Source organism: Anomaloglossus baeobatrachus, chromosome 2, assembly GCF_048569485.1.
Source record: "Anomaloglossus baeobatrachus isolate aAnoBae1 chromosome 2, aAnoBae1.hap1, whole genome shotgun sequence".
NCBI classification, from domain to species: domain Eukaryota; kingdom Metazoa; phylum Chordata; class Amphibia; order Anura; family Aromobatidae; genus Anomaloglossus; species Anomaloglossus baeobatrachus.
The window spans coordinates 319,648,158-319,936,515 of NC_134354.1; the positions used below are offsets into that span (position 1 = coordinate 319,648,158).

General features: G+C 47.8%; 1 protein-coding gene across 1 annotated transcript; it reads left to right on the forward strand.

Annotated features, from left to right (window-relative positions):
- Positions 1-267,732: 267,732 nt before the first annotated feature.
- On the forward strand, positions 267,733-284,679 carry LOC142289730 (uncharacterized). Its single transcript, XM_075333659.1, has 3 exons — positions 267,733-267,774; positions 283,428-283,835; positions 284,118-284,679. Exons 1-3 carry the CDS (start codon positions 267,733-267,735, stop codon positions 284,622-284,624), a joined length of 957 nt encoding a protein of 318 aa, XP_075189774.1. The 3' UTR covers positions 284,625-284,679.
- Positions 284,680-288,358: the final 3,679 nt, after the last annotated feature.

Here is a 288,358-nt window from a genome sequence, read left to right on the forward strand (position 1 = left end):
GTGGGTAAGAAGAGGGAGGGAAAGTGAGTAAAATAAGAATAATGTTACCATTTAACTTTGGTACTATGGTCTGGTATATGGTCCGTTGGACTCAGAAGATGTTGGTCTCTTATGATTATTGAGGGTAGATCCTGTGGTTTGGAGGCAGGGTCCACAGCTCATGCTAGGAATCAGGGGATTGCACCTGATTGTTATGTGGCTGTACCAAATAAGATGACATCAGAGTGATTTAGAATGGTAACATAGAGAAGAGAATAGATAAAAGGAGAGGGGGGAGAGGGTGGAGAGGGGGGAGAGGGGGGGGGGGGAAGGAGAAAAAGAGAAAAACAGGAGATAAACTGAGGAACATTTTACCTAGTGACTTCAGTGGTATAGCCAGGAAAAAGGTCCGTAGGATTAATAATCATGGGAGAGTCATGTAGGGTGCAACTCCTGTAGTATAGGGGCAGGGTCCAGGACTCACGTTTACAATCAGGGTGATGAGTCTGATTGCTGCTTTAGCTATACAAATGAAACCAGGGGTAATAACATGGTAACTATAGGGTATGGAGTGAAGCAAGGAAGAAAAAACAGTGTGGAGGAGGGGAGAACCAGAGAAAGGCAGGAGATAAACTGAGGAACATTTTACCTAGTGACTTCAGTGGTATAGCCAGGAAAAGGGTCCGTAGGATTAATAATCATGGGAGAGTCATGTAGGGTACAGCTCCTGTAGTATAGGGACAAGGTCCAGGACTCACGTTTGCAATCAGGGTGATGAGTCTGATTGCTGCTTTAGCTATACAAATGAAACCAGGGGTAATAACTTGGTGACTATAGGGTATGGAGTGAAGCAAGGAAAAAAAACAGTGTGGAGATTAAATGGAAGTGAAGTTACCTAGTGCCCTCTTAGGTGTGGCCTGGAGGAAAAGTCCATGGGCATGGAGGGAACTAAGATAGCTGGCTATGGAGAAAGGGAAGATGGTAAAACACATGTCTCAGGGTAATGGTGTAGGTCCGGCAATGTCCAGGTGAGTCATCTTACCATGAGTCTGTAGTGCAGAGGTGAATCGCTCGTCCTGTGGGATACATGGTTAATGGGGAAGCGTCCTTTTAACAAAGAAAGAGCCGCGACATCACTTCCGGTTTCGTCGGAAGCGGTGCATGATGGGACATGGTGCACTGCGCAGTGTTAGAGGTGGGAGGCACACTGTGGCTGCTGGTGGAACGCGGAAGTGAGGTGTTTGGAGCGCACATGTGACAGGGAGGGCGTGTTGGTGAGTCACATGACAGTGTTAGTGGAGGATCCAGATACGGAGATCACATTTCAGTGCAGGGATATGTGACAGGCTGGCTGTGGTTGTCACAGTGAAGTGCTAGTTCTGTAATATAGAAAAGTAGAATTAGGATACCGTATAGCAAGTTAATCATATACATGATTAGTAGTTATAACAAGGGTTATATAGTGAGATACTGGTTTCAGCATGGATAATTATACTAATCATGAACATAGATAAGGGACAGTCTGCAAATTGTACATAAGGTGACAACATCATAATTATCCAATTGTAGGATGACCATAGTTCAACATGTGTATTCACGTGCATTTAGAGGAATAGAGTTGTAACACATGGGCACAGATATTTACATATATGCCTACATACATGTCAACAATACATGTGCACACATACATATACACATATATACACATATGTACATGCAACATACGTACATACATCCCAGCAGATGTATGAATGAAATAGAGTATTTTATAAGGAACGTTTCATTAGAGAACCTGTTCGTATTTCCGGTTCAAACCGTGGGGTTCAAGGGTACCCAGAGTATGGATCCATCGAGCTTCCTTCTCTCGAAGGATTTTAACCCTGTCACCACCTCTACGGATGGTGCCAACCTGATCGATAACCTGAAACTTCAGTTGGGAAATCCTGTGACCTGCTGTTGTAAAATGGAATGGGACGGGTAATAAGGTGCGACCGTATCTGATTTCAGATTTATGTTTGTTGATGCGGTCTCGGATATGCTGGGTGGTCTCCCCAACATATCCGAGACCGCAAGGGCACTTGATGTAATAAACAACAAAAGAGCTGTCGCAAGTAAAGAAGTCCCTGATAAGAAAGGATTTTCCAGTTCTGGGATGTGTAAAAGAGCCTCTCTTGGTGATATTAGAACACTGGGCACATCTAAGGCATGGGAAGGTGCCAAACTGCGGATTGTTGAGGAATTTTTGTCTTGGGGTGGGATGATCAGAGCCTATATCCGCCCGAACGAGTTTGTCCCTAATATTTGGTGATTTTTTTGTAGCAGAATAAAGGAGGTGTTCTGAATTCGCTGATTTGTGGGTAGGACAGGCTAAGAAGCGGCCAATGTTTTAAGACAATTTTTTTGACCATTGGAGAAAAGGGATGAAATGTATTGATTAGGGGCATACGGTCAGATTGTGTTGATGATTTATGAGATGAAGAACTAGTTCTTGTAGCTACGTTGTTGGGATAACTCTGCCGAAACTTGTCACTCATCTCATTATGTCTTGTCAAACGACTATCCTCATTGCTGACGATCCGGTCGACCCTTGTGTGTTGGCTAATTGGCAAAGAGTTTTTAATGTGTTTTGGATGGTTGCTGGTGTAGTGGAGAAGGCTGTTCTTATCTGTGGGTTTAGTGTAGATATCAGTTGTGATGGTACCGTCACTATTTTTAATAACCCAACAATCCAAAAAGTTGATCCTGTCAAGACTATGGTTGATGGTGAAAGTGAGGCCGGATTGATACGTATTGACCTCTTCAAAAAATGAAAGTAGGGAGTCTAAGTCACCGTCCCAGATCAAGAAGACATCATCTATGTATCGACGCATTAATAAGGCGTGGCGTAAAATCAAAGGGTGAGAATGTATATGTTTGTCCTCAAAGAAGGGCATGAAGATGTTAGCGTAGGGGGGCGCGACGTTAGAACCCAACGCGGTCCCCCTACGCTGTATGTAAAATGTATCCTGAAATAAAAAGAAGTTTTTTTCCAGGATAATCCTCAGTAGGTTGATACAAAATTCCCTGTTTTCGGTGGGTAAAGTGGTAAACTGTTCGAAGAACCACTGTACTGCTTCTAGACCATCCTCGTGGTTTATGCTAGTGTACAGTGAGTTGACGTCAAGTGTCACTAGCAAGGATGTATGTGGAATCTGATGCAGATCCATTAAAATCTCCAAGAAATGGGACGTGTCCTTAATGTAGGAAGGGGTCAGGGGGATGAATGGTGAGAGAATTTTCTCCACTGTACAAGCCAGTGGAGAGAGGACCGAGTCCGTTGAGGCCACAATGGGTCTACCGGGGGATGAGTAAGATGTTTATGTACTTTTGGGAGTGTATAAAAAACAGGGGTGATCGGATGTGGGTTATTGAGAAAATCTCTTAATTTGTGGTCAATGATGCCCCGTTCGAAATGAAACTGGCCCGTGGTCTTAATTAGGGAGGCAATTTCAGTTGTCGGATTATGTGAGACTGGTTCGTAAGTGGACCTATCTGATAGTTGTCCCATAATTTCTGAGAAAAATACTTCGTTTCCCCCTATGGATTTTACCCAGGGAACAATACCATTCAGTTACTCAACTTAACAGATTAATTTATGTTCCCTGCTCCAGATCTCCTCATTAGAAACCAAACATATTCTTAAGACCTGACCCTGTACACCGGCAACACCAAGGGACCCCATAGAGGGTAGGTCACAAGAGACACTCCCTCCCGTCTTTTGCCTCCTTTTTACCCTGATTCCTCCTTACTCTTGTTCCCTCCTCCTTTAGTTGTCTCCACACGGAGGTCTCCATATCCCGGCAGCCATCTTACACATTCACCAAGCTATTACTCCAGTATAGGTCAAGGTGAGCAATCTTACCATGTTCCCCATACCGCACGGTGACTTCACGCTGCTCCTTACCCAGCACCACTGGGCCATAGAGCATGACTAATTAATAAGTTCGGTAAACCTCCATGTATGTCCTCTTCATGTCTAAACTGTATGCACTGATCTATGTACCTTGTCTTTACCAATTTTGCCATCATCTATGTAATTCTATGTAATTTGACGTTCAACCTTAGCCTAATATACCCTGTCAAATGCAGCCATGTATTACAAATTACTGATCTTCTTTCTTTGTTTTGTTTTCTCATTTGTATATAATGTAAATAGCCTGTCCGACCTGATGAAGGCTTGTTAGCCGAAACGTCGACACCTGGCGGACAATTGTACAGCACCCTTTTTTTTCACGTTTTGCACTAACAAAATAAAAGAAAGAGATTTTGATATCCAACTACTGCGTTCATTTTTGGTCTATTGGAAATTATTAGTGTGCCGGAGATAACCTTTTAACCCTTTCACGACCGGCCGATTTTTCGCTTTCCGTTTTTTTTTTTCGCCATTCTTTTTCTGAGAGACGTAACTTTTTTATTTTTCAGTCAATATGGTCATGTGAGGGCTCATTTTTTGCGGAACGAGCTGTACTTTTAAATGAAACCATCAGTTTTACCATATTGTGTACTAGAAAATGGCAAAAAAATTCCAAATGCTGAAAAATTGCAAAAAAAGTGCGATAGCACTATGGTTTTTGAGATATTTTATTCACTGTGTTCACTATATGGTAAAACTGATGTGTGGGTGTGATGCCTCAGGTCAGTGCGAGTTCGTAGACACCAAACATGTATAGGTTTACTTTTATATAAGGGGTTAAAAAAAAATCGGAAGTTTGTCCAAAAAAAGTGGCGCACGTTTTACGCCATATTCCGTGACCCGTAGCGTTCTCATTTTTCGGGATCTTAGGCTCAATGATGGCTTATTTTTTGCGTCTCGAGCTGACGTTTTTAACGGTACCATTTTTGCGCAGATGCTACGTTTTGATCGCCTCTTATTGCATTTTGCGCAAAAGTTGTGGCGACAAAAAAACGTCGTTTTGGCGTTTGGAATTTTTTTTGCCGCTACGCCGTTTACTGATCAGATTAATTGATTTTATATTTTGATAGATCGGGCGTTTCTGAACGCGGCGATACCAAATGTGTGTATATTTTTTATTTTTTTAACCCTTTAATTTTCAATGGGGCGAATGGGGGGTGATTTGAACTTTTAGGTTTTTTTGTTTTTTTTTAATTTTTTAAAACTTATTTTTTTACTTTTTTTTTTTATTTTACTAGTCCCCCTAGGGGGCTATTGCGATCAGCATTCCGATCGCTCTGCAGTATCTGCTGATCACAGCTGGAAGGCTGTAAACAGCAGATACGCTGTCTTTCTCTTTTGCTGTGCCCCGGGCACAGCGAAAGTGAAACCAATTCATGTGTAGTACAGGAGTCATCACATGACCCTGTACTACCATGACAACTATCGGGAGTCACGTGATCGCGTTACGTGACTTCCGGTTTCGGCGGTAAGTAAAAACTTTACCGCGATTGCGCTTATAATGGCGCTGTCATGTATTGACAGCGCCATATAAGGGGTTAATCGGCACGAGCAGATAACGATTCTGCTCGTGCCTAGCAGGCACACATCTCAGCTGTGAAAATCAGCTGAGATGTGTGCCGATCGCGGCATGCTGCCGCCGGAGGACCGCGGGCAGTAAGATTATGTCATTTAGGACGTAATTTTACGGCCCGCGGTCGTTAAGGGGTTAAGTGACTGTCTAATTTCCCCTGAGCACCTATGGGAGGTGATGCGAGGTCTTTCCTTTTTCATTAACTATTTAATTTTGACCTAGCTCCCTCATTTCCACAACAAGGCTTTTTCTGGACCCGCCAATGTCGCAGTCCAGCTTCACTACATTCTCTTATAATGAAGAAGAGACAAATAGCATAGTATCAAAGGTCACGAAACCCAGTGCATTCCTTAACATACCAGCTGAAGAAACCAAGTGAAGAGATCTTGAGAAGGTGCTACAGAGACACGCTTCGCTAGACCTCCATCTGATCACCCTCGCTGAGTATCACAGGACCAAGCGCATCCCAAGAGGCCTACGAGTCTCACTAAGACCGACGATTTTTGCAGATAATAATGAGTTCTGTGACAAGTTCGAAGCAATTCTTAATAAGTGTTCAATGGACATAATCACCCTGACAATCGACTTCCTGCAAAAAGAGGTCGACCAACTTTTTGCTAACATCACAGCAACCGAAATTCAACTAAAACAAGTCCTATCAGTTACAGACCTTGAACAACTCAAAAAAAAAACCGACGACTATATCTCAAATTACAGGAGAACATTAGAAGCAAAAAAACGTAACAAGTTTCTTAGAGATCAGGAGGACTACTCCCAGGGGACCGTCTACAAATGGCGCTCAGGGGAGTCCTCCTCCTCCTTCTCACGATACCCCTCTCGTTATACAGGCTACTCTTCATCCGGGAGTTCAGATTTCGACACCCGTCCTCAACGCCAACAGCCCGGTTTTTTAGGCCAACGACGACCCCCCTCAAGAAGACGAGGAGGGGGCACAGGCGGCAATCGCAACCATCGGACAGATCGCATATGGACCAGGTCACAGGTAATGCAAACTGAGTTTATAACATCTCTGCATACAACTTGTCTCCTGCTGAACATCTGGTCCTCCAGAAAGGACTTTCATTTAGCCCTACTCCGGCATATGATACCTTCTCCACACAACAAGAACTGGATCGGTTTTTCCGATCTGTAAGATTGAAGGTACATTTCAACAATGTAAATATTACCGATAATACAAATAATGCTGTCATGGTCTCATCTACTACCTCTCCCTGCTTTTCACTTAAATCTCTACAGCTCAAAACACAGAGCTCTTTCACGCCTCCGCGGTCGTACCATCCTGTCGAAACCTTTATCTCACTGGTTTCCAATGATATTGAGGACCTGAATAAATATATTCACGCAGGCATATTTCAAATTAAAAATAATTTATCCATAGATGAGTCCAGGGCCCTAAAAAATCTGAAGGATAATAAGACCATCATTATAAAGCCGGCTGACAAGGGCGGCGCCATCGTTGTCCTTGACCGACAGTACTATATCTCAGAAATTATGGGACAACTATCAGATAGGTCCACTTACGAACCAGTCTCACATAATCCGAGAACTGAAATTGCCTCCCTAATTAAGACCACGGCCCAGTTTCATTTCGAACGGGGCATCATTGACCACAAATTGAGAGATTTTCTCAATAACCCACATCCGATCACCCCTGTTTTCTATACACTCCCAAAAGTACATAAACAACTTACTCATCCCCCCGGTAGACCCATTGTGGCATCAACGGACTCGGTCCTCTCTCCACTGGCTTGTACAGTGGAGAAAATTCTCTCACCATTCATCCCCCTGACCCCTTCCTACATTAAGGACACATCCCATTTCTTGGAGATTTTAATGGATCTGCATCAGATTCCACATACATCCTTGCTAGTGACACTTGACGTCAACTCACTGTACACTAGCATAAACCACGAGGATGGTCTAGAAGCAGTACAGTGGTTCTTCGAACAGTTTACCACTTTACCCACCGAAAACAGGGAATTTTGTATCGACCTACTGAGGATTATCCTGGAAAAAAACTTCTTTTTATTTCAGGATACATTTTACATACAGCGTAGGGGGACCGCGATGGGTTCTAACGTCGCGCCCCCCTACGCTAACATCTTCATGGCCTTCTTTGAGGACAAACACATACATTCTCACCCTTTGATTTTACGCCACGCCTTATTATGGCGTCGATACATAGATGATGTCTTCTTGATCTGGGACGGTGACTTAGACTCCCTACTTTCATTTTTTGAAGAGGTCAATACGTATCAATCCGGCCTCACTTTCACCATCAACCATAGTCTTGACAGGATCAACTTTTTGGATTGTTGGGTTATTAAAAATAGTGACGGTACCATCACAACTGATATCTACACTAAACCCACAGATAAGAACAGCCTTCTCCACTACACCAGCAACCATCCAAAACACACTAAAAACTCTTTGCCAATTAGCCAACACACAAGGGTCGACCGGATCGTCAGCAATGAGGATAGTCGTTTGACAAGACATAATGAGATGAGTGACAAGTTTCGGCAGAGGGGTTATCCCAACAACGTAGCTACAAGAACTAGTTCTTCATCTCATAAATCATCAACACAATCTGACCGTATGCCCCTAATCAATACATTTCATCCCTTTTCTCCAATGGTCAAAAAAATTGTCTTAAAACATTGGCCGCTTCTTAGCCTGTCCTACCCACAAATCAGCGAATTCAGAACACCTCCTTTATTCTGCTACAAAAAATCACCAAATATTAGGGACAAACTCGTTCGGGCGGATATAAGCTCTGATCATCACACCCCAAGACAAAAATTCCTCAACAATCCGCAGTTTGGCACCTTCCCATGCCTTAGATGTGCCCAGTGTTCTAATATCACCAAGGGAGGCTCTTTTACACATCCCAGAACTGGAAAATCCTTTCCCATCATGGACTTCTTTACTTGCGACAGCTCTTTTGTTGTTTATTACATCAAGTGCCCTTGCGGTCTCGGATATGTTGGGGAGACCACCCAGCATATCCGAGACCGCATCAACAAACATAAATCTGACATCAGATGCGGTCGCACCTTATTACCTGTCCCATTCCATTTTACAACAGCAGGTCACAGGATTTCCCAACTGAAGTTTCAGGTTATCGATCAGGTTGGCATCATCCGTAGAGGTGGTGACAGGGTTAAAATCCTTCGAGAGAAGGAAGCTCGATGGATCCATACTCTGGGTACCCTTGAACCCCACGGTTTGAACCGGAAATACGAGCAGGTTCTCTAATGAAACGTTCCTTATAAAATACTCTATTTCATTCATACATCTGCTGGGATGTATGTACGTATGTTGCATGTACATATGTGTATATATGTGTATATGTATGTGTGCACATGTATGCACATGTATTGTTGACATGTATGTAGGCATATATGTAAATGTCTGTGCCCATGTGTTACAACTCTATTCCTCTAAATGCACGTGAATACACATGTTGAACTATGGTCATCCTACAATTAGATAATTATGATGTTGTCACCTTATGTACAATTTGCAGACTGTCCCTTATCAATGTTCATGATTAGTATAATTATCCATGCTGAAACCAGTATCTCACTATATAACCCTTGTTATAACTACTAATCATGTATATGATTAACTTGCTATACGGTATCCTAATTCTACTTTTCTATATTACAGAACTAGCACTTCACTGTGACAACCACAGCCAGCCTGTCACATATCCCTGCACTGAAATGTGATCTCCGTATCTGGATCCTCCACTAACACTGTCATGTGACTCACCAACACGCCCTCCCTGTCACATGTGCGCTCCAAACACCTCACTTCCGCGTTCCACCAGCAGCCACAGTGTGCCTCCCACCTCTAACACTGCGCAGTGCACCATGTCCCATCATGCACCGCTTCCGACGAAACCGGAAGTGACGTCGCGGCTCTTTCTTTGTTAAAAGGACGCTTCCCCATTAACCATGTATCCCACAGGACGAGCGATTCACCTCTGCACTACAGACTCATGGTAAGATGACTCACCTGGACATTGCCGGACCTACACCATTACCCTGAGACATGTGTTTTACCATCTTCCCTTTCTCCATAGCCAGCTATCTTAGTTCCCTCCATGCCCATGGACTTTTCCTCCAGGCCACACCTAAGAGGGCACTAGGTAACTTCACTTCCATTTAATCTCCACACTGTTTTTTTTCCTTGCTTCACTCCATACCCTATAGTCACCAAGTTATTACCCCTGGTTTCATTTGTATAGCTAAAGCAGCAATCAGACTCATCACCCTGATTGCAAACGTGAGTCCTGGACCTTGTCCCTATACTACAGGAGCTGTACCCTACATGACTCTCCCATGATTATTAATCCTACGGACCCTTTTCCTGGCTATACCACTGAAGTCACTAGGTAAAATGTTCCTCAGTTTATCTCCTGCCTTTCTCTGGTTCTCCCCTCCTCCACACTGTTTTTTCTTCCTTGCTTCACTCCATACCCTATAGTTACCATGTTATTACCCCTGGTTTCATTTGTATAGCTAAAGCAGCAATCAGACTCATCACCCTGATTGTAAACGTGAGTCCTGGACCCTGCCCCTATACTACAGGAGTTGCACCCTACAAGAAAGCCACGGACCCACTTGGGGGGGAGGGGCGACATGACCAAGGGGGAGGTAGGGAGTGATGGGGTTAATAGGGACAGTGGTGTGTATGCCTAATATGGCATTGGGGGATGGTCTTAGCTGGGGAGGAAGAGGAGGAGCAGGGAAAGGGTTAGTCTGGGAGAGGAAAGAGTTACCTCCTCTTCTGTTTCCAGACGCCGAACGATCTGGACGTGCACCTCCATGGCAGATCTTCAGGAGCTCCAGCGTCTGATTCAGGCAGCGGTCGCAGCGCACGGGCCCCTGGCAGTGCAGACCCACATCAGGGCTGCCGGGGTTAACCCGTCGGCGCTTGCCCCTCGTCCCCCCAGCAGCGGCGGGCGCCAGTCGCGACCCCCCCGCAGGTATTCCCCGGGCGCGGGGGGGGGCGAGGAGGAGATGTAAGAGCCCCTCCAGGGACCATCCGCAGAGTGCAGCGCAGCAGCAGCGTCTGGCTGCTGCAGAGGCCGGCGGGAGGAATCTTCGTTCCAGCCGCGGCGGTCGGGAGGTGGGAGTGGCCAGCACGGGGCCTACTTCCGGTCCCGGCCTCCGGGCTGGATTTTCTGTGAGTGCAGCGGCTCCAGGCCGGGAGCGCGCTCGGCGCAGGAGAGAGGCCAGCAGATCCCCCTGCAGTCGGCGGGGGGACCGCGGGGCTGCACGCGGCGGTAGGTCCAGCGCCGGGGGGAGGTCTGCGGTGCCTGACCCCGGTGCGGCTGAGAGAAGGAGTGACGGCGGGAGCCCTGCGGCGACCGCCGGGTCACTCAGTACCGCTGTGCAGCCCCCGGATGTGGCAGTCTCCCGTGGGAGCGGGAGGACTCGGCGGACGGAGGCCTGCAATAGCCCAGGAGGGCCAGAGGCGACGACGGCTGAGACCCGGAGCCGGGCGTCTGTTGGTCCGCGCCCAGAGGCCCCTTGCAGTCGGCAGGGGTGCGGCACAAGAGGTCGAGGCCCGGGGTGCCGGCGCGGGGGACAGGACGGTCTCCTGTGTTGTCACCCCGGGGAAAGAGATGGAGCGGGGATGACTCTGCCCACGCGGCGGCACTGTCTGGCGGCCGTGGTGGGGGGGGTGCTGCGGCGGCGCCCCCCGGATGTCGGATGGAAGATGAGGCCAGCGGCGAGGAGGGGGGAAGAGGCTTTCGTTTCGGAGGAGTCGGATGGACGACAGACGGAGGACAGCGAGGCGGCGGTCTCGGGGGACGCCGAGCGGCGGTCGGGTGAGACGGCCGCGGAGGCGGCAAGGGCTGCGCTGGCGGGGGGCTTCGGGGGGGGGGCGGCTGCGGCTACGGCAGCGCCCGCTGGTTTAGCTGTGTGGAGTCAATTGTTGGGGCTGTTGCAGGGGCTGGCGGCAGCTTCGGGAGCGGTGGGGGAGGGGGCCCAGGCGCCGGTGGCGGCGTGGGTGGGTGCAGCCGGTTTAGGGGCCTCGTCGGTGACGGGGGGTGACGGAGCGGGTGCGAGTAAAGGGGGGGGCGAAGGGGGGGAGTGAGACGGGGGGGAAAGGAGAAGGAAAAGGAGAAGGAAAAGGAGAAGGAGGATGAGGTGGTGCGCTTAGATGATAGGGCTAAAAGCAAAGTTTATGTTTGTTTTGAAGGCCCGCTGGGGGCCCATTTAAAGAAGGAGGTGCGGGAAAAAATTTGGAAAGGGGAATATGTAGAGATATTTTCTCTGCTTCCCCTGGAGAAATTTAATTTGGATAGGGTTAAGCCGAGTGACTCCAAAAAGGAGAAGGACGAGGAGGAAAAGCGCCGTTATAGGCTTATTCCTCGGACTTTTGCCAACTGGCTACAGGCATTTACGATTTTGGCGAGCGTGGTCGGGGAGAAGGAGCCGGAGCATTGTTCGGCTTTGTTCGGCTACATGGATGCGATAGGGGAGGCTTATCGAGTTTATGGCGGGCTGGCGTGGCTGCGCTACGACGAGCAATTTAGGCAGCGGAAGGCATTGCGGCCAGATATGCGTTGGGACCATAAGGATATTTCCTTATGGATGCGACTGATGTCGGCACCGGCTCAGCCCTTTCGGGGGGGCGCTGGGGGTTCGGGGGCCGGGTCCCCGGCAAGTTTCAAAAAAGGTTTGTGTTGGCAGTACAATGAAGGGCAGTGTAGGTTTGGAGCGGCGTGCCGTTTTAAGCATGAATGCTCCGGATGTGGGGGGGGACATAGCTTGTCCAAATGTTTTAAAAAAGGAAAAGGAAAGGCTGGTGATGGGGCTGGTAAGAGGGACGACGCCGGTGAAGGTAGAAGTGATTGTTCTGTTTTTAAATAGGTATCCGGACGAGGAGGCTGCGGCGTTGTTATGTTCTGGTTTTTCCGATGGTTTTCATATTCCGTCGGTTGTTAATGCGTCGGGCCCGCCGTATCGTAATTTGCGTTCCGCTCGGGATCACCCGGAAGTGGTGGATGAGAAGCTGGAAAAGGAGGTGGCTTTGGGCAGGATGGGCGGTCCTTATGTCGCCCCGCCGTGCGGGAATTTGGTGGTTTCACCGTTGGGGGTGGTACCAAAGAAGGAGCGGAATAAATTTCGGCTGATTCATCATTTGTCTTACCCGGAAGGGTTATCGGTGAATGATGGCATTGCACCGGAGTTGTCGGCGGTATATTATGTGTCGTTCGATAAGGCGTTGGACCTGGTTAGGGCGGCGGGGCGGGGTGCATTGATGGCAAAGGCGGATATGGAAGCGGCGTTTCGGTTGTTACCGGTTCATCCAGATAGTCAGCATTTGTTGGGTTGCTGGTGGGATGGCAGTTATTATGTTGATTGTTGTTTGCCAATGGGCTGTTCCATTTCGTGTTCGTACTTTGAGGCATTTAGTTCGTTTGTTGAGTGGGTGGTTCGGGACGTGTCCGGGCTTACGTCCATCATTCATTACTTGGACGATTTCCTGTGTGTCGGGCCGGCGGGTTCGATGGTTTGTGCGGGTTTGCTATTTGCGTTGCAAAAAGTTGCGGCCAGCTTCGGGATTCCTTTGGCGATAAGACGGAAGGCCCGGCGCCGGTGATGTGTTTTCTGGGAATTGAAATTGACTCCATTGCTATGGAATGCAGGTTGCCGGCGGAGAAGGTCCGTGATATGAGGACCGCAGTGACGGGGGTAAAAGCGGCGAAGAAGGTGCGGCTTAAGGCGGTGCAGTCCTTGCTTGGAAAATTGAATTTTGCTTGCAGAATTGTGCCAATGGGGAGAGTGCTTGCGAGGCGTTTGGCGACGGCGACGGCCGGGGTAAGGTTGCCGGCGCATTTTGTGCGGATCACAAAGGCGATCAGGGACGATTTGGAAGTATGGGATCAATTTTTGCAGCATTTCAACGGCCGGACGCTGGTGATGAAGAGGGTGGCGTCTAACGGGGCGTTGCAGCTGTTTACGGATGCGGCGGGGTCGGCCGGGTTTGGGGCTGTCTTCAGAGGTCATTGGTGTGTCGGGCAGTGGCCACAGGCGTGGCGGGAGAGCGGCTTGGTTAGGAATTTGGCTCTGTTAGAGCTATTCCCCATTGTAGTGGCAGTGGAGCTATGGAGGTCGCACTTTGCCGGAAGGAAAGTGTGTTTTCATTGTGATAACCAGGCGGTGGTGCACGCGATTAACAACTTGTCTGCTAAGTCGGAGCCGGTGTATTTGCGGCATTTAGTGTTGAGATGTCTGCAGTTGAATGTGCAGGTAGTGGCAAGGCACGTTCCGGGTGTTGACAACGAGGTGGCTGATGCTTTGTCTCGTTTTCAGTTCAGCAGGTTTCGGGCGCTGTTGCCGTGGGCGGACGAAGTTGGAGTGGAGTGTCCTGAGGATTTGTGGCATCTGGTGAGGCGGTGATCTCAGACTTGATTCAGAACTCGGTGACCGAGGTGACTTGGTGCCGGTATGCTAAGGTGTGGGCTGAATGGGAGGAGTTGTTGTGTCTGATGTTTGGTGGGGAGAGCATGGATTACTTGGTGGCTTTGTTGTCGTTGGTGAGTACGGATTTTTCAGCCGGGCGATCGGCATCGGCTGTGGCACATCGGTTGTCGGCAGTGGCGTTTTGGTTAAAAATGAGAGGGGAGCGTGATGTTTCACAGGATTTTCGGGTTCGTCAGGCTTTGCGGGGTTTTCGCCGCGGCGTACGGGAGAGGGACAAGAGGCGTCCTGTATCGTTCGGTTTGTTGAGACGGATGGTGGGTGGCCTGAGCGGCATTTGTGAGTCTGTGTACGAGACGGTTCTGTTTACAACGGCTTTCGGTCTCGCTTTTTATGGGGCGTTCCGGATAGGCGAGCTGGTGAACCCGTCCAGGGTGACGGGTGGTGGTTTGATGCTTGAGGACGTGCGAGTGAGCGGTAGTCAGGTGGAGTGCCGGATTCGCCGGTCAAAAATGGATCAGCTGGGCCGTGGTAGATTGGTGGTGTTATATGCGGTTCCAGGAGAGGAATTGTGCCCTGTGCGTTTAGTCGAGAGATTTATGGCCGTGAGGGGAGGCTTACCTGGCCCGTTGTTGCGGCATTTGAATGGGTCGTTTTTGTCGAGGTTTCAGTTTGTGGCGGTGCTGCGGCTAAGTCTACGTAACGCGGGGGAGCGCCCGGAGGAATTCGGGTCGCATTCATTCCGAATTGGTGCAGCAACGGAGGCAGCTCGTTGGGGGCTTGGAGATGAGGTGGTGAAGCGTATTGGTAGATGGGAATCTTCTTGTTTTCGGCGGTATGTGAGACCGCAGTTGTTGTAGCATAATGGTACTTTGGTTACGTGCGGTAGGTTTGAGGTAAGGGGTGTTTCTAGCTGTGTTGGTGGTTGTGCTGTTATTGGTTTTGATATTTTCGTTTTGTTTTATTTGTTATAGGGAAGTGCCTGATCTGGATCTTGGGGCACTCCTTCGTATTTTGGGGTGCCCGTCGGGCTGAGGTCCGCCCGAATGGTCGACAGCTGGGTTTGGATCGTGCGCAGGCGACTGTTCGATGGATCGGAGTTCGGGGCATGGAATGGGGCAGGGTGGTCCCGGAATTTCGTTTCCATTGTAAAGTTGAGCGGCCCCCGGATGTGCTGGTATTACATGTGGGGGGTAATGATCTTGGTGCCAGGGCGTCGCGGGATTTGATCCGAGACATAAAGATTGACTTACTGCAGTTGTGGAAGCGGTATCCTGGTTTGCTGGTCGTATGGTCTGACATAGTGACCAGGTTGGCATGGAGAGGGGCTCGGTCGGTGGAGAAGGTTAATAAGGCCAGGGCCCAGGTGAATAGGGTGGTGGCTAGGTTTGTGACCAGGAATGGTGGGATTGTGGTAAGGCACAGGGATTTGGAGCCGGCAGATTGGCGATTTCGGAGGGGTGATGGTGTGCACCTCAACGAGGTCGGTCTGGATTTATGGGCGTTGGGTCTGCAGGATGGTGTGGAGCGTGCTTTTGGTGTGTGGCGGGTCCAGGCCACGTAAGGTGTCACGTGGTCTGTCCTGTGGCGGTGGGGGTAGGTCTGGTCCAGAGGTTTGGAAGTGATTGGTGGCTGGACCGGGAGTCATTGTCTTGGTATGGTGGCTCTCGGTTTCCGGGATGTGGCAGGCACGGGGTTCTGCCAAAGTGTGGGGGTCAATCCGTGGGTGATTGGCACCTCGTCTCTGGGTTGGTGTGTTGTGGCCGGGGACAGGGGGAGTAGTAGTTAGTGGACTGGGCCTACCCCGGGGGGTATTGTAAATGTTATTGTCTATTGTTACCGTTATGTGGTTGTTTTGGGTCGCCCGTTGGACGGCGTCCCTAAGGTGCTAGTCTGTAAAACAATAGGCAATAAAAGGCTGCTGTGGCCATTTTGAACCAAGTCGCATGCAGTCCGTGTGTTTATTCTTAGAGGATAAGGGGGTTTGGTTACACAGACATCACGACCGGAGAATCCTCCCTCAGCTGGTCATGACTCTCCCATGATTATTAATCCTACGGACCTTTTTCCTGGCTATACCACTGAAGTCACTAGGTAAAATGTTCCTCAGTTTATCTCCTGTTTTTCTCTTTTTCTCTTCCCCCCCCCCCTCCCCCCCTCTCCTTTTATCTACTCTCTTCTCTATGTTACCATTCTAAATCACTCTGATGTCATCTTATTTGGTACAGCCAAATAACAATCAGGCGCAATCCCCTGATTCCTAGCATGAGCTGTGGACCCTGCCTCCAAACCACAGGATCTACCCTCAATAATCATAAGAGACCAACATCTTCTGAGTCCAACGGACCATATACCAGACCATAGTACCAAAGTTAAACGGTAACATTATTCTTATTTTACTCACTTTCCCTCCCTCTTCTTACCCACTAGTCCATCCAATGATCTTTGAACATTACATTATAGGAGCTACCTGACCTCTGGTTGGTTGCCATACCTTCTAAATACCTGGACGCTCCAGCAAGAGGCATATACTACTACCGGGGTAATTAATACTTCGTTTCCCCCTATGGATTTTACCCAGGGAACAATACCATTCAGTTACTGAACTTAACAGATTAATTTATGTTCCCTGCTCCAGATCTCCTCATTAGAAACCACACATATTCTTAAGACCTGACCCTGTACACCGGCAACACCAAGGGACCCCATAGAGGGTAGGTCACAAGAGACACTCCCTCCCCTCTTTTGCCTCCTTTTTACCCTGATTCCTCCTTACTCTTGTTCCCTCCTCCTTTAGTTGTCTCCACACGGAGGTCTTCATATCCCGGCAGCCATCTTACACATTCACCAAGCTATTACTCCAGTATAGGTCAAGGTGAGCAATCTTACCATGTTCCCCATACCGCATGACTTCACGCTGCTCCTTACCCAGCACCACTGGGCCATAGAGCATGACTAATTAATTTAAGTTCGGTAAACCTCCATGTATGTCCTCTTCATGTCTAAACTGTATGCACTGATCTATGTACCTTGTCTTTACCAATTTTGCCATCATCTATGTAATTCTATGTAATTTGACGTTCAACCTTAGCCTAATATACCCTGTCAAAAGCAAAGTTTGATCAGCTTAGAGAAGACCTTCGCCAAATTGATTGGGACAATGTCCTCAAAAATGGGAGCACAGAAAATAAGTGGGAAATTTTTAAATCGGTATTAAACACCCACTGCGAGCTAGCCATACCATACAGAAATAAGAGGGCTAGGAACAGGAGAAAACCAGTGTGGCTAAATAAGGATGTAAAAGGGGCAATGAATAATAAGAAAAAGGCATTTAAAAAGCTAAAACAAGAAGGCAGCGAGGAAGCATTAAAAATATATAGAGAAAAAAATAAAATGTGTAAAAAACAAATATATTTAGCAAAAGTAGAAACTGAGAGACTCATTGCTAAGGAAAGCAAAGCAAATCCCAAACTATTCTTTAATTATATAAACAGAAAAAAGATTAAAATTGATGGTGTTGGCCCTTTAAAGAATAATGAGGGTAAAATCATAGAAAGCGATGTGGGAAAAGCAAATGTTTTAAATACTTTTTTCTCAACTGTGTTCACACAGGAAAAGCATATGCCAGGGGAAATGCAGAGTGATCATGTAAATTCCCCATTAAGTATGACCTGCCTAACCCAGGAAGAAGTGCAGAACCGACTTAGTAACATTAAAATTGACAAATCACCAGGCCCTGATGGCATTCACCCTCGGGTATTAAGGGAGTTAAGTAATGTGATAGACAGGCCTCTATTCCTTTTATTTAAAGACTCTATAGAAACTGGGTCTGTTCCACTGGATTGGCGGCTAGCAAATGTGGTACCAATATTCAAAAAAGGGTGCAAAAGGGAACCTGGAAACTATAGGCCGGTAAGCTTAACATCTGTTGTGGGTAAAATGTTTGAAGGGTTTTTAAGGGATACTATTATGGAATGTCTCAATGTTAATAACTGTTTAACTCCATATCAACATGGATTTATGAAGGATCGCTTCTGTCAAACTAACCTGATCAGCTTCTATGAGGATGTAAGCTCTCACATGGACCGAGAAGAATCATTGGATGTCATTTATCTCGACTTCGGTAAAGCATTTGACACTGTCCCACATAAAAGACTGCTAAGTAAAATGAGAAAGCTTGGGCTCGGGGAAAATGTGTGTAGATGGGTAGGTAGCTGGCTTAGTGGTAGAAAACAAAGAGTGGTTATTAATGGTGCATACTCAGATTGGGCCAGGGTTACTAGTGGGGTGCCACAGGGGTCTGTATTGGGCCCCCTACTATTTAATATATTTATTAATGATCTGGTGGATGGTTTACAGAGTAAAATATCAGTATTTGCAGATGATACAAAACTATGTAAGGTAGTTAACACAAAGGAGGACAGTTTGCAACTACAGATGGATTTGAGTAAATTGGAGAATTGGGCTGAAAAATGGCAAATGAGGTTTAACACAGATAAGTGTAAGGTTATGCACATGGGAAGGAGAAACAGATGCTACGATTACTTACTAAATGGGAAACTGCTGGGGAAATCAGACATGGAAAAAGACTTAGGCATCTTAGTGAATAAGAATCTAAATTGGAGTGCCCAGTGTCAGGCAGCAGCCACCAAAGCAAATAGGGTGATGGGATGCATTAGAAGAGGTCTGGGGGCACGAGATGAAAACATCATTCTCCTTCTGTACAAATCACTAGTCAGACCACACTTGGAGTATTGTGTGCAATTTTGGGCGCCGGTGCTGAAGAAAGACATTACTGAACTTGAAAGGATTCAGAGGCGGGCTACTAAAATAATAAATGGAATGGGTGCATTACAATACACGGAAAGGTTATCAAAATTAGGTCTATTTACTCTAGAAAAGAGAAGACTTAGGGGAGACCTAATAAATATCTACAAATATATCAGAGGGCCATAGAGATCTCTCCCATGATCTGTTTGTACCAAGGACTATGACAAGAACAAGGGGGCATTCTTTTCGATTGGAGGAAAGAAAATTCCTACATCAGCATAGAAGAGGGTTCTTCACGGTAAGAGCAGTGAGGCTCTGGAACTCTCTTCCTGAGGAAGTGGTGATGGCCAACTCACTGAATGAATTTAAGAGAGGAATGGATGCATTTCTTGTTAGCAAAAGTATAGAAGGTTATAAATAGCATAATCTTACAGGTAGATAGAAGAGCGACCAAGATTATTAGAGGAATGGGGGGGGCTGCAATACCAAGACAGGTTATTAAACTTGGGGTTAGTTAGTTAGGAAAAACAAAGGCTTAGGGGGATCTAATCACAATGTATAAATATATGAGGGGACAGTACAGAGACCTTTCCAAAGATCTCTTTACACCTAGGCCTGCAACTGGAACACGGGGGCATCAGCTACATCTTGAGGAAAGAATGTTTAATCATAATCACAGATGAGGATTCTTTACTGTACGAGCAGTGAGACTATGGAGCTCTCTGCCGTATGATGTTGTAATGAGGGATTCACTAGTAAAATTTAAGCAGAGCCTGAACGCATTTCTTGAAAAATATAATATTACCAGTTATGTATATTAGATTTTATGACAGGGTGTTGATCCAGGGAACTAGTCTGATTGCCGTATGTGGAGTCAGGAAGGAATTTTTTTCCCCATTGGAGCTTATTTGACACATTGGGGTTTTTTTGCCTTCCTCTGGATCAACATGTTAGGCTACGGGTTGAACTAGATAGACTTAGGGGCACTTTGCACACTGCGACATCGCAGCCCGATGCTGCGATGCCGAGTGCGATAGTCCCCGCCCCCGTCGCAGCAGCGATATGTGGTGATAGCTGGCGTAGCGAAAATTATCGCTACGCCAGCTTCACACACACACTCACCTGCCGTGCGACGTCCCTGTGGCCGGCGACCCGCCTCCTTGTTAAGGGGGCGGGTCGTGCGGCGTCTCTGTGACGTCACACGGCAGGCGGCCAATAGGAGCGGAGGGGCGGAGATGAGCAGGATGTAAACATCCTGCCCACCTCCTTCCTTCCGCATATCCTACGGAAGCCGCAGTGAGGCCGGTAGGAGATGTTCCTCGCTCCTGCGGCTTCACACACAGCGATGTGTGCTGCCGCAGGAGCGAGGAACAACATCGGACCGTCGCGTCAGCGTAATTATGAATTACGCCGACGCTGTACCGATGATACGATTACGACGCTTTTGCGCTCGTTAATCGTATCATCTAGACTTTACACACTGCGATGTCGCATGCGATGCCGGAAGTGCGTCATTTTCAATTTGACCCCACCGACATTGCACCTGCGATGTCGCAGTGTGCAAAGCCCGCCTTAGAGTCTCCCTTCAACCTTAAAAACTATGAAACTATGAAATGCATCCATGTATTACAAATTACTGATCTTCTTTCTTTGTTTTGTTTTCTCATTTGTATATAATGTAAATAGCCTGTCCGAACTGATGAAGGCTTGTTAGCCGAAACGTCGACACCTGGCGGACAATTGTACAGCACCCTTTTTTTTCACGTTTTGCACTAACAAAATAAAAGAAAGAGATTTTGATATCCAACTACTGCGTTCATTTTTGGTCTATTGGAAATTATTAGTGTGCCGGAGATAACCTTTTAAGTGACTGTCTAATTTCTCCTGAGCACCTATGGGAGGTGATGCGAGGTCTTTCCTTTTTCGTCCCACGGTCATGGCTACTTGTTTGTATCCCAGTTGGGTCAATGGGAGTCCATCAGCTGCGATCAGTGTCATTCTACTGTCTGGAGGGGCAAGTTCATCATCCCCCCAATACCGCTGATACCGTGTGTATGGTATCGTGGTTACCTGGGATCCAGTGTCCAGGAGGGCCATCAGCGGGAAGCCGTCTACTGCCAGAGGGATGATGGGCCAGGCTCCGATGTACCGGTCCCGCCAGTCTTGGGGGCCACTGGGTTCTACTCCTGAGGATTGGCCCATGGCCCCAGGGGTTGCTCGTTTAACGGACACCGTCGGAAGTAGTGGCCGGGTTTGCTGCACCTGTAACAGATCAGGGGTCCATACCGTGAGTCATTGGCCCTTCTCCGCTGCATCCAGGGGACGTCCTCAGGGCTGTCGGCGAGCTGCATCTTCACCGGGGCCTGGGATCTGGTCGGAGGCTGGAGTGCGGCGAGGATCTTAGCGAGGTCCCCATCCATGCGGCGGACCTGGGCAGCCAGCTCCTCCATCATTCCGCCAGGGGCTACAGGCGCCGAGGGAGCTGGGAGAGAAGGGGCCACCACGATGGGAGCCGTCTCAGCTGGCCACGGGGCCATTTCCGGGATGTCGGATGCTAGGGGTTGCAGAGCTTTGATGGCCCGTTCTTTCAGCACGGCAAAGTCCACATTAGGGTGTTCCAGGGCCCACAGCCGGAGCTGCCTGCGGTCTTCCGGGGATCCCATCCCCTGCACAAACTGCTCGACTAACATTTTGTTGCTGTCCGCATCATTAATGGCATCCACCTGCTTCAGTGTGCGGAGGGAAGTTTGCAGCCGCAAGGCATAGTCACTAATACTATCTGCCGGCCGCTGTCGGCATTGGTAAAACTGCATCCGCAGCTCAGCTTCGGTGCGGGTCTCGAAAGCAATCTGGAGCTTTTCAAACATGGTGGCTACGGAGGACCGGTCCCCCTCAGTCCAGGTCTCCGTCTCCTGCTCAGCCGCGCCGGTCAGCTGCCCTAGCACTACCGCTGCACGTTGCTTATCGGTCAGGGGGTACAGTTCTAGGACCGGGTTAAGCTTCTTCCGGAAGACCTGTAAAGCGTCAGGTTTCCTGTCGTACTGCAGCAGCCAGGCAGCTCCTGGCACATAGGGCAAGGAGATTGGCATCACCTGACCAATGGCGGGGGCCGCGGCCTCCCCTGCTTGTGCGGCCGGAGCACGGCCTGGCCCATTCTCATTCGCGGGCGCCGCTGCGGCTGCGACCGACGTTCCTCTAGCGGCCTTGTCGGGCGCAGACATCTTGTTTCCGCCCCCTTGGTCTTTTTTCAGCACCTCCTCTTCAGGGGCGGGGCTTCGGCTTTCGCGCCTCCACTGCTCGAGAAGACACTCGAGCGGGAAAAGCTTCGCGCCCAAGATGGCGGATTCTGAAATTTTTCGGCCGGACACCGCCGACGGGGGAACACAAGGAGCACTTCTACCAGCCGGAAGAACGGTAAGATCCTGTTCGTGACGCCAAGTTGTCGCGGGCGGGGGAGGGCGCTGCGCTCGCCAACGCTCGGGTCTGGCACTGCTGCTGCTGCTCGGTGGCTCAAGCGGTGGGCCGGATCCGGGGACTCGAGCAGCGCTCCTCGCCCGTGAGTGAAAGGGGTGGTTTGTTTGGGGATTTGAGTTCGTGACGCCACCCATGGGTTGTGGTGAGGTTGGGCACCACTGCTGCTGGTGACGGGGATCCCGGGAGCGATGGCAGGGAGTAGCTGGGATGTTGTTTTCCCCCTCCGTGGGTAGGGGTTGGTGGTCCTGGGGCCCGGTGAGGTGACGGCGAGGCAGGGTCGGCAAGGTGCAGGGTCACTTGGACTGCGCAGCGCGGTGCTGGTCGGCACGGTAGTACTCACTCAGCCACAAATGGATGCAAAGTCTCTGGTAAAACAAACGGCGGGATGGTCGGGTCCCGCAGCCGGCTGCTGTGGCTTCTCCCAGACGGTTGGTGGTGGCTGCCTTTCCCTGCACCTTTTGTGTGTGTTCGGTCCCGATGGCTTCCCACTGGTAACCCGCTCCCCAGCGTGGATAGGTGCCGGAGGAGCCCTTTTGCCCGCAGGCTCTGGCCCTGGGAACTCTAGCTGTGGCGGTAGCTGTCTTTCCCTTTTGCTGTTTGGACGGTTGCCTTCAATCGGGTCTTGGCTGCTAGGAAACCCCTGGGATTCCGGTCACTAACGGATTTGACCTGTTTAACGGTGACTCCAAGCCTGGTCGGGGTCCGCAGGCCCTGCCGGTTTGTGCTGGCTTCACTTCGCTCCCCGGTTCGGTACCGGCGGGCCACCGCCCGACCCTGGTCCTATGGTTCCACGTCGATCTGCCTCTCCTGCAGACGGCCACTACCATCTGCCAACCTTGCTGTCAGTGCCTGGGCTCCCACACAGACACAAGCAGTAGCTCCTCTCACTTTCATCGCTCAACACTAACTCCACTGCAGACTACTGCACTCGAGCTCTGCCCGAGCTTAACTCACTGCTTTTTCCTGCCTCCAGGACTGTGAACTCCTCAGTGGGTGGGGCCAACCGCCTGGCTCCACCCCACCTGGTGTGGACATCAGCCCCTGGAGGGAGGCAACAAGGATTTGTGTCTGGCTGATGTGCCTATCTCGGGGTGGGGGTGTTGTGTTGTAGTCCCTGTGACGACCTGGCTAGTCCAGGGCGCCACACCTGCAACCCTGCACCTCACCAGCCCTTCCTCCCCGTCACACCACCGGGCCCCGGGACCACCAACCCCTACCCACGGAGGGGGAAAACAACATCCCAGCTGCTCCCTATCAACGCTCCCGGGATCCCCATCACCAGCAGCGGTGGTGCCCATCTTCACCACAACCCGTGGGTGGCATCATGGACTCAATTCCCAAAACAAACACCCCTTTTCACTCACGGGCGAGGAGCGACGCTCGAATCCCCGGATCCGGCCCACCACTCAAGCCACCGAGCAGCAGCAGCAACAGCGCCGGACCCGAGCATTGGCGAGCGCAGCGCCCCGCCGCCCGCGACAACTTGGCATCACGAACAGGATCTTACTGTTCTACCGGCTGGTAGAAGTGCGCCTTGTGTTCCCCGCCGGCGGCGTCCTGCCGAAAAATTTGAAGTTCCGCCATCTTGGGCGCGAAGATTTTCCCACTCGAGTGTCTCCTCTGAGCAGAGGAGGCGCGAAAAGCAGAGCCCCGCCCCTGAAGAAGGAGTGTCGACGAGATACCAAGGGGGGAAGGATGGCGGCCGGCCGCATGTAGCAGCGGCTATAAAAGCAGGGATGCCAGGACTCTGCAAACCACTGGTTCCTGGAAGAAGAGCTGCACAGCATGTCCCGTCCGTCCGGCACCGCTGAAGCTACAGAGCCCACGCCAGGAACAGCGGCGTGGGTGGAGGTCCGGACCACACAGCTGAGCAGCCGCCTGCAGGCTCAGATGCAGCTCCTCCTGAAGGAGTGGGAGGCCGACATGGCGGGAGTGGTGGCGGCCGTGCGGAGACGCGAGGTGGAGGAAGAGTTGGCGGAGCGGGTAAGCGACACACGCCCCTGTGTCTCAGAAGGACTGGTCGCTGCAGCTGAGGGGCCCGGTCTGCGCCCGCTCACCCTGCTGCCTCCCCCGCTACCCGTATTGGCTGCTGCTGTCCCGCCAGTAGGCCCGCTACCCCCACCATCGGTAGCGGAACCCCGCATGTCCGCCCTGGCGGACCAGCCTGCAAGCGATGTCCGCAGACGGCCCGAACCTCTTCCCTTGAAGATCCCGAGGGAAGCGTCCGTCCGCGAAGAAAAGCTGTTGACACCGGAAGTGGCCGCGCCCAAGACCGTCCCGGCTCCGGTGGTCCGTCCCGTCCCGGAGGAGGCCCAGCCGGTGAGGAACCCTGTACCCAAACCCCAAACCTCGGCGGAGGCTGCGCCGGGTCGCCGCTGTGAGGCAGCACCCCAGGCCATGTCACCGCGGGAGCTTCCAAAAAGGGCGCCAGTTGTGGGCAGTGTGAAGGAAGTCCCGCGGGGCCCGACCCGTGCGCAGGGGCATGCAGATGCCCCTTACTGGGAAAGGGAACCAACTCCGCTGGGCCGGGAGATTGCCGAGAGGGAACGGCAGAAGCCAGAGGTCGTAGCCCGCACCATTCGGGAAAAGGACCACCTCCGCCATGCTACCTTCCGAGTCCGGGGCCCGGTGTACGAAGGACAGGTCCGGAGATTCGACCCCCACCGGGGGTATGGCTTTGTGTACGAACCTATTTGTGGCCCGTCGGGATGTCAACGCCCATTTGCCAACGGGCCATCCGGGCCGTAACCTGTTGCCAGGTGACCTTGTGGCCTACACTCGGCACTCTCGGGGAGAGGGGCTGGTATGCCCTTGATATAAAGGTGAGGGAGAGCCGCAGTTCCCAGGCAGAGTCCCAGTCCCCTCCGATGCCGAGGTGGAAAAGGCCCCTGGAAAAGTCGACCTGAAGTAGAAGCAGCGGTCCACCAATGCAGCAGTTATCCCTGTTGGGACCCCCAGCACCGTTGTTTGAAAGAACGAACAGTTAACTAATTAAACCGACCGCATCACCTGATTCTGTCCGAGAAAAGAACTGTCCCCGTTGGGACTGGAGTTGCCCCTGTTCCGTTAACCCCCATCCATACCCACATGAGAGACTCCTCATAAACAAGCCCGAGAACTTGCAGGGCACCCACGAACTTGTGGGATTGTAAATAAATTGTGGGATGGATCCGTTGCCGCCTCCGGAGAGGCTGATTTGGAGGATGGGCCTGGAGGAAGGGGATGGCCCAGGCCCGCCACTACAACAACCGGTGGCGATCCTCCGGGGGGTCAGGGGTCGCCCTTGGACGTGGGGTCCCCTGAAGTGACAGCCGGGTGCGAGTTACCGTACCCGTTCCTGCTCGGGCAGCCTGAACCTGGACTGGGGTCAAGGGGTGCTGCCCACTTCTTAGGGGCAGCATCAGGGCTAGGTTGCTTGGGTGGGAGAGCGGAAGCCGTCCGTCCGTCTGTATTCCACAGGTCACAGAATGATTCAAACACAGTCCAGAAAGTCTTTTAACTTGTTTACTCACTTTTTGGTTGTTTCTGTGAGATGCCCGGGTGATACTGTGATAACCAGGTGGAACCAGGAATTCCTGCAGGCCATTCTGAGGGTAGCTATCAACTCGCCTTCCTTGCACTTCTTTTGTTTGGGAGGACCCCTTATGTTGGGTTAGGTGCCTCTAGTACCCTCACCGGCATGTTAAGCAGCTCCAGTTACTAGATTTCTGCTCTGGGGACCTCTTTCCCCGTGCGTGCCAGGATACCAGCAGTCCCCGTACTTGGCCACCTCTCTGCAGGTGTCTTTCAGGCTGACTCACAGGTACCCGTTCTCCCCCGTTAACAGCTACCACACTCTGCAGGATCCGGCTAGCATGGCTGTGCGTCTGCTCCCTTCCACTTTTCTGAACACTCTGCTCCAGACTGGCTTGCTCCTCCACTTCCTTTCCTGTCTGCCACTGCAACCTAGCAACCAGCCCCTCCTCTACACCCCTTGCAGGGAATTGAAAGTTAACCTCTTCAGGGCTACCCAAGGGTCCCTTCTATGGTGTGGGAGACCTGGTTGCTATGTGTTTGTATGTGTACAACTCATCCTGGCCTTTAGAGATTACCTGGAAGCACTGCCCCAACATGGGTGCAATACTCTGTGGTGCCTGACCAGATCAGAGGCGCCACATTCCCCCTTGGTTATCAGCAGCACGTCCTCGGGCTGCAAAGATAAAAAGAAAATTGTAAATACAAACTTTTCCCACACAGTGGCAACTATTTACATTTAAACATATAAAACATACAAGGTACCATTCCACCACCAACCACCGACAAGTCCGAAACCCACCCCAAAACTTCCAGGAGGAAGATCACCGGTCCTTTTGGTGACCAGGTCTGGGCCAGCTCTATCCCAGACCTTTCCTCCAATCTTCCTCTCCTGAAGAGGTTGGTGTAAGGTAGGCCCCATAAACAGGCGTACCCACTTCCGAGTGTTGGAGGGCAGGCCCCATAAACAGGCGTGCCCCCTTGTTGGTGCAGAGCCATGCCCCTCAACAGGTGTGCTCTGGTTTTGGTACATCTGGGGTAACTATTTACAATGCGAGTGTTTGTGGTTAAGGCCAGTTCATAACCTGTGGTCCTTCTTTAAAGTGCACGTAACCAGGTGCAACACATTTTAGCAGCAAAGTTCTCACACCAGTCCTTGGGGGCACATTCTTAATCGTTACTTAACTGTAAACAGGTTAAACATTACTTTACATAAAGACATTTTAAACTGTACTTTCTCTATACCATAATGGGGGCTGACCAAAGTTGCTGCAGGTTGATCTACGCAGTACTATACTGTCATCTGTCTGAGGTTGTGTCCTCCCACCCGTTGTATGTGTCTCACTGTGAATGATCGGTGTACTGGGTGCTGATACCAGTGCATGGTCTTGTGATTCAGCTTCACTTAGCTCTTCAAGGTTCTGAACAAGTTCTTCTCGTTCTCTTACTTCTTCTCTGGGTTGAGGGAAGGTAATGACTGGAATAACAACTGCTCCATTGTATTGAGGCCAACTGGCTGGAAAATCTCCAAGTACAGTATGGATCATCTTCTCTCTTGCTTCTTCGACTGGCGAAGGGTTGGAAACTTCTTCAGGGATTCTTAGCTGTTCAGGGCATCATTAAAGGCAATCTCTAAAAACTACAGCTGTTGTTTTTCCTCCATCTTTGCTGATGAGGCAGGTCTTCTCACGGCTAAGTGTTGATGGTAACACAGTGTATGGTTCTGCTTCCCAGTGATTGTCGAGTTTATGACGTCTTATTTTTCTCTTGAGGACTACTTCTCCAGGCATCAAAGGAACAGCAGGTGCATTTTGATTGTTGGCTTTCTCTTGTTTTTTCCCGCTGCTGGGTCAAGTTTCGCTCCACACACTCTTGTACTCTCTTGTATTGGGCTTGGCGGGTGGAATCCCAGTCAGCATCTTGTAGAGGGTCTTATTGGGTCTCCACTCCCTTTTCCAGATCCACTGGCAATCTTCCAGGTCTGGCCCTCATCAGGTATGCCGGTGTGCAGTTCGTGGAACTCACAGGGATGTTGTTATAAATGTCCACCAAGTCAGGCAGCTTTTCTGGCCACAGGCTCCTTTCTTCCAGTGGTAGAGTCTTCAGAAGGTCAAGAATAATGTGATTCATCTTCTACCACATGCCATTGGTCTGAGTATGGTAAGGCGTGGTACGGATCTTCTTACAGCCATAAAGGTTACAAAACTCCTTGAACACCTCAGCTTCAAAGGCTGGGCCTTGGTCAGTGAGCACTTGGTCTGGATAGCCATGCGGTCTACAGAAATGGGCTTGGAAAGCTCTAGCTGCAGTTTGGCCTGTCAAGTCCTTGACTGGCACTACCACCAGGAATCTGGAGTAATGGTCAACCATGGTGAGAGCATAGATGTAGCCTTGTCTGGTGGGCGCCAACTTTACATGGTCCAGGGCCACGATCTCCATGGGTCGTTTGGTTTGGATTGGCTAGAGCGGTGCTCTCTGACTGTGATCGTCTTTTCTTCTAAGATTGCAGGGCCCGCAGTTTTGACTCCACTTCTCTAATCGTTCTTTAAGTAGTTCCTCCAGTTTCTTCCAACCAAAGTGGCCTGCACCATTGTGATAGGCTTCCAGCACCACCCGTGTATCCTTTTGCGGTACAATCACCTGCCACACCTTCTCATGCGTCTTCGGGTCAATGATACTCCTGTGGAGTTTGTCTTGGTAGATGAATAATCGACCCTTCTCTCTCCATAGGTACTGTGCATCAGACGGGGCTTCGGAACCAAGGCTGGCGCCAGGTTGAGTGATCAGCTTCTTTACCAAGCCAACTGCTGGATCATTCTCCTGTGTCTCCTTCCAGTTGTAGTGAGGTAGCGGATTCAGGGTCACCTATTGGTGGCTGGTAGGTGACAGCCGATACTGTTTGGCTCCATGGTGATGGAACGCTGGCAGCTCAATCTCCTCAAGGTCATCTACATCTTCACCCTCGTCTGCTAGGTGAGGCATCCTTGACAGAGCATCTGCGTTGCCATTCTCGTGACCGGCTCGATACTTGACAGTAAAATCATAATTTGCTAGTTGGGCTATCCAACGTTGCTCCATGGCACCCAATTTAGCAGTATCCAAGTGGGTTAGGGGGTTGTTATCTGTGAAGATGGTGAATTTGGTGGCTGCTAGGTAGTGAATTGCTCTGTGATAGCCCAGACCATGGCCAGGAACTCCAACTTGAATGAGCTATAGTTTTCCAGGTTTCTTTCAGTAGGCCTGAGTTTCCTGCTAGCGTAAGCAATCACACGTTCCTTGCCTTTCTGTACCTGTGAAAGCACTGCTCCCAGTCCCACATTACTGGCATCTGTATACAGTACAAATTGTAGACTGTAATCAGGGTAGGCTAGGATCTCTTCACCCGTCAAGGCCCCTTTCATTTGTCTGAAGGAGTGTTCTTCTGCTTCTCTCCAGTGAAATGGTGTGCAGGAGGTCTTCCTCTTCTTTGTTTGGCCTACCAAAAGAGCTCTTGTAAAGACGCCGCCATCTTTGTATAGCCCTTGATGAACCTTCTGTAGTAGCCTACCAAGCCAAGGAACTGACGTACCTCCCGGACGGTGGTGTGGGTGGGCCATTTCTGGATGACTGTGACCTTCTCTGGGTCTGGCGCTACTCCTTCTGCATTGACCACGTGACTTAGGTACTGGACCTTTGGCTTTAGTAAATGGCACTTAGATGGCTTCAGCTTCATCCCATATCAGGATAGTGCTGCAAAGACTTCAGCCAGTTGTTTCAGGTGATCTTCATAGGTCCTGGAATACATGATGACTTCATCCAGGTAGAGCAGGACGATTTAAAAGTTGAGGTGCCCTAGGCAGCACTCCATCAACCTCTGGAAGGTCCCAGGGGCATTGCAGAGTCCGAATGGCATGCTGTTGAACTCACAGAGGCCCATAGGGATGGTTAAGCTGTCTTCTCCCGATCTTCTTCTGCTACAGATACTTGCCAATAGCCACTAGTGAGATCTAGGGTAGAAAAGTAGTTAGAGGCTTTTAAGGCAGCAAACGATTCCTCTATCCGTGGCAAAGAGTAGGCATCCTTTTGTGTTATCTGATTTATCCATCTGTAGTCTACACACATTCTCTTTGTGCCATCCTTCTTCTTTACCAGGACCAGGGGAGCTGCCCAAGGGCTGCAACTGTCCCTGATGACTCCTGCCTCTTTCATGTCTTTTAGCATGTCCTTTGTACGCTGGTAATGGGCTGGTGGTATAGGCCTATGTCTTTCCTTAATGGGAGGATCACTGCCTGTGGGTATGTGATGTTGCACTCCTTTGAGTCTACCAAAGTCCAGTGGGTTCTTACTAAAAACCTGCTCGTATTCCTGCACGACCCTGTGAACCCCGTGTTTCTGGTAGGTGGGTGTAGAGTCAGTCCCCACATGGAGTTTCTGGCACCAGTCCTCTAACTGTTTTTGGGAGGTCTCGTCCTCTTTTGAGTCAGCTTGTGTCAGGGGGCCTACAGGGTGTATAGTGTCATTTGGGCAAGTCAACAATTTGGCAATGGTAGCGTATCTTGGTAGTCTTGCTTCCTCCTCCCCACAGTTCAGCACTCGTACAGGTACCCGTCGCTTGTGTACATCAACGACCCCCCTGGCTGTCAGAATCGTGGGCCAGTGTTCTGAATGAGTGGGCTCTACTACAGCCTGGTAATCCCGTCCTCTGAGACCTACCGCTGCTCTACACCACATCATCATTTCACTTCGTGGGAGTATCACAATGGGGTTAGCATCTATTACACGTACAGTACTAATCTCACTGCCAATCTGGTTTACCTGCTGCTTTCTCAGGATGACTCAGATCTCTTTTTGCAAGGCTCTCCATTGTCCGCCCTCAACACCTTCAGCAATCTGTTGAAGCAAAAACAACACTTCCCCTAGGCAATTTTCTATGACATTTGTGCCTAAAATCATTTGTGGATTCCTTTCCCTCACATCATTATCTACAACAATCAGTACTTGTCCCTTCATTTCCTTCCTTCCCATCTTTATGGTTACCTCTTTGACCCCAATCTGGTCTATAGGTTGTCCATTGGCTGCATAGATGGTAAGGTCAGGGTCCGGTGGTCAGAGATAGTCGTCCGACCAAAACCTACGATAAAGGACATACGGGATTGTGGTTACCTGAGAACCGGTGTCCAATAATGCCGGGGTAGGGATCCCATCCAGGACGATGGACAGGAACCCACATACTGATCATGGCAGTCAACTGGGCCTAATCTTCTTAATCCTGGGGACTGGCCCTTGGCCCCAGGTTTGACCCGTTTAAAGGACAGGCCCTTGCATAGTGGCCTGCCTCCTGGCAACGACGGCTGGGTTGTCCAGATGAGTCATAGCGATCACTGCTCCTCCCTCGGGATGTAGGACCTCTTCTCCCCCACATCCAAGGGACGTCCTCTGGGCTATCAGCTAGCAGGATCCTAGGAGGGGCTTTGAATTCTGAGGGCCGTTGCACAGCTTTCAGAAGCCGGGCGATGTCCTTGCTGAGCTGTTGCACCTGGGAGGATAGTGTATTTATGGCCTCTGCTGGCGTGTTGAGTCCTTTTGCAGCTATCAGGGCCTGCGAGGAGGATTCTGCTCCGGCAGTCAGGGAACTGGTAGACCATGCTGGTGAGATGAGGTCTGTGTTCATAGGGATTTGAAGTGCTTTCACTGCCCTGTCTTTCAGAATGGCAAAGTCCACATCAGGGTGTTCCAGTGACCACAGCCTCATCTGTTTTCTATCCTCAGGGAAGTGCAGGCCCTGCAAGAATTGTTCGGCTATTATCCGGTTTCCTTCCTCATCACTGACAGGATCCACAAGCTTGAGGGCCCGTAGTGCGGCTTCCAACCTGAGGGCATAGTCTCTTATGCTATCTTGGGGCTTCTGGCGGCAGCTATAGAAGACCTTCCTCAGCTCTCCCTCGGTGCGGTTTTCAAAAGCAGCTGTAAGTTTGGCAAAAATAGTTTTTACAGAGCTCCGGTCATCATTGGTCCAGGCCACAGCCTCCAACTCTGCTGCTCCAGTCAATTGCCCCAGCACCACGGCGGCTCTCTGCTTACCGGTCATTGCGAACATGTCCAGCAGGGTGCTGATCTTCTTCTTGAATCCAGTCAGGGTGTCAGCTTTGCCGGCGTATTGTGGCAGCCCCTGGGACGTACGGTAAGGAGAACGGCATAATCGGAGAGACTCCGGCCGGCGCAGCTGCGACTGCGGCACCGGCACTAGGCGCTGCTGTGTTCACCGCGCCGGGACCTGGCATCGCTTGGGCTGCGTCTCCCTGGCTGGGGGCATTAGCACTCGCGGCATCCATCTTCCCTCAGAGTCCCGCTTGTTCTTTTCCTGCAGGTTACTCCCTTTTTCTTCCAGGGTCAGCACGCTCCAGCGGCTTCTGGAACAACTCCACCCCTTCGTGGGCGGTACTCTTCTCTTTCGCACGAGCTGCAGCTTTCAACTTTGAGCACTTTTGATGATGACAATATGGCGGCGGTTCAAATTTTGCAGTCGGACCTCTGAGGCGCACGGTCACCTGCCTAACAGGTCTAGTCCTTATCCTGTTCGTGACGTCAGATGAGTCGCCCACCACAACGCCGCAGCGTGACACTGCGGGGACGGCTCTTGGGGGATACCTTCTGGCAACAGGTCCGTCAGGTTTTCTTTATATGAAGTCGTGACGCCACTCTCGGTATTTGCGGTCAGGGATGGGTGATCGCAACTGCAATTTAACGAGCATCTGGGGCTGATGGTATTGCAGTCGGGTGGTGCGGCCTCCCGAGAGTGAGGCTGGCCCCAGGGGCTCGGGTGTATATGCGTGGAACCACAGGTTGCAGAATGACTCAAACACAGTCCAGAAAGTCTTTTAACTTGTTTACTCACTTTTTGGTTGTTTCTGTGAGATGCCCGGGCGATACTGTGATAACCAGGTGGAACCAGGAATTCCTGCAGGCCATTCTGAGGGTAGCTATCAACTCGCCTTCCTTGCACTTCTTTTGTTTGGGAGGACCCCTTACTTGTAGTATGGTGCGATTCCTCCAGGGAAGCTGCTTCTGACTTCACTCCCCTCCCTGGCCCGTCTGCCGGCAGCGTAAACCTTGGTGAGATGGCATCTGGCACTGTCTCCTTATGGGTTCCCTTGATGCTGCTGAGGCTCAAACTCTGTGTGTTTGGTGAGGTGCCGGGCCGGGATACCAGCAGTCTCCATACTCAGCCACCTCTCTGCAGGTGTCTTTCAGGCTGACTCACAGGTACCCGTTCTCCCCCGTTAACAGCTACCACATTTTGCAGGGTCTGGGTAGCATGGCTGTACGTCTGCTCCCTTCCACACTTCTGAACACTCTGCTCCAGACTGGCTTGCTCCTCCACTTCCTTTCCTGTCTGCCACTGCAACCTAGCAACCAGCCCCTCCTCTACACCCCTTTCAGGGAATTGAAAGTTAACCTCTTCAGGGCTACCCAAGGGTCCCTTCTAATGGTGTGAGAAACCTGGTTGCTATGTGTTTGTATGTGCACACCTCATCCTGGCCTTTGGAGATTACCTGGAAGCACTGCCCAAGCATGGGTGCAATACTCTGTGGTGCCTGACCAGATCAGGGGCACCACATAAGCTCTTGTGTTGCACCACTAGTAAGTCATGTTCGCACACACACACACACACACACACACACACACACACAATTACTCCTGCTACCCAAAGGGATTACCAGGTCTTAGGCGACTGTTTAGATAGTCCCTTGGTTAGGCAAAGGTTGGTGAGAAGGTGGTATAAATCGAGTTACAAGTGGCGCAGCATAGGGGTGTAGGCTTTTGGCCTTATCAATAGATTGTTCTATTCCTTCTGTTTATGCATGGGTTTTTTTTGTTTTAATAACGTAAAACAATCATTTATCAACATAACTGCTTAGAGTCCTTTTCCTGGTGCGTGGTTTAGCTGTATGCTGGGGAGCCAACCCTGTACACGACTTTCAATGAAGCATAACTCGCAGTGGGAAGCTCACTGTGTTACAATGCGGCCTAGCGGGGTGGGCCAACCACTGTCTGCCACGTAAAATGCATCCGCGTGCTCTTCATCCTCTATGACTCTGGGGACAGCAGTCACACATGCTTTTGGACGCAGACCTTCCACCTCTTTACCTGCAACAGGCAGTGTGATCGGCAGGTCGTCAGTTGTTTTGGAAGTGGAAACAGCTGCTGGTGTTGAGCTCTCTCAGACATCGAGAGCACCACCTTTTGATGAAGGCAACATTATATCTCCGCCTGCACCTTCCTCACAGTTTGCCTGGGCTAGCTGCAGTCACAATTTTGCTACTAGAGATAGAGGAGTGGGGTTGCTTTCTTGACAGCAGTGGTACGCCACTGACTACCACACACTGATACTATGACTGAAGGAATTGCCTGGACCTTTTTCAGTTTAAAATTGGCTACTACAGATGGAGAGGTGGAGTAGCTTTCTTGACAGCAGTGGTACACCACTGACTATCACACACTGATACTATGCCCAAGGGATTGCCTGGACTAGCTGCAGTTAAAAATTGGCTACTACAGATGGAGAGGTGAGGTAGCTTTCTTGACAGCAGTGGTACGCCGCTGACTATCACACACTGATACTATGCCCAAGGAATTGCCTGAGCTGATTTGGACAGATGCTGTGGAAAAACACTTGCACAGCGCTGGCACAGACCTGCCTAGCAAAAATTGCTATGAACTGATCTAATCTAGCCCTGAAATGGGCTGAAATTACAACAAGTCCCTACTCCCTAAACCGATGTCTTGATTGCACTTTATAGCATCCACAGCAGCAGCAGCAGCGGGAGCGGTGACTGACACACAACCGCACCACTGAGATAATGGTGGCGATGGAGAAAATGGCTGGGTCTTATAGGGCAAGGACATGTGACATACACAGCCAATGACACATGCCCTTGCTTGTCTGCCAAAAATGCACTTTGCTGTGTGTGTGTCTGTGATTGGCTGACAGCCAGACCCGCCCAACTGGACGCGCGGTTAGGAAAAAAAAATGGTGATCGTCATTCTTTCAGCACTCAGCAGCACTGATCTAAACCCTGTCCCCCCCCGCACACTATATGCTGAATTTGGATAATATTAATATTAACATTGAATGACAGTATTACTGTGAAAAGCCAGCTAGTAACTAGCTTCGCTTTTGGTGATCGAACCATTATCGAATAGTAACTCGAACTGTCGAACGTGAAGCTAATCGTTCAAGTTCGTCGAACGACTCGAACATCGCCAAAAACAGGTTGCACTTGAAATTGGCGAACAGTTCGATTAGAACACCGCTCATCTCTACAATCCACACATAATGAACACAATACAAAACACAATGGACAGTAAAAGGTACTTTGCACACTACAACATCGCAGGCCGATTTCTGCGATGCCGAGCGCGATAGTCCCCGCCCCTGTCGCAGCTGCGATATCTTGTGATAGCTGCCTTATTGAACATTATCACTACGGCGGCTTCACACGCACTTACCTGCCCTGCAACGTCGCACTGGATGGCGACCCGCCTCCTTCCTAAGGGGGCGGGCCGTGCGGTGTCACACCGACGTCACACGGCAGGCGACCAATAGAAGCGGAGGGGCGGAGATGAGTGAGACGTAAACATCCCGCCCACCTTCGTCCTTATGCATAGCCGGCATGGGCTGCGGTGACGCTGGTAATCAGATGTTCCTCGCTCCTGCGGCTTCTCACACAGCAATGTGTGCTGCCGCAGGAACGAGGAACAACATCGTACCGATGCTGCAGCGGAATTATGAAAATGCCTGACACTACTCCGATGATACGATTACGATGCTTTTGCGCTCGTTAATCGTATCAAAAAGGATTCACATACTCCGATGTCGACAGCGACGCCGGATGTGCGTCACTTTCGATTTGACCCCACCGACATCGCAGCTGCGATGTCGTAGTGTGCAAAGTACCCCTAACACCTCTAAAACCATTTAAAACCAATGACAAAAAGTGAAAGAAAGTGACTTACTCAGTATACAATAAATAGAAAAATTCAATGATTAGACACTCAGTCCATGCTTGATAATGTCACCCTTAAGCGGGTGACATTAACCCATCCCTGACCTTTCAGCCTCTCAGGCATCAGGCACTACATTAGAGAACTTACATACTCCTATGGAGTTAGGACGTACTTCTCCTATCTGTTTTGTATGCCGTCGTGTGGGACATTATGCCAATAGATGCCCTACTACTCATCAGGGAAACTCCCTCGTCTAATAACTATAAGAGGGGAGTTGCTAGACACGTCCTCATCACTCTCTAAATGTTTCTTTCAAGGAAAGCTATCCTTTTCCTCTACTGTCTTGGCTATTAAGGCTTTTGTGGACTCCGGGGCAGATGGGAATTTTGTTTCTTCTACGTTTGTCACGAAACACAAGAATCCTTCTGTTATTTTAGCAAGTCCTATACCGCTGCGTGTTGTCAATGGGACTGTTTTATCAGAGTCGATTACATTGAGAACTATTCCCTTACAGCTTTCCTTGCCTCACAATTATGTAGAGGAAATTTCTTTTCTGGTTTTACTTGAGGGTATTGATGACATACTCTTAGGCCTACCGTGGCTTCGTACACATGCTCCATTAATAGATTGGGAGTCTGACAGTATCATCAAATGGGGTTCTAAAGGTGGCTTTACACGCTATGATATCGTTAATGTTTTATCGTCGGGGTCACGTTGTTAGTGACGCACATCCGGCATCATTAACGATATCGCAGGGTGTGACACTTACCAGCGTCCTTAAGCGACCTCAAAAATGGTGAAAATCGTTCACCATGGAGAGGTCGTCCCAAACTCAAAAATTGGTAAGGGTTGTTTATCCATGTTGTTCATCGCTCATGTGGCAGCACACATCGCTGTGTGTGACACCGCAGGAGCGAGGAACGTCTCCTTACCTGCCGCCGGCCACAATGCGGAAGGAAGGAGGTGGGCGGGATGTTACGTCCCGCTCATCTCCGCCCCTCCGCTTTGACTGGCCGGCCGCTTAGTGATGTCGTGGTGACGCTGAACGTCCCTCCCCCTTGAGGGAGGGATTGTTCGGCAGTTACAGCGACGACGACGACCAGGTAAGTGTGTGTGACGCTGCCGTAGCGATAATGTTCGCTGCGGCAGCGATCACACGATATAGCATGTGCGACGGGGTCGGGTACTTACATGCTCGATATCGCTATAAATTGCTAGCGATATCGTACCGTGTAAAGCCACCTTAAGTGTCATTCCCACTGTCTGTCTGTTGCACCTAAGACAGTTGCTTCAACTGCGATCCCTGGTATGTCTCCATTACCAACTCCATATCTAGAGTATGCTGACGTCTTTTCAAAAAAGGGTGCAGAGAAACTTCCTCCACATAGACCCTATGATTACGCCATTGACCTCATCCCGGGTTCTGTACCACCTAAGGGCAGAGTTTGTCCTTTGTCCATACCCGAGACTGAGGTGATGGCTGCCTACATCAAAGACAGTTTGGAGAGGGGCTTTATTCGCAAATCCGTCTCTCCTGCTGGGGCTGGTTTATTTTTTATGCGTAAAAAAGAGCAGGATTTGCGTCCTTGCATTGATTACAGGGGTCTTAATGCTATTACCATCAAGAATAAGTACCCTTTACCCCTTATATCAGAGCTGTTTGATAGGCTTCGTGGGGCTCGTGTGTTTACAAAGTAGGACCTGCGGGGAGCTTATAACCTGGTGCGTATCTGAGAGGGTGACGAATGGAACACCGCATTTAACACCAGAGACGGTCACTATGAATACTTGGTCATGCCTTTCGAATTATGCAATGTTCCCGCAGTGTTTCAAGACTTTTTAAACGACATATTTAGAGATCTGTTATTGTCATCCGTTGTAGTGTATTTGGATGACATACTGATCTTTTCACCAGATCTCAAAACACACCGTCAGGATGTTATCCGAGTTCTCTCTTGTCTAAGGGAGCACTTGCTGTTTGCCAAGCTTGAGAAATGCATCTTTGAGCAGGCGTCTCTACTCTTCTTGGGCTATATCATTTCTCATGAGGGCTTGGCAATGGATCCTGCTAAACTCTCAGCGTTGTTGGAGTGGTCTGAACCACGTTCTTTAAAAGCCGTGCAACGATTACTAGGCTTCATTAATTACTATCAGCAGTTTATTCCACATTTCTCCACTCTGGTAGCTCCCTTGGTGGCTTTGACCAAAAAGGGGGCAAATCCTAAGGCTTGGTCTGCAGAGACTACTTAGGCTTTTGCAGCAGTTAAGGCGCATTTGTCCAGTGTGCCTGTTCTGCAGAAACCTGATGACAACAAGCCTTTTATTATGGAGGTGGATGCATCCTCTGTGGGAGCCGATGCGGTTTTATACCAAAAGGGTAGCAACGGCAGAAAAAGAGCGTGTTTCTTCTTTGACAAAACATTCTCCCCCGCTGAGAAGAATTACACCATAGGCGATAGAGAGCTTCTGGCCGTGAAGTTGGCACTGGAGGAGTGGCATCATCTGCTTGAGGGGGCTAGGTATCCCTTTCAGATTCATACTGACCATAGGAATCTCACGTACCTTCAGACTGCACAGTGTCTGAACCCCCATCAAGCACGTTGGTCCTTGTTTTTCTCCCGTTTTAATTTCTCAGTGCATTACCTGTCTGGGAGTAGAAATAACAAGGCAGATGCTCTCTTTCGGTCTATGGAGTCTACTCAGGAGGAGGACGAAACACCTCACCTCATCCTTCTATCTCAGGCTTTTCATACACTCTCCCCTGTGACTCTGGATTAGATACTTCCAGGGATGACGTTTGTTCCTCTGGCACAGCAGAATGATATTCTGTCCTGGGCCCACAGTTCTAAATTAGGTGGGCATTTTGGTGTAAGACGTACGCAAGAGTTGCTTGAGAGGTGGTATTGGTGGCCACAGGTGGCTAACCATGTCAAGAGATATGTCCGCTCCTGTTTCTCTTGCGCACGGAACCGTCCCTCACGTCAGACACCAGCTGGTCTCTTACATCCGTTGCCGGTGCCTGACAGACCTTGGGAGGTCGTAGGCATGGATTTTGTGGGGGATCTGCCCTGTTCACAAGGGCATCGGTTTGTCTGGGTTCTTCCTGACCATTTTTCCAGCATGGTTCATTTGGTGCCATTATGGAAAATTCCTTCCTCAAGGATGTTAGCCAAACTGTTCATTAAACACGTCTTCAGACTGCATGGGATGCCTGATCGTATCATTTGCGATAGGGGTCCACAATTCGCTTCCCAGTTCTGGCGTGATGTCTGCAATTTATTACAGATTGAATTGAACATCTCCTCGGCTTACCATCCGGAGACCAATGGACTGGTTGAACGAACTAACCAGACTCTGATCATTTATCTCCGACATTTTGTGTCAGAGAACCATGACGACTGGTCCTCGCTTCTCCCTTGGGCAGAGTTTGCCCTTAACAACTCGATGGCAGAAGCGACAGGGCAGACGCCTTTTGTCCTCAATAATGTACAACATGCTCAGGTTCCGTTCCCATTCCCTGTCTCCTCTCCTTCACCCCCGATGACCGACTGGGCAACTAATGCCAGAGAGGTTTGGGATCAAGCCCAAGTAGCGATTCAGGCTGCCAAGGATCACATGAAGGCTGTTGCTGATCGATTCCGTTGTCCTGCTTCAGTGTTCTCCCCAGGGGATTTTGTGTGGCTGTCTGCAAAAAATGTGAAATTAAAAACGCAGTCATCCAAATTTTCTCCACGGTTCTTGGGTCCCTATCAGGTGCTCAGACAGGTGTATCCTGTAGTATACCAGTTGAAATTGCCCTCGCGTCTTCGGATCCATGACAAGTTTCAAGTTTCTTTGTTGAAGACCACAATCTTTCCTCATGTGGGAGAGGCGAAGTCTCCCTCTTCCGACTGCTCTCAAGCCAGCTATCTTGTACAAGCTATTGTGGGTACCAAATTGGTTCGTGGGTGCAGGTATTTTCTGATCGATTGGGAGGGTTATGGCCCGGAACATTGCTCTTGGGAGCCAGAGGAGGATATTGATGCTCCCGACCTCATTGCCGCCTATCTGCGCCGCCAGGAGAGGGGCCGTAGGGGGGGTACTGTTACGGGTCATTGGTGAGGTTCTTGCGGCTGAGGCGAAGTCCTGTAATGGGGCTTCTGAGCATGTGCGAGCTTGCAAGCAGGCTTTTGTACTAAGTCACCTTTTGCTCCTTCTGAGCATGCTCACCACGTGGCGATCATTGATTTTGTCATGAACTGGGATCACATGACTATGACGTATCAGCTTCTGATTGGCTGCGAGTGACGTCATCGCTGCTGCGTGATCAGATGACGATGACATACTGTCTGGTGATTGGCCGCGGGTGACATCATCGCTGACACAGGGTCACATGACCATGACATGCTGGCTGCTGATTGGGTGACGTCATTCTTGATGAACTTGTTGATGATTGGTGGATTTAGCTCGGAGCTTCTCCATCTTGTGGGAGGTGCTTCATCTATAAAAATCCCTGCAGCACGCTGTCCGGCACTCAGTCGTCCTTGTTGCATGCATGGGGTAGACACCTCATGTGTGATGTCCAATACTACCCGCTTCCTTGCACTTTAGTGGAATGGGTTAGGTAGGTCCATCACTCACAGCTATCAGTGTCTCTCTAATTCGTCTGTGTGGTTAGCTGTCACGCTCTCCGGGCCCCGTTGCCGTTCACCACTCACCGCTCTGGTCCCCGGGTCCCCTGCCCCCAGCCACACGTCCTCCTCAGCACCCTCCAGGCTCCCGGTCTCCCATTCCAGGCGCTCCTCTGAGACCCAGGACATCCTGTCTGGCTCCCCTACATCCTCGGCACCGTTCCCTGCTCTGGCCGCCGGCACTCGGGCATCGCGCATGCGCATTAGGGTGCGCGCGCGGTCATTGACCTTCTCTTAAAGTACCAGTGCTCCTGAAACAGAATACTGCCTAAGTCAGGATTAGAGTATATAAGGAGCTTCCTGCCATGAGGGCGGCACCTGTTCTACAAGTTCTGTAGCTAGGAGTCCAGGTCCCCCTTTGCTATATCTCATTCTAATCTTGTGTCTTCCACAGGACTGTCCTGCCAAGCTAAACCTGGTCCTGATCACAATCTGTCCGAGTGGTTCTACGGGGACTGTCAGCTGAGACTCCACCATCTTCTCCAGTCTGAACCCGCCTCCTAAACTCGGCTTCACCCGGTGACCTCTGCCTCCTCTTCCAGTTGGACTCTGCTCCCATCTAACGGCTCTACCCGGCACCAGTACCTGGGTCCCGTCATCTTACCTGGCACCAGGAACTCTATGTCCCCAGGGGCTTCCTCATTCCAGCTTCTGGAAAGGACTCTGATCTTAACCGCTTTGTGCTCCGGCAACCGTGCATCCAGGCCCTCTGGTGGGGTGACCGGACAGTCCCTGTATAGGGGTTAGCTCTGAGTTGCCTCACTGGGGGAGTCCGGTGCACGGCCCAGAGGATCCACCACCTGGACGCAACAGTTAGAGCAGGCCATGGATCCCGCCGAAGCACTAGCATCCCAGTTGGCCGGATTGCAGCAGGAGCTGGTCCGTCAACGCGAGACCCAATCCCGTATGCTGGCCTTCATGACGTCAGTAGATACCTGCTTGAATATGCTGCAAGCAACCGCCATGTCCCTGTCAACCCCGGCCACATCCATGAACCCCATAGGAGCTGCCTCCGAGACCTCAAGACTCCGGCTGTTTTCCCCGCCCCAGTACGCCGAGGATCCCAAGACCTGCAGGGGGTTTTTGAACCAGTGTTCGCTACACTTCAAGCTGCTGCCGCATCTCTTTGCTTCTGATCAAGCCAAGGTAGCTTTTGTAATGTCCCACCTGGAGGGCGAGGCACTGGCGTGGATGAATCCCTTGTGGGAGAAGGAAGATCCCGTAACCAACAACATCCGAGACTTCCTGCAAGCATTCCGTACCAGCTTTGACGAACCCGGACGCGCCTCCGCGTCGGCTTCCTTGCTACTCAGGCTACGCCAAGGGACTTTAACTGTGGGACAGTATGCCATCCGGTTCCGTACCCTAGCCTCTGAGCTAGGGTGGAACAACGAAGCCATGACTTCCGCCTTCTGGGAGGGGCTTACCAGTCGTATCAAGGACGAGCTGGCTGGCCGCGATGTCCCCTCCACCTTGGATGCTCTGATCGCCCTAGCAACCCGGATAGACCTCCGCTTTCAGGAACGATCCAAAGAAGTGTCCCGTGAGAGACATCCGGTAAGGCACTCCTCTCCTCCGCGGAAGCCTACCGTCTCCCAGTCTGCGGTCTCTGGCACCTCCACCCATGAGCCCATGCAAGTAGACTGGCTATGGTCTTCCAAGCAACGTCGAGGGGAACGACTCGCCAAGGGCCTCTGCTTCTATTGCGGAGACAGCGCACACCTGTTGCGTTCCTGCCGGAGAGACCGGGAAACTCCAAAGCCTAGGGTTGGTAGGAGAGGCCACCCTAGGTACCGGGAAGCTCTCAGACCCCATTACATGGACTGTCCAGGTGACAACGGGGGAAACCCACTTCACGGCAGAGGCATACCTCGATTCCGGGGCAGCAGGTAACTTCATCCAACAGGCCACGGTCGACAAGTACCTGCTACCGGTCACCCCGCTGAAGGAACCCCTTGTGATTGCCTCTGTGGATGGGGAACCCCTATCCGACACCATCCTGTTTGTCACCAAACCAGTAAGACTCCGAATCGGTGCGCTGCACACCAATGAAATCGCCTTCCTCCTGCGCATGTCTCATCCGCTCCTGCTGGGCCTACCCTGGTTACGGGTACATGAACCTTCGGTCAGCTGGCGTACTGGAGAGATCACCCGATGGGGCCCGTCTTGCCATGAGAGCTGTCTGCAGTCCATCCAGCCCGTCCATCGTCCTCCGGCCCTGGAGTCCTTACCAGGACTACCTCCCGCCTACTGGCCCTTCACGATGTGTTCGATAAAAAAGAGTCAGCGGTATTGCCGCCACATCGACCCTACGACTGTGCCATCGACCTCCTGCCAGGAACCACTCCTCCTCGGGGAGGATATACCCTTTGTCCCCTGCTGAGACCCGGGCCATGTCTGACTATATCACCGAGAACCTGGCACGAGGATTCATTCAGAGATCCTCATCTCCAGCTGGAGCGAGCTTCTTCTTCGCCAAGAAAAAAAAAGGCGACTTACGTCCCTGTATTGATTATCGGGGCCTAAACCAGATCACCGTGAAGAACAAATATCCCCTTCCTTTAATCCCTGAACTCTTCAATCGGCTCAGAGGGGCCCGTATATTCACCAAATTGGATCTCCGTGGAGCCTACAACCTGGTTCGCATTCGCTCCGGAGACGAGTGGAAGACCGCCTTCAACACCCGGGACGGGCACTACGAGCATTGTGTGATGCCCTTTGGTCTTTGCAACGCCCCGGCTGTCTTCCAGGAGCTGGTGAACGACGTGTTCATGGACCTCCTCTACGTCTGTGTCGTCGTATACCTGGATGACATCTTAGTTTATTCCCCGGACCTACAGACCCACAGAGAAAACGTGCAGCTTGTGCTACAGAGGCTGAGGGAAAATCGTCTATACGCCAAATACGAGAAGTGTGTGTTCGAATAATCATCTCTTCCCTTTCTGGGCTATGTGATATCCGACACCGGTCTGCAGATGGACCCCGAGAAGGTCTCTGCCATCCTCGATTGGCCCCCTCCTACTGGACCGAAGGCCATCCAATGCTTCCTCGGCTTTGCAAATTACTACCCCCACTTCATTCATCACTTCTCGGCTCTGACAGCGCCTCTCTCCGCCTTGACCAGGGAGGGGGCTGACCCGAAGACCTGGTCTCCTGAGACCCACGCCGCCTTCTGCTCCCTGAAGTGGTCCTTTGCCTCCTCTCCCATTCTTCACCGACCAGAGATGAACTGCCAATTCACCTTGGAGGTGGACGCCTCCTCCGCAGGGGCTGGGGCCGTGCATATGCAGAAGTCCTCCACCAGGAAGATGGTCACCTGCGGCTTCTTCTCCAAGATCTTCTCAGCGTCCGAACGCAACTACACCATTGGTGATCGAGAGCTCCTGGCCGTCAAGATGGCATTGGAGGAGTGGCATTATCTCTTGGAGGGGACGGTTTACCCGGTGATCATTTATACTGACCACAAAAACCTGGAATAAAACCGCTCAAAGACTTAACCCGCGCCAAGCCCGTTGGTCTCTGTTTTTTGCCCGGTTTGACTTCCAGCTACACTTCCGGTCCGCGGACAAGAACGTGCGGACGGATGATCTGTCCCAGTCCTTCATCCTGATGGAGCAAGAGGAAGAGCCAAACCGGTCTATCATCTGTCCGAGCAAGGTCATCCCAGTGGCTCCCGTCTCTCTGGTGCAGATAATCCCTGGGAAGACTTGCGTCACAGAGACTGACAGACTCAAGGTCCTCCAATGGGGACATTCCTCGAAAGTGGCTGGACACGCTGGTCAGAAGAAAACCTGGGGTGCTATCGTCCATCACTATTGGTGGCCGTCTCTTCGCAAGGATGTCACCGCCTTCGTCTTCGCTTGTTCCTCCTGTGCTCGGAACAAGACGCCTAAGCACCTGCCCTTTGGTCGTCTTCTGCCTCTACCGATTCCTTCAGTTCCGTGGCAACACATCGCCATGGACTTCGTCACGGACTTACCCTTGTCCTCCGGTCATACGGTCATCTGGGTCGTGGTGGACCGGTTTTTGAAAATAGCCCATTTCGTTCCCATGGCCGGCTTGCCCTCTGCTCAAGAACTGCATATCTTCTGGCTACACGGCTTTCCTACACATATAGTGTCCAACAGAGGAACCCAGTTCACCTCACGTTTCTGGAGGGCTCTCTGCGAACATCTGGGGGTGTCTCTGGACTTTTCCTCTGCCTACCACCCTCAGTCAAATGGCCAAGTGGAACGGGTCAACCAGATCATGACTTCCTTCCTACGCCACTACGTCAACACCCATCAGGACAATTGGTCCACGCTTATTCCTTGGGCTGAGTTCTCCCATAACCACCAGGTCAGCGAATCCACCTCCAGATCTCCCTTCCATGTCGTTTATGGCCTCCAGCCTTTCGTGCCGTTACCAGTATCCCCTGCTTCCGATATACCTGCTGCAGACGTCCTAGCCAGAGACTTCTCCGCTATATGGGCCTCCGCCAAGACCTCCCTTGGACGAGCTGCGACAGGGATGAAGAAACATGCAGACAAAAGATGCCTTGACCCTCCTCGCTTCTCTCCTGGGGACTTGGTTTGGCTTGCCTCCAAGTATGTTCGACTCAAGATACCGTCGTACAAGCTGGGTCCACGGTACATCGGTCCCTTCAAAGTCATCAGGAAGATTAATGAGGTGTCCTATAAGCTGCGGCTTCCGCTCACAATGCGGATACCCAACTCCTTCCATGTTTCCTTGCTGAAGCTGGTTGTCCTTGGGCCCTTCTCCGCTGACACCAGCACTCCTTCTCCTTCCATTGCTGATGATGACAAATATGCGGTAAGAGATATCGTGGCCATTAAGACCGTCAGGGGTAGGCAGTACTTCCTGGTCGACTGGGCGGGTTACAGCCCCGAGGACAGGTCCTGGGAACCCCGGGAGAACGTAGATACTCCTCTGCTACGTGCCTTCTTGTCCCGGTTGCGGGGAGGGGGGCGTGGGGGAGGGGGTACTGTCACGCTCTCCAAGCCCCGACGCCGTTCCCCACTCACTGCTCCAGTCCCCGGGTCCCCTGCCCCCAGACACACGTCCTCCTCAGCACCCTCCAGGCTCCCGGTCTCCCGTTCCAGGCGCTCCTCTGCGACCCAGGACACCCTGTCTGGCTCCCCTACATCCTCGGCACCACTCCCTGCTCTGGCCGCCGGCACTCGGGCATCGCGCATGCGCATTAGGGCGCGCGCGGTCATTGACCTTCTCTTAAAGGGCCAGTGCTCATGAAACAGGATATTACTTAAATCAGGAATAGAGTATATAAGGAGCTTCCTGCCATGAGGGCGGCGCCTGTTCTACGAGTTCTGTAGCTAGGAGTCCAGGTCCCCCTTTGCTGTGTCTCATTCTAATCTTGTGTCTTCCACAGGACTGTCCTGACAAGCTAAACCTGGTCCTGATCACAATCTGTCTGAGTGGTTCTACGGGGACTGTCAGGTGAGACTCCACCATCTTCTCCAGTCTGAACCCGCCTCCTAAACTCGGCTTCACCCGGTGACCTCCGCCTCCTCTTCCGGTTGGACTCTGCTCCCGTCTAACGGCTCTACCCGGCACCAGTACCTGGATCCCGTCATCTTACCTGGCACCAGGAACTCTATGTCCCCAGGGACTTCCTCATTCCAGCTTCTGGAAAGGACTCTGATCTTAACCGCTTTGTGCTCTGGCAATCGTGCATCCAGGCCCTCTGGTGGGGTGACCGGACAGTCCCTGTATAGGGGTTAGCTCTGAGTTACCTCACTGGGGGAGTCCGGTGCACGACCCAGAGGATCCACCACCCGGACGCAACATTAGCATAGAAAGCTCACTGATTCCGTCTGTGTGGTTAGCACGAGTTCAGGCAGGGACTATTATTGAGCTTAAGCAGTACGGATAGTACTGTTTGCACCCACACACTCCGTACATGTTACTATCTCTATGAACTGTAATAGAGGATAGCAATAAGGGATCTCCATGACCTGTAATGGTTTTCCTACCTACTTTGCAGTGTGTTTGCATCCACATCAGTGTGAAGTAACACTGGTATTAGTTAGTGGACAGCGGTTGGGGTAACCATCCGTATATGCTTTGTAGTTCCTGTAATTGGGCAGGAGTTACAGGTCCACTCTTCATATTATTCGCATTCACACACTTGTTGCACTATTGGTTACATCTCCTCTGTGAGGTAACAGAGGTGTTGGTTAGTGGACATCGGTTGGGGTAACCATCCGCATATGCTTTGTAGTTCCTGTAATTGGGCAGGAGCTACAGGTCGACCCTTCTTATCATTTTGGCATTTGCTGTGTCTCTGTGAGTTAACAGTGAATACTGCACTTAGTCTTAGTGTCACTGTGAGGTAACAGTGACAGTACCTCTCTTCTGGTACAGTATCCTTGCCTTCATCAGCACTAGATTATTCTGCACGGTGGGCCCTGACTGATAGATAGCTTACCTATTTCCTACCATTTGGCAGTCCCATAACAGTCAGGCAGTCCGAAAAATTGGGAAAACTTTGAAAGTGTCTCCAAGTGCAGTGGCAAAAACCATCAAACGCTACAAAGAAACTGGCTCACATGACGACCGCCCCAGGAAAGGAAGACCAAGAGTCACCTCTGCTGCGGAGGATTAGTTTATTCGAGTCACCAGCCTCAGAAATCGCAGGTTAACAACAGCTCAGATTAGAGACCAGGTCAATGCCACACAGAGTTCTAGCAACAGACACATCTCTAGAACAACTGTTAAGAGGAGACTTTGTGCAGCTGGCCTTCATGGTAACATACAGTTAGGTCCAGAAAAATTTGGACAGTGACACAATTTTCGCGAGTTGGGCTCTGCATGCCACCACATTGGATTTGAAATGAAACCTCTACAACAGAATTCAAGTGCAGATTGTAACGTTTAATTTGAAGGTTTGAACAAAAATATCTGATAGAAATTGTAGGAATTGTACACATTTCTTTACAAACACTCCACATTTTAGGAAGTCAAAGGTAATTGGACAAAAACCAAACCCAAACAAAATATTTTTATTTTCAATATTTTGTTGCGAATCCTTTGGAGGCAATCACTGCCTTAAGTCTGGAACCCATGGACATCACCAAACGCTGGGTTTCCTCCTTCTTAATGCTTTGCCAGGCCTTTACAGCCGCAGCCTTCAGGTCTTGCTTGTTTGTGGGTCTTTCCGTCTTAAGTCTGGATTTGAGCAAGTGAAATGCATGCTCAATTGGGTTAAGATCTGGTGATTGACTTGGCCATTGCAGAATGTTCCACTTTTTTGCACTCATGAACTCCTGGTTAGCTTTGGCTGTATGCTTGGGGTCATTGTCCATCTGTACTATGAAGCGCCGTCCGATCAACTTTGCAACATTTGGCTGAATCTGGGCTGAAAGTATATCCCTGTACACTTCAGAATTCATCCGGCTACTCTTGTCTGCTGTTATGTCATCAATAAACACAAGTGACCCAGTGCCATTGAAAGCCATGCATGCCCATGCCATCACGTTGCCTCCACCATGTTTTACAGAGGATGTGGTGTGCCTTGGATCATGTGCCGTTCCCTTTCTTCTCCAAACTTTTTTCTTCCCATCATTCTGGAACAGGTTGATCTTTGTCTCATCTGTCCATAGAATACTTTTCCAGAACTGAGCTGGCTTCATGAGGTGTTTTTCAGCAAATTTAACTCTGGCCTGTCTATTTTTGGAATTGATGAATGGTTTGCATCTAGATGTGAACCCTTTGTATTTACTTTCATGGAGTCTTCTCTTTACTGTTGACTTAGAGACAGATACACCTACTTCACTGAGAGTGTTCTGGACTTCAGTTGATGTTGTGAACGGGTTCTTCTTCACCAAAGAAAGTATGCGGCGATCATCCACCACTGTTGTCATCCGTGGACGCCCAGGCCTTTTTGAGTTCCCAAGCTCACCAGTCAATTCCTTTTTTCTCAGAATGTACCCGACTGTTGATTTTGCTACTCCAAGCATGTCTGCTATCTCTCTGATGGATTTTTTCTTTTTTTTCAGCCTCAGGATGTTCTGCTTCACCTCAATTGAGAGTTCCTTAGACCGCATGTTGTCTGGTCACAGCAACAACTTCCAAATGCAAAACCACACACCTGTAATCAACCCCAGACCTTTTAACTACTTCATTGATTACAGGTTAATGAGGGAGACGCCTTCAGAGTTAATTGCAGCCCTTAGAGTCCCTTGTCCAATTACTTTTGGTCCCTTGAAAAAGAGGAGGCTATGCATTATAGAGCTATGATTCCTAAACCCTTTCTCCGATTTGGATGTGAAAACTCTCATATTGCAGCTGGGAGTGTGCACTTTCAGCCCATATTATATATATATTTGTATTTCTGAACATGTTTTTGTAAACAACTAAAATAACAAAACTTGTGTCACTGTCCAAATATTGTAGCTGTTAGGAAACCACTACTAAGAACAGGCAACAAGCAGAAGAGACTTGTTTGGGCTAAAGAACAGAAGGAATGGACATTAGACAAGTGGAAATCTGTGCTTTGGTCTGATGAGTCCAAATTTGAGATCTTTGGATCCAACTACCATGTCTTTGTGCGACGCAGAAAAGGTGAACGGATGGCCTCTACATGCCTGGTTCCCACCGTGAAGCATGGAGGAGGAGGTGTGATGGTGTGGGGGTGCTTTGCTGGTGACACTGTTGGGGATTTATTCAAAATTGAAGGCATACAAAACCAGCATGGCTACCACAGCATCTTGCAGCGGCATGCTATTCCATCCGGTTTGCATTTAGTTGGACCATCATTTAATTTTCAACAGGAGAATGACCCCAAACACACCTCCAGGCTGTGAAAGGGCTATTTGACTAAGAAGGAGAGTGATGGGGTGCTACACCAGATGACCTGGCCTCGACAGTCACCACACCTGAACCCAATTGAGATGGTTTGGGGTGAGCTGGACCGCAGAGTGAAGGCAAAAGGGCCAACAAGTGCTAAGCATCTCTGGGAACTCCTTCAAGACTGTTCACAGACCATTTCCGGTTACTACCTCTTGAAGCTCATCAAGAGAATGCCAAGAGTGTGCAAAGCAGTAATCAAAGCAAAAGGTGGCTACTTTGAAGAACCTAGAATATAAAACACATTTTCAGTTGTTTCGCACTTTTTTGTTAAGTATTTCATTCCACATGTGTTAATTCATAGTTTTGATGCCTTCAATGTAAATCTACAATTAACAGAGTCATGAAAATAAAGAAAACTCTTTGAATGAGAAGGTGTGTCCAAACGTTTGGTCTGTACTGTATGATAGGTTGAATTCCATCTCGTAGGGAGGTCACATATTAGTCTGTGAATGGGAAATGGGTGCTAATACGTCGTTCCTTGGTAAGTAGGTCTGGTATCTCTGGGTATTTTTTGAGAAAGTGCTGAATTACTAAATTTACAACGTGGGCCATACAAGGAACGTGTACAAGCTTTCCAAGCTTTAAAGCCGACACCGGATTACGACCATTATCGCACACTACCACCCTGGACGGAGGTCCAATGGTGAAAGACACTCATCTGTCTGCTCAGTTATTGCCTCAAAAGCTCCGGTGCCATGTGCGATTTGTCACCGATACAGATGAGCTTCAGTAGAGTGTGTTTCCGCTTAGCCGAGGCAGTGCTGCCGAGATCCCAATTGGGGAATGATGTCGACGGTTGGACACTGGTGGATGTTGAGGAGGATGCCCAGAAGCCAGATTAAGAGTAGGAGGAGGAGGGAGTTGTTGCTGTGTAGGAGGCAACTGAAACTCTGATTGAAGTGGGGCCCGCTATTCTGGGTGTGGGAATTATATGGGATGTTGCTGGCTCAGACTCTGTACCAGCCGCCACCAGGTTCACCCAGTGTGCCGTCAGTGAGATGTAGCGTCCCTGTCCACTTCCGCTTGTCCACGTGTCTGTGGTTAAGTGCACCTTCCCTGGCGTTGGTGAGAGCCCATTTGATGTTTATGGACATTTTTCATACAAAAATTTTTCTCTTTGTTTTTTTCTTGTCTAGAGGTTACCATTTACATGCTTGTAACGTTGCATGTTTACTGGTTCTTTTGTTATAGCTCAGCTTTTTGGTGTTTTTTTCTGCTATCTTGCTCTACTGCAAGTTGGGGGCGCAGCCCTCCTTACACTGAGGCTGAACAATCAAATTGCTCCCCGCTTTGCTGTGTATTTGATCTGGGACCAAGCTGACCACTTGTTACCATTCACATTGGAGTTTTGACAGACACAAGTCAGGTATATATAATGTTTTTACCTTTAGTTGGTTAGGGACCAACCCAGATGGGTACACCGTGACGAGGCGAGATGGCTTCTTACCTTTTTGCAAAAATATATATACTAAGTACCCTGTTATTAAACACTTGCATTTTATTCATTGAGATTCAGGGTATTCTTTCATACAATTTTTCTCTTTGGTGTTTTCTTGTCTAGAGGCTGCCATTTACATGCTTGTAATGTTACATGTTTACTGGTTCTTTTGTTACAGCTCAGTTTTTTGGTGTTTTTAATCCATACCCACTCTGCAAATGTGGCACCCTGGGTAAGCCAGGACGTCACAAGCACTACACCAACACACCCCACACTCCCGGTCAGGCACACCAAAGTCAGACAAAAACCCTTGGTGCCTTTCTCCAGGGGCTGATGTCCACACCAGGGGGTGGGCCAAGCGGTTGGTCCCGCCCACCGAGGAGTTCACAGTCCTGGAGGCGGAAAAAGAAGGAGATAGAGTTTGGAAGTGAAAGTGGAAAGAGGGAAGTAGCAGTTGAGGAGCCTGAAGTTGGTCCGGGTGTGTGGCCCGGATGGAACAGCAAGGTTGGCAAATGGTGGTGACCATCTGCAGGAGTGGCCTATTGGAGCTAGCCGTAAGGACCGTGGACGGGCGGTGGCCCGGCGGTACCGGACCGGTACGCAAAGAGAAGCCAGCACCATCTGGCAGGGACTTACGGACCCCGACAAGGCTAGGAGTCGCCGTGAATTTGTCAAATCCGTTAGCGAAGGGAACCTTCTGGGTTTTCCAGCAGCCAAGTCCCGACAGAAGGCAACAGTCCAACCGAGAGAGGGAAACACAGTCACCGCCAAGGCTAAAGTTCCCAGGGCCAGAGCCTGCGGGCAAAAGGGGCTCCTTCAGCACCCATCCAAGCTGGGGAGCGGGTTACCGGTGGGAACACACTACACAGGTGCAGCACCATCAACCTGCCAGGAGGAGAAACACCGCAGCCGTCTGTGGGACCCGTCCACCCAGCCGTTTGTTTTACCGGAGACTCTGTGTATATCATTGGCTGAGTGAGTACCACCGTGCCGTGCGGCACAGTGCTGCCCCCGCGACCCTGCACCTGGCCAGGCCTTATAACCCGCCTGCCATCCATCACTACCCCCTCACCGGGCCCCGGGACAACCAATTCCCCTACCCACGGAGGGGAGGACTAACATCCAAGCTGCTCCCTGTCATCGCTCCCGGGATCCCCATCCAGAGCAGCGGTGGTGTCACCAATCTCACCACAACCGTGGGTGGCGTCACGGACAATATCTAATCCCCACAATCAAACTCCTCTTTTCCCTCACGGGCGAGGAATGCCGCTCGAGTTTCCGGGATCCGGCCCACCGCTCGAGCCACCACCGAGCAGCAGCAGCAGCAGCGGCCGGACCCGAGCAGTGGGAGAGCGCAGCATCCCCTCCTCCGCCCGCGACAACTTGGCGTCACGAACAGGATCTTACCGCTCTGCCGTCTGGTAGAGGTGCGCCTTGTGACCGCCGGAGGCATCCGGCCGAAAATTTGGAGAAGCCGCCATGTTGGGCGCGAAAAATTCCCACTCGAGCGTCTTCTCGAGCAGTGGAGGCGCGAAGGCCTAAACCCCGCCCCTGTAGAGGAGGAGCCGGAAAGAGACTAAGGGGGACGGAAACAAGATGTCTGCGCCCGACGAAGCCGCTGGAGGAGCGGCTTACACAGTCGTGGGAGCACCTGTGGATGGGAATGGGCCTGCCCAGGTCCCGGCCGCGCTGGCGGGGGGCGCCGCGGCCCCAGCTCTCGCTCAGGTGATGCCGTTCTCTTTGCCCTATGTGCCCGGAGCTGCCTGGCTACCGCAGTACGATGGGAAACCTGATGCCTTGCAGGTTTTCCGGAAGAAGCTTAGTCCGCTACTGGAACTGTACCCCCTGACTGATAAGCAACGTGCAGCGCTAGTGCTGGGGCAGCTAACCGGCGCGGCTGAGCAAGAGGCGGAGACCTGGGCCGAGGGGGACCGGTCCTCTGTAGCCACCATCTTTGAGAAGCTACAGACTGCCTTTGAGACCCGTACTGAGGCAGAGTTGCGGATGCAGTTCTATCAATGCCAGCAGCGGCCCGCAGATAGCATTCGGGACTATGCCTTGCGCCTGCAAACCGCACTCCGCACACTGAAGCGGGTGGACACCATCAACAGTGCGGACAGTAACAAAATGTTAAGTGAGCAGTTTGTGCAGGGGATGAGGTCCTCAGAGGACCGCAAACAACATCGGCTGTGGGCCCTAGAACATCCTGATGTGGACTTTGCCATGTTAAAAAAATGGGCCATCAAAGCTCTGCTACCCCCCGCATCTGAAGCCTCTGAGCCAGCCCCATGGCCGGTTGAGACTGCTCCCGTCACGGTGGCCCCTACCCCAACAGCACCTCTAGTACCTGCAGCCCCAAGCGGAACGATGGAAGAACTCGCTGCTCAGGTTCGCCGCATGGATGGGGACCTCGCTAAGATCCTCGCCGCACTCCAGCCTCCGACCAGATCCCAGGCCCCGGTGAAGATGCAGCTCGTCGACAGCCCTGAGGATGTCCCCTGGATGCAGCGGAGAAGGGCCAATGACTCACGGTATGGACCCCCGATCTGTTACAGGTGCAGCAAACCCGGCCACTACTCCCGACGGTGTCCGTTAAACGAGCAACCCCTGGGGCCACGGGCCAATCCTCAGGAGTAGAACCCCATGGCCCCCCAGACTGGCGGAACCGGTACATCGGGGCCCGGCCCATCATCCCCGTGGCCGTGGACGGCATACCGGTGATGGCTCTCCTGGACACTGGATCAAAGGTAACCACTATACCATACACACTGTATCAACGGTATTGGGGAAAAGACGAACTGGCTCCCCCAGACGCCAGTATGACACTGATTGCTGCTGATGGACTCCCATTGACCCAGGTGGGGTACAAACAGGTGGCCATGACTGTGGGACAAGCTGAACTGCAACACCAGGGTATGATTGTGATAATGAATGAACCCAGTGATCATAACCCGAAGGTAGTGCTAGGGACTAACGTGATGGAGCACTGTATGAGTGACGTGCTGACCCTACTGCAGCAGCTGGCTGCCACGGTGGTGGGGAGCCGACAGAGAGCTGTGCAGCGTGAGATCCGATCCCTGATGTACCGCCAACATGTGAACTCGACAGGAGGAGAGATTGGTGGGGTGAGAGTGATGGATGTTGCCCCTTTGATCGACCTCCCAGGAGCGAGATGATGATTTGGTGTAGGGCAGCGGTAGGGCCCCAGGGGCATGACTACCCTGCCATGATAGAACCCATGCCCTCTGAACACTGGCCCACCGTAATGGCCGCCTGAGGGGTGGTAAACGTAAAGAAAGGGAGAGTGCCCGTGAGGGTGCTGAACTGTGGGGAGGAAGAAGTCAGGCTTCCCCGGTACGCTACCCTTGCCAAGTTGCTCACTCTGGATCCCCACACCATCCGCGAGGCAGTTCCCCCAACCTCACCACCTACTGCCAGCACTCACCCATCCCAAGGGGAGTTAGACGAGTGGTACTGACAGCTACACGTAGGCACTGACGATACCCCTACACATCACAAAGAAGGGGTATACCGGGTGGTACGGGAGTACGATCGAGTTTTTAGCAAACATTCCCTAGACTTTGGGCAGATTAAAGGGGTCCAACACCATATCCCCACCGGTAAGCACCCCCCTATTAAAGAGAGGTACAGGCCTATTCCCCCTGCACACTACCAATGTGCCAAGGACATGTTGAGGAACATGAAGGAGGCAGGGTTATTAGGGACAGCTATAGTCCCTGGGCCACCCCGTTGGTACTGGTTAAGAAGAAGGATGGCACCATGCGGATGTGTGTGGATTACCGAAAAATTAACCAGATAACGCATAAGGACGCTTACCCTCTGCCCCGCATTGAGGAATCTCTGGCTGCGCTGAGAACCGCTAACTACTTTTCCACCCTTGACCTCACCAGTGGGTACTGGCAGGTGGCTGTGGTGCCAGAAGACCGAGAGAAGACTGCACTTGCCACCCCTATGGGACTCTGCGAGTTTAATAGCATGCCGTTCGGGCTGTGCAATGCCCCTGGAACCTTCCAACGGCTGATGGAATGCTGTCTGGGGCATCTAAATTTCGAGACCGTCCTGCTGTACCTGGATGATGTGATTGTGTACTCCCACACATATGAAGCCCACCTGGAGCACCTAGCCGAGGTGTTTGCGTCCCTTGCCAAATATGGGATGAAGTTGAAGCCCTCAAAGTGTCATCTGCTGAAACCCCGAGTGCAGTACCTAGGGCATGTGGTCGGTGCAGAGGGTGTCACCCCTGACCCTGAGAAAATCATCGCCATCCAGGACTGGCCGAGGCCGACCACGGTGAGGGAGGTGAGGCAGTTCCTGGGCCTGGTGGGGTATTACCGTCGCTTCATCAAGGGGTACACGAAGATGGCTGCCCCATGCAAGATCTCCTCGTGAGACAGACCAAAGGTGGTAGACCCCTAGGAGCCCCATTGGTGTGGGAAGAAAGGCATGAGGAATCCTTCCGTCAGCTGAGAGCGGCCCTGACCGGAGAAGAAATCCTAGCATACCCTGATTACAGCCACCCCTTCATCCTCTACACCGATGCCAGCAATGTAGGCTTGGGGGCAGTCCTATCCCAGGTCCAAGACGGAAAAGAAAAAGTGATTGCTTATGCTAGCTGAAAGCTCCGACCGACTGAGAGGAACCCTGAGAACTACAACTCTTTCAAGCTTGAGCTCCTGGCACTGGTGTGGGCTATCACTGAGCGGTTCCGCCATTACCTGGCAGCAGCTAAGTTTACCACTTTCACGGATAATAACCCACTGACCCACCTGGACACAGCCAAGCTGGGCGCGTTGGAACAGCGGTGGGTGGCCAGGCTAGCCAACTACGATTTCACCATCAAGTACAGGGCCGGCTGTGCCAACGTTAATGCCGATGCACTCTCTCGGATGCCCCACCTGTCGGAAGAAGGGCCTGAGGACGACGACCTCGAAGAGATTGAGTTGCCCGCATTTCATCGGCCGCCAACTGAAAAGGTGCATGTCCATCAACAACGGGTAAACCTGGACCCGCTGCCCAGCCAGGAGTGGCAAGAACCTCAGGACCAGGCACCCGCTATCCGCCTGGTCAAGATCCTGGTGGAACAAGGCGCTGCTGGGATAGACCCTGCCGCCCCAGCCGAAGCCCAACGCCTGTGGCGAGAACGGACCCGGCTGTATCTACACCAAGGGAAGTTGTACCGTGAGCTGATTAACCCAAAGAACCAAGAGAAGATCCGCCAGTTTGTGATCCCCCAAGCTAACGTACCCACCGTCCTGCAAGCATACCATGATGGTGCTGGACACTTCGGATGGAAGAAACTAGAGATGCTGTTGAGGGAGCGGTTCTATTGGAGTGGAATGCGGGAATTTGTAGAGGCCTGGTGCCGAGAATGTGGCCCTTGCATGCTGAGAAGGAAAGGCGAGGCCAGCCAGAAGGCGCCCCTACACCCGATCGTTACACATCAACCGCTGGAGCTGGTTGCCCTGGACCATGTAAAGCTCACCCCTAGCCGAAATGGGTACACCTATGCTCTAACTATTGTAGAACACTATTCAAGGTTCATGGTGGTTGTCCCAGTCAAAGACCTGACCGGCCGTACTGCTGCTAGAGCATTCCAGGCTTATTTCTGCCGACCACATGGATACCCTGAGAAGGTGCTTACTGACCAAGGCCCGGCCTTTGAAGCGGAGGTGTTCCAAGAATTTTGCCAGTTGTACGGTTGCAAGAAGATCCGGACTACGCCTTACCACGCCCAAACCAACGGCATGTGTGAAAAGATGAACCACCTGGTCCTGGGCCTCCTGAAGACGTTGCCTCTAGAAGAGCGGAACCTGTGGCCGGAGAAGCTACCTGACCTGGTCGATATGTACAACAATATCCCCTCCAGCTCAAAGAAATGCACCCCAGCATACCTGATGAGGGCTCGCCCCGGCCGGCTACCGGTGGATATGGACATGGGGTTGGAAGCCCCGAAAGCACTCCCTTCGACAGCTGAATGGGACACTCGGCAGAGGGTGCAGTACCGACAAATTCAGGAATATGTTGAAAAGAACTTGAGTCGGAGTCGGGAACAGCAGGAGCAGCGCTTCAATCAGAAGGCGTCTGCTGGTCCTTTCCAGCCTGGGGATGTAGTGCTGAAGCGAAAAAGGAGAACCCACAACCTGGATGATCAATGGGAGCAAACCCCATATGTCATACAGCCCACAGGATGGGAGATGGGAAGGCCTACCAGATCAGTCGTGACCAGGGGGGCACTTTGGCCATGGTTTCCCGGGACCATCTAAAGAAGTGCCCACCAGCATTGAGGGTAACGGCTGAAGCTCCGTTTCCCAGACCGGCGGAGAAGGCAAAAGAGGTAATCCACACCATGATGGGTGATTTTCCAGGAGACTGGCCTACACAGAACGGCGCGGTGATTCTTCCAGTGATACTATTCCCACAACCCGTGGATGAGAAAGTGATGGAAGTGGTCAACCATGAGCCAGTGCCCAGGGATGAACCTGTACCCAGCTCCCCTATGCCTCCGCCTGCCCCACACGATAGCAGGGAAGAGGAACTGATTGTTCCCTCTGCCCCACTGCCTGTCACCACTGACACCGGACCCCGGAGGTCCACTCGTCCTAACCTAGGTAGACCCCCCTTAGGTACAGGGAAACTACTCTTTAGAGGGGGGAACTGTGTCTGTGTGTGTTGAAAGTACCGTTTAGAAGTTTTGAAAATGATAGGTGAATAATTACCGAGATGTTACCTGATTGAAACCCTGATTTGAACCGGTCGTTGCCGGCAACTGGTCCCCGTTGGGACCCCGTACAAACCACTGCGTAGGAACTACTACGGACAAGCCCGAGAACTGGCAGGGCAACCACGAACTTGTGGTCTGTAAATAAAAATGTTGGCTTTACCGTGGCCGCCTCCGGAGAGGCTGATTTGGAGGATGGGCCTGGAGGGAAGTGATGGCCCAGGCCCGCCACTACCGCAACCGGTGGCGATCCTCCGGGGGTTTCAGGGGTTCCCCATGGACGTGGGTCCCCTGAAAAGGACAGAACCCGCTTGGGTAACTTGTGCTGGACTGGGGTCAAGGGGTGCTGCCCATTTGCTTAGGGGCAGCATCAGGGCCAGGTTGCTTGGGTGGGAGAGAGCGGAAGCCGTTACCGTTAGCAACGTGTAAGTAGTGTGCCTCCCGATGTGGGAAGAAGTTAATATACTTGTAATACCGGTTTACCGTTTTAAATCTTTTCCAGTTTGTGAAAATAAAACCGGTGATGAACAGGCAGCCCGCGGACGGTCTGCATTTTACTAAGGGGGAATGTGGCGCCCTGGGCAAGCCAGGACGTCACAAGCACTACACCAACACACCCCACACTCCCGGTCAGGCACACCAAAGTCAGACAAAAACGCTTGTTGCCTTCCTCCAGGGGCTGATGTCCATACCAGGGGGTGGGCCAGGCGGTTGGTCCCGCCCACCGAGGAGTTCACAGTCCTGGAGGCGGGAAAAGCAGGAGATAGAGTTTGGAAGTGAAAGTGGAAAGAGGGAAGTAGCAGTTGAGGAGCCTGAAGTTGGTCCGGGTGTGTGGCCCGGACGGAACAGCAAGGTTGTCAGACGATGGTGACCGTCTGCAGGAGTGGCCTATTGGAGCTAGCCGTAAGGACCGTGGACGGGCCAAGGCAGTGGTGCTGAGATCCCAGCTGGGGAATGATGTCGACGGTTGAAAACTGGAGGATGTTGAGGAGGATGCACAGGAGCCAGATTAAGAGTAAGAGGAAGGAGGAGTGAGTTGTTGCTGTGTAGGAGGCAACTGAAACTCTGATTGAAGTGGGGCCCGCTATTCTGGGTGTGGGAATTATATGGGATGTTGCCGGCTCAGACTCTGTACTAACTGCCACCAGGTTCACCCAGTGTGCCATCAGTGAGTTGTAGCGTCCCTGTCCACTTCTGCTTGTCCATGTGTCTGTGGTTAAGTGGACCTTCCCTGTTATGCGTTTGTGAGAGCCCATTTGTTGTTTATGGACACGTGATTGTGGAGCCCTGGGCCGGCACAATGAGCCAAATATTGGCGGCTAGTAGTGATGAGCGAGCATGCTTGTAACTACTCGGTACTCGCACGAGTATCGCTGTACTCGGGCTGCTCGGCGGGGACCGAGTAATCTCGCGATACTCGTGCTGTACTCGTGGTCTTCATCCCTGCATGTTGGCGCTCTTTTGAGAGCCAGCCCTCATGCAGGGATTGGCTGGCAGACCACTGCAATGCCACAGCCCTGTTAGTTGTGGAATTGCAGTGATTGGCCGGCCTGCACAGCGTGACCGAGCCTTTATACCGGCCGGCGCGCTGTGCTCTGCTCACAGCTATCCAGAGAGTCAGTGCAGGGAGAGGGTCGCTGATTCAGGGAAAGCTTTGCGGCCCTTTATAGCTTTTTCAGTTGCAGGGCTGCAAACAGTGTGACCAAAAGTCCTTCTCAGGACTATTCTAGTTGTATACAGGCAGGCAGGGTATAGCCAGGTCGGAGGACAGTAGCAGAAGCAGAGTCCTTCTCAGGACTATTGTTGCTATATACAGGCAGGGTATAGCCAGGTCTGACTCTGAATACAGGCTAGTGACCAGAAGAGTCCTTGTCAGGACTATTGTACCAGTATACAGGCAAGCAGGCAGGCAGGGTATATATAGCCATTCCTAGTGGTGACCGTATACCAGCCTTCATCATATCTGGGGCTGGTGTACACAGTCTAAAACAGTCCAGATAGTGTCTGACTTGTCTGTAATTGTCGCTCCCCAAAAAAACCTGTTAGGTTCTTAGTGCGTCCGTGCTTGGTTTTTAAAACCGCACGTGTGTGCCTGTCGGTGGCAGCGTACAGGTGCACTTGTGTGCAATTTCCACAAACTTTGATATAACGCACAAGTAGTGAATACACGTCAGCACAGCATTGCAAAATGCGCAAGGGCATTGGCAAGGAACAAGGAAGTGGACGTGATGGTGGTGCAGGCAGAGGCCGAGGTCGTGGGCAAGCTCTAATTTCGCCACAACAAAGGGCCACATCTAGTCGCTCGCACGTCCTGTCCCAAATTCTTGGGGACCGCAGCAGTACACCGCTCTTGAACCAAGACCAGTGTCAACAGGTTGTTAGTTGGATAGCAGATAATGCTTCCAGTCAGATTGGCACCACCACAAACACTCTGTCTTCCACACGGTCAAGTGTCAGTAGCCGTGATACTGCACCGCACATTTCTGAACCTGATCCTCCTTCCACCACCAGGCTGAGTACACGTCCTCCTCGGACATTAATGATCCCACACTTGGACACTCGGAAGAGCTGTTCACGTTTCCATTCACACATTCTGGCCTCTCGCCAGCTCATATTGAAGTGGGTCATGAGGAGATCGTCTGTACAGATGGCCAAATATTTGAGCAGCCACGTTCTCACGAAGTTGGCAACGTGTCTCAACAAGTGGTGGACGATGATGAGACACAATTGTCAGGAAGTCAGGAAGAGGAGCAGGGTGCGGAAGAGGAAGACGACGTGGTGGATGATCCAGTAACTGACCCAACCTGGCAGGAGGATATGCAGAGCGAGGACAGCAGTGCACAGGGGGAGGGAGGCGTAGCATCACAACAGGCAGTAAGAAGCAGGGTGGTGGCCCCAGGCAGAAGTCAGGCAACCGTTCCCCGGAACAACACGACGACACAAGGTGCCTGTACAAATGTTAGGTCTTCCCGAGTCTGGCAGTTTTTTAAGTTGGCTCCAGATGATTCTAAAAAGGCCATTTGCAACACCTGCTGTGCCAGCATCAGCAGGGGTACCAAAACTAGCAGCCTGACCACCACCAGCATGATCAGGCACATGTCAGCCAAGCACCCGACTTTGTGGGAAGTACAACAGAGTCGAGGAGCAGTGCTTGCTGATGTCACTGCTACGTCTTCGCTGGTTGTGCATGCGAGCCAATCCCCTGTCCATGCTGCCTGCGAACAAGCCTCCTCCGGTCCTGCACCTGCAGTTGCCTACGCAGAAAGAACACCATCATCAAGCACGTCCTTGTCCCAGCGCAGCGTTCAGTTATCCATTCAGCAAACCTTTGAACGCAGGCGCAAATACACTGCCAACACCCTACATGCCACAGTTCTAAATGCTAACATTTCGCGACTGCTTGCGCTGGAAATGTTGCCTTTTAGGCTGGTGGAGACAGAAGCATTCCGCGACCTGATGGCGGCAGCTGTCCCACGTTACTCGGTCCCCAGCCGCCACTATTTCTCCCGATGTGCCGTCCCCGCGTTGCATAACCACGTGTCACAAAACATCACACGTGCCCTGAACAACGCTGTTTCACCCAAGGTCCACCTAACCACAGACACGTGGACAAGTGCTTGTGGGCAAGGCCGCTACATCTCGTTGACGGCACACTGGGTTAATATTGTGGAAGCTGGGACCCAGTCTGAGCGAGGGACGGAACACGTCCTTCCCACACCAAGGTTTGCAGGCCCTACCTCAGTCAGTGTTTCACCCACACTCTACAGCTCAGGAATGTCATGCTCGTCAGCCTCCTCCTCCTCCTGCGCATCCTCATCCACTGTACCCTCCACACCAGTCCCAAGCTGGAAGCACTGCAGCACTGCCTCGGCGAAGCGGCAACAGGCTGTGCTGAAGCTAATCTGCATCGGTGACAAACCCCACAATGCAGAAGAGGTGTGGACAGCTCTGAAACAGCAGGCAGATCACTGGCTCACACCTCTGAACCTAAAGCCAGGAAAGGTCATGTGTGACAATGGCCGGAACCTGGTGGCGGCTTTGAGGCGAGGCCAGCTGACACATGTTCCATGCGTGGCCCATGTGCTCAACCTCGTGGTTCAGCGGTTTAAAAAGTCATACCCAGAGCTGTCTGATCTGCTGGTAAAAGTTCGCCGCCTGTCTGCACATTTTCGAAAGTCACCTACTGCTTCAGCCGGCCTTGCCGGCTTTCAGCGCCGTTTGCATCTTCCGGCTCACAGACTGGTGTGTGATGTCCCCACGCGTTGGAATTCAACTCTGCACATGTTGGTCAGGATATGTGAGCAGAAGAGGGCAGTTGTTGAGTACCTACATCACCTAAGCCGTCGGGAAATGGGTCAAACTCCACACATAACACCTGAGGAGTGGAGATGGATGTCAGACCTATGTACCATCCTCCAAAACTTTGAGGACTCCACCAAGATGGTGAGTGGTGATGACGCCATTATTAGCGTCACCATACCGCTACTCTGCCTTCTAAAACGGTCTCTGCTGAAAAACAAACATGATGCATTGCAGGCGGAGCGCGATGAGTTGCAGCAAGAAACAGTAGTGGGTGTGGGTGATAACACACAGCCCAGCCTCGTCTCATCACAACGTGCAGTGGAGGACGATGACGAGGAGGAGGATGAAGACATGGAGCAACTCTCCGGCCAAATTGAGGATATGACATGCACACCAGTCATATCCTCGGTTCAGCGTGGCTGGCCAGAGGACAGGGTAGATGAGGAGGAGGAGGAGGAGGAGGAGGAGGACAGCATGTTCAGTCATCTTGTTGGTCAGGCTACTGAAGTCCTGGCTGTTAAGAGTCTGGCGCACATGGCTGACTTTATGGTAAGCTGCCTGTCTCGTGACCCTCGCGTTAAGAACTTCTTGGCCGACAATCATTACTGGTTGGTAACACTGTTAGACCCACGCTACAAGGAGAACTTTTTGTCTCTTATTCCCGTGGAGGAGAGGTCAACCAAAATGCAGCAGTTCCGGAAGGCCATAGTCACGGAAGTAGGCAAAGCATTCCCCTCACAAAACGCTAGCGGCATAGGTCAGGAATCAGTGGACAACCGAGGCGTACAGCCGAGAGAGGCCCAAGTCCAATCCGCCAGAGGTAGGGGAACAGTCTTTAAGATGTGGGACAGTTTTCTCAGCCCCTCACGTACCACAGCCCCTGAGGTGCGGGGTAGTGCCACAAGAAATCCTAAGTTTGCCCAGATGCTGAAGGAGTACCTTGCAGATCGAACAACTGTACTCCGACATTCCTCTGTGCCTTACAATTATTGGGTATCCAAGCTGGACACGTGGCATGAATTGGCTCTCTACACCTTGGAAGTCCTGGCCTGCCCTGCCGCTAGCGTTTTGTCAGAGCGTGTTTTTAGTGCCGCAGGTGGAATCATTACAGATAAACGCACCCGCCTGTCAACTGAAAATGCTGACAGGCTGACTCTGATCAAGATGAACAAGGGTTGGATTGGGCCAGACTTCACCACACCACCAGCAAATGAGAGCGGAATTTAAAGTTTGCCATGTACCTCCACTCACCCATGGGTACACACTTCTGGACTTTGGATAATCGCTGGACTGCTCCTCCTTCTCCTCATGCGCCACCATGATGACCGTTACAAATTGCAATACTTAGGCCTTTGTTTCAGGTATACCCCCAGTGGTAAATTTTTTCGCCCATTCTTTGCAGAATGGACATTACAACGACAGGAGACCCGCTCCTTTGCAATGGGAACAATGTTTTGAGGCCCTCATGCACGTCTCTACCCAGGGACAACGTGGAGCCTCCCAATTTTTGGCTGCCCTGCCAAAGGGCTATACTATAATACACCCACTTCCTGACAATGGACACTTAATGTTTTGAGGCCCTCATGCACGTCTCTACCCAGGGACAACGTGGAGCCTCCCAATTTTTGGTTGCCCTGCCAAAGGGCTATACTATAATACACCCACTTCCTGACAATGGACACTTAATGTTTTGAGGCCCTCATGCACGTCTCTACCCAGGGACAACGTGGAGCCTCCCAATTTTTGGCTACCCTGCCAAAGGGCTATACTATAATACACCCACTTCCTGACAATGGACACTTAATGTTTTGAGGCCCTCATGCACGTCTCTACCCAGGGACAACGTGGAGCCTCCCAATTTTTGGCTGCCCTGCCAAAGGGCTATACTATAATACACCCACTTCCTTACAATGGGCACTTCAAGTTTACAGGCCCTCATGCACGTCTCTATCCAGGGACAATGTGGAGCCTCTCAATTTTTGGCTGCCCTGCCAAAGGGCTATACTACAATAGACCCACTTCCTTACAATGGGCACTTCAAGTTTACAGGCCCTCATGCACGTCTCTATCCAGGGACAATGTGGAGCCTCTCAATTTTTGGCTGCCCTGCCAAAGGGCTATACTACAATAGACCCACTTCCTTACAATGGGCACTTCAAGTTTACAGGCTCTCATGCACGTCTCTATCCAGGGACAATGTGGAGCCTCTCAATTTTTGGCTGCCCTGCCAAAGGGCTATACTACAATAGACCCACTTCCTTACAATGGGCACTTCAGGTTTACAGGCCATCATGCACGTCTCTATCCAGGGACAATGTGGAGCCTCTCAATTTTTGGCTGCCCTGCCAAAGGGCTATACTGCAATAGACCCACTTCCTTACAATGGGCACTTCAAGTTTACAGGCCCTCATGCACGTCTCTATCCAGGGACAATGTGGAGCCTCTCAATTTTTGGCTGCCCTGCCAAAGGGCTATACTACAATAGACCCACTTCCTTCCAATGGGCACTTCAGGTTTACAGGCCCTCATGCACGTCTCTATCCAGGGACAATGTGGAGCCTCTCAATTTTTGGCTGCCCTGCCAAAGGGCTATACTACAATAGACCCACTTCCTTACAATGGGCACTTCAGGTTTACAGGCCCTCATGCACGTCTCTATGCAGGGGCATTGGTGAACCTCACAATTTTGGACTGCCCTGGCAAAGGAAAATACTACAAAGACTCACTTCCTCAAAATGGGCACATTAGACTCAAGAGGCCTTCATGTACGTCTCTTCTCAGGGACATCGGAGTGCCACACAATGTTTTCACGTAAAATCTTTCATGTATTAATCTCAAAAAGTAACATACACCAGCTCTATCTCACTATTGGGTATGTGCCCTTAACATTTCTGCCATGAAAAATCATTTTGGGGTCATTTTGGAAGGTTTTCTGGTGAGTCCGTAAAAATGGCGTAAAACGCGGACACAATTGTTCACAGCTGTGACTTTTGAGTGATAAATGCTTCAAGGGGTCTTCCCCATGCTGTTGCCATGTCATTTGAGCACTCTTCTGAGACTTTTGTGACATTTTTAGGGTTTCTCCATGCTGCCGGGGGGTCATTTCACAAAAATACTCGGGTCTCCCATAGGATAACATTGGGCTCGTTGCTCGGCCCGAGTACACGAGTATCTTGGGATGCTCGGCCCGAGCTTCGAGCACCCGAGCTTTTTAGTACTCGCTCATCACTAGCGGCTAGGCACAGAGTACCGATGTTCTGCCACCGCCAAAAGGTTGCGGAAAGCCTCTGTTCCCACAAGCCGATACAGCAATATCTCAAGGGCTATCAATCGTGGAATGTGTGCAGTTATGGTTTGTGGGAACAAAAAAGAAGAAAAAAAGAGTGTACCTAAAAAATTAGGAATTCCACAGAATATAAATACAACCTATTTTATTGATCTAAGACAATCCACTAGACATGAGCTACCACCCTAGTGTTCGAGTTCGGTTCGGTTCATCGAACACCGTTGAACCTCATTGAAAACAATGACAGGCAAACACAAACACATGCAAACACATAGAAAACACCTTCCAAGGTGTCCAAAAGGTGACAAACAACTCAGAAGGCACCACAAACACATGGAAAAGTGACAAGTACATATACTCATGCTGAAAGAAAAGAGCTGGATGAGTAAAAGGAGGAGGAGACACAGATGTAGTAGCATCTCCAAATGAACATCGATGCCATGACTGTGCAACTGGAGCCTTGCTCATTTTGGGCTTCCAATCTGAAAGAATGGCCTGAGGTCGCCACTTATGCTTGGAGATCTTGTCGTGTCCCGCAGCCAGTGTTCTCTCGGAACGTGTATTCAGTGCTGCTGGGGGTGTGCTGACAGATAAGCGCACGCGTCTACAGTGACAATGTGGACAGACTAACGTTCATCAAGATGAACAAATCATGGATCTGCAAGGACACCCCTGTGTCATCCTGGGGAGAGTAAAGGCTTGTGTATTTTTGAATGTGCTTCATGCAAATAACCATTTTAAATTTGCAACTGTGGGACAATTGATGCCACTTAAGTGGTGTCTGTGGCCACATTTTTGGAAAACATGGAGCCTCTTGTTGGAGTCCCCTTGCTGTGTTTTACATGATTTTAGAAGGGCATGACAAGCCGAAAGCCGGCGTCACACGGTACGATCTATCGGGCGATATGTCAGCAGGGTCACATCGTAAGTGACGCACATCCGGCATCGTTTGATATATCGTAGCGTGTGACAGCTATGAGCGACTGTGAACGAGCAAAAATACTCACCTTATCGATGCTCATTGCTCTGGTTGTTCATCGTGCCCGAGGCAGCACTGTCGCTCCGTGTGACACCCCGGGAATGACGAACACAGCTTACCTGCGTCCCGCCGGCAATGTGGAAGGAAGGAGGTGGGCGGGATGTTACGTCCCGCTCATCTCCGCCCCTCCGCTTCTATTGGCCGGCCGCTGTGTGATGTCGCTGTGACGCCGAACGTCCCTCCCCCTTCAGGAAGACGATGTTCGCCGCCCACAGCGAGGTCGTCCGAGAAGTAAGTGCGTGTGACAGGGGGTTAATGACTTTGTGCGCCATGGGCTACTAATTGCAAGTGACGCACAAACGATGGGGGCGGGTACGATCACACGATAGATCGTACCGTGTGACGCCGGCTTTAGAGGTTGACTTTCAGCATCTGCAAACTGTTGGCTACAGAAATGCTGCCTTTCTGCCTGGTGGACACAGAGGATTTTCGAGACCTTATGCCTGTCGCAGTTCCGTAGTACCAGATGCCCAGTCACTACTACTTCTCCAAGAAAGGTGTGCCTGCGCTACACCAGCATGTTGTGTTAGAGGGGCGACCGAGGGCCATTGTAGTCGTGGCAGATACTGCCCTCTGGCTGTTGCGCAGCCCGGTACTCTTACTCTATGCCCCAACCGCCACTCCAGTGCAATTCAGTATCAAACGCATTTTCTCTTCAGGCGTCACAGACACAGTCACAGAATCTTTTAACTAAATTTCTTTACTTGTCAACTTATATACATTCCTTTTTCTCGCCTTAGGCGGGCACATTGCTTGAACGTTGCAGGCAATATCTTTTTCTTTCCCACAAAATTTCATTTTTCTTTACATATCATCCGGCTGACTGTTTCTCTGGTGTTCGGGCTCACATTGGGGTACCCAATTACACTAGCCACGGTAGACTCAACCGTCTTTTCAGTCAGTCAGGACCACTGTTCCCTCTAGAGGCCCACTGACTCTTTTCTCACTGAAGGATTTGTAAGATCTCACCAGGGAGTAGCCACCTTTTTTCCGGTCCGCTTTTTGTGTTCGAAAAAGTAACCGGATTCGGCCCAGAAGGCCACACCAAATTAATTTTACTGGGCTTTTTCTTCACTACGCCTCTCACAGACACAGTGTACTTCTCCTCAGGGACCTTCCTCATCAACTGATTTCTAACTGCTCTTTTTCAAACTAGACTACTCCCCCTCACTGTTCGGGATTACCAGGGAAACAGCCCACACACTGTGGCTACCTAGTGGCCATTTGAATACATTACATTACACTATAGCATGGACTTTAGATATTACATTACACTATAACATAGACATTACATATAACATTACACTATAACATGGACTTTACATATTACACATTTTACATATACATCATACACACAGGTTCGGGGTGACCGAGCCTTATACCCCCTTACAGTCGCACACAACATCACCGCTTCCTTCAGAAACTCTGTGTGAAATGCTGCCTTTCCAACCTTTGGACGAGAGGATTTTCAAGACCTTATGCCCATTGCAGTGCCCCAAGAGCCGATGCCCAGTCGCCACTCCTTCTCCAAGAAAGGCATGCCCGCGCTACCCCAGCAGGTCGTACACAACATCACCGCTTCCTTGAGAAACTCTGTGTGTGACAGAGTGCATTTCACCACAGATACTTGGACCAGTAAGCATTGACAGGGGCGTTACATGTCGCTGACTGGGCACTGGGGAACTATATTGAGAGATGTAGAAGGGTCTGCTGTACAAATCTTGCCGTCCCGAGTTGTGCGTCAATCCTCTGTATGTTGAAGTTCCTCCACTGCTTTTGCCTCCTCCACCTCGTCTTGGTCCTCCACCTCCACCCAAAGCCTGTCTGGTAAGGCATTGTAACTGCGCACAAGGAATACCGCAGACCTCCTTACTATGCTGGCAGCAGAGCTCTACGGCATCAGGCTGTCGACTCTTTACTTTGAAATGTATGGGAAATGTGAGTCACACCGCTAAGGAGTTGTGGATGGTCAGCTCTGGAGACCGAGTTTCATCAATGATTGTCTCCACTCCACCTGCAGCCAGGGAAGGCCCTGTGCGACAATGCTGGAAACCTGGGTGCGCCGGGGCAATGTGACACACGTGCCTTGTATGGCTCACGTGTTGAACCTGGTTGTCCAGCAATTTTTAAATCACTATCCCAGCCTAGATGGGCTTCTGCAGAGGACATGGTCTAACGCCTGCCTGGATCCACAGACTCAGACGGGCTGTAAGGATAGGCTAGAGGGAAGTCACTCACCAAGCAGGACCCCTAGATCCCGGAAACCCTTTAACCCCTATACAGGGATTTGGAATTACACAGGGCCCAAGGTGATCACTACCTGTGGAAGGCTGCAGTCCGAGATAGTAGTAGTCAGGCAGGGTAAAAACAGGAATTGTGGAACAGGTACAGAATCGGCAGGCAAGGGCGTAAGCAGAAAACAAGCAGTGGTGAAATCCGGATCAGGCAACGAGGTACATAAACAACAGGCAGGAGATGTAGTCAGGAAACAAGTGGTGGTGAAATCCAGATCGGGAAGCGAGGTACATTAACAGCAGGCAGGAGACGTAGTCAGGAAACAAGCGATAGTCAGCACACAAAATCACAAAACAGAACAGGGCGGAATAGGAACCAAAAGTTCAGAACTATCTCTGGCAGTGGTCAGCAGACAGGAGAGGCATTAAAAAGGGTGCTGTGTCTTCCCATAGATTGTAGCTGAATTATGGTACTTCAGCTGGGAGACACCTGCCACCTACAGTCAGCCAGTGGTGCTGCAGATCTCAAGGAAACCCAGCCCAGTGGATGAGCGGTGCCTGAGTCGTGGCATCGACTCCTCTCCCATCACCAGCACTATCCACGGCAGGAACACGGCGTCACCTGGCGTTCGGAGTAGAAGTCGCTGGAGCGGACTCCGGTAGTGACGAAGCAGCCGTGTGCGACAATGCTGCAATCCTGGGTACAGCCCTTCGCCAGGGCAATGTGAGACACGTACCTTGTATGGCTCATGTGTTGAACCTGCTTGTCCAGCAATTTTTAAACCACTATCCAGGCCTACATGGGCTTTTGCAGAGGGCATGTTCGCTATGTGCTCACTTCCGCCTTTCATACCCCGCAGATCAACGACTTGCATGGCTCCAGAAGTCTTTCGGCCTGCCGGTTCAACGGCTGAAATGCGATGTGCCGACACGAAGGAATTTGAATCTGCACATGTTGCTTGCAGCGACTCTGACAGCATCGACGAGCCCTGCCACAATATGTTATTATGTATAGCCTGGGCCAACGAGATCCAGAGGAGTTTCGAAATGGTGACAAAGATGTTTAACGCTGACTATGCCATTATCAGCATGACAATTCTGGTCATCTACATGCTGGAGCACACTCTAAACAGTATTCGGAGTCAGGTAGTGGGACAAGAGGAAAGGGAGGAAGTACAGGAGGAGTGATATGTGGAAGGGATAACAAGATCTCCAAGGTCCAGATGGTTAGCAGCACCAAGGCGTCAGGCATGCGACGGTGGGGGAGAGGGATTAACAAGGGTGCATGGTAGCAGCCAAACTGTTGAGGCATGTGCAGGAGCCCAGGAAGAAATGGATGATGAACTGACGATGGGCATGGAAGACTCAGCAGATGAGGGACACCTTGATCACATTTCTGTTGTGCGAGGTTGGGGGGAGAGGGCAGAGGAAGGAAGCATGATTCTCACCTTGCCGCCAACAACACAGCAAGAACTTGTTCCTCCTGGATGCGCAAGACACATGAGTGACATTTTGCTGCACTACCTAAAACATGACCCTCGGATTGTCAGAATTCGAAGTAATGCTGACTACTGGGTTGCCACACTCTTAGATCCCCGGTACAAGACAAAATTTGGTGACATAATTCCTGCCATAGAAAAGGACGCATATATGCAGGAGTATCAGCAGAAGCGCCTGTTACACAATCTTAGATCAGCTTTTCCACTAAACACCAGTGGTGCACAGAATGAATTTCTCACAGCTTTGTCATGGCTAGGAGAAAATGGTCTTTTAATTGTCCACATCTGAGGAACCGAGGGCTGGCTGCTGTGCTGAGACGGCTTTGAGTAGGGTGTCCCTGCAGCGTTGCAAATTTGGTCATCTACAAAATGAGTGGAAAAAGGCCAGATGCTGGTGGAAAGCGGAACAGGTGTGTTGGAAAGGGAAAAAATGTTTGGGTCCGTGTTCTTATGGACACAACCATCGCTACCAAATGTAGATGAGGCACCAAAAGAGCACGTGCTTGAATGGATCTCAAGTGCTCCATCAAGTGGCCTCTCCTCCACCTCAACTTCAATATCACAAATACTCCATTCCTCTGTGGTGTCACCCCACTTGCTTCCTACCAGCTCTCAGGTCTCCACCCGCCCTGCTGAGTATGAGGTAACAGAGATGGTTGAGTTTGCAGAGCTGTTCAGTCACACTATAGCCTGGGAATCAGATGTCTGCTCCAAAGCTGTATTGAGTCCAGACAAGGAAATGATGTGCACGGATGCCCAGAAGCTTTGTGAGTCGGATCCAAGCCCAGATGAAGAAGGTTCTGAGCATAATGTAGACCCTCATTCCCAAACTGTAACTACTCTTGCTAGAGACAATAAGGAACATGCTACATAGTTACATTGTTAGTTACATAGTTTGAAAAAAGACCTAGGTCCATCTAGTTCTGATGAGACTCAGATACCTGATTGGAACGACAACTTTACTATTTGGTTAGGGCAGGAAGAGGTTGGCTCTGAAGACTAGGGGAGTGAGAACACACAGGGTGATGACGAGGTTGGAGATCCCACTTACTGTCAACCCACAGTCAGCCAGTCGATGAGGTCAGCAGAGGAGGTGGAGGAGGATGCTACTGACAATGAGGTTAGGTTGCGCCTTTCTGGACAGAGACAGAGTACTGGAAGCACGTCAACAACTGCATCCTCAGCCACAACTCTGCCTCTGAGCAGAAGTCGTGTTGGCTCTGCAGGTCGCATGGGCTCTAAGCCTTGCCTAGCCTGGGCCTTTTTTGACATCGCAAAGGATCACCCATTTCATGTCATCTGTAAGATTTGTCACCAATACAGGCCAAAAACTCACTAGTTTGAGTACTTCGTCCATGAACCGTCACATGGATATGAAGTGATAAGGTGAGGGTGTATTGATGACCTTTATCCACTGTGAATGCAAGATGCTTATTTGTCGTTCATTGTATGCAGTGTTATTTACATGTAAAAGGGTAAGTGTATAAATGACCTTTAGTCACTGTAAATGCAAATGGCTTATTTACTGTCTATTGTATGCATTGTTGCTGACCACCCACAAGCGGCCGCTGTTTTGCATCTGCCTTTGACTGTTTGATCACTCTAGCAACTGCAAAACGGTCTTCGGCTGTGGACTTGGAGACCAGAGAAGGTGCTGTATGTGAGCTGAAGGAAAAGCGAAAGGTGTGCGTAACAGAAAGCAGCCGCCGCAGAAACGCTTAGGTGGATTGTGAGGAGACTCGTGTTAGAGTTTGGTGAGGAGGACCGTAACGCAGCATCCTGTGCCAGAGACCGCTATTCTTCAGTTGCTGGCTATACTGATAACCGCGAGAGGATCTTCAAGTCTCTATTTCTGGCAGCTGGACACCACAGTACCTGGGTACGGTAGCCTGGGCCCTGGAGTGCATGCACGCAACACTTTGTTTTGGTACCAAAACACATATCTGTTCTGCTTAGGCCGACTATATAGACAATAAGACTTGCTGGCTCTGCTCTGTCAGTTTGTCAGTTACAGTTAAAATCTTAAAGGGACATCGCCACATGTTTGCATTGAATGTTGCTGTAGAAAATTTCCAGGACTGTGTTGCTGAGCTGTTTGGTTTGCCTTCCCACTGTTATCTGCCTTTTCTGTGTGTCTTCAGCAAATAAGGGTATTAAGGGGGGGTTAATGTTTTTTTTCTAGGTTTAGGTAGATATGTGGTGAGTTGCCCACCACAGCGCCGCAGCGTGACACTGCGGGGACGGCTCTTGGTGCATACCTTCTGGCAACAGGTCAGTCAGGTTTTCTTTATTTGAAGTCGTGACATCACTCTCGGTATTTGCGGGCAGTGATGGGTGACCGCTACTGCAATTTAACGAGCGTCTGGGGCTGATGGTATTGCAGTCGGGTGGTGCGGCCTCCCGAGAGTGAGGCTGGCCCCAGGGGCTCGGGTGTATATGCGTGCAACCACAGGTCGCAGAATGACTCAAACACAGTCCAGAAAGTCTTTTAACTTGTTTACTCAGTTTTTGGTTGTTTCTGTGAGATACCCGGACGATACTGTGATAACCAGGCGGAACCAGGAATTCCTGCAGGCCGTTCTGAGGGTAGCTATCAACTCGCCTTCCTTGCACTTCTTTTGTTTGGGAGGACCCCTTACTTGTAGTATGGTGGGATTCCTCCAGGGAAGCTGCTTCTGACTTCACTCCCCTCCCTGGCCCGTCTGCCGGCAGCGTAAACCTTGGTGAGATGGCGTTTGGCACTGTCTCCTTATGGGTTCCCTTGATGCTGCTGAGGCTCGAACTCTGTGTGTTTGGTGAGGTGCCTCTAGTACCCTCACCGGCAGGTTAAGTAGCTCCAGTTAATAGATTTCTGCTCTGGGGACCTCTTTCCCCGTGCGTGCCGGGATACCAGCAGTCCTCGTACTCAGCCACCTCTCTGCAGGTGTCTTTCAGGCTGACTCACAGGTACCCGTTCTCCCCCGTTAACAGCTACCACACTTTGCAGGGTCTGGCTAGCATGGCTGTATGTCTGCTCCCTTCCACACTTCTGGACACTCTGCTCCAGACTAGCTTGCTCCTCCACTACCTTTCCTGTCTGCCACTGCAACCTAGCAACCGGCCCCTCCTCTACACCCCTTGCAGGGAACTGAAAGTTAACCTCTTCAGGGCTACCCAAGGGTCCCTTCTAATAGTGTGGGAGACCTAGTTGCTATGTGTTTGTATGTGCACACCTCATCCTGGCCTTTGGAGATTACCTGGAAGCACTGCCCCTGCATGGGTGCAATACTCTGTGGTACCTGAGCAGATCAGGGGCGCCACATAACCTCTTGTGCTGCACCACTAGTAAGTCGTGTTCGCACACACACATACACACACAGTTACTCCTGCTACCCAGAGGGATTACCAGGTCTTAGGCGACTGTTTAGATAGTCCCTTGGTTAGGCAAAGGTTGGTGAGAAGGCGGTATAAATCAAGTTACGAGTGGCGCAGCATAGGGGTGTAGGCTTTTGGCCTTATCAATCGATTGGTCTATTCTTTCTGTTTTATGCATGTTTTTTTTCTTTTGGTAACGTAAAACAATCATTTATCAACAGAACTGCCAAGAGTCCTTTTCCTGGTGCGTGGTTTAGCTGTATAATGGGGATCCAACCCTGTACACGACTTTCAAAGAAGCATAACTCGCAGTGGGAAGCTCACTGTGTTACAATGCGACTTAGCGGGGCGGGCCAACCACCGTCTGCCACATAAAGTGCATCCGCATGCTCTTCATCCTCTATGACTCTGGGGACAGCAGTCACACATGCTTTTGGAAGCAGACCTTCCACCTCTTTACCTGCAACAGGCAGTGTGATCGGCAGGTCGTGAGTTGTTTTGGAAGTGGAAACAGCTGCTGGTGTTGAGCTCTCTCAGACATCAAGATCACCACCTTTTGATGAAGGCAACATTATATCTCCGCCTGCACCTTCCTCACAGATTGCCTGGGCTAGCTACAGTAAAAAATTAGCAACTAGAGATGGAGGGGTGGGGTAGCTTTCTTGACAGCAGTGGTACACCACTGACTATCACACACTGATACTATGCCCGAAGGAATTGCCTGGACTTTTTTCAGTTTAAAATTGGCTACTACAGATGGAGAGGTGGAGTAGCTTTCTTGACAGCAGTGGTACGCCACTGACTATCACACACTGATACTATGCCCAAGGGATTGCCTGGACTAGCTGCACTTAAAAATTGGCTTCTACAGATGGAGAGGTGAGGTACCGTATTTTTCGGACTATAAGACGCACCTGACCATAAGACGCACCCTGGTTTTAGAGGAGGAAAATAGGAAAATAAAATTTTAAGCAAAAAATGTGGTCATGACACACTTATGGGGCGAGGATCTGCTGCTGACACTGTTATGGGGTAATGTCCTGCTCATATACTCCCCAGCCTGCTCATATACTCCCCAGCCTGCTCATATACTCCCCAGCCTGCTATTACCCTCATCCTCCTCATATACTCCCCATCCTGCTCATATACTCCCCAGCCTGCTATTACCCTCATCCTCCTCATATACTCCCCATCCTGCTCATATGCTCCCCAGCCTGCTCATATGCTCCCCAGCCTGCTCATATGCTCCCCAGCCTGCTCATATGCTCCCCAGCCTGCTCATATGTTCCCCAGCCTGCTCATATGCTCCCCAGCCTGCTCATATGTTCCCCAGCCTGCTCACATGCTCCCCAGCCTGCTCATATGCTCCCCAGCCTGCTATATACTCTCCATGCTGCTCATAATATACCCCTATCCTGCTATATGCTCTCATCCTGCTCATATACTCCCCAGCCTGCTATATACCCTCATGCTGCTCATATACTCCCCATGCTGCTATATACCCTCATCCTTCTCAAAAACTTCCCAGCCTGTTCATAATATTCCCCTATCCTGCTATATGCCCACATCCTGGTGTATGGCCACATCCTGTGGCACATAAAAAAAAATAAACGTTCATACTCACCTCACCTCACTCCCTGCAGCACCGCTCTTCTTAGCGTCTATGTCAGCGGCAGCGCCGCTGAATGCAGCCGTCCCCCTGAAGTGTCGCGATGTCCTCCGGTGGTCTGTGCCGGCGGCTGTGTGTGGACACGTGCGCGCAGCGATGACATCATCGCTGTGCGCGCCGCTAGTCACGCAAGTCAGCTGACCGGACAGACGGGAGGAGGAGCGAGGCTGCAGGGGAACGGTGAGTAATGTGTACTGATTCACTGCCCCCCGCACTGATGATGATGCACGGGGGGCAGTGAATACAGCCGCACATGATCACTCCAGGCTGCAGTTGCCAGGGGTGATCATGCGGGCCGGCTGTTTATCCCTGCCCATCCTCTCGCCCACCTGTCAGTGCCGGCTTCAGCGCTGAGAGATGATGGGCGGGAGGATGGGCGTGCATATTAAATGAGCGGGTCCACGTGGTCACGGCAGGCTGCTACAGCCTGCTCGTGCCCCCGATGACCCACTCCACAGCAGCACCCTCATTCCCCGCAGCCACAGTCAGACCATAAGACGCACCCCCAACTTTCCACCAACATTTGGGGGGAAAAAAGTGCGTCTTATGGTCCGAAAAATACGGTAGCTTTCTTGACAGCAGTGCTACGCCACTATCACACACTTATCCTATGCCCAAGGAATTGCCTGAGCTGATTTGGACAGATGCTGTGGAAAAACACTTGCACAGCGCTGGCACAGACCTGCCTAGCAAAAAGTGCTATGAACTGCTCTAATCTAGCCCTGAAACGGGCTGAAATTACAACTAGTCCCTACGCCCTAAACCGATGTCTCGATTGCACTTTATAGCACCCACAGCAGCAGCAGCAGCGGGAGCGGTGACTGACACACAACTGCAGCACTGAGATAATGGTGGCGATGGAAAAAATGGCTGGGTCTTATAGGGCAAGGACATGTGACATACACAGCCAATGACACATGCCCTTGCTTGGCTGACAAAAATGCACTTTGCTGTGTGTGTGTGTCTGTGATTGGCTGACAGCCTGGCCTGCCCAACTGGACGCGCGGTTAGGAAAAAAAAAATGGTGATCGTCATTCTTTCAGCATTCAGCAGCACTGATCTAAACCCCATCCCCCCCCCGCACACTATATGCTGAATTTGGATAATATTAATATTAACATTGAATGACAGTATTAATGTGAAAAGCCAGCTAGTAATTAGCTAAGCTTTTGGTGATAGAACCGTTATCGAACGGTAACTCGAACTGTCGAACGTGAAGCTAATCGTTCAAGTTCGTCGAACAACTTGAACATCGCCAAAAACAGGTTGAACTTGAGATTGGCAAACAGTTCAATTAGAACACCGCTCATCTCTACAATCAACACATAATGAACACAATACAAAACACAATGGACAGTAACACCTCTAAAACCATTTAAAACCAATGACAAAAAGTGAAACAAAGTGACTTACTCAGTATACAATAAATAGAAAAATTCAATGATTAGAAACTCAGTCCATGCTTGATAATGTCACCCTTAAGCGGGCTTTACACACTACAATATCGTTAATGAATTATCGTTGGTGTCATGTTGTTTGTGACGCACATCCGGAGTCATTAACAATATCGCAGTGTGTGACACTTATGTGCGACTTCAAATGATCGCAAAAGCGGCCAAAATCGTTTGCCGCGGAGAGGTCGTCCTAAAACCAAAAATCATTTTCTTCTAATTAGCGATGTTGTTCCTCGTTCCTGCGGTAGCACACATCGCTATGTGCGACACCGCAGGAGCGAGGAACATCTCCTTACCTGCCTCCATCGGCAATGCGGAAGGAAGGAGGTGGGCGGGATGTTACGTCCCGCTCATCTCCGCCCCTCCGCTTCTATTGGATGCCTGCCGTGTGATGTTGCTGTGACGCCGCACGGCCCGCCCCCTTAAAAAGGAGGCAGATCGCCGGCCAGAGCGACGTCACAGGGCACGTAAGTCTGTGTGATGGGGGTAAGCGAGGTTGTGCGACATGGGCAACGATTTGCCCGTGTCGCACAACCGACGGGGCGGGTACTATCGCTTGCGATCTCGCTAGTGAGATCGCAGCGTGTAACGCCCAATTTAGTCCCTCAGTATATTGAAGAGAGTCCAATCACATATCTCTGAAAGGCATATAGAAAATAGTGCCAAAGACTAATAATGGAAAATACACACTGAATGCAAAAAATGCCTGCACTTGATAGAGGAATCACTAAGTTGAGCTTATCATCACACAGAAAAAAACAAATAGGTATGGATCAAAGTGTTCCAGGCACTATGATGCGACCATATAGCAAAATTACCTGGCCACCCTCTCTCTCACTGAGAGGGGAAGGGGGGAAGAGGGGAGGACACAAGATGGAGAAAGAATTCTCCACAATGAAACACAACCTCCTAAATCTAAGTGCAATCGGACAGACCAGACATGTGCTATCCAAAGCAGGACAGGGTGGGATGAATGTGTGACGCCCTGGACAAGCCAGGTCGTCACAGGTACTGCAACAACACACCCCACACCCCGGTTAGGCACATCAGCCACACACACAAATCCTTGTTGCCTCCCTCCAGGGGCTGATGTCCCCACCAGGTGGGGCAGAGCCAGGGGGTTGGCCCCGCCCATCGAGGAGTTCACAGTCCTGGAGGCGGGAAAAAGGAACAGATCAGTTAGGGAGAGTGAAAGTGAAGGAGTGAAGTGGCAAGTGAGGAGCAGACTGGTCGTGTCCGGGTACGTGGCCCGGGCACATACAGCAAGGTTGGCAGACGGTGGTGGCCGTCTGCAGGAGAGGCCTATCGACGCGGAACCGTAGGCCCACCAGTACCGAAACGGGGAGCGAAGAGAAGCCAGCACCAAACCGGCAGGGCCTGCGGACCCCGACCAGGCTTGGAGTCGCCGTGAAACTGGTCAAATCCGTTAGCGACCGGAACCTCGGGGTTTCCTAGCAGCAAAGACCCGATTGAAGGCAACCGTCCAAATCGTACAGGGAGATAAAGCTACCGCCAGAGCTAGAGCTCCCAGAGCCAGAGCCTGCGGGCAAAAGGGCTCCTCCGGCATCTATACGCTGGGGAGCGGGTTACCGGTGGGAAGCCATCGGGACCGAAGACACACAACGGGTGCAGGGAAAGGCAGCCATCACCAACCGTCCGGGAGTAACCACAGCAGCCGGCTGCGGGACCCGTCCATCCAGCCGTTTGTTTTACCGGAGACTCTGTGTTCATCCTTGGCTGAGTGAGTACCACCGTGCCGTCCGGCACCGCACTGCCCCCGCGACCCTGCACCTCACCTGCCCTGCATCCCTCCCTTCACCCCTTACCGGGCCCCGGGACCACCAACCCCTACCCACGGAGGGGGAAAAACATCCCAGCTGCTCCCTAACAACGCTCCCGGGATCCCCGTCACCAGCAGCGGTGGTGCCCCAACCTCACCACGACCCGTGGGTGGCGTCACGAACTCAATCCCCAAACCAAACCAACCCCTTTCACTCACGGGCGAGGAGCGCCGCTCGAGTCCCCGGATCCGGCCCACCGCTCGAGCCACCGAGCAGCAGCAGCAGCAGCCGGACCCGAGCCGCAAGCGCGGTCGAGCAGCACAACGCCCGCCCGCGACAAATGGACCTGGAGTAAGTCACAGCCCCACGTGTATCGCCACCTGTGGTGGCTTTCTCAAGGGCAGAGAATAGTGGCAACTATTATGGTTTGTGCCCTTGGGTGCGTAACGGGGTATTTTCGCTTATTTTCAAAGGTCTGTGGTATAGACAACTGAACGGAACACTGGGACACCGAAGCGGATGTGGTCGATGATGATTGAGTGTGGCCAGCATCAGGTTGGGAGAAGGAGGCATCAGCGCCACCTTCTTGCAAACGAGTTTGGGAAGCAGGCAGCCCAGGGGACGTGGCAGTGTTTTGAGTCTGGAAATCGTGTTTTTTACCTAGAGCTTTCAACCACCTAGTGGTATACTTGGCTAACATATGGTTTCTCATGCTGAAGGTGTCCAAGCTGGAAGTATTTCTGCCTCTGCTCAGCTTGGTCTGACAGATTTGACAAATGGCAACTATTTAGTCCTAAGGACTCTTGGAAAAAAACTCCCACACAATCGCAGCATGGACCCTTGGACTCTGAGATGACACAGGTGGCGGTGTCATGTGCACAGTTGATTGACCTCTGGCAGTGGTTGAAACCCTATCTCTTACAGCCTTTTTGCGGACTATGGGCACATGCTCCTCTGCGCTGCTGCTGTTGCAATCCATGCCACCTGACCATGTTGGATCAGTCACCTCATCTTCGACCAGGTCGTCTTCACATTCCTGAAGGTCAACATCTTCGGTAATGGAGGTTTCAGGCTGACCTGAGGGCAACTGTGTCTCATCATCCTCCAACACTTACACCTGTTTGTTCAGCATGTCACGGCCAACAACATGGCTTGCTTCTGGCCTTGGGTGCTCAAATATCTGTGCATCACTGCACACCACAGCCTAACGTGCGTTGGTGGTGTTGCGTGGTGAGAGGCAAGAAAAATCAAAGGGTCCCGTAAACAGTTCCTCAGAGCAACCTGCTTTGGGGTCATATGTTTCCTTAGAATACTGATGTTGTGAGGAAGGAGGACCAGGCTGTGGATTTGATAGCGCAGCCTCTGGGCTATTCAAGTCTGTCTGTGTGGACCCTTGGGATTTGCTACTCCACGAGTAACTGGAGGCATTTTCTGCTAGCCAACTCGTTACTTGTTCGCACTGTTCAGGGATCAAGAGTGGTTTGCCACATGGAACAGAAAATTGGGATAGGAAGGCAGAGGTAGACAAAGCAGGAACCTCTTTCTTTGGCTTGGTCACAATGCTTGGGCGACCATCACTGTCACTACCACCTCGTCCACAGACCTTACCGTCTCTTTTTCCCATCTTTTGGGTTTGATCATTTGAAGGTGAACACTGTAACGTGACCTTTGGTACAGGCAGTGGAACAACACTGATGCCGGGTTGGTAAACCTGTGTTAATAGTTTCCCACAATAGCTATTTCTGTAAGTATAAAAAACACAAGGTACCTTTATTGGACAGAGTACCTCTTGAAGGAGTCAACAAAGATGTTGTGAATGTCTTTCAGCCCTAAAAGAAAACAGGCTTTGACACCACTTTTATTTTAGTATTGGTTTTTGGCACTCGGGCTGTGTTTTAGTAGCAGCAGGCCACTATCTAGGTTATGTACGATATGAAGCAAACACCAGGATTGTAGGTTGCTGCTATGACAGTATTTGGCTTCAGGCAGAAGTAGAGCCACTGACATGACTATAAATTTAAATTTTGTAACACTGACACTGTGTTTTAGTAGCAGCAGGCCACTATCTAGGTTCTGTAAAGGTGGCTTTACACACTGCAACATCGCAAACGACATCGCTGTAACGTCACCGGTTTTGTGACGTTATAGCGACCTCCCCAGCGACATAGCAGTGTGTGAAACACATCAACGACCTGGCCCCTGCTGTGCAGTTGTGATCGCTACAAATCGTTCAGGACCATTCTTTGGTCCTTTGTTTCCCGCTGTGCAGCAAAGTTTTAGTGTGTAAAGGGGACTTTACAGCGACTTCGTTAGCGACTTCCCTTTCAAAAAGCTGCTTTACAACGTCCCCAATGACTAGCTAGGTCGTTCTGCAGGTCCGGATCGCTGTTGCGTCGTTGGCCAGGTTTGCCTGTTTGACAGCTCACCAGAGACTTTGTAGCGATCCCGGCCAGGTTGGGATCGCTGGTGGGATCGCTAGAAAGTTTCAGTGTGTAAAGGGGCCTTAAGATATGAATGAAACACTAGGATGCTAGGTTGGTGCTATAACGGTATTTGGCTTCAGGCAGAACTACAGGCTATTACAGCAATTTATTATTTTTTTTTTTGCACTTATACTAGGTTTTTTTAGCAATAGGTACTATAGAGTTTATGTACGCTATGAAGCCAACACAAGGACGCAACCATGCTGGTGTGAATTGAGATGGTGGCTGACACTGGTCTGGCTGGTCTGGCTGTATATATACAGTACAGACCAAAAGTTTGGACACACCTTCTCATTCAAAGAGTTATCTTTATATTTATGACTCTAAAAATTGTAGATTCACATTGAAGACATCAAAACTATGAATGAAAACATGTGGAATCAAATACTTAAAAAAGTATGAAACAACTGAAAATATGTCTTATATTCTAGGTTCTTCAAAGTAGCCACCTTTTGCTTTGATTACTGCTTTGCACACTCTTGGCATTCTCTTGATGAGCTTCAAGAGGTAGTCACCAGAAATGGTTTTCCAACAGTCTTGAAGGAATTCCCAGAAATGCTTAGGACTTGTTGGCCCTTTTGCCTTCACTCTGCGGTCCAGCTCACCCCAAACCATCTCGATTGGGTTCAGGTCTGGTGACTGTGGAGGCCAGGTCATCTGGCGTAGCATCCCATCCCTTTGCTTCTTAGTCAAATAGCCCTTACACAGCCTGGAGGTGTGTTTGGGGTCATTGTCCTGTTGAAAAATAAATGATGGTCCAACTAAACTCAAACCAGATGGAATAGCATGCCGCTGCAAGATGCTGTGGTAGCCATGCTGGTTTAGTATGCCTTCAATTTTGAATAAGTCCCCAACAGTGTCACCAGCAAAGCACCCCCACACCGTCACACGTCCTCCTCCATGCTTCACGGTGGGAACCAGGCATGTAGAGTCCATCCGTTCACCTTTTCTTCAAAGACACGGTGGTTGGATCCAAAGATCTCAAATTTGGACTCATCAGAACAAAGCACAGATTCCCACTGTTCTAATGTCCATTCCTTGTGTTCTTTAGCCCAAACAAGTCTCTTCTGTTTGTTGCCTGTCCTTAGCAGTGGTTTCCTAGCAGCTATTTTACCATGAAATCCCTGCTGCAAAAAGTCTCCTCTTAATAGTTGCTCTAGAGAAGAGAAGGTGTGTCCAAACCTTTGGTCTGTACTGTATGTATATATATATATATATATATATATATATATATATATATATATATATATATATATAGATAGATAGATAGAGATAAATATATATATATATATATATATATACAGTATATATATATATATATATATATATCTATATCTATCTGAGACAAAAAAGGGGGACCAGTCGCACACTGTGAAAAAAACAAAATAAATTCTACCTAAAAAAATATTAATGGAGGTATTTAGAATATTGTAATGGCCATTGTAATACTAGCCCAGTGCCCCTTCACGGCACCCTCCTTTGCTGGGTCCTACACTAAACTGCATCTTTTCTGGGCTTTAAAAACCTACTAGATCAGCTGGTGAACACAAAAAAGGCTAATGAAGCTGCCAGGAGCTAGAGTGCAAATCCAGCAAACAGAGCATCACTACCTGTTATATGCGGGGGGGGCGTGGCCGAGCGGGCATAGTGTGAGGGGGGCGTGGCCGAGCGGGCATAGTGTGCGGGGGCGTGGCCGAGCAGGCATAGTGTGCGGGGGCATAGCCGAGCGGGCACAGTGTGCGGGGGGCATGGCCGAGCGGGCACAGTGTTCGAGGGGCGTGGCCAAGTGGGTACAGTATGCGAGGGGCGTGGCTGAGCGGGCAAAGTGTGCGGGGGCGGGGCCCGGGTAACTATGCAAAGCGGTTTCCATAGGTACCCGATGTGTACCATGATTACCAGCGTACGCCGCCTCCGGCACACGTGTGCCGAGAGCCGGGGTAAGCTAGTAACCATGTTACACATCGGGTAACTAAGCAAAGCGGTTTCCATAGCTACTCGATGTGTACCATGGTTACCAGCATACGCCGGCTCCGGCACACGTGAGCCGGGAGCCAGGTAAGCTAGTAACCATGGTACACATCAGGTAACTATTCAAAGCGACAGTGCTGGTTCATTTTTTGTTTGTTGGTCTCCTGCTGTGCAGCACGCATTGGCGTGTTTGACAGCGGGAGAATAACGATCTGAATAGGCAGGGAGCCGGCATACGCTGGTAACCATGGTACACAATCGGTTAATTAGCCAAAGTGATTTCCATGGTTACCCGATGTGTACCATGGTTACCAGGGTACGCCGGCTCCAGCACGATCCCAGCAACGCAAGGGTATGTCTCGGCTGGGTTGCCGGTGTGGGCTCCCGGGGGTGCATCAGTCACCTGGGAGTCGGGGCTCCGTGTGGGTTCAGGAAATGCGTGCGGGGGGCGGGGCCAGGCCAAGCGTCCAATGTGTGAGGGGGGCAAGGCCTGGCCGAGCGGCCAATGCATGCAGGGGGCCGGGCCGAGCGGCCAATCCGTGCACAGGGCAGGGCATGGCTGAGCGGCCAATGCATGCGGGGGCTGGGACAGGCCGAGAGGCCAATGCGACAGTTGTCACTGTAATGACGTCATTTTGGAGCAAGACAGACAGACTGAATAAGGCAATTATATATATATATATATATATATATATATATATGTATATTACCACTCTGGCACTGCACAATTGTCAGGTTTTCAGATTTTTCTCTTTATAGGCATAATTTTGAGCAAAATGTAAATTGTTCTTTAATTCTATAAACTGCTGGCAACATATCTCCGACTTTCCCAGCATTGAATTTGTATTTAATCTCTGAAATTGAGAAATGGTCAAGAAAACAAAATCATGTATTGCTTTCAGACCTCAAATATTGCAAAGTAAACAAGTTCATATTCATTTACAGTCATATGAAAAAGTTTGGGCACCCCTAATAATGTTAACCTTTTTTCTTTATAACAATTTGGGTTTTTGCAACTGCTATTTCAGTTTCATATATCTAATAACTGATGGACTGAGTAATAATTCTGGATTGAAATGAGGTTTATTGTACTAACAGAAAATGTGCAATCCGCATTTAAACAAAATTTGACCGGGCAAAATAGTATGGGCACCCTTATCAATTTCTTGATTTGAACACTCCTAACTACTTTTGACTGACTTACTAAAGCACTAAATTGGTTTTGTAACCTCATTGAGCTTTGAACTTCATAGGCAGGTGTATCCAATCATGAGGAAAGGTATTTAAGGTGGCCACTTGCAAGTTGTTCTCCTATTTGAATCTCCTATGAAGAGTGGCATCATGGGCTCCTCAAAACAACTCTCAAATGATCTGAAAACAAAGATTATTCAACATAGTTGTTCAGGGGAAGGATACAAAAAGTTGTCTCAGAGATTTAAACTGTCAGTTTCCACTGTGAGGAACATAGTAAGGAAATGGAAGAACACAGGTACAGTTCTTGTTAAGCCCAGAAGTGGCAGGCCAAGAAAAATATCAGAAAGGCAGAGAAGAAGAATGATGAGAACAGTCAAGGACAACCAACAGACCACCTCCAAAGGCCTGCAGCTTCATCTTGCTGCAGATGGTGTCAATGTGCATCGGTCAACAATACAGTGCACGTTGCACAAGGAGAAGCTGTATGGGAGAGTGATGCGAAAGAAGATGTTTCTGCAAGCACGCCACAAACAGTGTCGCCTGAGGTATGCAAAAGCACATTTGGACAAGCCAGTTACATTTTGGAAAAAGGTCCTGTGAACTGATGAAACAAAGATTGAGTTGTTTGGTCATACAAAAAGGGATTATGCATGGAGGCAAAAAAACACGGCATTCCAAGAAAAGCACTTGCTACCCACAGTAAAATTTGGTGGAGGTTCCATCATGCTTTGGGGCTGTGTGGCCAATGCCGGCAACGAGAATCTTGTTAAAGTTGAGGGTCGCATGAATTCAACTTAGTATCAGCAGATTCTTGACAATAATGTGCAAGAATCAGTGACGAAGTTGAAGTTACGCAGGGGATGGATATTTCAGCAAGACAATGATCCAAAACACCGCTCCAAATCTACTCAGGCATTCATGCAGAGGAACAATTACAATGTTCTGAAATGGCCATCCCAGTCCCCAGACCTGAATATCATTGAAAATCTGTGGGATGATTTGAAGCATGCTGTCCATGCTCGGCGACCATCAAACTTAACTGAACTGGAATTGTTTTGTAAACAGGAATGGTGAAATATACCTTCATCCAGGATCCAGGAACTCATTAAAAGCTACAGAAAGCGACTAGAGGCTGTTATTTTTGCAAAAGGAGGATCTACAAAATATTAATGTCACTTTTATGTTGAGGTGCCCATACTTTTGCACCGGTCAAATTTTGTTTAAATGCGGATTGCACATTTTCTGTTAGTACAATAAACCTCATTTCAATCCAGAAATATTACTCAGTCCATCAGTTATTAGATATATGAAAGTGAAATAGCTATTGCAAAAACCCAAATTGTTATAAAGAAAAAAGGTTAACATTAATAGGGGTGTCCAAACTTTTTCATATGACTGTAGATACAATGATTCTAATAATGTTTTAACTCAGGAAGAGTTCAGAAAACAATATTTTGTGAAACAACCATGATTTTTAATCACAGCTTTCATGCGTCTTGGCATGCTTTCCACCAGTCCCACACTGCTTTTGGGTGACCTTATGCCACTCCTGGCGCAAGCATTTAAGTAGTTCTTCTTTGTTTGATGACTTGTGACTATCCATCTTCCTCTTGATTACATTCCAGAGATTTTCAAGTGGTTCAGGTCTTGAAATTGGGCTGGCCATGACAGGGTTTTGATGGGGTGGTCCTTTATCCACACATTGATTGACCTACAGTGCCTTGCAAAAGTATTCGGCCCCTTTGAATTTTTCAACCTTTTCCCACATTTCAGGCTTCAAAGATAAAGATAAAAATGTTAATGTTATTGTGAGGAAAATCCTGGGATATGAAGAGGAATTATGATTTCCAGTCATAATCGCTCTCATCATTCCACGGTAGCGCCCCCTCCCTTCTTGTTCTCAGATGTCCAACATCTGGGAAGGTGTCACATCCCAGCAACCCATCCCATGGCCATCTCCTGTGATATGGAGATTAGTTGTCCTCTCAGGCCTTTACAACAAAGAGAGAGAGGAAGACCCCCTGGGAGTTGTGTCCACTCATCAAAGAAAGTGGACAGTGACCTAGCAACACCAAAAGGAAGCTAGTCACCACAGGAGTTTGTATCTCATTATAAGGCTGTGGAAGCCCCCAGACAGCACGGCTCCGGTAAAATATGGTTAATATCTCGTGATCCATATTTCCGATAAATATGGCAACCATAAAAACGGTGTTTCCGCATGCGGACGATGCTGGCACACCTTTTTTATGGGAGTGGGACCTAGGGAAATACCCCAGGCGTGATATCGGCCGGTGGGGACCTGGCAGACAATCCATGAGTCCTCTCGTTTTGCAGCTAAATTCATAAGGGTCACAATGAGAGCATTGGCGTCCGCCTACGACGTTCCCAGGCAAAGTTATGATTAATATTCCCCTGGGAATATTATTCTAACTCAAGGCTGGGGGAGTGGCAGTGCTTCCCTGTGAGGTCACAAAGGTAGGAGGGGACAGAGATCTGACCAGGTTGATAACCCCAATTCGGCCATTTTCCAGTGTTCTTTCGCCGGGGGTCACGTGTAGGAAACATTTGTGGGAAAGATCCTAGAAACCTGGTCCACAGCGCCCCCCTGTGGCCAGACGCACAAGGTAACTGATTGAATTGTATACCTGTTTGTAATCCATATCTTGCTTGTAACTGTACTCTGACCTATGTATATTCTGTAGATCCCCTATTGTATATATTGTAGTTTCTAGTGTGGCTTAGGCCGATTAAATTATATAATTAATCTTGGGCTGTCCTGTTATCTCGATCTTGAACCCCACGCCTGTGCGTTCGGCTAATAGTTACCGTGAATCGGTTGGTGGCAGCGAGTTGTGCCAAGGAGTATTGTGGGGCAGCCGGGGAGATTGGAGGAGGTTTTTGTATATTCCGTCTGCTGGAGTCGGGGGAATATACACCTCACTCTCACCGGGAGCCCTTCAATCATCGGCACAGGAGAATAGCAGCCTCCTTGCTTATTTTCAGGCAATTCCATAATTGGCCTGACTATAAGAGGGGCGCTAGAGAGCGCGTCACGTGCTCTGTCTGTCGGTCGGGAGGTATAAAGGAGTGGTGACTCCCGCTTGTTACCCCCCGATCGTGACACTGGTAGACAGCACGGGGGCTTTCTGAGTGACCCCCCCCCGGCTGATCGTGACAGTTATGGTAAAGAATCAACAACAAGTGGGACACAGTTGTGAAGTTGAACGAAATTTATTGCTTATTTTAAACTTTTGTGATAAAGAATAAACTGAAAATTGGGGCATGCAATATTATTCGGCCCCTTTACTTTCAGTGCAGCAAACTCACTCCCGAAGTTCATTGAGCATCTCTGAATGACCCAATGTGGTCCTAAATGACTGATGATGATAAATATAAGCCACCTGTGTGTAATCTAGTCTCCGTATACATGCACCTGCTCTGTGATAGTCTCAGTGTTCTGTTTAAAGCACAGAGAGCATCAAGAAGACCAAGGAACACAACAGGCAGGTCCGTGATACTGTTGTGGAGAAGTTTATAGCCGGATTTGGTTACAAAAAGATTTCCAGAACTTTAAACATCCCAAGAATCACTGTGCAAGCGATCATATTGAAATGGAAGGAGTATCATACCCATACATCCAAACTTTTGAAGAAAGGAAAAAGGGACAAAGTCTCGGGCGCTCGCAGCATGCCGCGGCAAATTTTGACCATGCCCCTAGCCACACACATTTGACAGTAAGGGTCATTCAGCAGATGTCCCGGACTGTTCGTTAATAGTCATAGCAGCCAGATTTTTCTTATATTTATATGTGTCACTATATGACATGTTGCTTATTTGTGTCTATAAAAGCACCAAAACCGCAGAGTTCAGCGGCATCTTTTCATGGAATCACATCCACTTTGCTTGGATAATTAAACACAGCAGAATATATGGGCAAAAAACAGCAGAAAAAAATTGCAGCATTTACACTACATGTGAGCATGGACTAATTGACAAAGCAAAGTGGATGAGATGTCATGAAATCTCCGCCCCTGGTGAGTCTAAAGACCATTTATCAAATAGGGGGACAATACATAAAAAATACTGCAAACACGCAATAATCAGAGAATAATGTTATTGCGCTGCATGGTGCGGACACCTGCAGAAAAAACGCAGCATTTATGTGTGTGAACATGGCCTCAGCGATACATTTTTATTACATTTTTTATGGGTTTTAAAAAAAAATAAAAATAAAATAAAAATAATAAATTGCGCCTTTTTTTTATGCTATTTACCGATCCCCATCAATAATCCGATCGCTGTGTTGTTCGGGTAATTACCATTACAAGGACACTAAATATGTCCATATTATTTGCTGATTTGTGATGTTTATTATTTTATAAAAAAAATGTAATAAAATTACATTATTTTAATTTTTTTATTATTTTTAGTAATTTTATTAGAAGAAAAAAAAAATCTCTTTTTCTCTACCTCTAGAAGACAAAGCATAGAGATGCTGCTCTGTGCAATCGAGCTCTGTGTCCTGTGTTAGAGGCTGCATTGCAGAATCCGGGACGGTTGGGAGGTATGTGTGGCGCCCCTGATCTGGTCAGGCATCACTGAGTACTGCACCCATGCTGGGGGCAGTGCAATACAGGTAATCCAGAAGGCTGACCGAGGTGTGACTACACAGGCGCATAGTGATCAGGTCTCACACATCTACCTTTGAGCAGACACCTGGGGAATCCAGGAGGGAGCGTGGTCTCCATCTCCACTCAAGGGGTGTGGTAGAGAATCTGGTTGCTAGGTGGCGTAACCAAGAACAGGAGAGGAGGAGCAGTGAGCCAGTTTAGTGTGCAGCTCAGGGAGAGCAGTCGCAGGCAGCAGATCCTGGAGCTGTTGCAGTCTTACAGCGTCCGTGCAGTGACTACCGACGGGGGAGATCGGTCACCTGGTAGTGCCACCCGAAATCCACCCCAAGGCAAGACAGAGCAAAGTGGTGGAAGAGTAAGGGGACTACCAGGGAGGTACCAGGCCCGCAAGGGTAACAGGTCCCAGTGCAGAGATAGATTCACCTTTGTTCTGCCAAACCTGCTTGAGGGGGCACTTCAGACCCTCAAGACAACACTACAGAGTCCGCAGCCACGTAGTAAAGAGACGGCCCATAGTTCACAGGAGACAAGCAGCCGGAGTGACATGGTCCAGGCTACGAGCAAACGGGCCGAAACGAGGGGAGAACAGGCAGCAGAAACTTCCCTGGGTGACCCCAGTAGGGACTTCAAGTCGGGGTCACCACAAAAACACAAAGGGCTAAGGAAGGCGAGTTGGTAGTCACCCTCATCAGCCAGCTGGAAGGATATCTGGTTCCAGCCTGGTTCATCCCAGCTACGCCCGGGTTACTCACCCTGCCATCTAATCTGAGTAAAACCCCTGAAAGACATTCTACTTGTGCGTGTGAGTCATTCTGCGACTTGTGGTGCCACACATTTACACAGGGCCCTGGGGCTTGCCTCACTCTCGGGAGGCCAATACAACTGATTGCACCCACCATCAGCCCCTGGCACCCCTTAATCTGCAGTGGCGGTCCCCACTGACCGCAATACCGAGAGTGGCGTCACGAAAATCCTAAGAGAAGATTCCCTACCTGTGACCAGACTGTTCCATCATCCCATGTGAAGTCCCTGAAGGTAATGCACCGACACAACACCTGTGGGGCTTCACATATGCATACCACTGCAAATCTACCAAGACCCGGCCGTCCATCCAAACTTTCATCTCAAACAAGAAGACTGATCAGAGATGCAGCCAAGAGGCCCATGATCTCTCTGGATGAACTGCAGAGATCTACAGCTGAGGTGGGAGAGTCTTTCCGTAGGACAACAATTAGTCGTACACTGCACAAATCTGGCCTTTATGGAAGAGTGGCAAGAGAAAGCCATTTCTCAAAGATTCAAAACAGATCAAATTTCAGCTCACCCATGTGTATGCTCCATCCTGACCTTTCTGTTGCAGGACGTTTCAGGCGTGGTTCCCCAGGAATATCCAAACAAAGAAAAGCTTCTGTCCAGCGCAATAACAAGGATTCAGGAGGATACAATTTCCAGGATTTATTGAACCCGTGCGTTAGCGTAAAAACAGACAATATCTGTACAGCATAATCAGGATCGGACTGGGGTGTCTGGGGCCAACCAGGGGAAATACCTCTAGGGGCCCACCCTACAGCTACATGCAAATATCTATTTGCCACTATTCCCATTATTGTGGAGTGCTTACTGTAAAGCATAGGTGGCTCCTACACATCTCCTGTGCACACACAATAACTAATGTACAATTGCAGTAGTTTGCAGTGAGGGAGATCTTTGGTGACAAGTTATCACCGATCCACAGGTTAGGTACGTGATAACTTATTGATCAGTGGAACTAGACCAGTGGAAACCGCACGAATCAAAGAATGAGGAACTTTTATCCCTGACAGGGCACTTATATGCCCATTATACAATGCAGCAGCACAGGTGGAATGTGTGACTGCAGCTCCATTCATCCTCTTTGGGGTGGTCAGATAAGAACAAGTGCAGTGCTCACAGCCAAGGAGGGAATGAATGGATCAGGGGTCGAGTCGGACATTAGCTCCAGTGTCATGGGGAATAAAAGTTGCACATTTTGCCGATCAGTTTGGGTCCCAGCAGTAAGACCCCACTGATGAGAAAGTTATCACATGCTTAGGCCATGTTCACACTTTCAGTATTTGGTCAGTATGTTACCTCAGTATTTGTATCCAAAATCAGTAGTTGGTGAAAAATGCAGAAGCGGTGCCTGTCTTTCTATTATACTTTTCCCTCATTTTACTGAATTTACAATTCCTGGTTTTGGCTTCAAATACTGAGGTAAAAAACTCACCAAATACTGTGTGCATATGGCCTTAGTAAAGGAGATTACTTGTTTTCACTGGAGAACCTCTGTAAGCGCATATTTGCTGCAGTGCAATAGTCACAGGACAGCAAAGGGTTAAACGTTCAAATATTTAAACTATTGGAAATAAAGAACTTTCCCCATATTGATAGAGAGAAAAAGTGACCTCCATACACAACACAATCCACTTTACCAAGACCAATAATATTACATACAAGGAGGAAATACCGCCACACCGTGACCAGACAACATATTACCACCACATACTGTAGTGACCGAATACAACCACATACAAGAGAGTAATACCGCCACACCATAATTAGACCACATAGTAAACAAATATTACCACATATAAGGGAGAAATACCACGACACTATGACCAGACTACCAAATAATACTACATACAAGAGACAAATACCACCAAACCATGACAAGACCACATATTACTACTACACAGTGATGAATACTACAATAAATGATCATGAATAAAAACCACAATACTAATAGCATTAATATTCATGTAATGCCCTGGCAAAACCAGGTAGTCACACTTAGGCCCCCGCATAACACCTTCCCTCACTTAGGCAACATACAGCTGACCTGAAACCCTAGTCACCCCTCCTTAGGGCAAAACAGGCACACCAGTGGATGGGACCAGTCGGTTGGGAACGCCCACCTAGGGGTCTAGACAGCCCGGGGTGGGACAAACAGCAGATTAAGTTGGAGTTCAAGTTGAGAGGAGTGTGGGCTGGAGCTAAGCGTAGCTCCAGCAGAGGAAGTTCAAGTTGAACGGTGCCAGGGTCGGAGCCCTGGTGCCTTGGCTAGGTGGCAGACGGTTGTCTCTGTCAGCAGGGGACGGGAAGATGGCTCGGCAGATCCGAGGAGGACCGGCGAAGGGTTGGAGCCCGCCGGTACCGACACCGGAGACCCGTGACCGGAAACCGTGCACAGAGGGGGTACTCGGACCCTGAAGCTAGGACCAAAACCAGCGGCCTAGCTAATTAACCAATTGAGGGCAGGATTATAGGTCCTGTCCCAACCAAAGTCCCGAAAGAAGACAACCACCCACCGACAGGGATAGGACCACCGCCAGGGCCCATAGTTCCCACGGGTCAGCGTCTGCGGGCACGGCTCCTGAGGCCCACAACAAGCCGGGAGCGAACTCCTGAGTTCCAGACCAGGCAATCCACAATATACAAACACAGTGCAGAGGAAAGGACAGGGACCACCAACCCGGGTGGGGGACCAGAGTACAACCGGCCGCGGCGGCCGACCACCAGCACCTTGGTTTTCCAAAAGACTCGTGTGATTCATTCAATTGTGAGTAACCAACTATTCCCCGGTCCATCTGGGCGTGCAAGCCCCTGCCGTTGCCATACCCTGCACAGAGACACTGGGCCTCGGGGCAACCATCCTTACCCACGGAGGGGTTAATATCTGGCTGCCATTACATCTCCCCCAGGTACTCACAACAGCAGCGGTGGTGTCCCACTTCACCACACACCGCGGGTGGCGTCACAGACATTCTACAATCAACGCTGTACAAATACGTCCCCCCTTTCATTCGGAGTGTCCGCGAGGTCCTCGGGTCCGGGGAACCCCTCGAGCTGTACCGTAAGCCCCAGATCCGAGCAGAGCCGGCTGCTGGCGCGGGGCGGCACATTAACATCAGTTCCATTATACACGGGAGCTCTGTATATAGTGTCAGTGTACAGAAAGCCATGGAACCCATAGGGTGTAGGGGCGACATGACAGCCCGGAGGGTAGGGAGTTGATGGGGTTAAACAGTGTTGGTTCGTTTAGGAATGAGGAAAAGAAGGTGATTGGTTAGGGGGTGGAGTGTGGTGGTAGGAAAGGAGGGAGCTTCATGGTGTGTATAATAGGAGGTGGGAGTCAATTACCTCCTCTTGCACTTCCTGGATGAAAGCTTGGACGGGCTGGGGAACCTCCATCATGACATCCAGCCTGATGGATCCGGACATCATAGATCTGCAGCTTGGACTGGCTGGGGAACCTCCATCATGATGTCCTGAGGAATCCTCGGATCTGGTCAGCATGGCGGTGCAGGGCGCCCAGGCAGTGAAGTCCCACACCCAGGCTGCCTGGGTGTCTCCTCGGCACCTTCCCCTCCCCCCCCCCCCTCTTTGCTGCAGTGCTGGCAGTTTCAGGACTCGCCGGGGTCTTTTGGGGAAGTTGGGGGTGAGGAGGAGAACGTGAGAGCCCCCACTCCCGTGGGGACCCTCCGCAGCTGGGCGGGTGGCGGTAGCTTGCTGCGCCCGCTCTGGCTGTCGGGAGGAATCTCCTGCAGGGCCGCGACGGCTGAAAAGGGGGCGTGTCCAGCCCGGGGGCCTACTTCCGGTGTGAGGCCTCAGGCTGGATTTTTTGAGCGATGCGGCCGCTCCCGGCCGGGAGCGCGCCCAGCGGCGGTGGATGGACAACACCACCCCCTCCCTCCGCGGGGGGGCTGGAGGACGGCTGCCTGCAAGGTCACCTCACCTGTGTGGCTGGATTATCGGGACCGGAGGACTGGGCGCAGCAGGCGGCGGCGAGGAGGAGACAGGAGGCGCCTGCAGGGTCACCTCACCTGTGTGGCTGGATCATCGGGACTGGAGGACTGGGCGCAGCAGGTGGCGACGAGGAGGAGACAGGAGGCCTGCTGTCTATCCTGGAGCAGGCATTGGGACAAGGGTGCAGCTCTCATCAGTAGCGGCTTCCCCCAGGAGGGGAGCGCCCAGCATTGTGGAGGCGACAATCGGCCCAAACAGGGAATGTGGACACGGTGCTCCTGGCGTCAGGGGGCGAACCCGGCGGGCATTCGGTGCCTGCAGCTTGAGGGACTGTCCCGGGATCAGCGACGGACGACTGGCGAAAAGGACGGTGACGGCTGATCTGAGGGCGTCCTCTGGAGGCAGCCTGGCGCGGTAATCAATTTAAGTTTCAGCCTTTTTGTAGTGGTGGGGGGACAGTCGATGTAGTGGAGTAGTGTCTGGAGATATGGGTAGTAGCTGGGGGGGTTTGGAGCATGTGGTTAGTTCATAGGTCGGTTGGTGCCATGGTCCCCAGGGGGTGTGGGTTCATGTTCTGGAGGCCAGGGGAATTTTTTCTTCATTGAATTGGTCGGTGGTTGACCTCCACCTTGCTATGCACCCCAATTTGGGATGTATTCCATCTGTCTAGATTTTGGCGGTTGGTGACTGTTCACATTAAGTCATCAGGCCTTGTCCACAGGCTATTTACTTCATGCAGCATTTGCTTGGACCTGTCCCGCCCACAGCCATGACTCAGTCATGGGTACGGGATTGAAATAGACCAGGTGAGTGCTGCTAAGAGCAGTTCTACTATTCATATGTGAGGCCGTATGGCACATTTTATAAAAATATTTTAGTGTAGGACTGCCTCAAATGAGATTTGCCGTGACGTGGCGAGGCAGCTGAAGAAATTGCAATTTTTTGCCAAAAATCTCAAAAATTTTTATAATAAGTACAGTTTGGAATGTTTAGTGCTGAAGTGCACATTTAGTGCTGGCTTTTTGTTTTTTCTTCATTGAATTGGTCGGTGGTTGACCTCCACCTTGCTATGCACCCCAATTTGGGATGTATTCCATCTGTCTAGATTTTGGCGGTTGGTGACTGTTCACATTAAGTCATCAGGCCTTGTCCACAGGCTATTTACTTCATGCAGCATTTGCTTGGACCTGTCCCGCCCACAGCCATGACTCAGTCATGGGTACGGGATTGAAATAGACCAGGTGAGTGCTGCTAAGAGCAGTTCTACTATTCATATGTGAGGCCGTATGGCACATTTTATAAAAATATTTTAGTGTAGGACTGCCTCAATTGAGATTTGCCGTGACGTGGCGAGGCAGCTCAAGAAATTGCAATTTTTTGCCAAAAATCTCAAAATTTTTTATAATAAGTACATTTTGGAATGTTTAGTGCTGAAGTGCACATTTAGTGCTGGCTTTTTGTTTTTTCTTCATTGGGACAAGGGTGCAGCTCTCATCAGTAGCGGCTTCCCCCAGGAGGGGAGCGCCCAGCATTGTGGAGGCGACAATCGGCCCAAACAGGGAATGTGGACACGGTGCTCCTGGCGTCAGGGGGCGAACCCGGCGGGCATTCGGTGCCTGCAGCTTGAGGGACTGTCCCGGGATCAGCGACGGACGACTGGTGAAAAGGACGGTGACGGCTGATCTGGGGGCGTCCTCTGGAGGCAGCCTGGCGCGGTAATCAATTTAAGTTTCAGCCTTTTTGTAGTGGTGGGGGGACAGTCGCTGTAGTGGAGTAGTGTCTGGAGATATGGATAGTAGCTGGGGGGGTTTGGAGCATGTGGTTAGTTCATAGGTCAGTTGGTGCCATGGTCCCCGGGGGGTGTGGGTTCATGTTCTGGAGGCCAGGGGAATTTTTTCTTCATTGAATTGGTCGGTGGTTGACCTCCACCTTGCTATGCACCCCAATTTGGGATGTATTCCATCTGTCTAGATTTTGGCGGTTGGTGACTGTTCACATTAAGTCATCAGGCCTTGTCCACAGGCTATTTACTTCATGCAGCATTTGCTTGGACCTGTCCCGCCCACAGCCATGACTCAGTCATGGGTACGGGATTGAAATAGACCAGGTGAGTGCTGCTAAGAGCAGTTCTACTATTCATATGTGAGGCCGTATGGCACATTTTATAAAAATATTTTAGTGCAGGACTGCCTCAAATGAGATTTGCCGTGACGTGGCGAGGCAGCTGAAGAAATTGCAATTTTTTGCCAAAAATCTCAAAAATTTTTATAATAAGTACAGTTTGGAATGTTTAGTGCTGAAGTGCACATTTAGTGCTGGCTTTTTGTTTTTTCTTCATTGAATTGGTCGGTGGTTGACCTCCACCTTGCTATGCACCCCAATTTGGGATGTATTCCATCTGTCTAGATTTTGGCGGTTGGTGACTGTTCACATTAAGTCATCAGGCCTTGTCCACAGGCTATTTACTTCATGCAGCATTTGCTTGGACCTGTCCCGCCCACAGCCATGACTCAGTCATGGGTACGGGATTGAAATAGACCAGGTGAGTGCTGCTAAGAGCAGTTCTACTATTCATATGTGAGGCCGTATGGCACATTTTATAAAAATATTTTAGTGTAGGACTGCCTCAAATGAGATTTGCCGTGACGTGGCGAGGCAGCTCAAGAAATTGCAATTTTTTGCCAAAAATCTCAAAATTTTTTATAATAAGTACATTTTGGAATGTTTAGTGCTGAAGTGCACATTTAGTGCTGGCTTTTTGTTTTTTCTTCATTGGGACAAGGGTGCAGCTCTCATCAGTAGCGGCTTCCCCCAGGAGGGGAGCGCCCAGCTTTGTGGAGGCGACAATCGGCCCAAACAGGGAATGTGGACACGGTGCTCCTGGCGTCAGGGGGCGAACCCGGCGGGCATTCGGTGCCTGCAGCTTGAGGGACTGTCCCGGGATCAGCGACGGACGACTGGCGAAAAGGACGGTGACGGCTGATCTGGGGGCGTCCTCTGGAGGCAGCCTGGCGCGGTAATCAATTTAAGTTTCAGCCTTTTTGTAGTGGTGGGGGGACAGTCGCTGTAGTGGAGTAGTGTCTGGAGATATGGGTAGTAGCTGGGGGGGTTTGGAGCATGTGGTTAGTTCATAGGTCAGTTGGTGCCATGGTCCCCGGGGGGTGTGGGTTCATGTTCTGGAGGCCAGGGGAATTTTTTCTTCATTGAATTGGTCGGTGGTTGACCTCCACCTTGCTATGCACCCCAATTTGGGATGTATTCCATCTGTCTAGATTTTGGCGGTTGGTGACTGTTCACATTAAGTCATCAGGCCTTGTCCACAGGCTATTTACTTCATGCAGCATTTGCTTGGACCTGTCCCGCCCACAGCCATGACTCAGTCATGGGTACGGGATTGAAATAGACCAGGTGAGTGCTGCTAAGAGCAGTTCTACTATTCATATGTGAGGCCGTATGGCACATTTTATAAAAATATTTTAGTGCAGGACTGCCTCAAATGAGATTTGCCGTGACGTGGCGAGGCAGCTGAAGAAATTGCAATTTTTTGCCAAAAATCTCAAAATTTTTTATAATAAGTACAGTTTGGAATGTTTAGTGCTGAAGTGCACATTTAGTGCTGGCTTTTTGTTTTTTCTTCATTGAATTGGTCGGTGGTTGACCTCCACCTTGCTATGCACCCCAATTTGGGATGTATTCCATCTGTCTAGATTTTGGCGGTTGGTGACTGTTCACATTAAGTCATCAGGCCTTGTCCACAGGCTATTTACTTCATGCAGCATTTGCTTGGACCTGTCCCGCCCACAGCCATGACTCAGTCATGGGTACGGGATTGAAATAGACCAGGTGAGTGCTGCTAAGAGCTGTTCTACTATTCATATGTGAGGCCGTATGGCACATTTTATAAAAATATTTTAGTGTAGGACTGCCTCAAATGAGATTTGCCGTGACGTGGCGAGGCAGCTCAAGAAATTGCAATTTTTTGCCAAAAATCTCAAAATTTTTTATAATAAGTACATTTTGGAATGTTTAGTGCTGAAGTGCACATTTAGTGCTGGCTTTTTGTTTTTTCTTCATTGGGACAAGGGTGCAGCTCTCATCAGTAGCGGCTTCCCCCAGGAGGGGAGCGCCCAGCTTTGTGGAGGCGACAATCGGCCCAAACAGGGAATGTGGACACGGTGCTCCTGGCGTCAGGGGGCGAACCCGGCGGGCATTCGGTGCCTGCAGCTTGAGGGACTGTCCCGGGATCAGCGACGGACGACTGGCGAAAAGGACGGTGACGGCTGATCTGGGGGCGTCCTCTGGAGGCAGCCTGGCGCGGTAATCAATTTAAGTTTCAGCCTTTTTGTAGTGGTGGGGGGACAGTCGCTGTAGTGGAGTAGTGTCTGGAGATATGGGTAGTAGCTGGGGGGGTTTGGAGCATGTGGTTAGTTCATAGGTCAGTTGGTGCCATGGTCCCCGGGGGGTGTGGGTTCATGTTCTGGAGGCCAGGGGAATTTTTTCTTCATTGAATTGGTCGGTGGTTGACCTCCACCTTGCTATGCACCCCAATTTGGGATGTATTCCATCTGTCTAGATTTTGGCGGTTGGTGACTGTTCACATTAAGTCATCAGGCCTTGTCCACAGGCTATTTACTTCATGCAGCATTTGCTTGGACCTGTCCCGCCCACAGCCATGACTCAGTCATGGGTACGGGATTGAAATAGACCAGGTGAGTGCTGCTAAGAGCAGTTCTACTATTCATATGTGAGGCCGTATGGCACATTTTATAAAAATATTTTAGTGCAGGACTGCCTCAAATGAGATTTGCCGTGACGTGGCGAGGCAGCTGAAGAAATTGCAATTTTTTGCCAAAAATCTCAAAATTTTTTATAATAAGTACAGTTTGGAATGTTTAGTGCTGAAGTGCACATTTAGTGCTGGCTTTTTGTTTTTTCTTCATTGAATTGGTCGGTGGTTGACCTCCACCTTGCTATGCACCCCAATTTGGGATGTATTCCATCTGTCTAGATTTTGGCGGTTGGTGACTGTTCACATTAAGTCATCAGGCCTTGTCCACAGGCTATTTACTTCATGCAGCATTTGCTTGGACCTGTCCCGCCCACAGCCATGACTCAGTCATGGGTACGGGATTGAAATAGACCAGGTGAGTGCTGCTAAGAGCTGTTCTACTATTCATATGTGAGGCCGTATGGCACATTTTATAAAAATATTTTAGTGTAGGACTGCCTCAAATGAGATTTGCCGTGACGTGGCGAGGCAGCTCAAGAAATTGCAATTTTTTTGCCAAAAATCTCAAAATTTTTTATAATAAGTACAGTTTGGAATGTTTAGTGCTGAAGTGCACATTTAGTGCTGGCTTTTTGTTTTTTCTTCATTGGGACAAGGGTGCAGCTCTCATCAGTAGCGGCTTCCCCCAGAAGGGGAGCGCCCAGCATTGTGGAGGCGACAATCGGCCCAAACAGGGAATGTGGACACGGTGCTCCTGGCGTCAGGGGGCGAACCCGGCGGGCATTCGGTGCCTGCAGCTTGAGGGACTGTCCCGGGATCAGCGACGGACAACTGGCGAAAAGGACGGTGACGGCTGATCTGGGGGCGTCCTCTGGAGGCAGCCTGGCGCAGTAATCAATTTACGTTTCAGCCTTTTTGTAGTGGTGGGGGGACAGTCGCTGTAGTGGAGTAGTGTCTGGAGATATGGGTAGCAGCTGGGGGGGTTTGGAGCATGTGGTTAGTTCATAGGTCGTTTGGTGCCGTGGTCCCCGGGGGGTTGTGGGTTCATGTTCTGGAGGCCAGGGGCAGAGTTACGGATGGGGTGGTCTCATGGCAGCGGGGGCCATGAGGGTGCAGGTGGCGTCAGGTCCGGTGGTTACAGTTGCAGGTTGGGGATGGCGAGGTTCGGCGTTTACCGCAGTTTAGATCTTGTGAGACTTGGTTAAGGGGGCTGATGATTGCGGCACATGTGAGCGGGTGAGACGGCGCAGTTATTGAAGGTTTGCTGGGGTGTTTCAATATTAATCTTCTGATGCATGGTGGTTCTTATTGGATGAATTATGGTGGGTAAGGTAAAGGGGCGAGGGGTCCCGCGGTACGCATACCTCCCAACCGTCCCGGATTCTGCGGGACTGCCAAGATTTTAGAGGGCTGTCCCGCACTCCCGCGGCTCACAGCTGATGTCCCGGCTCCAGCCCTCAGTGGAGTGAATAAATTAAATTAAAGTATCATCTGCTCTGGATTTTCGGGGCGGCCGGGACTCGAACTCGTGGAACTGTGAGTTCATTGTTTCAAAGGCAGCAGCTTTACCACTGAGCTACTGCCTCTATTGAAACCAATAGGAAGATTTTGTTATCTTGACCTCTATACTGCAGACACCAGAAGCAGGTTATTCAGCTGCAAAGATCGATGGAGGGATGGATGAATGGAGGGATAGAGGGAGGGATGGATGGATGATAGAGGGATGAATGGAGGGATAGAGGGAGGGATGGATGATAGAGGGAGGGATGGATGGATGATAGAGGGATGAATGGAGGGATAGAGGGAGGGATGGATGATAGAGGGATGAATGGAGGGATGAATGGAGGTATTATTATTATTATTATAGGTATAGAGGGAGGGATAGAGGGAGGGATGGATGGATGATAGAGGAATGAATGGAGGGATGAATCGAGGGATAGAGGGAGGGATGGATGGAGGGATGAATGGAGGGATAGAGGGAGGGATGGATGGATGATAGAGGAATGAATGGAGGGATGAATCGAGGTATAGAGGGATGAATGGAGGGATAGAGGGAGGGATGGATGGATGATAGAGGGATGAATGGAGGGATGAATGGAGGGAGGGATAGAGGGATGGATGGATGATGGAGGGATGAATGGAGGGATGAATGGAGGGATAGAGGGATGGATGGATGGATGGATGATAGAGGGATGAATGGAGGGATGAATGGAGGGATGGAGGGATGAATAGAGGGATGAATGGAGGGATAGAGGGAGGGATGGATGGATGATAGAGGGATGAATGGAGGGATGAATGGAGGGATAGAGGGATGAAAGGAGGGATAGAGGGAGGGATGGATGGATGAATGGAGGGATGAATGGAGGGATAGAGGGAGGGATGAATGGAGGGATAGAGGGAGGGATGAATAGAGGGATAGAGGGAGGGATGAATGAAGGGATAGAGGCAGGGATGGATGGATGGATAATAGAGGGATGAATGGAGGGATGAATGGAGGGATGGATGGATGATAGAGGGATGAATGGAGGGATAGAAGGAGGGATGAATGGAGGGATAGAGGGAGGGATGGATGGATGAATGGAGGGATGAATGGAGGGATAGAGGGAGGGATGAATGGAGGGATGAATGGAGGGATAGAGGGAGGGATAAATGCATGAATGGAGGGATGAATGGAGGGATAGAGGGATGAATGGAGGGATGAATGGAGGGATGAATGGAGGGATGAATGGAGAGATAGAGGGAGGGATAGAGGGAGGGATGGATGGATGATAGTGTGATGGATGGATGATAGAGGGATGGATGATAGAGGGATATATAGATACACGACAGATAATAGATAGAGATTGAATCATAGATAGAGAGATAGAATCATAGATAGAATCATACATAGATAGAATCATATATAGATAGAATCATAGATAGAATAATAGATAGATAGATGGATAGATAAAATCATAAATAGAGAGATAGAACCATAGTTAGATAGATAGATAGAGAGATAGAGAGATAGAATCATAGTTGGATAGAGGGATAGAAATAGATAGATAGAGAGATAAATAGATAGAGGGATAGATAGATAGATAAATACTGTATCTCAATGTAGGTGAAAGAGTCAGATTCATTTGTTCCCATAAAACTACTATAAAGAAATGAGGAAAAAAATACAAATACAATTTTTTTTTTTTTTTATCTTCACCACCTTGGATTCAAACCAGCAACGTTCAAAACTTGTGGCCAGCAGCCTCCTAGCTTTCCTAGCTGCTCTAGCTGTTGAGCCACTTACACAGCAGATTACACAGGACACAGCTACATTGTACAGAGCAGCATCTCTATGTCCTGTATTCTAGAGGGAGAGGAAAAGAGGATTTTTTTTTCTTCTAATAAAGTTACTAAAAATAATAAAAAAAATAGAATAATGTAATTTTATTACACTTTTTTATAAAATAATAAACATCACAAATCAGCAAATAACATGGACATATTTGGTGTCCCTGTAATCGTAATGACCTGAACAACACAGCGATCAGAATATTTATGGGGATCGGTAAATGGCGGGAAAAAAAGGCGCAATTTATTATTTTTCTTTATTAAAACCCATAAAAAATGTAATAAAAATGGATCACTGAGGCCGTGTTCACACATAGCGTAAATGCTGCATTTTTTCTGCAGGTGTCCGCGCCAAGAGTGCAATAACAATGTTCTCTGATTATTGCGTGTTTGCGGTATTTTTTATACATTGTTCCCCTTATTTGATACATGTTTGTTGCTGATGTGAATCCTGAAGCTTATAAAGAAAGAAACACCAAATACGCACAGTTCAGCAGCGTCTTTCCACGCACCAGGAGCGGAGATTTCAGGACGTCTCATCCACTTTGCTTGGAAATTTAGTCCATATTCACATGTAGTGTAAATGCTGCATTTTTTTCTGCTGTTTCTTTGCACATTTATTCTGCTGTGTTTAATTGTCCAAGTAAAGTGGATGTGATTCCATGAAAAGACGCCGCTGAATTCTGCGGTTTTCGGGGGGGGGGGGGGGGGTGTTCTCTGGAGGTTTCTATATGGAGCTTAAAAAAGTGCAGGAAAAAGCTTCTCTGTACAATAAAAACACTTAAAAACGCAGATTCACATCTGAACCAGAAACGCATTAAATAATGGAGAAAAGGCAGAAAAAATGCAGCAAAAATGGAAAAAACAGAGAAGATAGTTTTTGTGTAGTTTGGTGCAGACAGAAACAAAAAGAGACAGAATTTATGCAACGTGTGAACACGGATTGATAGGCACAAATAAGCACCATGTCATATAGTGACACAGAAATATAAAAAAATTCTGACTGCTATAAATATGAATGAACAGTCCGGGGCATCTGCTGAATGACCCTTACTGCCAAATGGGTGTGGCTAGGGGCGTGGTCAAAATTTGCCGCGACACGCTGAGCGCGCAGCATACTTTGTCCCTCTTTCCTTTCTTGAAAAGTTGGGAGGTATGGGTACGGTGTCTGCGAGGAGTTTTCAGGGGGTTTTTGTGAGTGATGTGTAGGTGCGGGGCCCCGGTATGGCGCGAGGGTTGCTGTGGATAAGTGAATAAAGGAGAGCGGAAATGTAGGAGAAGGTGAAGTGTTGGTTGCTGTAATGGGTTTGTAGGTTTGCAACCGCATCAATGGTAACATGGGGTTAATTTGTGGCTAGTCAGCATGTTATCCCATTGTGGAGGTTGGTGCTGGGAGGAATGTTGAGTCCAGCGTGACTGAATTGGTGTCAATGTAGGTGTTGGGCAGCTTTGGGCTGCTGTGGGTGAACTCGGTTAATCAGCAATGGTAGGCTGCGGACGGAATAATGGAGTTCTTCGGACAGCCGTGATTACGGGTGGGGACTATGAGAGTTATGGTTTGGACTAGAGGATTGGGTACTTGTGGTGCATAGAATATAAGTCAGATAGCTTAGGGCCATCTGGTATTATTGGGTGTTTTGCATGGGTGGACTCCTGGCATCTGTGGGCTGGTGGAGTCTATTTTATATTCATATACAATTTAAAAAAAAAAAAAAAAAGGAATGCTTGGCCTGGTGGTAGGTATGGGCATCTGGGTAAGGGTTTGCTTAGGGAGTCGTGGCGCTCCGGTCTCACGGCACGAAGGTATTTGGTTTGAAGGTGCAGTTGTGCGTTACGGGAAAATAGTGGTATGCCCCTCAGTGGTCGGCTTTGAGCGGATACTATCAGCGGATACTATAGCGGACCAAGGTTTTAATTTATCTTTAGGTGTAATATGAGAGCTCAAAGGGGGTTGCGTGTTACAAGGTTTCTCCTTGAGATAGAAAGGCCCGGACATTGTGTTTGGTAAAGTTGTGCCTCCTGATGCCCATAGTTGCATATGGAGTCAATCGGCCAGTGGTGTGGCTGCAATTTTCCGGTGGGCATTGTAGTACAGGGAGCTTGTCGTGGTCCGGTTTGCGGAGGCAAGCGGACTATGCATTATGGTTGGAGGTGTTGTTGGGGACCTTGGGATCGAAGGTAATGCTTCAATATCTTCGCCTCAGTAAGGGGTACAGGGCGATGGTTGCGGTTGTTTTGTTTTTGAGGCCGTGTTAATTTTGGGGTGGAGCATGGTTCCGTTAGGCCGTGTGGGCCTCGTTGAAATTAAGTGGGCCTGATTTCGGATGAAGAAGGTCCATTAGTGTGGTAGTTGAGTATGTGGGAAGATTTTGGGATTTTCTGGGGAAGACAGCTCGAGCCTCTGTTGTTGTCAGAGGGTGTGATGGTGGAATAAATCGGTCAGGGGAGACCGGTAATGATATTTGGCTCTGGGGAAGCTGCAAGGTCAGCTGTAGGGGAAATTTCAAAGCTATGGATTGCAGTCGTTTTACAGCGGGGTTTCACTTTAGCGGTTTCCTGGGAGAACTAGGTTTGGGGTGCGAAGTGACCCAGTAGCATAAGCAGTGTGAGTGTCATCCTGTTGTTGTATCTCAACCCCAGTGGTGGTTTAATTCAGCTGGAGACAGGAGGAGGACTGACTGTACAGGGTGACTGTACAGTGGTTCTTTGGTCGGTACTGGGGAGGACGATGGTACAGTCGGTACTGCATTTAATTGGTTATAATAAGGCCAGCGGGGCATGGTGTGGATTCCGGTATAGTTTGGGAGCTTGTGGCATGGTGGGCCTGAGTGGCCGTCAGAGGGACCCGGTGGCTCCTGCCACCAAGGATCAGGGGAGTGCGGTGCAGTAAGGTGGACTGGGTACGCTGGCTGGTGCATATATTGGATGCTCAGAGTTTAAGTGATGGATGGAAAGGTTTTAATGGTTGGTTTGGCTTGCAAGTTGGGGGAGCAAGCGTTGGGTGTGTGGGGGTCCAGGCCACGCAAGGTGTCACATGGCCTGTTCTGTGGCGGGGGTAGGTCTGGTCCAGAGGCGGTTTAACGGATAATGTTATTTGATTGGAGAGTCACTTGTAGGATATAGTGGCTCCGGTTACAAGAATCTTGCAGGCATGGGTCCTGCAAGGTGGGGGTATTGATCCGTAGGTGATTCATACCTCATCTCCGGCCCGGTGTGTGTTGCGGCCAGGGATCATGTTTTGGTGGTGGAAGGTGGTTTCTGGACCGGGCATACCCAGGGTTACGTATTGTATTATGTACTGTATTATTATTATTATGGTATTACCTATTATTAAATGTTGGGGACGCCCGTTGGACGGCGCCCCCTTGTGTTAGTGTGTAAACAATAGGCAATAAAGGGCTGCTGTGGCCATTTTTTACCAAGTCGCAAGCAGTGTCCGTGTATTATTGATACCGGGTAAGGGTAATTGGGAATAATATAGGAATCAACGACCGGAAAATCCCTCCTGGAAATGTCATGGTAATACAGTGATTACCGTTGACTTTATAAACAGGAGATCTGTATATAGGTAATACAGTGATCACCAGTGACATTATACACAGGAGCTCTGTATACAGTGTATAGTGTATGTACATGTAATACACTGACTTAAAAGTGACGTCTCTAGCTGAAGTTATTTATCTTCATTTTCTTCTTCATCCGGCGCTGATCGCTATTATTTCTTCCTGCCATGACACAACTCTTCAGAAAATAACACACAGTCACCTATAGCTGATCACTCCCAGAGCACATTCCTCACTTTTTCCCCAATTTCTACACTACATCAGAGTTTTGTTCCCCCATGGAAGACAATATCCTCAAAATTAACCTATATTTCATCAGTAATAATCTTCCCTAATTTGCCCCTAGAGTAATTATCTCCACTTGCCACCATAAACCAATAATGTATGTCCCTCATCCTGGCCCCTTTTATTTAATAATATCTGGGGGAACAAGTGGAATCAGAAGGGTTGTTAATTGCTTACTGCACAAAATATCCCCCCACACACTGCTCCTCTCCAAAATAGGGCCACAAAGTGCCCCTTTCCATAATATACCTCCTTCATATCTTCCCCTTTCTATAATATCGCTCTGCATAAATCCCCCCTGCTCCTCATTATACTATGCTGCCAATCACCTTCCTAATTTCCTCATAATGATCCTCATTTCCCCATAAAGTCCCCACTGCCTCATAATGTCACTTGTAAAGTAATACCGCTTCTCACCACCAAGGCCGCCTCAACTCAAATTACTATATATACTCGAGTCTAAGCTGACTCGAGTATAAGCCGAGGCCCCTAATTTAACCACAAAAAAACTGAAAACTTATTGGCTCAATTATAAGCCTAGGGTCGGAAATGCAGCAGCTACAGGTAAATTTCAGAAATAAAAATAGACCCCAAAAAAATGTAATGTGCCCATCCTTGTGCCGTGTAGTAATGGGCTCCCACAAACTTGTGCTATGTAGCAACGGTCCCCCCCATCCTTGTGCGGTGTATGAATGGACCCCCCCATTTTTGTGCCGTTTAGGAACAAGTCCCCCATTCTTGTGCCGTGTAGGAACGGGTCCCCCATCCTTGTGCCATGTAGGTCCTGGTCCCCTATCCTTGTGCCGTGTAGCAATGGTCCCCCCATCCTTGTGCCGTGTAGCAACAGGTCCCCCATCCTTGTGCTGTGTAGCAATGGTCCCCCCCATCCTTGTGCCATGTATGAATGGTCCCCCATCCTTGTGCCGTGCATGAATGGGCCCCCCATCCTTGTGCAGTGTATGAAAGGTTCCCCCCATCCTTGTGCAGTGTGTGAATGAGCCCCCCATCCTTGTGCAGTGTATGAATGGGCCCCCCCTATCCTTGTGCACTGTATGAATGGGCCCCCCCCCATCCTTGTGCAGTGTATGAATGGGCCCCCCCATCCTTGTGCAGTGTATTAATGGGACCCCATCCTTATGCAGTGTATGAATGGGCCCCCCATCCTTGTGCAGTGTATGAATGGGCCCCCCCATCCTTGTGCAGTGTATGAATAGGCTCCCCCATCCTTGTGCAGTGTATGAATGGGCCCCCCCATCCTTGTGCAGTGTATGAATGGGCCCCCCCATCCTTGTGCACTGTATTAATGGGCCCCCATCCTTATGCAGTGTATGAATGGGCCCCCCCATCCTTGTGCAGTGTATGAATGGGCCCCCCCATTTTTGTGCCGTTTAGGAACAGGTCCCCCATCCTTATGCCGTGTAGGAATGGGTCCCCCATCCTTGTGCCGTGTAGCAATGGTCCCCCCATCCTTGTGCCATGTATGAATGGTCCCCCCATCCTTGTGCCGTGCATGATTGGCCCCCCATCCTTGTGCAGTGTATGATTGGGCCCCCCATCCTTGTGCAGTGTATGATTGGGCCCCCCATCCTTGTGCAGTGTATGAATGGGCCCCCCATCCTTGTGCAGTGTATGAATGGGCCCCCCATCCTTGTGCACTATATGAATGGGGCCCCCTCATCCTTGTGCAGTGTATGAATGGGGCCCCCCATCCTTGTGCAGTGTATGAATGGGCCCCCCCATCCTTGTGCAGTGTATGAATGGGGCCCCCCATCCTTGTGCAGTGTATGAATGGGCCCCCCCATTCTTTTGCAGTGTATGAATGCCCCCCCCATTCTTTTGCAGTGTATGAATGGGCCCCCCCATCCTTGTGCAGTGTATGAATGGGCCCCCCATCCTTGTGCAGTGTATGAATGGGCCCCCCATCCTTGTGCAGTGTATAAATGGGCCCCCAATCCTTTAGGAATGTCCTCATTCCAGTCTCCTATTATGTTGTTGTTCACACACATACACGTTATTCTCACCTGTCCTTCGTTCCTGGGGTGTCCTTACCTTACCAGTCCGCAGGCTCATAGACCCCTCCATGATCTCGTCTGATGCATGGAACCACCGCCGCAGGATGCCATGATGGGTTTGCTGCAGTTAAATGCTTTACGGCACCGTAAAGCATTTAAGTGCTGTAAAGCCATGAAGTCAGCCTGCAGCAGCAGCTCCGTGCAGAGGACAGGATCACTGAGGGGTCTGTGTCCTGAGATCTGCAAAAAGCAGCTGGAGGCACCGCGGGAACAGAGGAGGAGAGGTGAGAATATATATATATATTTTTTTTCTTTGGCTCTTCCTGAGCGCTTACCTCTTCTCTGCAGCCCTGCGCGTCCTCTTCAACTCTGCTGCTCCGGCGGCAGTGTGATGGCGGCCGCTGTGTCAGTGTGGGGCTGAGGAGCTCCTCCGCCTCAGTCCTGACACCGGCTGCACTGCTCAAATGTACGCAACATCTGAAAGATGCACGTACATTTGAATAGCGGCGCGGTCTCGAGGACAGGTCTGGGACTTCCGCAGTGCAGGACCTTTGGTGACATCACATGACTCCTTCTGCAGCCACGGAAGCTGCAGCGATAGTACAGAACTTGTGCTATCGCTGCAGTTTGTGATTGATAGGCTGGGGGCCCTCAGAGCGTGGGGGCCCTGCCCAGTCTGCCCACACATAACGCCGGCCCTGAGAAACCGGCGGCCCCACGGCGCTATACACTTGCCCGCACTATATAAAGGCACAGGGGCCCACTAAGGGCCCGGGGCCTACCGGCGGATTCCCCGCTACCCCGGCGGGCTAGACAAACCCTGAGCGTAATCATGATCAGGTCATGGCTCCAGCAGGGAAAAATTGTTTGACAGGGGCGACGCGTTTTAACTGCAAAAGTGCAGTCTTTGTCAAGCACTTGCCTGCAGGTGCATTTATACGGAGACTAGATAACACACAGGTGGCTTATATTTATCATCATCAATCATTTAGGACAACATTGGGTCATTCAGAGATGCCCAATGAACTTCTGGAGTGAGTTTGCTGCACTGAAAGTAAAGGGGCCAAATAGTATTGCATGCCCCAATTTTCAGTTTATTCTTTATCACAAAAGTTTAAAATAAGAAATAAATTTCATTTAACTTCACAATGGTGTCCCACTTGTTGTTGATTCTTCACCATAACATTAAAATTTTAATCTTTATGTGTGAAGCCTGAAATGTAAGAATAGGTTGAAAGATTCAAAGGGGCCGAATACTTTTGCAAGGCACTGTATATATGTGACGCCCCTGGACTATTCAGGTCGTCACAGGGTACTGCACGCTCTTTCTCTCCAGTGCAGGATTTAACCCCCCATGGTTCTGGGTCCCCATCTTACAGTACTGCCTCCACCAGTATCTACAAATCCTAGTCACACCTCACACCACACCCTCTCAGGCACACCAATGGGCTGCTAAGCTGGAATAGGGCCGCCCACCTAGTGGTCAGACAGGGAGGTGACAAGTCGATCGGCTCCAGGGGAGCAGAGAACAGCTGTGAGGAGCTTGGAGGAAGCGGGGAGTTGTAGCTCCCAGGGGAGAAGGAGACTAGGTCGCAGAGGGAGGTTTGGACCCGGAGGAGTCGGAGACCCAGTCGCGGGAGATTGGGACTGGGTGCTTGGCTAGTCTTGGAGGATAGCCAGCAGCCGCAGTTCAATAGCTGGGCTGGGACCGAAGGCACGTCGGGGTATATGGAGTCTTGGTCGGGGAGAGGTTTCAAGCAACCCGGCAATTAACCTGCGGAGGACAGGGCCTATATGGACTATTGCCACGAAGCTCAGAGATCAGGGGCACTAGCGCAACGAGGGGGATAGGGCTTTCCAAGCAAAGCAGTCCACTGAAATCCCAAGCATGAGCTCTTGAGAGCAAGCTCCTCTACTACTTTTAGTAGGGAGTGGGGCCCGGAAAGCTCCAAGCTGACGGGGCACTTGGACACTCTAAAATTATTGTGCCCGGAGGCAGGCCACGGACCACCAGGCAGTGCTACAGGGGACGGGATGCAGACGAGCTCCCCAAAAAGGGCAACGGCACCCAGAGACTTGGTTTACCACATTGTCAGCGTCTGCTTTCTTGTTGAGTGAGTACCTGATTAACCCCTGCAACCAGCGAACCTGTGCTCCCCCTGAACCACCATCCAGAGTCCCGGGGCCTTCCCCTACTCGTAACGACATCTAGCTGCCCCACTCCATCACCCTAGGTACTCCCAAGGGCAGCGGCGGTACTGCCTATTACTGCACACCACGGGTGGCGTCACAAACTATATCTCCTCTGTAAATAGCCCCCCCCCTTATTCACTCGGGTGTGCCCCTTAGTTCCCGGGTCCGGAGACCCACGAGCCACGAGTAGTGACATCCGGATCTGAGTGGTTCGACCACTGCTGGGGTGGTATATATATATATATATATACATACACACACACACACCGTATTTTTCGGACTATAAGATGCACCGGACCATAAGACACACTGGTTTTAGAGGAGGAAAATAGGAAAATAAAATTAAGCAAAAAATGTGGTCATGACACACTGTTATGGGGCGAGGATCTGCTGCTGGTAATGATCCTCCTGCCTTGTATATGATCCCCATCCTTGTATATATATCCCTCATCCTGATAAATATCTCCATCCTGATAAATTCCCCCATCCTGGTATATACCCCCATCCTGCTATATACCCCCATCCTGCTATATACCCCCATCCTGCTATATACCCCCATCCTGCTCATAATATACCCCCATCCTGCTCATAATATACCCCCATCCTGCTATATGGCCTGTATCCTGTGGCACAGAAAATAAATAAACGTTTATACTCACCTTTCCTCACTCCCTGCAGCATCGATCATCTTCCTCTCTGTGTCAGCAGCAGCGCCGCTGACCAGTGTTGAGCCGTTCCCCTGCAGCATTGCGATGTCCTCCTGTCTGCCAGCTGATGTGTGTGGAGACTAGCAGTGTGCAAAGCGATGACATCATCGCTGTGCTCACCGCTCTCTACACAGATCAGCTGGCCGACAGACAGGAGGATATCGCGATGCTGCAGGGGAACGGTGACGGGTGAGTATACCATACTTATTCACTGCCCCCCGCGCAGATGATGCGTGGGGGGGGCAGTGAATACAGCCGCACATGATCACTCCAGGCTGTAGTTACCAGGGGTGATCACACGGGCCTGCTCTTTACTATGCGCGCACCCCCCGCCCATCACCCCGCCCACCTGTCAGTGCTGGCTTCAGTGCTGAGAGATGATGAGCGGGAGGATGAGCGTGCATATGAAATGAGTGGGCCCACGTGGTCACGGCAGGCGCTGCTACAGCCTGCTCATGCTGACGATGAGCCGCTCCACCGCAGCACCCTCATTCCCTGCAGCCCTACATTCAGACTATAAGACGCACCCCCCACTTTCCCCCACTTTTGGGGGGGGAAAGTGCGTCTTATAGTCCAAAAAATACGGTGTATATATATATATATATATCCTACAAAACTACTTTTTGTACATTTACCTAAAGACAGATATGACATTTTTTATACAGAGATTGCGATATTTTTTTTTTTTTTTTTCGGCCATGGCCTCTTCACCTGAACTCAAAGATCATAGAGGCATATGCAAAATAATACTTTTGATTTTAAATCAACAGGCCTGTGACTAGTTATATAAATGTAGTTCATTCATGGTCCGAGAAACTCAGACGTGAGAAGTTGGTCGTAACAATCTATTTTTGTATATATATTACTGCTCATGTTCACATTAAAGTACTTAACTTTGTATTAGCAGTGTATATTTGAACAATCATAAGGAATGAAAGTATCAGGATGAACGTATTACAATACAAAAATAAAAAAAATAAAACATTTAACCCATTAAATTTTTTTAGTTTAGTATACATAATTGTGAAGTAAAAAACATTATTATGAAGCATTGGAAAAACAGGCTAAATTATATTGTTAAAAATTGCACCAAAGATATATTTTTAAAGATTACTACTAAATTGTGCCTAAGTTTGAACATAATTGCTTTATCTGTTAATACTCATTTATTAGAACAGTCAGTAATTATTATTTTAGTAAACTTAATATGTCAATAATACATACAGTATAACTCCTGTTGTATCTCACCTTGTTATTAGCCATGTTTGCTTGTGTCCTGGTTCTGTTATGACATGATGACCTGCTCAGTCATTCCCTAGTACAACTGTAAGGTATAGAAAAGAATATGACCTTCTTCATGCCAGCAAGCATGCAAACATGCTAATTAAAGATTATCCTAATTCACTAATCTTTCTGTGACCATCTGGCATTGGCACACATGACAACAGAGGGGGAAGGTGGGACACATAATAGAGATTATACGATTACTTGCATTATCATCAATGCTATATGAAAATGTATATAGTTAGCCTGGCCTAAAACAACCACGTTTTTGAAGTAACACTATTTTATTCAACATAGTCAACTTGCAACTTGACATTTAATGCACCAATGAAACACTATTTCTAATGCTTTAGAAAAAAATTGTAATCATGTTCTGCAAACACAGCAACAACTAGTTTGTGGTAGGTAAATTGTGATCCTTTGAATGACAGAGTTTCTGAATTAGATAAAAATCAGAAAGGGACAACTCAAGAGAATAAGGGGAAAGATCAACAATTTCTTGAGAGCAGGAGCAACATCCTACAAAAACTGGTAAGTTTAGGACAGCTGATGTTCCAATCATCACCTGACCTGGTTACCATTTTTAAATCACAATTTGAAAATGGCATAACTTTTTCTGTAAAATGTAGCACATGCACGTGTCAAAGTTAATGCATGTTTCCATAGCAATGGGATTCATTTTTGTCTGCTAGATATATTTATAAGGCCCACTATTTTTACAGTAAATACCTTCTCATGCATATACAAAAGTGAGTACACCCCTCCCATTTTTGTAAATATTTTATTATATCTCTTCATAGGAAAACACTGAAGATATGGCACTTTGATACAATGTAAAATAGTCAGTGTCCAACTTGTATAACCATGTAAATTTGGTGTGCCCTCTAAATAACTCAACACACAGCCATTAACCCCTTCATGACCTATCATTTACCAGTTCATTATTGGTCATTTCTGTCCCTTTAACGGAGGCTCACGCAGCATTTCCAATGTTTTCTCTAAGGCCTCATTCACATGTCTGTATTTTTTATATTTCATCAGCTACCAAGTGTGTGTCTTGTCAGATGTATGTGTGAAGCCCGGTAGTCCCAGGGACATCGATCCACCTTCAGGGACGCCACAGGGTCTTCTTTCAATGGGTAACAGGTAAGTGTCTGTTTTGTTACGTATCGTGACGCCACTCACAGTTTGCGGTCAGGGATATAGGTGACTGCCACTGCAGGTTTAACGAGCGTCTGGGGCTGATGGGGTCTGCAGTTGGTTGGTGTGGCCTCCCGTGAGTGAGGCTGGTCCCAGGGGCTTGGGTGTGTAGGGTAGTTGGTCCAAGAATAATCCAGGCAGAGTCCAAAATGTCTTTTAACTGATATTTACTCACTTTAGTTGTTTTGTTAGGTACCCAGGTGAAACCAGGTATCCTTTGGGCCAATTTGAGAGTAACCATTAACTCTCCTTCCGAGCACTTCTTGTTTCGGATAACCCCTGACTTGAATACCTTGGGGTCTATCCAGTGAAGTCGCTACTGCCTTTTCTCCCCTTTTTGGACCGTTTGTCGGCAGCGTGGACCAGGTGAGATGGCTTCTTGCTATGTCTCCTATGGGTCCCTGCATTGCTGATGTGGCTCGGACTCTGTGTGGTTGGTGAGGTACTTTGTAGTACCCTCACCAGCAGGTTTAGCAGGTAGTTAAACTTGAGTCTGCTCTAGTCACCAGCAATCCCCGTACTCGACTCACTCTCTCTCTCTTTGTCTTTCTGACTGACTGGTAACCGTTCTCCCTCGCTAGCGGCTACTCCACGCGTGCAGGGTCTGACTATCGACAGCGCGCATCTCTGTCTCCTAGCAACTGCCGCGCTCCACTATCAGACTTGTTCTCCTCTCTTTCCTTTCCTGACAGCCTCTGCACTTTAGCTCCCAGCCCCTCCACTTCACCTCTTGATGGGATATGGAGGCAAGCCCCCTCTTGAGACTTCCCAAGGGTCCCCTCTCAAGGTGTGGGAGACCTGGTTGCTACGTGTCTGTGTGTACACACCTCATTCTGGCCTTTAGGATTACCTGGAAGCACTGCCTCAGCATTGGGTGCAGTACTCCGTGGTGCCTGACCAGGTGAGGGGCGCCACATATGCATGCCTTGAACAGCTGTTCAAGAGTGAATATGTTTGCACTCGATGCAAGCATGTTACATATTTGGAAGCCCAGGTAACTGAATCTAAATAGGCAGCTTGCAACACTCAGGAGCATTGCAAACCTGGAGAGGAGTTTAGACATACGTTCCAACCATCCCGAATTCTGTGGGACTGTCCTGATTTGAGAGATCTAAAAAAAAGAGAAACTTTCAGCTCACCCATTCCATGTGCTCAGATTTCCTTCTGCTGCTCGGGCTGCAGGTGCTGTTACCTGTGTATAATGAAGAGGGAAGAGTTCTGCCCAGCGCAAGAAGGAGAAATACGTCAGTAAATTTCCAGGTGCTTTATTCTGCTTGGTTTCCAATAAAAACGGTCATATAAACATATGAACAGTTAAGACATAGTCCTCCATGGATATTGACACAACAGCGACGCGTTTCGGCTACTGGAGTGTAGCCTTTGTCAAGTGGCTTTACTATGTGAACTGAGTCCTCTTTATACCCATACATAAAAAAGTCCTCCAAACAAACAGGTGCAGGTTCTTGCTGAAATCCTCAGCGTTAACCCATGATGGATCCACTGGCTCAAGACGTATCACAACACATTACAGGTACATGGGTTCAGATAGAATATAAAATTTTATGTATGGGTATAAAGAGGACTCAGTTCACATAGTAAAGACACTTGACAAAGGCTACACTCCAGTAGCCGAAACGCGTCGCTGTTGTGTCAATATCCATGGAGGACTATGTCTTAACTGTTCATATGTTTATATGACCGTTTTTATTGGAAACCAAGCAGAATAAAGCACCTGGAAATTTACTGACGTATTTCTCCTTCTTGCGCTGGGCAGAACTCTTCCCTCTTCATTATACACAGGTAACAGCACCTGCAGCCCGAGCAGCAGAAGGAAATCTGAGCACATGGAATGGGTGAGCTGAAAGTTTCTCTTTTTGTCTCTTAAATTGCTGGTTTTTCGTGCTCCCCTGTGCTTCCATAACGGGGTTATTTTTGTCCTTGGTGATTTTTCTGTAATATGGACACCGGACAAGAACCCGCAATGTCAGTCCAGGACAGACGCAAACGCTTGGTACAAAATGTTTTTTTGAACAAGAATCAAGCAACTCCTCCAGGGGATATTGCTAAAGAGAACTTTAAAAACCTATACAAACAACTAATAGCAAAAAAAACAAAAGAAACAAAATTATGGTTGGATGCTGAATTCCTCAGTAATTATATGGATAAAAAAATGGTGCCCAGAGGTTTGAGAATCACGAAAGACTGCACTTATCCTTATCCAGATCAATTTTTTTCTGATTGGAATGACATTCTGTCTACCTGCTCATTGAGTTTGATGAATTGCATTATTAAATATGAGCAATTGGAGTTAGTGAAAATACAACAAACCATTACTGAGATAGAAGAAAAAATGTCTGATGTGGTCAAACCCGACAACTATGAGAATCTAATGAAGAAAATGTCTAGCAACATAGAAAATTTAGAAAATAAAATTGTGGATATTAAAAGACGTAAATGGGAACGAGATAATGAGGATTATTCAAAAAATCAAGTTTATACGTGGAAAAAACATAGAAGTGGATCCAAATTTGCATTTAAAACGAATAAAAGCAAAAGACGCGTCAGTTTTTCCTATCCGGAGACATCAGTGGATTCCCTTACTCATTCCTCATCTGAAAAGTTGGATCAGAGTGACAGTCAGGACGATTTGGGTCCATTGCAGTCAAAAAACGGGGACGGAGAGCCGGTAGAAAGCATAATACAAACAAGGCAATCTACCAGGAAAAAGAAAATATGAACACCGTTTGGAATCTTACCACCAGAATTTTTCAACCTGAACATTTGTCTGCGCTCTCCATAGGTTTGGGATTTGCTCCTAAAACACGCTTTAATTTGTTTTCTACCCTGTTAGACATTAATAAGTTTACACGCAATTTAACATTGAAATGTCATTTTTTTGGGTTGTGAAGGGGAAAATGTCACTACTAATATTGATGGAATGGAAGAGATTAATGTTGCCACTACCACTTTAATTCCCAGTTTTTCTGAACTGTGTGGTATTACTTCTTTGAGGCAATTGGAAGCAGAAAGTGGTGGTTTTATTAAAGCAAACATGAGTTCCTTTCACACACACAATAGGGATTACTATCCCATTAATTCTAGACCCTTGATTTTTGACGATTCCAAGATCTCATTGAGGAAGATTTGGTAAAACTGCACTCCTCACACAGGGACATTAGATCCAATCTCACCAAACTAGAAAAAGCAGCTTTACAAGAAATAAAAAATGACTGGCATATCACGGTAAAAAGGGCGGATAAGGGGGGCGCAATCACAATTATGGACACGGATCTGTATATTAAGTGCAATGTAGAACTTCTTAGCAATAGTGACACCTATGGGATTTTGGGGGGGATCCCACCTCATTTTTTCAAAAGGAACTGCTATCAGTACTACGGGATGGAGTGGAGATGGGGATTATTACGCAAAAATTAATGGATTTTTTATACGTTGATAATCCTGTTATCCCCATCTACCACTCCCTCCCCAAGGTGCATAAGGGTGGATTCCCCCCGAAATTTAGACCCATCGTGTCGGCCATAGGGTCTCTATCGGAGAGAATAGGGGCCTGGCTAGACCATGCCTTGCAGCCCTTGGTCAAATCTTTGCCGGGGTACATAAGGGACACTAAAAGTGTCCTTTGTGCCTTTGAAAATTTTCAATGGGAGGATCGTTTTATATGGCTGACAGCAGATGTGGTAGCTCTTTATCCCTCTATCTCTTATGAGGTCATCATGACATCACTCAAACATTTTTTATGCAAATATAGCGACTATGACAATTACATGCAGTCCTTTATACTTGATGTTACTAAATATCTTTTGAATAAAAACTATTTTCTCTTTAATGGAACTTTTTACATCCAGAAGCAGGGTGTTAGCATGGGAGGGAAATATTCACCCTCCCTTGCTAACCTCCTTATGGGTTTCTGGGAAGAGATTTTTCTGATGAATGATGGTAACCCGTGGCAACGGCAAATAATGTGGTACGGAAGGTACATTGATGACCTCCTGTTGGTGTGGGGTGGTACCCAGGAAGAAATCGGTCTGTTTATTGAGTATATCAATCGCAATGACTTTAATTTGCGTTTTACTTCAAATTATCATCAAAGCCAAATAAACTTCCTGGACATCACCCTGCAGGCCGGCGGAGGTACGCCTGATGTGCTTATTACTCCTTACCATAAGGACATAAGTGAGAACACCATTTTGAGATATGGTTCATGTCATCCTAGGCATGTGACTTCTAACATCCCTAAGGGGGAGTTAATTCGAACTAAACGTAATTGTTCAGATAGCAGGTATTTGGATGAAGTATTAAGGGACAAGTGTAAGGATCTAAGAGATAGGGGTTACCCCAAAGATTTCTTAGCTAGGACATATGAGGAGGTCTCTCAGATCAAACGTGAGTCACTGCTATTAGATAGGGTAAAACCCTCATGTAGTAATGACAACAATGTCATAAACTTTGTCACCACTTACAGTGAAGATTTTAATGACATTGTTAAAATTGTGAGAAAATACATTCCCATTTTGAACAGTGATTTGACAACCAGAGAAGTACTGACCAAGTGTGATATTAGATTCATTCCAAAAAAAGCTCCCACAATTGGTAATATAGTATCCCCAAGTTTTTTAAAATCTCCCCCGTAAAAGGGTTCTACATGGTTGGACCTTAAGGGTTTTTTTAAATTTCATCACAATATTTGTATTTCTTGCTCCCATGCTGGTAGGACGAAAACATTTACCTCTATAGTTAATGGCCATACTTATGACATTAATGGATTCATTAACTGTAATACCACCGGAGTAATTTATTTAATAACATGCACCCTATGTCAAATCCAGTATGTAGGGTGCACTATTGGTCCCCTTAAGAAACGAATAAGGCGACACTTATCTGATGCCTTGGGAACGAATAAAATTGGTACTTCAATGGTATCAAAACATTTTTCTGAAGTACACGGAGGCGACAACAGTAGTTTCAGTTTTTGTGGCATAGAAAGGGTTCAGAAACCTATCAGAGGGGGATGTTATAGACGTAAAATCTTAAATCGTGAGTCTTTTTGGATCTTTAAATTGGGAACTAGGCAGCCAAATGGTTTGAATATACGCAAAGATCTGATATTGCAATACAATTGATTGACATGTCTCCGTAGGGTGTAATACATATATAATTGATAAAACAAATGATAATATATACGAAAATAAAATAAAGAATTATAATTATACATGATATATAATAAATGAACAGGGAAATATACATATACTCCCCCCCTCCCCTCCCCCCCCCCCCTTTTTTCCTCCCCCTATAGCGAAGATTTGTCAATATTATTGTTAGTTGAATTCAGTGGAGTTGCGGTTTGGTGGGACTTAAAGAAAAACCACATAGGTATTTTTTCATAAATATTTTTTTTTTTTTTCTTTTATTGTACTTGTACTTGTGCATTGATCGTTGGGTATGGAATATCTATTACATATGTTATTCTATCATATCTATGAATAGGGCAATTATGACAATGCATCTATATTGTGACACACTCTCTTTGGTAATAGTTCACATCACTCTGATTGTTATACATTTGTATATTTTTTATGTAATTTTTATCATGTGAATATTATAATGTAGCATTCAAGCAGTGTCTGTTGATACGAGAGAACTGTTATACAATAGTAGTTTCAGCTCTGGTGACATAGAAAAGGTTTATAAACCCATCAAAATTTCCTTTTTTTTTTTTTCTCTGGATTCAATTGTATTTGTGCATTGATCGTTGGGTATGGAATATTTACTACATATGTTATTCTATCATTTCTAAGGAACAGGGCAATTATGACAATGCATCTATATTGTGACACACTCTCTTTGGTAATAGTTCACGTCACTCTGATTGTTATACATCTAATTATTTTTCATGTAACTTTTATTATATGAATATTGTAATGTAACATTCAAGCAGTGTCTTTTGATATGAGAGAACTGTTATATAATGTGCCTATCTTTTGTTTTTATATTCTATTTGAACGCATGTACCTGTAATGTGTTGTGATACGTCTTGAGCCAGTGGATCCATCATGGGTTAACTCTGAGGATTTGAGAGATCTCTCCCGCCTCTTGTCCCGGCTCCTCTCTTCAGTGCAGTGAGTAAATTAAATTCTCATCTGCTCTGGGTTTCCAGGATTTGATCTCATGACCTCATTGTTCATAGGCAGCAGCTCTACCACAGAATTACTGCCTCCAAAAATACAGCAAGATTTGGTAATCTTGACCTCTGTATTGCAGCAAAGAAACCAGAAGCAGATTATTCAGATACATAATAGATAGGTAATAGATAATAGATAGAGGGATAGATAGATAGATAGATAGATAGATAGAGAGAGATAGGTGATAGATAATAGATAGTTAATAGAGAGAGGGATAGATAAAGTGTGGCGACCCTGAGGCTTCTGTCGCCACAGAGGTACTGCACCTCATACAGACGTGTGGTATCCAAACCCAGGGTAAGGAGGGGGTCATCCATCGGTTCACATGACAAACTCATACAGACAGACTCATCACAACACTCCAATAAACCTTGGTTGGCGCGTAGTGCAGCTGGACTTATATAGTGGCTAGCACTATCCCCGAAGCCAGTCTGGGGGTGAAGCTTAGTGGGTGTGAGGTGTCTGAGGAGAGTGAGCGGAGTTAAGTTTCAAACTTGACAGTTGACAGGGTGAGTCAGTTAGTTTGTGGTGAGGAGGTGACTGGAGCATAGGGACCCGGGGGTCCTGCTCGCCCCATGTGGCGAAGAAGGGATCCTAGAGACACGGGAGTGCGAGAAGCACCCATGAGCTTGCTGCACAGAACACTGGGTGGAAGGATCAGGTCGCAAATGGGGTTCCAGTCCCTAGACTAGGAAAAGACTTCAGGACTTTCTAGTAACACCGGAGGCCAGGATGGCTGTATGCACCTTTGGGCCACAACCAGCACACAAATCCACTGGAAGAGGGCTACAGAGGATCAGAGGGCCAAGTAGGCAGAAAACCCTTTGAAGGTCCGTAGCACCTGGCTCAGGGCACTGTGTGCAGAGGCGCGAGACAGTATGGCGAGAGTCAGCACAATAGAGACGACCAGGAAAAGCATATCTGAGGGGTGCATCGGTATTGACCTCTGACCTGCCCCGCATTGGCGGAGGCTCATCACCAGGAATCCCAGTATACTGTGGGAGGACTAAGCTGACTGTCAACTTGTAAATGGTGCAGTGAGTAAAGGACTGTTGTTGCAAAGCCCCTGGTGTCGTCTCCATCCCTTCCGCGTCTACCCCTATCATCATAGACTTTTGATAATTCAACGGTTTCCCCGGGGTTCGTGCTCCACCTGTGGGGAGCAATATCACCTCAGCTGCGTCATCAAGATCTACCCTGGGGAACACGCACCGCAGCAGCGGCCCACATAGCCACAAAACCAAAGGTGGCATCACAAACATTATTTCATTGTAAATATAACCATTACCAACCGCTGACATCCCCGGACTAATCCGGCCCGGTTCTGAGTATCACATAAGGCCCTGGGGCTGGGCGTGTCAAATAGATAGCTATCGAGAGGGATAGATAGATAGATAATGGATGGATGGATGGATGGATGGATGGATAGATAGATAATAAGTAATAGATAGATAATAGATAGATAGATGAATAATAGATAGAGGGATAGATAGATAATAGATAAATAGATAATAGAGAGATAGATAATAGCTAGATAGATAATAGATAACAGATAGATAGATAGATGATAGATAATGGATAGATAGATAAATAGATAGAAAATAAATAAATGATAGATGTTCCAGAAGAGAAAAAGAAGATTTGACCAGCATCCTTCATTTGTCTTAAACAGCTACACTCTAACATGAACAGACAAATACATCTACTTGGGCCTGGAAATTCACCAGTCAGGGAGCTTCAAACAAGCCATAGAGACCCTGAAAAACAAGGCCTGCAAAATAGGGATGATCGAATACCCTATTATTTGCTTCAATGGATATCCGGCGAATACCTCGCGACTATTCGAGTATTCGCGAATATTCGACCCCCAATGTAAGTCTATGGGAAACTTGAATAATTTTACGTTGAACCTGTCGGTGACCTGTGGTGACTGAGAAAAAGGCTGAAATGGATAGGAAAAGGCTGAAACAGTATGGGCACAGCCTGTAGAAGGTGCCTCACTGCATTTCTGGTGTCTTTGCATAACATGCTCAGAGCAGCATGCGGCATTTACGTAGTCGCCAGAATAGCTCTCAAACCAAAGTAAAAGATGGGAAATTGCTTAGAAATAGAGTTGAGCGCGGTTCGAGGTTCGAGGTTCTCCAGTTCTAGGCTCGAGTGATTTTGGGGGCTGTTCGAGATCGAACTAGAACTCGAGCTTTTTGCAAAAGCTCGATAGTTCTAGATACGTTCGAGAACGGTTCTAGCAGCAAAAAGCAGGGCTTTTTACAGCTACAGTGTGCAGGAGCCATCGCTGGCAGCTTGCCAGAAGCTGGTAACCAAGATAAACATCGGGTATCCAACCAAAGCGCTTTGGTTAGTAACCCGATGTTTATCCTAGTTACGTGCAGGAAGCCCACACTTCCCCGCTCAGCTCGCTCCGCCCCCTCCTGCCCACGGCATGTATTGTACACACGTACACACACACACACACACACACACACACACACACACACACATGGTCCCGCTCGGCTTACCTGCGGTGATGAAGTCCCGCCATCCTGACCTCAGCGCTGTCACTGTCCTCCATGGCCGCCGCTTGTCACATCACCTTCTCTCGCTTCCGACCCGAGACTGACTAGCGGTGACGTCACGGGCCTCTCGCGATACTTGGTGTGAAGGCGCCGGTCATTGAACTCAGTGACAGGGGCTGTCAGTGTGCTGGAGATCAGCGCAGGTAATGTACCTCGCTGACAGCAGTACTTGTCATGCCCTGCAGTGACCTGGGCTGACCCATTGATGTTAGCTCAGGTCACTGCACTGCTCTCCCAGCCAATGGGGAACATCCTGCTCTTCATTGACTGGGACAGTGTGGATCGTCATGGCAACCCCTTGGATTACACCAGACCTGGATTTGTTTTTCATTCTAATAAATTGGTTAAAGAGGGAATGTTTTGGGGAGTGTTTTTTCAAATAAAAATGTGGTCGTCTATTTTTTTTTATTACTGACTGGGTTGGTGATGTCGGGTATCTGATAGACGCCTGACCTCACCAACCCCAGGGCTTGATGCCAGGTGACATTACACATCTGGTATTAACCCCTTCAGCCCCCAGCCTGTTTTCACCTTAAAGACCCGGCCATTTTTTGCAATTTTGACCAGTGTCACTTTGACAGGTTATAACTCTGGAACACTTCAACGGATCCTGGCGATTCTGAGATTGTTTTTTCGTGACATATTGTACTTCATGTCAGTGGTAAATTTAGGCCAATATGTTTTGCGTTTATTTGTGAAAATTTCGGAAATTTGGCGAAAATTTTGAAAATTTTGCAATTTTCAAAATTTGAAATTTTATGCCCATAAATCTGAGTGATATGTCACACAAAAAAGTTACTAAATAACATTTCCCACATGTCTACTTTACACCAGCGCAATTTTTGAAAAAAAAAAAATTTCCGTTAGGAAGTTAGAAGGGTTCAAAGTTCATCACCAATTTCTCATTTTTCCAACAAAATTTACAAAAAAAAAATTTTTAGGTACCACATCACATTTGGAGTGATTTGAGAAACCTAGGCGACAGAAAATACCCAAAAGTGACCCAATTCTAAAATCTGCACCCCTCACTCTGCTCAAAACCACATCCAAGAAGTTTATTAACCCTTTAGGAGCTTCACAGCAACCAAAGCAATGTAGACGAAAAAATGAAAATTTTACTTTTTTAACACAAAAATGTTACTTTAGCCATAAAAATTAGTATTTTCACAAGGGTATCAGGAAAAATGCATCATAAAATGTATCGTGCATTTTCTCCTGAGTACGCAGATAACCCATATGTGGTGGTAATCAAATGTTTGGGCACACAGCAGGACTCGGAAGGCAAGGAGAGCCATTTGAATTTTTGAGTGCAAAATTAGCTGCACTCATTAGCGGACACCATGTCGGGTTTGAAGACTCCCTGAGGTGCCTAAACAATAGAGCTCCCCCACAAATGACCCCATTTTGGAAACTAGAGCCCTTAAATATTTTTTCTAGATGTTTGTTGTGCACTTTGAACCCCTGGGGGCTTCACAGAAGTTTATAACGTTGAGCCGTGAAAAGAAAAAAAATTTTTTTTTACCACAAAACTGTTGCTTCAACCAGGTAGCTTTTTTTATCACAAGGGTATCAGGAAAATGCACCATAAAATGTATTGTGCATTTTCTCCTGAGTATGCAGATACCCCATATGTGGTGGTAATCAAATGTTTGGGCACACAGCAGGACTCGGAAGGCAAGGAGCGCCATTTGAATTTTTGAGTGCAAAATTAGCTGCACTCATTAGCGGACGCCATGTCGGGTTTGAAGACTCCCCGAGGTGCCTAAACAATGGAGCTCCCCCATAAGTGACCCCATTTTGGAAACTAGAGCCCTCAAATATTTTTTCTAGATGTTTGTTGTGCACTTTGAACCCCTGGGGGCTTCACAGAAGTTTATAACGTTGAGCCGTGAAAAGAAAAAAAATTTTTTTTACCACAAAACTGTTGCTTCAACCAGGTAGCTTTTTATCACAAGGGTATCAGGAAAAAATGCACCATAAAATGTATTGTGCATTTTCTCCTGAGTACGCAGATACCCCATATGTGGTGGAAATCAAATGTTTGGGCGCACGGCAGGACTCGGAAGGCAAGGAGCGCCATTTCACAGCAAAATTGGTTGGAATTATTAGCGGACGCCATGTTGCGTTTGGAGACCCCCCTGAAGTGCCTAAACAATGGAGCTCCCCCACAATTGACCCCATTTTGGAAACTAGACCCCTCATGGAATTTATCTAGCTGTTTAGTGAGCACTTTGAACCCCTGGAGGCTTCACAAACGTTTGTAATGTTCAGCCGTGAAAATATTTTATTCTTTTTTTTACCACAAAATTGTTTTTTCAAACAGGTAGCTTTTTTTTCCACAAGGGTATCAGGAAAAAATGCACCATAAAATGTATTGTGCAATTTCTCCTGAGTACGACGATACCTCATATGTGGTGGAAATCAATTGTTTGGGCGTACGGCGGGGCTCAGAAGAGAAGGAGCGCCATTTCACAGTAAAATTGATTGGAATTATTAGCAGACGCCATGTTTCATTTAAAGACCCCCTGAGGTGCCTAAACAATGGAGCTCCCCCACATGTGATCCCATTTTGGAAACTAGACCCCCCCATACAAAAAAAATTAGTTTGGCGAAATAAAAAATACAGACATCAGTAAAAAAAAAAAAAAAAAAAAAAAATGAGCGCCTGCCACTAAGACCAGTGCCAAACGTGAGAGCAATGCACGAGTCTCGCATTGCATCATCCACTGCAGTCTGGAAGTGAGCAACTGCGCTGGATAATGCGATGCGAGAGGGCGGGGCGGCAGATGAGAAAGGGCGCAGCGGATGGAAGATGGGAAAGGGCGCAGCGGGTGGAGGAGCGGCAGAGGATGGGAAAGGGCGCAGAGGATGGATGATAGGAAATGGGGCAGCGGATGGATGGGAAATGGCGCAGTGGATGGAGGAGCGGCAGAGGATGGGGGGGGAGGTGAGATGGGGATACCTACCTTACAGGATGGATCTAGGCAGCAGGATCACAGCAGACAGAAGAGGCAGCAGATGAAGGAGGCAACAGATCGAGGAGGGTGAGAGGGGGCAGTAGATGGAAAATGGGAGAGAGCAGGCAGCAGATCGGGGAGGGGGGCAGAGTCTGATGGGAGAGAGAGATGGCACATGGAGGAGGGGGGGGCCCGGGGGGAGGGTGGCTTGCAGCACATGTAGGGGGAGGGTGGCTTGCAGCACATGTAGGGGGAGGGTGGCTTGCAGCACATGTGGGGGGAGGGTGGCTGGCTTGCAGCACATGTGGGGGGAGGGTGGCTGGCTTGCAGCACATGTGGGGGGAGGGTGGCTTGCAGCAAGCCAGCCACCCTCCCCCCACATGTGCTGCAAGCCAGCCACCCTCCCCCCACATGTGCTGCAAGCCAGCCACCCTCCCCCCACATGTGCTGCAATCCAGCCACCCTCCCCCCACATGTGCTGCAAGCCAGCCACCCTCCCCCCACATGTGCTGCAAGCCACCCTCCCCCCACGTGGGGGGAGGGTGGCTTGCAGCACATGGAGGGATAGGAGGTGTGGCGATGGAGAAGGGGCAGCCGATGAAGGAGGCGGCGGCGGCCGCCGATTGGGAACAGTGGGGGCCGATTCGGGGGCAGCAGCGGCTGAAAAAGGTGGGTGCGACGGCGGCGGGGACAGTGGCGAGCATAGCGGCGGGGACAGCGGTGGATCGGGAGCGGCGGCGGGGACAGCGGTGGAGCGGGAGCATGGCGCCGGGGACAGCGGTGGATCGGGAGCGGCGGCGGGGACAGCGGTGGAGTAGGAGCAGCGGCGGGGCGATCGGAAACAGCGGCGGGGACAGCGGTGCATCGGGAGCAGCAGCGGGGACAGCGGTGGAGCGGGAGCATGGCGCCGGGGCGATCGGAGACAGCAGCGGGGACAGCGGTGGAGCGGGAGCATGGCGCCGGGGCGATCGGAGACAGCGGCGGGGACAGCGGTGGAGCGGGAGCATGGCGCCGGGGCGATCGGAGACAGCGGCGGGGACAGCGGTGGAGCGGGAGCATGGCGCCGGGGCGATCGGAGACAGCGGCAGGGACAGCGGTGGAGCGGGAGCATGGCGGGGCGATCGGAGACAGCGGCGGGGACAGCGGTAGAGCGGGAGCATGGCGGGGCGATCGGAGACAGCGGCGGGGACAGCGGTGGAGCGGGAGCATGGCGGGGCGATCGGAGACAGCGGCGGGGACAGCGGTGGAGCGGGAGCATGGCGCCGGGGCGATCGGAGACAGCGGCGGGGACAGCGGTGGAGCGGGAGCATGGCGGAGCGATCGGAGACAGCGGCGGGGACAGCGGTGGAGCGGGAGCATGGCGCCGGGGCGATCGGAGACAGCGGCGGGGACAGCGGTGGAGCGGAAGCATGGCGGGGCGATCGGAGACAGCGGCGGGGACAGCGGTGGAGCGGGAGCATGGTGCCGGGGCGATCGGAGACAGCGGCGGGGACAGCGGTGGAGCGGGAGCATGGCGGGGCGATCGGAGACAGCGGCGGGGACAGCGGTGGAGCGGGAGCATGGCGCCGGGGCGATCGGAGACAGCGGCGGGGACAGCGGTGGAGCGGGAGCATGGCGGGGCGATCGGAGACAGCGGCGGGGACAGCGGTGGAGCGGGAGCATGGCGCCGGGGCGATCGGAGACAGCGGCGGGGACAGCGGTGGAGCGGGAGCATGGCGGGGCGATCGGAGACAGAGGCGGGGACAGCGGTGCATCGGGAGCAGTGGCGGGGACAGCTGTGGAGCGGGAGCATGGCGCCGGGGACAGCGGTGGATCGGGAGCAGCGGCGGGGCGATTGGAGACAGCGGCGGGGACAGCGGTGGATCAGGAGCGTGGCGCCGGGGACAGCGGTGGATCGGGAGCAGCGGCGGGGCGATCGGAGACAGCGGCGGGGACAGCGGTGGATCGGGAGCAGCTGCGGGGCGATCGGGGACAGGGGCGGGCGGCGGGGACAGCAACTTACCGCTCTCCTCGGCTTCCAGGGACGGTCACAGGCCGCAGATCCACATTAATTGGAGAGAGCGGTCACAAGACTGGTCTCTCCAATCAGAGCTGGGGGCGGGTGAAGCATCGATCACCCAGCTCCAGCCAATGGCCAGTGCTACAGCAGCACTGATCAGGGCTGGATTTCAATGTTCCAGCCATTTTCAATGGCTGGAACATTACAGTGGCTGTAATTGGCTGAGCGGCGTTCGTCAGCCAATCACAGCCTCTGTAGGTTCGGGGAGAAGGCAACACCCCTCCTGAGGTCAGGCAGAGGTCCCCTCCTTCCCGAATCTACCGTTTAATTAAACAAATTTCACTCCCCGGGGCTCCGGGACCGCGATTTCGCCATGACGTACTGAGTACGTCATGGGTCGTTTAGCACCATGTCACCATGACATACTCAGTACGTCAAAGGTCGTTAAGGGGTTAACCCCATATATTACCCCGTTTGCCACCGCACCAGGGCGCGGGATGAGCTGGGGCGAAGCACCAGGATTGGCGCATCTAATGGATGCGCCACTTCTGGGGCGGCTGCGGCCTGCTATTTTTAGGCTGGAGAGAGTCCAATAACCATGGACCTCCCTAGTCTGAGAATATCAGGCCCCAGCTGTCTGCTTTACCTTGGCTGGTGATCCAATTTTGGGGGACCCCTACGTGTTTTTTTTTTAAAATTATTTATTTAATTTAAAATAACAGCGTGGGGTGCCCTCAGTTTTGGATTACCAGCCAAGGTGAGGTTGCCAGCTGTGGTCTGCAGGCTGCAGCCGTCTGCTTTACCCTAGCTGGCTACAAAACTAGGGGGAACCCTACGTCATTTTTTTTTTTCATTTTTTTGGCTAAATACAAAGCTAAGTACCCCTTAGTGCCACATGAAAGGCACCAAAGGGTGCTCCACTTTTTCTCCACTTTTTCTCCATTCTCCATAGAAAAAGTGGAGAAAAAAGGTAGAAAAAGTGGAGAAACACTTTTTCTACCTTTTTTCTCCACTTTTTCTACATTTTTTTCTACCTTTTTTCTCACTTTTTCTACATTTTTTTCTCCACTTTTTCTCCACTTTTTCCCCTTTTTTTCTCCATTTTTTTCTCCATTTTTTTCTCCACTTTTTCTCCACTTTTTCTCCACTTTTTCTCCATTTTTTTCTCCATTTTTTCTCCACTTATTCTCCATTTTTTCTCCACATATTCTCCACTTCTTCTCCACTTTTTCTCTATTTTTTTCTCCACTTTGTCCACTTTTTCTCCACTTTTTCTCCACTTTTTCTCCACTTTTTCTCCATTTTTTTTCTCCACTTTTTCTCCACTTTTTCTCCATTTTTTTCTCCACTTTTTCTCCATTTTTTCTCCACTTTTTTTCCACTTTTTCTCCACTTTTTCTCCACTTTTTCTCCACTTTTTCTCCATTTTTTCTCCATTTTTTCTCCACTTATTCTCCACTTATTCTCCACTTTTTCTCTATTTTTTTCTCCACTTTGTCCACTTTTTCTCCACTTTTTCTCCATTTTTTTTCTCCACTTTTTCTCCACTTTTTCTCCACTTTTTCTCCATTTTTTTCTCCACTTTTTCTCCATTTTTTCTCCACTTTTTTTCCACTTTTTCTCCACTTTTTCTCCACTTATTCTCCACTTTTTCTCTATTTTTTTCTCCACTTTGTCCACTTTTTCTCCACTTTTTCTCCATTTTTTTTCTCCACTTTTTCTCCACTTTTTCTCCATTTTTTTTCTCCACTTTTTCTCCACTTTTTCTCCATTTTTTTCTCCACTTTTTCTCCATTTTTTCTCCACTTTTTTTCCACTTTTTCTCCACTTTTTCTCCACTTTTTCTCCACTTTTTCTCCATTTTTTCTCCATTTTTTCTCCATTTTTTCTCCATTTTTTCTCCACTTATTCTCCACTTTTTCTCCACTTTTTCTCCACTTTTTCTCCATTTTTTCTCCATTTTTTTCTCCACTTTTTCTCCATTTTTTCTCCATTTTTTTCTCCACTTTTTCTCCACTTTTTCTCCATTTTTTTTCTCCACTTTTTCTCCACTTTTTCTCCATTTTTTTTCTCCACTTTTTCTCCACTTTTTCTCCATTTTTTTCTCCACTTTTTCTCCATTTTTTTCTCCACTTTTTCTCCATTTTTTCTCCACTTTTTTTCCACTTTTTCTCCACTTTTTCTCCACTTTTTCTCCATTTTTTCTCCATTTTTTCTCCATTTTTTCTCCATTTTTTCTCCACTTTTTCTCCACTTTTTCTCCACTTTTTCTCCACTTTTTCTCCATTTTTTCTCCATTTTTTTCTCCACTTTTTCTCCACTTTTTCTCCATTTTTTTTCTCCACTTTTTCTCCACTTTTTCTCCACTTTTTCTCCGTTCTTTTTCTATGGTCGGTCTACCCATTAGCTCTGCCATGCATACTGTAGCTCTACACCTACTGCACATGTTACTTTATGATTGACATCTCTTTCATACCAGAGCTGTCTAAGCCTACTCTGACCCCATATTTGTCATTACTATATTGTCCTTGTACTGTATTATGACATTTGTATCATGTGTTTCATTTCTTGCTGTGTTGCAATTTTTTTGCTGCATCCCAATTGTACCTCTACATTGTTCGAGTTTATGTTATTGTTCTCTCACTCTTATGTGATACTGATTATTGTCATTTTTCATGATTACATGCAGATAAGTCCAATCTGACGAAGGCTCAGGCCGAAACGTCATTTGTAACTTGTTTTGGACAAAAACATATATGCTTATGAAAACATTTTTTTTCTTAATACGGACCAATAAAGAGTGATTTTGTATTACTATCCGTTGTGACTTACTGACTTAGTCTGGGAGATTTAGAGTGCCGAGGTTACTCACTAATTTTATCTATTATTACCTCTGAGCACCTATATACCAGTGAGCAGAGCTTCCTCTACAGTAGTTCTCCTGATTAGGCATGCCCTTACCTCATGAGCAGGGCATTGCAGCTTTGGTAGCAACCATTACGACATGGACTCTGCTGCTGTGGACCCGAGAAGAGTGAGTGCAGATTCATTGCACCCACACTCCTCACATGAAGGGTCCGCACTCCTAGAAAATGGGGGATACGTTCCCTGAGTGTCTCCCCCCCATATTCTAGATGGTCCAGAGTCGTCGTGGGACCCCTTTATTTTTTTTCTTACAATAAATTGGTGAAAGAGGAAATGTTTTGGGGACTGTTTTTTCAAATAAATTTCTTTTGTCGATTTTTTTTTTTGTTGTTAGTACTGACAGTTTATGATGTTGGGTATCTAATAGACGGCATGACATCACAAACTGCTGGGTTTGATCTCAGGTTACTTTACAGCTAGTATCAACCCGATTTATTACCCTGTTTGCCACTGCACCAGGGCACGGGATGAGCTGGGGTGAAGCGCCAGGATTGGCGCATCTAGTGGATGCGCCACGTCTGGGGTGCCTGCGGCCTGCTATTTTTAGGCTGTGAAGGCCCAATAACTATGGACCTTCCCACCCTGAGAATACCAGACCACAGCTGTCCGCTACCTTGGCTGGTGATCCAATTTGGGGGGGACCCTACTTTTATTGTGTAATTATTAATATTTATAAAATAATTATAAAAAAGAGCCTGAGGGGACCTCCACAATGGATCCCCAACCACGGTAAAGCTGCCAGCTGTGGTTTTCAGGCTACAGCCGTCTGCTTTACCCTAGCTGGCTATCAAAAATGGGGGGACCCAACGTCATTTTTTTTTTTTAACTATTTTTGAAATAGAAAAAATTAATGGGCTTTCCTGTATTTTGATTGCCAACCAAGGTAACGGCAGGCAGATGGGGGTGGCAACCCATAGCTGTCTGCTTTATCTGCGCTGAGAATCAAAAATACCGCGGAGCGCTACATCATTTTTTTAAAGATTTATTTTTACAGCACTGTGATGTCCAGCAATCAAAATACAGGGAAGCCCATTTTATTTTTAGTTATTTAAATAAATAATTAAAAAAAATATATATGGGCTCCCGCTGCATTTTTTGTATTGCTAGCTAAGGGTAATCCAAGCAGCTACTGGCTGCTAACCCCCACTGCTTGGTGTTACCTTCACTGGCAATGGAAAATCCAGGGAAGCATTTTTTATTTTTTTGCCAAAAAACTACAAAAAAAGGACGTGAGCTTCGCCATATTTTTGTATGCTAGCCAGGTATAGCAGGCAGGTGCTGGAAGAGTTGGATACAGCATCAGAAGATGGCGCTTCTATGAAAATGCCATTTTCTGAGGCGGCTGCAGACTGCAATTCGCAGCAGTGGGGCCCAGAAAGCTCAGGCCAACCTGTGCTGCGGATTCCAATCCCCAGCTGCCTAGTTGTACCTGGCTGGACACAAAAATGGGGCGAAGCCTACGTCATTTGTTTTCTAATTATTTCATGAAATTCATAAAATAATAAAAAAGGGCTTCCCTTTATTTTTGGTTCCCAGCCGGGTACAAATAGGCAACTGGGGGTTGGGGGCAGCCGTACCTGCCTGCTGTACCTGGCTAGCATACAAAAATATGGCGAAGCCCACATAATTTTTTCAGGGGGCAAAAAACTTCTGCATACAGTCCTGGATGGAGTATGCTGAGCCTTGTAGTTCTGCAGCTGCTGTCTGTCTGTATGGAGAAGAGCAGACAGCAGCTGCAGAACTACAAGGCTCAGCATACTCCATCCAGGACTGTATGCAGAATTTTTTTGCCCACCAAAAAAATGACGTGGGCTTCGCCATATTTTTGTATGCTAGCCAGGTACAGCAGGCAGCCACGGGCTGCCTCCAACCCCCAGTTGCCTATTTGTACCCGGCTGGGAACGAAAAATATAGGGAAGCCCGTTTTTTTTTAATTATTTCACTTATTTCATGAAATAATTAAAAAACAAATGACGTGGGCTTCGCCCCATTTTTGTGTCCAGCCGGGTACAACTAGGCAGCTGGGGATTGGAATCCGCAGCACAGGTTAGCCCGAGGTTTCTGGGCGCCTCTGCTGCGGATTTCAGTCCGCAGCCGTCCCAGAGAATGGCGCTCTCATAGAAGCGCCATCATCTGGCGCTGTATCCAACTCTTCCAACAGCCCTGGAGCCGGGTGGCTTGTTGGGTAATAATGAGTTAATACTGGCTTTGTTTTACTAGCCAGTATTAAGCCAGAGATTCTTAATGTCAGGCACGTTTGACCCGGCCATTAAGAATCTCCAATAAAGGGTTAAAAAAAAACACCACACAGAGAAAAAATACTTTAATAGAAATAAATACACAGACACATTAGAGACTCCATCTTTATTACCCCCTGTCAGCCCTCCACGATCCTGCTCTTCTGTCTTCTTTCTTTCTAGTGTAGTAGTAGTGACGATTGTAGTGAGGATGAGGTTCCCCAGCTCATCACTTGATGAGCTGGGGAACCTCATCCTCACTACAATCCTCACTAGTGTAGTAGTAGTGACGATTGTAGTGAGGATGAGGTTCACCAGCTCATCACTTGGGGCTGGGGAACCTCATCCTCACTACAATCCTCACTAGTGTAGTAGTAGTGACGATTGTAGTGACGATGAGGTTCACCAGCTCATCACTTGGGGCTGGGGAACCTCATCCTCACTACAATCCTCACTACAATCGGGAAGCAGCGTGCAGCCTTCACTCCGTGAGGGATCAGTGCTGGCTGTCAGCGGTAACAGCGGTAACGCTGACAGACGCGTTACCATAGCAACGGTGCTCTCGGAGCCGCGGTTAGCGGTGACGTCACCGCTAACTGCGTTGCTATGGCAACGGTGATCTCCGTTAATGACCGGCTGTGTCAGCCGGTCCCTAACGGAACGGGGAGTCGACCGTGTGCTAGAGCATGTCGCCGGTACACGGCGATACACATATGTGTACCATGTACCGGAGAGATGCACTCGCAGGTCCTACATGTCGCATCATAGTCATGTGACCAGTCTGTAGCCAATGAGATAATAGCCACGTGACTGGTCACATGGCTACTTTGACGTCACGATAGGTCCTGCATCTCTGCTGGCAGTGCCGTCACCGGGAGGATTCAGCGATCATCGGATGGAATAGCGGCAGGAGACAGAGTGCAGAAGGGATCGCGAGGACCGGTAAGTGTTATGGCAATGTTTATTAACTGTTTGTGTACATTTATAATGCATTTTTATGTGTTTGTGATTGCCTCCTATTATAGCCTATAGGTTCGAGTTTGGTTCGTTGAACGTTCGACGAACCGAACTCGAACGGGACCCCCGTTCGGCGAACCGACCTCGAGCCGAACCGGGACCGGTTCGCTCATCTCTACTTACGATACCATTTTTTAATAAAAAGCTGTTGGGAATACCTACTGATGCAGTGCTCCATAGTGTCTGAACCATTATCCCCTGGGGAAACTGAATTTTTTTAAATCCTCGGTGTTAGCTAGTGGAATAAAGCCTGAGTTTCAGACTGCAAACTCTGCCACTTCCCTTGGGCTGCCTGCTTCCCAAACTGGTGTGCAAGAAGGCTGCACTGATGCCTCCTTTTTCCCAACCTGATGTTGGCCAAACTCAATCATCACCGCGACCGGTTCGCTCATCTCTACTTAGAAACAGTTTCTAGTGCCTATTAACTGTAATAAAACGTCAAATCAAGCCCTGACCTCCAAAAAAACCCACTTTAGCATATGTTCACACATTTTGTTTTTTACATTTTTTCTTCTTTTTCTATTAGAAAGGGCTGTAACTTATACATTATATGGCAGTCATTTGTAGTTTTCTGCGTCCCCTATATCATTAGTGTGAAAGTTAGACTACGTATTCCATAACACTTTACAGTGCTTTTGCCAATGTGGCCATTTGGGTGTTGGCCTTGCCCTCCTCCTCCTCCACCACCAACACCACCGGCTCCAACAACACCGGCCCTCTATTCAAATTATATTAAAATGATTCAGAAATGTATGTTTTATGGACAAACTAATGCCACTCTGGGACATCGAAGCTGATGTTGTTGATAATGATTGCATCTGACCAAAAGCAGGTTGGGAGCAGGAGGCATCATTGCCTGCTTACTAGACCACAGTTTTTGAAGCATGCAGCACCGTGGAAGTGGCAGTTTTTTCACTCTGCAACTCAGGCTTTATTCCGCTAGCTAACACCGAGGATTTAAAAAAATTCCGTTTCCCATGAGGGGAATGGTTCAAAGACCATGTAGCACAGCATCAGAAGTTACTCCCAACAGCTCCCAACAGCTCATTTTAAAAAAAATGGTAGGACAAGCAACAGGGCATAACATGCCAAGGAGTTTAATACATTCAGTTCCCCTGGGGTGTAGTGGTTCAGACACCATGTAGGTAAGCATCACAAGGTACTCCCAACAGCTCCCAACTGCTTATTTTAAAAACAAGTGGTAGCATAAGAAACAGGGCATAACATGCCAAGGAGTTTAATACATTCATTTTCTCACACCGCCAAAAGGTCACAGAAAGCCTCTGTTCCCACAAGCAGATACGGCAAAATCTCAAGGGCTATCAATCGTGCAATGTGTGCAGTTATGGTTTCTGCCCTTGGGTGCGTAACAGGGTATTTTCGCTTCTTTTAGAAGGTCTGTGGTACGGATAACTAAACAGAATGCTGGGACACCGAAGTGTATGTGGTCGTTGATGATTGAGTTTGGCCAACATCAGGTTGGGAAAAAGGAGGCATCAGTGCAGCCTTCTTGCACACCAGTTTGGGAAGCAGGCAGCCCAGGGGAAGTGGCAGAGTTTGCAGTCTGAAACTCAGGCTTTATTCCACTAGCTAACACCGAGGATTTAAAAAAATTCAGTTTCCCCAGGGGATAATGGTAGAGATGAGCGAACCGGTCCCGGTTCGGCTCGAGGTCGGTTCGCCGAACGGAGGTCCTGTTCGAGTTCGGTTCGTCGAACGTTCGACGAACCGAACTCGAACTGCATAGGAAACAATGGCAGGCAATCACAAACACAGAAAAACACCTAGAAAACACCCTCAAACGTGTCCAAAAGGTGACAAACAACTCACACCACCACATAAACACATGGGAAAGTGACAAGGACATGTACTCATGCGAAAACAAAACAGCTGGACAAGGAAAAAGAGGAGGACACACAGATATAGGCATGGCACGCCCTTCTAAAGTCATGTAAAACACCGCAAGGTGACTCCAAGCGGAGTCTCCCTTTTTTCCAAAAATTGGGCCCCACACACACCCACCCCTTCAGTGGCAGCAGTTGTGCCCCAGTTGTACACTTCACAGCTAGATTTGCATCAAGCACATTCAAAAATACGCCATTCTTATCCGTCCCCAGGATGACACCGGGGTAGGTAGCAAAGTCTTTCCTGATCCCAGCTCTGTTCATCTTGGCTTCTTTTAAAAACACATCAAGCAAGGGTTACTCCAAGCGGAGCCTCCCTTTTTTCCAAAAATTGGGCCCCACACACACCCACCCCTTCAGTGGCAGCAGTTGTGCCCCAGTTGTACACTTCACAGCTAGATTTGCATCAAGCACATTCAAAAATACGCTATTCTTAACCATCCCCAGCATGACACCGGGATAGGTAGCAAAGTCTTTCCTGATCCCAGGTCTGTTCATCTTGGCTTCTTTTAAAAACACATCAAGCAAGGGTTACTCCAAGCGGAGTCTCCCTTTTTTCCAAAAATTGGGCCCCACACACACCCACCCCTTCAGTGGCAGCAGTTGTGCCCCAGTTGTACACTTCACAGCTAGATTTGCATCAAGCACATTCAAAAATACGCTATTCTTAACCGTCCCCAGCATGACACCGGGATAGGTAGCAAAGTCTTTCCTGATCCCAGGTCTGTTCATCTTGGCTTCTTTTAAAAACACATCAAGCAAGGGTTACTCCAAGCGGAGTCTCCCTTTTTTCCAAAAATTGGGCCCCACACACACCCACCCCTTCAGTGGCAGCAGTTGTGCCCCAGTTGTACACTTCACAGCTAGATTTGCATCAAGCACATTCAAAAATACGCTATTCTTAACCGTCCCCAGCATGACACCGGGATAGGTAGCAAAGTCTTTCCTGATCCCAGCTCTGTTCATCTTGGCTTCTTTTAAAAACACATCAAGCAAAGGTTACTCCAAGCGGAGTCTCCCTTTTTTCCAAAAATTGGGCCCCACACACACCCACCCCTTCAGTGGCAGCAGTTGTGCCCCAGTTGTACACTTCACAGCTAGATTTGCATCAAGCACATTCAAAAATACGCCATAATTAACCGTCCCCAGGATGACGCCAGGGTAGATAGCAAAGTCTTTGCTGAACCATGACTTGTTCATCTTGGCTTCTTTTAAAAACAATGTAAGCAAGGGTTACTCCAAGCGGAGTCTCCCTTTTTTCCAAAAATTGGGCCCCACACACACCCACCCCTTCAGTGGCAGCAGTTGTGCCCCAGTTGTACACTTCACAGCTAGATTTGCATCAAGCACATTCAAAAATACGCTATTCTTAACCGTCCCCAGCATGACACCGGGATAGGTAGCAAAGTCTTTCCTGATCCCAGCTCTGTTCATCTTGGCTTCTTTTAAAAACACATCAAGCAAGGGTTACTCCAAGCGGAGTCTCCCTTTTTTCCAAAAATTGGGGCCCACACACACCCACCCCTTCAGTGGCAGCAGTTGTGCCCCAGTTGTACACTTCACAGCTAGATTTGCATCAAGCACATTCAAAAATACGCTATTCTTAACCGTCCCCAGCATGACACCGGGATAGGTAGCAAAGTCTTTCCTGATCCCAGCTCTGTTCATCTTGGCTTCTTTTAAAAACACATCAAGCAAGGGTTACTCCAAGCGGAGTCTCCCTTTTTTCCAAAAATTGGGCCCTACACACACCCACCCCTTCAGTGGCAGCAGTTGTGCCCCAGTTGTACACTTCACAGCTAGATTTGCATCAAGCACATTCAAAAATACGCCATAATTAACCGTCCCCAGGATGACACCAGGGTAGGTAGCAAAGTCTTTGCTGAACCATGACTTGTTCATCTTGGCTTCTTTTAAAAACAATGTAAGCAAGGGTTACTCCAAGCGGAGTCTCCCTTTTTTCCAAAAATTGGGCCCCACACACACCCACCCCTTCAGTGGCAGCAGTTGTGCCCCAGTTGTACACTTCACAGCTAGATTTGCATCAAGCACATTCAAAAATACGCTATTCTTAACCGTCCCCGGCATGACACCGGGATAGGTAGCAAAGTCTTTCCTGATCCCAGCTCTGTTCATCTTGGCTTCTTTTAAAAACACATCAAGCAAGGGTTACTCCAAGCGGAGTCTCCCTTTTTTCCAAAAATTGGGCCCCACACACACCCACCCCTTCAGTGGCAGCAGTTGTGCCCCAGTTGTACACTTCACAGCTAGATTTGCATCAAGCACATTCAAAAATACGCTATTCTTAACCGTCCCCAGCATGACACCGGGATAGGTAGCAAAGTCTTTCCTGATCCCAGCTCTGTTCATCTTGGCTTCTTTTAAAAACACATCAAGCAAGGGTTACTCCAAGCGGAGTCTCCCTTTTTTCCAAAAATTGGGCCCCACACACACCCACCCCTTCAGTGGCAGCAGTTGTGCCCCAGTTGTACACTTCACAGCTAGATTTGCATCAAGCACATTCAAAAATACGCTATTCTTAACCGTCCCCAGCATGACACCGGGATAGGTAGCAAAGTCTTTCCTGATGCCAGCTCTGTTCATCTTGGCTTCTTTTAAAAACACATCAAGCAAGGGTTACTCCAAGCGGAGTCTCCCTTTTTTCCAAAAATTGGGCCCCACACACACCCACCCCTTCAGTGGCAGCAGTTGTGCCCTAGTTGCAAACAGGATGTTTTGATTTGCATCAAGCACATTCCAAATCCACAAGCATTTACTCTCCCCAGGATGACACAGGGGTAGTAAATTCCTTCTGGATCCATGACTTGTTCATTTTGATGAACGTCAGTCTGTCCACATTGTCACTGGACAGACGCGTGCGCTTATCTGTCATCACACACCCAGCAGCACTGAAGACACGTTCAGAGACAACGCTGGCAGCTGGACACGACAAAATCTCCAAGGCGTAACTGGAGAGCTCTGGCCATTTTTCTAGATTTGAAGCCCAAAAGGAGCAAGGCTCCATTTGCAAAGTCATGGCATCGATGTTCATTTGGAGATACTCCTGTATCATCCTCTCCAGCCGTTGACTATGTGTCAGACTTGTTGTCTCTGGTGGCCTTGCAAAGGAGGGTCTAAAAAAATTATGAAAAGATTCCATAAAATTGCTGTTACCAGCACCAGATACGGTCCTACTGGTACGGGTAGACTGTTGAAGATGACGAGACCGTCCCATGTTTGTCAAGTTACAACTGGGAGAATCACTCCCTGAACCTGCACGGTTGTTTGGTGGAAAAGCCGATCTAAGATCGAGTAACAGCTTGTGCTGATACTCCTGCATACGTGCGTCCCTTTCTATGGCTGGAATTATGTCACAAAATTTGGACTTGTACCGGGGATCTAATAGTGTGGCAAGCCAGTAGTCATCATCACTTCTAATTTTGACAATACGAGGGTCATGTTGGAGGTAGTGCAACAAGAAGGCACTCATGTGTCTTGCGCAGCCATGCGGACCAAGTCCACGCTGTGTTTGTGACATAGAGGTGCTAACCGTTCTTTCTTCCTCTGACATCTCCCCCCAACCTCTTTCAACTGAAATTTGACCAAGGTCTCCCTCATCCGCTGAGTCTTCCATGTCCATGGACACTTCGTCCTCCATTTCTTCATGTCCTCCTGCACCTTCCTCAACATCTCGCCTGCTACCATGCGCCCTTGTTGATCCCTGTCCACCATGGTCCCATGCCTGGCGCCTTGGTGATGATGAACGTCTGGACCTTGGTGATGTTGTTGTGTCTTGCGCATGTGAATCCTCCTGTAGTTCCTCCCCTTCCTGTTGTCCCACCCCCTGACTCCGAATAGTGTTTAGCGTCTGCTCCAGCATGTAAATGACTGGAATCGTCATGCTGATAATGGCATTGTCAGCGCTAAACATATTCGTCGCCATGTCGAAACTGTGCAGAAGGGTGCATAGGTCCTTGATCTTAGACCACTCCATCAGGGTGATCTGACCCACCTCTGCATCTCGTTGGCCCAGGCTATACGTCATGACGTATTGCACCAGGGCACGGCGGTGCTGCCACAGTCGCTGTAACATGTGGAGAGTTGAATTCCAGCGTGTCGCCACATCGCATTTCAGCCGATGAACCGGCAGGCCGAAAGACTTCTGGAGCGATGCAAGTCGCTCAGCTGCGGCGCTTGAACGGCGGAAGTGAGCAGACAGTTTTCGTGCCCTGTTCAGAAGGCCATCTAGGCCGGAATACTGTGTTAAAAATTGCTGGACGACAAGGTTCAACACGTGAGCCATACAAGGCACGTGTGTCACCTTGCCCAGGCGAAGGGCCGCTCCCAGGTTTGCAGCATTGTCGCACACGGCCTTACCAGGCTGCAGGTTGAGTGGAGACAACCATTTATTAAACTCGGACCGCAGAGCTGACCACAACTCCTCAGCTGTGTGACTCTTATTACCAAGACATGTCAAGCTAAAGACCGCCTGATGCCGTTGCGCTCTGCTGCCAGCATAGTAATGAGGGATGCGTGATTCCTTTTGCGCTGTGAGAACGCTGGTGGCCTGACCAGGCAGGCATGGGGCGGAGGTGGAGGACCCAGATGAGGTGGAGGATGCAGAAGCAGTGGCGGAACTTGGACAGACAGAGGATTGACACACAAGTCGTGGGGACGGCAAGACTTGTGCAGCAGACCCTTCACCATCTATCACCATAGTTACCCAGTGCCCAGTCAGCGACATGTAATGTCCCTGTCCATGCTTACTGGTCCAAGTATCGGTGGTGAAATGCACCCGTTGACACACAGAGTTTCTCAAGGAAGCGGTGATGTTGTGTGCGACATGCTGGTGTAGCGCGGGCACACCTTTCTTAGAGAAGTAGTGGCGACTAGGCATCTGGTACTGGGGCACAGCGACAGACATAAGGTCTCTAAAATCCTGTGTGTCCACTAGGCGGAAAGGCAGCATTTCGGTAGCCAACAGCTTACAGAGGGATAGAGTCAACCTCTTAGCTTTGTCATGGGTCGCAGGAAGTGGCCTTTTATTTGACCACATCTGAGGGACAGAGATCTGGCTGCTGTGTGTAGACGGTGTTGAGTAGGGTGTCCCTGGAAAAATGCAGGTTTGTGAGGAAAGTGCAGGCGGAGACATGATGTTGCCTTCATCCAACGTTGGTGCAATTGATGTCTGAGAGAGCTGTACACACTCACTTGTTTCCCCTTCCAAACCAACTGATGACCTACCAAGCAAACTGCCTGTTGCGGTTACAGTGGTGGAAGTTGTGGGTGGAAAAACAGGTGTGACAGCTGTCCCCACAGTCCTAGAAGATGACGAGCGCGCGGATGCCATGGAAGGGGCAGGCGGTGGATGGTTCGCTCCGCTAGGCCGCATTGCAGCACGGTGAGCTTCCCACCGGGCCAAATGATATTTATTAATGTGACGATTCATGCAAGAAGTTGTCAAACAGCTGAGGTTTTGACCTCTACTAAGAGAACCCTAACAAATTTTACAGATCACATAATTTGGCCGATCTTTTTCTATGTCAAAAAAGGACCAGGCTAGGCAAGGCTTAGAGGCCATGCGACCTGTTGATCCACCCCGAATAATGCTCAGAGGCAGAGTGGTGGCTGAGGATGCAGTTGTAGACGTGCTACCAGTACTCCGACTGTGTCCAGGAAGGCGCAAGGTAACTTCGTCATCAGTTGCATCCTCCTCCACCACCTCTGTTGACCTCCTCGAGTGCCTGACTGTGGGTTGACAGTAGGTGGGATCTAGAACTTCATCATCAATTGTTGTGTTTGCACTCCCCTCCCCCTCAGACCGAGCCTCTTCTTGCCCTGACCGAATATTTAAGTTGTCATCCCAATCGGGTATCTGAGTCTCATCTTCATCAGTATGTTCCTCATTGTCTATAACCACAGGTGTTACAGTTTGTGACAAAGGGTCAACATTATGCTCAGAAACTTGGTCCTCACGGCCTGAATCAGAGTCACAAAGGTTCTGGGCATCACTGCAGACCATTTCCTGTTCTGTACTCACTGTAGCTTGGGAGCAGACCTCTGATTCCCAGGCTATAGTGTGACTGAACAGCTCTGCAGACTCAGCCATCTCAGTTCCACCATACTGTGCAGGGCTGATGGAGACTTCAGAGCTGGGAGAAAGCAAGTTTGATTGGGATGACAACTCAGAGGACTGGTGTTTTTTGGATGCGGTACTTGAAGTGGCTGAGAGGGCACTTGTTGGACCACTTGAGATCCATTCAAGCATTTTCCTTTTTTGGCCATCATCTACCTTTGTTCCTGTTGTTCGTGTCCGTAAAAAAGGGAGCACATCGGATTGTCCACGGTAAGTAGTAGACATCTTACTTTTGCTGGTAGATGGTCTATCTTCAGCAGATGATAATGGAGCTTTGCCACCTTCCCCACGGACAAAACCTTTTTTGCCTTTTCCACCACGCCTCTTCCCCTTTCCACCAGCATCTGACATTTTGCCACTCATGTTGATTGCGACAAGATTGTGCACTGAAAATGTGGTAGTAAAAATTGAGAGGTGGTGTAGATTGCAGTGGTGGTCTAGCTTTATTAACAGCAGAATAATAAAGAATAAATATCCCTGACAATGCAACTACAGCCCTTAAACTGGCAGCAAAAATACTAGTATAATGGCTTAGTTATAATGAGTTGGAGTGTGCAATGCAGGTAGAGGTGCTGCAAATGTCTTTGCACTAGTGTGACTATAGCAAAGTCCAATAGCCACGTAAAGGATGCCACTAGGTACACCGAGTGTTTGCTAGTATAATGGCTTAGTTATAATGAGTTGGAGTGTGCAATGCAGGCAGACGCGCTCTGCAAATGTCTTTGCACTAGTGTGACTATAGCAAAGTCCAATAGCCACGTATAGGATTCCACTAGGTACACTGAGATTTTGCTAGTATAATGGCTTGGTTATAATGAGTTGGAGTGTGCAATGCAGGCAGACGCGCTCTGCAAATGTCTTTGCACTAGTGTGACTATAGCAAAGTCCAATAGCCACGTATAGGATGCCACTAGGTACACTGAGTGTTTGCTAGTATAATGGCTTAGTTATCATGAGTTGGAGTGTGCAATGCAGGTAGAGGTGCTGCAAATGTCTTTGCACTAGTGTGACTATAGCAAAGTCCAATAGCCACGTATAGGATTCCACTAGGTACACTGAGTGTTTGCTAGTATAATGGCTTAGTTATAATGAGTTGGAGTGTGCAATGCAGGCAGACGCGCTCTGCAAATGTCTTTGCACTAGTGTGACTATAGCAAAGTCCAATAGCCACGTATAGGATGCCACTAGGTACACTGAGTGTTTGCTAGTATAATGGCTTAGTTATCATGAGTTGGAGTGTGCAATGCAGGTAGAGGTGCTGCAAATGTCTTTGCACTAGTGTGACTATAGCAAAGTCCAATAGCCACGTATAGGATGCCACTAGGTACACTGAGTGTTTGCTAGTATAATGGCTTAGTTATAATGAGTTGGAGTGTGCAATGCAGGCAGACGCGCTCTGCAAATGTCTTTGCACTAGTGTGACTATAGCAAAGTCCAATAGCCACGTATAGGATTCCACTAGGTACACTGAGTGTTTGCTAGTATAATGGCTTAGTTATAATGAGTTGGAGTGTGCAATGCAGGCAGACGCGCTCTGCAAATGTCTTTGCACTAGTGTGACTATAGCAAAGTCCAATAGCCACGTATAGGATGCCACTAGGTACACTGAGTGTTTGCTACTATAATGGCTTAGTTATCATGAGTTGGAGTGTGCAATGCAGGTAGAGGTGCTGCAAATGTCTTTGCACTAGTGTGACTATAGCAAAGTTCAATAGCCACGTATAGGATGCCACTAGGTACACTGAGTGTTTGCTAGTATAATGGCTTAGTTATAAGGAGTTGGAGTGTGCAATGCAGGCAGACGCGCTCTGCAAATGTCTTTGCACTAGTGTGACTATAGCAAAGTCCAATAGCCACGTATAGGATGCCACTAGGTACACTGAGTGTTTGCTAGTATAATGGCTTAGTTATCATGAGTTGGAGTGTGCAATGCAGGTAGAGGTGCTGCAAATGTTTTTGCACTAGTGTGACTATAGCAAAGTCCAATAGCCACGTATAGGATGCCACTAGGTACACTGAGTGTTTGCTAGTATAATGGCTTAGTTATAATGAGTTGGAGTGTGCAATGCAGGCAGACGCGCTCTGCAAATGTCTTTGCACTAGTGTGACTATAGCAAAGTCCAATAGCCACGTATAGGATGCCACTAGGTACACTGAGTGTTTGCTAGTATAATGGCTTAGTTATCATGAGTTGGAGTGTGCAATGCAGGTAGAGGTGCTGCAAATGTCTTTGCACTAGTGTGACTATAGCAAAGTCCAATAGCCACGTATAGGATTCCACTAGGTACACTGAGTGTTTGCTAGTATAATGGCTTAGTTATAATGAGTTGGAGTGTGCAATGCAGGCAGACGCGCTCTGCAAATGTCTTTGCACTAGTGTGACTATAGCAAAGTCCAATAGCCACGTATAGGATGCCACTAGGTACACTGAGTGTTTGCTAGTATAATGGCTTAGTTATAATGAGTTGGAGTGTGCAATGCAGGCAGACGCGCTCTGCAAATGTCTTTGCACTAGTGTGACTATAGCAAAGTCCAATAGCCACGTATAGGATGCCACTAGGTACACTGAGTGTTTGCTAGTATAATGGCTTAGTTATCATGAGTTGGAGTGTGCAATGCAGGTAGAGGTGCTGCAAATGTCTTTGCACTAGTGTGACTATAGCAAAGTCCAATAGCCACGTATAGGATGCCACTAGGTACACTGAGTGTTTGCTAGTATTATGGCTTAGTTATCATGAGTTGGAGTGTGCAATGCAGGTAGAGGTGCTGCAAATGTCTTTGCACTAGTGTGACTATAGCAAAGTCCAATAGCCACGTATAGGATGCCACTAGGTACACTGAGTGTTTGCTAGTATAATGGCTTAGTTATAATGAGTTGGAGTGTGCAATGCAGGCAGACGCGCTCTGCAAATGTCTTTGCACTAGTGTGACTATAGCAAAGTCCAATAGCCACGTATAGGATGCCACTAGGTACACTGAGTGTTTGCTAGTATAATGGCTTAGTTATCATGAGTTGGAGTGTGCAATGCAGGTAGAGGTGCTGCAAATGTCTTTGCACTAGTGTGACTATAGCAAAGTCTAATAGCCACGTATAGGATGCCACTAGGTACACTGAGTGTTTGCTAGTATAATGGCTTAGTTATAATGAGTTGGAGTGTGCAATGCAGGTAGAGGTGCTGCAAATGTCTTTGCACTAGTGTTACTATAGCAAAGTCCAATAGCCACGTATAGGATGCCACTAGGTACACTGAGTGTTTGCTAGTATAATGGCTTAGTTATAATGAGTTGAAGTGTGCAATGCAGGCAGACGCGCTCTGCAAATGTCTTTGCACTAGTGTGACTATAGCAAAGTCCAATAGCCACGTATAGGATTTCACTAGGTACACTGAGTGTTTGCTAGTATAATGGCTTAGTTATAATGAGTTGGAGTGTGCAATGCAGGCAGACGCGCTCTGCAAATGTCTTTGCACTAGTGTGACTATAGCAAAGTCCAATAGCCACGTATAGGATGCCACTAGGTACACTGAGTGTTTGCTAGTATAATGGCTTAGTTATCATGAGTTGGAGTGTGCAATGCAGGTAGAGGTGCTGCAAATGTCTTTGCACTAGTGTGACAATAACAAAGTCCAATAGCCACGTATAGGATTCCACTAGGTACACTGAGTGTTTGCTAGTATAATGGCTTAGTTATCATGAGTTGGAGTGTGCAATGCAGGTAGAGGTGCTGCAAATGTCTTTGCACTAGTGTGACTATAGCAAAGTCCAATAGCCACGTATAGGATTCCACTAGGTACACTGAGTGTTTGCTAGTATAATGGCTTAGTTATAATGAGTTGGAGTGTGCAATGCAGGCAGACGCGCTCTGCAAATGTCTTTGCACTAGTGTGACTATAGCAAAGTCCAATAGCCACGTATAGGATTCCACTAGGTACACTGAGTGTTTGCTAGTATAATGGCTTAGTTATAATGAGTTGGAGTGTGCAATGCAGGCAGACGCGCTCTGCAAATGTCTTTGCACTAGTGTGACTATAGCAAAGTCCAATAGCCACGTATAGGATGCCACTAGGTACACTGAGTGTTTGCTACTATAATGGCTTAGTTATCATGAGTTGGAGTGTGCAATGCAGGTAGAGGTGCTGCAAATGTCTTTGCACTAGTGTGACTATAGCAAAGTCCAATAGCCACGTATAGGATGCCACTAGGTACACTGAGTGTTTGCTAGTATAATGGCTTAGTTATAATGAGTTGGAGTGTGCAATGCAGGCAGACGCGCTCTGCAAATGTCTTTGCACTAGTGTGACTATAGCAAAGTCCAATAGCCACGTATAGGATGCCACTAGGTACACTGAGTGTTTGCTAGTATAATGGCTTAGTTATCATGAGTTGGAGTGTGCAATGCAGGTAGAGGTGCTGCAAATGTTTTTGCACTAGTGTGACTATAGCAAAGTCCAATAGCCACGTATAGGATGCCACTAGGTACACTGAGTGTTTGCTAGTATAATGGCTTAGTTATAATGAGTTGGAGTGTGCAATGCAGGCAGACGCGCTCTGCAAATGTCTTTGCACTAGTGTGACTATAGCAAAGTCCAATAGCCACGTATAGGATGCCACTAGGTACACTGAGTGTTTGCTAGTATAATGGCTTAGTTATCATGAGTTGGAGTGTGCAATGCAGGTAGAGGTGCTGCAAATGTCTTTGCACTAGTGTGACTATAGCAAAGTCCAATAGCCACGTATAGGATTCCACTAGGTACACTGAGTGTTTGCTAGTATAATGGCTTAGTTATAATGAGTTGGAGTGTGCAATGCAGGCAGACGCGCTCTGCAAATATCTTTGCACTAGTGTGACTATAGCAAAGTCCAATAGCCACGTATAGGATGCCACTAGGTACACTGAGTGTTTGCTAGTATAATGGCTTAGTTATAATGAGTTGGAGTGTGCAATGCAGGCAGACGCGCTCTGCAAATGTCTTTGCACTAGTGTGACTATAGCAAAGTCCAATAGCCACGTATAGGATGCCACTAGGTACACTGAGTGTTTGCTAGTATAATGGCTTAGTTATCATGAGTTGGAGTGTGCAATGCAGGTAGAGGTGCTGCAAATGTCTTTGCACTAGTGTGACTATAGCAAAGTCCAATAGCCACGTATAGGATGCCACTAGGTACACTGAGTGTTTGCTAGTATTATGGCTTAGTTATCATGAGTTGGAGTGTGCAATGCAGGTAGAGGTGCTGCAAATGTCTTTGCACTAGTGTGACTATAGCAAAGTCCAATAGCCACGTATAGGATTCCACTAGGTACACTGAGTGTTTGCTTGTATAATGGCTTAGTTATAATGAGTTGGAGTGTGCAATGCAGGCAGACGCGCTCTGCAAATGTCTTTGCACTAGTGTGACTATAGCAAAGTCCAATAGCCACGTATAGGATGCCACTAGGTACACTGAGTGTTTGCTAGTATAATGGCTTAGTTATCATGAGTTGGAGTGTGCAATGCAGGTAGAGGTGCTGCAAATGTCTTTGCACTAGTGTGACTATAGCAAAGTCTAATAGCCACGTATAGGATGCCACTAGGTACACTGAGTGTTTGCTAGTATAATGGCTTAGTTATAATGAGTTGGAGTGTGCAATGCAGGTAGAGGTGCTTCAAATGTCTTTGCACTAGTGTTACTATAGCAAAGTCCAATAGCCACGTATAGGATGCCACTAGGTACACTGAGTGTTTGCTAGTATAATGGCTTAGTTATAATGAGTTGGAGTGTGCAATGCAGGCAGACGCGCTCTGCAAATGTCTTTGCACTAGTGTGACTATAGCAAAGTCCAATAGCCACGTATAGGATTTCACTAGGTACACTGAGTGTTTGCTAGTATAATGGCTTAGTTATAATGAGTTGGAGTGTGCAATGCAGGCAGACGCGCTCTGCAAATGTCTTTGCACTAGTGTGACTATAGCAAAGTCCAATAGCCACGTATAGGATGCCACTAGGTACACTGAGTGTTTGCTAGTATAATGGCTTAGTTATCATGAGTTGGAGTGTGCAATGCAGGTAGAGGTGCTGCAAATGTCTTTGCACTAGTGTGACTATAGCAAAGTCCAATAGCCACGTATAGGATTCCACTAGGTACACTGAGTGTTTGCTAGTATAATGGCTTAGTTATAATGAGTTGGAGTGTGCAATGCAGGCAGACGCGCTCTGCAAATGTCTTTGCACTAGTGTGACTATAGCAAAGTCCAATAGCCACGTATAGGATGCCACTAGGTACACTGAGTGTTTGCTAGTATAATGGCTTAGTTATAATGAGTTGGAGTGTGCAATGCAGGCAGACGCGCTCTGCAAATGTCTTTGCACTAGTGTGACTATAGCAAAGTCCAATAGCCATGTATAGGATGCCACTAGGTACACTGAGTGTTTGCTAGTATAATGGCTTAGTTATAATGAGTTGGAGTGTGCAATGCAGGCAGACGCGCTCTGCAAATGTCTTTGCACTAGTGTGACTATAGCAAAGTCCAATAGCCACGTATAGGATGCCACCAGGTACACTGAGTGTTTGCTAGTATAATGGCTTAGTTATCATGAGTTGGAGTGTGCAATGCAGGTAGAGGTGCTGCAAATGTCTTTGCACTAGTGTGACTATAGCAAAGTCCAATAGCCACGTATAGGATGCCACTAGGTACACTGAGTGTTTGCTAGTATAATGGCTTAGTTATAATGAGTTGGAGTGTGCAATGCAGGCAGACGCGCTCTGCAAATGTCTTTGCACTAGTGTGACTATAGCAAAGTCCAATAGCCACGTATAGGATGCCACTAGGTACACTGAGTGTTTGCTAGTATAATGGCTTAGTTATAATGAGTTGGAGTGTGCAATGCAGGCAGACGCGCTCTGCAAATGTCTTTGCACTAGTGGGACTATAGCAAAGTCCAATAGCCACGTATAGGATGCCACTAGGTACACTGAGTGTTTGCTAGTATAATGGCTTAGTTATGAGTTGGAGTGTGCAGAGGACAGGAGGGTACAGTGCCAGGATTTTGGGGCTCTGGATAGAGGAATGGAAGCCTGCCTTTCTATCCCTCCTAATAGGGAAATGCAGCGAGGAAATCCCTGACCTTGGCTACACAGACGCTTGCGCTGTTTTCAGGACCTGTCACCTTAACTCTGACCCTGCCGGTTTGAGCCCTTAAAAGGACTGCTAGAAAGTGCTCTCCCTAAGCTGTCCAGCGCTGTGTATGGAGCGCATACAGCTGTATCAGCGATAGGACTCAGGAAGGAGCTGCGACAGTGATGTCTGACACCAAAGACGCAGAAGAGATAATGGCCTCCTGGAGGAAAATGTCCGGTTTTATAATGCAGGGACATGTGACATGGACATCCTATCACACATGCCGTTGCTTCTCTGGCTAAAAGTCCACTTAGCTGTGTGTGTGTCTGGGATTGGCTGACATGCTGGCCCGCCCCACAAGACGCGCGCGCTTAGGGAAGGAAGACAAGAAAAAAAAAAAAAAAATGGCGATCGCCATTATAGAAACAGCAGTGATCTGAAGGCGCTGTTCACGCACACTATACATTGAAATGTCATAATAGTGTGATTCACAGAGTGACTTACACTATTACAGCAGAAACCAAGCTAGGATTTAGCTGTTTTTTTGCTGCTGGAACCGTTCTCGAACGTTTCTAGAACTATCGAGCTTTTGCAAAAAGCTCGAGTTCTAGTTCGATCTAGAACATGCCCCAAAATCACTCGAGCCTAGAACTGGAGAACCACGAACCACGAACCGCGCTCAACTCTAGATAATGGTTCAGACACTATGGATCACTGCATCAGTAGGTATTCCCAACAGCTTTTTATTAAAAAATTGTATCGTAAGTAGAGATGAGCGAACCGGTCCCGGTTCGGCTCGAGGTCGGTTCGCCGAACGGAGGTCCCGTTCGAGTTCGGTTCGTCGAACGTTCGACGAACCGAACTCGAACCGCATAGGAAACAATGGCAGGCATTCACAAACACATAAAAACACATAGAAAACACCCTCAAAGGTGTCCAAAAGGTGACAAACAACTCACAACACAACACAAACACATGAGAAAGTGACAAGGACATATACTCATGTGAAAACAAAAGAGCAGGACAAGGAAAAAGAGGAGGAGACACAGATATAGGCATGGCACGCCCTTCTAAAACCATGTAAAACACTGCAAGGTGACTCCAAGCGGAGTCTTCCTTTTTTCCAAAAATTGGGCCACACACACACCCACCCATTCAGTGGCAGCAGTTGTGCCCCAGTTGTACAATTCACAGCTAGGTTTGCATCAAGCACATTCAAAAATACGCCATAATTAACCGTCCCCAGGATGACACCAGGGTAGGTAGCAAAGTCTTTCCTGATCCCAGCTCTGTTCATCTTGGCTCCTTTTAAAAAACACAGCAAGCAAGGGTTACTCCAAGCGGAGTCTCCCTTTTTTCAAAAAATTGGGCCCCACACACACCCACCCCTTCTGTGGCAGCAGTTGTGCCCCAGTTGTACACTTCACAGCTAGATTTGCATCAAGCACATTCAAAAATACGCCATAATTAACCGTCCCCAGGATGACACCAGGGTAGGTAGCAAAGTCTTTCCTGATCCCAGCTCTGTTCATCTTGGCTCCTTTTAAAAAACACAGCAAGCAAGGGTTACTCCAAGCGGAGTCTCCCTTTTTTCCAAAAATTGGGCCCCACACACACCCACCCCTTCAGTGGCAGCAGTTGTGCCCCAGTTGTACACTTCACAGCTAGATTTGCATCAAGCACATTCAAAAATACGCCATAATTAACCGTCCCCAGGATGACACCAGGGTAGGTAGCAAAGTCTTTCCTGATCCCAGCTCTGTTCATCTTGGCTCCTTTTAAAAAACACAGCAAGCAAGGGTTACTCCAAGCGGAGTCTCCCTTTTTTCCAAAAATTGGGCCCCACACACACCCACCCCTTTAGTGGCAGCAGTTGTGCCCCAGTTGTACAATTCACAGCTAGGTTTGCATCAAGCACATTCAAAAATACGCCATAATTAACCGTCCCCAGGATGACACCAGGGTAGGTAGCAAAGTCTTTCCTGATCCCAGCTCTGTTCATCTTGGCTCCTTTTAAAAAACACAGCAAGCAAGGGTTACTCCAAGCGGAGTCTCCCTTTTTTCAAAAAATTGGGCCCCACACACACCCACCCCTTCTGTGGCAGCAGTTGTGCCCCAGTTGTACACTTCACAGCTAGATTTGCATCAAGCACATTCAAAAATACGCCATAATTAACCGTCCCCAGGATGACACCAGGGTAGGTAGCAAAGTCTTTCCTGATCCCAGCTCTGTTCATCTTGGCTCCTTTTAAAAAACACAGCAAGCAAGGGTTACTCCAAGCGGAGTCTCCCTTTTTTCCAAAAATTGGGCCCCACACACACCCACCCCTTCAGTGGCAGCAGTTGTGCCCCAGTTGTACACTTCACAGCTAGATTTGCATCAAGCACATTCAAAAATACGCCATAATTAACCGTCCCCAGGATGACACCAGGGTAGGTAGCAAAGTCTTTCCTGATCCCAGCTCTGTTCATCTTGGCTCCTTTTAAAAAACACAGCAAGCAAGGGTTACTCCAAGCGGAGTCTCCCTATTTTCCAAAAATTGGGCCCCACACACCCACCCCTTCAGTGGCAGCAGTTGTGCCCCAGTTGTACACTTCACAGCTAGATTTGCATCAAGCACATTCAAAAATACGCCATAATTAACCGTCCCCAGGATGACACCAGGGTAGGTAGCAAAGTCTTTCCTGATCCCAGCTCTGTTCATCTTGGCTCCTTTTAAAAAACACAGCAAGCAAGGGTTACTCCAAGCGGAGTCTCTCTTTTTTCAAAAAATTGGGCCCGACACACACCCACCCCTTCAGTGGCAGCAGTTGTGCCCCAGTTGTACACTTCACAGCTAGATTTGCATCAAGCACATTCAAAAATACGCCATAATTAACCGTCCCCAGGATGACACCAGGGTAGGTAGCAAAGTCTTTCCTGATCCCAGCTCTGTTCATCTTGGCTCCTTTTAAAAACCACAGCAAGCAAGGGTTACTCCAAGCGGAGTCTCCCTTTTTTCCAAAAATTGGGCCCCACACACACCCACCCCTTCAGTGGCAGCAGTTGTGCCCCAGTTGTACACTTCACAGCTAGATTTGCATCAAGCACATTCAAAAATACGCCATAATTAACCATCCCCAGGATGACACCAGGGTAGGTAGCAAAGTCTTTCCTGATCCCAGCTCTGTTCATCTTGGCTCCTTTTAAAAAACACAGCAAGCAAGGGTTACTCCCAGCGGAGTCTCCCTATTTTCCAAAAATTGGGCCCCACACACACCCACCCCTTCAGTGGCAGCAGTTGTGCCCCAGTTGTACACTTCACAGCTAGATTTGCATCAAGCACATTCAAAAATACGCCATAATTAACCGTTTCCAGGATGACACCAGGGTAGGTAGCAAAGTCTTTCCTGATCCCAGCTCTGTTCATCTTGGCTCCTTTTAAAAACACAGCAAGCAAGGGTTACTCCAAGCGGAGTCTCCCTTTTTTCCAAAAATTGGGCCCCACACACACCCACCCCTTCATTGGCAGCAGTTGTGCCCCAGTTGTACACTTCACAGCTAGATTTGCATCAAGCACATTCAAAAATACGCCATAATTAACCGTCCCCAGGATGACACCAGGGTAGGTAGCAAAGTCTTTCCTGATCCCAGCTCTGTTCATCTTGGCTCCTTTTAAAAACAATGTAAGCAAGGGTTACTCCAAGCGGAGTCTCCCTTTTTTCCAAAAATTGGGCCCCACACACACCCACCCCTTCAGTGGCAGCAGTTGTGCCCCAGTTGTACACTTCACAGCTAGATTTGCATCAAGCACATTCAAAAATACGCCATAATTAACCGTCCCCAGGATGACACCAGGGTAGGTAGCAAAGTCTTTCCTGATCCCAGCTCTGTTCATCTTGGCTCCTTTTAAAAAACAAAGAAAGCAAGGGTTACTCCAAGCGGAGTCTCCCTTTTTTCCAAAAATTGGGCCCCAGACACACCCACCCCTTCATTGGCAGCAGTTGTGCCCGAGTTGTACACTTCACAGCTAGATTTGCATCAAGCACATTCAAAAATACGCCATAATTAACCGTCCCCAGGATGACACCAGGGTAGGTAGCAAAGTCTTTCCTGATCCCAGCTCTGTTCATCTTGGCTTCTTTTAAAAACAATGTAAGCAAGGGTTACTCCAAGCGGAGTCTCCCTTTTTTCCAAAAATTGGGCCCCACACACACCCACCCCTTTAGTGGCAGCAGTTGTGCCCCAGTTGTACAATTCACAGCTAGGTTTGCATCAAGCACATTCAAAAATACGCCATAATTAACCGTCCCCAGGATGACACCAGGGTAGGTAGCAAAGTCTTTCCTGATCCCAGCTCTGTTCATCTTGGCTCCTTTTAAAAAACACAGCAAGCAAGGGTTACTCCAAGCGGAGTCTCCCTTTTTTCAAAAAATTGGGCCCCACACACACCCACCCCTTCTGTGGCAGCAGTTGTGCCCCAGTTGTACACTTCACAGCTAGATTTGCATCAAGCACATTCAAAAATACGCCATAATTAACCGTCCCCAGGATGACACCAGGGTAGGTAGCAAAGTCTTTCCTGATCCCAGCTCTGTTCATCTTGGCTCCTTTTAAAAAACACAGCAAGCAAGGGTTACTCCAAGCGGAGTCTCCCTTTTTTCCAAAAATTGGGCCCCACACACACCCACCCCTTCAGTGGCAGCAGTTGTGCCCCAGTTGTACACTTCACAGCTAGATTTGCATCAAGCACATTCAAAAATACGCCATAATTAACCGTCCCCAGGATGACACCAGGGTAGGTAGCAAAGTCTTTCCTGATCCCAGCTCTGTTCATCTTGGCTCCTTTTAAAAAACACAGCAAGCAAGGGTTACTCCAAGCGGAGTCTCCCTTTTTTCCAAAAATTGGGCCCCACACACACCCACCCCTTTAGTGGCAGCAGTTGTGCCCCAGTTGTACAATTCACAGCTAGGTTTGCATCAAGCACATTCAAAAATACGCCATAATTAACCGTCCCCAGGATGACACCAGGGTAGGTAGCAAAGTCTTTCCTGATCCCAGCTCTGTTCATCTTGGCTCCTTTTAAAAAACACAGCAAGCAAGGGTTACTCCAAGCGGAGTCTCCCTTTTTTCAAAAAATTGGGCCCCACACACACCCACCCCTTCTGTGGCAGCAGTTGTGCCCCAGTTGTACACTTCACAGCTAGATTTGCATCAAGCACATTCAAAAATACGCCATAATTAACCGTCCCCAGGATGACACCAGGGTAGGTAGCAAAGTCTTTCCTGATCCCAGCTCTGTTCATCTTGGCTCCTTTTAAAAAACACAGCAAGCAAGGGTTACTCCAAGCGGAGTCTCCCTTTTTTCCAAAAATTGGGCCCCACACACACCCACCCCTTCAGTGGCAGCAGTTGTGCCCCAGTTGTACACTTCACAGCTAGATTTGCATCAAGCACATTCAAAAATACGCCATAATTAACCGTCCCCAGGATGACACCAGGGTAGGTAGCAAAGTCTTTCCTGATCCCAGCTCTGTTCATCTTGGCTCCTTTTAAAAAACACAGCAAGCAAGGGTTACTCCAAGCGGAGTCTCCCTATTTTCCAAAAATTGGGCCCCACACACCCACCCCTTCAGTGGCAGCAGTTGTGCCCCAGTTGTACACTTCACAGCTAGATTTGCATCAAGCACATTCAAAAATACGCCATAATTAACCGTCCCCAGGATGACACCAGGGTAGGTAGCAAAGTCTTTCCTGATCCCAGCTCTGTTCATCTTGGCTCCTTTTAAAAAACACAGCAAGCAAGGGTTACTCCAAGCGGAGTCTCTCTTTTTTCAAAAAATTGGGCCCCACACACACCCACCCCTTCAGTGGCAGCAGTTGTGCCCCAGTTGTACACTTCACAGCTAGATTTGCATCAAGCACATTCAAAAATACGCCATAATTAACCGTCCCCAGGATGACACCAGGGTAGGTAGCAAAGTCTTTCCTGATCCCAGCTCTGTTCATCTTGGCTCCTTTTAAAAACCACAGCAAGCAAGGGTTACTCCAAGCGGAGTCTCCCTTTTTTCCAAAAATTGGGCCCCACACACACCCACCCCTTCAGTGGCAGCAGTTGTGCCCCAGTTGTACACTTCACAGCTAGATTTGCATCAAGCACATTCAAAAATACGCCATAATTAACCATCCCCAGGATGACACCAGGGTAGGTAGCAAAGTCTTTCCTGATCCCAGCTCTGTTCATCTTGGCTCCTTTTAAAAAACACAGCAAGCAAGGGTTACTCCCAGCGGAGTCTCCCTATTTTCCAAAAATTGGGCCCCACACACACCCACCCCTTCAGTGGCAGCAGTTGTGCCCCAGTTGTACACTTCACAGCTAGATTTGCATCAAGCACATTCAAAAATACGCCATAATTAACCGTTTCCAGGATGACACCAGGGTAGGTAGCAAAGTCTTTCCTGATCCCAGCTCTGTTCATCTTGGCTCCTTTTAAAAACACAGCAAGCAAGGGTTACTCCAAGCGGAGTCTCCCTTTTTTCCAAAAATTGGGCCCCACACACACCCACCCCTTCATTGGCAGCAGTTGTGCCCCAGTTGTACACTTCACAGCTAGATTTGCATCAAGCACATTCAAAAATACGCCATAATTAACCGTCCCCAGGATGACACCAGGGTAGGTAGCAAAGTCTTTCCTGATCCCAGCTCTGTTCATCTTGGCTCCTTTTAAAAACAATGTAAGCAAGGGTTACTCCAAGCGGAGTCTCCCTTTTTTCCAAAAATTGGGCCCCACACACACCCACCCCTTCAGTGGCAGCAGTTGTGCCCCAGTTGTACACTTCACAGCTAGATTTGCATCAAGCACATTCAAAAATACGCCATAATTAACCGTCCCCAGGATGACACCAGGGTAGGTAGCAAAGTCTTTCCTGATCCCAGCTCTGTTCATCTTGGCTCCTTTTAAAAAACAAAGAAAGCAAGGGTTACTCCAAGCGGAGTCTCCCTTTTTTCCAAAAATTGGGCCCCAGACACACCCACCCCTTCATTGGCAGCAGTTGTGCCCGAGTTGTACACTTCACAGCTAGATTTGCATCAAGCACATTCAAAAATACGCCATAATTAACCGTCCCCAGGATGACACCAGGGTAGGTAGCAAAGTCTTTCCTGATCCCAGCTCTGTTCATCTTGGCTTCTTTTAAAAACAATGTAAGCAAGGGTTACTCCAAGCGGAGTCTCCCTTTTTTCCAAAAATTGGGCCCCACACACACCCACCCCTTTAGTGGCAGCAGTTGTGCCCCAGTTGTACACTTCACAGCTAGATTTGCATCAAGCACATTCAAAAATACGCCATAATTAACCGTCCCCAGGATGACACCAGGGTAGGTAGCAAAGTCTTTCCTGATCCCAGCTCTGTTCATCTTGGCTCCTTTTAAAAAACACAGCAAGCAAGGGTTACTCCAAGCGGAGTCTCCCTTTTTTCCAAAAATTGGGCCCCACACACACCCACCCCTTCAGTGGCAGCAGTTGTGCCCCAGTTGTACACTTCACAGCTAGATTTGCATCAAGCACATTCAAAAATACGCCATAATTAACCGTCCCCAGGATGACACCAGGGTAGGTAGCAAAGTCTTTCCTGATCCCAGCTCTGTTCATCTTGGCTTCTTTTAAAAACAATGTAAGCAAGGGTTACTCCAAGCGGAGTCTCCCTATTTTCCAAAAATTGGGCCCCACACACACCCACCCCTTCAGTGGCAGCAGTTGTGCCCCAGTTGTACACTTCACAGCTAGATTTGCATCAAGCACATTCAAAAATACGCCATAATTAACCGTTTCCAGGATGACACCAGGGTAGGTAGCAAAGTCTTTCCTGATCCCAGCTCTGTTCATCTTGGCTCCTTTTAAAAACCACAGCAAGCAAAAGTTACTCCAAGCGGAGTCTCCTTTTTTTCCAAAAATTGGGCCCCACACACACCCACCCCTTCAGTGGCAGCAGTTGTGCCCCAGTTGTACACTTCACAGCTAGATTTGCATCAAGCACATTCAAAAATACGCCATAATTAACCGTCCCCAGGATGACACCAGGGTAGGTAGCAAAGTCTTTCCTGATCCCAGCTTTGTTCATCTTGGCTCCTTTTAAAAAACACAGCAAGCAAGGGTTACTCCAAGCGGAGTCTCCCTATTTTCCAAAAATTGGGCCCCACACACACCCACCCCTTCAGTGGCAGCAGTTGTGCCCCAGTTGTACACTTCACAGCTAGATTTGCATCAAGCACATTCAAAAATACGCCATAATTAACCGTCCCCAGGATAACACCAGGGTAGGTAGCAAAGTCTTCCCTGATCCCAGCTCTGTTCATCTTGGCTCCTTTTAAAAAACACAGCAAGCAAGGGTTACTCCAAGCGGAGTCTCCCTTTTTTCCAAAAATTGGGCCCCACACACACCCACCCCTTCAGTGGCAGCAGTTGTGCCCCAGTTGTACACTTCACAGCTAGATTTGCATCAAGCACATTCAAAAATACGCCATAATTAACCGTCCCCAGGATGACACCAGGGTAGGTAGCAAAGTCTTTCCTGATCCCAGCTCTGTTCATCTTGGCTCCTTTTAAAAAACACAGCAAGCAAGGGTTACTCCAAGCGGAGTCTCCCTTTTTTCCAAAAATTGGGCCCCACACACACCCACCCCTTCAGTGGCAGCAGTTGTGCCCCAGTTGTACACTTCACAGCTAGATTTGCATCAAGCACATTCAAAAATACGCCATAATTAACCGTCCCCAGGATGACACCAGGGTAGGTAGCAAAGTCTTTCCTGATCCCAGCTCTGTTCATCTTGGCTTCTTTTAAAAACAATGTAAGCAAGGGTTACTCCAAGCGGAGTCTCCCTTTTTTCAAAAAATTGGGCCCCACACACACCCACCCCTTCAGTGGCAGCAGTTGTGCCCCAGTTGTACACTTCACAGCTAGATTTGCATCAAGCACATTCAAAAATACGCCATAATTAACCGTCCCCAGGATTACACCAGGGTAGGTAGCAAAGTCTTTCCTGATCCCAGCTCTGTTCATCTTGGCTCCTTTTAAAAAACACAGCAAGCAAGGGTTACTCCAAGCGGAGTCTCCGTTTTTTCCAAAAATTGGGCCCCACACACACCCACTTCTTCAGTGGCAGCAGTTGTGCCCCAGTTGTACACTTCACAGCTAGATTTGCATCAAGCACATTCAAAAATACGCCATAATTAACCGTCCCCAGGATGACACCAGGGTAGGTAGCAAAGTCTTTCCTGATCCCAGCTCTGTTCATCTTGGCTCCTTTTAAAAACAATGTAAGCAAGGGTTACTCCAAGCGGAGTCTCCCTTTTTTCCAAAAATTGGGCCCCACACACACCCACCCCTTCAGTGGCAGCAGTTGTGCCCCAGTTGTACACTTCACAGCTAGATTTGCATCAAGCACATTCAAAAATACGCCATAATTAACCGTCCCCAGGATGACACCAGGGTAGGTACCAAAGTCTTTCCTGATCCCAGCTCTGTTCATCTTGGCTCCTTTTAAAAAACACAGCAAGCAAGGGTTACTCCAAGCGGAGTCTCCGTTTTTTCCAAAAATTGGGCCCCACACACACCCACCCCTTCAGTGGCAGCAGTTGTGCCCCAGTTGTACACTTCACAGCTAGATTTGCATCAAGCACATTCAAAAATACGCCATAATTAACTGTCCCCAGGATGACACCAGGGTAGGTAGCAAAGTCTTTCCTGATCCCAGCTCTGTTCATCTTGGCTTCTTTTAAAAACAATGTAAGCAAGGGTTACTCCAAGCGGAGTCTCCCTTTTTTTAAAAAATTGGGCTCCACACACACCCACCCCTTCAGTGGCAGCAGTTTTGCCCCAGTTGTACACTTCACAGCTAGATTTGCATCAAGCACATTCAAAAATACGCCATAATTAACCGTCCCCAGGATGACACCAGGGTAGGTAGCAAAGTCTTTCCTGATCCCAGCTCTGTTCATTTTGGCTCCTTTTAAAAAACACAGCAAGCAAGGGTTACTCCAAGCGGAGTCTCCGTTTTTTCCAAAAAATTGGGCCCCACACACACCCACCCTTTCAGTGGCAGCAGTTGTGCCCCAGTTGTACACTTCACAGCTAGATTTGCATCAAGCACATTCAAAAATAAGCCATAATTAACCGTCCCCAGGATGACACCAGGGTAGGTAGCGAAGTCTTTCCTGATCCCAGCTCTGTTCATCTTGGCTCCTTTTAAAAAACACAGCAAGCAAGGGTTACTCCAAGCGGAGTCTCCCTTTTTTCCAAAAATTGGGCCCCACACACACCCACCCCTTCAGTGGCAGCAGTTGTGCCCCAGTTGTACACTTCACAGCTAGATTTGCATCAAGCACATTCAAAAATACGCCATAATTAACTGTCCCCAGGATGACACCAGGGTAGGTAGCAAAGTCTTTCCTGATCCCAGCTCTGTTCATCTTGGCTTCTTTTAAAAACAATGTAAGCAAGGGTTACTCCAAGCGGAGTCTCCCTTTTTTTAAAAAATTGGGCCCCAGACACACCCACCCCTTCAGTGGCAGCAGTTTTGCCCCAGTTGTACACTTCACAGCTAGATTTGCATCAAGCACATTCAAAAATACGCCATAATTAACCGTCCCCAGGATGACACCAGGGTAGGTAGCAAAGTCTTTCCTGATCCCAGCTCTGTTCATTTTGGCTCCTTTTAAAAAACACAGCAAGCAAGGGTTACTCCAAGCGGAGTCTCCCTATTTTCCAAAAATTGGGCCCCACACACACCCACCCCTTCAGTGGCAGCAGTTGTGCCCCAGTTGTACACTTCACAGCTAGATTTGCATCAAGCACATTCAAAAATACGCCATAATTAACCGTCCCCAGGATGACACCAGGGTAGGTAGCAAAGTCTTTCCTGATCCCAGCTCTGTTCATCTTGGCTCCTTTTAAAAAACACAGCAAGCAAGGGTTACTCCAAGCGGAGTCTCCCTTTTTTCCAAAAATTGGGCCCCACACACACCCACCCCTTCAGTGGCAGCAGTTGTGCCCCAGTTGTACACTTCACAGCTAGATTTGCATCAAGCACATTCAAAAATACGCCATAATTAACCGTCCCCAGGATGACACCAGGGTAGGTAGCAAAGTCTTTCCTGATCCCAGCTCTGTTCATCTTGGCTTCTTTTAAAAACAATGTAAGCAAGGGTTACTCCAAGCGGAGTCTCCCTTTTTTCAAAAAATTGGGCCCCACACACACCCACCCCTTCAGTGGCAGCAGTTGTGCCCCAGTTGTACACTTCACAGCTAGATTTGCATCAAGCACATTCAAAAATACGCCATAATTAACCGTCCCCAGGATGACACCAGGGTAGGTAGCAAAGTCTTTCCTGATCCCAGCTCTGTTCATCTTGGCTCCTTTTAAAAAACACAGCAAGCAAGGGTTACTCCAAGCGGAGTCTCCCTTTTTTCCAAAAATTGGGCCCCACACACACCCACCCCTTCAGTGGCAGCAGTTGTGCCCCAGTTGTACACTTCACAGCTAGATTTGCATCAAGCACATTCAAAAATACGCCATAATTAACCGTCCCCAGGATGACACCAGGGTAGGTAGCAAAGTCTTTCCTGATCCCATCTCTGTTCATCTTGGCTTCTTTTAAAAACAATGTAAGCAAGGGTTACTCCAAGCGGAGTCTCCCTTTTTTCAAAAAATTGGGCCCCACACACACCCACCCCTTCAGTGGCAGCAGTTGTGCCCCAGTTGTACACTTCACAGCTAGATTTGCATCAAGCACATTCAAAAATACGCCATAATTAACCGTCCCCAGGATGACACCAGGGTAGGTAGCAAAGTCTTTCCTGATCCCAGCTCTGTTCATCTTGGCTCCTTTTAAAAAACACAGCAAGCAAGGGTTACTCCAAGCGGAGTCTCCCTTTTTTCCAAAAATTGGGCCCCACACACACCCACCCCTTCAGTGGAAGCAGTTGTGCCCTAGTTGCAAACAGGATGTTTTGATTTGCATCAAGCACATTCCAAATCCACAAGCATTTACTCTCCCCAGGATGACACAGGGGTAGTAAATTCCTTCTGGATCCATGACTTGTTCATTTTGATGAACGTCAGTCTGTCCACATTGTCACTGGACAGACGCGTGCGCTTATCTGTCAGCACACACCCAGCAGCACTGAAGACACGTTCAGAGACAACGCTGGCAGCTGGACACGGCAAAATCTCCAAGGCGTAACTGGAGAGCTCTGGCCATTTTTCTAGATTTGAAGCCCAAAAGGAGCAAGGCTCCATTTGCAAAGTCATGGCATCGATGTTCATTTGGAGATACTCCTGTATCATCCTCTCCAGCCGTTGACTATGTGTCAGACTTGTTGTCTCTGGTGGCCTTGCAAAAGAGGGTCTAAAGAAATTATGAAAAGATTCCATAAAATTGCTGTTACCAGCACCAGATACGGTCCTACTGGTACGGGTAGACTGTTGAAGATGACGAGACCGTCCCATGTTTGTCAAGTTACAACTGGGAGATTCACTCCCTGCACCTGCACGGTTGTTTGGTGGAAAAGCCGAGCTAAGATCGAGTAACAGCTTCTGCTGATACTCCTGCATACGTGCGTCCCTTTCTATGGCTGGAATTATGTCACAAAATTTGGACTTGTACCGGGGATCTAATAGTGTGGCAAGCCAGTAGTCATCATCACTTCTAATTTTGACAATACGAGGGTCATGTTGGAGGTAGTGCAACAAGACGGCACTCATGTGTCTTGCGCAGCCATGCGGACCAAGTCCACGCTGTGTTTGTGGCATAGAGGTGCTAACCGTTCTTTCTTCCTCTGACATCTCCCCCCAACCTCTTTCAACTGAAATTTGACCAAGGTCTCCCTCATCTGCTGAGTCTTCCATGTCCATGGACAGTTCGTCCTCCATTTCTTCATGTTCTCCTGCACCTTCCTCAACATCTCACCTGCTACCTGGGCCCTTGTTGATCCCTGTCCCCCATGGTCCCATGCCTGGCGCCTTGGTGATGATGAACGTCTGGACCTTGGTGATGTTGTTGTGTCTTGCGCATATGAATCCTCCTGTAGTTCATCCCCTTCCTGTTGTCCCACCCCCTGACTCCGAATAGTGTTTAGCGTGTGCTCCAGCATGTAAATGACTGGAATCGTCATGCTGATAATGGCATTGTCAGCGCTAAACATATTCGTCGCCATGTCGAAACTGTGCAGAAGGGTGCATAGGTCCTTGATCTAAGACCACTCCATCAGGGTGATCTGACCCACCTCTGCATCTCGTTGGCCCAGGCTATACGTCATGACGTATTGCACCAGGGCTCGGCGGTGCTGCCACAATCGCTGTAACACGTGGAGAGTTGAATTCCAGCGTGTCGCCACATCGCATTTCAGGCGATGAACCGGCAGGCCGAAAGACTTCTGGAGCGATGCAAGTCGCTCAGCTGCGGCGCTTGAACGGCGGAAGTGAGCAGACAGTTCTCCTGCCCTGTTCAGAAGGCCATCTAGGCCGGGATAGTGTGTGAAAAATTGCTGGACGACAAGGTTCAACACGTGAGCCATACAAGGTACGTGTGTCACCTTGCCCAGGCGAAGGGCCGCACCCAGGTTTGCAGTATTGTCGCACACGGCCTTACCAGGCTGCAGGTTGAGTGGAGACAACCATTTATTAAACTCGGACCGCAGAGCTGACCACAACTCCTCAGCTGTGTGACTCTTATTCCCAAGACATGTCAAGCTAAAGACCGCCTGATGCCGTTGCGCTCTGCTGCCAGCATAGTAATGAGGGGTGCGTGATTCCTTCTGCGCAGTGAGAACACTGGTGGCCTGACCAGGCAGGTTTGGGGCGGAGGTGGAGGACCCAGATGAGGTGGAGGATGCAGAAGCAGTGGCGGAACTTGGACAGACAGAGGATTGACACACAAGTCGTGGGGACGGCAAGACTTGTGCAGCAGACCCTTCACCATCTATCACCATAGTTACCCAGTGCCCAGTCAGCGACATGTAACGTCCCTGTCCATACTTACTGGTCCAAGTATCGGTGGTGAAATGCACCCGTTGACACACAGAGTTTCTCAAGGAAGCGGTGATGTTGTGTGCGACATGCTGGTGTAGCGCGGGCACACCTTTCTTAGAGAAGTAGTGGCGACTAGGCATCTGGTACTGGGGCACAGCGACAGACATAAGGTCTCTAAAATCCTGTGTGTCCACTAGGCGGAAAGGCAGCATTTCGGTAGCCAACAGCTTACAGAGGGATAGAGTCAACCTCTTAGCTTTGTCATGGGTCGCAGGAAGTGGCCTTTTATTTGACCACATCTGAGGGACAGAGATCTGGCTGCTGTGTGTAGACGGTGTTGAGTATACAAATGCAGGTTTGTGAGGAAAGTGCAGGCGGAGACATGATGTTGCCTTCATCCAACGTTGGTGCTATCGATGTCTGAGAGAGCTGTACACACTCACTTGTTTCCCCTTCCAAACCAACTGACGACCTACCAAGCAAACTGCCTGTTGCGGTTACAGTGGTGGAAGTTGTGGGTGGAAAAACACGTGTGACAGCTGTCCTCACAGTCCTAGAAGATGAAGAGCGCGCGGATGCACTGGAAGGGGCAGGCGGTGGATGGTTCGCTCCGCTAGGCCGCATTGCAGCACGGTGAGCTTCCCACCAGGACATATGATATTTATTCATGTGACGATTCATGGAAGAAGTTGTCAAACTGCTGAGGTTTTGACCTCTACTAAGAGAACCATGACAAATTTTACAGATCACATAATTTGGGCGATCTTTTTCTATGTCAAAAAAAGACCAGGCTAGGCAAGGCTTAGAGGCCATGCGACCTGTTGATCCACCCCGAATAATGCTCAGAGGCAGAGTGGTGGCTGAGGATGCAGTTGTAGACGTGCTACCAGTACTCCGACTGTGTCCAGGAAGGCGCAAGGTAACTTCGTCATCCGTTGCATCCTCCTCCACCACCTCTGTTGACCTCCTCGAGTGCCTGACTGTGGGTTGACAGTAGGTGGGATCTAGAACTTCATCATCAATTGTTGTGTTTGCACTCCCCTCCCCCTCAGACCGAGCCTCTTCTTGCCCTGACCGAATATTTAAGTTGTCATCCCAATCGGGTATCTGCGTCTCATCTTCATCAGTATGTTCCTCATTGTCTATAACCACAGGTGTTACAGTTTGTGACAAAGGGTCAACATTATGCTCAGAAACTTGGTCCTCACGGCCTGAATCAGAGTCACAAAGGTTCTGGGCATCACTGCAGACCATTTCCTGTTCTGTACTCACTGTAGCTTGGGAGCAGACCTCTGATTCCCAGGCTATAGTGTGACTGAACAGCTCTGCAGACTCAGCCATCTCAGTTCCACCATACTGTGCAGGGCTGATTGAGACTTCAGAGCTGGGAGAAAGCAAGTTTGATTGGGATGACAACTCAGAGGACTGGTGTTTTTTGGATGCGGTACTTGAAGTGGCTGAGAGGGCACTTGTTGGACCACTTGAGATCCATTTAAGCATTTTCCTTTTTTGGCCATCATCTACCTTTGTTCCTGTTGTTCGTGTACGTAAAAAAGGGAGCACATTGGATTGTCCACGGTAAGTAGTAGACATCTTACTTTTGCTGGTAGATGGTCTCTCTTCAGCAGATGATAATGGAGCTTTGCCACCTTCCCCACGGACAAACCCTTTTTTTCCTTTTCCACCACGCCTCTTCCCCTTTCCACCAGCATCTGTCATTTTGCCACTCATGTTGATTGCGACAAGACTGTGCACTTAAAATGTGGTAGTAAAAATTGAGAGGTGGTGTAGATTGCAGCGGTGGTCTAGCTTTATTAACAGCTGAATAATTAAGAATAAATATCCCTGACAATGCAACTACGGCCCTTAAACTGGCAGCATCAATTGCTAGTATAATGGCTTAGTTATAATGAGTTGGAGTGTGCAATGCAGGCAGAGGTGCTGCAAATATCTTTGCACTAGTGGGACTATAGCAAAGTCCAATAGCCACGTTTAGGATGCCACTAGGTACACTGAGTGTTTGCTAGTATAATGGCTTAGTTATAATGAGTTGGAGTGTGCAATGCAGGTAGAGGTGCTGCAAATGTCTTTGCACTAGTGTGACTAGACAAAAGTCCAATAGCCACGTTTAGGATGCCACTAGGTACACTGAGTGTTTGCTAGTATAATGGCTTAGTTATAATGAGTTGGAGTGTGCAATGCAGGTAGAGGTGCTGCAAATGTCTTTGCACTAGTGTGACTAGACAAAAGTCCAATAGCCACGTTTAGGATGCCACTAGGTACACTGAGTGTTTGCTAGTATAATGGCTTAGTTATAATGAGTTGGAGTGTGCAATGCAGGTAGAGGTGCTGCAAATGTCTTTGCACTAGTGTGACTAGACAAAAGTCCAATAGCCACGTTTAGGATGCCACTAGGTACACTGAGTGTTTGCTAGTATAATGGCTTAGTTATAATGAGTTGGAGTGTGCAATGCAGGTAGAGGTGCTGCAAATGTCTTTGCACTAGTGTGACTAGACAAAAGTCCAATAGCCACGTTTAGGATGCCACTAGGTACACTGAGTGTTTGCTAGTATAATGGCTTAGTTATAATGAGTTGGATTGTGCAATGCAGGTAGAGGTGCTGCAAATGTCTTTGCACTAGTGTGACTAGACAAAAGTCCAATAGCCACGTTTAGGATGCCACTAGGTACACTGAGTGTTTGCTAGTATAATGGCTTAGTTATAATGAGTTGGAGTGTGCAATGCAGGTAGAGGTGCTGCAAATGTCTTTGCACTAGTGTGACTAGACAAAAGTCCAATAGCCACGTTTAGGATGCCACTAGGTACACTGAGTGTTTGCTAGTATAATGGCTTAGTTATAATGAGTTGGAGTGTGCAATGCAGGTAGAGGTGCTGCAAATGTCTTTGCACTAGTGTGACTAGACAAAAGTCCAATAGCCACGTTTAGGATGCCACTAGGTACACTGAGTGTTTGCTAGTATAATGGCTTAGTTATAATGAGTTGGAGTGTGCAATGCAGGTAGAGGTGCTGCAAATGTCTTTGCACTAGTGTGACTAGACAAAAGTCCAATAGCCACGTTTAGGATGCCACTAGGTACACTGAGTGTTTGCTAGTATAATGGCTTAGTTATAATGAGTTGGAGTGTGCAATGCAGGTAGAGGTGCTGCAAATGTCTTTGCACTAGTGTGACTAGACAAAAGTCCAATAGCCACGTTTAGGATGCCACTAGGTACACTGAGTGTTTGCTAGTATAATGGCTTAGTTATAATGAGTTGGAGTGTGCAATGCAGGTAGAGGTGCTGCAAATGTCTTTGCACTAGTGTGACTAGACAAAAGTCCAATAGCCACGTTTAGGATGCCACTAGGTACACTGAGTGTTTGCTAGTATAATGGCTTAGTTATAATGAGTTGGAGTGTGCAATGCAGGCAGAGGTGCTGCAAATATTTTTGCACTAGTGGGACTATAGCAAAGTCCAATAGCCACGTTTAGGATGCCACTAGGTACACTGAGTGTTTGCTAGTATAATGGCTTAGTTATAATGAGTTGGAGTGTGCAGAGGACAGGAGGGTAGAGTGCCAGGATTGTGGGGCTCTGGGTAGAGGAATGGAAGCCTGCCTTTCTATTCCCTCCTAATGGGGAAATGCAGCGACGAAATCCCTGACCTTAGCTACACAGACGCTGTCTCTGTTTTCAGGACCTGTCACCTATGGCTCTGACCCTGCCGGTACGAGCCCTTAAAAGGACTGATGGAAAGTGCTATCCCTATGCTGTCCAGCGCTGTGTATGGAGCGCATTCAGCAGTATCGGCGATAGGACAAAGGACAGAGCTGCGCCAGTGATGTCTGACACCAAGGACGCAGAAGAGATAATGGCGTACGGACGGCCAGATACTCGTTTTTATAATGCAGGGACATGTGACATGGACATCCTATCACACATGCCGTTGCTTCTCTGGCTAAAAGTCCACTTAGCTGTGTGTGTGTCTGGGATTGGCTGACATAATGGCCCTCCCCACTACACGCGCGCGCTTAGGGAAGGAAGACAAGGAAAAAAAAAAAATGGCGATCGCCATTATACAAACAGGAGTGATCTGAAGGTGCTGTTCACGCACACTATACACTGAAATGTCATAATAGTGTGAGTCACAGAGTGACTTACACTATTACAGCGGAAAGCCAGCTAGGAATTAGCTGTTTTTTTGCTGCTAGATCCGTTCTCGAACGTTTCTAGAACTATCGAGCTTTTGCAAAAAGCTCGAGTTCTAGTTCGATCTGGAACAGGCCCCAAAATCACTCGAGCCTAGAACTGGAGAACCTCGAACCGCGCTCAACTCAAATCGTAAGCAACAGGGCATAACATGCCAAAGAGTTTGTTTAATACATTCAGTTCCCCTAGGGTGTAGTGACTCAGACACCATGTAGCTAAGCATCAGAAGGTACTCCCAACAACTTATTTTAAAAAAAATGGTAGCATAAGCAACAGGGCATAACATGCCAAGGAGTTTAATGCATTCAGTTTCCACAGGGGATAATGGTTCAGACACTATGGAGCACTGCATCAGTAGGTACCCCCAACAGCTTTTTATTAAAAAATGGTAGTATAAGCAACAGGGCATAACATGCCAAGAAGTTTAATACATTCAGTTTCTCCAGGGGATAATAGTTCAGACACCACGCAGCTAAGCATCACAAGGTACTCCCAACAGCTCCCAACAGCTTATTTAAAAAAAAATTGGCAGGATAAGCAACAGGGCATAACATGCCAAGAAGCTAAAAAAAATTCTGGTTTTGCAGGGGGCCATGTGTAACACACCGTGGAGCACAGCATCAATAAAAAACACAAATAGAGACTGCCTGACCAATTGTTCTAGACAGTGTAGCCTCAACAGTGCTAGTGCCAGTGCATAATGTACAAAGGCTTGAAAAATATTGCCCTGGGTGATTGGGCCAAACAATTACATGGCAGCAGCATAACAAGTTATATTAGTCATGTGGTGTCATTAGATGATAGAAGACAAAATAGTCTTGAATAAGAAACAATGGAACTTATTTGACCTTAAGAAATCCAAATTTTGGGGCTACACTTATTATTGGGTATTGTTACCAGGCAGTCTGAGATACTCTGGGGCAATCCATCTATGGTTCATTTTGATCATGGTTAAACTGGCTGCACTTTCCGTGGATAGTCGTGTGCGACTGTTATTATTGACCCCGCTGAGCTGAAAACATGCTCAGACAACGCACTCGCAGCAGAGCAAGTTAGCAATTCCAAAGCGTATAAGACGAGCTCTGGCCAAGGTTTGAGCTTGGAAACCCAATAGTTAAAGGGAACAGTAGACTCGGAAAGCACGCTGATACGGTCACCTATATAGTCCCTTGCCAACTTACTTAACTGTTCCCTCCTTGTCATCGTTCCCCCAACCGGTATCTGATTCACAGTTTACAGTTTGTGGAAAATGGACCAGTTTTGGCACATTAGTCCCCCGCCTGTGTTGCTCCTACTATGCGTGACCCTCTCTTGTAATCCTGTTGCGTGAGATGACACGCTACCTCTGACGCCAGCATGATCTGAGGATAATTGTTTTATCAACTGCTCCACTACAGCCCTCTTGAATGTTTCTGTAGTACAATCCTTATTTGCCTTTATAAGTAGCGAAGCAAATTTGTCTTTGTAGCGTGGGTCAAGGAAGGTACATAACCAGTATTTGTTGTCTGCCTAAATGTGGACTAGCCAACAGTCATGAGAAAGGCAGTGTGACATGAACTGTGCCATGTGTCCCAGACTCCGAACTGGAAACCTTTGTGTGTCACTGCTAAGAATACATGACTTCAGTATTGTAGAGGCTTCACCAAGTACCTCAAGTCCCCTTCGGGTTCACAACCACCCCATACCTGGATGCCCCTTCCACAAACGCCAGACAACCATTTTGGATTAATTATGGCCAAATCGGCCTTTATTATAACAAACATACAATAAATCAACATGAAAAGTGAGGAGGTTCTTGGAGCTCCAAAGCCTGGCGGAAGCCATAAATACTTGAAACCATCCAGCATTACCAAAAAATTACCAACATCAGCGACTCCCAGGGACTCCACCCTGAAGAGTCCCCCAATCCGCCAGGCAATAAACCAAGATCTGATCCAAAATGGGAGGTTACATCCACCAGATATACCACCCCCCACCACCATTTATCCACCAGATCCAAAATGGGAGGTTACATCCACCAAATATACCACCCCCCAACCATAATTTTTGCCACCAAATCCAAGAACCCCCGCCACAGCGAGCATTACCTGACTCCTCATAATGCGAGGCTCCCCACGAACCAAAAAGGGCCCGCTCCACACCTTCCTGGATGCCCATCATCCACACATCAATACCCAATGCACTCAGGTGGATCTCGACACACTTCCAAAACATTTCCTTCCCCGGGTTCCACGAGGTATTTCTTACCACCAATCGCACTAGTTTCCAGAAGTAGAATATCCCATTCTGCTCCGGTTTTTTTTTTTCTTTTTTTTTTAATTTTTTTGACAGTCCTAGCTGCAAGCCACGATTTTCTGGGCACAACGTCCGACCACTCCACCTTCATATTGGGAACTGACGCCCATGAATGCAGAAAAACGTGCCAGATATCCTGAATTAAAACCCCAGAATGACCCCCTTGACATGTAAAGCAAACCCATCAGGGGAACTGTCCAACCTTTCAAAACGGTGGAATTCCAGCAACACTTGTCGCCGTCTCTTAAAACATACCCCGATCCACCGAACAGTCGCCACACATGTGCACAAACCCCACAGTTCACATTCCCTCACACCCAACGAGCCTCCAATGGCCAACAAACTACACTGCCCGGGTGCTCTATAGGGAACACAATGGGGGGGGGAGTAAACAAGGAAAGAAGGTATGACAGTAACCTCACTACTCTCAGAAGAATCTTACCCAGGAGTTCCAACCTCTCAGGCTATCCTTATGATACCTTCCTTTGCCCCCCTACTCCGCATGTGGGCGCAAATACATGTTTATATCTCTAGTATTCTCACCTACTAATTCTTTTCACCACCTCCCGAAGGAAGCCTGCTTGTTCAGTCCCAACTGCAACCCCACATTGAAAAGAATGGAATGAAAACCTGTTAGCCTACTGCCATAAGGCAGCCAGGCACCATCCAAAAAACTGACATGAGATAGAATCTTCAACAAAAAGGAACCGTCGCTATGCCGTAATAATGGCCCTGGATGCTTGGCCCCTAAACTTAGCCAATGTCTAAAACATTCCTCAGGATGCCTTCTGAATCCTCTAAAGCCCCAAACTCACCAGCCTGCCCTTATTTGTCTGATTCGATCTTTGGCATCTGGATCCCAACAATCCCGACTGAATGCCAGGAATTCCCCCAGCACTGGCAAAAATGTCCGGTCCAATTACCAAAGATGGTGACCGTGGCCCCAAAAAAGCCCATGAAAAGCCAAATCCAACAACCCTTCTCCCACCGTGAAAATACACCAAATGTAGCCCGGAGGTCAAAGCCCCAAAAAAGGCCCATGAAAAAAACAAATCCAACAACCCTTCTCAAACCGTGAAAATATATTAAATGTAGCCCGGAGGTAATCTCCTTTAGGTCCTTGAATGCAACTGGCCTATGTATATCCGTTTAAATCAGCGCCCCCTGCAACCTTTTAAGGCCCGACACAGCAGGAGATCTTTCATGATGTCTACCGCAACAAACATATCTCTGAAAACGCCACTCATACCCAACATAACTTGTGGGACCAACCACCCCTACCGCGCAACCCCATTTACCAACACAGTGACACTCACGCTAAATCCTCTTGGGATATTGACTCCACAAATTGTCACTACCAGGCGACCCACCCCTCCCTCTACATTATAGGGTGAACCACGACCCAATCACAAAGGAACCGAACTAAACAATGAGCCCTGTGTTCAGAACCCAGCTCAACACTCCACTATCCCGCACCCTTGGACACCGTCCACGGCACCAAAGACCGAAAATTACCCCACTGCTAGTGCGCGAGTGAATCTGCGATGGAGTCCTCCAACCCCAGAAACCTAAATCCCCCTACCCAGAAAATGAAGACAAAACACCCCGAGACGAGATGTCGCATAAACCGAACCATGGGTGAGGACGCCACCATCAGTTTAATTGGTGACCATGACTGCTCACATATTGTTGTCATGGACATGTATCCCGATTATTAAACTATCACCCCAAATTGTCCATGTGCCAATTATAGGAAAAACTTGGGCAATCTAACTTTCTTGCTGAATCTCAATTCCCCACACCAATCCGGCCAAACGACTGCTCACCAATTGCCCCTAACATACGAGCCAAAGTCACCACATCCGTAAAAGCTCGCAGCCAAAACTTTTCAATCATCTCCCTCAATAACAAAGACCGCCCATTGCACATCTCCAGAAAACTTTCCAATACCCGTATACCTACTTTTCTTTTTTTTTTTTTTTTTTGGAAACCTGCGCTCCAAGCGCACAGCATCAATCGTGATCCCTAAGAAACCAATGCCAGTTGAGCAAACTTCTATTTTTCTTGTGCGCCAAAAGACCCCCCCCATCAACCGGCTACCCACTCCATGGAAGCCAGAAATAACAAATGAAACGTGTGACCCAGGCGGTCCAATGAACACAAGTTGTCTCACCCACAAAATCCACTGGTTGGTTACATATTACCATTCCAAAAAAGACTAGATGCTTCCGACTGAGCGCACAGGACTGAATATCCCATGGGCAAAAAAACTATCCTAAGATAAACACTGACACAAAAACAACCGAACGACCACAGACTGTCAGGGTGGGCCGGTCTACCCTTGCTTACAAATTGACCCTGTACCATAACATTTATCGCAGTCCAAAACCCATGTACGCGCCCCAGTGCAAAGAGCAGGGTTAATGCCGCCATAACCAAAGCACCCCTTAGGAAATGACTAATCAGACTGATCCAAATTATCCAAGTTCCTTTTTCTATTTTTTCTTTTACTTTTTGTTTTCCCCACGGCAGCAAATGACCAAATCGCCGAAACAAAGTGAGGGGGGTAAAAGAAAGGACCTGCCATCCGACCCCCGAAAACCGCCTTTTGACTAACCCTACGCCCCACCACCAGGGGGTGTTGATAGCCAGACTCCACATTCTAAATAGAACAGAACTATATGTGGCGGAGAAGGAATCCTAAACAACCCCAGCAAAAAACTGTTCTCTAACAACGCCACCTGTTCCTAGTCCGAGCACTTCTTAGGTCAGGGGCCATCTCTTGAGCTCTCGCCAGGCTCACCCCCTGTAAAGCATCCCCACCTGACTTGAACTCCCCCCTCTTAACAAACACCAGGATGCACTGTGTGACGAATCGACTTACCCAGAACACTGGTGCTGAAACTAACAACTACCCCGAACTTGCATAGAACTGCCAGCACTCTTCTGCCTTGAAACCAGCCCCAGTGCGCCCCCTGCTGGCTGCAGACCTCCTTTATATTAAGTTTTATATACAGTATATTCCCAACACAAACCTCTCCCATGGAAGGAGGGAGAAAATCTCGACATATTCCTTCCAAAACTATCCCTTAAATCCCATGCCAGGGTACCCCAGCAGTCCTTAAAAACATACATACGCCACGCCATTTTCACCCTGTCATCCAGAATGATATGATCCCCCTCATTATCCTCCACTGTTTGCAACCACACCAAGAGCGCACTACCGTGTGATCCCCCACATTCAGACTGACCAACCCCTTTTCTCCGTGATCCTTAGGTTCCCAAACTGGGACGGATGACTCCTGTAAACTGCAAAAAATACAGATAGGGACCCCAGCCTGCGAGCCCCAATGGGGACGGCACCGCCACTACATGCAAAGTGCCATGGAACCAATAGCGCTATATAAACGAATAAATATTACATATTACTATAAACCCCTATTGGTCTACTTCAATTTTTCTCATAAATCCCGTACTCCCCCATACTCCCCATACGCCGCCCACACGATACATCAACAACTTGACTGACATCCACCCCCAGTAAAAAACTATACTGTATTAGAAAGGGACAAGACACACATAAAGCCCTACTTACCATGCTGTGCCGGCATGAAGCACCAACCAGCCACCATTCCAGAATCCAGGTGACCCGTCTCCAACCGACACGGCATCTCCTCCTCTGCGTCGCCCTCTGTGGGGAGCCCTGACCCGCTAACGCGCTCAGACCCAGCTCGACTACGGAGTTGAGAGCTCGGTGGGCAGCACCCCGGAATCTGAATCCCAGGCAACCACGGCCAGCGTGTATCCTCCTTGTCTCCCCAGCATCGCAAGGTCCCGCAGGTGATGGGTCTCTCGTAGCCAAGCAGCCCCACTGACTGGATCATCGCTGGGTGGAACCACTGCCATCTTGTTGTTGCCTTTTTCTCTGGTGCTGGAAGCTGGAAGAGGCCCGGTCACATGACCGACTGCTGGCCCCACCCACTTTGCAGGTCCCAGCCGCCTCTATGGATTCCTCCCACACCGAGGCCTGCGAACAGGTGCAGAGGGAACAGGCCGCGATGAGGAGGGTCCCTGTAGGGGCTCCTGCGGCGTCACCGGGGCCCGGAGTGACGTCAGGGATGAGACACTCTGGCAGCCTGGCCCTGCATGATGGCCGGGCAGGGGTAGAAGCAGCATCTGCTCCTGCCGGCAGTCCTCCCACGATCTCTTGCAGCCGTGCCTGGATCTCCGCTCCATCAGACCTGCTGGCAGCTCTCCTCACCATCCCTGAAGATCCTCCAGCGCAAACATCCTCAGATCCAGGCGATGAGAGAAGGTGAGGACGGGCACAGGTACCTTCAGCAGTGGTGCCTACGTGACTATTGCAGGCCACCCCTTTTACCTCACTCTATATACATTCTTACAAATCCCCTGAGCACACCTCCCTAAACTACCTCCCCTTAAAGTATCAAACCCCAGCACAGCCCAGCTAGCTCTGCTTTTAACCTTTTGCTTGCCCTCCAAAGCTGAGTCATGAGTCACTCTGCCCATGGCTCTGCTTAGGGCTCCGTTCTTTCTTTCTGTCTCCCTAAACCTCCCCTCCTCCTCAGCCTGTCTCTCCTCCTCCTACTCCTCCTCAGGCCGTCCATGGTGGACAACCCTGAAGCTTGGGTTGTCAATCCCTTGGTTAACAACTTCAAAGCATTCCTGTTCTTCATCAGCCTCCTCATCCTCATGATGCTGAGAAAAGGTGGCCTGAGCTTGTTGGCCGAGGTTGTGTGGATTATTAGTAACCATTGTAAAGTCCAGATCCACAGACAACTCAGGTGCATGAACACTTTGGTCAGTCAGACCATCCAGAGAGCGTTTCAATAAACAAATCAGTGGAATGGTAATGCTGATAACAGCATCCTCACTACTCACAATGTTGGTACAGTAATCAAAATTCTTCAAGACCTGACAAATGTCTGCAATCCACACCCACTCGGCAGAACTTATGTCTGGCAGCTGCGTCTGACGTGCATGTTCCAGCTGGAATTGGGATACTGCCCTCTGCTGCTCATGGATCCTGGCCAAAATACGATAGGTTGAATTCCATCTCGTAGGGAGGTCACATATTAGTCTGTAATGAGGCCAGTGTAAGCACTGCTGCAGCACTGCCAGGCCAGCAAAAGAGGGAGATGACTTGCGGAAATGTGCGCTAATACGTCGTACCTTGGTAAGTAGGTCTGGTATCCTAGGGTATTTCTTCAGAAAGTGCTAAACTACTAAATTTACAATGTAGGCCATACAAGGAATGTGTACAAGGTTTCCAAGCTTTAAAGCTGCCACCAGATTATCACACCACCATCCCTGGACGGAGATCCAAAGGCTCAAGCCACTCATCTGTCTGCTCAGTTATTGCTTTCAAAATCTCAGGTGCCGTGTGAGATTTGTCACCGATACCGATGAGCTTCAATCGAGCATGTTGACGCTTTGCCGAGGCAGTGCTGCAGAGATCCCAGCTAGGGAATGATGTCGACGGTTGGACACCGGCGGATGTTGAGGAGGATGCACAGGAGCCAGATGAAGAGTAGGAGGAGGAGGGAGTTGTTGCTGTGTAGGAGGCTACTGAAACTGTGATTAAAGTGGGCCCCGCTATTCTGGGTGTGGGAATTATATGGTATGTTGCCAGCTCAGACTCTGTTCCAGTCGCCTCCAGGTTCACCAAGTGTGCCGTCAGTGAGATGTAGCGTCCCTGTCCACTTCCGCTTGTCCACGTGTCTGTGGTTAAGTGGACCTTCCCTGTTATGGCGTTGGTGAGAGCCCGTTTTATGTTTACAGACACGTGATTGTGGAGCGCGGGGACGAAACGATGAGAAAAATAGTGGCGACTAGGCACAGAGTACCGATGTTCTAACACCGCCGAAAGGTCGCGGAAAGCCTCTGTTCCCACAAGCCGATACAGCAACATCTCAAGTTCTATCAATCGTGCATTGTGTGCAGTTATGGTTTCTGACCTTGGGTGCGTAACGGGGTATTTTCGCTTCCTTTCGAAGGTCTGTGGTATGGACACCGAAGTGGTCGTTGATGATTGAGTTTGGCCAACATCAGGTTGGGAGAAGGAGGCATCAGCGCCACCTTTCTGCACACCAGTTTAGGAAGCAGGCAGCCCAGGGGAAGTGGCAGAGTTTTGAGTCTGGAAATAGTGTTTTTCACCTAGAGCTGTCAGCCACCTAGTGGTGTGGTTGGCTAACATATGGTTTCTCATGCTGGAGGTGCCCAAGCTGGAAGTATTCCTGCCTCTGCTAAGCTTGGTCTGACAGATTTGACAAATGGCAACCGTTTGGTCCGAAGGACTCTTGGAAAAAAACTCCCACATAATTGCGCCATGGACCCTTGGACTCTGAGATGGCACAGGTGCTGCACGGACCCTTGTACTCTGAGATGCCACAGGTGCTGGTGTCATGTACACAGTTGATTTACTTCTGGCAGTGGTCGAAACCCTATCTCTTACAGCCTTTTTGAGGACCATGGGCACATGCTCCTCTGCGCTGCTACTCTAGCAATCCAAGGCCCCAGTCCATGTTGAATCAGTCACCTCATCATCGATCAGGTCATCTTCAAATTCCTGAAGGTCAACATCTTCGGTAATGGAGGTTTCAGGCTGACTTGAGGGCAAATGTGTCTCATCATCCTCCAACACTTCCACCTGATTGCCCAGCATGTCACGGCCAACAAATGGCTTTCTTCTGGCCTTGGGTGCTCAAAGATCTGTGCATCACTGCACACCACGGCCTCACCTGCGTTGGTGGTGTTGCGCGGTGAGAGTCAAGAAAGGTCAAAGGGTCCCGTAACAGTTCCTCAAAGTAACCTGCTTTGGGGTCATATGTTTTCTTAGAATACTGATGTTGTGAGGAAGGAGGACCACGCTGAGGATTCGATGGGCCAGCCTCTGGGCTACTCAAGTCTGTCTGTGTGGACCCTTGGGATTTCCTACTCGAAAAGTAACTGGAGGTATTTTCTGCTAGCCAACTCATTACCAGTTCGGACTGTTCAGGGCGCAAGATTGCTTTCCCACGTGGACAAGAAAATTGGGATAGGAAGGCAGAGGTAGATAAAGCAGGAACCTCTTTCTTTGGCTCAATCACACTGCTTGGACGACCTCCACTGTCACTACCACCTCGTCCATGGCCCTTACCCCATCTTTTACATTTATTTGGTTTGATTATTTGAAGGTGAATACTGTAATGTGACCTTTTCTACAGTCAGTGGAACAACACTGATGCTGGGTTGTTAAACTTGTGTTAGTTTCCCACGATAGCTGTTTCTGTAAGTCTAAAAACCGCAAGGTACTTTTATTGGCAGACTACCACTTGCAGGAGTCGACAAAGATGTTGTGAATGTCTTTCAGCCCCAAAAGAAAACAGGGTTTGACACCACTTTTATTTTAGTATTGGTTTTTGGCACGCAGACTGTGTTTTAGTAGGAGCAGGACACTATGTAGTTTCTGTAAGATATGAAGCCCCCAAAATTATGCTAGGTTGCTGATATGAAAGTAATGACCTTCAGGCAGAAGTACTGCCACTGACACCGAGTATTATTACAAATTTGGTAAAACTCAAACTGTGTTTTAATAAGAGCAAGCCACTTTCTAAGTTCTATAAGATATGAAGCCCCCAAGATTATGCTAGGTTGCTGATAGGAAGACTGGCCTTCAGGCAGAAGTAGTGCCACTGACACCAAGTATTAATAAAAATTTGGTAACACTCAGACTATGTTTTAATTTGTGGAAGCCTCTTTCTAAGTTCTAAAAGATATGAAGCGCCCACAATTATGCTAGGTTGCTGATAGGAAGGTACTGGCCTTGAGGCAAAAATGCCACTGACACCAAGTATTAATAAACATTTTGGAATGCTGACACTGTGTGTTAGTTGCAGCAGGCCACTATCTAAGTTCTGTAAGATATGAAGCCACCACCAGGATGCTATATTTTATGGTATGTGGCTTAAGGTAAAACCACAGGCTATGACAGCAATTTCCTTTTTCTTTTTTTTTTTTTTTTTTTTTAAACTTACACTATTTTTTTTTAGCAGTAGGGTACTATGGAGTTTATGTACGCTATGAAGCCAACACAAGGATGCAACTGAGCTGGTATGAATTGAGATGGTGGCTGACAAGCACTACACTACACATGAATTTGTTGTTTTGACAATTTTGGGACCTTTTTTTGCAAGTTGTAATACCTATTCCTAGTAGAATAGTAGAACAGACACAAGGAATGTAGCAGTGCTGAGATTGTTGATTATTAGTAGCAGGTGTCAGGACAGCTTTAAATCTCTCCCTGCCTGTGAATAAGCTCTCCCTATATCACACACTGCAGTAACAGACATAATGCAGCACTAATAAGAGGTTTTTTTTTGTTTTTGAGAGGTTTAAAACAGGAACGGCTCTCACCTAACTAAGCAATGCACTAACACTGACCCTATAGCTAGCTCTACGATTTACACAGCTAGTTGCAGCTACTGGACACTGTGTTCAGCCCTTACAAGGACTATTTTGGATTTTTCAGCAGAAACGCTATCTCATAGAACGCACTGCACTGTCCCTATATCTGGTTCTACGATTTACACAGCTGGTAGCAGCTAGTGGACACTGTGTTCAGCCCTTAAAAGAACTATTTTGGATTGTGCAGATGCAGCAGGAACGCTATCTCATAGAACCCACTGCACTGTCCTTATACCTGGTTCTATGGTTTACACAGCTGCTAGCAGCTAGTGGACACTGTATTCAGCCCTTGCAAGGACTATTATTCGCTGTATGAATGCTGTCCGCACATAGTACAGTCTATCTACACCGCCAGCTCAGGAATGAATGCGTGCACAAAATGGTGGCAGCCTTATATAGCCCCTATGACGCTGTGCAGCAAAGCCAAGCACAGTAACACCACAACAAAGATGGCTGCAGCGTTACTATGAGGGCAAGCAACGGCAGATGTGTTCAGTGGCTGGAAAAAGGCGCCAGGAAGTGTTAAAAAATATACCCTTAAATATGTATTTCTTCAAATACATGATAAGCGCATGAAAGATGGACTTCAAAATGTGTAAAAAATAAATGTATTTTATATCTAATAAAATGGTTGTCAAATTATGTTACAGAAAGGAAAAATAATATTCTTGTTTGCTTACGTAAAAAGTTAATAATTAGTCCATACTAATCAATAAAAAAATCTTCATCCATCTTTCCTTGGATCCTGAATGGAATCATGCTGGAGACCTGACAGACATGTCTTGCTTCATCTTGGGTGAGTGAGCTGGATCAAAGGAACAGGCTCTCAGTAGCCTGACATGTGCGAGAGTGAGAAGCAGCCGCCCCCTCCCTCCGTGTTCTGTCATTTATATGGCAGTTGTCCAAACCATATAGGGTGATTTTCCTGGACGCAAGTTACATGGTGTAATCTGCTTACAGTATCTGGAAAGATCCAGTATGGTATTTATCACACTATGTCAGTCTTTATGTATATTCAATACGGATACCTTTAATATTTATTCCTTATAAGAAATGTTATCAATAAGCTATGCCCTCCAACATAAACAGAATTGTGAACATATATAATATGTCCTATTATAAAGTGTTTGATAACTAGATGTATTAATTTTAATGGTTTTACAATTCCCCCTTGAGGCGGGTAAATTATTATTAATGAAAGCCCCAAACTAAATTAATACATCATTAAAATAACAAACCTTCTTTCCTTCTTTGGCGATAGTGGATTAATGTTAATAATAATGATGAATAATAATCAATTTGCATTATTCATGTTGTATGTTCAACAATATAATAATGTGGATTCATGTTATGGTAGGCCGTGACTGATAAACATATAAAATCCATAATTCTACTTTCCTACAACTAAAAAAGATGCAAAACAGATCCGGTCACCATCTGATGTCCTCTGGGATGATGTCTTCTTATCTCCGATGTAATCTGGCATAAACACAGTTTTTTGAAATAGATCCTTTGATAAAAGATGATTGGTTATCAATTTGATACAGTCCCATATTGCATTTATCATTGTTAGATCAGATCCATAAACTTAATTCTTTATTGCAAAGTCCATATATTTAATCAAAGTCCATAATCAATGTTGATAAACCACAGTTCATAAGTGTAGAAGAATATGATATCTGTGCAGTGAAATTTACATTAGTCACCTTAGATCCTCTGTGCTGCCTGTTGTCATTTCTGGAACAGATGTTAAGACGTTCTTGGTCAGCACGACAGGGGTTAACTTTAACACTTTATTGCTCTCCTTGATAACTGTAGTGAGGTCTTAATGCACAGAACATGTGTTGTAACATTGTCCATCCTGGCACCATAAGATCACCATCTTTGCTGAGGTTCTGAAGCGGTAAGTGTATTGTATTTAACTCAGTTTTATTTGAGACGTTACCTTTTGGACCTTTGAGTATCAGCTTTTGCAACTTTTTTGTGGAATCCCTTTTTACTTTAGAAAAATTAATAAAATTCTTTTATGTTTCTGTACTCTTGATTGAAGACTTCATTCCCTAAGCTAGATACCAAATATGGCAATGATACTACCACTGATGAATGTCACAGCGTATCATACCTCTAATACTATAATACCATGTCATTATTATTATCGTAGAAGTATTAATATAACTGATACTTAGAATGATAAAATAATACTGCATAATGGTATAGACAATAGTATTTCATGTAATAACCTTTTTTGTCATTGGTGAAATTACCTTTCCAAACCCATAGGTGGCAATGTGTTGAATGTATCCAAAATGTAATATAAAATAATATAATAAGTACCTATAACATGGACCATATTATAAATATGAAAGGCAACAATGTGGCTTATTTACCGTATTTTTCACTTTATAAGACGCACTTTTTTTCCCCCAAATTTTGGGGGAAAGTAGGGGGTGCGTCTTATAAACCGAATATACGGATTATATACTGCAGGGTCCAGGGGAGGTGGGGGCCGCTCTGGAGCGGTGCTGAGGGCTGCTGGGGGGGGCTGGTGGAGGCTAGTAGAGGCTTGTGAAGCTGCGGGCGGCAGCGTTTGATCTCCTGCACCCACTCATATAATATGCACAGCCGCTGTCCACCACTGTGGTGCTGAAACTGCACCGCGGCGATGGGCTGGGAGAGTTGAGCATATTATATGTGCCTGTGCTCCCCTTTGATCACACATGCCCCCCTTGTGTTAGCTATGGCCCCCATGCTGCTTCCCATAGTAAAATAATAAACTCTTTACTCACCTCCTCCAGTGTGTCTGCCCGGTCTCCCTCCTGCTGATGTGATCAGGCACGCAGAGATGTCACACTGCTGTGCCGATCACATGACCGGGACCGTGAACCAGGAAATGCAGGAGGCCGGAGCTCAACCCCGAGGAGTGCTACACGAGGGAGCGCAGTGCTGGAGAACCAGGAAATGCAGGAGGCCGGAGCTCAACCCCGAGGAGGGGTACACGAGGGAGCACAGTGCTGGAGAACCAGGAAATGCAAGAGGCCGGAGCTCAACCCCGAGGAGGGGTACACGAGGGAGCACAGTGCTGGAGAAGGTAAGGAAAGAGTTTATTTTACTAAAAGCAGCAACAGGAGGCAGTGTGTGTGCCAGCCACAGGGGGCAGCGTGTGTGCCAGCCACAGGGGGCCAGTGTGTGCCAGCCACAGGGGGCCAGTGTGTGCCAGCCACAGGGGGCAGCGTGTGGGCCAGCCACAGGGGGCAGCGTGTGTGCCAGCCACAGAGGGCAGCGTGTGTGCCAGCCACAGGGGGCCAGTGTGTGCCAGCCACAGGGGGCCAGTGTGTGCCAGCCACAGGGGGACAGTGTGCCAGCAATAGGGGACATGTTGCATCACTGGGGGACGTGTGCCAGCACAAGGGGGCTATATTCAATATAAGGTGGCCATATCCAGATTAAGGGGGCTAATTTTAGGATGGGGGGCTATGAGGGACATATACTCTATATGATTTGTTAGACGCACACTGGCATTATAAGACGGACCCATTTATTAAAAAAAAATCTCTATTCCTTCACCAAATTTGGGGGTGCATCTTATAATCCGGTGCGTCTTATAAAGCGAAAAATACGGTAGTTAGATCATTTGTAAAATGCTAAACCAAAGCAAATAACCTTTTAGAAAAGACTGGATGATTCCATCAAAACACAATATTACTCATTTTAAATGATTCTTATTGATTAAAAAATATAATATATATTATATATGAAGGTAAACCTAGATGTACCTCGATCTTTCATCTTTATTACCCTAATTTAATTTATTTGGTTTGTGTATTATTAGAGATGAGCGAACCGGTCGCGGTTCGGCTCGAGCTCGGTTCGCCGAACCGAGGTCTGGTTCGAGTTCGGGTCGGCGAACCGGTTCGGTGAATCACTCGAACCCATAGGAAACAATGGGAGGCAATCACAAACACATAAAAATGCATTATAAATGTACACATACAGTTAATAAACATTGCCATAACACTTACCTGTCCCCGGGATGCATCCTGCACTCTGTCTCCCGCAGTTTTTCCATCGGTAATCGCTGCATCCTCCGGGAACACCAGCAGTGATGCAGGACCTATCGTGACGTCAAAATAGCCATGTGACCAGTCACGTGTCTATTATCTCATTGGCTACAGACTGGTCACATGACTATGACGCGTCATGCTAGGACCTGTCATTGCATCTCTCTGTTACACGGTGCACGTTTGTGTATCGCCGTGTACCGCCGACATGCACTAGCACACGGTCGACTCCCCGCTCTGCTTCCCCGTTCCCTTAAGGTACTGTCACACTAAGCGATGCTTCAGCGATCCCACCAGCAACCTGACCTGGCAGGGTTCGCTGGAGCATCACTACACGGGTTGCTGGTGAGCTGTCAAACAGGCAGATCTCACCAGCAACCAGTGACCAGCCCCCAGCCAGAAGCGATGATGCGCCTGGTAACTAAGGTAAATATCGGGTAACTAACCCGATATTTACCTTGGTTACCAGCGCACACCGCTTAGTGCTGGCTCCCTGCACTCCTAGTCAGAGTACACATCGGGTTAATTACCCGATGTGTAGTCTGGCTATGTGTGCAGGGAGCAGGGAGCACTGACAGCGTGAGAGTGGCGGACGCTGGTAACGAAGGTAAATATCGGGTAACCAAGGAAAGCGCTTCTTGGTTACGCGATGTTTACCGTAGTTACCAGCGTCCGCAGAAGCCGGCTCTTAACGGAGATCACTGTTGCCATAGCAACGCGCTTGGTAGTGGTGACGGTGACATCCCGCTACCAGCACGCAGCGGCACCGGAATCACGTGATCGGAGCAGCGTTGATATGGCAACCCGTGCCACCGCCTACAGCCGGGAGCCTGTGGTCACTCTCACAGAGTGATTTCTGCATGGAGCACAGCGTCCTTTCTCCCATGCAGCTGTGCTGTCTGATGTAGCAGAGCCACATGTGTTGAAGGAGAAAAGACAGAAGAGCAGGATCGTGGAGGGGTGACAGGGGGTAATAAAGATGGAGTCTCTAATGTGTCTGTGTATTTATTTCTATTAAAGTATTTTTTCTCTGTGGTGTTTTTTTTAACCCTTTATTGGAGATTCTTAATGGCCGGGTCAAACTTGCCTGACATTAAGAATCTCTGACTTAATACTAGCTAGTAAAACAAAGCTAGTATTAACTCATTATTACCCAGCAAGCCACCCGGCTTCAGGGCTGCTGGAAGAGTTGGATACAGCGCCAGATGATGGAGCTTCTATGAGAGCGCCATTTTCTGGGGCGGCTGTGGACTGCAATTCGCAGCAGAGGGGCCCAGAAACCTCGGGCTAACCTGTGCAGCGGATCCAATCCCCAGCTGCCTAGTTGTACCCGGCTGGACACAAAAATGAGGCGAAGCTCACGTTGTTCTTTTTTTTTTTAATTACTTCATAAAATTCATGAATTAAGTAAAAAAGGGCTTCCCTATATTTGTAGTTCCCAGCCAGGTACAAATAGGCAGCTGGCGGTTGAGGGCAGCCGTACCTGCCTGCTGTACCTGGCTAGCATACAAAAATATGGCGAAGCTCACGACATTTTTTTGCAGCTTTTTGGCAAAAAAAATAAAAAATGCTTCCCTGGATTTTCCATTGACAGTGAAGGTAACACCAAGCAGTGGGGATTAGCAGCCAGTAGCTGCTTGGATTACCCTTAGCTAGCAATACAAAAAATGCAGTGGGAACTAGTGTTGAGTGAGTATGCTTGTCACTTCTCGGTACTCGCACGAGTATCACTGTACTCAGGCCACTCGGCGGGGACCGAGCAATCGCGCGATACTCGTGCTGTACTCGTGGTCTTCATCCCTGCATGTTGGCGCTCTTTTGAGAGCCAGCCCTCATGCAGGGATTGGCTGGCAGACCACTGCAATGCCACAGCCCTGTTAGTTGTGGAATTGCAGTGATTGGCCGGCCTGCACAGCGTGACCGAGCCTTTATACCGGCGGGCGCGCTGTGCTCTGCACACAGCCATCCTGACAGTCAGTGCAGGGAGAGTGTTGCTGCTTCAGGGAAAGGTTTGTGGTCCTTTATAGTTATTTCCGTAGCAGGGCTGCAAACAGTGTGACCAGAAGTCCTTCTCAGGACTATTGTAGTTGTATACAGGCAGGCAGGGTATAGCCAGGCCGGAGTACAGGAGCACAGTCCTTCTCAGGACTATTGTTGCTGTATACAGACAGGGCAGGCAGGGTATAGCCAGGTCGGAATACAGGCTAGTGACCAGAAGAGCCCTTCTCAGGATTATTGTAGCTGTATACAGACAGGCAGGCAGGGTATATAGCCATTCCTAGTGGTGACCGTATACCAGCCTTCATCCTATCTGGGGCTAGTGTACACAGTCTAAAACAGTCCTGATAGTGTCAGACTTCTCAGTAATTGTCGCTCCTAAAAACCTGTTAGGTTCTTATTGCGTCCGTGCTTGCATTTAAAAACCGCACGTGTGTGGCTGTCTGTGGCAGCGTACAGGTGCACTTGTGTGCGTTTTTCACAAACTAGTATATAACGCACAAGTCTAGTGAATAATACCCATCAGCAGTGTCTGATAGTGTCAAAGTTCTCAGTAATTGTCGCTCCTAAAAACCTGTTGGGTTCTTATTGCGTCCGTGCTTGCATTTAAAAACCGCACGTGTGTGGCTGTCGGTGGCAGCGTCAGGCTCCACATTGTCCCTGGATAGAGACGTGCATGATGGCCTGTAAACCTGAAGTGCCCATTGTAAGGAAGTGGGTCTATTGTAGTATAGCCCTTAGGCAGGGCAGCCAAAAATTTGGAGGCTCCACATTGTCCCTGGATAGAGACGTGCATGAGGGCCTGTAAACCTGAAGTGCTCATTGTAAGGAAGTGGGTCTATTGTAGTATAGCCCTTTGGCAGGGCAGCCAAAAATTGGGAGGCTCCACATTGTCCCTGGATAGAGATGTGCATGAGAGCCTCAAAACATTGTTCCCATTGCAAAGGAGCGGGTCTCCTGTCGTTGTAATGCCCATTCTGAAAGAATGGGCGAAAAAATTTACCACTGGGGGTATACCTGAAACAACGGCCTAACTATTGTAACGGTCATCATGGTGGCGCATGAGGAGAAGGAGGAGCAGTCCAGCGATTAGCCAAAGTCCAGAAGTGTGTACCCATGGGTGAGTGGAGTTACATGGCAAATTCCCGTTACAAACTTTAAATTCCGCTGTCATTTGCTGGTGGTGTGGTGAAGTCTGGCCCAATCCAACCCTTGTTCATCTTGATCAGAGTCAGCCTGTCAGCATTTTCAGTTGACAGGCGGGTGCGTTTATCTGTAATGATTCCACCTGCGGCACTAAAAACACGCTCTGAAAAAACGCTAGCGGCAGGGCAGGCCAGGACATCCAAGGCGTAGAGAGCCAATTCATGCCACGTGTCCAGCTTGGATACCCAATAATTGTAAGGCACAGAGGAATGTCGGAGTACAGTTGTTCGATCTGCAAGGTACTCCTTGAGCATCTGGGCAAACTTAGGATTTCTTGTGGCACTACCCCGCACCTCAGGGGCTGTGGTACGTGAGGGGCTGAGAAAACTGTCCCACATCTTAAAGACTGTTCCCCTACCTCTGGCGGATTGGACTTGTGCCCCTCTCGGCTGTACGCCTTGGTTGTCCACTGATTCCTGACCTATGCCGCTAGCGTTTTGTGAGGGGAATGCTTTGCCTACTTCCGTGACTATGGCCTTCCGGAAGTGCTGCATTTTGCCTGACCTCTCCGCCTCGGGAATAAGAGACATAAAGTTCTCCTTTTAGCGTGGGTCTAACAGTGTTACCAACCAGTAATGATTGTCGGCCAAGATGTTCTTAACGCAAGGGTCACGAGACAGGCAGCTTACCATAAAGTCAGCCATGTGCACCAGACTCTTAACAGCCATCACTTCAGTATCCTGACCAACACGATGACTGAACATGCTGTCCTCCTCCTCCTCCTCATCATCATCTACCCGGTCCTCTGGCCAGCCACGCTGAACCGAGGATATGACTGCATGTCATATCCTCAATTTAGCTGGAGAGTTGCTAGATGTCTTCATCCTCCTCCTCATCATAGTCCTCCACTGCACGTTGTGATGAGACGAGGCTGGGCTGTGTGTTATCACCCATACCCACTACTGTTTCTTGCTCCAACTCATCGCGCTCCGCCTGCAATGCATCATGTTTGTTTTTGAGCAGAGACCATTTTAGAAGGCAGAGAAGCGGTATGGTGATAATGGTATGGTAATAATATGGTAATATGGTAATAATGTCGTCATCGCCGCTCACCATCTTGGTGGAGTCCTCAATGTTTTGGCGGATGGTACATAGGTCGGACATCCATCTCCACTCCTCAGGTGTTATGTGTGGAGTTTGACCCATTTCCCGACGGCTTAGGTGATGCGGGTACTCAACAACTGCCCTCTTCTTTTACCAGCAGATCAGACAGCTCTGGGTATGACTTTAGAAATCGCTGAACCACGAGGTTGAGCACATGGGCCACGCATGGAACATGTGTCAGCTGGCCTCGTCTCAAAGCCGCCACCAGGTTCCGGCCATTGTCACACACGACCTTTCCTGGCTTTAGGTTCAGAGGTGTGAGCCAGTGATCTGCCTGCTGTTTCAGAGCTGTCCACACCTCTTCTGCATTGTGGGGTTTGTCACCTATGCAGATTAGCTTCAGCACAGCCTGTTGCCGCTTCGCCGAGGCAGTGCTGCAGTGCTTCCAGCTTGGGACTGGTGTGGAGGGTAAAGTGGATGAGGATGCGCAGGAGGAGTAGGAGGCTGAGGAGCATGACATTCCGGAGCTGTAGAGTGTGGGTGAAACCCTGACTAAGGTAGGGCCTGCAAACCTTGGTGTGGGAAGGACGTGTTCCGTCCCTCGCTCAGACTGGGTCCCAGCTTCCACAATATTAACCCAGTGTGCTGTCAACGAGATGTAGCGGCCTTGCCCACAAGCACTTGTCCACGTGTCTGTGGTTAGGTGGACTTTGGCTGAAACAGCGTTGTTCAGGGCACGTGTGATGTTTTGTAACACGTGGTTATGCAATGCGGGGACGGCACGCCGGGAGAAATAGTGGCGGCTGGGGACCGAGTAACGTGGGACAGCTGCCGCCATCAGGTCGCGGAATGCTTCTGTCTCCACCAGCCTAAAAGGCAACATTTCCAGCGCAAGCAGTCGCGAAATGTTAGTATTTAGAAGTGTGGCATGTGGGGCGTTGGCAGTGTATTTGCGCCTGTGTTCAAAGGTTTGCTGAATGGATAACTGAATGCTGCGCTGGGACAAGGACGTGCTTGATGATGGTGTTATTTCTGCGTGGGCAACTGCAGGTGCAGGGCCGGAGGAGGCTTGTTCACGGGCAGCATGGACAGGGGATTTGCTCGCATGCACAACAAGCGAAGACGTAGCAGTGACATCAGCAAGCACTGCTCCTCGACTCTGTTGTACATCCCACAAAGTTGGCTGCTTGGCTGACATGTGCCTGATCATGCTGGTGGTGGTCAGGCTGCTAGTTTTGGTACCCCTGCTGATGCTGGCATGGCAGGTGTTGCAAATGGCCTTTTTAGAATCATCTGGAGCCAACTTAAAAAACTGCCAGACTCGGGAAGACCTAACATTTGTACAGGCACCTTGTGTCATGTTGTTGTTCCGGGGAATGGTTGCCTGACTTCTGCCTGGGGCCACCACCCTGCTTCTTACTGCCTGTTGGGATGCTACGCCTCCCTCCCCCTGTGCACTGCTGTCCTCGCTCTGCATATCCTCCTGCCAGGTTGGGTCAGTTACTGGATCATCCACCACGTCGTCTTCCTCTTCCGCACCCTGCTCCTCCTCCTGACTTCCTGACAATTGTGTCTCATCATCGTCCACCCCTTGTTGAGACTTGTTGCCAACTTCGTGAGAACGTGGCTGCTCAAATATTTGGGCATCTGTACATACAATCTCGTCATGATCCACTTCAACAGGAGCTGGCGAGAGGCCAGAATGTGTGAATGGAAACGTGAACAGCTCTTCCGAGTGTCCAAGTGTGGGATCAGTAATGTCCGTGGACGTGTACTTGGCCTGGTGGTAGGAAGGAGGATCAGGTTCTGAAATGTGCGGTGCAGTATCACGGCTACTGACACTTGACCGTGTGGAAGACAGAGTGGTTGTGGTGGTGCCAATCTGACTGGAAGCATTATTCGCTATCCAACTAACAACCTGTTGACACTGCTCTTGGTTCAAGAGCGGTGTACTGCTGCGGTCCCCAAAAATTTTGGGACACGACGTGCGCGCGAGTAGATGTGGCCCTTTGTTGTGGCGAAATTAGAGCTTGCACACGACCTTCGTCTCTGCCTGCACCACCATCACGTCCACTTCCTTGTTCGTTGCCAACGCCCTTGCGCATTTTGCAATGCTGTGCTGATGTGTATTCACTAGACTTGTGCGTTATATCCAAGTTTGTGCAAAACGCACACAAGTGCACCTGAACGCTGCCACCAACAGGCACACATGTGCGGTTTTTAAATGCAAGCACGGACGCACTAAGAACCTAACAGGTCTCTATCCAGGGACAATGTGTAGCCTCCTAATTTTTGGCTGCCCTGCCAAAGGGCTATACTACAATAGACCCACTTCCTTACAATGGGCACTTCTGGTTTACAGGCCATCATGCACGTCTCTATCCAGGGACAATGTGGAGCCTCCCAATTTTTGGCTGCCCTGCCAAAGGGCTATACTACAATAGACCCACTTCCTTACAATGGGCACTTCAGGTTTACAGGCCATCATGCACGTCTCTATCCAGGGACAATGTGGAGCCTCCCAATTTTTGGCTGCCCTGCCAAAGGGCTATACTGCAATAGACCCACTTCCTTACAATGGGCACTTCAGGTTTACAGGCCATCATGCATGTCTCTATCCAGGGACAATGTGGAGCCTCCCAATTTTTGGCTGCCCTGCCAAAGGGCTATACTAAAATAGACCCACTTCCTTACAATGGGCACTTCTGGTTTACAGGGCCATCATGCACGTCTCTATCCAGGGACAATGTGGAGCCTCCCAATTTTTGGCTGCCCTGCCTAAGGGCTATACTACAATAGACCCACTTACTTACAATGGGCACTTCAGGTTTACAGGCCCTCATGCACGTCTCTATCCAGGGACAATGTGGAGCCTCCCAATTTTTGGCTGCCCTGCCTAAGGGCTATACTACAATAGACCCACTTCCTTACAATGGGCACTTCAGGTTTACAGGCCATCATGCACGTCTCTATCCAGGGACAACGTGGAGCCTCCCAATTTTTGGCTGCCCTGCCTAAGGGCTATACTACAATAGACCCACTTCCTTACAATGGGCACTTCAGGTTTACAGGCCCTCATGCACGTCTGTATGCAGGGGCATTGGTGAACCTCACAATTTTGGACTGCCCTGGCAAAGGAAAATACTACAAAGACTCACTTCCCCAAAATGGGCACATTAGACTCAAGAGGCCTTCATGTACGTCTCTTCTCAGGGACATCGGAGTGCCACACAATGTTTTCACGTAAAATCTTTCATGTAATCTCCAAAAGTAACATACACCAGCTCTATCTCACTATTGGGTATGTGCCCTTAACATTTCCGCCATGAAAATTCATTTTGGTGTCATTTTTGAAGGTTTTCTGGTGAGTCCGTAAAAATGGCGTAACACGCGGACAAAATTGTTCACAGCTGTGACTTTTGAGTGATAAATGCTTCAAGGGGTCTTCCCCATGCTGTCGCCATGTCATTTGAGCACTCTTCTGAGACTTTTGTGACATTTTTAGGGTTTCTACATGCTGCCGGGGGGTCATTTCATAAAAATACTCAGGTCTCCCATAGGATAACATTGGGCTCGGTGCTCGGGCCGAGTACACGAGTATCTTGGGATGCTCGGCCCAAGCCTAGAGCACCCGAGCTTTTTAGTACTCGCTCATCACTAGTGGGAACCCATATATATTTTTTTTTAATTATTTATTTAAGTAACTGAAAACAAAAAGGGCTTCCCTGTATTTTGATTGCTGGACATCACAGTGCTGTAAAAATTATTCTTTAAAAAAAATGACGTAGCGCTCCACGGTATTTTTGATTCTCAGCGCAGATAAAGCAGACAGCTATGGGTTGCCACCCCCATCTGCCTGGCGTTACCTTGGCTAGCAATCAAAATACAGGGAAGCCCATTATTTTTTTTTATTTAAAAAAATAGTTAAAAAAAAAAAATGACGTTAGGTCCCCCCATTTTTGATAGCCAGCTAGGGTAAAGCAGACGGCTGTAGCCTGAAAACCACAGCTGGCAGCTTTACCGTGGTTGGGGATCTAATGTGGAGGTCACCCTAGGCTCTTTTTTATAATTATTTTATAAATATTAATAATTACAAAAAAAAAGTAGGGTTCCCCCCAAATTGGATCACCAGCCAAGGTAAAGCGGACAGCTGTGGTCTGGTATTTTCAGGGTGGGAAGGTCCATAGTTATTGGTCCTTCACAGCCTTAAAATAGCAGGCCGCATGCACCCCAGAATTGGCGCATCCACTAGATGCGCCAATCCTGGCGCTTCACCCCAGCTCATCCCGTGCCCTGGTGCAGTGGCAAACGGGGTAATAAATGGGGTTGATACTAGCTTTAAAGTTACCTGACATCATGCCCAGCAGTTTGTGATGTCACGGTGTCTATCAGATACCCGACATCACAAACTGTCAGCACTAACAAAACAAATAGACGAAAAAAAATGTATTTGAAAAAACACTCCCCAAAACATTCCCTCTTTCACCAATTAATTGTAAGGAAAAAAAATAAGGGGGTCCCATGATATCCCCCATTTTCTAGGAGTGCAGACCCTCCATGTGAGGAGTGTGGGTGCAATGAATCTGAATCTGAATAGTGTTGCTACCAAAGCTGCAATGTCCTGCTCATGAGGTAAGGGAATGCCTAATCAGGAGAACTATTCTACATTTCCAAATATTGGTATTTGCTGATATTATTGCCATTCCACCTACAGTCATGGCCAAAAGTTTTGAGAATGCTACAAATATTAATTGTTACAAAGTCTACTTCAGTTTTTCTAATGGCAATTTGCATATACTCCAGAATGTCATAAAGAGTGATCAGCTTAACAGCAATTACTTGCAAAGTCAATATTGGCTAAGAAAATGAACTTTAACCCCCAAAACACATTTCAACATCATTGCATTCCTGCCTTAAAAGGAGCTGCTAACATTGTTTTAGTGATTGTTCCAATAATACAGGTGTGGGTGCTGATGAGGACAGGGCTGGCGATCAATCAGTCATGATTAAATAAGAATGACACCACTGGACACTTTAAAAGGAGGCTGGTGCTTGGTATCATTGTTTCTCTTCAATTAACCATGGTTATCTCTAAAGAAACACGTGCAGCCATCATTGCTCTGCACAAAAATGGCCTAACAGGGAAGAGTATCGCAGCTACAAAGATTGCACCTCAGTCAACAATCTAGCGCATCATCAAGAACTTCAAGGAGAGAGCTTCCATTGTTGACAAAAAGGCTACAGGGCGCCCAAGAAGGACCAGCAAATGCCAGGACCGTATCTTAAAACTGTTTCAGCTGCGGGATCGGACTACCAGCAGTGCCGAGCTAGCTCAGCAATGGCAGCAGGTGTGAGTGCTTCTGCATGCACTGTGAGGCGGAGACTGCTTGAGCAAGGCCTGGTTTCAAGGAGGGCAGCAAAGAAGCCACTTCTCTCAAGAAAAAACATCAGGGACCGACTGATATTCTGCAAAAGATACAGGGAGTGGATTGCTGAGGACTGGGGTAAAGTCATTTTCTCAGATGAATCCCCTTTTCGATTGTTTGGGACTTCTGGAAAACAGCTTATTAGTAGAAGAAGAGGTGAGCGCTACCACCAGTCTTGTCTCATGCCAACTGTTAAGCATCCTGAAACGATTCATGTGTGGGGTTGCTTCTCAGCCAAGGGAATCGGCTCACTCAGTCTTGCCTAAAAACACAGCCAAGAATAAAGCATGGTACCAGAATGTCCTCCAAGAGCAACTTCTCCCAACTGTCAAAGAGCAGTTTGGCGCCCAACAATGCCTTTTCCAGTATTATGGAGCACCTTGCCATAAAGCAAAGGTGATCAATAAATGACTCATGGAACAAAAGATAGAGATTTTGGGTCCATGGCCTGGAAACTCCCCAGATCTTGATCCCATTGAGAACTTGTGGGCAATCATCAAGAGACGGGTGGACAAACAAAAACCAACAAATAGTGGCAAAATGCAAGCATTGCTTATGCAAGAATAGACAGCTATCAGTCAGGATTTGATCCAGAAGTTGATTGAGAGCACGCCAGGGAGAATTGCAGAGGTCCTGAAGAAGAAGGGTCAACACTGCAAATATTGACTTGCTGCATTAACTCATTCTGTCAATATAACCTTTTGGTACTCATAATATGATTGCAATTATATTTCTGTATGTGATGTAAACATCAGACAAACACAATTAAAAACCAGAGGGCAACAGATCATGTGAAAATATAATTTTGGTGTCATTCTCAAAACTTTTGGCCATGACTGTACTATATATTGGGGATAGGATCTTGGAGATGGAATACCCCTTTAAGTCCAGTTATCCAGCTGAATGAATACTAAACAAAGCTCGCTATTTAGACATGTTTTCTTGTGGCGTATAACGGACTCTCATGTTTGGTAGTCAGTCGTTCAGCAGGTCAACAGAAATAGCAAATCCCTCCATTTGTAAATGTAGTATAGCTCTCCTGATCAAGTATGTTCCTTACCTCATGAGCAGGGCATTGCAGTAGCTTACAGATGCATGGTTACCGCCACTCACTGTGTCTGAACACAGTAAGTTGAGCTGACAGCCGTTCTGTGCATGCGGCAGCGTCTATTGTGAAGGAGGGGGCCGCGGGGGATCAACGCTGCACAGGTACCGTGAAACACCGGGGAACACCGGTGGGGTTATAGGGGGTGACCTGGCAGGGCCTGGGGAGGAGTTTTCTGTCGCATGTGTCATGGCACATGTGACAGAAAACAGAGGAGTAGGGTGAATGCGGCCGGCGCGCTGCTGTGCGCGTGCCCATCTTGGATTTTTGGGAGGGGGTCGGGGGGGGGCACTTTTGCCACACCGGGGGACCGGGGAGGAGATTTATCTCCCATCTGACATGTTTGTTAATGCCAGATGGGAGATAAATAATTTTTTTACCGGCGCTGTCATTTACTGTAACATGATCACTGGTATACGGTGTATACCGGTGATCACGTGAGCGGGGACCGGAAAAACCGACCTGAATTATGATCTCCAGGGTCTCAGCTACCCCTAAAACCCCAGAGATTTTCTGACGCTGGGGGGGCGCTATTCATTTATTTCTGCCTGCTGTTTATAAACGGCAGATTAGAATAAGGCTACATTCACACGACCGATCCGTTTTTGCGGTCCGCAAAAACGGTCTTTTTTTCGTGTGGCATCCGTTTCCGTTCCGTATTGTTAGGTCTGGGTGATGGATCCACTGGGCCGTGCACCCCACCAGAGGCCTGGGTGCACGTTAGCCGGAGCACTAGTGTGGCAGGGACTGCGTCCCACAGGGGATGGGTAGAACAGTCACTGGGGATTCAGAGTTCCTGGAGACAGTGCAGGAATCCGGCACAAGTGCCGGGTAGGAATGTCAGGCAATAGTATTGATCACAGGACACGGCACAAGAGGGACCTGAGCACCTAGCTTTCAAGACAAGGCTTACAAGACACGTTGATCAGGCCCCGCCCACATGGCAAGGCCAGTCTTATATACCCAGCACAGCCTCATGTCATATCCTGCTGCAGCAGTGCTGGGCCCATAAGACCAGGTGAATGGGCGCGGCCCGACCCTATACAGAAGCATGAGTCAGACACATGAGACTGGGGACAGGACACAGGAAAGCATGAGCGGGAGCGGCAGCCGTGACCGGTGGACACGTGGACCGGATCAGTGGGTAAGGAGCAGTGTCGTGCAGGTGCGACCAGATCAGTGGGTAAGGAGTGGTGCCGGAATGGTGCGACCGGATCAGTGGGTAAGGAGCGGTGCCGAGGCATCGGGAGCGTGACACGTATACGGTCCGTATGTCATCCGTTTGTCATCCGTGTGCCTTCCGTTTTTTTGGCGTACTGCCAAAAAACTGAAGGAGGGAAAATACATAAATTTACCCAGGATCCATAGCTTCAACCTACATGAGGCGGTCACATATTCACTCCAGTGCCATTTTCTACTGCTTTTCACAGCGTAGAGAGCTCTGGTGATTTTCTTGTGCTTGTACACTTCATATCAGTCTTTTCTGTCATTATAATGGCAGAAAGACACAATGTCCCACTCTCCTGCATTTTGTAATTTTGCACCCTTTGGTGCCTTTCATGTGGCACTAAGGGGTGCTTAGTCTTGTATTTACCAAAATAAAACAATAAATTTTAAAAAAAATGACGTGGGGTTCCCCTTATTTTTGTAGCCAGCTAGGGTAAAGCAGATGGCTGCAGCCTGCAGACCACAATTGGCAGCTTCACCTTGGCTGGTAATCCAAAACTGAGGGCACCCCACGCTGTTATTTTAAATTAAATAATTAAAAAAAAAAAAACACGTAGTGGTCCCCCCCCAAAATTGGACCACCAGCCAAGGTAAAGCAGACAGCTGCGGTCTGATATTCTCAGACTAGGGAGGTCCATGGTTGGACTCTCCCCAGCCTAAAAATAGCAGGCCGCAGCCGTCCCAGAAGTGGCGCATCCATTAGATGCGCCAATCCTGGTGCTTCGCCCCAGCTCATCTCGTGCCCTGGTGCGGTGGCAAACGGGGTAATATATGGGGTTAGTACCAGATGTGTAATGTCACCTGGCATCAAGCCCTGGGGTTCGTGATGTCACGCGTCTATCAGATACCCAACATCACCAACCCAGTCAGTAATAAAAAAAAAAAATAGACGACAAACACATTTATATTTGAAAAAACACTGCCCAAAACATTCCCTCTTTCACCAATTTATTAGAAAGAAAAACAAATCCAGGTCTGCTGTAATCCAAGCGGTTACCATGACGATCCATACCATAGTCACTGTCCCAGCCAATGAAGAACAGAATGTTCCCCATTGGCTGGGAGAGCAATGCAGTGACCTGAGCTAACATCAATAGGTCAGCCCAGGTCACTGCAGGGCATGACAAGTGCTGCTGTCAGCCAGGTACATTACCTGCGGTGATAATCTCCTGCACTGCTGACAGCAGACCTGTCACTGACTTCAATGACCTTCACAGCCAAGTATCGCGAGAGCCTGTGACGTCATCGCTAGTGACAGTCTCGGGCCGCAGTGAGAGATGTGAAGCGGCGGCCATGGAAGACAGTGTCAGCGCTGAGGTCGGGAGGGCGGGACTTCATCACCGCAGGTAAGCCGAACGGGGTAATGCGTGTGGAGTGTGAGGATGGGCAGAGCCTAGCGGAGTAATGTGTGCAGAGTGCTAGGTGGGCGGAGCCTAGCGTGGCCATGTGTGCAGAGTGCCAGGTGGGGGAGCCTAGCTGTGCCATGTGTGAAGAGTGCCAGGTGGACGGAGCCTAGCGGGGTAATGTGTGCAGAGTGCCAGGTGGGCGGAGCCTAGCGGGGCCCTTTGTGCAGAGTTCCAGGTGGGTGGAGCCTAGCGGGGCTTTTTGTGCAGAGTGCCAGGTGGGTGGAGCCTAGTGGGGGTAGTGTGTGCAGAGTGCCAGGTGGGTGGAGCCTAGCGGGGGTAATGTGTGCAGAGTGCCAGGTGGGCGGAGCCTAGTGGGGCCACGTGTGCAGAGTGCCAGGTGGGCGGAGCCTAGCGGGGTAATGTTTGCAGAGTGCCAGGTGGGTGGAGCCTAGCGGGGCCATGTGTGCAGAGTGCCAGGTGGGTGGAGCCTAGCAGGGCCATGTGTGCAGTGTGCCAGGTGGGCGGAGCCTAGCGGGGTAATGTGTGCAGAGTGCCAGGTGGGTGGAGCCTAGCGGGGTAATGTGTGCAGAGTGCCAGGTGGGCGGAGCCTAGCGGGGCCCTTTGTGCAGAGTTCCAGGTGGGTGGAGCCTAGTGGGGCTTTTTGTGCAGAGTGCCAGGTGGGTGGAGCCTAGCGGGGGTAGTGTGTGCAGAGTGCCAGGTGGGTGGAGCCTAGCGGGGGTAATGTGTGCAGAGTGCCAGGTGGGCGGAGCCTAGCGGGGCCACGTGTGCAGAGTGCCAGGTGGGCGGAGCCTAGCGAAGTAATGTTTGCAGAGTGCCAGGTGGGCGGAGCCTAGCGGGGCCATGTGTGCAGAGTGCCAGGTGGGTGGAGCCTAGCGGGGCCATGTGTGCAGAGTGCCAGGTGGGCGGAGCCTAGCAGGGCCATGTGTGCAGAGTGCCAGGTGGGCGGAGCCTAGCGGGGTAATGTGTGCAGAGTGCCAGGTGGGCGGAGCCTAGCGGGGTAATGTGTGCAGAGTGCCAGGTGGACGGAGCCTAGCGGGGCCATGTGTGCAGGCGGCGGAGTGCAAAGTCGGTGGAGCCTAGCGGGGCCATGTGGCGCTGAGGACGTCAGTGTCGTGGACTGCATGGCTGGGGACAGGTGAGAGTGTGTGTGTGTGTGTGTGTGTACATGCCGCGTGCAGGAGGGGGCGGAGCGAGCTGAGCGGGGAAGTGTCTGCTCCCTGCACATGTAACCAGGGTAAATATCGGGTTACTAGCCAAAGCGCTTTGCTTGGATACCTGATGTTTATCTTGGTTACCAGCTTACCGCAGGCTGCCAGCGATGGCTCCCTGCACACTGTAGCTGTAAAAAGCCACGCTTTCGCTGATAGAACCGTTCTCGAACATAACTCGAACTGTCGAGCTTTTAGCAAAAAGCTCGAGTTCGAGTTCTAACTAGAACACCCCCCAAAATCACTCGAACAGCGAACTGGCGAACCACAAACCGCGCTCAACTCTATTATTTATTAAATAACCTACTATATAAGAAACTGTGTAACTATAACCAATATTTCACCCTTATTGCGTTAACATACTAAGATTAGAATAATGTATTACTAGGAAGTAAATAATTGAATATATTAATTAATGAAGTGTTCTTTTCTTCCAAAAATTGGAACTTTCCCTTTTAATATAATTAATATTTAATAAAGTAATATTCTTATATTAGATATTACTTAACTAAATATTGAAATGTTTTCTCAATTGAGATATTAAAAATTAGAAGGAAAAATAAAAATTGTAGAATTAAAATTTTGATAAAAAATTAAAATATTGCTTAAAAATAATCAATAAAAAAATAAGAATAAAAAGGAAAATGAAAATCGGAAAAAATAAAAGATAAAAGTTGGAATAAAAATAAGACCTTCTATGTATATAATACTTATGTCCTTAATAACACATAACCTTAATATTACCAATATCTTGTATGATTTCCATACCTGTCATATCATTAACCTATAAAAATAATTAAGTCATGTAACCTTGCTGATAATACTCTTCTTTAGTATATAAATGCATTGTGATTACCATACTTCAAATATATTTTTTTTTATTCACAATTTTTATCTTTGTACCTGATTAATATTGACTATTAAAGTATTGTGTAGACAAATATATTAATCAAATATAAATATGTAATTATAAACCCAACCTTTTCCTTTTAATATCATGAAATATGATGTTATAAAAATTAATGTCAAGATTAAATTAAAATTTATGTTGTATATCTTCAAGACCATATTATAAATATTACTTCCATATTTGAAAAGAAAATGATTACCAATCTGTGTATCAATAAAATAAGTAACACAAAACTATATAAAAGTCAAAACATTAAAAATACTTATTCTAAAATATGATTCTTCAAATTAAACCTTTGATATGGGTCCTGACACAATATAGTAAAGAAATATGTCTATGAATAAGATATATTCTGTATAAATTCCTTCATTATTTATACTCATGTACTATAACTTATTTATTCTAAATAATATTTATATTTATATATATATATATATATATATATATATATATATATATATATATATATAAATATATATTAACCTTGGAGTAAAAAAAAAATGTTTCCTTTTTTTTCTTTGGAAGCTTCAAAGACTTTGGACAAGTAATTGACGTCAGCAGCTGCTCAGACAGTCAATCATTCATACACACATCTATGTACACAAGACTGTCACGGTTCTTTAACATATACATATATATATATATATATATATATATATATGTATATATATATATATATATATATATATATATATACATATATATTTTTTGCCTTCCTCTGGATCAACATGTTAGGCTACGGGTTGAACTAGATGGACTTAGAGTCTCCCTTCAACCTTAAAAACTATGATACATCCACATAGAAAATATTGACAGACACATATCCCTTTTTCATTTTCAATTTTTCTATGCGCATTTCAAAAATATGATACTAATATGAAGTACTTCTTGAATTACATTTTATTTATCCCATATACTCATGAATAACAGGTACCTTTGATAATCTCATACTGTACGTTTGGCCACTAACAGGACAGTCACCTTTTTTATTAGCTCAGTATTCAAAGTCAAATGCTTTTTGGTTAAATACAAAAAACATTCCAACAACAAGGCAAGCAAGTTTAAGCATTCCACTCCAGACTCAGATTACATTTCTAATAGCACTAAGGAAGATATATATATATATATATATATATATATATATATATATATATATATATATATATATATATATATATATATATATATATATATATATATTCATATTCCTAAAGGAAATGTTAAAACTAATGGTCCTCTGGCAATTGATACCTGAGAAAATAATAATTATTATTATTATTGTTATTATTAAGCATGCTTTCGCGATTAGCCTTACACAATAAGATATATGTTACCTGATTGAGGATAAGAACAAATTTATAAATAAAATTTTAATACTTCATCAATCTGCTTTACTGATAAATTCTGAGGGAAATAAAAGAATAACATTATTATCATATTTATGATAAAAATGAAACACTTAAAATAAGTTACTTTCTCTTATTAAATTTTAAATATTATTATTCATATACAGAGATCAAATTATTTATTTATAAAATTAAACTATCATTTAACTAAATGAAAATATAACTTTGATTTTACTATCACTACTTTTAAATATACTATATAGATAAATCTATAGAAGGTATATATTATATGGATACACTGTATATGAATAATAATAAATATCAAATAACAAAATTAATTTATCCAGAAATCGGCTTTATCCAGCTGCCAACCAAACCTCTATTTTTCTTCAAAGATTTGATCTATTATAGTCATTTTTAAACTTTTGGAATCTCTGAAATTATTTTGTAACTCAATTTTTTTCCTTAAATGAGAAAGAATGTCTCTCTCCGAAGGACCACCCAGCTGTCGCTGGATGTCAAATTCTCTGGATGACATTTTCCTCAATAATGACAAGGGGAGAGGATTTGCACAAGACACCCGATTCTGTCTTTCAAAGCTTTTAAAAATAATTTATCTGAGATCATCAGTATCAGATTTTGTGACAATTTTTTCTTTTATTGAAGGAGACAAGGAAAGCGAGGGTTTTTTCTGTGAAGATAATAATTGTGATGGATTGTATGATTTGTAATTTACATGCAATTTCCTACGAATTTCATACATTTTGTCACAGGAATATTTGGATCTAGGAGACAATGTTGATTTTTCACACAATTTTTCTTTTTTTGGTTTCACAGAATTAATTAATTTCTGTTTTGATTGCTTTTGGTGATATCTAACAAAATCAATAAATGTCGTACATTCGAATAGGGACTTTTTCTTTAATGCCATAGTACAGGTTGTATCATCAAGGAAATTAAATTTCTTGACCAACAAATGTACCATTGCTTTCGGTCTCACATTTGGAATGACCATCCTATATAAACGTTCAAAAACGGACATAAAAGAGAACGTACTTTCATTCTGTTCAATTTGTAATTCCTTCAACATTTCATAATTTGGACTCGCTTCATTCCTTTCACAGAAGATGAGATTTCTCAGCCTTGTGATATGATCATCATTTGAACAATCAAATGTCTATTGTCAAAAGACTTTTTAATGCCAGCTGTCTGAAAAAATATTGGGGTATCCACATATGGAATATCTGAGTCTTCTTACTATTGGTTAAATTTAGCTTTTCAACAAAACTTTCAAATATTTCTGAATTTCTGCACACATGTATTTTGGCATTATACACAGGAATTAATTTGCATAAATCCAAAAGATTTTTTCGAAGTCTAATTCCTAATATATCCTGTTTTTTTTTTTGAAACTGATCTCCGCCATTTTCTCCTCTCTGCACATGTCCTCCTCTGACAACTTTTTGCACGTCTCCTACTCTGATCCTCCCCCTTCTGGCTTCTCTATGTCATTTTGTGCTTCTTTTCCGGTGTCCTGAAAGTCACCTTCAATTGACAGCACATGTCTGCGGCCATCTTTATTAGCAACATTACAGTCAGAATTCACAATATCACTTACTGACATTTCAGGTTGTAAGCAGTCTTTGAATTTCTCTAACACTGACTTATGGAATCCCTGAACTAGATGCAATAATTTTCTAAGCTTCTCTTTCTCTTTGTTAAAAAATACCTTAGAATTTATTCGTGAATTTGCCATTTCACACTCAGCATACAAGTCTAACCATAAATTCGCTAAACTAGACTTCTCTAAATGCTTACTTTGTTCAGAAAAAGAATTTAAATTCATTGTCTTACCTTGTCTTATAATCAGCACTTGTAGTATGTCTTATGGACTGACTTATTCTTTCTCCTCCAAAAACACGTCAAAGGATAATCTGTGGTTTGAAAACTTTTTACAGTTCATTTAAAAAAAACATTCATGCGACTTGACTTATCCGTATTTTCTAGGTCCCGCATGATTTATAAATTGTCAATTCCCTGACACTTTGCAAGAGATATTCATTACTTGTGTCCCCCGTTGTGCAAAGTGAAAGAATAAAGTACAAAAATTAAAAAACACGAATAGCTGGCCCGCCAAAATGTTAAAAATATACCCTTAAATATATTTTTCTTCAAATACTTGATAAGCGCATGAAAGATGGACTTCAAAATGTGTAAAAAATAAATGTATTTTATATCTAATAAAATGGTTTTCAAATTCAGTTACAGAAAGGAAAAATAATATTCTTGCTTGCTTACGTAAAAAGTTAATAATTAGTCCATACTAATCAATAAAAAATCTTCATCCATCTTTTCTTGGATCCTGAATGGAATCATGCTGGAGACCTGACAGACATGTTATGGGGAGACCGGCAGATTAGGACCAGGGGTATATATCGCAATCGCCAGTCGGGGCCCACCGTGCTCCAGATGGTAATGGAGCTGCTGGCACCCTGTGGGTTAGGCGGAGACTATAGAGCTGGAAGGCTCTGAGATAACTCAAGGAACCGGTCACGTGTGTAGGGACACGTCAGACCGGATGAAAACCCAGTTAGCGTTTCGGTAGAGCGGACGCTACTCCGACCACGTGTGTAGGGAACACGTCAGGCCAGATGGTAACCAGTTAGCGTTGACCGAGAGAACCGCTGCGACAGCGCCCTGTCTGCCGCGTGTGTAAGACACATCAGGCCGAGCGGTCCTCCGATTAGCGTTTCTGGTCACCACTCGACTGGCCACGTGTGTAAAGGACACGTCAGACCAGGTAGTCACACCAGTAGCATTTGACTGGGAAGCCGAGGAGGATAATAGGGTTCACACACCCAATCCAGGAACACCCTGTTAACTTCACATGGGTTCTAGGGTGCACTGTCTGTGCGCGTAGAGGACACAACCGGACAGGTGGCACAGTAGGTACGCTGTCCGTATGTGTAGAGGGCACTCTTGGACAGGTGACGCAGCAGGTATGCTGTCCGTGTGCGTAGAGGGCACAACCGGACAAGTAACGCAGCAGCCGCAGTCCATTTAACACCACTGGACTGCAATAACACAACTGGAACGGCAGCAAGGAAGCACGGCGCCTGACCCTGATGTGCTGAGCCACGAATCTTGGCGTGACAGGCACCGTTCGCCTAGCCCTACCTACCGCTTCCAACAAAGCTTATGCCACCATAAATTCTAAGTGAATATGAGTGAAGACTGCGCACCTCCATGTTGTCTCCAGCCCCTTTTATAACCTGGGTCCACCCCAAACCCAAGGTGGAACCACCAAGATCCAATAGCAGAGTGCCATGTCATCAGTGACGTCACCAGCGGCCAATCCGGAACCGCCACGTCATAGATGACCTCATGGCAGCCACGCCCCAAACACTTCACCAGTCATCGTCTGACGACCAATAGTGAGGTGCCAGATCATAAGGGCGGGTCTCTGCGAGCCAGTCCTGAGCCACGTCATCAGGACACCTGACACCCTCTGCCCTATCAGGGCCTGCCACCTCATGGACATGCTCAGTGAGGTCCTTACCGGACCTAGCCTCTGAAGCACTAAGTGTCTGAGCATGCTCAGTAGCCTGAGCAACAGACTCAGAAAGCAGACTATCTGCTTGAGCATGCTCAGTAGGCACATCCCAGAACTTAGACACAGCACGAAGTCCAAGTACCTGTGCAAAGAGGCTGTTAGGATTAATTGTGGGAGCATGCTCAGTAGCCTGAACTGAGGACTTAGTCTCAGAAATAACACAATCAGGCTGAGCATGCTCACTAGGCAAAACACCGGGCGTAGACTATGGCTGGGGTAAATTGGCGCGCCCAAGCGTACTAGCCGCCTCTCCACACTTAGACGTGGTGGAAGAAGCAGTCAACTGGACGATCCGAGGCACGGCCAAGAATGGCAGCCGGCGCCTGGGCACAACAGGGACCGCAGCAGGCTACTTGCAGCTATGGCGGCGCCGGTTAGTAACACATGTCTTGCTTCGTCTTGGGTGAATGAGCTGGATCAAAGAAACAGGCTCTCAGTAGCCTGACATGTGCGAGAGTGAGAAGCAGCCTCCCCCTCCCTCCGTGTCCTGTCATTTATATGGCAGTTGTCCAAACCATATAGGGTGATTTTGCTGGACGCATGTTACATGGTGTAATCTGCTTACAGTATCTGGAACGATCCAGTATGGTATTTATCACACTATGTCAGCCTTTATGTATATTCAATACGGATACTTTAATATCTATTCCTTAAAAGAACTGTTATCAATAAGCTATGCCCTCCAACATGAACAGAATTGTGAACATATATAATATGTCCTATTATAAAGTGTTTGATAACTAGATGTATTAATTTTAATGTTTTTACAGGAAGTCAAAAATAAAAATGAAAGTATCGGAGCAAATACCAAATTAGCCGTCGGATAGCGAATTCTTCAAATACCTCATTATTCGTCGGATACCGAATAGTGGTGAATACATTCGCTCATCCCTAATAACAATGTAATTTTGATTGCGCTTTTTTTTATAAAATTAATAAACATCCCAAATCATCAAATAACATGGACATATTTGGTGTCCCTGTAATCGTAACAACCCGAGCAACACAGTGATCACAGGTATCATAAATGCTGCGTTTTTTCTGCAGGTGTTCGCACCACGAGCACAATAACAATCTTCTCTGATTATTGCATGTTAGCAGTATTTTTTATGCATTGTCCCCCGTATTTGATACGTTTGTTTCAGATCTCAATCCTGAAGCTAATAAAGAAAAAAAAAACACTCAAATCGGCAGAGTTCAGCAGCGTCTTTAGACGCAAAAGGGGCAGAAATTTCATTACGTCTCATCCACTTTGCTTGGACATTTAGTCTGTGTTCACATGTAGCATAAATTTTGTGTTTTTCTGCTGCTTTTTTGCATTTAAATTCTGCTGTGTGCATGTGCCGCCCCGGCATCGACTGGGGTGCTCGGATATGGGGTGGTCCGGACCGGGCTCGTCGAGCACTCAAAACTTGAGAAGGGGTTATTTACAAGGGAGATGCTCGTGGCACCACCTGCGGGTTGCGGTAATGGGAGTACCGCCGCTGCTGAAGGGAGTACCGGGGCAGATGGTGTGGAGCAGCAAGGTGTCAGTCCCTCCGCAGGTAGGGAAGGCCTCGGACTCTGGGGGTTGGTAGATTTGGGAGGACAGTATGCAGGGATCAGGGTACTCACTGTGGGTAGTCGTGGTCTTGGATGAGGTTTATAAAGTAGACTCACAAGCTGTAGGTAAACCAGTCTCTGTGTGCCGCTGCTGCCGCTTCGGAGAGCCCATCCAAGTACTTGGTCCCACCGGTGTCACTTAGTGATTCGAAACCTGCCTCCGTGCACTGTTTTGTGTCTGTGTGGGTGCCTATAGCTTGAAGCTGTAAGGTCCAGTTCTTCTGTTTTAAAGTGAAGTCTTGCTCCTAAGGGCTTGCACTTGGGACTTCAGTGAGTTGCTTTATTTGTAAAACCCTGTCCCCTGCGTTGTGCTGATGCCCTCAGTCTCTGACCTCTGGGAAGGTCCTTGAAGGCCCCCTTCCTCTGCAGGTTATTTGCGAGGACGTTGAATCGGCTCCTGACCTAGGGTCCTGTACCCCGTCGTGCTCGGTACCAGTCAGCTCTGTCAACCCCTCTTTGGTGCCTGCAGTCTCTCTGATTATGCATCTGTTGCACACCAGACCGACGTCCCTGCACCCGGTCACCGACTCCTCTTGTCCCGGACCACTGTCTGCGACCCAACCTCTCGTTTCCTAGCTCCCAGGCAGCTAACACTTCAGCTTCTCACTCTTTGAGGGCTGCCACTGAACTCTCTCTTCCTACCTCCCACCAGTCTGCCTGACCCCTAGGTGGGTGGCCCTGTTCCAGCTAGACTAACCCACTGGTGTGTCTGACAGGTCATGATGTGAGGTGTTGGTTGGAATTTGTGGTGCTGATGGAGATGACACCGGTTTCCTTAGGTACCTGGAACCATGGGGGGTAGGCCCTGCACTCTAGGGAAAGGATTCAGTTCCCTGTAGCACCCTGACATATTCAGGGGCGCTACATTTAAATGTCCAAACAAAATGGATGTGATTCCATGAAAATATGTTGTCTAACTGTGCGGTTTTGGTGCTTTTTTTTTTTCCTCTACAGGTTTCTATGTGGAGCTTAAAATAATGTAGGAGAAAACTGCAGTTACTTTTATAAGTGCAGAATCCAAGCTTTTCTGTACACTGTGTGCAAAATTATTAAGCAAATGAGTATATTGATCACATGATACTTTTTATACATGTTGTCCTACTCCAAGCTGTATAGGCTTGAGAGCCAACTACCAATTAAGTAAATCAGGTGATATGCATCTCTGTAATGAGGAGCAGTGTGGTGTAATGACATCAAAACCCTATATAAGGTGTGCTTAATTATTAGGCAACTTCCTTTCCTTTGGCAAAATGGGTCAGAAGAGATATTTGACGGGTTCTGAAAAGTCCAAAATTGTGAGATGTCTTGCAGAGGGATGTAGCAGTCTTGAAATTGCCAAACTTTTGAAGCGTGATCACAGAACAATCAAGCGTTTCATAGCAAATAGCCAACAGGGTCGCAAGAAGCGTGATGGGCAAAAAAGGCGCAAAAATAACTGCCCATGAATTGAGGAAAATGAAGCCATTTGCCACCAGTTTTTCCATATTTTAGAGCTGCAACGTTACTGGAGTATCAAAAAGCACAAAGTGTGCCATACTTAGGGACATGGCCAAGGTAAGGAAGGTTGAAAAACCACCACCTTTGAACAAGAAACATAAGATAAAACATCAAGACTGGGCCAAGAAATATCTTAAGACTGATTTTTCAAAGGTTTTATGGACTGATGAAATGAGAGTGACTCTTGATGGGCTAGATGGATGGGCCAGAGGAAGGATCAGTAAAGGGTAGAGAGCTCCACTCCGACTCAGTCGCCAGCAAGGCGGAGGTGGTGTACTGGTATGGGCTGGTATCATCAAAGATGAACTTGTGGGACCTTTTCGGGTTGAGGATGGAGTGAAGCTCAACTCACAGACCTACTGCCTGTTTCTAGAAGACAATTTCTTCAAGCAGTTGTAGAGGAAGAAGTCGGTATCGTTCAAGAAAAACATGATTTTTATGCAGGACAATGCTCCATCACATGTATCCAACTACTCCACAGCGTGGCTGGCCAGTAAAGGTCTTAAAGATGAAAAAATAATTACATGGCCCCCTTGTTCACCTGAACTGAACCCCATAGATAACCTGTGGTCACTCATAAAATGTGAGATCGACAGGGAGGGAAAACAGTACACCTCTCGGGACAGTGTCTGGGAGGCTGTGGTGGCTGCTGCACGCAATGTTGATCATAAACAGATCAAGCAACTGACAGAATCTATGGATGGTAGGCTGTTGAGTGTCATCATAAAGAAAGGTGGCTATATTGGTCACTAATTTTTTTTTGTTTTGTTTTTGCATGTGAGAAATATTTATTTCTAAATTTTCTGCAGTTGGTGTACCTGGTGAAAATAAACAAGTGAGATGGGAATATATTTGGTTTTTATTAACCACGGAAGGATGATGAGGGGAGTAGTGATGGCGATGGCCTTTGGCACCAAGGTGCAGGGCGGCACCAGTAATAAGATTCTGAGTCAGATGCTGCGGTTCCAGGTTTCTCTACTCACTCTTGTACTCACTCTTTGTGTCGCTCACCCGGGTAGTACTGGTCACTCGCTGTGATGTGCCCCATCGACCTCGAATACATTAGAAGCAGTCAACGGTGTTTGAAAGAAGAAAGTCCTTTGTCAGAGTTGCCCTTCCAGCCGTGAGGAGCCTGGGCTAAGCGCTCCGCTCCAAGGCGCAGGCCCCGTGAAGAGAAGAGAGGTGATGGTGTAGTGCCCCAGAACTGGTGTCCCGGGTAGACTGACTGAAGATTGTGTGAGTTGGCTCTTACTTCTACCCCAAGTGGAACCCACCACCCAGGTGGCTGGCTTCAGTGACCGGGGAAGTCCCATGGCTCATGATGGCCACTCCCCTGCCTGCGTTGAGCTACCCCCCCATTAAAAGGTTCCTAAGCTGAAAGTAAAGTGTGAATGTGGAACACCGGTGATTAACCCCCTCCTTACCCGAGGCGAATATCAAACCTTAAATAAAGGTGCAATACTCTGTAGCGACTGGAGCCTCAGGGGCACCACACAAGCGTCACTAGAAAGACAGCGGGAGCTTAGGGAGATAAATATGTGGCTTAGAAATTGGTGCAGTAAGGAAGGGTTTGGGTTCATGGAGAACTGGGCTGACTTCTCAGTTGGCTGCAGGCTCTATGGTAGGGAAGGATGCAGCTGTGCTGGGGAGAAAATGGTCAGAGAAATGGAGGAGCTTTTAAACTAGGATCTGGGGGGGAGGGAGAGTAGTGGAGCAAAAATGGGGATAGATAGAGCAGATAGAGATAGTGAGACTGAAGGGGTCAATGATGGATTAAGGGGGCTGAGACATGCAAGGAAAGTAGGGAGGCTAGGAGTAAGGAATGCATTAATAGTATTAAATGTCTACTGGTAAATGCAAGAAGTCTTGCAAACAATATGAATGAATTGGAGATTCTTATGTCAACCATGGATTATGATGTGGTGGGTATTACGGAAATCTGGCTGGATGAGAGCCATGACTGGGTGACAAATGTAGAGGGTTATACTACATTCAGGAAGGACATGAATTAAAAAAAAGGTGTTGGTGTGTATGTTCAAAATATCAGCATAACAATTTAATACTGTGGACTGTTTGTATGCCTATTTGCACAATGATGACATTGGGGGGAGTTGCAACAATGTAGCGTCAGTATGGGTAAATATACATGGGGAGGGAAATAATGGAAAAATGCTATTTGGAGTTTGCTATAGGCCTCCTAACATACCTGAACAGGCAGAGGATAAAATGCTGCAGTAAATTAAAAAGGCAGCTAATATTATTATTATTATTAATATTATTATTATTATAATAATAATTGGGTCCTTATTATGGGGGATTTCAACTATCCAGACATTCAGTGGGATATAAAATCTTCTGGTTGTGCTAAAAGCTGTATGTTCTTATCTACTATTCAAAACAATTACCTCTCTCTGATGGTAGATAAATCAACAAGGGGAGATAATTTGCTAGATCTGGTCATGTCAAGTAGACCAGATACAATTTCAGAGTTACAGGTCCAGGAGCACTTGGGCACCAGCAATCATAATATGGTAAGCATCAAAGTAATATTCAATAGAACATTTCAAAGGGGAAATGCAAAAACCTGCAATTTTAGGAAAGCTGATTTCAACAAATTAAGTGAAAATCTTAATTGTTTACTCACCAATACCATTATTATAATAAAACAATGGATACAAGAGATTCATGCATAAATATTTTAATTGTAATATTTCAAAAAGAATCAAAAAATACAGCAAACAGAGACATTCCTATGAGGGATGAAGGCATGCATACAAACAATTAAATACTATAATATAGCCCATATTATTCATCATTTACATGGAATTCAAATTTCTACAGCACACAATTTACAAATGAAGTGCAAATAGGCATACAAACAGTCCACCGTATTAAATTGTTATGCTGATATTTTGAATATTTATACAAAAAAGGAACACCACATAATCATTGTATTTAAATACGGGTATAAAGGTATATCACACCAATAAATGCTGCTCTTGAATTAATTGTAGATGTTCAGGTGTAAACAGTAGCAGAAATTGATTAGTAAAATACAGCTGCAATATGCAGAGTCAAAGTTTATTGGATCTCCCAAATAAATTACATTCAGATCAAAGAATATATATCACACCAATAAATAATGTTGCAATTATTTTAAATAAACAGCAAATGATTTGAAAATACAATGTGCAAATAGGCAAATTATTAAATATTCCAAATATCAGGTATACATATAAAACCGCATGTGATTATAGCATACGATTATAAAGACACATCGCATCAGCAAATGTTGCAGTTAATCCAAATACAAAACCCAATTAGGAGAAAATTAGCAGTAGAAAGTTGGCTAATTAATAATTAGAATGTATGTTGTATAAAAACTCAACCTTCTATAGCTTAGCAGCAGTGAGTGCAATATACAAGCTGACAATATGTCTTCAAGTTTTCATTGATTATCACATGCTAATCTGCACAGTTTACAATATTTATATTAAAGGCATTAAATAGGGAATGCTGAATTAAGTGCACTCACAATGTGTGGAGCAATAACGCAGCGAATCAAATACTAATCAATAATATGGTGTAATAAGATTTCATTGAAAAAATATTTGTCCCGCAAAATTGTTCCCAGGGGATTACGAGTTCAATTATTTCCTTCCTTCACATTAAAAAACGAAGATTTGATCAAAAGATGGGCATTAGCCTCAGAGTCATGCTCATTGGAATTTATACAGATCATTGTCGAGAACTGCCATTTGTCCATCGATGAGGTGGATAAAGAAGCAGAAAAGCTACTGAAATAATTTAAAAGCGAATTAGCTGCTGATCAATTTGAAAAATATATAACGGAAATAGATAATGATCTTGACAAATGGGAGAAAGAAATTAGCCTAAATAAATCTAAATAGTATCAAAGAGATGTTAGCGATTATGAAGCCAACAAAATCTTCAGATGGCACTACAAGAACATTGGGCAAAAGACACGTAACAAAAAAAGTACAGCGCCTAACTCTTCAATGATTCAGTCTGATAGCTGTGCGTCATCCAGTGATCTAGACGACTCCAGTAATATCTCACAACACACACGAGCTCGCAGTAAAGAACCAAAAAATTTTACTGCTATTTTTTCCACACACTAAAAATTCTAAAAAAGGCAAAGACTATGTAAAGGTAATCAATCTCTCTAGTCATGTCTTAACAGATAATCAAATGAAAATGCTTGAAAAGGGTTTAACTTTTTCCTCTTCACTGAATATAGATACATTTACATCAGTAAGAGATATACATCTTTTCTCAAGGAAACTTATTATCCATCGTCTTCATTACAAATCAGACATAACTGATCCGTTTCCTACAGCAATTGAATAAGAGGCCTTGGAGACTCTAGAATCACTTGCTGATGAAAATATGGATGATAAGGTTAGTAATTTTCCGCTGCACTTGATCAATAAGGCTACATCTTTTCCATCATTCAATCTATGTCCTGCGGTAGACGTTTTTACTAGAATGGTCATGGATGAAATTCAATCCTTGAAATATGACTTTAAACATGCCCCTAATCTTAACAAACATGAAAAAAAGGCTTTGTCTGAATTAAAGCCTGCAGATAAGGGTGGAAATTTGGCCATTTGGCCAACAGTCCTTTATGTAAAACAAGCTATGAGATTATTTAATGATCAAAACTGCTATAAAAAACTGCAAACCAATCCTACTCAACAATATAAAAAAGATTTAATTGATATACTTGAACATGCGTATAGTGAAGGGACAATTCCCAAAAATGTTTTTGGATGTTATTAAAAAATTACAACCTAGACTCCCTACACTGTACTTAATACAAAAAAATCATAAAAATCCTTTGGACCCTCCAGGCAGACCCATAATATTGGGTAATGGTGGTTTTTGTGAGATAATCTCTGTCACCATTGACCATTTCCTCAAACCTATTGTTTCCACTTTACCATCTTTCATTAAGGACACTACATCTGCCTTACAAAGGCTTAACCAGATTCATGTACAAGAGAGAATGGTCATGGTGACAGTAGATGTAGAATCTCTTTATATATCTATTAAACATACAGATGGACTCACAGCTACAGCCTGGTACCTACGCAACAGCAATATTGAGGAATCTTTAGTTGAATTATTGTTGGTTTTGTTAGAGTTTGTCCTCACTCACAATATCTTCCTCTTCGATGGGAGTGTCTATCTCCAACAACAGGGTATGGCTATAAGGGCGTCATGCGCCCCCTCTTATGCAAATTTATTTTTGGGCTAATGGGAATGCATGATTTTCCAAAGCGAACTCGCATCATCGATTGACCGTGTCCAAGAGTGGATGAGATATATCGATGATGTGTGGTTCATTTGGGATGGGACTGAGACCGAGTTGGAGACATTAATTTGTGATTTAAATAAGAACAATTTGAATATCAGATTGACCCATACATTTGGGAGAAGTGTTGAATTTTTGGACATTCAAATTAAAATTTTGTCAACAGGTGAAATAGTTACTGACATGTACCGTAAACCAACATCTACCAACACTTTATTACATGCTACCTCTTCCCATCCCAGATCAACCATACGTGGCATTCCTAGAGGTCAACTCCTGAGAGTAAAACATATTTGCTCTCAGGAAGATAATTTTGAATTCCAAGCTAAAGACATGGCCTGTCGTTTTGAGGAACGAGGTTATAGCAGAAGATATATTAGACAGGGATATCTAAAAGACTCTAAATGTGAACAGGACCAATTATTATTTGGATCCAAAAAAGCAAATGAGAAGAACCAACAACAAGTAACATGTATAATCACGACATTTAATTTTCAATGGAGTCAATTTGGATCGCTGGTTGAAAAACATTGGAACATCTTACTTTCTGATCCAATTCTTAAGAAGGTCTTACCTTCAAAGCCGTCCATAGTTGCGAAACGGTCTCGCAACCTGGGCGATATTTTGGTTCACAGCCATTTTGAACCTCAATCGATTTCCACTAATTTACATAAAACCCCTAATGGGCTCTTTCCGTGTGGCTTCTGCAAAGCTTGTAAAAATTTAGTGAAAACCAAATCCTTTGGGACCAAGATGGGACAAAGACTTTCCAGATTCGCAAATTCTTGAATTGCACGTCAAAGGGGGTAATTTACAAAGCCATTTGCCCATGTAAGAAAATTTACATTGCTCTTACAACCGGAGAATTTAAAATCCGTGTACGCGAACATATTCGCGACATCGAGAATGCAAAGACTATAGAGGACATTTCTACTTTAAAAACAATACTTAGACATTTTTTCCAATTCCACAAATGTGATCCCAGGGGTCTAAAATTTTGTGCCATTGATCAGATATCTATGGGTGTACGTGGGGGTGATCTAGGCAAGAGACTTGCACAGATCGAGAGTAAATGGATCTATAGGCTGCAATCCCTTGCCCCACTGGGATTGAATGAAAATTTGGGGTTTAGTGCTTTTCTGTAACTTTCTTCGGAATTATGACGTTATCAATTGAAGTTTTTTTTAGGGGTTTGGGGATATGATTTTAATCTTTATAATGTATTTTAATTTTTCCTTTTTTGTTTATTTCACTAGCCTTAGTATCTCCTCATCTACGGGGACCATGTTGAGATGAGCTAATAATCTGATAATCTACTTGCCATTTACATCTGCGATATATTGAAGAATTATTTTGAAGAAAACTACACTGTTTGTATTCAAAAAGTCATGCTCAGTATTTGTTGGATGTATTTTTCTGGACTTACAGTGTATTCAACATTTTATAGGACATATTTTTTATATGTAAATTGGATTCTCCTATCTATATATGTTGTATTCTCTTTTTCCCACTTGTTATTCCATAGATGAGCGAATGTGTCTGTTCGCAGATCTTAGAGCTGTTTAACGCGCGCTAAATGCGCGCTGTTGTTGATCTCTGTATAAGTTCTGCGTTACACATGCATGCGCCGCTAATTCCTATGTAACCTTAATGTTTTGTCAGCAGAGGGCGAGTGCATGCGTGGGTTGTTCGACCTTCGGTTCTTTTTTGCTGTGCGCACATGGCGCGTCGCCATCAAGTTCCACCTTGAGAAGGTCTGACATATCTGTGCATGTGCCATTGACTCTCCGTCTGTCTATATGCAGAGTTCTTTGCATTTCAAGTGCATGCGCCCGTCACAAATTCAGATGTTTTAAGAATGATGCCTAGCAAGTGCTTGTGTTCCAAATAAATTAGCGTGCGGCTCACTCCTTTTAATTAAGAAGCGCATGTCAGATCTAATGATGCATGCTGGAACCACTCACCACTATCTTAAGCTGTGACGTGGTATATCAGCTGATAAGCATTAGGCACTTATTTGAAACATAGCGTACTATATAAGGCTAGTATTACTCCACCATGACACACCTCCTGGAAGAAGCCTGGGAGCGAAATGATCGTCGAGGTGGAGGGACGTGTACGCTGCAGCTCCTTCTAACAACTACTATAATCAGTCGCTACTACAAAGGTATAAAACCCAGTATACTTGATTCACTGCGTTATTGCTCCACACATTGTGTGGGCACTTAATTCAGCATTCCCTATTTAATGCCTTTAATACAAATGTTGTAAACTGTGCAGATTAGCATGTTATAATCAATGAAAACTTGAAGACATATTGTCAACTTGTATATTGCACTGACTGATGCTAATTTTCTCATAATTGGGTTTTGTATTTGGATTAACTGCAACATTTGCTGATGCAATGTGTCTTTATAATCGTATGCTTAATCACATGCGGTTTTATATGTATACCTGATATTTGGAATATTTAATAATTTGCCTATTTGCAAATCGTCTTTTTAAATCATTTGCTATTTATTTAAAATAATTGCAACATTATTTATTGGTGTGATATATATTCTTTGATCTGAACGTAAAAATTGCATGATGCTGGCATTTATTTGGGAGATCCAATAACCTTTGACTCTGCATATCGCAGCTGTATTTTACTAATCAATTGCTGCGACTTTTTACACCTGAACATCTACAATTAATTCAAGAGCAGCATTTATTGGTGTGATATACCTTTATACCCGTATTTAAATACAATGATTATGTGGGGTTCCTTTTTGTATAAATATTCAAAATACCAGCATAACAATTTAATACGGTGGACTGTTTGTATGTTGTATGTTTGTACCTATTTGCACTTCATTTGTAAATTGTGTGCTGTAGAAATTTGAATTCCCTGTAAATGATGAATAATATGGGCTATATTATAGTATTTAATTGTTTGTATGCATGCCTTCATCCCTCATAGGAATGTCTCTGTTGTATTTTTTTATTCTTTTTTAAATATTACAATTAAAATATTTATGCATGAATCTCTTGTATCCATTGTTATATTATAATAATGGTATTGGTGAGTAGTGTTGAGCCACCCCTCTAGGGTTCGAGTTCGGTTCGGTTCATCGAACGGCGAACATCCGATGAACGTTCGACAAACCCATTCGAACCTCATTGAAAACAATGGCTGTCAAACACAAACACATAAAAACACATAGAAAACACCTTCTAAGGTGTCCAAAAGGTGACAAACAACTCACAAGACACCACAAACACATGAAACAATGACAAGTACATATACTCATGCGAAAACAGAAGAGCTGCACGAGTAAAAAGAGGAGGAGACATAGATATAGGAGTATCTGCAAGTGAACATCGATGCTATTACTGTGCAACTTGAGCCTTGCTCATTTTGGCCTTCCAATCTGGATAAATTGTCTGAGCTCACCACTTACGCCTTGGGGATCTTGTTGTGTCCTGCAGCCAGCGTTATCTCGGAATGTGTCTTCACTGCTGCTCGGTGTGTGCTGACATATAAGCGCACGCGTCTGTCCAGTGACAATGTGGACAGACTAAGGTTCATCAAGATGAAGAAGTCATGGATCCACAAGGACTTTTTTACCCCTGTGTCATCCTGGGTAGACGAAAGGCTGATGGATTTTTGATAGTGCTTCATGCAAATCAACTTTTTAAGTTTGCAACTGGGGGACAACTGATGCCAGTGAAGTGGTGTGTGTGTGGCCCAATTTTTGGAAAAAGAGGGAGACTGTGGTTGGAGTCCCCTTTTTTTTAAAAAATGAACCAAGATGAAGAAGTCATGGATCAGAGAGGGAGACTGTGGTTGGAGTCCCCTTGCTGTGTTTTACATCATAGTATCATAGTATCATAGTTTTTAAGGTTGAAGGGAGACTCTAAGTCCATCTAGTTCAACCCGTAGCCTAACATGTTGATCCAGAGGAAGGCAAAAAAAACCCCAATGTGGCAAACAAGTTCCAATGGGGAAAAATTTCCTTCCTGACTCCACATCCGGCAATCAGACTAGTTCCCTGGATCAATACCCTGTCATAAAATCTAATATACATAACTGGTAATATTAAATTTTTCAAGAAAGGCATCCAGGCTCTGCTTAAATGTTAGTAGTGAATCACTCATTACAACATCATGCGGCAGAGAGTTCCATAGTCTCACTGCTCGTACAGTAAAGAATCCTCGTCTGTGATTATGATTAAACCTTCTTTCCTCAAGACGTAGCGGATGCCCCCGTGTTCCAGTCGCAGGCCTAGGTGTAAAAAGATCTTTGGAAAGGTCTCTGTACTGTCCCCTCATATATTTATACATTGTGATTAGATCCCCCCTAAGCCTTCGTTTTTCCAAACTAAATAACCCCAAGTTTAATAACCTGTCTTGGTATTGCAGCCCACCCATTCCTCTAATAATCTTGGTCGCTCTTCTCTGCACCCTCTCCAGTTCAGCTATGTCCTTCTTATATATTGGTGACCAGAATTGTACACAGTATTCTAAGTGCGGTCGCACTAGTGACTTGTACAGAGGTAGAACTATATTTTTTTCATGAACACTTATACCTCTTTTAATACATCCCATTATTTTATTAGCCCTGGCAGCAGTTGCCTGACACTGTCCACTAAAGTGAAGTTTACCATCCACCCATACACCCAAGTCTTTTTCTGTGTCTGTTTTACCCAGTGTTCTACAATTAAGTACATAATCATAAATGTTATTTCCTCTACCCAAGTGCATGACCTTACATTTATCTACATTAAACTTCAATTGCCACTTCTCAGCCCAATCCTCCAATTTACATAAATCTCCCTGTAATATAAAATTATCCTCCTCTGTATTGATTACCCTGCAGAGTACATGATTTTAGAAGGGCATGACATGCCTAAGAGGTTGACTTTCTGCATCTGCAAGCTATTGCCTACAGAAATGCTGCCATTCCGCCCAGTGGACACCTTATGTCCATTGCAGTACACCAAGAGCAGATGGCCAGTCGCCACTACATCTCCAAGAAATGTGTGCCTGCGCTACACCCGCATGTCGCAAACAACATCACCACTTCCTTGAGAAACTCTGTGTGTGACAGGGTGCATTTCACCACAGAACTCAACGCCATCAGGCGGTTGACTGATTACTTTGAAATGTATGGGAAATGTGAGTCACACCGCTGAGGAGTTGTGGACGGTTAGCTCTGGAGACCGAGTTTCATCAATGGTTGTCTCCACTCCTATCCTATCCTACCAGCAGCCAGAGAAGGCCGTGTGCGATAATGATGCAAACCTGGGTGCGGGCCTTCGCCGGGACAATGTGACACACGTGCCTTGTATGGCTCACGTGTTCAACCTGGTTATCCAGCAATTTTTAAACCACTATCCCGGCCTACATGGCCTTCTGCAGAGGGCAAGCTCGCTATGTGCTCACTTCCACCGTTCACACCCCGCAGCTGAACGACTTGCATCACTCCAGAAGTCTTTCGGTCTGCCGGTTCACCGCCTGAAATGTGACGTGCCAACATGCAGGAATTTGAATCTGTACATGTTGCAGCGTCTGTGGCAGCAACGCCGAGCCCTGCTGCAATACGTTATGAGGTATTGTCTGGCTAACGAGATCCAGAGGTGGTGCAGATCACACTGCTGGAGTGTTCTCAGATCAAGGACCTATGCACCCTTCTTCACAGTTTACAAATGTCGACGAATATGTTTAGCGCTGACGATGCCATTATCAGCATGACAATTCCGGTCATCTACATAATGCAGCACACTCTAAACATTATTCGGAGTCAGGTGGTGGGACAAGAGGAAAGGGAGGAAGTACAGGATGAGTCATATGCGGAAGGAATAACAGGATCTACAAGGTCCATACAGTCAGCAGCACCAAGGCGCCAGACATGGGACGGTGGGGGAGAGGGATTAACAAGGGCATATAGTAGCAGCCAAACTGTTGAGGAAGGTGCAGGAACCCAGGAAGAAATGGATGACGAACTGGCGATGGGAATGGAAGACTCAGCAGATGGAGACCTTGATCACATTTCTGTTGTGCGAGGTTGGGGGGAGAGGGCAGAGGAAGGAAGCATGATTCTCACCTTGCTGCCAACAACACAGCAAGGACTTGGTCCTCCTGGATGCGTAAGACACATGAGCGCCTTCTTGCTGCACTACCTACAACATGACCCGCGGATTGTCAGAATTAGAAGTAATGATGACTACTGGGTTGCCACACTCTTAGATCCCCGGTACAAGACAAAATTTGGTGAAATAAGTCCTGCCATAGAAGGGATGCACGTATGAAGGAGTATCAGCAGAAGCTGGTACGCAATCTTAGATCAGCTTTTACACTAAACACCAGTGCTGTACAGAGTGAATCTCAACACTTTGTCATGGCTAGGAGGAAATGGTCTTTTACTTGTCCACATCTGAGGGACCAAGGGCTGGCTGCTGTGCTGAGACGGTGTTGAGTTGGGTGTCCCTGCAGAGTTGCAAATTTGGTAATATACAAAATGAATGGAAAAAGGTCAGATGCTGGTGGAAAGGGGAACAGGCGTGTTGGAAAGGGAAAATAAGTTTGCGTCCATGGGTTTGGTGGTTAAGCAATAGTAACATCTGCTGTAGAAACACCATCTGTTATGGGGGGGACTGGCAGATTAGGATAAGGTGGTATATATCCCAATCACCAGTCGGGGTCCACCGTGCTCCCAGATGGAAAAGGAGATGCTGGCGACCCGAAGGTTAGGTGGAGGATACAGAGCTGGGTGGCTCTGAAACTAATAGTAGCCTGAACCGAGTTAGGCGACACTCGGATCTGGAGACTGTGAACCCTGTTAGCGTCACAGGTAGAGTTGAGCGATGTTTGAGGTTCGAGATTCGCCAATTTCATGTTCGAGTGATTTTTGGGGGTGCTCGAGATCGAACTCGAACGCGAGCTTTTTGCTAAAAGCTCATTAGCTCGAGTTACATTCGATAACGGTTCGATCAGCAAAAAGCCTAGCTAGTTACTAGCTGGCTTTTCACTGTAATAGTGTGAGTCACTGTGATTCACGCTATTATCAAATTTCAGTGAATAGTGCAGACACACACACACAGCTAAGTGGATTTTTGCCAGACAAGCAAGGGCATGTGTCATAGGCTGTGAATGTCACATGTATCATGAGTATCTCAAGAAAAATAACCTTATGACAGAGTATCAACATGGGTTTATGAGGGATAGATCCTGTCAAACTAATTTGATCAGCTTCTATGAAGAGGTAAGTTCAAGCCTGGACCAGGGAAATGCAGTGGATGTTGTGTATATGGACTTTTCAAAAGCTTTTGATACGGTGTCACACAAAAGGTTAGTACATAAAATGAGAATAATGGGGATAGGGGAAAATATGTGTAACTGGGTTAAAAACGGGCTCAGTGATAGGAAACAAAGGGTGGTTATTAATGGTACGTACTCGGACTGGGTCTCAGTTCATAGTGGAGTACCACAGGGGTCAATATTGGGCCCGCTTCTTTTCAACATATTTATTAATGACCTTGTTGGGGGCATGCGGAGTAGAATTTCAATATTTGCAGATGATACTAAACTCTGCAGAGTAATCAATACAGAGGAGGATAATTTTATATTACAGGGAGATTTATGTAAATTGGAGGATTGGGCTGAGAAGTGGCAATTGAAGTTTAATGTAGATAAATGTAAGGTCATGCACTTGGGTAGAGGAAATAAAATTTATAATTATGTACTTAATTGTAGAACACTGGGTAAAACAGACACACACAGAAAAAGACTTGGGTGTATGGGTGGATGGTAAACTTCACTTTAGTGGACAGTGTCAGGCAACTGCTGCCAGGGCTAATAAAATAATGGGATGTATTAAAAGAGGTATAAGTGTTCATGAAAAAAATATAGTTCTACCTCTGTACAAGTCACTACTGCGACCGCACTTAGAATACTGTGCACAATTCTGGTCACCGATATATAAGAAGGACATAGCTGAACTGGAGAGGGTGCAGAGAAGAGCGACCAAGGTTATTAGAGGAATGGGTGGGCTGCAATACCAAGACAGGTTATTAAACTTGGGGTTATTTAGTTTGGAAAAACGAAGGCTTAGGGGGGATCTAATCACAATGTATAAATATATGAGGGGACAGTACAGAGACCTTTCCAAAGATCTTTTTACACCTAGGCCTGCGACTGGAACACGGGGGCATCCGCTACGTCTTGAGGAAAGAAGGTTTAATCATAATCACAGACGAGGATTCTTTACTGTACGAGCAGTGAGACTATGGAACTCTCTGCCGCATGATGTTGTAATGAGTGATTCCCTACTAACATTTAAGCAGAGCCTGGACCCTTTTCTTGAGAAATTTAATATTACCAGTTATGTATATTAGATTTTATGACAGGGTGTTGATCCATGGAACTAGTCTTATTGCCGTATGTGGAGTCAGGAAGGAATTTTTTTCCCTATTGGAGCTTGTTTGCCACATTGTTTTTTTTTGCCTTCCTCTGGATCAACATGTTAGGCTACGAGTTGAACTAGATGAACTTAGAGTCTCCCTTCAACCTTAAAAAAAAACTATGATACTATGATACTATGTCCTTGCCTTATAAAATACAGCCATTTTTCCCTATCGCCGCCATTATCTGCCTTCTACGTGTGGGTGACAGCCCCCGCCACGCTGCTGCTGCCGATCCTGCTGTGTGCGCTATAGACATAGTGCAAGCTACACAGTGCTGTAGGGATTAGGGACTGCTTGTTATTTCAGCCCTTTTCAGGGCTGATTTTCAGGCATTCATAGCCATAGCTGCTAGGCAGGTCCGTGCAAACGCTGTGTACAGCTTTAGATAACAGCATCTGTGTACCTCAGCTCAGGGAATTCCTTGCTGCATTTCATCATTAGGAGGGATAGAAAGTGAGGCTTCCTTTCCTGTCCTGGTACCCACAGAACCTGGGCACTGTACCCACCTGCCCAGTTTTGCCATGCTATTTTATTTGCCCAAAGAGCTGACACTTTTTCTGCCATCCTAAAAGTGTCTGAAATACTAAGTTAGTGTTTATTTCCTGTCCACTGACCCACAGAACTCGGGCACTGTACCCACCTGCACACTTTTGCCACGCTATTTTATTTGCCCAAAGAGCTGACACTTTTTCTGCCATCCTAAAAGTGTCTGGAATACTAAGTTAGTGTTCCTTTCCTGTCCACTGACCCACAGAACCTGGGCACTGTACCCACCTGCCCAGTTTTGCCACGCTATTTTATTTGCCCAAAGAGCTGACACTTTCTTCCATCCTAAAAGTGTCTGGAATACTAAGTTTGTATCTCCTTTCCTGTCCACTGACCCACATAACCCGGGCACTGTACCCACCTGCCCAGTTTTGCCTCGCTATTTTATTTGCCCAAAGAGCGGACACTTTTTCTGCCATCCTAAAAGTGTCTGGAATACTAAGTTCGTATCTCCTTTCCTGTCCACTGACCCACAGAACCCGGGCATTGTACCCGCCTGCCCAGTTTTGCCACGCTATTTTATTTGCCCAAAGAGCTGACACTTTTTCTGCCATCCTAAAAGTGTCTGGAATACTAACTTAGTTTTCCTTTCCTGTCCACTGACTCACAGAACCCGGGCACTGTACCCACCTGCACACTTTTGGCACGCTATTTTATTTTCCCAAAGACACTTTTTCTGCCATCCTAAAAGTGTCTGGAATACTAACTTAGTTTTCCTTTCTTGTCCACTGACTCACAGAACCCGGGCACTGTACCCACCTGCACACTTTTGGCACGCTATTTTATTTTCCCAAAGAGCTGACACTTTCTGCCATCCTAAAAGTGTCTGGAATACTCAGTTTGTATCTCCTTTCCTGTCCACTGACCCACAGAACCCGAGCACTGTACCCACCTGCCCAGTTTTGCCACGCTATTTTATTTTCCCAAAGAGCTGACACTTTCTGCCATCCTAAAAGTGTCTGGAATACTAAGTTTGTATCTCCTTTCCTGTCCACTGACCCACAGAACCCGAGCACTGTACCCACCTGCACATTTTTGCCACGCTATTTTATTTGCAAACTGTGCTGCCACTGTTAGGGGCATAAAAAAATTGTCTGTGATAGTCAGTGTTGGTTCTTCAGTTGTCTATAAAGCTAGACCACCTCTGCATTGTACACACCTGCCCATTTTTGATACGCAATTTTAATTACAAACTGTGCTGCCACTGTTAGGGGCATACAAATATTGTCTGTGATAGTCAGTGTTGGTTCTTCAGCTGTCTATTAAGCTAGACCACCTCTGCATTGTACACACCTGTCCATTTTTGATACGCAATTCTAATTGCAAACTGTGCTGCCACTGTTACGGGCATAAAAAAAATTTCTGTGATAGTCAGTGCTGGTTCTTCAGCTGTCTATAATGCTAGACCACCTCTGCATTGTACACACCTGTCCATTTTTGATACGCAATTCTAATTGCAAACTGTGCTGCCACTGTTAGGGGCATACAAAAATTGTCTGTGATAGTCAGTGTTGGTTTTTCAGCTGTCAAAGCTAGACCACCTCTGCAATCTACACCACCTCTCAATTTTTGCATCCACATTTTAAGTGGCCAATGTTGTCACTAACAAAATGAGTGGCAAAAGGACAGATGCTGGTGGAAAGGTGAACAGGCGTGTTGGAAAAGGAAAAAAAGATTGTGTCCGTGGGGAAGGTGGGAAAGCTACATTAACATGTGCTGAAGATAGGCCATCTTCCAGCAAAAGTAAGAGGTCTACTATTTTCCATGGACAATCCGATGTGCTCCCTTTTTTACGGACCCGAACAACTGTAACAAAGGTAGATGATGCACAAAAAAAACATGCTTGAATGGGTCTCAAGTGCTCCAACAAGTGCCCTCTCCTCCACCTCAACTTCAACGTCCAAAAAAAAACAGTCCTCTGAGTTGTCATCCCAATCACACTTGCTTTTTCCCAGCTCTCAAGTCTCCACCCGCCCTGCACATTATGGTGTAACAGAGATGGCTGAGTCTGCAGAGCTGTTCAGTCACACTATAGCCTGTGAATCAGAGGTCTGCTCCCAAGCTACAGTGAGTACAGACCAGGAAATGGTCTGCAGTGATGCCCAGAAGCTTTGTGACTCAGATTCTGGCCCTGATGACCAAGTTTCTGAGCATAATGTACACCCTTATTCCCAAACTGTAACACCTGTTGGTGGAGACAATGAGGAACATACTATATGTAGCAGAAGAAATTGACCGCAATTACCGTTGCTGTGTCCGAAGTTCTTTATTTCAAAATTTCAGTGCAGGATAAAATCATTAGCGGGAGGAGACCTGCATGCCGGCTCCTCACAGAGGACGACGGACGTTTCGCCTGTAATTAGGCTTCCATGGGTCCCGTGCAGTATCCTGCACTGAAATTTTGAAATAAAGAACTTCGGACACAGCAACGGTAATTGTGGTCAATTTCTTCTACTACATATTGAATGGGACACTTATTTCTGTGACCAGCACGTTGCTCCCGGATTATATACTCTGCTGGTGCTATATGTGCATACAAGTGTGTTTGCCGAACAGTAAGAGAAGCATACAAGTGGTGCAGGGCTCATTTTTTTCCTTGTTCATTTGAATGAGGAACATACTGATGACGATGAGATGCAGATACCTGATTGGGATGACAACTTAACTATTCAGTCAGGGCAGGAAGAGGTTAGGTCTGAGGGCGAGGGGAGTGCAAACACAACACTTGATGATGAAGTTCTACATCCCACCTACTGTCAACTCCCAATCGGGCAATCGAGGAGGTCACCAGAGCCGGTGGAGCAGGATGCAACTGACGACAAAGTTACCTTGCGCCTTCCTGGACAGAGTCGGAGTACTGGAAGCACGTCTACAACTGCATCCTCAGCCACAACTCTGCCTCTGAGCACAAGACGGGGTGGCTCTGCAGGTCGCATAGCCTCTAAGACTTGCCTAGCCTGGTCCTTTTTTGACCTTGCAAAGGATCTCCCAAATCATGTGATCTGTAAAATTTGTCGGCAATCTATAAGTAGAGGCCAAAAACTCACCAGTTTGACAACTTCTAGCATGAATCGTCACATGAATAACAAGCATAAGTCCCAGTGGGAAGCTCACCATGCTGCAATGCAGCCTAGCGGAGCGGGTCAAACACCGTCTGCCCCTTCAAGATCCTCCGCGCACTATTCATCTTCTATGACTGTGGGGACAGCTGTCACAACTGGTTTTCCTTGCACACCTTCCACCACTTTAACCGCAACAGGCTGTTTGCTTGGTAGGTCGTCAGTTGGTTTGAAAGGGGAAACAAGTGCTGGTGTACAGCTCTCTCAGACATCGAGAGCACCAACGTTGGATGAAGGCAACATCATGTCTCCACTTGCACTTTCCTCACAGACCTGCATTTTTCCAGGGACACCCTACTCACCACTGTCTCCACACAGCAGCCAGATCTGTCCCTCAGATGTGGACAAATTAAAGGCCATTTCCTCCGAGCCATGACAAAGCTAAGAGGTTGACTTTATCCCTCTGTAAGCTCTTGACTACCGAAATGCTGCCTTTCTGCCTGGTGGACACAGAGGATTTTTGAGACCTTATGTCTGTCGCAGTGCCCCAGTACCAGATACCCACTCGCCAATTCTTCTCTAAGAAAGGTGTGCCTGCGCTACACCAGCATGTCGCACACAACATCACTGCTTCCTTGAGAAACTGTGTGTGACCGGGTGCATTTCACCACCGATACTTGGACCAGTAAGCAAGGACAGGGGCGTTACATGTTGCTGACTGGGCACTGGGTAGCTATGGTGATAGATGGAGAAGGGTCTGCTGAACAAGTCTTGCCATCCCCAAGACTTGTGCGTCAATCCTCTGTATGTCGAAGTTCCTCCACTGCTTCTGCCTCCTCAACCTCGTCTGGGTCCTGCACCTCCACCCCAAGCCTGCCTGGTCAGGTCACCTGCGTTGTAACTGCGCACAAGGAATCCCACACACCTCCTTACTATACTGGCAGCAGAGCTCAACGGCATCAGGCGGTCTTTACTTTGAAATGTCTTGGAAATAAGGGTCACACAGCGGATGAGTTGTGGTCAGCTCTGCGGTCCGAGTTTCGTAAATGGTTGTCTCCACTCAACCTTCAGCCAGGGAAGGCCGTTTGCGACAATGCTGCAAACCTGGGTGCGGCCCTTCGCCAGGGCACACGGGCCTTATATGGCTCACGTGTTGAACCTTGTTGTCCAGCAATTTTTAACCCACTATCCCAGCCTAGATGGGCTTCTGCACAGGGCATGGTCATTCTCTGCTCACTTCCGCCATTCAATTGCCGCAGTTGACCGACTTGCATCACTCCAGAAGTCTTTTGGCCTGCCGGTTCATCGCCTGAAATGCAATGTATCGACACGCTGGAATTCGACTCTCCACATGTTACAGCGACTGTGGCAGCACTGCTGAGCCCTGGTGCAATACGTTATGACGTATAGCCTGGGCCAACGAGATACAGAGGTGGGGCAGATCATGCTGCTAGAGTGGTCTCAGATCAAGGACCTATGCACCCTTCTGCACAGTTTCGACATGGCGATGAATATGTTTAGCGCTGACAATGCCAATATCAGCATGAGAATTCTAGTCATTTACATGCTGGAGCACACGCTAAACACTATTTGGAGTCAGGGGGTGGGACAAGAGGAAGGGGAGGAAGTACAGGAGGATTCATATGCGCAAGGGATACCAACATCTACAAGGTCCAGACGTTCATCATCACCAAGGCGGCAGGCATGGGACGGTGGGGAGAAGGATTAACAAGGGCGCGTGGTAGCAGCCAAAATGTTGAGGAAGGTGCAGGAGACCATGAAGAAATGGAGGACGAACTCTCGATGGACTTGGAAGACTCAGCAGATGAGGGAGACCTTGGTCAAATTTAGGTTGAACGAGGTTGGGGGGAGATGTCAGAGGAAGAAAGCATGGTTAACACCTCTACGCCACAAACAGAACGAGGACTTGGTCTGCATGGATGCGCAAGACACATGAGCGCCTTCTTGCTGCACTACCTACAACATGACCCTCGGATTGTCAAAATTAGAAGTGATTATGACTACTGGATTGCCACACTATTAGATCCCCGGTACAAGTCCAAATTTGGTGAAATAATTCCAGCCATAGAAAGGGACGCACGTATGCAGGAGTATCAGCAGAAGCTGTTACTCAATCTTAGCTTGGCTTTTCCATCAAACGCCAGTGGTGCACAGAGTGAATCTCCCAGTTGTCACTTGCCAAGCATGGAACTGTCTTGTCATTATCAGTCAAATTGTACCAGCAACACCATATCTGGTGCTGCTACCAGCAATTTTATGGAATCGTTTTATAATTTTTTTAGACCATCCAATGCAAGGCCACAAGAGACAAGAAGTCTGACACATAGTCAATGGCTGGAGAGGATGATACAGGAGTATCTCCAAATGAACATCGATGCTATGACTTTGCAACTGGAGCCTTGCTCATTTTGGGCTTCAAATCTTGAAAAATGGCCTGAGCTTGCCACTTACGCCTTGGAGATCTTGTCATGTCCCGCAGCCAGCGTTGTCTCTGAACGTGTCTTCAGTGCTGCTGGGTGTGTGCTGACAGATAAGCGCACGCGTCTGTCCAGTGACAATGTGGACAGACTAATGTTCATCAAGATGAACAAGTCATGGATCTGCAAGGACTTTACTACCCCTGTGTCATCCTGGGGAGAGTAAAGGCTGGCATTTTTTTGACTGTGCTTGATGCAAATCTACCTGTCAAGTTTGCAACTGGGGCCAGTGATGCCACTGAAGTGGTGTCTGTGTGGCCCAATTTTTGGAAAAAAGGGAACCTCCGCTTGGAGTCCCCTTGCTGTGTTTTTATAAAAAGAGCCAAGATGAATAAGTCATGGTTCAGCAAAGACTTTGCTACCTACCCCGGTGTCATCCTGGGGACAGTTAAGGCTGGCGTATTTTTGAATGTGCTTGATGCAAATCAACCTGTCTAGTTTGCAACTGGGGCACAAGTGATGCCACTGAAGTGGTGTCTGTGTGGCCCAATTTTTGGAAAAAAGGGAGACTCCGCTTGGAGTCCCATTGCTGTGTTCTACATGATTTTAGAAGGGCATGCCATGCCTATATCTTTGTCTCCTCCTTTTTTTCCTCTTCCAGCTGTTTTGTTTTCGCATGAGTATTTGTCCTTGTTACTTTCCCATGTGTTTGTTTTGTCTTGTGAGTTGATTGTCACCTTTTGGACACCTTTGAAGGTGTTTTCTATGTGTTTTTATGTGTTTGTGATTGCCTCCCATTGTTTTCTATGGGGTTCGAGAGGTTCGTCGAACGGCTCGCCGAATCGAACTCGAACGCGGGCTTCGTTCGACGAACCAAACCAAACTCGAGCCTCTAGAGGTTGGCTCATATCTAGTCACAGGGTCCACACATCCAGCCCAGGAACTCCCTGTTAACAACACAGGGGCCATTGGCTACACTGTCTGTGTGCGTAGGGGGCACACCTGTGGACAGCAGGCACAGCAGCAGCAGCCCAGTTAATACGACTGGGCTGCACTAGCAGGACTGGTAGGACAGGAGCTGGTCGTAACCGTTCTGCATTACCAAGTGTGGTAGCGTCCTGCACCGACGCCGAAGAAAAACAAAAGAAAAAACTCCTAAGATTCAATTTTAATATAATCCGATTAAAAGGGAGGGGAATCTTCCAAAACCAAATAAAAAAATCCTTTCAAAAATACAATAAGTGTCAATGTTAAAAAAGCCACTAGGGGGGGAGGGAATCTGACCCTCACAATGCCCTATATTCACCCCTTCCTTGCCGCGGAGGTCGACGCCCTAAGATCCTGCGCAGTTGGCCCCCCCGCTCTACGTCGACTCTCCCTCCTGGCCCTATACTGGCCCTAAGAGCTGTGAGGTGATGGTACTGTGAAGGATTCACACATTCAAATGAACCAATTTTTAAGATCAAATATAGATAATATCAATAACCTATGTCCAATGTAATTAATTGGAAACATATACGGGCACAATGACCCAGAGCCCACTCAATAAACTCCAGCGGTCCCTAAACGAAACCACCCGACGCGTTTCCCCTCATCAGTCTGAGGTTCTTCAGGAGTGGAAGGAAAAATAGTTCATAGAACAAAGAGGTTAATGAATGTAGGTGGTCCCAAAGAAGCAACGATAGAATCAAAGTAATGCTAGAGTCTGTATTAAGAACAAACGGTGGGGCTGTACTTTATAATTCAATAAGCCTCTAACCGTGTAATAAAGATACCCTGACTGTTACCAGGTGGCAGGGATTAAGCACACATGCAAATGCATACACTTGTAAATACAGACTCCAACCACACAAGGCCTGGTTAGAACCAAGGCTTTAACCACTTATCTCATAGGCCTCGGTGTCCACCAGAAGAGGGACCTTCCTCAAGGGATTCCCCAAATATAACACGGACCCAGCGTCTCCAGAGTAGCGATAATCAACTCCCTCCGGTCCTCATCCTATAGCCTAGATATGGCCCGCAACAATGAGGATGTAGGTTCAAGGGGCAGAAGAGCCGCCCCCCTATGGATAACCTTTTATGAACACCTCTCTCACACAAAAGCACCTGCGCCAAGTTGTTGATTAATTAATTAACCCCTCCATACCTTTGCGTCCAGATTGCATGTCCAGCACCAGGGTACCTGTACCTCAGTTGTACCGCTTCCGCATCCTGATGGGGAGCGATCACGTGATCGGGTAATCCCGACCCTACGTCACCGCGCATGCGCACCAGCCGCGTTCCACTCTGAACCGCAAACGGTCAGAGCCTTACCACGCGTCACTTCCGCATCAGCATATGATGCGATCATGTGATCGGGAATTCCCCGATGACGCGGCCCTGCGCCTGCGCTCCGTTCTTTGTCCTCTCTGGAATGCAACCAAGAGGAAAATCAAATAATTATAGGGCATCCCAGGGCAACGCATAGAGTTCCCCAGTGCAGGGGGAGAAGCAGGGTGTTGGAGTGGGCAAATACGAGGAGAAAAAGTCAATAGGGCACATTTGATAAACGGGACCCAGTATTCAGAGGGGTGCAAATTGGAGCAGGTATGAGGGTGTGTGAGAGAATGAAGATAATTGGGATCTGTTAACCCTGATAAAGCATTACTTCAATAACAGAAGGGGAGGATAAAACCTGATATCCAGGTAGATAGAAATAGCCAAATCCTTTACGGAGCAATGGGCATAGCAGAATCACAGGGTTATGCAAATCAGGCAAAGCAGTAAAACAGAAAAAGAGGGGGACACCTTAAAATAGAAAATTCCAAAAACATCCTTAGTTTTTTATGGCAAAAAGACAAAAACCAGGAGGGAAGATCTAAATGAAACACCCAAAATGTAGCTGTTCATTGAGGCCAGATGGATTCACAGTGCGCATCCTATGAATCCACCTGGCCTCCCTCTGCAGGATAAGTCTATCCCAGTTCCCACCCCTGTCCGGTGGGGGGACCACCTCAATGACACTAAAGGCAAAACAGTCCAGGTCACCCCCATGCTCCATCCTAACATGTCTCGAAATGGGAGTTTCCCTGGCGTTTCTTATGTCCCCAAGATGGTCTCCTATCCGCTTTTTAAATTCACGTTTAGTCTTCCCTATGTACTCCTTCCTGCAGTCACATTTGAAGAGGTAGATAACACCAGCCGTGGTGCAGTAGGCAAACTGTCTATTGAAATAAATTCTCCCTGTTATTTCACTAAGGAAACGGTCTCCCCGTTTCACATATTTACAGAAAATGCACTTCCCACATCTGAAGGTGCCTACTCTCCTAGTATCCAGTCAGGTCGATCTGGATGGAGAGGAATAGCTACTACCTGTCACGAATAGTTTTACCTCTTCTAAATGTGATGGAAGGAGAAGGGGGTATCGAGCCTGCAATGTCCGGGTCGGCTTTCAGAATGTCCCAGTATTTTGCAATGATCCTCCGTACATCATCCGACCGATCATCAAAGTCCCCAATAATCCTCATCACTTGGTTCGCATCCCTTGACCTCGTCTGCAAAGTGGCACTCCTCGGTGTTGCCTCCGCACTTTTATATGCTGCACTAAGAACATGCTCTGGATAGCCCCTATGGAGAAACCTCCTTTTAAGGTCTCCCGCCTGATGGTAAAAGTCGACGTCAGAAGAACAGTTCCTTCTCATTCGGAGATACTGCCTTCTGGGTATCCCTTTCCTCAAGCTAAGAGGATGATGGCTCTGCCAGTGGAGGAAGCTATTTGTTGATGTTGGTTTTCGGAACGTCTTAGTCTGGAGTTGTCCCTGAACACCTCTACACATGGAAATATCCAAGAAATCAATTGTATCCTTTTTAAAGTCTGAGGGGAACCTCATACCCAGACTGTTCTTGTTAAGATCGTCCACAAACCTCTTAAACTCTCCCTCTCCACCTGACCATAATAACAGCACATCATCGATGTAACGCCCTCAGAATGTTATATGGGGGCTCCACCATGATGTCTCCTCCCCGAAAACGATGGTATCCTCCCACCAGCCCAGGTAGAGGTTAGCATATGTGGGAGCACATGGGCTCCCCATTCCTGTACCCCTGAGCTGGTGGAAGAACCTCCCATCGAATCGGAAAATATTATGCTTGAGTATAAAGTTCAGAAGGACACCAATAAATGTATTATGTGCAGCAAATTGTGTGCCCCTTGTGCTGAGAAAATGTTCAACTGCAGCTAATCCCAGGTCGTGTGGGATGCAACTATAGAGGGTCTCCATGTCAATCGAGGCAAAGGAGACATTTTCCGCAATCACCACATCCTCCAATTTCAAAAGTAAATCCGAGGTGTCTCGCAGGATTGAAGGTAATGCTGTGACAAAGTTTCTCAGTACCCTGCCCACGTAGATGCTGCTATTTTGTGTAAAGGAGTCGACCCCCGACACTATCGGTCGTCCACGTAGGGGGTCCAACCCCTTGAGCACCTTAGGCAGGGAATAAAAAACAGGTAGCACTGGGAACTTTGAATACATAAAATCCATCTCGTTCTTAGAGATAAGTTTCTGATGAAGGGCATCCTCAAGGAGTGAATAAAGTTCCTGGTTAAACCCCATAGTTGGTTCCCTCCTAACAACTCCATATGTGTCTCTGTTATCCAGGATGTCCAGACACATCTTTTTATACTGGCTGTGGGTCATGACAACCAAGTTGCCGCCCTTGTCCGATGGCTTGATGAGAATTGCATCATCTTTCATCAGAATGTCTAGTGCTTCCCTCTCCTCCACCCTAAGATTCCCCTGGGGTGTCCGTCCCCTTTTCCTTAGGTGACCAAGCTCATCTGTCACCAACTTGGTGAAAATGTCAATGCTATTAACCTCCGAACTCTGTGGCATCTTCTGGCTCTTAGGTCTTAACTCTGTGAAGGGACCATGTCCCGGAACCGAGAGGTTCTCACTCAGGAGACCACTCAGAGTTCTAAAGTCCGGGAGGTCCTCCTCAGCTAAACCCAGTCTCAAGCATTACTGCTTGTCATGGCGATTAAAGAAGCGCTTCCACTTAAGCTTTCGGGAAAAGAGGTTAATGTCCTTTATCCATCCAAACCCCTCAAATGAGTTTGTAGGGACAAAAGAAAGTCCCTTTGTAAGGACTTGGCACTCATAGGGGGTCAGGACACGGGGAGTTAGGTTAATGATGCAATTCTCATCTCTATGGCTCATCTGCGGTTCACTCTCATAGGGTTGTTTCTCAAATTGTAAAAATTCTGATGAGTCCTCTGCTCTAAAAAAGATGCAGAGGCTCCCACAGCAGAGGAGGATGAGGAAGGTGTATGGGAGGCAGGGAAAGGAGAAGGGTCTACTCTTTGACCCATGTTTTTCTTTATAAATTTCCCCCATTTCCCTTTCCTAGAAGGTCCGCTACTTTGATAGCTTGACTTAAGTCTGGCCCCCCTCTCAATATCTGCTAAGGCCGTATCGGACCTTTCCGTATCAGATGTATCCGTGTCCGATGTAGATATATCTCTAGGGCCCTCACCAGGATCACCCTGCAGGATGGGATACCCCCTCCCTTCCTTGAACTCTAGTACGTCCCTGCTAAACTGCTTCTGTTTACGGTCCTTGATGGAGTTTTGGAACTTTTCTATAGCAAACTGTAAAGCGGCCTCTTTCCTTGGGAAATCTACCTCAGCCCTAAATTTGAGTGCCTCCTCCGTCAGGGTGGTTAGTCTCCTTGAGGTATAATCAAATATGCTCCTTTCCTCTTTTAGGAGCACCCCCATCAATCTAAGGGAACTCTCGGTCAATTCCTTTTCCCAAGCGGTCAGCAGTTCCGGGGACCTGGAGCGTTTGGAGGGAATTAGATTTATTCTTAAACCCCTGGGAACCACTTTGTTCTTAATATAGTTCTCCAGCGATTGTATCTCCCACCAGGATTTTAAATTGTCTTTATAACAGCCTGTAAGTTCCTGGAAAATATTTCTAAGATTCGAGGCTCTTGGGGTGTCGGAGTTGTTAACACAGTCAGAAAAGGCGTCCCTTGCATCTAATGCCCACTGCTCCCGATTTACAGGCCCTGATAAGAATCCTGCCATCAGAAGAGCTTAGTATTCATAAATCAATAATTAGAAGTGCAGTCATGGAAAAACAAAAGAAAAAACTCCTAAGATTCAATTTTAATATAATCCGATTAAAAAGGGAAGGGAATCTTCCAAAACCAAATCAACAAATCCTTTCAAAAATACAATAAGTGTCAATGTTAACGCCCTATCCCTTCCTACCTCTGGCCTAAAGCCACAATGGGTTCAACACATGGAGGTGTGCTCTGAGCATCATAGAAGACTGCGCACCTCCTTGTTGTCTCCAGCCCCTTTGATATCCTGGGTCCTCCCCATCCCAGGGTGGACCACAATGCACCTCCAGGAGCCAATAGCAGAGTGTCACATCATCAGTGACATAACCAGCGGACTTTCCGGAACCGCCACTTCACTGATGACCTCAAGGTAGCCACGCCCCAAACACCTCACCAGTCATCGTCTGACGAACAATGATGATGTGCCAAGTCATAGGGGCGGGCCTCTGCGAGCTAGTCTGGAGTGGCCACATGATCAGGACACCTGATGCCCTCTGGCCTATCAGGGACTGCCACCTCACGGACATGGCCAGTGAGTTCCTTACCAGACATAGCCATTGATGCACTAAGTGCCTGAGCATGCTCAGTAGCCTGAACAACAGTGTCAGAAAACAGACTATCAGGTTCGGCATGCTCTGTAGGCACAACACAGGACTTACACACGACACGGAGTCCAAGTACCTGTGCAAAGAGGCTTTTTGCACTAAGTGTGGGAGCATGCTCAGTAGCTTGAACTGAGGACTTAGCCTCAGGAATGGCACAGTCAGGCTGAGCATGCTCACTAGGCGAAACCCTTAACTTAGGTTGTGGCTGGGGTAAATCGGCACACGCATGCGCACTAGCCGGCTCTCCACACTTAGACGTGGAGGAGGAAGCAGCCAGCTGGACGACCCGAGGAACGGGCAAAAATGGCAGCTGACACCTGGGCACAACTGGAACCGCAGCAGGCTGCTTGCGGCTACGGTGGCACCGATTCGTAACACCAACTACCAGCCCAAATAAGATGTCTACTTCTTCCCGTGGATAATCTGATACAGTATGATCCCTTTTTTCACAGACACGACCATCGCTACCAAATGTAGATGAGGCACCAAAACATCAGGTGCTTGAATGGATCTCAAGTGCTCCATCAAGTGGCCTCTCCTCCACTTCAACTTCAATATCCCAAATACTCCATTTCTCTGTGGTGTCAACCCAATCACACTTGCTTCCTACCAGCTCTCAGGTTTCCACCCGCTCTGCTGAGTATGGGGTAACAGAGATGGTTGAGTCTGCAGAGCTGTTCAGTCACACTATAGCCTGGGACTCAGAGGTCTGCACAAAAGCTGCAGTGAGTCCAGACAAGGAAATGATCTGCACTGATGCCCAGAAGCTTTGTGAGTTGGATCCAGGCCCCGATGAAGGTTCTGAGCATAATGTAGACCCTCATTCCCAAACTGTAAATCCTCTTGGTGGAGACAATGGGGAACATGCTGATGAGACTCAGATACCTGATGGAATGACAACTTTACTATTCGGTCAGGGCAGGAAGAGGTTGGCTCTGAGGAGTCAGGACGAGGGGAGTGAAAACACACAGGTTGATGATGAGGTTGTAGACCCAACTTACTGTCAACCCACAGTCAGCCAGTCAATGAGGTCAGCAGTGGAGGATTCTACTGACGACGAGGTTAGGTTGCGCCTTCCTGGACTGTGACAAAGTACTGGAAGCATGTCAACAACTGAATCCTCAGCCACAACTCTGCCTCTGAACAGATGTCTTAGTGGCTCTGCAGGTCGCATGGGCTCTAAGCCTTGCCTAGCCTGGGGCTTTCTTGACATCACAAAGGATCACACAACTCATGTCATCTGTAAGACCTGTCACCAATCTCTAAGTAGAGGCCAGAAAAATCACTACTTTGAGTACTTAGTCCATAAACTGTCACATGGATATGAAGTGATAGGGTGAGGGTGTATTGATGACCTTTACCCACTGTGAATGCAAGATGCTTATTTGCCGTTCATTGTATGCATTGTTGCTGACTACCCACAAGGGGCTGCTGTTTTGCATCTGCATTTGACTGTTTGGTCACTATAGTAATATCAAAACGGTCTTTAGCTGTGGACTTGGAGACCGGAGGAGGTGCTGTATGTGAGTTGAAGGAAAAGCGAAAGGTGTGCGCAACAGAAAGGAGCTGCCGCAGAAACAATTTGGTGGATTGTGAGGAGACTCGTGTTGGAGTTTGGTGCGGAGGACCGTAACGCCTGTGGGCAGCATCCTGTGCTGGAGACTGCCATTCTTCAGTTGCTGGCTATACTGATTACCATGAGAGGATCGTCAAGTCTGTATTTATGGCTATGGTACACCACAGTACCCGAGTACGGTGGGCTGGGCCCAGCCAGGACTGCATGCACCCAACACTTTGATTTAGGTAACAAAACACATACAGTGCCTACAAGTAGTATTCAACCCCCTGCAGATTTAGCAGGTTTGATAAGATGCAAATAAGTTAGAGCCTGCAATCTTCAAACAAGAGCAGGATTTATTAACAGATGCATAAATCTTACAAACCAACAAGTTATGTTGCTCAGTTAAATTTTAATAAATTTTCAACATAAAAGTGTGGGTCAATTATTATTCAACCCCTAGGTTTAATATTTTGTGGAATAACCCTTGTTTGCAATTACAGCTAATAATCCTCTTTTATAAGACCTGATCAGGCTGGCACAGGTCTCTGGAGTTATGTTGGCCCACTCCTCCATGCAGTTCTTCTCCAAGTTATCTAGGTTCTTTGGGTGTCTCATGTGGACTTTAATCTTGAGCTCCTTCAACAAGTTTTCAATTGGGTTAAGGTCAGGAGACTGACTAGGCCACTGCAACACCTTGATTTTTTCCCTCTTGAACCAGGCCTTGGTTTTCTTGGCTGATGCTTTGGGTCGTTGTCTTGTTGGAAGATGAAATGACGACCCATCTTAAGATCCTTGATGGAGGAGCGGAGGTTATTGGCCAAAATCTCCAGGTAGGCCGTGCTATCCATCTTCCCATGGATGCGGACCAGATGGCCAGGCCCCTTGGCTGAGAAACAGCCCCACAGCATGATGCTGCCACCACCATGCTTGACTGTAGGGATGGTATTCTTGGGGTCGTATGCAGTGCCATCCAGTCTCCAAACGTCACGTGTGTGGTTGGCACCAAAGATCTCGATCTTGGTCTCATCAGACCAGAGAACCTTGAACCAGTCTGTCTCAGAGTCCTCCAAGTGATCATGAGCAAACTGTAGACAAGCCTTGACATGACGCTTTGAAAGTAAAAAGGTACCTAACGGGCTCGTCTGGAATGGAGACCATTGCGGTGGAGTACGTTACTTATGGTATTGACTGAAACCAATGTCCCCACTGCCATGAGATCTTCCCGGAGCTCCTTCCTTGTTGTCCTTGGGTTAGCCTTGGCTCTTCGGACAAGCCTGGCCTCGGCACGGGTGGAAACTTTCAAAGGCTGTCCAGGCCGTGGAAGGCTAACAGTAGTTCCATAAGCCTTCCACTTCCGGATGATGCTCCCAACAGTGGAGACAGGTAGGCCCAACTCCTTGGAAAGGGTTTTGTACCCCTTGCCAGCATTGTGACCCTCCACGATCTTGTCTCTGATGGCCTTGAAATGCTCCTTTGTCTTTCCCATGTTGACCAAGTATGAGTGCTGTTCACAAGTTTGGGGAGGGTCTTAATTAGTCAGAAAAGGCTGGAAAAAGAGATAGTTAATCCAAACATGTGAAGCTCATTGTTCTTTGTGCCTGAAACACTTCTTAATACTTTAGGGGAACCAAACAGAATTCTTGTGGTTTGAGGGGTTGAATAATAAATTACCCTCTGAATAAACTTTTCACAATTTAAAATAAAAATAAAAAAATAAATAACATTCTTTTTTGCTGCAGTGCATTTCACACTTCCAGGCTGATCTACAGTCCAAATGTCACAATGCCAAGTTAATTCCGAATGTGTAAACCTGCTAAATCTGCAGGGGGTTGAATACTACTTGTAGGCACTGTAGCTGTTCTGCTTAGGCCGACTATATAAACAATAAGACTTGCTGCCTCTGCTCTGTCAGTGTGTCAGTTACAGTTAAAATCCTAGAGGGACAGCAACACATGTTTGCATTGACTGTTGCTTTAAAAGATTACCAGGACTGTGTTGCTGAGCTGTGTTGTTTGCCTTACCACTTATATCATCTGCCTTATCTGTGAGGCTTCAGCAAACAAGGGTATTCATGGGGGTTTATGGGTTTTTGTCTATGTTTAGGTAGATAAGTTGTAAGCTGTTGTAATTCGCCACTTGTAGGTCGTGTTCGCACACACACAGACACACACACACAATTACTCCTGCTACGCAAAGGGATTACCAGGTAGTAGGCAACTGTTTAGTCAGTCCCTTTGTTAGGCAAAGGTTGGTGAGAAGGGCGTATAAATCGCCATTACGAGTGGCGCAGCATGGGGGTATAGGCTTTTGGTCTTGTGAATAGAGTGTTCTATTCTTTCAGTTTTATGCATGGTTGTTATATTTTGTTTTGGTACACTTAAACAATCATTTATCAACACAACTGCGTAGAGTCCTTTTCCTAGTGCGTGGTTTTGCTGTATACTGTGGAGCCCACCCTGTGCACAACTTTAAATGAAGCATAAGTCGCAGTGGGATGGTCACTGTGCTACAATGCGGCCTAGCGGGGCGGTGCAACCGCCGTCTGCCGCATCAAGTGCATCTGCATGGTCTTCATCCTCTGTGACTGTGGGAACAGCAGTCACACATGCTTTTAGACGCAGATCTTCCACCCCTTTAACCGCAAAATGCAGGCAGGTTGCAGTTGTTTTGGAAGTGGAAACAGCTGCTGATGTTGAGCTGTATCAGACATAGAGAGCTCCACCTTTGGATAAACACAACATTATATCTATGCCTGCACCTTTCTCACAGATTGGCTGGACTACCTGCAGTTTAAAATTGCGTAGCAAAAATGGACAGGTGGTGTATTATGCAGAGGTGGTGTAGCTTGCTTGTCAGCATAGGAACCCTCACGTACTATCCCAGACAATTAAAATCTGCCCCTAAAATAAAACTGGCAGCATTTTTTGCAATTAAAATTACGTAGCAAAAATGGACAGGTGGTGCATTATGCAGAGGTTGTGTAGCTTGCTTGTCTGCATAGGAACCCTCACGTACTATCCCAGACAATGAAAATATGCCCCTAAAATAAAACTGGCACCCCTTTTTGCAATTAAAATTGCGTAGCAAAAATGGACAGGCGGTGTATTATGCAGAGGTGGTGTAGCTTGCTTGTCAGCATAGGAACCCTCACGTACTATCCCAGATAATGAAAATATGCCCCTAAAATAAAACTGGCAGCACTTTTTGTAATTAAAATCGCGTAGCAAAAATGGACAGGTGGTGTATTATGCAGAGGTGGTGTAGCTTGCTTGTCAGCATAGGAACCCTCACGTACTATCCCAGACAATGAAAATATGCCCCTAAAATAAAACTGGCAGCATTTTTTGCAATTAAAATTGCGTAGCAAAAATGGACAGGTGGTCTATTATGCAGAGGTGGTGTAGCTTGCTTGTCAGCATAGGAACCCTCACGTACTTTCCCAGACAATGAAAATATGCCTCTAAAATAAAACTGGCAGCACTTTTTGGAATTAAAATTGCGTAGCAAAAATGGACAGGTGGTGTATTATGCAGAGGTGGTATAGCTTGCTTGTCAGCATAGGAACCCTCACGTACTATCCCAGACAATGAAAATATGCCCCTAAAATAAAACTGGCAGCACCTTTTGCAATTAAAATTGCGTAGCAAAAATGGACAGGTGGTGTATTATGCAGAGGTGGTGTAGCTTGCTTGTAGCTTTCCAATTTTATGTCTGAATAATTATTCGTCTTCCTCAGCCAGTCTATGACATGTCAGCATAGGAACCCTCACGTACTATCCCTGACAATGAAAATATGCCCCTAGGAATTGCCTGAGCTGAGTTAGCCACACGCTGTGATAAACCCCTGCACAGTGCTGGCACAGACCTGCCTAGCAAAAATGGCTATGAAATGCTGTAATTTAGCCCTGAAAATGGCTGAAATTACAAGTAGTCCCTAATCCCTAAACCGATGTGTAGATTGCACTGTATAAGTCTATAGCGCACACATCAGCAACAGCAGCAGTGGGAGCGGTGACTGTCAAACACCCGCAGCAGAGAGATAATGGCAGCGAAGGGGAAAATGGCCGGGTCTTATAGGGCAAGGACATATGACATGCACAGCCTATGACACATGCCCTTGCTTGTCTGGCAACAATCCACTTTGCTGTGTGTCTCTGTAATTGGCTAACAGCCTGGCTCCACTGTACGCGCGGTTAGTGAAAAAAAAATGGCCATTCTTTCAGCCCTCAGCAGCACTGATCTAAACCCCGTCCCCCCCGCACACTATACGCTGAAGTTTGATAATATCATTATTAATGTGACGCCCTGGCAAAACCAGGTAGTCAAAGATAGGCCATTGTCGTTTTTTTTAAAAGGACCGTGGCTTTGGACTGGAAAGCCAACCCAAAACTTTCTGGGTCTTGTAAATAGCCCCTGATCACCTTCTCACCTGCTGCAGTCTTTGGAGAGGCTGGTTGGAGGAAGGGCCTGTGGTAGAGTAGGCCAAGGTCCCATCACCAGAGAAACCGGTGACTACCCTCCGGACCAGGGGCCCCCTGGATGTGGGACCCCTGAGATAGACTGCCGGGTAAGGAACTTATTACCCGGCCCGTAAGGGCACCACCCGAACCTATTCCTAGACTGGGGAAAAGGGGTGCCAACCTGTCTTTTAGTGGTGGTACCAAGGTTTAGGTTGTTTGGGTGGGGGTGTGGTGAGAAGGACCCGTCCCGGTTATTGCATGTCTAGCGTTTTAAGCAAAGTGCCTCCCATTAAGGGAAGAATGACAACCATCTCGATGTAAATATGTTAATATTATTGTAATCTATTTATCTTTTAACTTTTACTGTTCCCGGTTAATACATGTTAGTGGTCGGACAGCCCGCGGACAGTTTGTATTAAACCAAGGGGGAGTGTGACGCCCTGGCAAAACCAGGTAGTCACAGATAGGCCCCCGCATAACACCTTCCCTCACTCAGGTAACACACAGCCAACCTGAAACCCTAGTCACCCCCCCTTAGGGCAAGACAGGCACACCAGTGGGCCAGACCAGGCGGTTGGGAACGCCCACCTAGGGGTCTAGACAGCCCGGGGCGGGACAAACAGCAGATCGATTCAGATAAGCTTAGAGTTCAAGTTGAGAGGAGTGTGGGCTGGAGCTAGCTAGGTGTAGCTCCAGCAGAGGAGGTTCAAGTTGAACGATACCAGGGTAGGAGCCCTGCCTTGGCTAGGTGGCAGACGGTCAGCAGGAAATGGGATGATGGAGCGATAAATCCGAGGAGGACCGGAGAAGGGTTGGAGCCCGCCGGTACCGACACCGGAGACCCGTGACCGGAAACTGTGCACACAGGGGGTACTCGGACCCTGAAGCCAGGACCAAAACCAGCGGCCTAGCTAATTAACCGATTTGGTGGGACAGGACCTGTAATCCTGTCCTCAAAGAAGACAACAGCCCACTGATAGGGATAAGGTCACCGCCAGGGCCCATAAATCCCACGGGCCAGCGTCTGGGGCAAGGCTCTTTAGGCCCACATCCAGCCGGGAGTAGACTCCTGAGTTCCAGACCAGACAGTCCAAAATACACAAACAGTGCAGAGGAAGGGATGGAGACCAACAGCCGGGTGGGGGACCAGAATACAACCGGCCGCGGCGGCCGGCCACCAGCACCTTGGTTTACCAAAAGACTCGTGTGGTTTCTTCAATAGTGAGTAATAACTGTTTCCCTGCTCCATCCGGGTGTGCAAGCCCCTGCCACTATCATACCCTGCGCAGAGACACTGGGCCCCGGGGCAACCATCCCTACCCACTGAGGGGTTAACATCCAGCTGCCAGTACACCGCCCCCAGGTGCCCCATCACAGCAGCGGTGGTGTCCTATTTCACCACACACCGTGGCTGGCGTCACAGACATTTTATCCTTAACCCCGTACAAATACGTTCCCCCTTTTTATTCGGAGTGACCACGAGACCCCCGGGTCCGGAGAGCCTCGAGCCACCCACCAGAAGGTCCGGATCCGAGCAGCGCCGGCTGCTGGCACGGGGGCGGCACATTAACAGTGACTGACACTATTACAGTGAAAAGCCAGCTAGTAACTAGCTTTGCTTTTAGTGATCGAACCATTATCGAACGGTAACTCGAACTGGCGAACTTGAAGCAAATCATTCGAGTTCGTCCAACGACTCAAACACCGCCCAAAATCACGGTCGCAGCGGTCGCGATCGGGCCCGGGCGGTTAGGGGCCCGGCGGCCGCCAGGCAGATCAGCAGCCAGCTCCTGTCAGTGTGAGAGGAGCTGCGCTGATCTGTCACAGACCTTGCGGCCGCTATTTGACCCGCTGCCACCGCCGACATCGGGCCCCCATGCCTGATGTCAGCGGCGGCACCCGGGCCCCCTACCTGGTGTCAGCGGCTGCGGCATCTCCCCCGTCACCGCGCACAGTAATGATGGAGCACAGCGCGGCCGGTGCCGCGCTATGCATCACCATTCTCCCCCTGTGCGATGACGTCACTCCCGAGCGACTGCTGTGCTGAGTGCACAGAGTGCAGGACAGGAGGACGCTGACCGCAGCACCGGGAGAATGAGCAGCGGGGAGAACAGCAGCGGTGGAAGGAAGAGAGAAGGTGAGTACTTGGTTTTTTATTAATATAAGTGAGTAAACGATGGCCAGAGGCTTGGGAAGGCAGTTCTGGGAAGCTGCATTATTGTACATGGAAGCCTGGAGAGGCTGCTTTATACATGGAGGTCTGAGGAGGCTGCATTATATGTGGAGGTCTGGGGTAGCTGCATTATTATACATGGAGGCCTGGAGAGGCTGCTTTATACATGGAGGTCTGAGGAGGCTGCATTATATATGGAGGCCTGGAGAGGCTGCTTTATACATGGAGGTCTGAGGAGGCTGCATTATATATGGAGGCCTGGAGAGGCTGCTTTATACATGGACACCTGTAGAGGCTGCTTTATACATGGAGGTCTGGGGAGGCTGCATTATATATGGAGGTCTGGGGTGGCTGCATTATTATACATGGAGGCCTGGAGATACTGCATTATACATTGAGGCCTGGAGATACTGCATTATACATGGAGGCCTGAGGAGGCTGGGTGCATTGTTATACATGGAGGCCTGGAGAGGCTGGCTGCTATATTATACATGGAGGCCTGAGGAGGCTGGGTGCATTGTTATACATGGAGGTGGTCTGGAGAGACTGGGTGCTATATTATATATGGAGGCCTGAGGAGGCTGGGTGCATTGTTATACATGGAGGCCTGGAGAAGCTGGCTGCTACATTATACATGGAGGCCTGAGGAGGCTGGCTGCATTATTATACATGGAGGCCTGGAGAGGCTGGCTGCATTATTATATATGGAGGTCTGGGAGGGCTGCATAATACATGGAATATAGGGGTGCCTTATGCATGGAGGAGTATGGGGCTGCATAATGCAATATGAAGTTTTATGGGGTTGCGTTATAATACATATAGGACTATGGGGGCTACATTATAATATATGGAGGACTATGGAGGCTACCTTATACATGAACTATGGGGGTGCATTATAAAATATTGGGGACTATGTGGTGCAGTGTAATATATGGAGAACTATGGGGTGAATTATAATATATGGAGAACTATGAGAAATTCATTATAATAATTGGAGGGCTACTTTATACAAGGAGGACTATAGGGCTGCATTATAATATATGGAGGCCTATGTGGTGCAGTATAATACATGGAGAACTATGGGGTGAAATATAATACATAGAGAACTATGAGAAATTCAAGATAATAATTGAAGGGCTACTTTATACATGGAGGATTATGGGGGTGCATTATAATATATGGAGAACTATGTGGTGCAGTATTATATATTGAGTACTATGGGGTGAATTATAATGCATGGAGAACTATGGGAAATGCATTATAATTAGAGATGAGCGAACCGGTCGCGGTTCGGCTCGAGGTCGGTTCGCCGAACGGGGGTCCCGTTCGAGTTCGGTTCGTCGAACGTTCGACGAACCGAACTAGAACCAATAGGCTATAATGGGAAGCAATCACAAACACATAAAAATGCATGATAAATGTACACAAACAGTTAATAAACATTGCCATAACACTTACCGGTCCCCGCGATCCCTCCTGCACTCTGTCTCCTGCCGCTATTCCATCCGATGATTGCTGAATCCTCCTGGTGACCGGCACTGCCAGCAGAGAAGCAGGACCTATCGTGACGTCAAAATAGCCATGTGACCAGTCACGTGGCTATTATCTCATTGGCTACAGACTGGTCACATGACTATGACACGTCATGTAGGACCTGCGAGTGCATCTCTCCGGTACACGGTGCACATTTGTGTATCGCCGTGTACCGGCGATATGCTCTAGCACACGGTCGACTCCCCGTTCCGTTAGTGACCGGCTGACACAGCCGGTCATTAACGGAGATCACCGTTGCCATAGCAACGCAGTTAGCGGTGACGTCACCGCTAACCGCGGCTCCGGGAGCACCGTTGCTATGGTAACGCGTCTGTCAGCGTTACCGCTGCTACCGCTAGCAGCACTGATCACTCACGGAGTGAAGGCTGCACGCTGCTTCCCGATTGTAGTGAGGATTGTAGTGAGGATGAGGTGCCCCAGCCCATGATGGGCTGGTGCACCTCATCCTCACTACAATCGTCACTACTACTACACTAGTGAGGATTGTAGTGAGGATGAGGTGCCCCAGCCCATCAAGTAATGGGCTGGGGCACCTCATCCTCACTACAATCCTCACTACAATCCTGAAGTGCAGTTTCTTCAAATTCATTTAAAGGCACTTGGAACGCTGAAATTGCTGCTTATAATTTAAGCCTCTATTAAAAACCTCTTATCAGCGCTGGTTTATTGGGGATTTATTGGGCTGACAGGGGGTAATAAAGATGGAGTCTCTAATGTGTCTGTGTATTTATTTCTATTAAAGTATTTTTTCTCTGTGTGGTGTCTTTTTTTTAACCCTTTATTGGAGATTCTTAATGGCCGGGTCAAACGTGCCTGACATTAAGAATCTCTGGCTTAATACTGGCTAGTAAAACAAAGCCAGTATTAACTCATGATTACCCAACAAGCCACCCGGCTCCAGGGCTGTTGGAAGAGTTGGATACAGCGCCAGATGATGGCGCTTCTATGAGAGCGCCATTTTCTGGGACGGCTGCGGACTGAAATTTGCAGCAGAGGCGCCCAGAAACCTCGGGCTAACCTGTGCTGCGGATTCCAATCCCCAGCTGCCTAGTTGTACCCGGCTGGACACAAAAATGGGGCAAAGCCCACGTCATTTGTTTTTTAATTATTTCATGAAATAAGTGAAATAATTAAAAAAAAAAGGGCTTCCCTATATTTTTGGTTCCCAGCCGGGTACAAATAGGCAACTGGGGGTTGGAGGCAGCCCGTAGCTGCATGCTGTACCTGGCTAGCATACAAAAATATGGCGAAGCCCACGTCATTTTTTTGGTGGGCAAAAAACTTCTGCATACAGTCCTGGATGGAGTATGCTGAGCCTTGTAGTCCTGCAGCTGCTGTCTGCTCTTCTCCATACAGACACACAGCAGCTGCAGAACTACAAGGCTCAGCATACTCCATCCAGGACTGTATGCAGAAGTTTTTTGCTGAAAAAATTATGTGGGCTTCGCCATATTTTTGTATGCTAGCCAGGTACAGCAGGCAGGTACGGCTGCCCCCAACCCCCAGTTGCCTATTTGTACCCGGCTGGGAACCAAAAATAAAGGGAAGCCCTTTTTTTATTATTTCATGAATTTCATGAAATAATTAGAAAACAAATGACGTAGGCTTCGCTCCATTCTTGTGTCCAGCCAGGTACATCTAGGCAGCTGGGGATTGGAATACGCAGCACAGGTTGGCCTGAGCTTTCTGGGCCCCACTGCGGCGAATTACAGTCTGCAGCCGCCTCAGAAAATGGCACTTTCATAAAAGCGCCATCTTCTGGCGCTGTATCCAACTCTTCCAGCACCTGCCTGCTATACCTGGCTAGCATACAAAAATATGGCGAAGCTCACATCCTTTTTTTGTAGTTTTTTGGCCAAAAAATTAAAAAATGCTTCCCTGGATTTTCCATTGCCAGTGAAGGTAACACCAAGCAGTAGGGGTTAGCAGCCAGTAGCTGCTTGGATTACCCTTAGCTAGCAATACAAAAAATGCAGCGGGAGCCCATATATATTTTTTTTAATTATTTATTTAAATAACTAAAAACAAAATGGGCTTCCCTGTATTTTGATTGCTGGACATCACAGTGCTGTGAAAATAAATCTTTAAAAAAAATTACATAGCGCTCCGTGGTATTTTTGATTCTCAGCGAAGATAAAGCCGACAGCTATGGGTTGCCACCCCCATCTGCCTGTCGTTACCTTGGTTGGCAATCAAAATACAGGGAAGCCCATTAATTTTTTCTATTTAAAAAATAGTTAAAAAAAAAATGACGTTGGGTCCCCCCATTTTTGATAGCCAGCTAGGGTAAAGCAGACGTCTGTAGCCTGAAAACCACAGCTGGCAGCTTTACCGTGGTTGGGGATCCAATGTGGAGGTCCCCCCAGGCTCTTTTTTATAATTATTTTATAAATATTAATAATTACACAAAAAAAGTAGGGTCCCCTCCAAATTGGATCACCAGCCAAGGTAAAGCGGACAGCTGTGGTCTGGTATTCTCAGGGTGGGAAGGTCCATAGTTATTGGGCCTTCACAGCCTAAAAATAGCAGGCCGCAGGCACCCCAGACGTGGCGCATCCACTAGATGTGCCAATCCTGGCGCTTCACCCCAGCTCATCCCGTGCCCTGGTGCAGTGGCAAACGGGGTAATAAATCGGGTTGATACTAGCTGTAAAGTCACCTGAGATCAAGCCCAGCAGTTTGTGATGTCATGGCGTCTATTAGATACCCAACATCATAAACTGTCAAACAAAAACAAAAAATCGACAAAAGAAATTTATTTGAAAAAACAGTCCCCAAAACATTTCCTCTTTCACCAATTTATTGTAAGAAAAAAAATAAAGGGGTCCACGACGACTCTGGACCGTCTAGAATATGGGGGGGAGACACTCAGGGAACGTATCCCCCATTTTCTAGGAGTGCGGACCCTTCATGTGAGGAGTGTGGGTGCAATGAATCTGCACTCACTCTCCCCGAATCCACAGCAGCAGAGTCCATGTCGTAATGGTTGCTACCAAAGCTGCAATGCCCTGCTCATGAGGTAAGGGCATGCCTAATCAGGAGAACTACTGTAGAGGAAGCTCTGCTCACTGGTATATAGGTGCTCAGAGGTAATAATAGATAAAATTATTGAGTAACCTCGGCACTCTAAATCTCCCAGACTAAGTCAGTAAGTCACAACGGATAGTAATGCAAAATCACTCTTTATTGGTCCGTATTAAGAAAATTTTTTTTTTCATAAGCATATATGTTTTTGTCCAAAACAAGTTACAAATGACGTTTCGGCCTGAGCTTTCGTCAGATTGGACTTATCTGCATGTAATCATGAAAAATGACAATAATCAGTATCACATAAGAGTGAGAGAACAATAACATAAACTCGAACAATGTAGAGGTACAATTGGGATGAAGCAAAAAAATTGCAACACAGCAAGAAATGAAACACATGATACAAATGTCATGATACAGTACAAGGACAATATAGTAATGACAAATATGGGGTCAGAGTAGGCTTAAGGTCCAGTCACACTAAGCAACTTACCAGCGATCCCAACAACGATAGGGATCGCTGGTAAGTTGCTAGGAGGTTGCTGGTGAGATGTCACACTGCGACGCTCCAGCGATCCCACCAGCAACCTGACCTGGCAGGGATCGCTGGAGCGTCGCTACACAAGTTGCTGGTGAGCTCACCAGCAACCAGTGACCAGCCCCCAGCGCCGCGTGGAAGATGCTGCGCTTGGTAACTAAGGTAAATATCGGGTAACCAACCCGATATTTACCTTGGTTACCAGCGCACAGAGCTACACGTGCAGAGAGCAGGGAGCAGCGCACACTGAGCGCTGGCTCCCTGCTCTCCTAGTTGCAGCACACATCGGGTTAATTACCCGATGAGTGCTGCAGCTACATGTGCACAGAGCAGGGAGCAGCGCACAATGCTTAGCGCTGGCTCCTTGCTCTCCTAGCTACAGCACACATCGGGTTAATTACCCGATGTGTGCTGCAGCTAAATGTGCACAGAGCAGGGAGCAGCGCACAATGCTTAGCGCTGGCTCCTTGCTCTCCTAGCTACAGCACACATCGGGTTAATTAACCCGATGTGTCCTGCAGCTACATGTGCACAGAGCAGGAGCTGGCAGCACAGGCAGTGAGAGCGGCGGAGGCTGGTAACAAAGGTAAATATCGGGTAACCAAGGACAGGGCTTCTTGGTTACCCGATGTTAACATTGGTTACCAGCCTCCGCAGAAGCCGGCTCCTGCTGCCTGCACATTTAGTTGTTGCTGTCTCGCTGTCACACACAGCGATCTGTGCTTCACAGCGGGACAGCAACAACTAAAAAATGGCCCAGGACATTCAGCAACAACCAACGACCTCACAGCAGGGGCCAGGTTGTTGCTGGATGTCACACACAGCAACATCGCTAGCAATGTCACAAAAGTTGTTCGTTAGCAGCGATGTTGCTAGCGATGTTGCTTAGTGTGACGGGGCCTTTAGACAGCTCTGGTACGAAAGAGATGTCAATCATAAAGTAACATGTGCAGTAGGTGTAGAGCTACACTATGCATGGCAGAGCTAATGGGTAAACCGACCATAGAAAAAGAACGGAGAAAAAGTGGAGAAAAAGTGGAGAAAAAGTGGAGAAAAAATGGAGAAAAAGTGGAGAAAAAGTGGAGAAAAAGTGGAGAAAAAGTGGAGAAAAGTGGAGAAAAAGTGGAGAAAAAATGTAGAAAAAGTGGAGAAAAAGTGGAGAAAAAATGTAGAAAAAGTGGAGAAAAAGTGGAGAAAAAATGTAGAAAAAGTGGAGAAAAAGTGGAGAAAAAATGTAGAAAAAGTGGAGAAAAAGTGGAGAAAAAGTGGAGAAAAAGTGGAGAAACAGTGGGGAAAAAGTGGAGAAAAAGTGGAGAAAAATGGAGAAAAAGTGGAGAAAAAATTAAGAAAAAATGGAGAAAAAATGGAAAAAAAATGGAGAAAAAGTGGAGAAAAAGTGGAGAAAAAGTGGAGAAAAAATGGAGAAAAAGTGGAGAAAAAGTGGAGAAAAAATGGAGAAAAAGTGGAGAAAAAATGGAGAAAAAGTGGAGAAAAAATGTAGAAAAAGTGGAGAAAAAATGGAGAAAAAGTGGAGAAAAAATGTAGAAAAAGTGGAGAAAAAGTGGAGAAAAAGTGGAGAAGAAGTGGAGAAGAAGTGGAGAAGTGTTTGTTCATGCCAGATGGGAGATAAATAATTTTTTACCGGCGCTGTCATTTACTGTAACGTGATCATCGGTGTACGGTGTATACCTGTGATCACGTGAGCAAGGACCGGAAAAACCGTCCTGGATCATGATCTCCAGGGTCTCAGCTAGCCCTGAAACCCCGGAGATTTTCTGACGCTGGGGGGCGTTATTCACTTATTTCTGCCTGCTGTTTATAAACGGCAGATCAGAATAAGGCTACATTAACACGACCGATCCATTTTTGTGGTCTGCAAAAAACAGTCCGTTTTTTTTCACGGGGGCATCCGTGTGGCATCCGTTTTCGTTCCGTAGACGGTCCGTATGTCATCTGTTTGTCATCCGTGTGCCTTCCATTTTTTTTGTGTACTGCAAAAAAACTGAATGAGGGTAAATGCATAAATTTACCCAGGATCCATAGCTTCATCCTACATGAGGCGGTCACATGTTCACTCCAGTGCCATTTTCTACTGGTTTTCACAGCGCAGAGCGCTCTGGTGATTTTCTTGTGCTTGTACACTTCATATCAGTCTTTTCTGTCATTATAATGGCAGAAAGACACATAATGTCCCACTCTCCTGCATTTTGTAATTTTGCACCCTTTGGTGCCTTTCATGTGGCACTAAGGGGTGCTTAGCTTTGTATTTAGCCAAAAAAATGAAAAAAAAAAATGATGTAGGGTTCCCCCTATTTTTGTAGCCAGCTAGGGTAAAGCAGACGGCTGCAGCCTGCAGACCACAGCTGGCAACCTCACCTTGGCTGGTAATCCAAAACTGAGGGCACCCCACGCTGTTATTTTAAATTAAATAAATAATTTAAAAAAAAAAAAACACGTAGGGGTCCCCCCAAAATTGGATCACCAGCCAAGGTAAAGCAGACAGCTGGGGTCTGATATTCTCAGACTAAGGAGGTCCATGGTTATTGGACTCTCCCCAGCCTAACAATAGCAGGCCGCAGCCGCCCCAGAAGTGGCGCATCCATTAGATGCGCCAATCCTGGTGCTTCGCCCCAGCTCATCCCGCGCCCTGGTGCGGTGGCAAACGGGGTAATATATGGGGTTAATACCAGATGTGTAATGTCACCTGGCATCAAGCCCTGGGGTTGGTGAGGTCAGGCGTCTATCAGATACCCGACATCACCAACCCAGTCAGTAATAAAAAAAAATAGACGACAAACACATTTTTATTTGAAAAAACACTCCCCAAAACATTCCCTCTTTAACCAATTTATTAGAAAGAAAAACAAATCCAGGTCTGGTGTAATCCAAGGGGTTGCCATGACGATCCACACTGTCCCAGTCAATGAAGAGCAGAATGTTCCCCATTGGCTGGGAGAGCAGTGCAGTGACCTGAGCTAACATCAATGGGTCAGCCCAGGTCACTGCAGGGGATGACAAGTGCTGCTGTCAGCAAGGTACATTACCTGCGCTGATCTCCAGCACACTGACAGCCCCTGTCACTGAGTTCAATGACCCGCGCCTTCACACCAAGTATCGCGAGAGGCCCGTGACGTCACCGCTAGTCAGTCTCGGGTCGGAAGCGAGAGGTGATGTGACAAGCGGCAGCCATGGAGGACAGTGACAGCGCTGAGGTCGGGATGGCGGGACTTCATCATCGCAGGTAAGCCAATGTGTACATGCCGCGGGCAGGAGGGGGCGGAGCGAGCTGAGCGGGGAAGTGTGGGCTTCCTGCACGTAACTAGGATAAACATCGGGTTACTAACCAAAGCGCTTTGGTTCGATACCCGATGTTTATCTTGGTTACCAGCTTCTGGCAGGCTGCCAGCGATGGCTCCTGCACACTGTAGCTGTAAAAAGCCCTGCTTTTTGCTGCTAGAACCGTTCTCGAACATATCTAGAACTATCGAGCTTTTGCAAAAAGCTCGAGTTCTAGTTCGATCTCGAACAGCCCCCAAAATCACTCGAGCCTAGAACTGGAGAACCGCGAACCGCGAACCGCGAACCGCGCTCAACTCTAATTATAATACATGGAGGACTATGGAAGTGTATTATAATATATGAAGGGTTATGTGGGACTCTTTATACTATTTGGAAGGCTATGTGGGTGCCATTGTTGTATTTGGAGAACTATATACAAGGGGGGACAAAGATACAAGCAGGGGATGGGAACGTTTTGAGCTGAGGGAAAAAGGCTCTTTTCCCTCAGCACCCAGCTTTCCCATGCTCTGCTATACATCTTCTCTCAGCACCCAGCTTTCCCATGCTCTGCTATACATCATGTCTCAGCACCCAGCTTTCCCATGCTCTGATATGCAAAAGCTGGGTGCTGAGGGAAAGATGTATAGCAGAGCATGGGGAAGCAGTATGCCGAGGACAAGATGGATATCAGAAAATAGGAAAGCTGGGTGCTGATAGAGGGATTTCAGATCATGGGAAATCTGGGTGCTGTGGGTAAGAATGATGAATTAGCTACTGGGTATAAATTCACAAAATTGGTCAAAGGATAGCTCAGTGAATAATAGAGAACCTAAAATATAACCTTTAATATAATTATAATTAAAAATCCAATTAGGACTTAAAAAATATAAAACCGCCAATACACTCAACACCTGCAGAGGTAGAGATTGGCTAGTTAGAGAATGTGGACTTTATTGTTCATGTAACCAGTTACTGTATATAACCGGAAAAATAGATCCGCAGCATATTAATGAAGTATGTGCTGTATATTATACCGCCATATAGTCACCTGCCTCAGATAAATGGCAGTAACACAATTGGTAGAGAAAATCAGGAACGGTCTTACCCAATCTGCCGTATACACCTTTCCCTACTTATAAGGCACTGGATGCTGGATAGTCTTGGTAACCACCATAACGGAGAAAACACCTGGTCCTTTATCTGAATGACTCAGGATCCCCACTGGTTCCCAACATGCGTCCAGCCGTTGTGCATGAAACTCCCAACGCGTTTCTTATATCATCAGGGGAGCATAAACATCCCAAATTCCGGTCAAAAATGACCAACACAATATGGCATAAGTTAATCCATCACCTCCAGGAATAACCTGGGCAGATCGCCCAGGTTAGGGAAAGGTGTATACGGCAGATTGGGTAAGACCGTTCCTGATTTTCTCTACCAATTGTGTTACTGCCATTTATCTGAGGCAGGTGACTATATTTATATTAAAGGTTATATTTTAGGTTCTCTATTATTCACTGAGCTATCCTTTGCTGTGGGTAAGAGCCAAGTGTCAGCATCATTATCCTGTACCCCGAGTGTCAGTGTCATTATCCTGTACCCTAAATGTCGATGTACGTGGAGGGGGGGCCCAGGTCTGAACTTTGCACCGGGGCCCATCAAACTCTAGTTACGCCCCTGACTGTAGGTGTTTCATCCAAAAAGCCAAGCTATAAAAGTAACAGTGGTCAACACACTGCTTAATTATTGCACCACCAAGGCACTTGTTATTAACAGTAGCAGCAGTAGCAACAGAAGCCATGACAGGGGGCACAGTTTGTAGAGGGCCTATTCTGCACAGTCTACAACTGGGGTTGAAAAGTCATTGGAGATCCATGACTTGTTAATCTTCATGAAGGTTAGGCAGTCTACACTTTCAGGGGACAGATACAGATGTATGCACTTATCCATCAGGACTTCACCAGCAGCTCTGAAGCCACATTCGGAGAGAAAACTGGCTGCCGGGAATATCAAAACCTCCAAAATGTTACTGGGAGCTCAGGCTGCTATTCCATTTTTGAAGACTAAGATGCAAAAGGGTCCAATCTACCCCTCATGGTATCGATTTTGAGATGTAGATACTGCTGCAGCATCTTCTCCAGTTGTTAACTATGTGTCAGAGTTAATCTTTGTTCTGCTGATGAATGGATGTCACGTCCTCATTGGAGTCCACTCCCACTTATGCTTTGGTCACCAGCCACCGCCGTTTTCCCGCCGTGGACTGTGCTGGTGTGACGCCCTGGGCAAGCCAGGGGTCACAGGTCATAACACCACCACACCCTACACTCCAGTTAGGAACACCAAGGCTAACCAAAAATCCTTGTTGCCTTCCTCCAGGGGCTGGTGTTCACACCAGGGGGTGGGCCAGGCGGTTGGCTCCACCCACCGAGGAGTACACAGCTCTGGAGGCGGGAAAACCAGGAGTTGAAGTCTAGCTGAGGGCTAGAGTAGAGATGAGTTTAGGAGGAAGAAGTGGAAGGAGTAAACAGTGGAGTTAAGTAGAAGGAAGTGAAGTGGTAAAGGAGGAAAGTAGGAGTAGTGACAGTTTGAAAAGCCTGAAGTTGGTCCGGGTGTGTGCCCCGGACAGTGACAGCAAGGTCAGCAGACGGCGGTGATAGTCTGCAGGGGGACTGCTCGGAGGTTGCTGGAAGGACCGCGGACGGGTGGTGACCCGGCGGTCTGGAGCAGTATACGAAGAACAGTCAGCACCAGGGCAGGGGCCTTTCGGATCCCAGCAAGGCTAGGAGTCGCCATAATTTGACAAATCCGTCAGTGAAGGGGACGACTGTCTCCCAACAACCAAGTCCCGATTGAAGGCAACAGTCCAACCGTAACGGAGAGACACCACCACCGCCAGGGCACCAGTCTCTCAGGGCCAGCGCCTGCGGGCAAAGTAGGGCTCCTCCGGCCTATATCCAAGCCGGGGAGCGGGTTACCGGTGGGAACCCATCGCAACCATCATCATCTTGGGTGCAGGACAAAGGGACCGTCACCGTCAACTACTGGGGAAAAGCAAGTGCAGCCGTCCATGGGAACCGTCTTTCCAGCCGTGTGTTTTACCGAGAACTGTGTCATCGTCTCAGACTGAGTGAGTACCACAGTGCCGCAAGGCACAGCGCTGCCCCCGCGTCCCTGCGCCCACCAAGCCCTGCATCTCCCACCTCATCACTGGGCCCCGGGACAACCAACCCCCTACCCACGGAGGGGAGGACTAACATCTAGCTGCTCCATACCATCACTCCCGGGATCCCCATACAGAGCAGCGGTGGTGTCAACAAATCACCACAACCGTGGGTGGCGTCACGGACAATAAACTATATCCCAAAACCCAATCCCCTTTCACTCACGGGCGAGGAGCGCCGCTAGAGTCCCCAGGATCTGGCCCATCGCTCGAGCCACCGAGCAGCAGCGGGCCGCAGCAGCCGCGGCAGCCGGACCCGAGCAGTAGGGAGAGCGCGGCGTCCCCTCCTCCGCCCGCGACAACTTGGCGTCACGAACAGGATCTTACCGCTCTGCTGTTGGGTAGAGGTGCGCCTTGTGACCGCCGGAGGTATCCGGCTGAAAAATTTCAGAGGTCGCCATCTTTGGCGCGAAAAGTTCCCGCTCGAGCGTCTTCTCGAGTAGCAGAGGCAAGAAGGCCAAAACCCCGCCCCAATAGAGGAGGTGCCGGAAAGAGGCTAAGGGGGACGCGATGGCGGCTGGCTGCATGTGAACGCAGCTATAGAAGCAGGGACGCCAGGACCCTGCGGCCATTGACTGGTTCCTGGAAGGGGCCGCTGCTAAAGATGCCGAGTCCGACCGACAACACCGTGGTCCCCGCGCCTGGCCCCGCAGCGTGGGTGGAAGTCCGGACCGTCCAGCTAAGCAGCCGTCTGCAGTTCCGCATGCAGCTCCTCCTGGAGGAGTGGGAGGCCGACATGGCGGAAGTGGTGGCGGCCATACGGAGACGCGAGGTGGAGGGAGTCTTGGAAGGGAGGGTAAGTGACAAACGCCCCTGTGCCCCTAGTGGGTCGGTCATCGCGGCTGAGGGACCCGGTCCATACCCGCTCGCCCTGCTACCTCCCCCGCTACCCGTGTTGGCTGCTGCTGCCCTGCCACTAGGCCCGCTACCACCACCACTGGTAGCGGTACCCTGCCAATCCGCCCCGGCGGACCGACCTGCAGCAGAAGCTCGTGACCGCCCTGATCCGCTTCCATGGAAGAAGCCGAAGGCTGAAGCCATCAGCAAAGATGCACCGGAGGCACGGCGGGGATGCAGCTGCCAGGAGGCAGAGCAGGCCATGTCACAGCGGGGTCCCTCATTACTGAAGGTGCCGGACGTAGCCGACACGGAGCGACTCTGGCTGGGCCCATCCCCCGCACACGCTGAACCGGAACAAACAGAAAGTGCTCCCGGCTGGAAGCGACGGCAACAGCAGCTGCGCAGGGAGATCGATGCCCGAGAGGGGTGTAGAGCGGATGTGCATGCCCGCATGTATATGGAAGAAGATCGCCTGCAGCGAGCTACCATTGGGGTCCAGAGCGGTGCACCATGTGAAGGTGGCACTAGAGCCCCACGAGTGAGAATGGACTGTTGAGCCGCAAAAGGCAGCGGAGCACCGTTGCACCGTCACCGTTGGGACCACCAGTCTGTGTTTGTTTGAAAAGTTGAAAAATGATAAGAGAAGATGATAACCGAAGCTTCACCTGATTCAACCGTGATTGAGAGAACCGGCCGTTGCCGGCACCGTTGTCCCCGTGGGGACCATTTAAAAAGTTGCATAAGGGACTCCTTATGGACAAGCCCGTGAACTTGCAGGGCAACCACAAACGTTAGTGGAATGTAAATAAGTTGTTTTACCGTTACCGTTTCCGCAGTTGCCGCCTCCGGAGAGGCAGGTTGGAGGGAGGGCCTGCAGTAGAGCCGGCTGGGGCCCAGCCACCACAGGAACCGGTGGCTACCCTCTGGAGGGGAAGGACAGATCCCGCTCGGGTAACTTGTGCTGGACTTGGGTCAAGGGGTGCTGCCTGGGTTTTAGGGGCAGCATCAGGGCCAGGTTACTTGGGTGGGAGAGAGCGGAGACCGTAACCGTAAACCGTTTGCAACGTTTAAGTACTGAACCTCCCGATGTGGGATGATGTCATAAATTGTTATGTTACCGTTTTACTTTATATATTTTCAGAAAATAAAACCGGTGTTGGACGGGCAGCCCGCGGACGGTCTGCATTTTGCTAAGGGGGAATGTGACGCCCTGGGCAAGCCAGGGGTCACAGGTCATAACACCACCACACCCTACACCCCAGTTAGGAACACCAAGGCTAACCAAAAATCCTTGTTGCCTTCCTCCAGGGGCTGGTGTTCACACCAGGGGGTGGGCCAGGCGGTTGGCTCCACCCACCGAGGAGTACACAGCTCTGGAGGCGGGAAAACCAGGAGTTGAAGTCTAGCTGAGGGCTAGAGTAGAGATGAGTTTAGGAGGAAGAAGTGGAAGGAGTAAACAGTGGAGTTAAGTAGAAGGAAGTGAAGTGGTAAAGGAGGAAAGTAGGAGTAGTGACAGTTTGAAAAGCCTGAAGTTGGTCCGGGTGTGTGCCCCGGACAGTGACAGCAAGGTCAGCAGACGGCGGTGATAGTCTGCAGGGGGACTGCTCGGAGGTTGCTGGAAGGACTGCGGACGGGTGGTGACCCGGCGGTCTGGAGCAGTATACGAAGAACAGTCAGCACCAGGGCAGGGGCCTTTCGGATCCCGGCAAGGCTAGGAGTCGCCATAATTTGACAAATCCGTCAGTGAAGGGGACGACTGTCTCCCAACAACCAAGTCCCGATTGAAGGCAACAGTCCAACCGTAACGGAGAGACACCGCCACCGCCAGGGCACCAGTCTCTCAGGGCCAGCGCCTGCGGGCAAAGTAGGGCTCCTCCGGCCTATATCCAAGCCGGGGAGCGGGTTACTGGTGGGAACCCATCGCAACCATCATCATCAACCATCATCATGCAGGACAAAGGGACCGTCACCGTCAACTACTGGGGAAAAGCAAGTGCATCCGTCAGTGGGAACCGTCTTTCCAGCGTGTGTTTTACCGAGAACTGTGTCATCGTCTCAGGCTGAGTGAGTACCACAGTGCCGCAAGGCACAGCGCTGCCCCCGCGTCCCTGCGCCAACCAAGCCCTGCATCTCCCACCTCATCACTGGGCCCCGGGACAACCAACCCCCTACCCACGGAGGGGAGGACTAACATCTAGCTGCTCCATACCATCACTCCCGGGATCCCCATATAGAGCAGCGGTGGTGTCAACAAATCACCACAACCGTGGGTGGCGTCACGGACAATAAACTATATCCCAAAACCCAATCCCCTTTCACTCACGGGCGAGGAGCGCCGCTAGAGTCCCCGGTATCCGGCCCATCGCTCGAGCCACCGAGCAGCAGCGGGCCGCAGCAGCCGCGGCAGCCGGACCCGAGCAGTAGGGAGAGCGCGGCGTCCCCTCCTCTGCCCGCGACACTGGTGATAGGAAAGGAGTCGGTGCCAGTGGTCTGGTGGGCGCATGCTCCGCTCATCCACTAAGCTGGGTTTCCCTGTGACCTGCAGTACCACTGGCTGACTGTAGGTGTCATGTATCTTCAAGCTGAAGTTACCACCATTCAGCTACAGCCAATAGGAAGACACCATACCTTTCTAATTCCCTCTCCTGTCTGCTGGTCACTGCCAGATATAGTTTTGTATTTCTGCTTGTGTCTGGTGTTTGCTCTGTTCTGACTATTGATCCCTGTGTTTTTAGCCCTGCCTGCTTGCTGACTACTCTACTGCCTGCCATTTTTGTACCTCGCTGCCATCTCTGGTTTTGACCTCTGCCTGATTTCTTGACTACGCCCTTGTCTGGCAATTTATTTCCTTTTTCTGTATCTCCTGGTTTGACCCTGCCTGTTGACTACTCTTCTTGGATTCAGCCTTCCACAGGTAGTAATCTCTGAGGCCCTGTACTAATTCCAAATCCATGTATAGGGGTTAAAAGGTTTTGGGGTTTTCAGGATCCTGCTTAGTGAGCGGCTTTCCTCTACCCTGTTCGTAACAGATATTCTGAGACTGTGGTTCCAGGCAAGAGTCACAACGGGATGGTGTAGAAAATATGTGCCACAAGTTGCAGAAATAGATTCTGCCAATTAAACTGTTGCTGCTGCTAATGTTTCTGCGATAAGTGAAGAACTGCGACGTACTGGGTGCCTCACTGCTGTCTTGGGGAAAAGGACTCTTAAGATCATGTGCAAGCTTGTTTACATAATTTTACTCTTGTACCGTGGATCTAACAGAGTGTCAACCCAGTAGTAAATAATATTTCTAATCCTAACAATTTTGGAATCATGTTGCAGATAGTACAGCAAGAAGGTGTTCATGTGTCTGGCGCTTCCATGAGGTCCAAGTTCATGCTGTGTTGATGGTGGGTTACCACTCAAGCTTTTTTCTTCCATCCACTCCCACCAAACACATACAACAGAGAGGGCATCAGTATCTTCTTCATCCTCTGACTGTTGCACACTCATCACCTCTTCCTCCTCATCCTCTTACATTTCTTCCTGGGCTTCTACACTTTCACTCACAGCTTGTCCGCTACCATGAGCTCACCTTGATCACTCTAGTCCACCCTCACTTGCCAACCGCCTGTGCGACGACAGTCTGGAGTCGAACCTTACAGATATTGTTAAAACTTCCGCATCCTCCTCTGCTTCCTCCTCTTTTGGTGGAACCATCACCGCCTCCCACAGACAATTCAACAGGTAGATGAACAGAATTGTGATGCTGATGATGGCATCGTCACCACTAACCATCTTACGGTGCTTTCACATATTCGTTTTTTGCCGCCAGGCACAATCCGGCGAATACCGGATAAAACGGATCTGGCGCCGGATGCGTTTTTATTAGGGATGAGCGAATGTATTCGCCACTATTCGGTATCCGACGGATAATGGGGTATTTCAGGTATTCGCTATCCGACGGCTAATATGGTTGTTTGCTTCGATACTTTCATTTTCATTTCTGACTTCCTGGCGCCTGTTTTCCAACCAATGAACACATCTGATGTTGCTTGCCCTCACAGTAACGCTGCAGCCATCTTTGTTGTTGTGTTACTGTGATTGGCTTGGCTACACAGCATCATAGGAGCTATATAAGCCAGAGGCCATTTTGTGAACACGCAGCCATATGGAGCTGGTGGTGTAGATAGACTGTATTGTGTGTGGGAGAGTGTTCTTAGATCCAACTAATAAATAGTCCTTGTAAGGGCTGAACACAGTGTTCAGTAGCTGCTAGCAGCTCCATATTGACAAACAGAAGGCAGGGCTTTCGGTCTCTCTCTTTATTTGTCTGTCTCTCCCTCTCCCCCCGCCTCTCATACTCACTGATCACTGACCAATCACCGGCGCGGCGCTACACAGCTGTCACACTGCTCCGGCAGCTTCTCCAGCTTTTGAAAATGCCAGCCACTCATTATTCCATCTCATATTCCCTGCTTCCCCCAACCACCGGCGCCTATGATTGATTGCAGTCAAATGCGCCCCCACGCTGACTGACAGCTGTCTCACTGCAACCAATCACAGCTGTTGGTGGGCGGGTCTATGTAGTGCAGTAAAAAAATAAATAAATAATTTTAAAAAAACGGCGTGTGGTGCCCCCAAATTTTGATTCCAGCCAAGATAAATCCACATGGCTGAAGGCTGGTATTCTCAGGATGGGGAGCCCCACATTATGGGTAGCCCGCAGCCTAAAAATATCAGGCAGCAGCCGCCCAGAATTGCCGCATCCATTAGATGCAACAGTCCCAGGACTCTACCCAGCTCATCCTGAATTGCCCTAGTGTGGTGGCAATCGGGGAATAAGGAGTTAATAGCACCCCATAGCTGCCACTAAGTCTTAGGTTAATCATGGCAGGCATCTATGAGACACCCCTAATGATTAACCTGTAAGAGAAAGTAAATAAACACACACATCTGAAAAAATTCTTTATTTGGAATAAAAGAAAAGAAAACTCCCTCTTCCACCACTTTATTAAAATCATCAAATACCTCTCCAGGTCCGGCGTAATTCTCACGAGGTCCCGCAATGCATCCAGCTCTGCTACATGAAGCTGACAAGAGCGGCCATAGAACACCACCACTCTCTGTCAGCTCCACGCAGCAACTGAAGTAAGCCACGCAATCAGCGGTGATGTCACACAGGTGACCCGCGGCCACAGCTCTCAGGTGGAGTACTCCGCTGATCGCGCTGCTTACTTCAGTCATTTGAGTCCTTCACCTGTGATCACAAATCAGGCTGCAGCACACAGACAGAGCCGCGCGATGACAATGAAGTCGGGTGAAGTTCATCCGGGTTCTTTCTGATCGCGCTGCTCTGTCTCGCAGCCAGCCATGCTCTATGCTCTGCTTGCTGTCAATAAATAGAAACATTCCCCATAATCTCTGCTTGCTTTCAATAAATAGAAACATTCCCCATCATCTCTGCTTGCTGTCATTGAATGGAAACATTTCCCAACACATCTGCTTGCTGTCAGTGAATTTAAACATTGCCCAAAATCTCTGCTTGCTGTCATTGAATGGAAACATTCCCCAACACGTCTGCTCGCTGTTACTCAGCGGAAAGATTCCCCATCATCTCTGCTTGCTGTCATTGAATGGAAACATTCCCCAACACATCTGCTTGCTGTCAGTGAATTAAAATGTTCCCCAACATGTCAGCTTGCTGTCAGTGAGGGGAAACATTCCCTATCATCTCTACTTGCTGTCATTGAATGGAAACATTCCCCAACATGTCTGCTAGCTGTCAGTGAATGGAAACATTCCCCAACATGTCAGCTTGCTGTCAGTGAGTAGAAACATTCCCCACCATCTATGCTTGCTGTCAGTAAGTGGAACCTTTCCCCATCATCTTTGCTTGCTGTCATTGAATGGAAACATTAGTCAACACGCCTGCTTGCTTTCAGTGAATGGAAACATTCCCCATCATCTCTGCTTGCTGTCAGTGAATTGAAACATTGCCCAAAATCTCTGCTTGCTGTCATTGAATGGAAACATTCCCCAACACGTCTGCTTGCTGTCAGTGAGTGGAAACATTCACGATCAGCGTTTTGGATGCATTTTTGACAATACGGTCCCACTCGGCTCTGCTACATCCCCATACAACATGGCTGGCTGTGAGACAGAGCAGCGCGATCAAAATGATTTCAAATGAACTTCACCCGACTTCATTGTCATCGTGCGGCTCTGTCTTTGTGCCGCGGCCTGATTTGCGATCACAGGTGAAGGACTGACCGGTGACCGCAAATCCCCTGAGTGACTGAAGTAAGCAGCACAATCTGCGGAGTCCTCGACCTGAGAACTGTGGCCGTGGGTCACCTGAGTGATGTCACCGCTGATTGCGCGGCTCACTTCAGTTGCTGCATGGAGCTGACAGAGAGTGGCGGTGTTCTATGGCCGCTCCCGTCATCCTCATGTAGCAGAGCTGGATGCATTGCGGGACCTCGTGAGAATTACGACGGACCTGGAGGGGTATTTGGGGATTTTAATAAAGTGGTGGAAGAAAGGGTTTTTTTCTTTTATTCCAAATAAAGGATTTTTTCGGATGTAAGTGTTTATTTACTTTCTCTTACAGGTTAATCATTGGGGGTGTCTCATAGATGGCTGCCATGATTACCCTAGGACTTAGTGGCAGCTATGGGCTGCCATTAACTCCTTATTACCCCGATTGCCAACGCACCAGGGCAATTCTAGATGAGCCGGGTAGCGTCCTGGGACTGTTGCATCCAATGGATGCGGCAATTCCTGGTGGCTGCTAGCTGATATTTTTAGGCTGGGGGGCTCCTGAGGGGCATTTTGAGTACCTAGTGATGCCCTTTGGGCTCACTAATGCCCCTTCTGTCTTCCAGTCTTTCATGCATGATATTTTCCAGGACTTTGTTGACAAGTTTTTGATTGTCTATTTGGATGACATTATTTTTTCTGACGACTGGGATTCCCATGTTGAACAGGTTCAGACAGTGTTTCAGGTTCTCAGGGACAATGCGCTATATGTTAAGGGATCGAAATGTCTTTTTGGCGTACAAAAAATCTCTTTTTTGGGGTTCATTTTGTTCCCATCTTCTATTGAAATGGATCCGGTCAAGGTCCAGGCCATTCATTATTGGGTTCAGCCTACTTCTTTGAAAGCCCTTCAGACGTTTTAGGGTTTTGCTAATTTCTACTGTAAATTCATAGGTAATTTTTCTGGTATTGTCAAGCCATTTACTGAGTTGACCAAAAAGGGAGCTGATGTTGTGAATTGGTCTCCAGAGGCAGTCTTTAGGAGCTTAAAAGGAGATTTACTTCTGCTCCTGTCTTGCGGCAGCCTCATGTGTCTCTTCCATTTCAGGTGGAGATCGATGCATCAGAGATCGGAGCAGGGGCAGTCTTGTCTCAAAGAGACCCTGTGACTTCTAAGATGAGACCTTGTGCCTTCTTTTCCCAAAAATTTTCACCACCAGAACGAAATTACGATGTGTGGAATCAGGCATTATTAGCTATGAAGTGGGCCTTTGAGAAATGGAGACATTGGCTGGAGGGGGCAAGACATCAAATTGTTGTACTCACCGATCATAAGAATTTGATCTATCTCGAATCAGCCAGCAGGCTGAATCTCAGGCAGGCTAGATGGGCCTTGTTTTTCACGCGCTTTAATTTTGTGGTCTCTTATATACTGGGCACTAAGAATACTAAGGCAAATGCCCTCTCTAGGAGTTTCTTTGCTGATTCTCTTGATGTAACTGAACCTGCTACCATCCTGCATGAGGGAATGGTTCTCTCCGCTATTTCACCTGATTTAAGGCTAGCTCTTGAGGAATTTCAGCGGCTGTGTCGAGGTGGCTGTGTCGAGGCGACCAGGTCATCATAGGCATGTCCCACGGCTACTTCTAGTTGTGTGTCAGAGTGAGGTCTGCAGTCCGCTAAGATTCCACCCACTCTAGTAACACTCTGGGTTTCCCAATTTTGTCATTTTTTCGGATCCTCTTCGGTCACTAAATCATAACAATAAGTCCCCCAGCCTAAAAATATCAGCAAGCAGCCATCCAGAAATACTGCATCTATTAGATGCGACAGTCCCGGGACTCTACCCTGAATTGCCCTAGTGTGGTGGCAATCTGGGTAATAAGGAGTTAATGGCAGCCCATAGCTGCCACTAAGTCCAAGATTAGTGATGGCAGGTGTCTATGAGACACCCCCCAACACTAAACTGTAGTGAAAGTAAATAAACACAAACACCGAAAAATCCTTTATTTGAAATAAAAGACAAATAACACCTTTCACCACTTTATTAAAATTCCCAAATACCCCTCGAGGTCCCACGATGATTTCAGGTCTGCTACATCAGAAGCTGACAGGAGCGGCGATAGAACACCGCCGCTCACTGTGAGCTCCACAGAGCAAATGAAATGAACCTCGCTGTCAGCGGTGACTTCACTCAGGTTACCCGCGGCCACAGCTGGATTCTCGGTACAAACTACTACAACGGATGCAAATTTTTTACCGGATCCCTCACATCAGTTTTACCACAATTTGCGATGGATCCGTTGCATCAGGCACAAACCGGATTGTGCCTGACGGCAAAAACCTGGTGTGTGAAAGTAGCCTTAGTAGCCATTTTAAAAATCTGCAGAAGCTTGCAGAGGTCTTTTATCTGTGCACACTCCACAACTGTGATTTGCCCCATGACCGCATTGCGTTGGCCCAGTGTATACCTTATGGCATACTGCAACACGGCTCATTGCTGCTGCCACCGTTTCTGCAACATGTGTAGAGAGGAATTCCACCATGTCGGCACATTGCATATCAACAGGTTCACTGGCAGGCCGAAAGCCCTCTGTAGCGATACTAGTCGATGATCTGCAGGGTGAGAATGACAGAAGTGAGCACACGCACCAACTGTGCCTTATGCAGCAGCTATTCCAGACCGTGTTAGTGGCCTAGAAATTGCTGTACAACCAGGTTAAGGATGTGAGTCATGCAAGGCAAGTTGTGTGAGGTTGCCTCAGCGTATGGACAGCACCAGGTTCACACCATTATCACACATAGACTTCCCTGGCTCTAAAGGCCCCGTCACACTAAGCAACATCGCTAGCAACATCGCTGCTAACGAACAACTTTTGTGACGTAGCAGCGATGTTGCTAGTGATGTCGCTGTGTGTGACATCCAGCAACAACCTGGCCCCTGCTGTGAGGTCGTTGGTTGTTACTGAATGGCCTGGGCCATTTTTTAGTTGTTGCTGTCCCGCTGTGAAGCACAAATCGCTGTGTGTGACAGTGAGACAGCAACAACTAAATGTGCAGGCAGCAGGAGCCGGCTTCTGCGGACACTGGTAACCAATGTAAACATCGGGTAACCAAGAAGCCCTGTCCTTGGTTACCCGATATTTACCTTCGTTACCAGCCTCCGCCGCTCTCACTGTCAGTGCCGGCTCCTGCTCTGTGCACATGTAGCTGCAGCACACATCAGGTAATTAACCCCATGTGTGCTGTAACTAGGAGAGCAGGGAGCCAGCGTTAAGCAGTGTGCGCTGCTCCCTGCTCTGTGCACATGTAGCTGCAGCACACATCGGGTAATTAACCCGATGTGTGCTGTAACTAGGAGAGCAGGGAGCCAGCGTTAAGCAGTGTGCGCTGCTCCCTGCTCTCTGCACATGTAGCTACAGCACACATCGGGTAATTAACCCGATGTGTGCTGTAACTAGGAGAGCAGGGAGCCAGCGCTAAGCAGTGTGCGCTGCTCCCTTCTCTCTGCACGTGTAGCTGCGTGCACTGGTAACCAAGGTAAATATCGGGTTGGTTACCCGATATTTACCTTAGTTACCAAGCGCAGCATCGCTTCAGTGCGTCGCTGCTGGCTGGGGGCTGGTCACTGGTTGCTGGTGACCCGTGTAGCGATGCTCCAGCGATCCCTGCCAGGTCAGGTTGCTGGTGGGATCGCTGGAGCGTCTGACTGTGTGACCTTTCACCAGCAACCTCCTAGCAACTTACCAGCGATCCCTGTCAGGTTGTATCGTTGTTGGGATCGCTGGTAAGTTGTTTAGTGTAACGGTACCTTAAGGTCAGTGGAGACAGCTATTGATTAAACTTGCCCTGGATAGCTATCCACAACCCTTCAGCTGTGCGACTGACTTCTCCCTTGGATTTAAATTTCAACACTGCTTGATTATTGTGAGCCCTGGTGCTGTAAGGAGGTGGAAGGGATTCTCTTTGCACTGTTGGAACGTGTCTTACATTATGGGAAAGGTTGGTGGTGCAGGTGAAGGCCCTAGAGCAGTGTTTCTCAACTCCAGTCCTCAATACCCACCAACAGATCATGTTTTCAGGTTTTCCTCAATGTTAGACAGGGAATAATTCCATCACCTGTGCAACATTAAGGAAATCCTGAAAACCTGATTGAGGAAAACCTGAAAACATGATCTGTTGGTGGGTCTTGAGGACTGGAGTTGAGAAACACTGCCCTAGAGGATGTGAAGGAGGCAGAAGCAGTAGAGGAAGTGGTTGATACAAAGGTTTTCCACAGAAGCTTTGGGGATTCCACAACTTGTGGAACATCCCCTTGCCTGCCTGCCCCCACAGCCACTAGAGTCACCCAGTGCCCAGTGTGCGAGAAATAATACCCCTGGCCATGCTTGCTCATCCATGTGTCAGTGGTGAAATGCACCCTGCCAGACACAGAGTTTTTCAAGGAATAGATGATGTTGCAGGCACAGTTTTATTAGAGAAGTATTGTCAACTCGGATACTGTTACTGGGGGACTGCCACAGCAATCAAGTTTCGTAATCTGTCTGCATCCATCAGGAAGAAAGGCAGCATTTCCGTGGCCAACCGTTTTGATATGGTGAAGTCAAGCACTTTGCTTTGCCATGTGTGGGATGAAATGGTATTTTACTTGGCAAAAACTGCGTGACCGAGAGCTGGCTGCTGTGCTGAGATAGGGTGGAGTATGGTGTACACGACCGAGCGATGGACTGGGAGGGAGGTGTAGGTGGAGATGGAGTGCTGGATTGAGAAATATGTGGAGTGCTCAGTGTCTCATATGGATCAAAAACACCAGGCATGGTTACTTCCGGAACACCTGATGAGCTGTCACTCACCCCCACTGTAGTGGGTACTCAAGAGGAGGTTCTGTGGTCGGAGACATGTGTTACAATAGTTTCGGCAGTGATGCAGGAAGTGGAAGAGGTGGTAAATGATGTTGATTTGGCTGCCGGTGGCTAGGTAGGCCTGTTAGTCCATATTTTAAAGTGCAGTGAGATTCCCACAGTAATGCATGTTGGTTGCACATGTGCCTGTTCATGCACGTAGTTGTGAAATTATTTGAATTTTGCCCTCTACTTAGTCATTGATTACATTGTTGGCAGAAAGTTTGGTCATCATTTGTGGTACCAAAAAGGTCACAGGCTAGGCAACCCTTCTGACCCGCAACCACAGCTGGCCTCAGCCAGAGTTGTGGCTGAAAGTGCAGTGCTTGTTGTTATTGCATCAGTACTTGATTGTGTGGAAATCACCATCATAACCTCCTCATCCTCCTCCTTCTCCTCCTCTGTTGAGCTACTGTGCCTCTGGGTGTGTGCCTCTGGGTTCACACCAAGTGGGATCTCCAACCTCATCATCATCTTCTTTGTCATCCCACTCACCACCCTGACAGTCACCCTTCTGTTCCTGCCCTGACATGAAAGTACTGTACACGTGCGCCTCAGGTATCTCAGTCTCATCATCATCACCTCCACCCCTGGGGCTTAACATTTGATGAAGAGGGTCTGGACTTTGCTCGCACCCTACTTGTCAGAAACCCGGATCCAACCTGACAAAGATTTTGTGCATTGGTGCAGATGCTTTCCTCCTCTTGAGTCTGAAACCTTTGTAACAGACCTTTGATGCCCATGGAATAGAATGTGTGAAAAGCTCTGCAGACTCGCTTATCTATGGTTCATCACAGTTAGTTGGAAGTTGGATAGTTGAGATGCGAGGGTAAACATGGGTAATTGGGGTGCCACCTCTGTAGACTGTACTGTGTCTGAAGTTGAGGAGGAAGAGGTGGAGAGGCTACTTGATAAAACACTTAAAACCTACAAGAAATATGAGTGAATAAGCCAAATAACTAAAAATATATTTTTATTAGAACAATCCATAAAAACACATGTGTGCCGCCCCTGTGCCAGCAGCCATCGCTGCTCGGATGCGGACCTTCCGGTGGGTGGCTCGAGGGTCTCCGGACCCGGGGGTCTCGCAGACACGCCGAATAAAATGGGGGACGTAGATGTACAGGCTAGGCCATATTAGGTTTGTGACGCCACCCACGGTGTTTGGTGAGGTGGGACACCACCGCTGCTGTTATGGGGCACCCGGGGTAGATGTTGTGCAGCAAGTTGTTAACCCCTCCGTGGGTAGGGATGGTAGCCCTGAGATCCGGTGCCTGCATACAGGGGGTAGTGACCACAGGGAGTGTCTGTGTACTCACGGTTAAGAAACCACAAATGTCTCTGGTAAACCAAGGAGATGGTGGCCGGTGCCGCGGCCGGTTGCATTCGTGTCCCCCACCCGGTTGGTGGTCTCTATCCTTTTCCTGCATTGTTTTGTGTAAGTTAGACTTCCTAGTGTGAAACGCAGGAGTCCGCTCCCGGCTGGATGTGGCCTAAGGAGCCGTGCCCGCAGACGCTGGCCCGTAGGATCTATGGGCCCTGGTGATAACCTCCTATCCCTATCGGTGGACTGTTGTCTTCTAGGAGGGACTTTGGGTGGGACAGGACCTCCAGTCCTGGCCTCAATCGATGAATTAACCAGCCTCGGTTGGTTCCGGTCCTGGCTTCAGGGTCCGAGTACCCCTCTTTGTGCTCCAGTTTCCGGGTCGGTACCGGCGGGCTACAACCCTGTCCCAGTCCACCTCGGTTCCTCCGAGCCATCTTTCCGGCTCCTGCTGACGGAGACGACCATCTGCCTCCTAGCCAAAGGCACCAAGGCTCCTACCCTGGTACCTGTCATTCAGCTTCAGGCCTGACACACAGGCATGACCTCCTCTCTAACTCAACTCCAGCTTTATCTGACCTTGAACTTCAACTGCTGCTCTTCCCACCCCGGGCTGCCTAGACCCCTGGGTGGGCGTGTCCCAACAGTCTGGTCACGCCCACTGGGGTGTCTGACTGTCCCTAAGGGGGGGGGACTAGGTTTTTCTGGTCGGCTGTGTGTTTCCTAATGAGGGACGGTGTTGTGCAGGGGCCTATCTGTGACTACCTGGTTTTGCCAGGGCGTCACATACCCCCTTGGTTAAATACAGACCATCCGCGGGCTGTCCGACCACCACTGTTTATTGAACTGGAAAGATAAAAGGGTAAAAAAGTTTACAATAATAATAACATTTACAATTACGTATTATATTTTGGTTTCTTCCCTTACGGGAGGCATGTTACTTTAACGTTGCACATATATCAAACCGAGACGGGACAGACCGGGTCCTTCTCAGCTCACCCCCACCCAAACAAACCTAGCCTTGATGCTGCCTCTAAAAACAGGTCAGCACCCCTTTTCCCCAGTTCAGGAAACGGGTTTGGGTGGTGCCCAAACGGGCCGGGAAAAAAGTTCCTTTCCCGGCAGTCTATCTCAGGGGTCCCACGTCCAGGGGGCCCCTGGTCTGGAGAGTAGTCACCGGTTTCCTTGGTGACGGGACCTCGGCCGACTCCACCTCAGACCCTTCCTCCAACCAGCCTCTCCAGAGACTGCAGCATGGTTAGAAGGTGGTCAGGGAATATTTACAAGGCCCAAAAGTTTATGGGTTGGCCTTCAAGTTCTCAGCCATTGTCTTTTTGAACTGTATTTGCTCTTTAAAACGGGAATCACAGACGGTCCCAACGGGCGACTTCAACTTTTTGGTAGCCGGGAACCACTACCTAACATTCTTCTTCTGGTGACAACCTCAGTTGATTGGCATTCATTCATACTCATATTTACACTATAAACAGACACCACTTACTAGTTTGCGGTTTCCCTGTACCTGAGTGGTAGCTGGCCCAAGTTAAGACATGTGGACCTTCTGAGCCCTCTAGGTTCGCAGGGGATCGGTGGGGGAGAGGGAAATACCAATCCCTCCTCCCCCACATCAGGTATGGCTGGCAAAGACCTATGGGGGCGGAGTGTAGGTGCATCCCTGGGCGCTGGTGTTGGCTCGTTGCTGATAGGCTCTTCTGCCTCTCTTTCTTCCAACGGGTTGTGGGAACATGATAACGGAAACAATCACCGCTCCATTCTGCGTAGGCCAATCAGCCGGAAAATCACCCATCACAGGTGATTCATCACAGGTGAATCACCCATCACAGGATCACGCCCTTCTTCGGTTCCGTGTTCTCAGTGTTCGGCGTAGGAGAGGAGGCCTCTTCCAGCATCTTCAGGGGTTCCGGGCACTTCTTCAGGTGGTCCCTGGACACAGTGACCGTAGTCTTTCCCTGATCACGACTGACAAGGTATGTTTTCTGGTCTTCCCAACCAGTTGGTTGGATAACATAAGGAGTCCTTTCCCACTGATCATCCAGCTTATGCATCCTTCTCATTCTCTTCAGCACCACATCTCCAGGTCCAAAGGGGGCAGCCCAGGCCCGTTTGTTCTTGCCTCTCTCTACTCTGGCGTAAGTTCCTTTCTACATATTCCTGAATCTGCCGGTACTGCTTCTGGAGCTTGTCGTCCCAATTGGCAGTAGGGGATATAGTCTCACGCACCTCAACATCCAATTCCAGATCCACCTGCAGCCTCCCAGGTCAGGCCCTCATCAGATATGCAGGCGTGCATTTAGTGGAGCCGCAGGGAATATTATTGTACATGTCTACTAAGTCGGGCAGCTCCAGAGGCAGAGTTTTGAGAAGATTAAGGACCAAGTGATTCATTTTCTCACACATCCCGTTAGTCTGGGCATGGTAGGCTGTGGTCCGGATCTTCTTGCACCCATACAAGTTGCAGAACTCTTGAAAAACTTCTGCCTCAAAGGCCGGGCCCCGATCCGTAAGCACCTTCTCCGGGTAGCCATGCGGCCGGCAGAAGTACGCATGGAAGGCCCTTGCTGCAGTGCGGCCTGTTAAGTCCTTGACAGGGACCACCACCATGAACCGGGAATAGTGGTCTACAATGGTCAGGGCGTACGTATATCCGCTCCGGCTAGGCGTGAGCTTGACATGGTCCAAAGCGACCAGCTCCAATGGCTGGCGAGTGACGATCAGCTGCAGCGGGGCCTTTTGACTGGTTTCGTCCCGTCTTCTCAGCGCACAGGGACCACACTCTCTGCACCAGGCCTCTACAGACTATCATCCCGCTCCAGTAGAAGTGCTCCCTCAGCAGCATTTCCAACTTCTTCCAGCCGAAATGTTCGGCCCCATCGTGATACACCTTCAGGACCATGAGCACGTAGGCCTGTGGCACCACAAGCTGGCGGACTTTCTCGTGTGTCTTCGGGTTGATTAACCCCCTATACAGCTTATCCTGTTGCAAGTAGAGGCGATCTCTTTCTTTCCATAACCGCTGTGCTTCTAAGGGGGCAGTAGGCTCCAACCTGGAAGCATCCTGAGCAATTATCCTTTTGACTAGTCGGACCGTGGGTTCTTGATCCTGCGCCTCTCGCCATCCATGGTGGGGTAATGGGTCAAAACTCGCCTCCTGCTGGGCAACATAAGGTTTTTCGTCCCTCGGCTGATGGAATGCAGACAGCTCAATTTCCTCTAAGCCATCTTCCTCTACCCCTTCGTCAGATAGGTGCGGCATTCGGGACAAGGCATCCGCGTTGGTGTTTTTGCTGCCGGCCCTGTATTTATTGGTGAAGTCGTAATTGGCTAGCCGGGCTATCCATCGTTGCTCCAGGGCTCCCAGCTTTGCCATGTCTAGGTGTGTCAATGGATTGTTGTCCGTATAGGCGGTGAATTTTGCCGATGCCAGGTAATGCTTGAACCTTTCCGTCACCGCCTAGACGAGTGCCAGGAACTCCAACTTGAAAGAGCTGTAATTCTCTTGGTTTCTCTCCTTTGGCCGGAGCTTCCTTCTTGCATAGGCAGTCACCTTCTCACGGCCATCTTTCATCTGAGACAGGACAGCACCCAGGCCTACGTTGCTGGTGTCCGTGTAGAGAATGAACGGGAGACTATAGCCAGGATAGGCCAGAATTTCTTCTCCAGTTAGGGCTGATTTCATTTGCTGAAAGGATTCCTCATGCTTCTCACCCCAGGCAAACGGGGGCCCGGGAGTTATGCCATTCTTGGTCTGTCCCACGAGGAGGTCCTGCATGGGGGCAGCAATTTTGGTGTAACCCTTGATGAAGCGACGGTAGTAACCCACCAGGCCCAGGAACTGCCGCACCTCTTTAACCGTGGTAGGCTGCAGCCAACTCTGTATGGCAGTGATTTTCTTGGGATCCGGGGCCGCTCCTTCGGCACTCACCACATGCCCAAGATACTGCACTCTGGGCTTCAGCAGATAGCACTTAGAGGGTTTCAACTTCATCCCATATTTGGAAAGGGCTTCAAACACTTCTGCGAGGTGTTCCAAATGGGCTTCGTATGTCTTAGAGTAGACGATAAAGTCATCCAGGTACAACAGAACTGTCTCGAAGTTACGATGCCCCAAACAGCTTTCCATGAGCCGCTGGAAGGTTCCTGGGGCGTTGCACAACCCAAAAGGCATACTGTTGAACTCGCAGAGCCCCATCGGGGTGGCAAATGCGGTCTTTTCGTGGTCTTCTTTTGCAACCGACACCTGCCAGTAACCGCTAGTGAGGTCAAGAGTGGAGAAATAGTTAGCTGTCTTCAACACGGCCAACGATTCTTCAATGCGGGGAAGAGGGTACGCATCTTTATGCGTTATCTGATTAATCTTCCGGTAATCCACACACATTCTCATGGTGCCGTCCTTTACCAGGACCAACGGAGCTGTATGACCCCTGCCTCCTTCATGTTCCTCAACATGTCTTTGGCGCACTGGTAATGTGCAGGTGGAATCGGCCTATACCTTTACTTGATAGGTGGATGTGTGCTAGTGGGGATATGATGCTGAACCCCCTTGACCCTCCCGAAATCTAACGGGTGTTTACTGAATTCCTGCTCATACTCTTGCACTACTCGGTACACCCTTAACTGTGATATGTAGGCGTGGATTCGGTGCCGACATGTAACTCCCGCAACCACTCCTCTAGCTGCTTGGGTGGGTTGTCACTACCTGGCTGTATTGTGGTGATACGGGAAGTTGCTGCATGGATGGCGTCTGCGTCTATGGTGAATAATCTAGCAGTGGTGGCGTAGCAGGGTAGCCTAACCTCCTCCTCTCTGCAGTTCATCATTCTCACGGGCACTCGTCCTTTCTTGACATCAATCACCCCTCTGGCTGCCATTACTGTGGGCCAGTGCTCGGAAGGCAGATTTTCCACCACTGCCGGGTAATCCTGTCCCCTGGGACCTACTGCTGCCCTGCACCAAATCATCATTTCACTCCGCGGAGGCACCACTAGAGGCGCTACATCCATCACTCGCACACCACCAATCTCTCCACCTGACATGTTCACCTGTTGCCGCTGCAGGAGGGCCCGGATTTCACGTTGCAGAGCCCTCTGCTGGCCTCCCCCTGCCATGATAGGCAGTTGTTGCAATAGATGCAGCACTTCCCCCATACACTTTTCAATCACGTTGGTCCCCAGGACCATTTTGGGGTTACGGTCACTGGGGTCATTCTGTTCTACAATTAACCCTTGATGTTTCAGCTCCACCCGCCCCACCTTCAAGGTCACCTCCTTGAACCCCACCTGGGTCATGGGGAGTCCATTAGCTGCAATGATGGTCAAACTAGCGTCCGGGGGGGTGAGCTCACTGTCAGACCAGTATTGCTTGTACAGTACATGGGGAATAGTTGTTACCTGCGAGCCGGTGTCAAGAAGGACGTAGGGTCGGGATACCGTCCACGGCAAAGGTGATGATGGGGCGATCTCCAACATACGAATCCCGCCAGTCAGCTGGGCCTTGAGGGTCTATTCCTGAGGATTGGCCCTTGGCCTCAGGGGTTGCTCGTTTAAAGGACACCGGTGGGAGTAGTGACCAGTCTCGTTGCACTTATAGCAGATGGGTGGTCCATACCGGCTGTTGTTGTTCCTCCTCCGCTGCATCCACTGGACATCCCCTGGGCTGTCGGTGAGCTATATCTTCTCTGCTGGCTTGGCTTTCGATGGTAGCTGTAAGGCAGCGAGGAACCTAGCGACGTCATCACTCAGGCGCTGGACTTGTGACAACAGGTCCTTCGGAGCCCCGGCTGCTGATGCCGGAGTCAGCAGGGCCGACAAGGGGGCTGCTACTGAGACGGGAGCGGTGTCAGCTGGCCAATATAGCGGGTCGGGGGCACCAGCATCGACCGCCTGTAGTGCTTTAATGGCACGGTCTGCGTGCTCCAGAGACCACAGGAGAAGTTGTTTGCGATCTTCGGTGTACCCTAGCCCCTGCAGGAACTGCTCCACCAGCATTTTGTTGCTCTCAGCTTCAGTGATAGGGTCCACCTGCTTCAATGTGCGTAGGGCCGTCTGTAGCCTTAAGGCGTAGTCCCGGATACTATCCTGCGGGCACTGGTGGCAGTTATAAAATTGCATCCGTAGCTCCACTTCAGTGCGGGTTTCAAAAGCAACCTGCTGCTTATCAAAGATGGTGGTTACCGAGACCCGGTCGGCGTCTGCTCAAGTCTCCACCTCCTGCTCAGCGGGGTCGGTCAGCTGCCCGAGTACCACAGCTGCACGCTGCTTGCCCGTCATGGCATACAAATCAAGGATGGTGCAGATTTTCTTCCTGAACATCTGCAGGGCATTGGGCTTCCCATCGTACTGGGGTAGCCAGGCATCTCCGGGCACGTATGGCAAGGAGATCGGAATCACCTGGGTGACCACTAGGGCCACGGCTCCCCCCACTCCTGTGACCGGAGCGAGAGCCGTCACATTTCCGTCATCAGCTACAACTGCCGCTCCGGCGGTGGCACCACTCCTTCATCTGGGTTAGGCGCAGACATCTTCCCGCTGCTCCCCCTTGGTCTTTTGCCAGCACTTCTTTTTCTTGCTGGTAAGTTTCGTTTTTCAACTTCCGGCTCACTTTCCGGCTACGTTCCCACAGGGCGGGGATTCGGCTTTCGCGCCCTTTTCTCGGGGAAGAAGACGCTGAATGGCAGTTTTCGCGCCCAAAAATAGCGACTTCTGAAAATTTTGCAACAGATCACCGCTTACTGTCCAATACAAGGCGCACTTCCACAAGGTAAGTGGATGGGTAAGTATCCTGTTGATGACGCCAAGTTTCAGGGTGTGCCGCCCCTGTGCCAGCAGCCGTTGCTGCTCGGATCTGGACCTTCCGGTGGGTGGCTCGAGGGTCTCCAGACCCGGGGGTCTCGCGGACATGCTGAATAAAATGGGGGACGTAGATGCACGGGCTAGGCCGTATTAGGTTCGTGACGCCACCCACGGTGTGTGGTGAGGTGGGACACCACCGCTGCTGTTATGGGGCACCCGGGGGAGATGTTGTGCAGCAAGTTGTTAACCCCTCCGTGGGTAGGGATGGTAACCCCGGGACCCGGTGCCTCCATACAGGGGGTAGCGACCACAGGGAGTGTCTGTGTACTCACGGTTAAGAAACCACACAAGTCTCTAGTAAACCAAGGTGATGGGGCCGGAGCCGCGGCTGGTTGCATTCGTGTCCCACACCCGGTTGGTAGTCTCTATCCTTTTCCTGCACTGTTTTGTGTAAGTTAGACTTCCTAGTGTGAAACTCAGGAGTCCGCTCCCGGCTGGATGTGGCCTAAGGTGCCGTGCCTGCAGACGCTGGCCCGTGGGATCTATGGGCCCTGGTGGTGACCTCCTATCCCTATCGGTGGGCTGTTGTCTTCTATGAGGGACTTTGGGTGGGACAGGACCTCTAGTGCTGGCCTCAATCGGTGAATTAACCAGCCCCGGTTGGTTCCGGTCCTGGCTTCAGGGTCCGAGTACCCCCCTTTGTGCTCCGGTTTCCAGGTCGGTTCCCCGTGTCAGTACCGGTGGACTACAACCCTGTCCCGGTCCACCTCGGTTCCACCTCGCCATCTTCCCGACTCCTGCTGACGGAGACAACCGTCTGCCTCCCAGCCAAAGGCACCAGGGCTCCTACCATGGTACCTGTCAGTCAACTTCAGGCCTGACACACAGGCCTGACCTCCTCTCTGACTCAACTACAGCTTAATCTGACCTTGAACTTCAACTGCTGCTCTTCCCACCCCGGGCTGCCTAGACCCCTGGGTGGGCGTGTCCCAACCGCCTGGTCATGCCCACTGGTATTTCTGACTGTCCCTAAGGGGGTGACTAGGTTTTTCTGGTCGGCTGTGTGTTTCCTAATGAGGGACAGTGCTGTGCGAGGGTCTATCTGTGACTACCTTGTTTTGCCAGGGCATCACACATGCTTAAAAACATGAGGTCACTAGTAGATCGCCTCAGGTAGTCAAAAACAAGTTTTTTATGAAATGCATTGTGCAAAAAAATGGTATGTGAAAAAAAAAATGGTTGTCAAGGGGCCTAGAAACAAAGGCTGAAGAAAAACTTCATAAGTGAAAAGATGAATAATTCATATAAACAATTAATAATAATGACTACTCAGGAAAAAGCACATATATTGTGTAAGATCATAATACACAATCGATGTCCGTAAGCAAGTAGATAAGGAAATAACCTAAAGTAAGGAGTACTTCTCACATAGCGAGATCGCTAGCGAGATCGCTGCTGAGTCACGGTTTTTGTGACGCACCAGTGACCTCATTAGCGATCTCGCTGTGTGTGACACTGAGCAGCGATCTGGCCCCTGCTGTGAAATCGCTGCCTGTTACACACAGTGCTGGTTCATTTTTTTGGACGTTGCTCTCCCGCTGTGAAGCAAACATCGCTGTGTTTGACAGCGAGAGAGCAACGATCTAAATGTGCAGGCAGCAGGGAGTCGGCTTCTGACAGCTGGGGAGGCTGGTAACTAAGGTATACATCGGGTAACCAAGCGAAGGGCTTTGCGTGGTTACCCGATATTTACCTTGGTTACTAGCCTCCGCCGCTCTCAGGCTGCCAGCGCTGGCTCCCTGCTCCCAGCACACGTAGCTGGAGTACACATCAAGTAAATAAGCAAAGAAGTTTGCTTATTAACCCCTTCAGCCCCCAGCCTGTTTTCACCTTAAAGACCCGGCCATTTTTTGCAATTTTGACCAGTGTCACTTTGACAGGTTATAACTCTGGAACACTTCAACGGATCCTGGCGATTCTGAGATTGTTTTTTCGTGACATATTGTACTTCATGTCAGTGGTAAATTTAGGCCGATATGTTTTGCGTTTATTTGTGAAAAGTTCGGAAATTTGGCGAAAATTTTGAAAATTTTGCAATTTTCAAAATTTGAAATTTTATGCCCATAAATCTGAGAGATATGTCACACAAAATAATTACTAAATAACATTTCCCACATGTCTACTTTACACCAGCGCAATTTTTGAAAAAAAAAAAATTTCCGTTAGGAAGTTAGAAGGGTTCAAAGTTCATCACCAATTTCTTATTTTTCCAACAAAATCTACAAAAAAAAATTTTTTTAGGTACCACATCACATTTGGAGTGATTTGAGAAACCTAGGCGACAGAAAATACCCAAAAGTGACCCAATTCTAAAATCTGCACCCCTCACTCTGCTCAAAACCACATCCAAAAAGTTTATTAACCCTTTAGGAGCTTCACAGCAACCAAAGCAATGTAGACGAAAAAATGAAAATTTTACTTTTTTAACACAAAAATGTTACTTTAGCCATAAAAATTAGTATTTTCACAAGGGTATCAGGAAAAATGCATCATAAAATGTATCGTGCATTTTCTCCTGAGTACGCAGATAACCCATATGTGGTGGTAATCAAATGTTTGGGCACACAGCAGGACTCGGAAGGCAAGGAGAGCCATTTGAATTTTTGAGTGCAAAATTAGCTGCACTCATTAGCGGACACCATGTCGGGTTTGAAGACTCCCTGAGGTGCCTAAACAATGGAGTTCCCCCACAAATGACCCCATTTTGGAAACTAGAGCCCTCAAATATTTTTTCTAGATGTTTGATGTGCACTTTGAACCCCTGGGGGCTTCACAGAAGTTTATAACGTTGAGCCGTGAAAAGAAAAAAAAATTTTTTTACCACAAAACTGTTGCTTCAACCAGGTAGCTTTTTTATCACAAGGGTATCAGGAAAAAATGCACCATAAAATGTATTGTGCATTTTCTCCTGAGTACGCAGATACCCCATATGTGGTGGTAATCAAATGTTTGGGCACACAGCAGGACTCGGAAGGCAAGGAGCGCCATTTGAATTTTTGAGTGCAAAATTAGCTGCACTCAATAGCGGACGCCATGTCGGGTTTGAAGACTCCCTGAGGTGCCTAAACAATGGAGTTCCCCCACAAATGACCCCATTTTGGAAACTAGAGCCCTCAAATATTTTTTCTAGATGTTTGATGTGCACTTTGAACCCCTGGGGGCTTCACAGAAGTTTATAACGTTGAGCCGTGAAAAGAAAAAAAAATTTTTTTACCACAAAACTGTTGCTTCAACCAGGTAGCTTTTTTTATCACAAAGATATCAGGAAAAAATGCACCATGAAATGTATTGTGCATTTTCTCCTGAGTACGCAGATACCCCATATGTGGTGGAAATCAAATGTTTGGGCGCACGGCAGGACTCGGAAGGCAAGGAGCGCCATTTCACAGCAAAATTGGTTGGAATTATTAGCGGACGCCATGTTGCGTTTGGAGACCCCCCTGAAGTGCCTAAACAATGGAGCTCCCCCACAATTGACCCCATTTTGGAAACTAGACCCCTCATGGAATTCATCTAGCTGTTTAGTGAGCACTTTGAACCCCTGGAGGCTTCACAAACGTTTGTAATGTTCAGCCGTGAAAAAATTTTATTCTTTTTTTTACCACAAAATTGTTTTTTCAAACAAGTAGCTTTTTTTTCCACAAGGGTATCAGGAAAAAATGCACCATAAAATGTATTGTGCAATTTCTCCTGAGTACGACGATACCTCATATGTGGTGGAAATCAATTGTTTGGGCGTACGGCGGGGCTCAGAAGAGAAGGAGCGCCATTTCACAGTAAAATTGATTGGAATTATTAGCAGACGCCATGTTTCATTTGGAGACCCCCTGAGGTGCCTAAACAATGGAGCTCCCCCACATGTGATCCCATTTTGGAAACTAGACCCCCCCCCATACAAAAAAAATTAGTTTGGTGAAATAAAAATTACAGACATTAGTAAAAAAAAAAAAAAAATGAGCGCCTGCCACTAAGACCAGTGCCAAACGTGAGAGCAATGCACGAGTCTCGCATCGCATCATCCACTGCAGTCTGGAAGTGAGCAACTGCGCTGGATAATGCGATGCAAGAGGGCGGGGCGGCAGATGAGAAAGGGCGCAGCGGATGGAAGATGGGAAAGGGCGCAGCGGGTGGAGGAGCGGCAGAGGATGGGAAAGGGCGCAGAGGATGGATGATGGGAAATGGCGCAGCGGATGGAGGAGCGGCAGAGGATGGGGGGGGAGGTGAGATGGGGATACCTACCTTACAGGATGGATCTAGGCAGCAGGATCACAGCAGACAGAAGAGGCAGCAGATGAAGGAGGCAACAGATCGAGGAGGGTGAGAGGGGGCAGTAGATGGAAAATGGGAGAGAGCAGGCAGCAGATCGGGGAGGGGGGCAGAGTCTGATGGGAGAGAGAGATGGCACATGGAGGAGGGGGGGCCCCGGGGGGAGGGTGGCTTGCAGCACATGTGGGGGGAGGGTGGCTTGCAGCACATGTGGGGGGAGGGTGGCTTGCAGCACATGTGGGGGGAGGGTGGCTGGCTTGCAGCACATGTGGGGGAAGGGTGGCTTGCAGCACATGTGCTGCAAGCCAGCCACCCTCCCCCCACATGTGCTGCAAGCCAGCCACCCTCCCCCACATGTGCTGCAAGCCAGCCACCCTCCCCCCACATGTGCTGCAAGCCAGCCACCCTCCCCCCACATGTGCTGCAAGCCAGCCACCCTCCCCCCACATGTGCTGCAAGCCACCCTCCCCCCACATGGGGGGAGGGTGTCTTGCAGCACATAGAGGGATAGGAGGTGTGGCGATGGGGCAGCCGATGAAGGAGGAGGCGGCGGCCGCCGATCGGGAACAGTGGGGGCCGATTCGGGGGCAGCAGCGGCTGAAAAAGGTGGGTGCGACGGCGGCGGGGACAGTGGCGAGCATGGCGGCGGGGACAGCGGTGGATCGGGAGCGGAGGCGGGGACAGCGGTGGAGCGGGAGCATGGCGCCGGGGACAGCGGTGGAGCGGGAGCAGCGGTGGGGACAGTGGTGCATCGGGAGCAGTGGCGGAGACAGCGGTGCATCGGGAGCAGCGGCGGGGACAGCGGTGCATCGGGAGCAGCGGCGGGGCTATCGGAGACAGCGGCGGGGACAGCGGTGCATCGGGAGCAGCGGCGGGGACAGCGGTGCATCGGGAGCAGTGGCGGGGACAGCGGTGCATCGGGAGCAGCGGCGGGAACAGCGGTGCATCGGGAGCAGAGGCGGGGACAGTGGTGCATCGGGAGCAGCGGCGGGGACAGCGGTGCATCGGGAGCAGCGGCGGGGCGATCGGAGACAGCGGCGGGGACAGCGGTGGATCGGGAGCAGCGGCGGGGCGATCGGGGACAGGGGCGGGCTGCGGGGACAGCAACTTACCGCTCTCCTCGGCTTCCAGGGACGGTCACAGGCCGCAGATCCACATTGATTGGAGAGAGCGGTCACAAGACCGGTCTCTCCAATCAGAGCTGGGGGCGGGTGAAGCATCGATCACCCAGCTCCAGCCAATGGCCAGTGCTACAGCAGCACTGATCAGGGCTGGATTTCAATGTTCCAGCCATTTTCAATGGCTGGAACATTACAGTGGCTGTAATTGGCTGAGCGGCGTTCGTCAGCCAATCACAGCCTCTGTAGGTTCGGGGAGGAGGCACCACCCCTCCTGAGGTCAGGCAGAGGTCCCCTCCTTCCCGAATCTACCGTTTAATTAAACAAATTTCACTCCCCGGGGCTCCGGGACCGCGATTTCGCCATGACATACTGAGTACGTCATGGGTCGTTTAGCACCATGTCATCATGACGTACTCAGTACGTCAAAGGTCGTTAATGGATTAACCCAATGTGTACTCTGGCTAGGAGTACAGGGAGCCATTGCTAAGCGGTGTGTGCTGGTAACCAAGGTAAATATCGGGTAACCAAGCTTGGTTACCCAATATTTACCTTAGTTACCAAGCGCAGCGTCACTTCCACGCGTCGCTGCTGGCTGGGGGCTGGTCACTGGTCGCTGGTGAGATCTGCTTGATTGACAGCTCACCAGCGACCATGTAGCGACGCACCAGCGATACTGACCATGTCAGATCGCTGGTGGGATCGCTGGAGCATCGCTAAAGTCTACTTTAGGTTATTTCCTTATCTACTTGCTTACGGACATCGATTGTTTATTATCATCTTACACAATATATGTGTTTTTTCCTGAGCCGTCATCATTATTAATTGTTTATATGAATTATTCATCTTTCCACGTATGAAGTTTTTCTTCAGCCTTTAGCCCCCGTCACATTTAACGACTTACCAGCGATCCCGAAAACGATGTGACCTGATAAGGATCGCTGGTAAGTCACTGGGAGTTCGCTGGTGAGATATCACACTGTCAGATTTTACCAACGATGCAGTAACGATCAGCGACCTGTATAACGATCTCGGCGGGCATTTGCACCATGTTAGGAGGGCGTTGGTGGGTGTCAAACATAGTGATGTGTCCTGCCCAGCAGGACATCGCCTTTGAAGAAAATGGTCCCAACCATTCATCAACGACTAGCGATCTCACAGCAGGGGCCTGATCGCTGGTAGGTGACACACATAACAAGATCGCTGCTGCGTCATGGAAACGGTGATAAAGCAACGATCTCGTTAGCGATCTCGTTGTGTGTGACGGGGCCTTTTGATTTTAGGCCCCTTGACAACCAGTTTTTTTTCACTCATACAATTTTTTTGCACTATGCATTTCATAAAAAACCTGTTTTTAACTACCTGAGGCTATCTGCTAGTGACCTCATGTTTGTATGCATGTATGTTTTTATGGATTGTTCTAATAAAGATATATTTTTAGTTATTTGGCTTATTCACTCGTATTTCTTGTAGGTTTTGTGTCATTTATGAGTAGTAGCCACTTATTTATGATTTCCTTGGTCTAGTGTAGGATTTTGATAAAACACTTGCTAGATACTGTACCACATGCTCATTCTGGCCCTCATCTCCAAATTGCACACCGGTGTGGCTGACAAAGAGAGTGTGGTAGCCTGCCCAGTAACATAACAGTTGTGTTTGCCTCAGGGCTGTGGAGTCGAAGTCGTGGAGTCGGAGTCGGAGCTCATTTTGGTGGAGTCGGAGTCGGTATAAAATGCACTGACTCCGACTCCTAAAATAAATAATAAATTGGGGACAGTAGTGCAATGCAGAATGTACTGAATATTTTTTCATAGGAATTTGGGAAAGTTATGAAATGTCCTATAAATGGCTGTTCTATTACGGATCTAAAGGCCGCTTTACACGCTGCGATATCGTGACCGATATCGCTAGCGTGGGTACCCGCCCCCATCGGTTGTGTGACATGGGCAAATCGCTGTCCATGGCGCACAACATCGCCCAGACCCGTCACACTACTTACCTGTCCTGCGACGTCGCTGTGACCGGCGAAATGCCTCCTTTCTAAGAGGGCGGTTCATTCAGCGTCACAGCGACGTCACAGCGACGTCATAGCTGCATCACTGTACCACCACCCAATAGAAGCGGAGGGGCGGAGATGAGCGGGACGAACATCCCACCTACCTCCTTCCTTCCGCATTGCGGGCGGAAGGTAGGTAAGGAGAGGTTCCTCGTTCCTGCGGTGTCACATGTACTGATGTGTGCTGCCGCAGGAACGAGGAACAACTTCGTTACTGCTGCAGCAACGATATTTGAGAATGGACCCCCATGTCACCGATGAGCGATTTGGCACGCTTTTGTAACGATGCAAAATCGTTCATAGGTGTCACACACAACGAGATCGCTACAGCGACCGGATGTGGGTCACAAAATCCGTGACCCCAATGAGATCGCTGTAGCGATCTCGTAGCAAGCCCGCTTAAGGCTACATTCACACACAGCATTTTTGCTGCGTTTTTTGAGGATACGTTTGTCAGCTGCAAAAGCAGATCAGCTTTTTAAAAAACCACATCACCTGAAAGGTTTTTGCGCTCATAAATAATGCTTTCAATAGCAAAAGCAGATTATAAAACCGCCACAAGCTGATATGCTCATTTTTTGTGAGGATCTGTTTTTGAGCACAAAAACGGTTCCTCACAAAACGATGTGTCTGAATGTCCTATCTTGAAACCCATTGCCTTTGCTGGGATGCCCAGAGTCACTGCATTTCACTGAATTATTTTGCCATCAACGTTCGATATGTTTGAGACAAGAAAGAAATTGTTACCAAGACACTGACAGTAAAAGATACTAAAGCTCATCACACCAGCCAGTTTCTCCAGGCCTTAGTGGAAAAAGTTCTGCAAGATTACAAACTCAAAAAAAGAACAGGTTCTTGCTATTGTAACGGACAATGCTTCAAACATGATAAGTACAATTAAACTGATGAATGAGAGTAATGAACAACAGCTAGAAGTAAATTTAGGATTCAGTATGTGTGAGATGGAGCCACAGTGCTGTTCATGTAACTGAGGAATAAACAGATATTACAACAGAAGAACAGCAAAATGATATTTTAGGATTAGATGATCTTGTTGAAGCTGCTTCAACACACTTTCAAATTCATCACATGCGCTGTGTTGTGCACATGCTGCAGCTGGCAATAAGAGATAGTCTGCAAGAGGGACCTTGATTTCTCACATCTGGCTTTTCGCCGGTTTGGCGGATGCGGCGCACTCCAGTACAGTGTATACAATACAGTGGCAGCGCGACAAACGCCGGTCACATGCTGTCATGTGACCTGGAAGTTGCGGCGCTGCCACTGTACGGTATCGTACTGTACTAGCGTGCGCCGCATCCGCCAAACCGGCGAAAAGCTGGATGTGTGAAACTGGGTGGACATGCTGGAAATCTGATTGGAAAAGTGAGGAAATTGGTTATTGCCACCAGAACCCCTAAAATTGATTCCATCTTGAAGAGATGGGCTGGGAAAGGGGCAATTGTTGATCAAGCCACTCAGTGAGGCAGCACTTATTTAATGACTAAGCGATTGCTTGAACTAAAATAATTTCTTATAGATATGGTGAATCCTCAAGTAACCTTAAATGAAGGTCAATGGACACAGGTGGCTGAATTGAAGGAATTGCTTAATCACCCATTTACCGTGACTAAAAAATTACAAGCTGAGGATTTCACTCCTGGCATTTTCATAAGGGAGTGGAATAACTTTCTATTTTGCCTGTCCCAAAGAGGAGGTTTAATCCCAGATGGCATTTCTGCTTCAATGAAATGGAGAGAGACACAGCTATTGGAAAATAAAATTCTTCTGGCAGCTGTTTATGTGGACCCAAGACATCATATACTGATTGATGATCAACAGCTTACTAAAGGAAAATAAGCTTTGAGTGAGGAGCAGTTAGGATGAGGGCTACAGGACTGCCAGGCAGAAGAGGACTTGGGGCCTGACAGTGCTACTGCTGCCATATCTTCATCCTCATCAGATGAGGAGTTTAACTTTGACAAATATTTGGATGACATGAAGCAGGCAAAGCGTTGCTGCAAGGAAAAAGATTTCACTCCATCTCCTATAACAAGCAGATTGACCAGATTTCAGTAAAATGTTTCACTTTCTCTCAAAGAAATAGAAAAATTCAACCATTCATCAAAACTGACTGTGCATGAGGCAATTCCTTTATTCCCGGAAATTGTTAGAGATGTTGCCGATGTGGTTACGGCTTTGCCTCCAACCCAAGTTACTGTAGAGAGGTTGTTTTCTAGCCTTAAAATTATTAGGTCAGATTTGACGTCATCTGCGAAGGAGGATCTAATGGAGGCAATTCTATTTCTTAGAACAAATTCATAGACTGCACAAATGTTATTTAGTATGTTTTTGTTGAAAACTGTTTTTTGCCACATAACACTATGTAATACACTATGTAACACTTTGTAAGTGGCAAAAAACAGTTTTCAACAAAAACATACAAAATAATAACATTTAGTATATTGCTTATATTTAAGTGAAAAATGTATTGTAGTGCAATGTGAACATCAGACATTTAATCATTTTTATGATACAATAATCAAGATATTTAGATAGAACATAAAATATATTTATTGGAATACAACTTTAGAACACAAAAAACTGTAATAAATTGTAAATATGTAATACAATATGTAATATATACACAAGATATATATGTAATCTACTGTATATTACATAGTGTATTACATATTTACAATTTATTACAGTTTTTTGTGTTCTAAAGTTGTATTCCAATAAATATATTTTATGTTCTATCTAAATATCTTGATTATTGTATAATAAAAATGATTAAATGTCTGATGTTCACATTGTACTACAATAAATTTTTCACTTAACTATAAGCAATATTTGTGGGAGTCGGAGTCGAAGTCGGTGCAAGAGGAATTGAGGAGTCGGAGTAGGAGTCAAAGGTTTGGATTACCGACTCCACAGCCCTAGTTTGCCTAGGATGATTCGGTGTTTGTTCAGTAGAGATTTTAGGAAACTTGGTATCTACCCCACGTACACCTCGACCACCACGCTTATTCCTCCTTCCACCACCACCTCGGCCTATCTCATTCATGTTTTTGTGCCTTATTTCAAAGCCCAACTAGCACTTTCTAGTTGGAGTACTCTTTGTGCACTATTTCACAGCACAACTATCACTTTATTGCTGGAGCACCAATTGTGCAGTGCTTCAAAGCCCAACTAGCACTTTCTAGCTGGAGCACTAATTGTGCACTATTTCAAAGCACAAGTAGCACTTTCTAGCTGTAGCACTAATTGTGCAGTATTTCAAAGCACAAGTACCACTTTGGAGCATGCGCAGCAGTGTACTAGATGATGACATGCTGTTTTGTGACACAGACACAACTAAGTTCCCTACACTGCACTTCTCTATTGTACAATATCATTCTTCTATCTATCTCTCTCAACTACCTGTGATTAAACCTATAATTAAGCTGTCTAACATCTGCACCTTCCTTAAGCTTTATCAATCACAAAATGGCACCAACGCCACATGTCTGCATTTTAAATGCAGAGGAACATGTGACAGCCAATGACACAAGCCCTTGTGTCTGTAAGTTGTGGATGTTCTCTGTGCCCTGATTGACTGCAGGGAACATCCACACATAAAGTTAAGAAAAAAAAGAAAAAAAGCTGCCACTCCTCTGATCTCTCCCCTTATAAAATACATCCCCCACTCATCAAACAACACCACTACAGTAGCCAAAGTAATATTAAAATATTAGAAAAGCCTCGAACATGTACCAATCCAAAACAAATATTTGCATTTTTTGGGCAAATGTTCGGATTCCCGATCATGGACCGATCAAAACCGCTCATCTCTATTCTTGATGATTCCATGCTTCTAAAGGTACCGTCACACTTAAGCTGGTGTCACACATAACGACGACGACAACGACGTCGCTGCAACGTCACCATATTCTGTGACGTTGCAGCGACCATAGATGATCGTTAGTAAGCTGTCAAACATGCTAAATAAAGCAGCGACGAAGCAGAGATCATAGCGACGTCGACGGTCGTTGTGTGGTTTCAGACATGTCATTGCACGACGAGTCAGAGGTGTGGTTTTAACCCCTAGATACGGTTTGCGTTATCTCTTTTCACGCCCCTCTGTTCCTATTGGTGATCGCTACAGCGCTTTGCGTTGTCTTTCTTCACGCCCCTCTGTTCCGATTGGTCATCACTACAGCGTCGCCTGATTGGGTGACCGTATCAAACAAAAGACGACGCAGTAGCGCTTCCATTCACTCTACCTGAGCTTTTTCAGAACGCAGTTTGTTGCAGTGATTTTTTCAATTTGTTGATTTCGTCTTGGATTTTTAATATTCTCCTGACTTAAAGGTAAGTAATTTTTTTAGGCAGTATTATACCAATATTCTAGTACATCGTGACATTAATATAGCAACTGTATTCTTGTATATTGTGGCAGTATTATAGTTATATTTAGTTATATTTATCTATGTACATAGGGGGAAGTATTATAGCTTTTCTATTCCTGACGTTATATATTCAATACCGCTGTACATATAGTTATGTTCTTGTACATAGGGGCAGTATTATAGTAGTTATATTCTTGTATATAGAGGCAGTATTATAGTAGTTATATTCTTGTACATAGGGGCAGTATTATAGTAGTTATATTCTTGTATATAGGGGCAGTAATATAGTAGTTATATTCTTGTATATAGGGAGCAGTATTATAGTAGTTATATTCTTGTACATAGGGGCAGTAATATAGTAGTTATATTCTTGTATATAGGGGCAGTATTATAGTAGTTATATTCTTGTATATAGGGGCAGTATTATAGTAGTTATATTCTTGTATATAGGGACAGTAATATAGTAGTTATATTCTTGTATATAGGGAGCAGTATTATAGTAGTTATATTCTTGTACATAGGGGCAGTAATATAGTAGTTATATTCTTGTATATAGGGGCAGTATTATAGTAGTTATATTCTTGTATATAGGGACAGTAATATAGTAGTTATATTCTTGTATATAGGGAGCAGTATTATAGTAGTTATATTCTTGTACATAGGGGCAGTATTATAGTAGTTATATTCTTATACATAGGAGCAGTATTATAGTAGTTATATTCTTGTACATAGGGGCAGTATTATAGTAGTTATATTCTTGTACATAGGGGCAGTATTATAGTAGTTATATTCTTGTACATAGGGGCAGTATTATAGTAGTTAAATTCTTGTACATAGGGGCAGTATTATAGTAGTTAAATTCTTGTATATAGGGGGCAGTATGATAGTAGTTATATTCTTGTACATAGGGGGCCGTATTATAGTAGTTATATTATTGGACATAGGAGCAGTATTAAAGTAGTTGTACATAGGTGGCAGTATTATAGCAGCTATATTCTTGTGCTTAGTTTATAACAATTTAGTAATACATTAATTTCCTTTTTTTTCAGATGTCTTCCAACAAACAAGAATTCATAAGGGAGGTGATTGAGATGTATCGATCCCTGCCTTGTTTGTGGAAGATAAAGTCTGTCGATTACAGCAATCGATACAAGAAAAAGCAGGCCTATGAGCAGCTTATTGAACTGTTCCAGAGGCATAACCCTACGGAGACCATTACGACAGAGATTGTGCGAAAGAAAATCCAGGGTCTTCGCACCGTTTATAAAAAGGAACTAAATAAGGTGGAAAAGGCCAGCAAATCTGGTGCCGGAACGGAGGAACTTTACGTTCCAAAGCTTTGGTACTACGATTTGCTGGCCTTCATAAGAGACCAAGAGGTACCACGGACAATAACATCGCTGTCCTTGGGTCCGGGAACACAGCCTGAGGTCCGGTCTGACACCACAGTTGGAGATGTAAGTACCTTTGTGAAACTTTTGATGTACATGGCATTATTTAATTGAAAATAGTTACTACGGTTTTCTATGATTACTGTTGCAGATTTCAAAATGTATCCCTTCCAGTTCAGATAAGTATACTCCTTTGCTAGTTTCTCCACACTCTATTTTCATACCATGTAATGACATTTCATATCTTGTAGTACTAGTCTGCCCCTCCCATTAGTTTCCAGTGCATGTGTATCCCTGTGCCTGCTGCTCATGATATCTGATTTTAACATCATTTTTATTGTTCCGCAGGATCGTTGTGAAGCTGGGCCAATAGTGACAGGTGGTGATGATGAAATTGCCGGGACTTCCGAGGAGACCGCAGAAGCTCCATTACCGCGGCGGATCTCCTCGACCCGTAAGAGGCAGCCGAACAACTCATCTTCAACAGACCTTATGGATATGGCGAAGAAAATCCTGGATCAGCACAGCAGACCATCCATTTGCGGATTTGCCCAGCTTACGGATGAAAGACTCCGTAAGCTGGATGACAAACAAAGAGTTCATGTCGAAAGGGTCATGCTGGAGGCCCTCAACAAGGCGGCAGAGGGGAAACTGACAGACTCCTCAAAAGTGTGTGACGTAGAACATCGACAACAGTCTTCATGGGATCAAGTGCCATGGATGAGGATGGAGCCTCCACCACACCTCCAGCATGACCCCCCCGCACAGTATCCCATGTTCCCCCCAACGAACCAATTTTTCAGCCCACAGAGGCAACATTTAAATGACTCGAATAAGCAATACCAAAATTTATAGTTTTTGTTTTTTGTTATAATATTTATGCTGTTTTTGTTGTTGTTTAAGCAATGTTAGGGAATTGTAATAAAAAATGTCTTTGATTTCAAACTTTTGTACAGCTTTCATGAATTCTGCATAACATTATTCACGGGGTAAAGGGTTGGGTGGAGGTCAAGGTCGCCATCATGGCACAACGCTACAGATGCACATATATAATGTGTGTGTGTGGGTGTTTTTTTATTTTTCTTAAATAAGAATGTTTTTGTGGGTTCTTTGTTTTAAAGCTGTGGTGGGGAACATAGTGCTCTCCCTGCTGCCTTCTAGTGCTGTCACTGTCAGTGCTGTTTGTGTTATGCCACCTACAGCTCTTTGTGCTGCCACCTATTGCTGTGTTGCCCAGGGATTGGGGGGGAAATGAGATCCTGGCCAAGGGGTTACTTCTGCAGGTATCCCGGTGTCGTGACCCGGTCTGTAATGTCAAGCTCCCAAAAAAGAGGGGGATTAGGTAGGGGGAATTGTCTGTCACGCCACCCGTGGGTTGCGTTGATAAGGTGGTGGCACCGCCACTGCCTCTGGGGACCGTGCCCGGGACTGATGGTGTGGGGCAGCTAGGTGGGATACCCTCCACGGGTAGGGGGATTTATAGTCCCACGGACCAATTGGGAGAGGTAGTTTGTAGAGTGACGGGTACAGTCCTCGCCTTGTACCGGGTGGTGCAGGAGTACTCACAGTATAAACCAATAACTAACCCCAGTCCAGTAATTAACCAAGTTGCTGGTAACAGGTGCCAACGGCCCGCTGCTGTGAAGACGGGTCCCACACCCGTGTGTGTAATTCAGGTGATCTTTTCCTGCCCGAGGTATGTGTCTTCTTTTCACACTGGTCCGTACTGGGTCCCGTCAGCTGGCACCCCTCTCCTGGTCCACTTCGGGTCCCACAAGAGGCTGGCCCATTCCTGAGGCCGTGAGTACCACTCACCCCAGCCCCACACAGGGGCTGCTTATGTGACGCCCTGGACTAGCCAGGTGGTCTCAGAGGTAACATCACACACACACACACACCCTCCCCTGGACAGTCAAGATCATTGAAAAAAAAAAAAAAAAAAAAATTGTTGCCACTCTACAGTCTTGATGTCCTCCTGTTTTCGTGGGGAGGGGGTGAGTGGGGTCTGATTGGCTGGTGTGTGTTTGTGTGTGGGAACCTCCCCAAGGGAGGGTTAAATCAGCATCAATAACATGTATGCAGACCTCTGTAACACCCAGGTTTTGCCAGGGCGGCACAGTGCTCTTTGTGCTGCCAACTACTGCTCAGGGTGATGTATATGCCCCATACTCTTAAGGGATGTATATGACGCAGCCTCTCCTGGGATGTATATGCCTCAGTGTTTCCTGTGATGTATATGCCCTAGCTTCTCCTGTGTTGTGTATGCCCCCAGCCTCTCCAGACCAAGACATACATGGAAATGTAGTGGTGAGAATCAAAATGATCAATCTCACCGAACATCACAGTCTCTCCAGCCACCACTCTGGGGCTGATTTTATTAATTATTTTAACAAATATAGCCTGGTCGTGTTCAAGTTGATAATTTGGTGTGGCCCCCGTTGGTTGGTAGAAAATTCCAAATGGTCCCCGGCAGTAAATAGGTTCCCAAACCCTGTTTTAAAGTTTTGTCCAAAAATGTAAGCAACAGCGAAAATAAACTAGAAATATTTATGTGACATACAAAACAAAAAAAACATTTAAATCACAAACATTCAGTGGCCCTGCTGTTGGGCTGCCAAAAACTGTTCCAGCAGCTCGCCATGACGCCGGACGGCTTCTGACAAATGGCGTTGAGAATCCAACACGTCCTGTAGTGTGGGGATTTCTGTGGAGGGAATGGGAAAAGTTAACCATCCTTGTTCCAACATCGAACTGTCAGGTATATGTTTTTGGTTGACCACTTACGGTTCTGGGGTTCATCACCTTCTTCTTCTTCTGAGGCGCTGATGGCCCAACCAGATCCTGTGGCTAGGGAACACAAATCAAATATTAGTACACGACAGCCCACCATCATTTAAACATCCATGTATCCTTTACAACTTGTAGGGACACCATGATATGTGCATAAATTACAGGAAGGGTAGCCTGCACAAAACTCACCAACTGATGCGGGGGAGAAGGCATCGTTAGAAGAAGTATGGGGAGACTGGGTAGAAGGTGGTGATGGGGTTGAAGGAAGAGATGGGGTTGCAGCAGGTGATGGGGTTGCAGCAGGTGATGGGGTTGGAGAAGGAGAGGGTGTCCCAGCAGGCGGAGGTGGTGGATCGGAAGCAGGAGATGTTGGAGCCGGCGGGGATGATGGCTCCGCAGCAGGAGATGCTGGAGCTGGCGGAGATTGTGGATCCACAGCCGGAGAGGGTGGAGATGGTGGAGCTGCCTGTGCAGCTGGAGGTGGTCCTAGGTATAGGAGAAATCTTTTATTGAGCGCATAACTCCAGGCCACCATGGCTTACGCCTACTTTACACCATACAATTCTGCATACGATATCGTATGTGATGTGACACGCCCCCATCTTATGTGCGACAACTGAAATTTGTTGACCGTGTCGCACCTATGCTTTGTTCCTGTCACAAGTACTTACCCTTCTATACGACCATCCATACGTAAGAAGCGGGACGCAGGTAAGTTGCAGTTCATCATTCCCGGGGTGTCACACACTGCGATGTGTGCTGTCTCGGGAACATTGAGCAACCAGACGTTCAATTTTTAGTAATTGAACGACGTGTATGCGATGACCGGTTATTCGTTTAATCGTAATCGCATGTAGGTTTTACAGACTACAATATCTCTAACGATGCCGGATGTGCATCACTTACAACGTGACCCCGCCGACACATCGGTAGATATATTGTAGCATGTAAAGCCCGTGTATAGCCTGCTTTTTTACGTATGTTTGACAAACCTTTTTCTAGGGGCACCAGACACATGGGGACCACTTGCCTCAAAGCAGCAAACATGCTGCATTCATTGGAAAAACAAGGCACAAAAATCAATCACTTAAATTCTTCTATTTTATTCTGTTCTGTAAATAGTATAACATATGGCTTGTACTCAAGGCTTCTAATGTCACTCTGATATGCACCGAGATAACAATGATAATCAGAGATTCAAATGCAAAGATAAAATAAACCCATTATACCCCAGGAGCATTGAAGTTTTGAGGTATCTGAAATTTACCTATGATCAAGTTAGATAATTAGCTCTTTTTCGCCACCTTGACCCTCTGATATGCACACTAGATATCTAGGTATAATGTAATTATTTTCTTTAGATATGCACTGAGATAACACTGATAATCAGGTCAATGGACAATACTCCAAACGCGATTACACAGCATGGTTTATTGCGAAATGGTTTTTGTAAAGACTGGCACAGTGTTGATCAAATCCTAATATATGCAAAGAGTAAATAATCCCATTACCCCAGGAGCATTGAAGTTTTTAGTTATCTGAAAGTTACCTATGATCAAGTTTGCATACCATACCTTTTACAAAGGATAATTAGCTCATTTTCGCCACCTTGTCCCTCTGATATGCACACTAGATATCTCGGTATAATGTGATTATTTTCTTTGCAATATATTGCATTTGAACTACACTGTGCTTTCCAAACAACCTTGTTCTAATCGCGTTTGGAGCATTGGCCAGTCATCTGACTATCCTTCTTATCTCGTTGCATATCTGAGTGAGCAAGTTTAGAAGCCATATGT

Bases quoted from the DNA above. Each gene is read 5' to 3' on its own strand.
- LOC142289730 (XM_075333659.1), top strand. From the start codon at position 267,733: ATGGGCTTCGTATGTCTTAGAGTAGACGATAAAGTCATCCAG. The intron at 267,775-283,427 runs GTACAACAGAAC...CTTTTTTTTCAG, and splicing joins TAGACGATAAAGTCATCCAG to ATGTCTTCCAACAAACAAGA. The intron at 283,836-284,117 runs GTAAGTACCTTT...ATTGTTCCGCAG, and splicing joins CTGACACCACAGTTGGAGAT to GATCGTTGTGAAGCTGGGCC.